The sequence below is a fragment of the Leucopleurus acutus genome (assembly GCF_964270905.1).
Source record: "Leucopleurus acutus genome assembly, chromosome: 4".
In the NCBI taxonomy this organism is placed as follows: domain Eukaryota; kingdom Metazoa; phylum Chordata; class Mammalia; order Artiodactyla; family Delphinidae; genus Leucopleurus; species Leucopleurus acutus.
Window position 1 is genome coordinate 126,122,618 of NC_139146.1, and position 288,358 is coordinate 126,410,975.

General features: G+C 37.6%; 1 protein-coding gene and 1 pseudogene across 6 annotated transcripts; one reads left to right on the forward strand and one right to left on the reverse strand.

The window, feature by feature from the left end:
- Positions 1–29,841: 29,841 nt before the first annotated feature.
- On the forward strand, positions 29,842–235,847 carry FBXW7 (F-box and WD repeat domain containing 7; the record flags this gene model as incomplete). 5 transcript variants are annotated; one of them, XM_082838428.1, is made up of 13 exons in its annotated part: positions 29,842–29,874; positions 88,989–89,028; positions 143,783–144,352; positions 206,145–206,227; positions 209,251–209,392; positions 218,866–219,000; positions 224,165–224,288; positions 226,048–226,184; positions 227,129–227,242; positions 228,496–228,677; positions 230,687–230,912; positions 233,056–233,266; positions 234,049–235,847. In XM_082838428.1, the coding sequence occupies 11 exons, from the start codon at positions 143,852–143,854 to the stop codon at positions 234,315–234,317; spliced, it is 2,124 nt and encodes a 707-aa protein (XP_082694554.1). In that variant the 3' UTR covers positions 234,318–235,847. The 5 variants fall into 5 exon arrangements, with proteins under 5 accessions (XP_082694554.1, XP_082694553.1, XP_082694552.1 ...); XM_082838427.1 differs by lacking the exon at positions 88,989–89,028 and adding an exon at positions 143,085–143,134 and having other exon boundaries at positions 29,856–29,874; XM_082838426.1 differs by lacking the exon at positions 29,842–29,874 and adding an exon at positions 143,085–143,134 and having other exon boundaries at positions 88,875–89,028.
- LOC309961151 (oxysterol-binding protein-related protein 9-like) lies at positions 138,061–140,446 on the reverse strand (annotated as a pseudogene). Its single transcript has 3 exons — positions 140,421–140,446; positions 138,679–139,777; positions 138,061–138,646 (listed from the first exon to the last, which is right to left on the reverse strand). The product of its transcript is annotated as an oxysterol-binding protein-related protein 9-like (transcript).
- Positions 235,848–288,358: the final 52,511 nt, after the last annotated feature.

The following is a 288,358-nucleotide window of genomic DNA, read 5'->3' on the forward strand; positions in this document are numbered from 1 at the left end:
AGGTCTGGGCCAGTGCAATCCTCACACATGGAACAGCAAGGGAAAGGACCCAGGACAGGAATGGACTTTGAGGAACAGAAAGGTGGCCAGTGTGGATAGAGTAGATGAGCCAGAGGAGCATGGAGGGAGATGAGTTGAGGGAAGGATGGTGTGTGTGTGTGTGTGTAAGAGGAGAGAGGATCCTGTGGGACCTCATAGGACGTGGTAGGGAGATTATCTCTTGGTCTCAGAGCAACGTGAAACTATTGTAAGATTTTCAACATTTTAAAGAGTACCCTGGTCACCAAAAATACTGTACAGAAATTATTTCTGCATGAATGAGGACACAAATGTTAAGGACTGAATCCCAACTCAAATTGGCATAACCATTGTAAACCAAGTGTCAGGAATACTCATGTACGTGAGAAGTATAGGGGGTTTAGGTAGGGCTATATCCAGCAGTCTGGAGGATGTCCTCACATCTTTCTTTTCTCTTTAATTAATTCTGTTTCTCTTGGGACTTCCCTGGCGGTGCAGTGGTTAAGAATTCACCTGCCAGTGCCGGGGACACAGTTCAAGCCCTGGTCTGGGAAGATCCCACATGCTGCGGAGCAACTAAACCCGTGCGCCACAACTACTGGGACTGCGCTTTAGAGTCCGTGAGCCGCAACTACTGAGCCCACGTGCCACAGCTACTGAAGCCCGTGTGCCTAGAGTCCATGCTCTGCAACAAGAGAAGCCACCGCAATGAGAAGCCCGCATGCCGCAACCAAGAGTAGCCCCCGCTCGCCACAACTAGAGGAAGCCCGCAGGCAGCAATGAAGACCCAATGCAGCCAAAAATAAATAAATTAAATAAATAAAATTTGAAAACATTCTGTTTCTCTTTGTATATTGCCTCCATCCTCTCCTCTGCCCTTCTAAATCCAGTCAGTGGAGGGTAGAGGTGCCAATAACCCAAGATCATCCAAAAGGAAGAGAGCCTCTGTCTACCTTCACTTTGGAAAAATCTGGGAAAGGACTCAAATTGGTCAGACAAGAAGAATGTATCCTTCCTTTGACCAATTACCATGCCCAGGGTCATGTTACATTATCACTAATCCAACCTGGGTCCTATGCTCACCAGTTGGCAGAGGTGAGGTTGGGCCATCATAAGGCACATTCCCACCAGGATCACACAAGATTGAGAAAGATTCTCCGAAGAAAAGGGATGCTGTTAGCAGAAGGAGATTGGTAAGCAGAGGGGGGGGAAACCCAAAACAATAGCTGCATTGCATGGTCATTCAATTTGCATAATGATCTCTTTTTTTGCTGAATAATATTCTACCATACGTATATTTCAACCATTCAAATGTTTTTCTTCGAGCTATCATTTGCCAAATTCTATGTTTAACTAAACTAATTCCTGGTTGTTATGTAATTTTGTTGCTTCCAATCTTTTATACTCATAAACAATATTTTATGATTGTCCTGGTGCATATGGCTTTTCCATACCTTTTATCTTCTTCATCTCCAGAAAAGGGACCCTGGATAAAAGGGCATAAGATCTTTTTTCTTCTTAATACATTTTGTCAAATTTATTACTGTCTAAAAGGTTGTATCCATGTGAAATGTCACTAGAAATGCGTAAGCATATCCATTTTTCTGTCCCTTCTACAGTAATGAGTATAATCACCTTTTAATTTTGCCAATTTAATAAGTGAAAATGACATAAATTTGTTTTATTTTTTGCTTTTTAAAATCACAACTGCCAGTGAACATTTTTTGTCTAAAAGTAGTTGTAGTAGGTCTTCTGTAAATGTCTGCCCATGCTCTTTGCTGGATTATCTATTAGAACCTTAGTAATTTTTATATCTATTTATCTGAATTATTTAAAGTTATTAGTCTCTTCCCATAAATGATTTCTATTTTGCTGTTTGCCTTTTTAACTTTCAAAAGTATGTTTGTTTTTTTGTTGTTGGGTTTTTATTTCTTCTATTTTTTCAAGCTTAGAAATTCATCCTTTTCCAGAGGCTTGAAAAATATTTAATTCTATTTTCTTTTAGTGTATCTGAAGCTAGATTTTTCTTTTTTATCTCTTTACATATTCTGAAATTTATTTTTAATTTATTATGTGAGGTGAAGATATGAGTTGATTTTTCTCCCAATTGCTAGCTGTTCAGACTATTACAGTTTATGGAATGAGCTTTCCTTCCCAATTGATTTGTGATACAATATTTAATATGTACTTTATACATACTAGAATCTATTTATAGGCCATTGTGTTCCAGTGAGAAATTTATCAACTCAATCTTCATACCAGCACGACAAAGTTTTAATTCTTATTGCTTATTTTTTAGTGATGGATAAAGCTAGCTCTCTACCTCATTTTTCTTTAGAATATCCATGTTGTTTTCATTTGTTCCTTCTTCCAGATGAAGGTTAGGATAACTTCCAAGTTAAAAAAAAAATCCTATTGAGCCGTTGATTGGAACTGTATGACCCTTAAGGGAGAAAACTGGAACAGACCCAATTACTAGAATCAGAGTTCCCTGTCATCAAGTAGACCTTGTTCTCCTCTGTCCAGTTCGCTCCCTCTTTTTGAAAATAAAATTCATTTGGACAAAGAAGATATTTCCTATTCTTGTGGAGTTATTATTTAAAATTTGCTATTAAAATAATAGCTTTATTGCTTTTCCAGGCAAAGGGGGACACACAGTTTTGAGGGCACAAGCCCGCTATTCTTTTCTACTTCACCCAAAACTCTGTCTCCAAGATTTGATTTGGCACTGGTACACAGAGGCCGAGTTTTCAGCATCAATCTCAGAATTCAAGGTAGGACTTAATCAGTGGGTTTTATTAACTAAAATTTCTACACTTTTTGTTGTCTTTTTTTTAGTTTTAGTATTTATATATATATTTTTATATATATATATATCTTTTGGCACTTAGAAAAAGAGACTTAGAGATTCAGGATGGAAATTTTACTCATTAAATTTATTGTACTTCTCAAATTTATTTGAAAATATGAGGGTCATGTACCATTTGTTTGGATAGCTAGCTATCTGGTTTGCTTAATCATTTATGAGTTTATTATAGAAAGTAAGATCTGAAATTTTTATCAGTCACTAATCCTTAGTTTTCTGCTGCAGATCCCAAATTATATGAATGGTGCCCCGTAGAGTTGGGCAGTGTATAACTCACATGGCCATGCGCTATAGTCTTGGTGATAACCATCTGCTGAACTTGAAAGCAAATATATATATTTCCAGTCTTCCAAGGTCACATCAAGTGTTGCACTATACCCTAAAATTACTTAGGTGCTTTCCTGGGTACCTCTTGGACAACCTGCATTTTTCGAGGGAGGAAAGAAATGATGGTGATGGTGTGCCAATAACTTTTGTTTTCATTATCTCATCTTATCTTCATTATAACTCTGTTGTGAAGGACAAGTGTTATTAAACCCCTATAGCAGAGATGTGGAAAATGAGGTTCAGGCAGACTATGTGACCTTTCAGGCTAGGAAGTAGTAGAACTGAGCCTTCTGACTGTAAAGCTCTACCTCCACACTATTTCTTCCTTTAGAGATAGTCAAGGACTGTCCCCCACCTGTAGTAGTCCAACACTTTAAGGCACTTCCTAATGTTTGGAATCTCAGGGGATTGTGTGTGGGTTTCTTTCAAAATCTATCTTGAGTAGGTTATAGCTCTCAAACTCTATGTTCAACTTTGGGCTCTCTGTGTGTGTAGTGGGATTTAGGGGAAATCGTACTGCTTTCCTTGCGTCATATTTCTTTATCACTTGATGCATTGCAGTTGTTGGACAGATAAAACCGGCTTAAAATATACACCCAGGCCAGATTTGAAGAATAAAGGAAGTAACAAAAGGTCAGCCAGAGGAGTGCGTGTGGAAGAAGGAAGGGGTAGCACTACCTCTCTGCCTTTTTGGTGATGAGAAAGATGTCCTAATTGTATAAGCCCTTGTTTTGCTTTGGTTTGTTTTAAGCGTCAAATAAGAAACCTCCTTCTCCTCTCCTTCCCATGGCTGTGTTCAACCGGCTATAACTTGGAGATCCTTAGAAAGAACACAGCCTGTGCATGTGTGTGTGTGTGTGTGTGTGTGTGTGTGTGTGTGTGTCTGGGTGACTATATCGTGTCTCCTCTGATGACTTACAAAATCATACACAAGCTTTCTGACTGCTTCAGGAGATCGTAATTCTTCCATCCATTTATATGCAACATGGACTGTTTCACCTTCACTTTTATTGAGGTGCTTTCCCTGACTTTATATATTTACTTAGTCTTTGAACTTTTGTTTTTGTCCCAATCCGTTTAATTTAAATCCCTACTTAATTGTCACACTCCCCAAAGTTTTTCTTTTCCCTCCTTTGGCAGGTAAACATATGCTCTCCTGAAGAACCTTGTGGTCAAGAGAATAAAAACCTCTTTGTAGTTCTCAGAATAAGGAGCAGTTTCTTTTCTTTCTTTACTGTATACTGCCTAGCAGTGCTTCAGTTGGCACGCAATAGATATTTATTTACTCAAAATAAAATATATTCTAAAGAATATTACCTCAAATGTAACATTCATTCATTCATCTAGTTCCTGTTAGCTCCTTTTATATTATGCTGGAGTGCAAGTCAGGAGCACAATAAAGCTTCATAGACTTCTTTTTAATTAATAGATTTCATTATTTTAGAGCAGTTTTAGATTTACAGAAAAACGAGGGGAAAGTACAAAGCGTTCCCATATACCACCTTCCCTCTCCCCGGTTTCCCCTATTATTAATATCTTTCATTAGTTTGATATATTTGTTATAATTGATAAGCCAATAGTAATACATTTTTATTAACTAAAGCCCATAGTTTACATTAGGCTTCAACCTTTGTATTGTATGTTCTATGGGTTTTGGCAAATACATAACGACATATATCCACTGTTAGAGTATCATACAGAATAGTTTCACTGCCCTAAAAATCCTGTGTTCCGCCTATTCATCCCTCCTTCCCCCAAACCCCAGGCAAACCACTGATCTTTTACTGTCTCTGTAGTTTTCCGTTTTCCAGAACATCGTATAGTTGAACTCATACAGTAGGTACCCTTTTCAAACTGGCTTCTTTCACTTAGCAACATGCTTTTAAGGTTCCTCCATGTATTTTCAAGGCTATAGACTTTTACAAATTTATCAACAATATGTATTAAACAGCAGGCAGAGTGATAGGTGCTAAGTATACTGCAGTACACAAGACAAGCAAGATTGCTGTCCTTGACCTAAACTTCAAAACTGCCAGATATTCAGCACTCAGCAACAGTAGGTTTTCCAAGACCATGAGTACTGCACCTGTTACATTAAAGGTCTTCTCTTTCTTCCCTAAGGAAATCACTTGCTTACATCATAAACATAAGGAGACCAGTGGTGCCCACAAATGATTTACCGTATTCCCGACTCACCAGTTCTCTCTCCATAGTGTAACAGGCATGCACCTTCTGGTTCACAATGTAGACGCTGTTCTAATTCTTGACTAGGTAACTTGATGAAGCAAGAGAAATGCAACTGCCCCACAAGGTGGTCTCCACCTGTTTCCTTAGCCTGGAATACATCTGGATCTTTCTTCCTACATATATAAATTTATTTCTGCCTATAGTCAGTGATAAAAATCTACATCTGTAGTTAAACTTTCAAAGATAATTTATGAATCACCAATAATATTGATGTAAATGAAAATATAAAGCATCTTCTAAGCCATTAGCTGCTTCCTCCCCCTGAGATAAGCAAGATGCAGCTTGTATGTACTAGATTTCATTGGGTTAACAAAATAAGGACTCTAGTCCCAGGCTCAAGTCAGTTCTATTTCATATTTTAAGGTTTTTGTTTGTTTATTATTGTTCACTTAAAAGATGGAACTAAAGAGATGGATCTCCATTATAATTCATAGTAGTTTAAGTTTCCAGTGAATGTAGGGCATAATTTACCCTAATTTAAGATATTTATCTTCTGTTAAGACCAAAAAATATATTACCAAACAAAGCAGTATTACATATACAATTATAAACAATACTACTAAGAACCTGAAAATGTACAAGCAGATCAGTGAGTTGTTAGGTGGTTTTTTTTTTTTCTCTTTAAACCTTGAGGTTTTCTGTACTATAAGGTATATTTACAGAGTAATAAGAACCAAACCAGTTTTAACCAGATTAGAAAATAGACTGCATATGATGATATCATGATGTCTGAAGAAATAAATTGAATAATTAAATCTCTGATTAATACACGAACACAATGGTAATACTGAGATACCCTACTTGTCACTCAATACTTTCATGGATTTTATTTTAAAGTCTTAGGCCCACAAAAGAGGACTGTCAAAATGGTTATTAAATCACAAAGAACATGAACGCCCACAAACAGACAATTCTTTTCATCCCTACTGCAAGAAAGAAATCTTTAACTGAAATATGAGAAACCCTGGAAAGGGGCTTTAAATAATACATTAATTTTATATCAAGAATGTGCATCTGTTTATGACCAAAAAAATTCTACACCAAGATAAGAAGGGGACATGATGATTTCGATTATTCAGGATGATTATTATTAGGATAAAAGAGCATTTTAAAATGAGAAATATTTAAGATAATTGCTTGTTTTTTCCCCTGTGGTCTATTGTCACATGCAGGATGCAGCTGAAGTTCTTTGTCTTGGAGACAATCTGTATTCTTTTGCTTACAGACCTGTTATATTTTTTTCCTTCGTTAGTTTTCTATCCTTAGATGTCTTAATCACAGCCCCTGTTTTCTTTCCTTCCTTTAATGAGGGAAGTAATACATGGAAGGAGAGAAAACTATGATCAGATGAATGCGTACCTGGGACCTGTCAGGCCCTAGCAGATGCGCTGAGGGGATCAGGGTTATGAGCCTGTCATTCAGGCAGAGGGGGATGAGCCAGTGCTGCCTGGAGCCATGTTGGAGCCTGAGGCTCAGGAAAAATCAGTCATACTGATCCTGTCTTTATTTAAAATTCTGATATCATCAAATATCATCATCCATGCTTTGCATTGATTTTGATTTTTAAAATGTTTACATAAAGTGTTATATAATATAAATAAATATTATAAAGTGGAGCTAGTTAATATGTACTAGATATGGTACATTCTGTAAGATACATGTTTTAAAAGGTGATGGGAATGTTCTAGATTAAAAAAGACTAAAGAGATAACCGAATGCAAAGAGTGAAATTTGACTGGGTACTGATTTGAAAATACTTGATTACCAAGTTTTTTGCTGTCCTCTTAAAATTTGTATTTCAAGTGAGTGCCTCCCTTGACTCACCCTCATGCCAGCCCTGGAGTGGACAACAAGGGCAGTGTAAACCACAGGCTAAACGATCGAAAGGGGAAGAAGACACATCTTTGCTGAGTGTCATCAGCAAGGTTTTCAGAAGAAGCCTTAAAGGGTGAATAGAGTTTCTGCCTGCCGGACACAGGTGAAGGGAGAGGAGGGCACATGTGAGCAGAGGCATCTCATGCAGAAAGAACACTATGGACAAGGGTACCAGCAGTGCAGGCATGAGGGGTGCAACTGGCAGGCAGGCCAATCAACCTGGGAATGGGTCATGGACAAGGCAGTAACGAAAGAAAAAGCTGAATGGAGAAATTTAGATCCTTCAGTGAACTGCCTCTATGTTTAAATCAGGAGGCAAGGGGGAGCTACTGACAATATTTTTTCTTTTGGTTTTGAAATTAAAACGCATCTTAAATGTTTTCTTAAATTATTTTCAAGCACTTTCATAGAAGTAGCTTAAAACTTAAAATGTATTTTTGCTATTGTTCAAGATATAGGCCTCTGGGCTTCCCTGGTGGCGCACTGGTTGGGAATCTGCCTGCTAATGAAGGGGACACGGGTTCGAGACCTGGTCTGGGAAGATCCCACATGCCACGGAGCAACTAGGCCCGTGAGCCACAACTACTGAGCCTGCGCATCTGGAGCCTGTGCATCTGGAGCCTGTGCTCCGCAACAAGAGAGGCCGCGATAGTGAGAAGCCCGCGCACTGCAATGAAGAGTAGCCCCCGCTTGCCCCAACTAGAGAAAGCCCTCGTACAGAGACGACGACCCAACACAGCAAAAATAAATTAATTAATTAAAAAAAAAAGATATAGCCCTCTTCTAAATCTAGTGTAAAGTGATGTGAGTGAAAATAGGATATCAGAGAGAAATTTAGAAACAAGGAGGATAAAGCCTTCGTGATTGATTATAAGCACGATTTCTATGCGTGCTGAATTTAAAAATTTCCCATTTTAAAATTTTTTGTCCTATTATTTTTACTAGTATATTCTGCCCCCGCCCAACTTTTTAACAGTTCTGTTACATTGTAATTTATATACAATAAATGGCACATATTTAAAATGTACAGTTTATCAGTTCTGATATGTGCATACAACTGTGAAACCATCACCACAAACAAATAATGCACATACCCTCACATCAAAAGTTTCCTCAGAATCCTTTGCAGTGCATCCCTCCTTCCTCTCACCCTCTGCCCCATTCCCAGGGCACCACTGGTCTGCTTTCTGTCACCATAGATTAGTTTGCACATTTTTGTTTTGGGTTTTTTTTTTTTTGTTTGTTTGGTTTTTTAAATTTATTTTTGGCTGCGTTTGGGGTCTTCATTGCTGCAAGAAGGATCTCTCTAGTTGCGGTGAGCGGGGGCTACTCTTCGTTGCGGTGTGTGGGCTTCTCATTGCGGTGGCCTCTCGTTGTGGAGCACGGGCTCTAGGCGAGCGTGCTTCAGTAGTTGTAGCACGTGGGCTCAGCAGTTGTGGCTCACAGGCTGTAGAGCGCAGGCTTGGCAGTTGTGGCACATGGGCTTAGTTGCTCCGCAGCATGTGGAATCTTCCCGGACCAGGGCTCAAACCCATGTCCCCTGCATTGGCAGGCGGATTCTTAACCACTGCGCCATATGAAATTATGCAGTATGTACTGAATATGATTTATTCTACAAGATGCATTTTTAAAAGGTGGAGGAATGTTCTAGATTAAAAGAGACTGAAGAGCCATATCAACCAAATGCAATGGGTGAAAACTGACTGGATGTTGATTTGAGAACACTAGTGACAACATTAGGGAAAATCTGAATAGGACTGGCTGCTACATGACAATAGGGAATAACTATTAATTCCCTTAGGTGTGAAAAGTCATACCTTTTTGTAGCGGAATATCCTAACACTGCATTTAAGTGTAAAGTGTCATGGTTTCTGCAATTTATGTTCAAATGGTTCAGAAAGATAAATAAAGCTATATGGAAACACTTTAACAACAGTTGAATCTACATTGTGGGTACAGGGGTGTTTATAAAGGTTCTTTTCAACTTCTCTGTATGTTTGAACTTTTTTAATAATAAAAACTGGGAAGGGGAGAAGGACATGAAATTAAAAATTGAGATTTTCCTGGAAAATCTAAGCTATAAAAAATCACCAAGTCTTTTTCCTACTTCTAAATCTCTCACAGAGAGATATAGATATTTCTCTATATATTTAATCTTATCACCCCACACCTGATTTGAAATAAGCATACATCTTAACCAAGAGCAACATTGAATCTTGACCTTCACCTCACATCATATATAAAAATTAACTTAAATTTGATCATAGACCTAAATGTAAAGGCTAAAATTATAAAATTTCTGGAAGAAAACAGAGAAGTATATCACAGTGATCTTGAGTTTGGCAAAGATTTCTTAAATACAACATAAAAAGCATAAACTATAAAAGAAAAAATCAATAAATTGGACTTTATAAAAATTAAAATGCAAATTACAATCACAATGAGATACTACCACACACCTGATAGAATGGATGAGAAACTTGTTCATAAATGTTCATAGTAGCTTTATTTGTAATAGCCAAAACTGAAAACAACTCAAATATCCATCAACCAGTAAATAGATAAACAAATTGTGGTATACCCAGAACAATGGAACTCAGCAATGAAAAAGAAGGAAAAAAATCCTCAAAATAATTATGCAGCAGAAAACCTACATAACCTTGGGCATGATCAATGAAAGAAATAATTAATAAACTATACTTCGTCAGAATTAAAAACTTCTGGGCTTCCCTGGTGGCGCAGTGGTTGAAAGTCTGCCTGCCGATGCAGGGGATGCGGGTTCGTGCCCCGGTCCGGTCCGGGAAGATCCCACATGCCACGGAGCGGCTGGGACCGTGAGCCATGGCCACTGAGCCTGCGCGTCCGGAGCCTGTGCTCCACAACGGGAGAGGCCACAACAGTGAGAGGCCCGTGTACCGCAAAAAAAAAAAAAAAAAAAATTAAAAACTTCTGTTTTATGAAAGACAAAGTCAAGAGAATGAAAAGACAAGCCACAGACTGTAAGAAGATATTTGCAAAAGACACATCTGATAAAGGACTCTTATCCAAAATATAAAAGGACTCACAAATTTCAACAATAAGAAAAAAAACAACCAGGTTAAAAAATGGTCCAAAGACCTTAATAGACACCTCACCAAGAGAGATATACAAATGGCAAATAAGCATATGAAAAGATGCTCCACATCATATGTCATCAGGGAACTGCAAATTGAAACAACAATGAGATACCACTACACACCTATTAGAATGCCAAAAATCTGGAACACTGACAACACCATATGCTGGCAAGGATGTGGAGCAACAGGAAATCTCATTCATTGCTGGTTGGAAAGCAAAATGGTACAGCTACTGTGGAAGACAGTTTGGTGGTTACTTTACCATACGATCCAGCAATTGTGCTCCTTGGTATTTACCCAAAGGAGTTGAAAATTTATGTTCACACAAAAACCTGCACACAAATATCTACAGCAGCTTTATTCATAAGTGCCAAAATCTGAAATCAACCAAGATGTCCTTCAGTAGGTAAATGGATAAATACACTGCAGCAATCCAAACAATGAGATATAACTCAGTGCTAAAAAGAAATGATCTATCAAGCCATGAAAACACGTGGAAGAACCTTACATGCTTATTACGAAGTGAAAGAAGCCAGTCTGAAAAGGCTACCTACTGTATGATTCCAACTATTCCAGAAAAGACAAAACTACGGCGACAGTAAAAAGATTGGTGGTTACTAGCATTTAGCAGGGAGAGAGGGATGAATAGGTGGAGCACAGAAGATTTTTAGGGCAGTGAAATGATTCTGTATATTATAATAGGGCATGCATGTCATTATACATTTGTCCAAACCTATGGAATATATGACACCAAGAGTGAACCCTAAAGTAGTCTATGGACCCTAGGTGACTATGACGTGTCAATGTAGATCCATCAGTTGTAAAATGTGTACTACTCTGGTGGGAGATGTTGATTCTGGGGGAGGCTGTGCGTGTGTGAGGGCAGGGAGGATATGGGAAATCTCTGTATCTTCCTTTGAATTATGCTGTGAACCTAAAACTGCTCCAAAAAATAAAGCTGAATAAAGAAAATTATGGTAAGTGAAAGAAACCAGACAAAAAAAGACTTCTTTGATTATCTCCTTGTGGTGGTGTTTAACTTATACCTCAAGCTTTGGAAGGTAAGTCTAAAAGCTTGATTTATTTTGGGTAAGCATATTTCATAGGTCATGCTGTGTACTTCCTATTACATAACATGAGGAGGTAAATAGATTGTTCCACTGTGTGATACTCAATTTGATCATTTACTTAAGGTGGTGATTGCTAGACCTCTACTCCATGTAGGTCTATTTTTTCGTTTGCAATTAGCAAGTGATCTATGGACTACGCATTAGCAACAAGTGAATATCTCATCTGCGTTCATGGATAATCCTTGCATGGACTGATTATTTTATTAGGTTTTTTAAAGCATTAATTAAAAATTTCCATTATTCTTCCTCAGTGAATTAGCTGGCTTTCTTCTTAATCAACTGAGACTGCAAATTTTTGAGCAGAACAAATTTCTCATGTTTGTTTCCCTTGACAAATCATGCTCATCCTTCAATGAGCCCCTCTTCTGAAACCCTAACCTCCTCCTTCCTAACTTCCTAACCACAGAAGCTAAGTGTTTTCAAGCTATGTTGCAAATAGTACCGTTTTTTCATTCACTCACTCATTCAGAAATACTTATTGTGTCCATGCCATGTTTTAGGCACTGTTTTAGGCATGGGGCACATAGTGAATAAATCAGATGAAGTCCCTGGCCTATACTGTAGTGTGTGTGTGTGTGTGTGTGTGTGTGTGTGTGTGTGTGTGTGTGTGTGTGTGTGACTATGAGTAAATAAATATAAACATAACAGAATGCCATAATAGAAATACCACTGTAAAGAAAAAGAAAGCAATGGATGAGGGAAGGGTAATGATGGGGTGTGTGTTATTTTAGATAGGAAGGTATAGCTGACAGCCATCAGTGCCCACATTCCCATTCCCTAAGCACTCTGGAATGATCCAGTTCAAGCCAATCTTACTGGCAGCACTTGTGACCCTCTGTCCGTGGCCTGAGGGCTTCTCTCTATCTGTTTGTGTGACAGGTTCATGCTTGAGGAACAGCTCTCAGCCAATGGTCAACAGGAGTGGAAGGACAAACATCCTGTTTCCCTGCCCCCTTGAGTGGAACATCTTTGATGTGTGGTCCATGTTTCCCAGAGGATCCCTGTGGGCTGAGCTCCAGTTGTCATTGGTAGAACCCTGCTCATTAAAGTGCTCTGGATTGTTTCTTTTCCTTTGCGTCTCACGTCTCCACTCCTCTACCACTGCTTCCTGGTATCACATTTTACTCTTCAAACATATCACTCGCACTCAAATCCTTAAGTTTTGGAGGAACACAGCCTAAGTCAGTAGGTCCTAGAAGTGATGCAAGGAAGGAGACCCTCAGAATAGGATTCTAGAATTGGATCACTTGCTGGTCAGATGGCAACTAAGACCCTGCTACTGTTGGTAAGTGAGGCCACGATAATGTCTGGCTACTGTAGCATCACTACCACTAAGAGTCTTACCTGTGGTGAATGGGGCTGGTGTGCAGGGGTAAGACAATGTTCTGACCTATAGAGTAGCTCATGAACAGAATGGGGAGCAGCAACAATTATTAGAATTTTGGAATTGGTTTGTTGTTGTCAACTGCTAGAGGAGCCATGAAAGAAGAAAATAACAGGCTCAGGTCAGGTAAACATTAATTTAGAATTTGGGTTGAAAGAAAGCCAGAAGTCTTCCATCTCATCTTTTAAAGCGGGTCTCATTTCCTGTAGACAGAGCTGAAAAATAAGACCTCAAATATGATCTTAAATACAGCAGAGCTAAAAAAGGAGGGTGAGTTCATAGCCCAGAAGTGTTCTTATGCTAAAGTCAGGAAACAGAAAGGGAAGGAGAAGAGCCCATTTGGGTAGATGGGATTGAGGATTTAACTCTCTAGATTCCGCTGAATAATCTGAGCCAGAATTCTCTGGAGCCCTACCTCTTGCTAGAGGAAACTAGTCTCCAACTGCCTGGAGATTGTACAAAGGTCTTACCTAGGGCAGATGCCTTGAAAGATGATGCTTGTCTGTAAGATCTTTCCTTCCCTCTCTTTATTGCTCCTAGACCAATAATTAGAAGTCTTACTATGATCCCAGCAGAGAAATACCACTATGTGGAGAAAGAGATTATTCACTGAAAGCACTGCAGAACCTGGCAGTGTTATGTACCAGGAACTGGGAGAATTTGCCTGGAAATGGATATTAAAGGTGGTGGAATCATGCGGGACAGACTGTGAGGCTGGATAAAAGAGAGTTTATTAATATGGGTGCATTATTCAGTGACTCAAGACTTACTGTCTTGGTAGGATGCCTAGAACTCTCCCTGGTACATTGCAGGAATAGCTCTTTGAAACTTGAAAACAATGATGAGATGGAGGTGCTTGAATTTTGTAGAAGAAAGCTGAGGAAGGGGTAAAAATATTCCAACAGACTAGATTTAAGAATGCATTTATTACCTAATACCAGATAACCTACCTGCTAACAATGTTCCCTGGCGGGGTGGGGGGGGGGGTGTTCAGAGGGCACTCCCTTCACTAAAATATGGAATGTGCTAGTACATTCTGAGAACCTCAGAATTGTTTGTCCTCTACATTAAGCTTGTTGCCCCAGAATCAATGGGAATAACAGGATTCTAGGGGCCAGGCTGGCAGCACTATACCATCAGAGGCAACAGGGATGTAATTATGATCACATATATCAACCTGAATAAATCTTAGGGGCCTAACGTTGATGGGGGAAAGTGAATCCCAGAAGAACATGGGAGTTATTTAGATTTTGAAAACACACAAAATGAAAACGTAAGTGTGTGTGTGTGTGTGTGTGTGTGATGAGAGGTTAGTAAACACAAAACTAGAAGAACGCTTCTGGGAGGAAGGGGGAAGAGAGAAAGGTTGGGGAGGTTATAACAAGACTTCTAAGGTCTTGGGAATATTCATTCTCTCAAGCCAGATGCCCAGCACACAGGCGATCACTTTACTGTCACTATTTATACACATAAGTTATACTTTTTGAATGTATTCAATATTTTTTTAATTTATTATTTATTTATTTATTTTTGGCTGCGTCAGGTCTTAGTTGTGGCACGTGGGATCTTTTCATTGTGGTGCGTGGGCTCTTTGTTGTGGCACATGGGCTCTTTGGTTGTGGTGCGTGGGCTTCTCTCTAGTTGTTGCGTGTGGGTTTTTCTTCTCTAGTTGTGATGTGCAGGCTCCAGGGCACGTGGGCTCTGTAGTTTGCGGCACGCAGGCTCTCTAGTTGAGGTGCAGGAGCTCAGTAGTTGTGGTGCACGGGCTTAGCTGCCCCGCGGCATGTAGGATGTTAGTTCCCCGACCAGGGATCAAACCCACGTCCCCTGCTTTGGAAGGTGGATTCTTTACCACTGGACCACCAGAGAAGTCTTGAATGCATCAATATCTAACAAAAATAATTTAAAGAAATAAAGCCTAACCACAGTTTCTGGCTGGTTGTGACACAGTAGAGAGTAGTGAAAGGAATGCAGGTATTGGGCTTTGGCATCAGATAGAGCCAAATTCAAGCCACTTACTGGCTACACTACTTTAGGGAAGTTACTGAGTCTCTTGGAGATAGGTTTCTCATCAGCAAAATGATTTTGATAATAACTGTCCAGCAGAGTAGTGGTAAGGATTAAGCGAGATAATTCACATAAATCTTATAGTCAGCACCTGGCACATATCAGGTGCTTAAGATACAGCAATTGCTATTCAAAAAGTTTGTCCATGCTTCCCATTTTTTTCCCTTTTAGGAATTGTCCATGTTCCTCACTTGAATTTGACTGCATTCACCTTACTTATTTCCTCATAGCACAGCTTTATGTTCGGTGGGCTATGTCTTATTTAAAAAAAATTTTTAAAGTTAGTTTCAAAATACCATTATCTCATTTGACCCTCTTTTTTAATCCTAAATTCCTAGCACAGGTTGGAACATGAAAGGAGCCCCAATAAATCTTAGCAAATGAATGAATGTAGCAGGTAGGTATAATGGGCTTAATTGTGTTCCCCCCCCACCCCGAATTCATATACTGAAATCCCAATCTCCAGTACTTTCAGAATGTAACTGTATTTGGAGAGAAGGTCTTTCAAGAGGTGATTAAGTTCAAAAGAGGCCATTAGGGTATGGCCCTAATCCAATATGACTATTGTCCTTATAAGAAGAGTAAGAGGGGACTTCCCTGGTGGCACAGTGGTTAAGAATCTGCCTGCCAATGCAAGGGACACGGGGTTCAATCCCTGGTCCAGGAAGATCCTACATGTCACAGGGCAACAAAGCCTGCGCGCCACAACTACTGAGCCTGCGCTCTAGAGCCCATGAGCCACAACTACTGAGCCTGTGTGATACAACTACAGAAGCCCGTGTACCCAGAGCCCGTGTGTGTAACAAGAGAAGCCACTGCAATGAGAAGCAGGTGCACCACAACGAAGAGTAGCCCCCGTTCGCCACAACTAGAGAAAGCCCGCGCACAGCAACGAAGACCCAATGCAGCCCAATAAATAAATAAATACATAAATCTTAAAAAAAGAAGGGTAAGAGACCCTACAGATGAGCTCCCACAGGGGAAGGCCATGTGAGGACACAGGGAGAAGGCCAAAGAGAGAGAGGCCCCAAGAGAAACCAACCCCGCGACACCTTGATCTTGGACTTCCAGTCTCCAAAACTGTGAGAAATACATTTCTGTTTTTTAAGCCACTTGGTCTGTGGAAGTTTGTTATGGCAGCTCTAGCAAATCAATAGAGTAGGGCAATATTACTATCCTCAAGTTATAAATGTATAAACTGAGTTTCAGGGGTTAAGACCTGTACAGACTTAACGTAAGCAGTAAAAGGGTAGAATTGCTCACTGAATTGAATCTAGGTATCAGATTCTGACATTACAGATGCTTCAATCTATACAAACAATTTTTAAATCAAATTCTTATTTTATCAAAGTTAATATATGGGTTTCTGAAAATAACAAGATTCACCTGCCTTTCCCTCATCTAACGTGGCTTCCTCAAAGGCAACCCCTTTGAGCACTTTAGGTGTTTCTACGCTTGGTATACGTGTCTAAATAACATGCTGATACAGAATATGTGATGATTTTTCAAACCAAGACATCACCTATGAGGTTCGTTATTAAAGATGAGTCTTAATTATCTCCACACACACACAGAGACACACACATAATCACTATCCTTCGCCTTTCATCTCAAAGTTTTATCACGACCTTTGATAATTGTTGTTCTTCTGTATTGTCCTAGTTTTCTCCAGGTTAATTTTCTTTTTTGCTTTCATATTAGACTTTCCTCAAATGTCTGGTGATCCTTGGCTGTCCATTCACATTTAAGAAAAAGCTTTTTTCCACTTTACCCTGCTCCCATCCTTCAAAGGTGACTAGTGGCTTCCATTTTTGACATTTTCTAGGGTTTCACATCAGAGATTGGCCAGCTATTGCTGGACGCTCTGCAGGAACTTAGGTTTTAACTTCATTTTCTCTAAGTTAGTTGTTCATTGTCTATCTTTCTATCTTCTAGAATTTCCTGACATCTCCTCTCTGCTGTCATTTCATCTCCTGTGCTCTTTGTACTTTTTATGCCTTTTTATTCCTTAACTGCTCTTTTAGGGGTTTTTGAGAGTAGAGACAAACACAGGCTTTTAAACAGAAGCCTACATTTCTAATTTTGACTTCTCTTGGGTTTTTACTATTCGTCAATAAGTAATGGTTAGTATCAGCCCAATGCAAATGAATAAAAATATCCCTATTTTTTCAGTTGCCTTTGTCAAAGCCTCTTTTACTTTGAAAACCTTGTGTTATGAGTTATGAGTGTCACGAATAAGAAGAATAACAAGAAATTTCTTACTTAAGCATCACTTATACCTGAAGACGTCTGTGCTCAGAGCAAGGTGAGGAGGGTGTACACACAGGACAAAGGGCTGGTGTGGAGTCCCACGGAGGCTGCCCCAGCGCGTGGTGACAAAGCCTGTGCAGGGAGAGAGGTGAGAATCCGTGCAGGGGCAGAGTCGGGGTGGGACGGGTCCCGGCCAAACAAAGAGGTCACCCACACTATGGGGCGGCCTGTGGTGAGGTGAGTGAGAGGGTGTCCACCTGCGGGGATGTCCCAGCATGGGATCTGAGCACATGCAGGGCATCCCCATGGGGGAGGGGGCAGGGACAGTGATGGGAGTTTGGTCATATATCAAGAGATTGATCAAATAAGTAAAAACTACTAATGGTAATGAGAGTCAGGGTTCTCACCCTCATAGAATGAAGTCATAAACATGGAAAGGGAGAAAACCAGAATACACCTTCAGCATTGGAATTAGAAGTTATCAGTGTGAAATCACGGACTGCAACGTATCTGTATCTTTATGGCATCAATGTTGATATATAAATATAGATGTAAATGTCTGCGTGTGTGTGTATACATGTTCCCTAGCTCCGAACATCCGGAGAGCCTAAAAGCTGGGAACTCAAATTGCAACAAGCAGCCCTATCCAGATTATGGATTCTAAATACCATTTGCTACGTAAGGGAACCAGGGCTCCTTGGTAGGGTGCCAGATTTAGTACATAAAAATACAGCAAATATTTAGCAAACAAGAAATTATTGCATGGGACATACCTACACTAAATGTTTATTAATTATTTATCTGACTTTCAAATTTAACTGATTAACCTCTATTTTATCTGGTAACCCTATTCCTTGGAGAAATGGCCACTTGCAATACTGGGGCAGGGAAAAGACAACATGAGCCGGGAACATTTTGTTGTGTCAGAAAAAAAAGAAAATACTCACAGAAGGATGGGGCAAAATAACAAAGAAGCCAATTTGAAGGGGTTCTCAAATATGGGACAATGTGAGCATCAAAATAAATAAAAATAGTAACAAATTATAACCCAACGAACAAAATAGGAAACCAGGAGCTGATACTGATGTGAATAAAATAAAGGCGTGATAAGGAATAGGATATTTATTTAGATCTAAAGTAACTCTTCGCAAAATTAATACTTGATAATTCCAAATGGAAAAAATAGTAACTTCATTTTGGAGTTACCTCCTTGTGGAGAAGCCTGGTAGACACCATTTTAAGCAAGCGATTAAAGTGAACATCACCAGTAATAGGACAAATCAAAACTGAGTGTCACCTGAACACAGCATCACTTTGGTGATATTCCTGCCAAACACAAACACATCCAAATTGAGGGATATTCCACAAAATAACTGAGTCTTCAAAAGTATCAAGGTCATGAAAGTCAAACAAAGAGTGAGGAAACATTTTTGACTAAAGGATACTAGAGAGATGTGACAATTAAATGCAATACATATTCTGAAGTGTAGCCTTTTTTTTTTGCAGTACGCAGGCCTCTCACGGTTGTGGTCTCTCCCGTTGCGGAGCACAGGCTCCGGACGCGCAGGCTCAGCGGCCATGGCTCACGGGCCTAGCCGCTCCGCGGCATGTGGGATCTTCCCAGACCGGGGCACGAACCCGTGTCCCCTGCATCGGCAGGCGGACTCTCAACCACTGTGCCACCAGGGAAACCCACGTATCCTTTTTTTGCTATAAAAGATATTACTGGGATGACTGATGAAATTTAATGAAGGTCTTAGGATTGTTTAATATAAATGATCCGTGTTTATTTTGATGGTTATATTGTGATTATGTGGGAGAATAACTGATTGCACTCCCTTAAGTATTTGGGGATGGTGGGGCATCAGGTTGGCAACTTACTCCCAAATGGCAGTTCAAGATAAAAAAGTTCTTCCTACTGTACTTGTAATTTTTTGTAAGTTTCATATTGTTTTAAACTAAATAAAAGTAATGCTTATGTTTGGTTTTAGAAGGGAAATGAATATTTAATCATTCTTACACATGGTCTAAAACAAGAGCTTAAAATGCCACTAATAAGCAGTGTTTTGCAATGATGATGTAAGAGATTAAAGATGAGCCACATGGAAGTCACAAATTCATTTATTAAAAATGCTCCTGAAAGTATGTTGCTGGAATTTTTAAACTACAAGAAGCCAAAAAGAAAATTCTACATATTACTGATGTTTGTATGCCAAGCATTGGGGAAATTGCCATTTAAAACAAAAACCATGGTAGCTGTTTCTGGGGTTTAGACCTTGGCATTTCATCTCTGGGGTAGATGGTCTTTTTATGAAAAACATGTTTAAGGGAGCTATGGACTGAATGTTCGTATGTTGAAATCCTATTCTGCCCTGCCACCCTCCTCTCCTTCCCCCATTGTGATGGTACCAAGAGGTGAGGCCTTTGGGAGGTGATTAGGATTAGATGAGTTCATGAAGGAGGAGCCTCATGAATGGGATCAGTGCCCTTTTAAGAGTTAGGAGAGAGGTTGCTGCCCTCTGCTCTCCATCATGTGAGGATGCAAGAAGTCAGCAGTCTGCAACCTGGAAGAAGGCCCTCTCCCCAGCATGCTGGCACCCTGCTCTCAGACTTCCAGCCTCCAGAACTGCGGGGAATAAATTTCTGTTACTTATAAGCCACCTAGTCTATGGTAATTTTTTATAGCAGTCAGAACAGACTAAGACAAAGTGTGTCAGACACTCCTAATTTCCTACTCCTTGTCTATTCTTCCCGCTTTCCTTAGTTATAGAAATCCAACCTCTTGTTGGGCAACAATGCCCAGCTAAAATACTACTCAGCCTTCTTTAGATCTAGGTGTGCCCCAAGGTACCACTCTATCAATTAGACCTAAACGGAAGTGTGCTGGAAATGTTGGGAGAAGAATCGGCTTTCCCTCATACAGGCACCACCCATTCTCCTTCCTTCCAGTCCGCAATTTGGCTGTAGCTCCTGAGGAACAGCAGCCTGTTTGTGACTCATTAAACAACAGGCTTGATGATAAAAGTCAACATGACATTGATGGCAATGAGGACGGCAAGGAAAGAAAAGCAGCCTGGGTACTTGATGGCATTACTGAACTGCTGTGTCAATCTTGAACTCCCTACCAGTGGATTTTTTATTAAGAGAAACAGCAAACTCTCTATATGTTTATGCCAGTTGGGTTTTCTGTTATTTGCATCTGTATAAATTATTAACAACGAGTTTGATGGGCTTTTTTAATCAAAGGTGGAGACCCAAGACAGTTGAATTGCTTGTAATAAAGTAAAAGGAATCTTGTATTTAAAGAGATTGTTTTGGAGAGATGTGAGGGGGATGTGGAGTTAGAGTAGCAAATCCAGGGTGACTGGAAGAGACCTAAGGAAAGACATAATCAGTGAGAAATTCCCTAAGGTTGCAACTGACTAACAGTTTTAGGAAAAGTTATATCTGACATCAATTTTGAAATTGTTTCCTGTGCTGTAAGTTGGTTCTTATACTATAATAACCATTTGTTACCCCTCAGCCTAAAAGTCTGCTACATAGAACAGTCTTATGTTGATGAAATGAAACACTCGTGTCCAGTGAGGGGCAAGGCACTGAAATAATTTGAGGACACCAGCCATAGTGGAGAGAGCTGGCTCTGAACTTTTCATAACATATAAGATGGTAGGTCATAACATTTTGTTTGGTTATTGAAAGAAATGTCAATCCTGCAACGACAGGCTGGAGAACCTAAGGATATATTATCCTCGAATTGGAAGCCTATTGGTTGACAAGGAAGCCTTCAACAAATATCTGGAGGGTGCTGATGTTACACCATGTGATTCTTTCACAGAAGAGTCAGTATCTAGGATTGTTGTTTTCTTTTCCCTAAATGTCCTTTTATAGCTTGAATTGGAACTCAGAACTCATATTTCTATAAAAATATAACAAAAGGGGGTTGCATTTTCTCGTCAGGTCACAAAAGCTTACTTATATCACTTAACCTCACTAGATTAGAATACTAACATTCTTTATGTTTTAAATGCAGACTTGTTATTAAACTCAGCAACTTAACATAACTTTATATGTTTTGCTCTGTTAACTGTTTGATTTAAGTCAGATAGCACTTCTCTAAGCAGCAACTAAGGAATCTGGACTCCTTCTAGCATGTGATCCAATATCTGCACATCCTTTGCTTCTAAGCCTATAGACAGAGGAGCTGATTATCTCATGGGAAACTTTAGGGATCAAGCCTGGGCATGACACACATTACTCCTGCCCACATTCTGCTGGACAGACTAATCACTGGACTCCAGCCTAACTGCAAGGGAGGCTGGGAAACACAGTCTTCCTTTGTGGCCAGGGAAGAGGAAAAAGGAACATGGGCATCTTGCACCTACTTTGCAAGGTTTTGTGAAGATTAAATAACTGCACATTCTAGGTTCTTGTCAAGTGTGTCTTTTCCTTCCTTTGGAATCAGCTAAGTACATACTGTGGTGGCAGGCTGCAGTGGTGGTGGGTTCTGGTGCACAGGACTCCTAGTGAAAGGGTTTTGGTAACGAAAATCAGATGCAGATTCTGGTCGAGTTAAGCAGAGGTTGTGGTAGCCTGAAAGACAGGTAGAGAATGAGAACATAAGGAACTGTGAGTTAGATGCTCTTGAAAGGGCTCCTAGAAATTTAGGACAAATTCAAGGAGAGGAGAAAGAGGGAATAAGGGTTTTGGCTGGAATATCAGAGCCTTCCGGGAAGACATGGTGGGGCAAAGGAAGAAGGAAGCAGCGTCTGAGAAACGTACAGGTTGCTTTCGGAAAACAGAGTAATGCTGAGCACCTCCCCCAACCACTGAAGCCACACGGAGTCAAAGGTGAGTGAAAAAGCCACTGAAGGAAAGGAGATCACCCTTTACTGAAAATATATAACGTTCTTAGTAGACTTAAAAATATAACATTTTAAAAAGGAAATGATATAATGTAAAGCAATTACTTCCAAATAGTATTGGAGAGCCCAGTTTTTAGTTTCCCTAAAAATATTTACATTTAAATATGATTGAAGAATGCAATGTGTGAACCTTGATTGGATCAGGTTGGGGGGGGGAGGACACAAGCTATCAAAAATAATGTTGGTATTTTATGCTAGAAATTTGCTAAGAGAGTAGATCTTAAATGTCCTCCACCCCCCACCCCACAACAAACACACAAAGGTAACTATGTGAGGTAATGGATTTGTTAACTAACCTTATTGTGGTAATCCATTTCACAATACGTGGGCATATCAAATCATCACGTTGTACACCTTAAACTTATACAAAGTTATTGTCAATTATATCCCATTAAAGCTAGAAAAAAATATTGTTGGGGACAATCAGGAAAATTTAAATGTGAACTAAATTTAGATATAGATTTTTGTTAATTTTCTTAGATCTGACTAAAGGTTGGGGTTAGGTATATCCTTTTCCTTAGGTGATACCTGCTGAAGCATCACCTAAGAAAAAGGATGAAGCATCATGATGCCTGCAATTTAGTTTCAAGTGTTTCAGAGAACATACATAAAGCAAATATAGCAAAATGTTAACAATGACTAAATCTAGGTGGAAGGTGTATGAACAGAAATCATATTGTTCTTTCAATGTTTCTGTATGTTTAAAAATTGTCATAATGAAAATCTGAAAAATGACAATATGACTGAAGGTTTCTAGCCTGTGATCATTTATTTGCTTATCAAGAGAACAAAGCAGTCACCCAATTATTCATAAAATATATCATCAGATGATAATATAGCTCAAATAGTTTTAGATGGAACTGGCTGGGGTCAAGTATAAAGCCTGGGACATGTTGGCACCGGACCGTGAACTCCATGAAGCCAGGACACCATTGTTTTCACCATTATACGTCTAGCACTTAGTCAAGTGCTAGGAAATAGTAGGTGATAAGTAAATTTGTTCATTGAATGGTGAAGTAAATGTGAAAGTTCTATGCTTAGAATAGATATTCCAACCCTTTTGTGTTTTCTACGTACCACTGCTTTTTGGAAGACAAAAAATATACAAATAATATTTATGCATCTGGTACCTTTGGCAACTCCCTACTGTTAATTCAATAACTCAGTTTTGAATTTCAAGCCAAAACATTTAGAAACCTGTGCTTTTCAGAGCTAAGTTATGTGTAAGCCTACCTTAATATTTTTATGAAGTTATTTTCTTTAAGTCTGCTTTCACTTGATATTTTTTTTAAAAATAACAGTCAGATTTTACTGGATAAAAATAGTGACTATTAATGACAAAATCAAATGAAGGATTCTTCTGAAACTTTAAAGGTAAATTATCAAACATAACAAAAGTATTTCAAAATTATTTTATTAATTTATTTTCCATTAAAACTAGTAGTCATCTATCATTCATTTTTAGAATCAATCTTTATGCAAACCTAGATGATGATAAAGGCCACACAGGGACAATCTTATCAAACAGTTGATAAGTTTTCTAGATTGATTTGTTCTTGTATTTAAAAATGTCTTTCAAGTTCTGATATCTTCCAACATTTTTAACAGCATTATGATATTATTAGGGAGCTGATCACCAAATCCGAGGGCGTTTGCTGCATCATTTTGACACTACCAACCACTTTTTTTTCAGTTTTCTCAGATGTTGAGGAAGTATGATAATTCTCTGGAGAGGCGATGGGGCCTAGTGACAGACTGGCTATAAGGGATGAAGGCAAGAGTGGAGAAATCTGCTTTTTAAAAAGCAGGTTTCCATGTAACCCCTTTTTAGCACTATTATTTATATTAATCTCTAAAAATTTTATTCTTTTATTTTTAATTTTTTTTCGGTATGCGGGCCTCTCACTGTTGTGGCCTCTCCCGTTGCGGAGCACAGGCTCCGGACGCGCATGCTCAGCGGTCATGGCTCACCGGCCCAGCCGCTCCGCGGCATGTGGTATCCTCCCAGACCGGGGCACGAACCCATGTCCCCTCCATCGGCAGGCAGACTCTCAACCACTGCGCCACCAGGGAAGCCCCTATTCTTGTATTTTTATTTAGACCAATCTTAATCTGATCCTAAAGCTGTTAGGCTTAAAATAAAGTAACCTTATCCAACGGTAGAATAAGAGGTTTGCCATGCGGAAGTGAAAAATACTCTACAGACCAGGAGAATTAATTTACCTTACTGCTCCAGGAGCCTGAGTGCCACTGTGATATAATAGCGAGCCTGAGGGCCACTGTGATATAATAGCGAGCATACTCTATTTTGAAGACTTGGGGCCGAGTCCAGGCTTCCTTTTTACTTGCTCTTCTGACCCTGGGTAAGTCATTTAATTTCTCTGGGTCTTCCTCCAGCCTTATAATATCACTGACTCTAAACAAAGAACTGACAGAAAAGAAAATGATAAAACAGTCAAGTAGAATATGCTGGGAAAATTTGCCAGGGAGTGACATGGATAGTATGTATTTGATATTAATGAGTAAAATGAAAAAACAAACAAAGTATGTATTTTAGCAGGAACTTTAGGAGGAAAGAAAAAGCCATTGTGATTTTTATAAAATGAATGAACATTGGAAACGAAAAAAAATTTGTGCTGGTGAAACAATTTGTTACACAGTTGCCTATAAAATACAAAGCAACAAAGAATAGACTTTAGTTACACAGATTCAAGAGAATAAACATCTGGCTTTACATACTTGAGGGAAACTAAGTCACAACAAAACCGGAAACCACCATGATGGATTCCAGCAACAATTTAGTAGCCGAAAGCATGGCATTATTTTGGAATGTAAAAAATATAGCCTTATAGGGTTTCCCTGGTGGCGCAGTGGTTGAGACTCCGCCTGCCGATGCAGGGTACACAGGTTTGTGCCCCGGTCCGGGAGGATCCCACGTGCCGCGGAGCGGCTGGGCCCGTGAGCCATGGCCGCTGAGCCTGCGCGTCTGGAGCCTGTGCTCCGCAACGGGAGAGGCCACAACAGTGAGAGGCCCGCATACCGCAAAAAAAAAAAAAAAAAAAAAAAAAAAAAATATATATATATATATATATATATAGCCTTATAGTCCTACTTTTAAGAAGTTTATCATCAATTTCATAAGAGATAATTAGGTAAACTATAATTATCCTTATTTTGGAAAGAACTTGTCCCAAATGTAACTCATTTGGTAGTATTACCTTACCTGAACTATATTATTCAAAAGTGGACTATAAAAGGATATTGGAAAATCGGGTATCTCGGTGATTAGGCATGAAAACGATAACACATTTCACAAAATAAGAAATACAAATGGCTAGTTGATCTATGAAAACGTCCTCAATAGCATCAGCAATCAGGGAAGTGCAAGTTAAAACCACAATGATAAGTATACACCCCCACCAAGCTGGCAAAGCTGAAAAGGACTGACTATACCAAATGTGGTTGAGGGTGTGGAGCCATGAGGCTCATACACAGTGGGCGTGAGTGTAACACTTTAGAAAACAGCGCGGCATGATTCGTTCACATTTATAATACACATAACCCCTCCCAGGTATACACCATACAGAAACTCACATAGACGTGATGGAATACATACATGAGGAATATTTACAGCAGCATTTGTAACAGTTCCAAACTGGAACAACCTAGATATCCATCAACAATAGAATGCCTAATAAATGACGGCATATTGCTACAATAGAACACTGTAATATGCAACAATTAAAATGAATAAATTACAGTTATAGGAACAACATATGGATTAAAAACGATGTTGAGCGAAGCCGTAAGCACAACAGGTTACATATTATTTTGTTCCAAGAAAGGGCAAAACCAAACAATATACTGTTTAGGGATGCATGCATACTTGTGATAAAACAATAGAGAAAAGCAAGGAAATGGTTATCACAAAAGTTAGAATAATGGTTACCTCTAAAAGGGAGGGAAAGAGTTGTGTTCAGGAAGGTCACTGGGGGACTTCTGGGGTGCTGGCAGTGTTCCAGTTCTTGACCTGGTTGGTTACATGGAGGTTTCTTTTACAATTACTCATTACAACTGAATAACTGATTTATGCATTTTAATGCATATGTCACAGTAAAACCGCTAAAAGTAACTGAATATTGTAGATGGAATTTCTAGAAAGAAATTTTGCTAGAAAATTTAGCTTATGAAATCTTTGACAGCAAAAGCTACTGATGTGGGATAATAAAACTGATAAAATAGTTTCTCAGACGAGCTCACTTTCAAGTGTAGCAGAGAAGAGCCTTATACAAATATCCCATTGTTATATTTTAACATAGTATGCAGATCTTTATCACACAAACCGATGTACCAGGCAAAGAACGCTGTTACCTAAAACTTCGGATTTTTTTTGGAATTGCGAATGAACCAGCTGTTTTCTCCTCTGGATTAATAAGAAGTAAAAGAACTAAAGAGATGCAGACCAAGTTGGAAATGTATGAATTTCCTTCTCTGCCGTCACCAGTTCCAGCTGTTTCCTCCAGTTACCATACTGGGTGAAGTGGGTGGATCTTGCCTAGTAAGCTAGTGCAGCTGTAACTTCATCAGTAGGTGGCTGAGTGCCATTCTGCCTCTCAGCACCAAAGTTCTCTGGTGGAGCCACTGACAACGAAAACAGATCAGGCTGCTGAAAAGCTCCATGTGGTTACACACTTTTCTGGAGGCGTCCTCTGCTGGGTTGCAGAGCTCTGATGTTTGCATTCTTTTCATCCAAAGCTCTCAGAGGTGCTTGGCTTTACAAAATCCCCTCATTCTGTATATTTTATTCTTGCCATTTTCATCAAAAAATTAGGAAGAGGAGCAAAATCCAAAAAGATTTACTTTGTAGCCATGTGGGGCCATCACTTGCTGGTTTGATTTCCTGTGAGTCTTATTTGGAAGGACCTGGCAAGGACTGGTCACGAGAAGAGAGTCAAATCCAGGGTAGCTGAAAAGTAGGAGAGTTAACCTGGTTCTTAGAACTTTGGATGAAGGGCAGCTGTGCAGACGCTACTTTGTGAGTCTCTTCTTGCTTTGGCAATATCCATCTCCCGCCTCCCATCACTTTTACTGCAGCATTTTAATAAAAATGAGCCCTTGGATTTTACCCAGTTACAAGTTTCCTTGGCCTCTTTGCATATGGTGGTGGCAGGAGTGTCAGGAACTCTGAGCTCCCCAGATCTGCCTATAAACACTTGCGCCTCACCCCCTGAAGTGGAAAGACCTGTAACAGCCACTACTGCTGCTTCCAGACGAGGCAAGGAGCGCCAGAGTCCGGAGACCCAACTGTGGAATCTGCTTCCTTTCATCACTGCTGCTTTTATCTCGTTCTCACACTATTCACCAGGACAGGTTCAAGACAGATTTCTGAGGATTCTGAAATCCTTTTATCTTAAAATTTCTTGTCCTAGAGAACCACCCTTTCAACCTCATGAGTTTTTTACTTTGATTTACTTTCCAGGATAACACCCGTAGGAAGACCTGCCTAAATGGTAATGATATTTTAGAAAGGAAATAGCCTTTGAGTCAGACCTGAAACACAGGCCAAAATTTCTTGATGACGGTAATGGACACTGATTAACAACCAATACCAGCTCTCCAAAGCTCCAAACCACAAGCAAGAAGGATTCCTGAAAGGGAGGCACTGCTAAATTCTCCTCCTGAAAAAGTCAAAAATCCTTCCACACTCTCCGGGAGGATGGCTCCCTTCCCTCGTCCCAGCAATTCGCCTCCTTTTTCACTAAAGACTCAAGTTGTGTGACTCCTCACTCAAGTCGCACACCTATTTCCTTGCGGGGAGGGGGACGGGGGAGGGAGAGGGATGTGTTACAACTCTCATCTTTACAATGCTACGCAGTTTACAAAGCGCTTGCACTTCCGTAAAACTCCTCTGAGCTCCGCGAGGGAGGGAGGGAGGCATTCATTCATTCATTCATCAAACATTTGCTCGGCCCGACCACGCGTTACCGGGCGCTGGGTCTCGCCCCACACGGCGGGAAGGGTGGGGCGCTCGCTCCCTCGAGCAGGTGCAGCGGATCAAGCTGTAAGATAACTTCTCGCTCAGCCGGGCTTTTCGAAGGCCCGTTGGGGCCAAATGCCTCACCTTCGGGTGATGCGCGCCCGAGCATGGCCGCGCGGCCTGGGCCTCCTCCTTGCTCCCCAAGGAGCAGTCACCACCTGCTCTGAAGGAAACCGCTACGGAGCAAGCTCTCTCCACTGCCCTCGGGTCAGGGGTAAGCTTAGGCGGCAGCTTAGGCTCCACGCGGCTCCTCCCCTTCCTCTCCTCAGTTCTGACGCGGCCGTAGAGGCGGCGGCAGCGGCGGCGAGTCCCGCGGCCCGAGGCGCACCCACCCGCTCGCCGAACCCGACTTCCTCTTCCCTTGGAGCGTCATCGTGCGCGCCAGAGGCGCCCAGGGCGGGGTGGTTGGAAAGGGGAAAAAAAGCCCGCGGAGGAAGCCTCCGAGCGGAGAGAAAAGGGAGGGGGGAAGAGAGCGGTTGCTAGGTGACTTGCGTCATCGGTCCGCGCCGTTTTCCTCCCGCCCCTCTCTCTGGAGTGAGGCGAGAGCCCCGCACTGAGCGAGGGAGACAGCGAGCTGAGCTCGGGGCGCTACCGCCGCCGCCGCCGAGAGCGTGAGAGCGAGGGAGCATCCGAGAGACCCAGCGCCCTTGCACTGGCCGCCGCCGAGACCTCCGCCTTAACCTGGGCCAGAGGGAGCCGCGGCCACCCCTCTTCTCCCCCCCTCGCCTTCCCGGCCGGCAGCGGCGGCTGCACACGCCGGAGCCCGAGCCCGAGCCGGAGCCGGCGGCTGGGGGGCAGGGAGGCGGCTACCTCGGGTCGGGACTAGTCGGCTGCTCCGCGGTGAGAGGACGCTGAGGAGGGGCCGGAGCTTCTGTCCGTTCCGGGGCGCGGGGCGAGGGACCCCCAAGGTGGAGGGAGGGGGTCCCAGCCGCAGCGACACATGCTGGAGCCGGGAGCGGGGGCGGCGCCGAGCGGAGCCGGCCGGGTCCCCCACCTCGCCGCCGCCTCGGCCACCCGCCCGGGGCCGTAGCATCTTGCCCTGGAGTGTATGAGCCGGGACCCGAAGCCCGGCAACCACCCCCCAACCGGGGGGGCGGGGACCCCGATGTGAAGCGGAGGCCGGGGCGGCGGGGACAGCAGGACCGGCGCCGCCGTCCTTTCCTTCCCTGCCCCCTCCCCTCCGCCCCCTCGGGGGTCTTCTTTCTCGGCCAGTCGCCGGCCCCCCGGCTCCTCGGCAGGACTCCGGGAGGAGTTCTTAGAGCCCCCTCCCCTGCCCCAGCCCCGAGGGCGGCGGGGCCGGGGGGGACCCGGGGGGCCGGCCGCAGCCTCCGCCCAGAAGAAACTTTTGAAAAACAAAATCCGGAGCCTCCCAAACGTGACTGTCTGGGGAGAAGTGGCCCGGGACGGGCAGAAGACCCAGCCTGAAGAGACCCAGGAAGAGGAAAAGAGGAGGTAAGCGGGGCCGCCGCCTCGTCTGCTCCGGCGGCGCGGAAGAGTCCCGGGTGGCCGCCGGCTTAGCGATCCCAGCCCCGCTTCTTCCTCACTAACGCTCCGGAGCCTGCCGCAGCTGCCGCCTGAGTCCCAAGAAGGAAGGGAAGCACCCCACGCTCTCAGCGCCCGGCTCTTCTCTAAAGTGTGAGTGGCCCTGGGAAAGGGAATGGAGGGATAGAAAGGGGGAGGATGCTGGGGCGTCCTCCGGAGTTTTGCCGGTGTTTTCCAGGAGTGTTGGGAGTGTATAGACGAGAGGGGTACCTTAGTCCTCACTGAGGGGAGAGGCATCCGGCAGTCCAGTGTTTTGTAACCTTTTAGCGCTCTGTACGTGTGATACGCAAGCCCACAGGTTTCTCTTCGAGGAGTTCTGTCTTTCTCCAGGGTGGACACTTGGTAGCTTTCTGGCCAGTAATTGGCAAAAGGAAATTGAGGAAGCCAGAGCCTGTGTGCGCACAAGGGACATCTCTGTAATACACATTTTCCTGGTACACCCGGTGGGAAACAGCGCGGTAGTTTTTGTCTCTGGGCAATTCTTATTTGGTTCCCAAGTGGGAACCCCTGAAAGTAAAATTGCTTTCTTTTTTGCCAGTCTTCCTTGAGAGATTTCATTTCAGTACCTAGTGGTACAGGAATTTTTTTTACCTTCTCATTTCCTGGGTGCAGTTCCTGCGTATCAGGAAGACACTGTAACATTTCAGTTACTCAGGAAATTCTGAGGTCTTTTGATCACAACTGATTTGGGGGAGAGCATTTAGTACTTTAACCAGTTTATAAAAGGTGTTAAATTTTTTCCTTACCCAAATGCTTTTTTTTTTTTTCAGTAGCATATGTCCTAATTGCTAGCAGTTTTTTGTTTGTTGGAATGACTTGAAGCTTTGCTTATTTGAGTTATCTCATGCTTCTGTATCAAATGAGGAGAAACTTCTGATGTTTAATTCTTTGAAGAATGATGTTTTTCCTCTTCCTTTATTTTAAAGGTGAAGTCTGTAAAATCTTTGATTTATAATTTAGGTATCCCCTCAGAGTGCCAAATTAAGGTGCAGGAAAGTAATTGACATTTCATATGTTTATACAGACCTTAGGGTTAAGCATAGGGTGGAATTTTATATAACAGAACATAGGCAGTACTAAGAATTATGGCCCCTCCAGACAATTGTGTGAGCTTACACTCTGAAGCCACTGCTGAGAGAAACTTTGTGGGAGTGAATGTAAGCCTGGGATTATCCATGCTAACTTTTCCATTCAGGATCTTGATTAAACTTATTTAAAACTTTCTCAAACACTTTTCATCCTGTACTTTTTCTCTTTTGAAGAGATGAATTCTGCAAGTTTACTAGCCCCTGAATTATGTAACAGTTCATTTATTTATCCCAAACCTGTCTCTTTATAAAGTTTCAAGACACATCCCAAGTTCGTATTTTGAGAATTGCTAGAACAAGCTGGAGTTCATCTTTTCCTGGTTTGTAGATTTTGATTGTTCCTCTTTACTATCATCTTTCCTGACTTTTTGTCTTAAAATAATTTCTTACATTCTTTTGATCACTTTGCCCTCCTCTGGAACTTCACCAGCTGTTTTGTTTTTCTTTATATGCCTTTTCCTTGTTATGCTTTTGTTAGGAACCTTTAATTCTACTTTAAATAAGTACTGGCATCAAAATATTGAGTAGTGGGGCTTCCCTGGTGGCGCAGTGGTTGAGAGTCCTCCTGCCGATGCAGGGGACACGGATTTGTGCCCCGGTCCGGGAAGATCTCACCTGCTGCGGAGAGGCTGGGCCCGTGAGCCATGGCCGCTGAGCCTGCGTGTGCTCCGCAGCGGGACAGGCCACAGCAGTGAGAGGCCCACGTACCGCAAAAAAAAAAATATATATATATATTGAGTAGTGGATGTAGTGTTAGACGTGGAATCAAAAACAAATTTCGCGGGCTGCCCTGGTGGCGCAGTGGTTGAGAGTCCGCCTGCCAATGCAGGGGGACGTGGGTTCGTGCCTCGGTCTGGGAAGATCCCACATGCCGCGGAGCGGCTGGGCCCGTGAGCCATGGCCGCTGAGCCTGCGCGTCCGTGAGCCTGTGCTCCGCAACGGGAGAGGCCACGACAGTGAGAGGCCCGCGTACCGCCAAAACAAAACAAAACAAAAAAAACAAATGTCTCTAGATCTGTTATTTTGTGACCTTGAGGAAGTCATGTATCCCATACTTCACAAACATAGGAGGAAGAGAAATCTAGTCTTGCATAGGCTGTTTTTTGGGGGAGGAAAAGAGGACAGACCAACAAACTAGTTTGAGCGTAGATTATACTCCATCAAAGTTGCTTACAACTTTGATTTGTATTGTGTTGACTATAGATTGGTTAAAAATCATGGTAATGTTTAATGTATATTTGGGTAGCAAAGAAACAACAGAGCATTTGTGGGTCCCTGCCTTTGAGATGCTTTTGCTTATGGGTGGCAGAGGCAGTGAAACGCAGATTGCACAAAATTATATAAAAGGAGGAATGGACCAGTTTTTATCTACGACGACTGTATGTCAGCAACTGTTTGATACCTTATAGATGTACATGTATTTGTACATTTTTCACTAGGGAAATGTTGATGTTGGACTATACAGAACTTATTGGAGTGTCTGAGCCAGGAGAAAGTGTTTTTTAGGAAGAAAAGAACAGGTGGAGATAAAGTGTTTAAGACTTTTGGAATTGGAGGGGGTGAGGGACAAATGTAATTAGGAAGTTAGCTTATGGGAATACAGAGGGAGATTGTTGAGTAGGCTTAGGGCCAATTTGTGTTTGTGTGGATACATGTTTACAGCCCAAAGAATGAACTGAGAACAATGTTTCTGAGAGGGTAGTTTTAGACCACTGAGAAGAAATCGTATTTTAAGCCAAGAGGCATTATACCTGGATTAGGATTTTGTTTTTCTAGAGAACTAACATTTTTACACTACAGTCATTGAAGAGCTGTACAGATGGAGGGGTGAAAAAGAAGGTGCTTCCAGTATGTTGGTATGGTGCTAGTGGTTTCTTATAAAAAGTAATTCAGAAATGAGGCAGTGGACTTTGGACATTAAATTTTAGGGTTAAAATTGGATACCAATGCAATCTTAAGACAGTAAAATAATGAGTGATATGCTGAAAATGTAGAATTGGGAGTCATTATAAAAGTACTAAGGTTTCTCTATAGTGCTGATGGAGAGTAGAGAGCTGAAAAATGGGTATTTGGGGGGAGGGGAATGTGTTAAAGTTAGCAAAGATACAGGAAGAGGAGAATGGCTGAGACTCTCCTGTTTTAAAAGTGAATAAGGGTTGAAATTGAAAAAGGAGGAACAACCTTTAAACATGGGCACCAGTTCAGTCTTAGGGCAGATGATTATTTTTGAAATACTAACAAGCTTTTTGTAAGGTATATAGGTCCCTTGAGATTGTTCAGAAGAATATATAAGATTTCAGTGTTAAGGAACTTATACATAAAAGGACAGATCTGTTTCATCAAATTCATGTTTTTAAAGTTTGCCTTTCATTATTATCCTAAGTTTGGTCTCTAACATGACGAAGTGGGGCTAAAAATAGCTGGCAAAGAACGCTGCTTCCCCTGCTCGCAGTTGGTGTGTGTCTTTGTGTCCCATACAATGGAGGGGATATCCCTGTGTTGGCACAGCAGTGCTGAAAATGCCTTAAAAAAAACCCTTTTTATTAAAAAACAAACAAAAACCAACTTGGCACTTAAAAAAATTCAGACGTCTTCGAAGCATTTATGGACATTGGAAGACTGATTTTTTAAAAAATTAAAATTTAAAATTTTTGTGGTGAAACTTGCATTTAGTGTTGACACTAACAAGGATTAAGAATTGTGAGGTAGGGAATATGTATATCCACACTTTTTTGTGTTCCTTAGTTCCAATTCACCTTCTTAGTAGCCTGTTTGGCCTCTTCTTAAGAGTGATAATTCAAATGGCAGGACCTTCTGGGCCACAGCTATTTAGACAGGGAGCTAGATCTATGGTGGTTCTAGGATCTGGAATATATGCCATATGAGTGCCTTCTCTCCTCACCCACTATTTTCCACAACAGTTTTTATGCAGGCGAAATCATGTTTCGATGAACTTTAAAGGGCAGCCTTTTGGGGTTAACATGATTTACTAGTGAAGGCAAGTGGGGAAGGTGGGCCCCTGGTAGTAGGGAGTGATCACCTCGTGTGCTCTGCCTTGGCAACTTTGGGACTGATATGGGATGATTAAAGAGCCTTGAGGGTGTGTGTTTGTGTGTTTTATCACCGGATGGTCCCAAAGCCCACACCTAGGCTAGCAGCAGCCCAATTCGTGTACTTGGAGATGGTTTTTGGAGAAGTCTTGTGTTGCCTCCGGCATCTCATTGTGTAGAGGAGGGGTTGGCATACTTTTTTTTGGTGAAAGGCCAGTTATTGAATAGTAAATAGTTTAGATTTTGTGGACCATATGGTCTGTGTCGCAACAATGCAGTTCTGCTCTTGAAGTGCTCTTGAACGCCACAGACAGTATGTAAGTGAATGAATGTGAATGTGTTCTAATAAAACCTTATACATAAAAACAGGAGGTAGGTTGGGTTTGGCTCGTTGTTTATGGACCCCTGGTATAGAACACTGACTGCCAAGTCCACCAACATGCAGTATGAGCTTCATTCCACTACAAAGCTGGGACTGGCTCTTTTAGCTGGTCTCTGTTTTCTAAATGAGATGTGTTCCTTGGAGGCAGTCTTAAAATGATTCTGCATAAAGCACAGAGTCTACTGTTCAAGGTACTTTTGCCTCCACAGTGATGAAAACTATGGACTGAGGAGCAGGGGCAATGCCATCTATAAGGTGATGAAGCTAAAAAGTAGGTAGGACTACTTGTATTTCTTATTCAAAGATACCATACCATATAAGATACCATATAGTGATATACTGGCCGTGTATCATGGCCAGAAGTATCTTTGAAGAAACTTGTGAGTATAATTTTGAAAGGTTCTGAAAATAAGTTGTAAAGCATTTACTTTAGATGTAAAATTAGAAGTATTGATGGTTTGTTTGAATCAGATGAAAATATTTGTCAAACTATAAGAACATTAAGGTTTGGTACTTCTGTTTCTTAAAGCTTTTATCTTTTGCAGTGACCAAGTTCATTGTGTAGAATTATTGGCTCCACAATTTTTGTTTTGTTAATTTCAAGTATTATATCTTACCAGGTCACTTAAATCATTTAACTCTGTACTTTAAAAAGTTTTGCTGTGTTCTTAAGGGTAAATGTAGCATGGGTTAATAGATTCACCCAAAAAATAAATCTCAGATGTGTTGTTTAGAAAGGATAATTCACTTTGTGCAATTTTACATCACAGCTAATATCAAAACATCTGTTTCATATGTCAGCATTGGACGGTGGTATATTTTTACCCTGGTTTCATAAATCTTATTTATCTCAGGAGTCCCCTGTTTATGGCAGGGGAAGGGGTTATTCTTGCAGTTGTGACCACTTTTTAGTTTCAAACCTGCTTTTACTTTATATAATGTTTCTACATATATAATTGATACTTCAATTCCTCTTCCTTTAAAAAAGAGGTCTGACAATTTTACATGACCTGACAATTTTAGTATACCTTTTAGAAAGAAGGTCACTGTAAAGTTGCTCTTTTTTTTTTGGCGGTACGCGGGCCTCTCACTGTTGTGGCCTCTCCCGTTGCGGAGCACAGGCTCCAGACGCGCAGGCTCAGCGGCCATGGCTCACGGGCCCAGCCGCTCCGCGGTGTGTGGGATCTTCCTGGACCGAGGCACGAACCCGTGTCCCCTGCATTGGCAGGTGGACTCTCAACCCCTGCGCCACCAGGGAAGCCCTAAAGTTGCTTTTTTATTCATTAGGAGAGGATTCTTTCCTTGCTTTTTTAAAAAATCTTGCTTTTATTTCAAGCTTAAGGATGAGTGGCAATTTAAAAGACACAAGGTGTCCATCTCCTATCTCCTACCTTCTATCCAAATAGAAATATTCTGTGTTGGTGACATTTCCAGTGGACCAGGGAAAAGAGTGGTGTATTAGGTTTCATTTATTTATTTATTTTAATGTAGCTGAATTGTCATTACAGATGAGTAAAGTTGTTTTCAAATAATGAGCTCTTGCTGTTAAACATTTCTACTTTGAGACTTTTCCCCACTGAGTGTCAAACCAGTCTGTCTTATGCCTTAGTTTAGTTTTAGATTTTTGCTACTTTTTTATGATACCTCATTGATACTGTCTCATGATCCCTTTCACACTGTGTTTGGAGTGTGTTTCCTAAATCTACATGAAATTTCCTGAACACTATAGGATATATATTTTCTAATAATTATACTTCTACACACATGTATATTTAAAATTTCCTCCTGTTCTACCTTCAGAATTGTGAAATATTTGAGGGAACATCTGTACTTGATCTGGATATTGAGTGACAAACCAGTGTATACAGTTTTTTCTAAAATGTTCCCTTAAAAAATTTTGAGTAACAATTGATTTCTCTAAAACTAAGAAAATAATTATGTTTGTGTTGTATTATCCTGCAATACAGGTAGTTGGAAAATAATAAAAAAAATGGGCAAGAGATGTTATTGTTTAGTATCTTATTTTTTGCTCTTTCCCCTCATCTAAGGGATAGCTAGTAGATCAATCTGATATTGTGCAGTTTCTGTTGCTCTGCTGTTTCACCTCAGCCCTTTTTTTCCAGCTGAAGGTTAGCTACTGGAAATCTGGGTGGCTTTAGGCAGGAGGTAGCATGTGCTGTTTGTGTGTCTGTGTGTACATATATCATGCTAGATGCTCCTTCATGACTGCTGTGGAATTTAGGAAATATTAAAAGATAGTGGTACAAAATATTTTTAATATCACTTAGCCTTTCCTCTGAGAGGATCACCATAGGAGAAGATACTGAATCCATCAATATATGTTAGGCCAAATGTGAAGTGTCAAGACAGATTGCTTGTTTGTTTTTGGAAGAATGTATATAACTTAATGAGACTTTTAGGATGGCATGCTTTTCAGGGTAGTGTAAGGGGTAGTAATAGACCTTTGCATGACATCCTCTAGGTCTGAGAAGGACTTGTCCCACTAATAATGGTGGGTAGTTTATAACTATCTAATGGTTGAATATATGCATACATGGAGCCAGCAACAGTTGCTAATTCATTTCTCATTTCCCTCATAAAATACATTGATACTCTGGAGGCAGAAGACTCATTAGTTAGGCAGTACCTTTCTTGGCTTTGTGGCATGGGACAAGCTACTTATCCTTTTACTGTCGACTTTATCACCTGTTGATGGGGACATGTCTTATACAGGGTTGTTGTTAGGATTAAATGAGATAATGTAAAACATATGCAAAGCTCTTCCAGTGCCTGGCATATAGTAAGGTGACCCATCACTGTTAACTTATTAAGTTAAAGATCTTTTAAACTGTGGCATAGACGGAAGGCTAAAGTCAGGCTTTATATTGCCGAACACTTAAATTCAGCCATTGAGTTTGACAAATAATACTGAAGTAATTCTGCCGTGTTTCCAAAAGCCTCTGAAACAGTGTATCATTCATTAATGTTTTTATTTTAAAAAAATCTTAAAAAGTAAAGAAATGGCAGAACTGCTGTGCTTATTGTTTATAGAAAAGAAAGACTGATTTGAACATAACTGGAATTTGAATTCATCCCTAAAGACTTCAATAGTGCTTAGATCAGAAAGGACTCTTTTTTGAATAATTTATTATCTCTGAAAATGACTGTGGTTTAAATTGTCCATTTAGAAATATCAGGATGTAATTGGATTATCCAGTCTTTAAACTATTCATCTCTTTAACACTGGGAATAAAAAACTTAAAAAAAAACCCGTGAAGTTTAATAAGTTTTATTTGTATCGTTACATCTCAAATTAAGATTGAAGGAATTTTATTTGAAGGATTTTATTGAAGGATTTTGTTTTAACTAAATTTTTAGTTTTCTCCTTTTCCTAAAATGATGAGAGTGAGGGAGGGAGGGTTGGCTATTCCCTTTTCATGCTTAATATTTATTAAATACAGGATCAGTTTTCAGAAATAACTTTTCCTTCAAACTTGGTATAATCAGTGTTCTATTGGCCAATTCAAGAAATAAATGCTTCTTGACAGTTTTTTGTATTTGGAAAGTATTTCTACTTTGAGAACAATTCGTCTATGCCTTCATAGTTTGTTTGTTTAATAGAACTGTATATTTAAGATAAGTGTATGAAAAAAATCCAAAGGCAGAAAAAAAAGATTGAGCTATGTTCCTTAGCACTGTTTGTCTTGCCAACTCTTGTTCTCATTCTTTAACTTTTCTTTTAAGGCAGATTTGCTTTAGATTTTGGTGTAAATGCAGAAATCAGATTGACTTATATATTAGTGGATCTCTGGTTAAGTAGTTAATTTAATGGATATTCTAGTTTTTAAACAAAGTCAGTATTTTAAATATTTCTCTCTGTTGGTAGTGATTGGAGTTATAATTCTGGAGTTAGCTTCTTTCCATTTTAGAGATTTTCAGAAAGAATTATACTTATGAATAGGTTACTGGATAGATGGGAGAAGAGCATAATCTCTAGTGAGTTTAATTTCTTCCTGTTTATTTATTATGTCTATAATACCAGGTTATATAAATAAATATGCTGGTCATCAGCTTTCTTTTGCATGATTGGTTGTCTCTTCATTGACTAACATAACTTTTGGAATGCTGCTCTAACGAGTAGGGAACCTTTTTTCTACCTGAGTATTACACAGGTAGACTTTTTTTCCTTAGAGAAATATAAAAGTTTTAACTAGATTAGAAATTGAGAGTAGGAAACACAAAATTTCCAAGTTTTTGTAAAGGCCTTTTAGTAGGAGAGGAGAGATGGGATGTATAGAGGAGGGGAGAAACGCAGAGCGAAGGAGGGAGGGAAGTGGCAGATTCGGGGAGAATGGGTCAGGAAATTTTGAGGTCAGCCTTAGTCAGAGGTCACACCCTGTTATTTCTTTGGGTTGTGGACACGGGGTGTTACCACTCGTTATCTACCACCCTTTGAAATGTTGATTAGATGATTGACTCTAGCTCCTAGTTTTTCAACATCTGGATTCTTTAAACCATTGAAGTTTTAATCTGTATGGGATAATCAGTGTATTCTAGGGTGGGAAAAAATCCACAGTACCTGCTAGGAGAGGGGGCGGACATATGGTTTTTGACTACATTGGAATTTCTTTTTGATTCTGGTTTGTTGTCTTTCCTCATTGGCCACATTTCCCTAGCTTTGCCTTAGAAGGATACTTGTAATTCTATGTATGTGACATAGTAGTTGAGAGGCAAGCCTTGGAGTTGATAGACCCAGGTTCCAGCTGTGCTGCTATGTGACCTTGGTCAAGTTGTTTATTCTGTGTGTGAACCTGTAAAACTGGGATGATAATAATAGTACCTACCTCTCTAAAAAGGTAGTTAAGGGGATTGAGATAATGGATCACAGTGTCTGGCTCAGAGTTAGTGCTCAATAAATGTTAGTTGTTGCAATAATAATAAATATTACAATATTATTGTTATTTTTTTGGTGGTTGCTGAAGGTCTTTGTAACCTTTGTTTCTGAATATGTCACTATTTTGAATAGTGCCTTTATTCAGCAGCAGATATTTACTGAACACTTACTGTGCCAGGCATTGATCTAAGTGAACAGAACATTATAATCCCTGCCCTCTTGAAACTTACATTTTGGCTGAAGGAGACAAAATACATAAAGCAAAGTAGATGACCCATCACTCTTCTTATGAAATTTGGTGTTTGACTCATATGTCTAAGCCTCCATTAACCAACCCTACCAGTCTTCACCTTTAGGTCTTTTGCATTCATTCCTGTTGCTGTGCTTGAGAGTGTTTGTGGCAGGAACACCCTAAAAGCACACAACTAGTGTCATTGTCTCCAGCTATTGGGCGATCTTAATTTTAAGACAGACTTATTACTCCATCATTTCCTTGGCTTACTGTTTAAGTTGGCTATCACAAATCTTTCCTTTCAGTCCTCATACTTCTGTTTCACATTGTTTACAGAAGTGTTGCTCCTCCCCAGCTTATCATGTTTTGCTCATCCATTTCATTTCCAAAAGGGGATAATAGAAACCTCTTTTCAGAAGTATTCCCTGACTAATCTAACTATATACTTTCCTTCTGCTCTTTTTTAACTTCTCACCTTCTATGTGTTGTTAACGGAGATATTTAACTTGCTTATTCTGTCTTTTTAAAAAAATACTGTTCTTTTATCTTCAATTAAATTGTAAGCCTTATTAGGTCAGGGACTACTTTTCTATTCTGAGCCTTAGCTTCCTCACTTGAAAAAAAGATAATACCTACCTCACAGGGATGTTGTGAGATTTCAGAGAGAGAATGTATGGAAAAGATAATACCAAATCCTTAATAAACATAGTTTTCTTTTCTTTGAACCACTCTAGTTCCCAAAATTTGTACGGGGCGTGCATACAGTCAGTGCTTAAAAAAATACTTGTTAATTTATCCTGAATTGAGGTTGGGAGTCTTTTAATTTAATTTCCACTTGTGGATAATTTTAGTTTTTACTTCCAGATAAGACTCAAAATATTAACTTTCCAAGTATCTGATGAAAAAAGCTGAGGCATGAATAAGAGACAACAGAACCGTGCTTAGAGTAGGGATTGAATCCCCGTTGTGTGGGTTCAGTTCGGGCTGGTTGTGTGACTTTTGGCAGGTTGTTTAACTCTTGGCCTCAGTTTCTTTATTTGTAAGATGGGGAAAATAATAACTACCTCATGGATACTATGTTGTTAGATTAAATGAGAATAAATGAGAAGCACAGAACATTGCCTGGCATATAGCAGTAGCCTCAGGGAACATTTGGCAATATCCAGAGATGTTTTAGATGGTCACAGCTGGGGGAGAGGTATGTGTGAGGGTGCTACTAGTATTTTGTGGGGAGAGGCCAGGTATAATCATTGTACACAGGACAGCACCCCGCGAAGAGGGATTATCTGGTTCAAAAGGTCAATGGTGCCAAGATTAGGAAACCTTGCTTTATCGTTAAGCTGTTTCTCATTTGCTTATCTTTGTAGTATAAGGTACTTTGCCAGTTAGATTCTGTATAAATACTGACATCCTTCACTTGTATCTAAAAACTGACTGTATATCCATTTGTATGCAACATATGCATATTTGTGTGTGTGTGTATGTATATGCTTTTATGTATGTCTCTGTACCTTGCTATTTCCTCTGCCTGGAGTATTATTTCCCTTTCATCTGTGAAACATTTATCTCTTAAGACTGTACTTAAATATCATCTCCTCTAGGAAGCCTGTCCTGGTTAATGTGAGTAGAGTTAGTTGTTCTTTCTTCTGGTTACCCACAGTATCTATGTGACTTTTACAGCACTTAACATAGTTATTTGTATTTTTCTCTTTTACTGGTCTGTCAAGTTTTTGAGAACAGGGGTTCTATCTTATTCATCTTTTCAGTAAATATCTCCTTCTGCCAAATGCCTAACATTTGCTGCCACATAGTAGGCATATATTAAGTTAACAAATGAATGGAAGAGAGAAAAACAAACTGGAAAGATTTTTTAATAGGCTCTACAAGAAGAGGATATTATCTTGTCACCTTTGTTTCCAAGTGAGTGCTTAGTGTTCAGTGAATATTTATTGAATGAATTAGAGGCCAGTTGCAAAAGTTAATAGATATTTCATGTGACCTTTTTTCTTCATTTCTACAAAGTGTATCCTAGAAGTAAAACAGCCTAGATACTTGGTGCATGTGATGCATTAAGTCGACCTTTCTTTCCTTGACTCGCTTAATGAGACTTGATCCAGCAGGTACTTCCTGAAAGATGTTTTTGGTTGATTTCTTTTTCACCTGTGTGTCCATTCTAGTGTTGAGCTTGTTGGAAAGATGAACGTGTGGTATCAGTCTTACATTATAGATGAGCTGTCATTAAGTACAAGTGTTAAATAAGGCTTTTGATCTCCTTTACATTTGGGCCCAAACTGAGTGAGTATGTATTTACTCTCAAGTATGGATAGTGACTGAGGCTAGTGAAGCATGGGAGAAAAGGAGGGTGAGGAAGTTGCCTACTAGGTCTCTTTTTCTTGATAATGACTGCTTTTTACCTCAGAGCTGCCCCCAGCTATTTACCTCACAGGGATGTTGTGAGATTCACAACCCTAGGAGAGGGTTGTGAATCTAGAGGATAAGAATATAGGTTTGATAATTTGATAAAATCAATTAATAATTTGACAAGTCATGGTTTTTTAAATTTATTTTGTTGAAGTATAGTTGTTTTACAATGTGTGTTAATTTCTACTGTATAGCAGAGTGATTCATTTATACATATATATGCATTCTTTTTCATATTCTTTTCCATTATGGTTTAGCACAGGATATTGAATATAGTTCCCTGCGCTGTACAGTAGGGCCTTGTTGCTTATCCATTCTATATACAATAGTTTACATCTGCTAATCCCAAACTCCCAATCTATCCCTCCTCCACCCCCTCCCACACTGCCCCTTGACAACCACAAGTCTGTTCTCTATGTCTGTGAGTCTGTTTCTCTTTTGTAGATAAGTTCATTTGTGTCCTGTTTTAGATTCCACGTATAAGTGATATCATGTGGTATTTGTCTTTCTTTTTCTGTTGACAGTCATTGTTTTGATTATCATAGTTATCACTTATTGAATGTTTGATATATGTCAGGCACTGTGCTAAGGAATTTACATGCTTTTTAAATTTATTCTTCACGGCAGTGCCTATGAAATACGTACTAATAAGCCTGTTTTATGGCAGAAGAAACAGATTCACAGAATTTTCTAAGAACATATAGCTAGGAATTTGAACGCGCAGACCTGAGATTCAAATCCAGATCCATTGACTCTGTGGTCTGTTTTAATGACTGTGCTGCTGCCTCCTAAGTTTCAGTGGAGGAGTTTTGTATTGAAAGTGGTAGTACTGAGGTAGGAGGGGAAAATAATAGGATTTCATCCTGTACAGATATTAGAACGAAGAAGATTAACAGACTCATGGAGAAGCAATTCCCAAGTTTATGTCCTTATACAAAATAATTATGAAATCTAAACGTGTGATTTAACTAACTTACACTAACCTGCATTTTTTATTAAATTTAGTCTTGCTCTTGGTATCAACATCAGGACAGGTGTCCCAGATACATCTTTAGCAGTAGAAGAAAACTTTCTAGGTAAAATCTAAAAGATCATAAAGCAAAGTGATTTTTATAAATAATTTTTTTTCTATATGTAAAATGTGTTTTGTAGTTAGAGTTAAATCTTTTGAAAGAGATTCTTGTTTAGGGGATAAGCCTCAGAATTATATTATTTAGGACTTGAAAACCTATGATTTGTTATGCTTGGAAGGTATAGCAGAAAATTTGATAATTGACACTTGCTAGTCTCTAAGATATAAATTATTTAAGTCAGTGGGTATCTGTGGAGTACGTTTGCTCAGACGGTGTTTGTCGTTAAAAAAAATTACTTTTTCCTTCCTTCCCATACTTTGTACTGGACTATTTTTTACACAGCTAGTTTATTTATAGGTGTTGTACATTTAATAAATAAAGTGAGAACATAGTTTTGACATCTGTGCACTATTATTTTTATTCATTAGGAGATTTAAACAGTTTTAAATTTTATTTTGTTACCTTAAAAAGAGCTAAACCTGGATATTGGTCTTAAAAAAGTTTCTTGAAAGATTTTCTCTTTCCTCTTGGTTGTGTTTTAATACTGTATTTGTAATCATAGTTATATGCATTTGAACTTTGCTCCTTTCAGAATTATAATTCAGTGCTTTTGTAAGATTTTATCAAAAGTTACATGCAAACACTAAGAGCAGTGTGCTGAATGATGTTATATTAAAGACTAAAGATGCCTGAATGAAATTGAGCTCTGGTAAATAAGAATTTAGGGTTGGGGTACAGGGCATCAGATAATCACGTCAAGATTTTAGGATTCTAAGTCTTAGGCTTGTTAGCGCTTTCACATTATCCACCACAGGTTGCCTTTCTTTTTTTCTTCCAGGCAAACAAGTTTTATTTTCACCTTACAAGCTTGCATACTTATAAAAAAATATAGTTTTGTAAAACGTTTAAGGTTATACAAAGTTTATAAATAATCCTGCAACCATACATAGTAGACAATCAAGTAAATGTGCAATAACTTTGAACTACATCAGCCGTAAATAACATAATTTCTTTGTAATTCACGGGCTTGGTCATAGGTGCACTTGTCTCCAGGCGTAAAGGTTGGGTTTCAGTATTTTAGCGTCCTGTTTCCAGCATTCATACATTTTCAAACTCGATCAGGTGGAATTGCATTCAATCTAGTGATGGAAAACTTAGTATAAACTTACTATACCAGAACCACTATTCTAGTAGTTCCCGAACTTTAGCATGCATCAGGATCACCTGGAAACCTTGCTAAACCATAAATTGCTGGTCCACAAACCTAGTATTTGATTCAGTAGGTCTGGGGTGAGACCCCAAAATGTAATAATTCTTACAGTTTCACAAGTGATACTGTTGATCGAGGGACCAAACTTTGAGAACCACTGTATTATACTAATGAGGTGATATCAAATCAATTATTTCAAAAGTTCAAGTACTTGCATATAAAGATTAAGACCTTGAATTTGTAACCTTAATTAGCAGTACCCAGTCGTAGGCATCAGTTTTTCATGTTACAGTTGTGACCTAATCCCACTTCTTGGTGGCTTGTGTCATTTTTTGGTTATAAAGCAACAACATTAGCTGTAAACCAATATTTATTTGAATTTGAATATTGCATTCTAGTATTTTATTTGCATAAAATAATATTTTTGAAAGGCTTCTATGGCCTAAATAATGTTATTTTCTCCTTAAAATATCCTGAAAAATAGTGTTTCACCTGCTGTGAAAAGACTGAATAGCATCCAGGAGCCTTAAAGGCACAGAAAAGGAAGTAATGAGTATTAAGAGAAGAAGAAAAAAGCCTGAAATGTTATCCCTCCCATGGAAAACAAACATAAACTATATTGGCCAAATGCACTGTGTCTTTCGGGATTGTGCATTTCTAACAAGCATCTAGGTGATGCTGATTTGGTGGCCCTCAAAACTATATTTTACGTAGCAAAGCCCTAGAATGTCAGTTTTTAATGTTTCCATATAAGTTTCAATTAGTATTTAACATAGGAACAGACATAATACTCAAACCCGTAAACATATCATTAAGGTTAAAAAATACAGTAATAATTTTTAACTGTGCCCTGGCAGATTCATACAATTAAACTAAAAGCCACCCAGGGGGACAGTCCAGCAGGTTCCTCAGCAAATACACAGTTTGCCTTTGTTAGAGGTAACTGTTAATATGATATTATTATAAAAATAATATTGATGTCATCATTTGAGTGCTTAATATGTGCCAGGCACTCTTCTATGTCCTTTGTATATATTAACTCATTCAGTCTTCACTATAACCCTGTCAGGTAAGTATTGTTAATGTCCCTATTTTTTAGTTGAAAATTTGGCCCAGAGAAGTTAAACATGCTCAAGATCTCACCTTTAGTTAGTAGTGGACCTGGGATTGTATCCAGGCAGTCTGGTTCTACAGCCTGGGATCGTAATCACTATTCTGTACTATATTTATCGTCTATACATTTATTTCTTATATATTATTTAGAGAACAGTGCCTGGCACACAATAAGATCTATAGAAGTGCAGGCTGTTTTCAGTGGCATTTAATTGTATACTACATAAGGTTGGCAGAGCAAGTGTTATTATCCATTTTTGTATGTATATTTTTCTTCTAGTAATTAGATTCCAGACTTTATTCAGGTTTCTCTTAGTCTTTTTTTTTTTTTTTTTAAATACCTGAGTTCCCTGAGGTCTTAGAAACTGGTTGTCCCAAATTATATGGCCTTGCTAGATCTAAAAATTAGCTTTTCTTATCACACATTCATCTTTACTTTCATTCCTTTAGTAAGTGATAAGGACTGAGATATTTACTTATTTATTTTTGGTATGTCACTGGTTTAGAAAGACAGAAACAAATATACTAAATATATGTGCCCAGTTGATGGAGGAAATAAATTCTTAGATGTTATAAAGTTTTTTTTTTTGCCTGTAAAGTTTTGAGAGTGGTATCACTTCATCCTACTGATTTGTGAAATTGAATAATAACACTAATAATAATGTGAAGTATAAGAAATTGTTCTGATGATAGAGCAGATTAGCAGCATTTAAGAGAAATAATATAAACCATATTTCCTCAAATCTAAGAAGGCATCTGTGTTAGTTTTCCATTGCTGCATTGCAGATTACCACAACTTTAGCAGTTTATCTCACACTTTCTGTTGGTCAGGAGTCTAGCCGTGGTTTAGCTGGGTCCTGTCCTCAGGGTCTTACCAGAGTGAAATCAAGGTGTCATCCAGAGCTGTGATCTTATCTGAGGCTCATGGTTCTCTTCTAGGCTCACTGGTGGTTTGCAGAATTCAATTCTTTGCGTTTGTAGGAATGGCATCCCTGTTTCCTTGCTGGCTCTCTGTCATGGACCACTCAGTCCCCTAGAGGCTTCTAGAGGCCACTTTGAGTTCTTGCCATGTGGTCTTCCCTATGGGCAGTTCACGGTGGTTTGCTACTTTAAGAACAATAGGAGACACTCTGCATTCTTTTAAGAACTGATCTCTTTAGGTCAGGCCTACTACAATAATCTCAGTAATTTAAAGTCATCTGATAGAGATTTTAACTACATCTGTAAAATCCCTTCACAACAGCATTTAGATTAATATTTGGTTGAATAACTTTGAGAAGATGTGTACACCAAGGTGTTAGAATCTTGGAGGCCATCTTAGAATACTATCTACCACATGATCAATTTTAAGACAAATTATTTTATTTATCACTAAGGAAGAAAATGCTGGCTTAAAGTATGATACAATACATTATTAGTACTTGGATGTTGTCTTCTTTAAAAAAAAAAAAGCGGAATTGTGGTCATTCTTCTAAGCACAAATACTTGCTTCACGAATGTCAAACTTATTCCCCATTGCTGCTTTTCTGTGCTTTTTTGCAAGCATAATTTTTTGTTTCAATGCTGAATCATAGTGTAGTCTTTTAGGGGACATTTAAAATTGGGAAGTAGACTCGACATGTGTGTACCAAAAGTACACAGAATTCAGTAAAAATTATGGTGATATAAACTGCCATGACCAAATTCCCACATGCACAGGGAATGGCAGCTACATTGTGACTGCCACAGGGCAAATGGTGATTGCTTTTTTTGTTTGTTTGTTTCCTATTTATTTTCATTCAGCTTTATTGAGGTATAATATGTACAGTAAACTACAACCATTTAAAGAGTTTCATTTGATGAGTTTTGACAAGTGTATACATGAAACCATTACCACAATCAAGACATTTCCATCAGCCTGAGAAGAGTCAGCCCCAGGCAGTCACTGATCTGTTTTTTTGTTAGTGTAGATTAGTTAGCATTTTCTGGTATTTTAAGCAGTGAGAAAAAAATTAAGACAGTGTTCTTAATTTTTGTGTTTTCTTCAGATGCCCCTCATTCTTAAAGAAATAGTTTCTTTGTTAGGTCCTAGGTTTATTCCTTCATTGTGGGGGTAAAATGGTTCTCTTTGAACCTTTCCGAACTCAATTCTGGGATGTTCTTGACGACTTCTTTGCCTAGGTATTTTTTTCCAGCATAATCAGGGTTGGCTCTGCTAAACCATACTTGTGCTTGCATGGCTTCCTGGTCCACTTTTCTACTTACTGTCTTTGAAAGGGCCATAAACAGAAGCAGTTTTCAGCTGGAAGTTCTAAGCTCCTAAAATATTACACTTTGTTATTGCCTGAAGCTTTTCCCTTGTTACTTAAGATAGTCCTAACCCCCAAGAGAATCTCAAAATGTACTCATCTCAGTTTTTCTTGTTAAGATTCATAGTACAATTTGAATTTTAGGAAACGTAGGAGATTTCCCTCCTAGTCACTTCTTAGGATTATTACTTGTTTCATGTTGCCTGGTGTGTGCAGTGCTTTCCAGTATAAGAAACACTCTGGGAAAAGTCTTACTTCCTGCGTATAAGACAAAGGGAATTGAAGGAGGACTCATGAAGCTCTGAAAAAGCTCATTTAGCTGCCATTTAACACAACATTGTCCAATAGAAATATAATGTCAGTCAACCTCATTTGAATCAGCCTCTGATACATGAACTCAAAATCATTCATTTTCTAGTTAGCACTATTAGCAGTTTGTTTTTTCTGGGGCCTCAGTTTTTTTTTTTTTTTAACTTATCTAGATAGAGTCAGTCTTTTTCTGCTTTTGACACATCTGAAATAGTAAAAGTAAAATATTTTTACACCTATTTAAAAATTATACAATGTCTTTATGTGCATGCGTGCATGCGTACACACGCAGAGATACAAACACAGATGTATAGTGGTATTCTCTCCTATTTTACAGAAAAAAGAGCATAGTATACAGACTTAAAAAAAAAATTTCACAGTGTATCCTAGAAATCTTTTCATAATAGTACATTGAGAACTTTCTCATTTTTTTCCCCTGTAGAATAATTTCTTCAAATTACTGGCTTAAAAAGTGTATCCACTTGAATTTTGATTACCTATACTTAGAAAAAGAGATAAGGGAATATCAGTGGGAAAAAGGACACTATGAATGGACTTTTGGACTTTGTTTACAAATGAAAAAATGGAGGATCAGAAATTTTAAATAATTGCCCCTGGTCATGCAACCAGTGCAGGGTCAGGATGCTAATCTAGGTGTGCCCGATTTTAACTAAGCTCCTGGCCTTTCTGTTATATCCATATTGCATTTGATGAACAAAAGGGGAGATAAGTCATGCCAACTTCTTTTTGGAGAAAAATAATCAAATTCCAGACTTTATTTTTGGGATCAGTCCTTTAAGAAGCTTTGCATTCTGAAGCCCATAGGTGTGCTTTTCAGTTTTCAGAAGAACTATTTCTGATATTAAGAAGTATCCTGAAATGATAGTAAATGAAACACTCTAGGATGAATTTGAGAAAAGTACTTAAAAAAGAGATCCCAATATACATAGGTATTTATCACAGGCAGCATTTCAAATTGGTGAGGGAAAAGTTGGCTGATTTGGTAATTTATGTTGCAACAACTTTCTTATCATTTGGCAATAACAAAAATCAACTGTTCATTGCTTTACTTTTTACATAAAAATAATTAAAAATTAAAACAAAAGATAATATAAAAAGACTTTGTGAGGTTAGCCTTTTTACTAAAAAGACTGAACTCAGTGAGTATAGTCATGAAAGTTTCATTTTTTTTTTCCCAGTCACTATCTTTTGAATTTTCTTCAGTTGCCCCTTAACATCATCTTGGGTCAAGCTCATAGCTTTCCCAGTATTTTTTTCAGTTACAAAATGTCTAATTCTGCTCTTGTCCCTTATTAGGCTTGACCTGTGGCTGGAGGGATCTATAGTACTCTTTCAGGCTCCTTCCCCCGTTGTTGGGAGTGTAAATTTTTGCAACCTTTTTGGAGAGCAGTTTGACAATATCTGTGGAAAAGAAATGCAGTGTGTATGCCCTTTGACTCAGGAGTTATACTTCCAGGAATTTAGTACTACAGATATACTCACACTACTTTATTTGAAAGGTGAGTCCATTAGGGGTGAAAATTCTGTTAGTTCTGATAGAAATTCAGAAAACTTAATGTAACTTAATGTTTGTTAACAAGAGCGCTGTTAAACTTATTCTCACTCTTCCAGTGAAATGGTGAGATATGTTATAATTTAACTACTGGACACTTAAGTTGTTCCCAGTTTTTTAAATAAATATAAAAAAATGCTGCAGTGAACATCTTTGTGTATATGCTACTCATTCACGCATGTTGAGAATGTTTCTTAATGGCCGTATTGAGAAAAGTCTTCTGCTTTATATTTTGCGCCCCCCCCCCACCGCCCCCATACTTCAAGGAGCACAGGAGACCTCAGTTTAAATCACAACTAATTGTCTAAATGGGTGTGTGACTTTATGACGGCACTTTAACCTTCCTGAGCAGGAGGTTCTGCAAATCTGGGCGTCTCAGGCTGACATTTAACAGCTGTAACAAATGCACTCTTCATTGTTGCCCACTATCACATTCTTCACCATCCTGTAGAGAGTATGTGTCAATAGGGGTGCTGTTAGTATTTTGGATAAGACAATCCATTGGTGAGATAGTCCCATGCTTTTCTGGTCTCCTCCTCCATTGTGATGTCACTGTGCTGCAATTGTGTATAATTACAGATTCAAAAAGCAACTTCAACAGTTATTAAGGAGATAGTACTGCTCCCAGTTGAAAACTACTATAGTAAAAACTTTTGGCAGGAATTATATAAGATTATTTCTGATTTTTATTGGCTTTTCTTTATCGCATTCTTTTAGCAAGAAGCAGTGGTAGTTTAAGTTATTTAATCTCAGTATCTACCCTAGAACATGTCATTTTGTTTATTATCCCCATAAAAGACTGGGTCAACAGTAATAGTTTCTTCACAGATACATTAATAATTTGGTATGATATAAAAACAAGACTGTATTCTGATTTATTAGCTTTGTTTTTTAGGTGGTTTTACATTTTTTTTTTCAAACTGAGGAGAAGAATGGCAAAAATATTGCCACGAATTCTCATACAGCTTTCATCCAGGTTCCCCAAGTGTTAACATCTTACACAGTGACAGTGCAGTTATGAAAATCAGGGAACTAACGTTGATATAATACTGTTATCTAATCTACAAGCTTTATTCAGATTTCACCAGTTGTCTCACTAATGTCCTTTCTCTGTCCAGGATCTAATGCAGTTGCATTTTAGTTATCATGTCTCTGCTTAGTTTTCTTTAATCTGAAACAATTCCAAAATCTTTGTCTTTCATAACTATTACACTGTGAAGAGTACTAGCCAGTAATTTTGTAGAATGTCCCACAATTTGGATTTATGTGATTTCCTCCATGATTCAAATAATGTTGAACGTTTTGGTTGAGAGTACTATAGAAGTGACATTTTTAAGCTTAGTAGGAGGCACATGATACTGATTTATACAATTACCAGTGATGTTAATTTTGTTCATTGGTTAAGGTGATACAGTTGTCCCCCATAGTTGTGTTTTTCCTTTGTAATTAATAGGTATTCTGTAAGAAGATACTTTGTGGTCAGATAATTATCTTATTTTTCATCATACCTCTCTACTTTTTACTTTCATTGATGATTCATACCTGAAATGATTATTACTAAGGTGTTTGCCAAATGGTGATTTTCTATTTCCATCATTCCTTTTACATTTTGCACTAATTAGAACTGGAGGATTTCTTTATAAGTTACATTGTGCCAAATATGTTATTTCATGGAAACGTGGTTGAAAATTTTATTTGATTTTATTGGGTATTTGATAATAACAGTTTTAAAAACTTTTCTAAGAGCTTCCTTCTAATGCTTATGGCATAGAAATGTTTGTATCCTTCATGTATTTATTTAGTATAGTGGTCTCAATTTTTTTTCCTTAAGAAAAATCTTGACTTTGACTTAAGTTCTTGGTTCGTTTACAAAAGGTGGGTTGGCCATCTATCCAGAGTACATTTTTAGTTAAGCTGTACAATATCTACAAAAGATTTCAGGCTTTTCTGCTCATTTAACTTCTGAAACACATGTTTGCTCTTAGTATACAATATACATTAGATCCCTGTCCCAGACTATAACTTTAAATTTGCAGTCTCTAGAAGTCGGAAAAGGAAAATTGTAAAGCATTATTTACAAGCCATCAGCTCCTAGATATTTGAGCTTTTAACTAAGGGAGGGATGGGATTAGAACCGCATGTTCTTAGACTGTGTTGTTTTGGCACCACAGAATTCATTCATACTGTCCATTAATTTATCTTGATTTTACCTTGAATTTATTTGTACATTGTCCTTACCAGTGGTTCTCAAAGATGGTCCCCTACCATTAGTAGTATCAACCTCATGTCAGAACTGGTTAGAAATGTAAACTTCTTAGGATCCACCCAGAGGAACTGTGTTAACAAGCCCTCCAGGTGATCCTGATGCGGGAGAAACATTGCAGTATACATTTCCTATAAATTGTTTTGGATTGTTGGTGGAGGTAGAGAATAGAGTGCCAGTTTATCCATCTGCTGTGTTACATTATCTGTTTTACCTAGCTTGTAGGGGTAGTGAGATATTTTGAAGATTAACTCTCTATTCTCTACCCACCCCCGGCCCCCGAACCTGGTAACCTCAAATTTACTTTCTGTCTCTATGAATTTGTCCATTCTAGATATTTCACATAAGTGAAGATTCATGCCATATTTTTCCTTTGTGTCTGACTTATTTCACATAACATAATGTTTTCAGGGTCCATCCATGTTGTAGCATATACGTCATAATTTCATTTCTTTTTATAGTTGAATAGTAGTCTATTGTATGTATATATCATATTTTGATTATCCATTCATTTGTTCATGTATACTTGGGTTATTTTCACCTTTTGGCTATTGTGAATAAGGCTGCAAAGAACCTTGGTGTTAGAGCCCCTTTTTTCAACTCTTGGGTATATACCTAGAAATGGAATTTCAGGTCATAACGGTAATTTTGTGTTTGTCTTTTTGAGAAGCTGCCAAACTATTTCCCACAGTGGCTGCACTGTTATACATTCCCACCAACAATGTACAGTTTCTCCACATCCTTGCCAGTACTTATTATTTTTTTCTTTACAAAATTTATTAAAAATAATTATAGCTATCCTAGTAGGTGTGAAGTGGTGTCTCATTGTGATTTGGATTCTCATTTCCCTAATGACTAATGATGTTAAGCATTTTTTCATATGCTTATTTGGCCATTTATATTTCTCCTTTGAAGAAATGTCTGTTCAAGTCTTTTGCCCATTTTAAAATTGTTTTTTTTTGCCTTTTTGTTGTGCTATAGGAATTCTTTATATATTCTGGATATTATTAAACTCTTACCAGATATATGGCTTACAAATATTTTCACCCATTTGGTAGGTTATCTTTTAATTTTCTTGATATCTTGATGTATGAAAGTTTTAAATTTGATGAAGTCCAATATATCTGTTTTTTTCTTTTGTTGCATATACTGCTGTCATATCTAAGAATCCATTGCCATGATCGTGGCAATCCAAGTTCATGTAGGTTTACCCTGTGTTTTTGTGTGACAATTTTTTGGTTTTAGCTTTTACATTTAGATTTTTGATCCATTTGAGTTAATTTTTGCGTATAATGTGAGGCAGGGATCAACTTCATTCTTTCACATGTGGAAAGAATTCGTTGAAGAGACCATTCTTTCTCCGTTGAATGGACTTGGCACCCTTATTGAAAATCACTTGGCCATAGATGGTTTAAAGTCTGGACTCTCAATTCTGTTCCATTTGTGTATATTGTCTGTCCTTATGTATTATGGTATTTTGAATATAAATTTCTCATGCCATTTTATTTACTTAAAAAAAACTCTTGGCACTTTGCTGTTTTAACTTTTTGTTCTTAATAAAACTAAAATTATGAGTAACCTTAAACATTAAAAATACTACACTTAGTAAATTCTAAATAAATAAATTTAGTATCATGTGATAGGTACTCTCCTGAGCTTCTGTGGGAAGCATGAGGATGGGCAAGACTTGTTTCTGTTCTCTAACAATTTGCAATTCAGTTCACTAACTTAAAAAGTACTATACTTTTGCTTTGTCATTCTATTTTTTGTGTGAGTCCAACCTTGTGATGTCTTTAGTTCAGGACATGAGATGCTTACTCCTGTTGCAGCAAAATTGGAATGTTTAGCTGTTATAGTATTACTTTTTTTTTCTTTTTTGCTGTTGTATAGTTTGTGTCTTTACCTTAATAAGCACCTAATTTTATTACTCTCCTTATCTTTTTGTAATTTGCTTCCATTATATTCTGCAACTAGTTTCATAGAGAACGGTTCTCCCGTTTTAGTTTTATAAAAGACTGAGCTGTTATAACACTGAAGTTTGCCTCTTTCTGTATGTTTTTTACGTATCCATTTGCAAACAACTGAATCTTTCTTAGGCAAATTTATAGTCTGATACTGAGACTTGTTCACTGTGTGTTGTGCATATAGTGGGATGGGCTATTGTAATGTGAACTTCCAGGGTGAATTTTTTTTTTTTTTTTTTTGCGGTACGCGGGCCTCTCACTGTTGTGGCCTCTCCCGTTGCGGAGCACAGGTTCCGGACGCGCAGGCTCAGCAGCCACGGCTCACGGGCCCAGCCGCTCTGCGGCACGTGGGATCTTCCCGGACCGGGGCACGAACCTGTGTCCCCTGCATCGGCAGGCGGACTCTCAACCACTGCGCCACCAGGGAAGCCCCAGGGTGAATTTTTAGTAGTTGATAGTGATGTTCTAAAGAATGTGCTCTTCTTGCAAGAACATAATTACATTCATTTTTAGTTAATCTTGCCTAGAATAGCACTGTGTGTTAGAAATATAATTTGAGCCACATAAGTAATTTAAAATTTTCTAGTAGCCTCATTTTAAAAAGTTTAAAAAAAGATTAGATTTATTTTAATATATTTTAGTTAATCTGACATATCCAAAATATTATCATTCTAACATATAAACAATATAAAAATACTGAGATATTTTACATTTCTTTTTTGGACCAATTCTTTGAAACCTGGTAGATGTTTTATATCTCAATTTGATCACCAAATTTTCATCAGAAATACGTCATCTTTCTGACTTCATAAAAATTTATGGTTGAAAAAGTAGATTCACATACCTAAGTTGTTCCAAATAAACTTATGCTTTTCAATATCTGAATTAAGTGCCAAAAAATAAATTTCTCTTGTGTTTGCATCCAAATTGATAAAACTGTTCCATATTTTTTTAATAGACTTCATTAGACTTTGAAGCAAAAGCTTAACAGTTTCAAAACGGTGCTACTCAAATTAAGCAAATTCACTGACTCGTGTCAACTCAGTATTATTAACCTCAGATTCCTTAAGGATATTGCATACGTTGAAAAGCAACACGAAATTCAGTCAGTAGCATAGTGTTCAACTGTTTCTTGTCATTTTCTCAGCCAGTTTTCATAAAACTGTCCATTGTAATTAAAATATTGTGTATATGGATTCATGTTAGGGAAAAGTGTATTAATCAATCTTTATTATTGATTTGTATTGTGAAAGCTTTCAATTTCAACACAAAAGTTTCCATACCTTGTAGCTAGGTCATAAATAAACTTTTTCTTTCTTTGATACTTCAGATTAAGCTTGTTTACATATAGTGAGATACCAGTGAAAAAACAAAGAATACTGCCATTTTTGTTTTTGATTATTGCATATTGAAAAGCAATCCTTACTTGAATCAGAGTCAGTACAGTAATACAGTAAATCTTTGTGAAGTTCTTCCACTACTCAACCACTGAGCAAAGAGTACAAGATTATTAAATTATTAAATCTTCTGGTTTTTCAACAGCTTTGTAAACTGGCTAGGATTCGTATTATTTGCATGTACATACTTATCAATTGTAACAAGTTAATCCATTACACTTTTCATAGTTTTAGAAAGCTGAGCACAGATATTTTCAATGTAAATCATACAATGGAACAAAACAATAAGATAAACATCAGTTTCTTCTTTTAAAATTCCAATAAGCGTGGATGTTTGAGCTAACGTGACTGGAACTGTCTGTTGAGATAGAAACTAATTTTTTAATATATAGCTGAAATTCTTTGATAGATGTAAAAGATGAGAAGAGGTCTGTGCCACAATTTTGATTTTTTAAAGCTACATATCGACATTTCTTCTTAAATTTCAAAGTCCTTTCAAACAAAATGTGTCTAAAGTTTTAATTTGGCAGTGGCTCTCATATCACATGGCTATCTAAAGCTAAAAGAAAAATAATTTCTCAAATCTATTGATTTTTTTTTATACTGTTAGAAAGGTCTTCCATATGATGGACAATTGTTTGGTGGCTTAAATGAAGACCTTCCACTTTTTGTAAAATAACCTTTTTAGTATTCCTCATAATGTTCTAACAAAATGTCTATAATTGAAATATCTTTACTATCTTTCCATTTAAATATGGTTTCCTTCCTCCCTCCTTCCCTCCGCCCCTTCCTTCCTTTGCCATTTTATAGATGGCCAGAGTCATAAGCCCAGATCCCTTAAAAATCTTTTAAAAATGTTTATGGGACATTTAATTCTTATATCAGGTGACTAACTTTGTTGCTTCTCTTTTTTTAATATAAATTTATTTATTTATTTTTGGCTACATTGGGTCTTTGTTGCTGAGCACGGGCTTTCTCTGGTTGGTGGTGAGCAGGGGCTACTCTTCGTTGCGGTGTGCCGGCTTCTCATTGCGGTGGCTTCTCTTGTTGCAGAGCACGGGTTCTAGGCGCCCGGGCTTCGGTAGTTGTGGCATGTGGGCTCGTTAGTTGTGGCTCGTGGGCTGTAGAGTGCAGGCTTAGTAGTAGTGGCGCACGGGCTTAGTTGCTCTGTGGCACGTGGGATCTTCCCGGACCAGGGCTTGAACCCGTGTCCCTGGCACTGGCAGGTGGATTCTTAATCACTGCACCACCAGGAAAGTCCCTGTTCCTTCTCTTTTGACTTAGGAAACTTCTTATAAAAATTTATTGCATACTTGCTGAAAATGTCTCTTAATATTGTCCACTCTTTTATTTGAAAAATTTTCTACATAAGAAACAGCTTTTTAATTTTGCTGTACCACAGCTAATTGTGATTATTATTCCTATTAGAATTTGTGGATTATCTTCTTCCAGTCTCACTTCACTGTTCTAGTGATAGTACTAACTTCTGTGTCTCTCCTTCATTGTGCAGGGGTAGAATGCCTTTGTTTTAATTTAAAATTTTTGTTTACCCCCACCACCCTTTTGTCCATTTGTTTTTTTAAAGTTAAAGGAAACAATTATATTCAAAATATATTAAAATTTAAAAATTAAAGTAAAAATTAAAATGAAAAAGTATCTCCATTTGGTTATCAATTATGATATGCATAGGCATCACTGCAACTTGTGTTCTTTGCAAAAAAAAATTAAGTAAATGCTTTACACTATCATTACATTGGTATGTAGAAAAAAAGTCATTTCAGTTGAATAGTTAATTGATGCCGCCGAGATCACAACAATACAGTTTTCTTTAATAGGAAGACATTTTACATGACTTCAGCTTTTAAATTTAGATAAAATTAATTATAATTAAATAAAAATTCAATTCCTCGGTAATGGTAGTCAACATTTCAAGTGTTCACTAGTCACATGCAGCCAATGGCTATTGTATTGGAAATTAAACTTTGATAGTTGGTTATATACTGTATACTTCCAGGTCTGGAAATGAAAACCTTGAGAGTTGGTTATATACTTGCTTAAAATATTTTGGTGACTTGAGACCAAGCATTATAGTCTTTTTTTGATAATGCTAATGTTACAGGAGCAGTACCAAGAGGACTTAAGAATCAAGAACCCTGGAAAGAGTTGCTTAGAACTACAGGAATACCTTGTTTTTGTTTTGCACTTTGCTTTATTGAGCTTCGCAGATATTTTGTGTTTTTTTAAAACAAATTGAAGGTTTGTGGCAACCCTGTGTCAATCAAGTCTGTTGGTGCCATTTTTCCAACAGCTTTTGCTCACTTCATGTCTATGTGTCACATTTTGGCAATTGTTGCAATATTTCAAACTTTTTCATTATTATTATATTTGTAATGGTTATCTGTGATCAGTGATCTTTGATGTTACTATTGTCATTGTTTTGGGGCACCACAAACCACACCCATGTAAGATGGCAAACTTAATTGATAAACGCAGTGTGTTCTGACTGTTCCATCAACTGGTCATTCCCCCGTCTCTCTCCCTCTTCTCAGGCCTCCCTGTTCCCTGGGACACAACAATATTGAAATCAGGCCAATTAATAACCCTACAATGGCCCCAGTGTTCAAGTGAAAGGAAGAGTTGCATGTCTCTCACTTTAAATTGAAAACTAGAAACAATTAAGCATAGTAAGGAAGACATGCTGAAGCTGAGATAGGCTGAAAACTAGGCCTCTTGTGCCAGTGCGCCAAGTTGTGAGCAAAGGAAAAGTGTTTGAAGGAAATTAAAAGTGCTACTCCAGTGAATACACAAATGATAAGAAAGCAAAACAACCTTATTGCTGATACGGAGAAAATTTTAGTGGTCTGGATAGAACATCAAACCAGCCACAATATTCTCTTAAGCCAAAGCCTAATTCAGAGCAAGGCCCTAACTCTCTTCAATTCCCTGAAAGCTGAGAGAGGTGAGAAAGCTGCAGAAGAAAAGTTTGAAGGTAGCAGAGGTTGGTTCATGAGGTTTAAGGAAAGAAGCTGTCTCCATAAAAGTGCAAGGTGAAGCAGCAAGTGCTGATGTAGGAGCTGCAGCAAGTTATCCTCAAGATCTAGCTAAGATGATTAATGATGGTGACTACACTAAACAACACATTTTCAGTGTTGATGAAACAGACATATTGGAAGATGCCATCTAGGACTTTCATAGCTAGAGAGGAGAAGTCAATGTCTGGCTTCAGAAAGCTTCAAGAGAGTCAGGCTGACTCTCTTATTAGGGTCTAATGTAGCTGGTGAGTTTCAGTTGAAACCAATACTTACTTACTATTCTGAAAATCATCAGGCCCTTAAGAATTATGTTCAGTCTGCTCTACTGTGCTCTGTAGATGGAACAACAAAACCTAGATGACAGCACATCTGTTTACTACATGGTTTACTGAATATTTTAAATCCACTGTTGAGACCTGCTGCTCAGAAAAAAAGATTCCTTTCAAAATATTATTGCTCATTGACAATGCACCTGGTCACCCAAGAGCTCTGATAGAAATGTACAAGATTAATGTTTCTGTGCCTGCCAACAACATCCATTCCGCAGCCCATGGACCAAGGAGTAATTACAACTTTCAAGTCTTATTATTTAAGAAATGCATTTTGTAAGGCTAAAGCTGTCATAGATAGTGATTCCTCAGGTGAATCTGGGCAAAGTAAAGTGAAAACCCTCTGGAAATGATTCACAATTTTAAATGCCATTAAGAACATTTGTGATTCATGGGAAGAGGTCAAAATATCAGCATTAACAGGAGTTTGAAAGAAGTTGATTCTAACCTTCATGGATGACTTTTTTAAGGGGGTTCAAGCCTTCAGTGGAGGAAGGAGCTACAGATTTCTCTTGCTACAGAAATAGCGAGAGAACTAGAATTTGAAGTAGACCCTGAAGATGTGACTGAATTGCTGCCATCTCATGATAAAACTTGAACGAAGAGTTTGCTCCTTATGGATGAGCAAAGAAAGTGATTTCTTGAGATGGAATCTACTCCTGCTGTGAAGATTGTTGAAATAACAACAAAGGATTTAGAATATTACATAAACTTAGTTGATAAAGCAGCAGTAGGATTTGAGAGGACTGACTCCAGTTTTGAAAGAAGTTCTACTGTGGGTAAAGTGCTATTAAACAGCACCACATGCTACAGAGAAATCATTTGTGAAAGGAAGAGTCAGTCGATGTGGCAAACTTCACTGCTTTAAGAAATGGCCATAGCCGCTCCAGCCTTCAGCAGCTACCATCCTGATTCAGTCAGCAGCCACCAACACGGAGGCAAGTGCTTCCACCAGCAACAAGATTACAACTCACTGTAGGCTCAGATGATGGTTAGCATTTTTTAGCAATAAAGTATTTTTAAAAAAATTTATTTATGCATTTATTTATTTTTGGCTGCATTGGGTCTTTGTTGCTGAGCATGGGCTTTCTCTAGTTGGTGGTGAGCAGGGGCTACGCTTCGTTGAGGTGTGCGGGCTTCTCATTGCAGTGGCTTCTCTTGTTGCAGAGCATAGGCTACGGGCAGGCGGGCTTCAGTGGTTGTGGCACGTGGGCTCAGTAGTTGTGGCTCGCAGTCTCTAGAGTGCAGGCTCAGTAGTTGTGGCTTGCAGGCTCTAGAGCACAGGCTCAGTAGTTGTGGCGCACGGGCTTAGTTGCTCCACAGCATGTGGGATCTTCCTGGACCAGGGCTCAAGTCTGTGTCCCCTGCACTGGCAGGCGGATTCTTAACCACTGTGCCACCACGGAAGTCCAGCAATAAAGTATTTTTTGATTACGGTATGTACATTGTTGTTTTAGACATAATGCTGTTGCACTCTTAATAGACTATAGTATAGTGTAAACATGACTTTGTACTGGGAACCCCGTAAATTCGTGAGACTCACTTTATCGTGATGTTCACTTTACTGCGGTGGTCTGGAACCAAGCCTGCAATATCTCCGATACATGCCTGTATTTGCATTTTCTTTGTGGCATGCCTCATAGTCATGAAAAACTGAAAACATTTCAAACATTGTTTATGAGTTAAAGGATATTTAGTAATAAAATACTTGGACGCATGTATTATATATGAAGTCATGGCCCGCCCGCCTTTTATCCTCCAAGTGTTCTGTAGGAGTACTTGGAGAGTGGGAACATGTCTATATTCTGAAAACTATTTCATCACTTCGGTGAAAGACCAGGCAACAACAAAATTAGGGGAGTTATTTTTTTTAAGTGCTCTCTCACAAAAAATTAACATTTTATCTATAGAGGTCTATAGGGGTCTCATCAGGTTCACAACAGATCTTTAAATTATGAAATTTAATTTCAGTTGACATGGACTGTGGAAAGATTGTTAATGGAGCTTAAGTATTTAATATTCTGAGTTTGGTTAAATATGAAAATGTTTTATTAAGTATCCCTCAACTCCTTTGTGGTTCTTAAATTAGGAGGGGCCATATCTCAACTAGTTATAGCACCAACCTTTTTTCTTTTCTTTCCTTTCTTTTCTTTCTATCTTTCTTTTTGTTCTTTTCGTTCTTTTCTTTCTTTCTTCTTCTTTTCTTTTTTTATTTTTTTGCTGTTGTCTTCTGAACAAGCAGTAAGTTCTCCAAAGTTTCTGATTTTCCCAAAATAAAGGAATGACATTGTTTATTCATTCTCAGTTATGATCTGTGAATACAGGGGGATGTCTAAAGACCTGTTTTAAAAATCAGAGGAGCAAGTCTGTGAATAAAAAGGGAAATGAAACTTGTCTTAATAGAATTTGTCCACTAGATTGTTTCCAAAATTTGTTCTGTAGAAGTAGTCACTAGCGATGGTCCTTGAAGAATGCTTTCTGTGATTAAGTTTGAAGAAATACTATATACCATAATAATGGCCTATTGAAGATTCACAATGCACAGTGATATATTAAAGACTCTGGGACATCTTACAAGAAAGAAACTTGCTAAAGCTTGTTTATCCTGTGTTTCTTAAACTTCTTGGACAATAGAACTCCTTTTTTATTTGTCAAACCTGTCTATCCTATGAGAAATGCTGCCCTCTAGAGGCATAAATTCAGTTGCTCTTGAATTTGAGTACCATAATGCTGCCTCATCTTAGTATGTAGAAGTTGTAACAATAAATACTAAATACATAACAAAATAAAATAGAAAAATATTATTTTGTTGAATTTTAATAAAATTTGGGGAGATGGAACAGCAATGTAAAATATATGCTCCTCTTTTTATTGGACATATGCCATATTTATGGCTGCTAATAATCTTTTGAATACATTTTCTTTATTTAGGGAATTATGAACACAAGGCAAGTCAAGTCTCTAAACACCATAAAGTCTCTCTTGCTGTCAGAAGTCATCTTGCCCTGTCTTCTTTGAAGACTTGTAACAATCTTGCTTATGAAAGTTACCATTCAGGGGGAAGCCAATTTCCTCATAGCCCTTCCCATAATTCTCATTGTTTCCAGATCTGTAACTGGAGTCAGATTGTAGCATGCTGTACTTTTGGATAGTCAAAATGAGAAGAAGGGATTATATATCAACTTAAAAATTTTTGCTAACATATCAGAAAAAATTTCAGGAGTATGTGTAGACGTGGGTTCTCATGATGAGAGGGAAACATGCTTTTACATTTGGCTCAGAGTATTGGCATGGTGCAATTACCAGAGATTCTCAATTCATTATTCCAGCTCAAGCAGCTAAGAGAGGTAATTGTTTGTTTCTTTGACTGATCTCAACATTGGCCTATACTAATGAACTTGAATGCCTATGAACTCATGGTATAATGTAGAGGAAGAAGTCAAAGATTAAGGGTCAGAGGACTGATGGAGTGGATTTTTCATTGTGCCCATTCACCCACCTCTTTTATTCTGTCTCCACTATTATCCACTAAGAGGTCCAGAAGACACTTTACTCACCAAGGTAATGTGGAATACGTTGAGGACAGATAGCAATAATTGCTATTGTCTGTAGGTAGGAGACCTACCTGCATTTAATTTAATTTAATTCCATTGAAATTGTCTTTCTGATTTCAGATGGTGGGAGTCTAGGGTGCCTCTAAATTTCACAGGCAAGGTGGGCATCATTTCCATAAGGTAGCATGACCCGCATGATGATGAGAGATGCAGTGACCTGAATGCTTCTTTTTGGCTGTGGCTAAATGATCATGGGATCTCTAGATCTAACGTAGATGGGCGGACCATTAAGGTCCTACTAGATCTGTATAACCAAAAATTTTAGGTTTCACAAGGGAAGGTCTGAAGAGTGAGTTGTAGTTCTTCACACGGTTCCTAGACCCAGGTCAGGTCTCTAGAACCTATTAAGTTTTCCTTCTCTCTGTGTTTATGCATTTAAAAAATATTTTCATTTGTTTTTCCATTCCCACCTCTGTTGCAGTTTTGTCCATAGGTTATAGAAGAAACCAGGAGGGCGGGGGACACGACCCAGAGATTCTGATATTGGAGCTGTGCACAATAACTGATGAGACTGGTTCTCATCGCCCTTTGAGGAACAGAGAGTTTTGTTTGTACAAGGCTTGGTTATAATCTGTCAGGCTTGAGAATCTTGTTTGGCGCTTGAAGTTTGGAATAAATGTGCATGTTGTTCATTAGCCAAGACTTGGTCTGTATTTGGTCTTATTTCAAATAACCTCCCACTGTTGGATAAATTGGTATGTTAGGAGTGCTACAGAAGGCAGAACTCAGTTTCCTAACATCCCTTGCAGCTAGGACATGGGCACATGACCTAGATTCTGTTGATCAGATGCATCTGTGGAATACATGAATTCAGAAGAGAGAATTGCAGGGTAGCAGCTCGTGCTTCGATTGCTTCTTAACGTGGATGTTGGGTGCTGAGACGTTGAGCTTTTAGTGTGGCCAGATGTTCTGGTGAGCCTTACAGTCTGAGGCTCTACTTTCATGGCACCAAGGGCTCAAAGAGTGGGAATAATTAATTGGTGAGGATACTTAGGTATTTTTCTGGCTGTTATACCCCCAAGCTGATTCTTTGCTTCTTTGCAGTGAATTCTGTGTATCATCTAATGTGTTTTAATGAATTCCTTTTCTGGTGAAACTACGGGAGATAGGTTCTGTTGTTTGTAGGTAGAAACTCTGATTGATCTACTGATTGTAAAGACTTTGTTTATTGTCAAAGTATTTTATTTTTCTAACTAAGATCCAAAAATTACCAAGCACTTGCACTCTATTTTTCCTCCCTGGAGGTGTACCATTTTTTTTTCTACCTAGAATGCCAATTTTTGTACCTTGTGAATTGCTTCCTGTCCTTCACCGCTCAGCATGAGTTCCACTGCTGTGGTGAAACCTTTCTTTTACATCGCAGCAGCCTGATGGATTCTTTCCTTCCTCTGAATTCCAGTGGCACTTGTTTAGGCGTTAAGTGCTAGTTTTTTTCTTTCTGTATGCATCTTAGCTCTCACACTAAGGGATAAGCTTCCTGAGAAGTGGTAGTATACCTCTTTCTGTCCCTTGCATTATCTAGCAGAATGCCTAGCACCTGTTGGATTCAAGGTCCAGCACGGTCACTTTTATAACATGTGGTGATTAGAGTTGCTTGAGAATCACAATGATGCCAGGTCAAGTGAGCTGAGATGATAAACTGATTAGACTCTATCTTGGTCCTAGTGAGACAAAATTGTCTGGCCACGAGGCCCAATTTCATCTTCCTCAGGAAGTCTGAGACTTGCCTCTCGTCCCTGTTTTCATCACTAGGTGGCCATATCTTTTAAATTACCATCTTCAAAATGTTTTATAAGTTTTTGCCTTGACAGAAGCCTTCCATGTATTTCTCTCTTACTTTCTAGTTACTTGCATTGTACCCTCTGGAATTGCTGTTCATAATCAATGAGCTTACTGTTTTAAATCTCTTAAAATGAAATAATTCAAACATACAAAAACGTACAGGAAGTAATATAACAAATACTTGTGCCTCGCCTCAAGATCAAGCACACGTTAACTTTTTTCATTTGCTTTTTCTCTTCTTTTAAAATTCTCCCCTCCTCATCCTTTCTTCTCTCCTTCAGAGGTACCCATTATCCTGAAGTCCTGGTGCACCATTCCCCTGTTCTTTCACATGTAGGTTTAGTTCATTCTTTTTAACTGCTGTTTGGTATTCCATGTTGAATGAAACTCAGTTTTATACTGAGAGATAACTAGGTTCTACCTTTTGGCAAATAGTATTGTAATGAATAGACTTGTACATAGATACCTAGTCATTGTGTAAATTTATCTAGACTAGACACCCAGCAGTAGAATTGCTTAATCACAGGGTATAGGTGCCACTTTATCTTACCAGGTAAAGCCAAGTCCAGTCCAAAGAGGAGGTATTACTTTGTAGCCACCAGCATGTTTTTCCACATCTTTACGACATTTTATTTCATCTAGCTCCTAATTTTTGCCTCTCTGAAAGATAAGAAATGGAATTTCATAGTTTTCATTTCATTACTTTGATTTTTAGTAGAGTAGAATGTCTTTGCATTTTGGTCTCCTAGTCTGTGAATCTTTTCTCAGTGTCCTTTGCAATTTTTTTTTCTTTCCTCTTAGGCGTTGGCTTTTATTGATTTGTGGCAATTCTTTTTATAATCTGGATATTAATGTTTTTGGTAATATGCATTGCAAATATCTTTCTAGTCTGGATTGTTTTTAACTTTGTTTAAAAGTATTTGATCTGTCTACTTTCATGTCACTATCATACTGTGTTAATTACAGCCGTTTTGATTTGTCTTGATGTCTGATAAAGTATCTTCTCTCTCTTAATGAATTTTAGGTCAGTTTGTCAAATTTCACCCCACCTCAAAGAAAATCCAAAAAAAAACAAACCCCAAACCCTGTTTGGGGTTGTGATTGGAATTTCTTTGAATTTACTGGTTTACAGTCGGGATAATTGTCATCTTATTGGATGACTGTGGTATACATCTCTATTTAGGTATTCTCTAATATTTTTCAATACTGTTGTATTGTTTTCATGAAAGTGTTCTATTAGACTTATTCTTAGGTTTTTTATGATTTTTGTTGTGAATGATACATTTTTATAAAAGTACGTTTTATAAATGGTGGTTACATACTAGTAACCACCAGTAACCAATTAATGTGGGAAACAAATTGCTATTTGTGTATTGGTTTTGTATTCAGCAACCTTGCTGAACTCTTAATTCTAATGATAGATTCTCTTGGGTGCCCTATGTAGTTAACCATATAATCAGGGAATAGTGATGTTTTTGTTGCTCTCTAGGCTTAAGCCTCTTTATTTTACTTGTCTTATTGAGATGTTCAGGGCCCCTTACTAAAATTGCAGCCCTCCCTGGGTCTATATGAGTGTTAATGTACAGAAGAGGAAGGGGGATCTGAGTTCTAAAGTCTCTCACCAAGGGCCAAAATTCTCATCTACAATCCCTGCATATGAATTAAAGGGCAAATATATAGGTTAAGACTAGTAACCCATCCTAGGGCAGAAGCACTGCCAATTTGTAATCTTGTTAGTTTTTCCTGTATTACCGGCACTTAAAGATTTTTCTTTCATGGTAGCTAAAAGATTTATTTAAATGAATGATTTTGATTTATCCTTTCTGGATGAAGTTTTTGTGGGAAGACTTTTCATGTGATCTAATCTGATATATTGTTGGGACTAAAGGATAGCCTATGCTTTATACATTTCTGTAATTGAAATTTCACTCTGGGGATTCTTTGTGGTCTGTACTGCTGTCACCTTGGTTTTTGATGTATTGCAGTATCGTATTGCATAGTGGTTTAAGAGAACAACCTTTGTTAAATCTCTTAAAACTTCTCTGAGTTTGTTTCTTCATCTGTTGTAGTAGTAGTAGTAGTATCATTTTTTCCTTATAGGTTATTGAAGGAATTAAGTAAATTAATACATATAAAGCTTTAAAACAATGTCAATTATTGTTCTTAGCCTCCTTTTAGCTGCCACCTACTGCCTTCCTGGTAGATTCTGCTTATTTCTCTAAGACAATGGCTCATTGCTCCTATCTCCTTGTACATTCCAGGTCCTACAGTGATTCTGGATGATTTCAGCATCTGTATGAATGATGCACCAACATCCTGAGTCTCATTTCCCTGACCTCACCAAATCCAGTGACTTTCTCCTCCAGTCTACCCTATTCCTCAATCTCATGGGAATTATTATATTAATAACTGTTACATCTAGTAAATCATTAATAAGCACTTTGTATCCCTTAGGGTTGTTTGATTAGCTCTATAACTGTTGATTAGCCATTACAACTGTTCTACCAGTTCATTTATACTTCGTCTTTTGGCCTCTCATTTTTCCAATCATCATACTTTTCCATTTTTCGTATCTCTTGTTAACTACGAGTCTGTTTTCTACTTCTTGTTCATATCCTAAATTTCTTTTACTTGCATGTATTTCTCCCAATTCTTTGGCAAAATCCCAATTCAGAATTATCTGCTTCCTCCCTTTGTAAACCACATGAATACTGCAGTCAAAATCATCTGAAAGGACGTAGTTCTTTCATTATAAATTCATGATAATTAAAACCACAATGAGATATCATCTCACACCTGTCAGAATGACTGTCATCAAAAAGAGCACAAATAACAAATGTTGGTGAGGATGTGGAGAAAAGGGAACCCTCATACACTGTGAGAATGTAAATTGGTGCAGCTACTGTGGAAAGCAGTATGGAGGTATCTCAAAAAACTAGACATAGAACTACCATATGACCCAGCAATTTCACTCCTGGGTATATATCTGAAAAAAAATGAAAACACTAATTCGAAAAGATACATGCACCCCAGTGTTCATTGCAGCATTATTTACAGTTGCCAAGATATGGAAGCAACCTAAGTGTCCATCAACAGATGAATGGATAAAGAAGATGTGGTGTATGTGTGTGTGTATACACACACACACACACACACACACACACACACACAATGGAATATTACTCAGCCATAGAAAAGAATGAAAATTTTGCCATTTGCAACATCATGGATGGACTTGGGGAGGGCATTATGCTAGGTCAGACAGAGAAAGACAAATACTGTATGATGTCACTTATATGTGGAATCTAAAAAATAAACTAGTGAATACAACAAAAAGAAAGTGCATTCACAGATATGGAGAATAAACTAGTGGTTCCCAGTGGGGAGAGAAAAGCAGGGAGGGGCAAGATGGGGTAGAGGATTAGGAGATACAAGCTATTATGTATAAAATAAATAAGCTACACGGATGTGTTTTATTATGTGTAAAATAAGCTACACCAGGAATATATTCAATATTTTATAATAACTATAAATGGAGTATAACCTTAAAAATTGTGAATCACTGTTGTATACCTGTTATATAATATTCTGTTTTCAACTATGCTTCAATAAAAATTAATTAAAATAATTTGTGATCTTCAACCATAAGTAGGCCGTACTACTTCTTGGAAATCTGTTGCATTACTCTTGTCAGCTGGTCTCGTCATCACTGTAACCGTTTCAGTCTTCCACTCTCCTCACACTTCCTCCACTATGGCCCTTCTCCTCCTCCAGAATGCTTTTCCTATTACTTTACAGTGAAATAGGAGTACCCGTAGTTGCCCACTATCTTTACTATCTTTTCTTCTTCTTTTATGTTAAAATACAGGCAACACTGCTTTTTGTCTAAGGCTCTCTCCATTTCCTTCCCTCCCTCTGGGGTACCTTACACTGTTAATTATCTCCTCCTTCTTTTGTATATTCAGTTTCTTTCCTTACACTGGATTCTTCTCATCAGTGTTTAAACATACCCAGTTCTCAATATTTAAATAACCAAAACTATATGTCTTCATAGGTACTAACATTACTGATCTTTCTGTTCTCTTTCCTAGACAGATGCTTGAAATCATTGCTTAAGTTTGTTTCCATTTCTCACCTTTGACTCACCTCTTCAATTTATTTACTCCACCAAATAGTATTTGCTAATGATACCAGTGACCTCTGTGTTAATAAATTAAGTGGATATTTTTAGACTGGCTCTTACTTGACCCTTGTGTTAGTTTGCTAGGGTTGCCACAACGAAATACCACAGACTGGGTGGCTTAAGCAACAAAAATTTATTTTCTCCCAATTCTGGAGGCTAGAAGTCCAAAGTCAAGGTGTCTAGAAGTTTGGCTTCCTCTAAGACATCTCTCCTTGGCTTGCAAATGGCCACCTTCTTGCTGTGTCTTTCTCGCATGGTTTTTCCTCTGTGGATGCACATCCTTGGTGTCTCTGCATTTCCTCTTATAAGGACAAGTCAGATTGGATTAAGACCTAGGTGATGACAGAATCACCTCTTTAAAGGCCTATTCCCAAATGCAGTTATGTTCTGAGGTACTGGAAGTTAGAGCTTCAATATTTGGATTTTAAGGAACACAATTCAGGTTAGAACAACCTCCTGGCAGCTTTTGGCATTGTTGACAACTCCTTCAAACTTTTTGGGTCTATTACTCTTACTCCTTTTTTTTTATAAGCTTCTCTTCTGCTTGGTTATTAAAAATTGTAATTTCATGAGGTTTGGTCCTGGCTGGTTTCTCTTGCTTTTTTGTTCTTTCTCCCCAGGCAGTCTCACCATTTTAATTTTCACTAATGAAGTGATTTACGTGTTCGTTGCTTTAGCCCTTCCTTATCTAAGTTCCAGACCTATTTTATAACTCTACTTAGCTATCCCAGAGGCACCTCAAACAAAAAATCTGAACTCATGATAATTTCCATGTGATTTAACTAGTCTGTTCCTTGCTATAGCCATTGCTGGCCTCTTTATCCAAATGTGATATATCTTTTACTCCAGAGCGTTTGCTCTTGTTATTTTCTATGTCAGTACACTCCTCACCTTCATTTAAAAAATTCCCAATTTTTAAAATATATCAGAGTTATAATATAAACATTAGTCATTAAGGAAATGCAAGTTGAAACCATGAGGTGGCCACTTAAAACCAACTAGAAGGGCTAAATTAAAAAAGACTGTAACAACAAATTTTCCGGTTAGATACCCAGAACTCTCATAAGTTGATGGCATGGGTATAAAATGGGAGAGCCACTTCGGAAAACCATTTGCCATTTATCAGTTTAAGCATACATCTACTTTTGAATCCAGCAGTTCTGCTCCTGGGTGTTTTCCCAAGAGAAATGAAAACATACGTCCACAAAAAGCCTTTTTCAAGAATTTTTGTAGTAGATTTATTCATTATAGTTAATAACTGGAAAAACCCAAATATCAGTCAACAGGATAATGGATTAAAAGGTTTTGGTATATTCATACCTTGGAATGCTAGTCAGTAATAGAAAGGAACATGCAAGCAAATAAGGTGGATGAATGTCACAAACACAGTGGAAGATGCTGGGCACAATATGGTATGACTCTATTTATATTAGAATCTAGAACAGGCAAAGCTAATCTGTGGTTAAAAAAGAAAAAAAATGAACTCAAAATTGTTCAAAAGAATTGAACATGGTTCAGTTCTTTTGGTTGTGGGGAGTGCTGGCGTTCCACTGGGAAGAGGCAGACGGGAGGTTCCTGAAGTGATGAACACGTTTAGTATCTAATAGAGATGTGGGTTACCCGAGTTTATCTGCTTGTCAAGAGTTGTATAGTTGTATAGTTAAGTTGTATAGTTAAGAAGTGTATATTTCAATATATGTAAATTTTACCTAAAAATATAAAAACAGCAGTCAAGTTGGTGGCAGGATGTGGAGGGTATAGATGAAACAAGAATGGCAGGGTGTTGATGGTTGCTGAAGTTGGGTAATGAGTGTATAGGAATTTATTATGCTATTCTGTTTATTTTGTGTATGTTTGAAATTTTCCACATAAAAAGTTTTTTTTAATCTGAAAGTTACAAAGACACAAACAGCACCCATGTTCTCACCACCATCTTAATAAATAAAACCTTACCAGTATAATTCTCTTACCTGTGAACCACACCCTGATTCCATGTCCCATCTCCCACCAACCACTGTCCTGAATCCCTCTTCTCTCTTAAACATTTCCAAATCTCACTCTAAATGTTGCTTCCTTGGGGGAAGGTCTTTCCTGATTCAAAACACTCACTAGGTTAAGTGCCCCTGTTATGTGCTTTCATGGCTTTTATCACAGTTGTGATTTATTTGAGTACTCCATGTTATTAATCTCTCCAGTAGACTAAGTTTTCAGAGGGCAGAGTATATTTATTTTTGCCGTCTTAGTGCGTAGCATAATAAATTTATTAAATGACTGTGTTGGTGTAGTTTTTTTTCTTTACTTCAATGAAGATATCTTAAAAATTGGAGAGCTGTTCTATTATTGCATACTTAGATTGATGGGTCAGTGTGTTATAAAAAGTTATGAATGTGAGAGAATGATTGATAGGTAGTAATTCTTTCTGATTTTATTGGCATCAGATAAAAAAGGAGCAATAATACTGTGTCCTTAGATTGAAACCATGTCCAAAAGGACTGCCACTTGGTTCCCAAATGCTCCTGAGCTTTATTATTATTATTTTTTATTTTTATAAATTTATTTATTTTATTTATTTATGTTTGGCTGCATTGGGTCTTTGTTGCTGCACGGGCTTTCTCTAGTTGCAGCGAGCGGGGTCTACTCTTGGTTGCAGTGCGTGGGCTTCTCATTGCGGTGGCTTCTCATGTTGCGGAGCACGGGCTTCAGTAGGCACATGGGCTTCAGTAGTTATGGCACATGGGCTCAGTAGTTGTGGCTCGCAGGCTCCAGAGTGCAGGCTCAGCAGTTGTGGCGCATGGGCTTAGTTGCTTCACGGCATGTGAGATCCTCCCAGACCAGGGCTCGAACCCGTGTCCCCTGCATTGGCAGGCCGGTTCCTAACCACTGTGCCACCAGGGAAGCCCCGTGAGCTTTATTATGTTGTCTTGGAAGCCATGTGAGTGAAAGACCCCTTTCCTGTTTACAAAGATTATTTCTAAATACCTTTTCTTTTTCTCTTCTCTAATGTGCTTCCCCCTTTGGTTATTAGTTTTGGTGTTTATCAGGGATAATGATCTTTAAGGGCTTGTTGTTTTCTTATTTTTTATACTGATACTATATATTTTAAACTTTGATATGACTTACTGCCAAATGACAGTATGAACTAATAAATAATAGAGATTAATAAAAATGCTTTGCTTATAATTGTACCATTAAACATTATCATTAATGCAAATAGACATTAAAAGTATTGAAGGGGAAGGATTGTATTTTGATTTTTGCCATTTTATATTTACAAGGAACACTTAGGCAGTTTAACACAGTAGTTAAATTTCTGCTATGATTGTTTTTTGTTTTATAAACTTTTGCTGTCTCTGGAAGACTCAGACCGCCAGGGTTTGAGTCCCGGTTCCATTATTTCCTAACTGTGTGACATTGACTAAATGACTTAACTGCTTTGTGCTTCAGTTTCTTTATCATTAAAACAGATATTAATAGTACCTGGAAGCATTGTTGTGGGGATCATATGAGGTGGTATGTATAGTGACTGATACTTAGTAAATGTTAGATACTTACTACTTTTTGGGTTCTAGGGAACCTAATAAAACCTTTTCCTTTTTTTTTTTTTACTGTGGTAAAATATACATAAAATAGAAACCATTTTCACCATCTTTAAGTATACAATTCAGTGGCATTAAGTAAATTCACAGTGTTATGCAGCTGTCATCACTATCCATTTCTAGAACTTTTTCATTGTCTCAAACAGAAACTCACTGAAAAAGCTCTCTACCCATTAAATAAAGTTCTCCATCTTCCCCTCCCCATAGTCCCTGATACCCTTTATTCTCTTCTCTGTCTCTATGAATTTGACTATTCAAGGTACCACATATAAGTGGAACCATATATTTGTCCTTTTGTGACTGGCTTATTTCATTTGGCATAATGGTTTCAAGGTTCATCCATATTGTAGCATGTTATTGTAGCCATTGATTTTTCTTTTCATTCTCTTGTGATTGGAGAAGATACTTTATATGAGTTCATTCTCTTTGAAATTTTTGAGACCTGTTTTTTGGCCTAACATACGTAGAATTCTTGGAAGAATGTATATTCTGCTGCTTTGGGGTGACATGTTCTGTAGATATCTGTTCTGTCACTTCAGGTTGATATGAAAAGACACAACTTTCATTCACATGAAGAAATGAAGAGAACCATTACTTTTCATTTCAACCTGAATGATTTCTTTTAGTACTTCTTATAAGGCAGGTCTGCTAGATGAATTCACTGTTTTTGTTTATCTAGGAATTTCTTAATCTCTCTTTCATTTTTGAAAGATAATTTTGCTGGATGTTCTTGGTTGACAGTCTTTCTTTTGGCATTCTGACCTCCTTGGTTTCTGATGATAAATTTGTTGTTGATCTTATTCAGGATCTCTTATACATTTAGATTAGCTTTTTAAATCAAATTTTGGAAGTTTTTGGCTGCTATTTCTTGTAATATTCTTATTGCCTACTTTTCTCCTTTCCTTCTGGAATTTCCATTTTGTATATGTTGGTAAGCTTGATCGTGTCCCAGAGGTTCTCTGAGAATCAATTCCTGTTTCTTCATTCTTTTTTCTTTCTGTTCCTCAGACAGGTTAATTTCAATTGACTTGTCTTCAGATTTGCTGATTATTTCTTCTACCTGCTGAATTCTGCTGTTGAACCCCTCCAGTGAGTTTTTCATTTTAGCTGTTGTACTTTTTAATTCCAGAATTTTTATTTGGTTCTTTTAAAAATGTCTTTCTCCTTATCGATATTCTTCATTTGTTGAGATACTATTATCTGACCTTTAGTTCTTTTGGCATGCTTTCCTTTAGTTCGTTGAACATGTTGAAAATAGCTGATTGAAAGTCTTTGTCTAGTAAGTCCAGTGTCAGGGCTTCCACAGGGATAGTTTCTTTTGACTGCTTTTTTTTCTCTGTGTATGAGCCATACTTTGAAGTTTCTTTGCATGTCTTGTAATTTTTTGTTGGAAACTGGACACTTTAAATTATATAGTGTGGCAACTCTGGAAATCAGTTTCTTCTCCCTCTCAAGACTTGCTTTTGTTGATACTTTTTTTTTTTTAAGTGATCTTTCTCAACTAGTTTTGTAAAGTCTGAGTTCTTTGTTGTGAAGCCACTGAAGTCTTTGCTCAGTTAGCTTAGTAGTCAGCTAAGAATTGAACAGAGACATCCTTGAATTCATGGAAGCAGTAAGTCTACTGGAGAGATTGTTATGAAGTACTGAAACAAATTAATCACAACTGTGATAAAAGCCATGAAAGCACATAATAGGGACACAACCTAGTGAGTGTTTTGAGTCAGGAAAGACCTTCCCCTAAGGAAGTGACATTTAGACTGATATTTGGAGAATGTTTAAAAGTGAAGAGTGATTCAGGATAGTGGTTGGTGGGGGATGGGACATGGAATCAGGGTGTGGTTCACAGGGAAGAGAATTATATTGGTAAGGTTTTATTTATTAAGCTAGTGGTGAGAACATAGGTACTGTTTATGTGTCTTCAGAACTTTCAGGTAAAAAAAACTTTTTATGTGGAGAATTTCAAACATACACAATATAAACAGAATCGTATATTAAATAAACTTTTTTCCTTCATGTTTTTCAGTGTAGACTGGCTTTTCCACATTGTGGGAAACCTGCAGAAAGAGCCAGTCTGAATTTTTTATCTTAGCACATCAGCCGCTAAAGAGTATCTGATTAATTTTTGAGCCCCAAGCATTAATAGACTCACTGGTATGGCTTGGTCAAGTTGGACTAATTCACTGTAGTCCAGGGTCATGTAAGAACACTGAGTTCCCAAGGTAGCTGTTGGGATGTGTGTGAAAGGTGGGGAGTTAGGGAAAAGAGATGGTGCTTGGAGGAAGGCAAGGGTGCTAGGCAGACAGTACCTTGGATGTTTGCACTAAGGATTACAGTGAACTGAATTTTGTGACTTAATTTATAGATTCTAAATGCAATCTGTTGACTTTAACTGAAACTCATAAAATTGATCAATAATATGACTTTACAATATATGAAAACTGATGTTTTTCTAATACTTTGAAGGGGTTTAAAATGCCTGATTATTATTAGAACCAGTATTTTATTTATTCATTGATAGTTCTCTTTGATTAGCAGTTAGTTTAGAAAATGCTAACGTTAAATTAGCAGTACATAATAGATATATAATTATACTGAGCATTAATCATATTTGAAAATCTAGCATTCATGTATTCCTGGGGTACCCTGCATGCCCCAAAGCATTATGTATTCTGAAGTTACTGAAAATAGAAGCCTTTGGGGGTTCACATATCTCAGGAGTAAACTTTCTAAGACAACAAACCCGAACACCATATATCTTATAGTCTTATATATCTTATAATCTTTTAATGACTACCCATTGCATAGAATAAAGTCCAAATTCTAGAGCAATAAAAACATGGCCTTTCAAGGACTGACAGACATTTCCTACTAACTCCCTACACATATGATACATTCTAGCCTTGCTAAATTAATTAAAAATGTCTGAGTTTATTGTGGTGTTTCATGTATCTGTTTTTGTATATGTTATTCACTAAGCCTAAGGTATACTTTCCTTTATTTAGCTTCAAGAATCTCCTCATTAAAGACTTATCTTGTTTAAGCTCAGTTAATGATATCCTTCATGCTATTATATTTAGTAGTTAATACTATTATAAGCTACCTTATAGTAATTTTTTTAGATGCCTGTCTTACTCCTTAAAATGAGTTGCTCGAGGGCAAGGATTGTGTATTAATCTTTGCAGTATCTTCCATGCCTTGCTTACTGTAGTTGATTGATTAATGCTGATTGGGTAAATGAACATTTTTGTTCTTCATTTTGAGACTGTTATAGGTGTTGTTCCTTTAGTTGTTTATGAGAAGATGGCACAGATTTCTACACAACTTGGCTCCATGGGAAAACAGAAGAGAGTAATTAAATAAAATATAAGTAGTTTCATCTAGGAACAGCTTTCTGAAGTTGGAACTAATATGTTATTAAATTACCTGGAGTGGAAGGTCAGATTTCTAGAATGATCATGTTTTAGTTGTTAAAGCAAATGGCATGTAAGAGAACTTTCAAGTTCGTATGGCAAAAACAGGGAAAAATTGCAAAGTTAGAGTCTCTGAGGTTTCTGATGTTTCATAGACTAACAAAAGGTTGCTTTATTAGCAGCATTAATGAAGGAATCGCTTTATTGGCTTAGGCATACTGGTAGCTTTGTCGGTCCAAAGAGCTAAGAGTTCTTATTTCAATTCATGATTATGTTGGAGTAGTGAAGTGAAAGACGTTGACCTTCTCTTAAGCAGAAAATAGAAAGTTTTTACAAATAGATTAAAGCATTATAAGGAATGTGATGAAGAACTAACTTATGATCAAATCACTTAAAATTTGAGTTTTCAGAATCTTTTTGTGCACCATTTTTACAACAGTAGTAGATTTTTTATAGACTTATTAATTGGTATTTAAAGTTATAACTTTAATAGGATGGTTATGTAAAATTAGGTCAAAATGATTGAAAAAAACCTGAATTATTAGAATGGATAAACTTTCAGTTCTCCAAATGGTGATACATATTAAGAGCAATATGAGATACAGGAAGTATCAAACTTTAGAGATGGTGTAATGCCACTCAGATGGTGTACCTTCCAAGTTGTTTTTTATTTAGGTAAATGAAATGCATTTTGCTTTTTAGAATCATTTTGAAAGGGCTGATTTGCTTCTGTTAATTTACATCAGAGATTAAAGCAGAAGGAGACACTGGGGGCCTGCTTCTAAATTAAAGTTCTTCAAATCAGTAGTTTTAAATACCAGGAATTACAGAACTAAGTATTATATAGGTGTATAACAGAATTAAGGTTTTTGTATAGCAGCAATTCATTTAAAATTTTAAATTTCTAAATGATGGAATATTTAAAAGTATAAAAATTACAGGGACGAATATAAAATGCTCATGTATCCATACTGACCAAATTAACAGATATTAATATTTTGCTATAATTGTTTTAGAACTTTTAAAATAAATTAAAATATGGCTGAAGATTTCTAATCTCATTCTTTTGCTTCCAAGAGGTAATTACTAATCTCAAGGTATCTTTTAAGTTTTTTATACTTTTATGCACACATTTATATAAAAAGATAAATAGTATTGATTTGGTTTTAAAATGTAAATTAAGTAGTATCATATTGTTTACATACATTTGTAACATGCTTTTTTTCACTCAGTGTCCAAGATTTATACATGTTGATATATGTATGTACTTAAAGTTTGCTTATTTTACCCTTTGTATTATTATGTTTGTTCTATTATTTGTGATGTTAAGCTAGATTATTTGGTTTAGCTGGTGCTGCCAAATGTCTCTGTTGTAAAGGTATTACAAAGGTATTTTTCCCTTTGGTAATTAATCTATGCCTTCAGGCTGAATTAATATTGTTTCTCAATAACCTTTGACCTAATGATTTTAGTATCCTTTGTTGATTTTTGCCTGAACCGTTGATTATATTGATGCTTGAAAAATGATGATTTTCTAGTTTATTATTCTTCCCACATTTATTAGCTGGCAGAGTTTCATGGATTCTTTTTTTATTCAGTGGGCTAAGATCCATTATTGTTACATTTCTTTTGAAGGCTCAAAATGTTAAAATTCAGCAGTAGGAACTCATTCAGTCTGGTTTTTATGTCTCTTTGATATGTACCATTATTTTAGATCACTTCTTTACTTTCTGGCACAACAAAATGTTCCATTCTTATTACCTTATGCTTTCACTGCCCCTAGACCTGGAAACAGCTAATTCTCCAGGAATCCCCGTTCCTCTTGTTGGGTACTTAAAAGCTACCTCATGAGCTCTGAATGTGTTTTGTATTACTGGTCGTCATTGCTTCTAGGGGTTCTTTTCATTGGACAGAGAACAAGGAGTTATACTTAAAAAAACTACTAATATTTGTGATTCCAGTCCAGTACCCCATGGTCCTTCTCTTCTCCTGTTTCATATTTGGATCTCTCTTCTCCCACAGTGAGGATATTGGTTAACAGTAGCATCAATATACATATATTAATTTTCTCTGACCTATAAATATACATGATGTAATATTGGAATTACCACACCAATACTACTGCCAACAATAAACCCAGTAAGTAAAGAAAGTTGAAGATTTCTGTGCATTTTGTTCATGTAATATATCCCAGTGAAGGTATGCATCAGAGTACTATGCTCATAAATTATTTTAATTAGTGATATATTTTTATGCCACCAGTTTGATAAACACTAGGTTCATTTGTTTTTGCTTCTGTTCAGTTTTAGCGCCCCCATTATTGATTTAATTTTTTAAAAAATTTGAGACTAGTAAAACAGTAAAATGGCTAAAAGTCAAAACTATGTAAAAAGGCATTCTCAAAAGTCTTACTCCCTTCTTCTTCCCTGTTTTCTATTTTCACTCTCTGTAGGTTACCAATTTCATTAGTTTCTTGTTTATCCTTATGTGTCCTTTTATAAAAATAGGCATATTATGTGTTCATGCATTTCTGTTTGTATCTTTATTCATATTCTTATTTTATATAAACAAGAATGTGCTATATATACATATTCTCTATGAGTGAAGTTGAACATCAGCTTATTGAGCTCTAGGAAAACAGTTGTTGGTGTTTTTATTTGAATAATGTTATTCATTAACTTGGGGAAATCAGTATCTTTATGAGGCTAAGTCATACTTTCCAAAAGAATAGGGGATGTTTTTCCATTTGTTTACTTTGGTTTGTATCTTTCAGAAGTGTTCTAAAGTTTTCCTTTTAGAGGTTTTACACATTTATGTTTAATCCTAAATATGTTTTCTTTTTTGTTGTTTTTGTAAATACTGTTTTCTCTTCAAATAAGCAGTTTGAAACTTTTTCCTTTTAATAGGAGAGTTAAGCCTATTTATATATCTTGATATGACAGTGTTTCTTCTAATTGATACATTGCACTTACTGCTGTTTTATGATGTACTTACTTTTTTTCTTCTCTATGGGCTGTTTTTCTACTCTTTTTGAAGATTATTTTCTTATTTAGGAAGGTTGATGTTTTTGTTTTAATGGCTAACTTTATAGTAATACTTTTTATAATATCATTAGGGTCCCTTTAGGCAAAGGCTTAGACTGCTGATAATTGCTTTGTTTGCATTAAATGAATATCCTCTGACATTCACTTATTACCTATTCAACTCCAATGAGCTGATTCTTCTGTTTTTTACTTGTTTTCTTCACATTAAAAAAATTGCATGATAATTTGTCAGAGAATATAATATTTGAGTACTATTCTTCTGTCTTTGTCCATATCTTTGTTTTAGTAATATATCTAAAATTAAATATAGTCAATGTTTATCCCACTGTTTAGTAAAGTTTTTGCCAAAATTTTTGCTGTCTTTTTTTAATGGGATGAATCTCATTCTTTTGTAGATTGCTCAGAATGGGCTATGAATAGTATAGTCCCAGAGTTCTTGCATGTTTATTTCTGTAATAGACTTTGTAGTAATAAGGATACATGACTGGATATAAAATCCTTAGTTTACACTTTCATTCCTTGGGTTTCTAGAAAAAGATGCTACACTGTTACCTCACTTTGACTGTTGCTCTTCAGAAATCTGATGCCAGCCTTACCTTCAGTCCTGTGTAAGAGGCTTAGTGTTTTTTGTCTGGAGGACCCAAAGATTTTTTTCCTTACTTCCTTTTGAAGTTTTACTAGGCTATATTTTGGAGTTTATTATTCTGGGTTTTTCCAAGTGTATAGTAGGTTGTTGCCAGAATTAATGTATCTTGTACTTCCTCCTGCCCACCACAACATACAAATACATATTTGTTTTGGAAATACTCTATAAATTATAGTTTTAAATATTTATTCCTTTATTTTGCTTTTATTCTTCAGAGTTTTCAGTTATACATATAACTTCTTTAAAGGTATATGTTAATAATGTTTTTCTCCAATCATTTTTTTCTTCTATAGTTTTATTCTCTTGGCTGACATTTTCTTGTTCCTTATTTTCCTTTATATTTTTACTTGAATCCAACCTTACTTTTTTTTTTTTGCGGTACGCGGGCCTCTCACTGTAGTGGCCTCTCCCGTTGCGGAGCACAGGCTCCAGACGCGCAGGATTAGCAGCCTCGGTTCACGGGCCCAGCCGCTCTGCGGCATGTGGGATCTTCCGGGACCGAGGCACGAACCCGTGTCCCCTGCTTCAGCAGGCGGACTCTCAACCACTGCGCCACCAGGGAAGCCCTAACCTTCCTTTTCATTACTTTTTTTTTGGCCCTGCCAGAGTATGGGATCTTAGTGCAGCATGTGGGTGAGATCTTAGTTCCCCGACCAGGGATCAAACCCACACCCCCTGCATTGAAAGCATGGAGTCTTAACCACTGGACCACCAGGGAAGTCCCTTTATTACATATTTTAAAAGTGATTTGTCTTTTTCTCAATCCCCCCCCCCCTTTCCTGAGCATGCTCAGTTCTTGTTTCATATCTTGTGTTTTGACCATTTCTGTTTTTGATTTTTGGTTCAAGATTTTTAAAAAATATGTAAAAGTCTGTTACAGATTCATTTTGGAATATTATTTTACAGTTTTCTGTTTGTGGATTTTTTTTCCTTTGGTGAGAATTTTCGTTAGCTGGAGTGTTTGGACTTGGAATGTCTGTGTTCTTATAGTAGCTTTTGAAATTAGTGTTGTCTGCTATTTCTGTTCATTTCATGGCTCAGCATTACAACTTGTATGTAGATGGGGTGAGGGATTTGCTTAGTTTATAAGGTTTTCAGTTCACGAAATCGCATTTTTGTTGGTATGGTGCAGTATAATTTCTTTAATCTACAAGTTTTTTGTTTTTTGTTGTTTTGGTCTGTGAGGGGGAAGGGGTAGGTATATTGTACAGTTTTTGAAATTCTTTTTTGTTCTTTCAGAGTACTTAATTTCTACCCTTTGCTTCCTTCTTTTCCCTTCACCACCAGGCGTCTAAGGGGTACCCAATCCAAATTATTTTACTGTCTCCCAGAACTGTTGCCTTCCTGGGACTGCCATCTTTGATCCTGCGTACTTTACGTCCTCCTTTTCTGTTCTTTAGTAGCCAGTGATCTGATCTACCCTTGTCTCAGATGCCTTTTCTCAATATTTTCTATTTTCTATTTTCTCAATATTTTCTATTCACTTTTCTCAATATTTTCTATTCAATATTTTCTATTCACTGATAGCAATAATTATTTGTATTTACTGAAACAAGGGTTCAGGCTAACATTTTAGCACCTATTGTGTGTACTTATTATCTGATTTGTTCTTAAGCCGTTGTAACATGTAGGTATTACTATGCCTGTTTTACTTTGATGAAACTGAAGCTTAGAAAAGTTAAATAATTGTATTCAATAAATATTGAGTGCCTACTATATCTAAGGTTGTTTCCTATATGCTAAATGTGGAGTCATAAATAAAACTGATACTATTACAAAGATTTTAAAAAAGACATAATGATCCTTGATAATTATAAAATGTAGAATTGCTTGGTTATGTTGTTTGTTACATATATTTTAAATAGGTAAAGAAACACATTAACCAGAATTTGCAAAATAGACAAAAAAATAGAAACCACCTGCATAATATGCTATCCTTTCCTGAAAAAATATTGTAATTCATATCTACTTCCTTGATAGTTACTTGGCATCTAATATTTATTGCCACAAGTTTATTTAATATTTCAATAATATGTCTAGGTGACATATGACAGTTTCTTTTTTATGTACAAAACAAAATGTAGTTGTATTGCATATTGTAAAGCAGATCTTTTTTAGATACCACATGGCTGTGTTTTAGTAAATAGATTAAATAAAAGTGAACCTTTTTGGTTGGGTCTTAATGATATTGCATGATGGAAGGTATCTATATTGAGATTATGTTTATATCTGTATCCTTGTTTATAGAAAAGGGATATTCATTCTAACTTTGCTCTGAAGTCATATGTTATGGGCTGCTGTGGGGCTGGGGAGTTTCCACCAATAATATAATATATCCTAATATTGATAATGTAATGTAGATATCATTCTACTCTAAGGAAAAGAATAAAAGGAGCAGAAAATGATAAACTTGGAGTGCATATACAAATTTCTCTTTTGTAAAATAATTCATTTACACTTGGAAACTTGATTAAGTAATTTGGGTTGTTTGCTGTGATATTTTGCTTACTGTAATGCCTTTTTAAAAGAGGTATGCATGACCTGAATGTTAACTGAATATTTTCCATATGGAAGTAATTGGAGATAGGACGCATGGGACTAGAGACTGAGAACTTTTTGAGTACAGAGCTGTGCAGCCAAGTTTTACTTTCCGTGGCTTATTCCCAAATATTTATGCTTAGAAAGGTTTCAAGTCATCTTATTAGTTACCCCATTGGAAAGTTTGGAATCTGCTGTATATTTTCTTAAATACATAAGCTTATTATTATGCCAAGGTTATGTACATTGGTGTATATTATTTCTTTTCTTAGTGCTAGATAAAATTTGTTAAAACAGGTTTTGGTGCTTGAGAAAATGTATGTTTCCAGATTTTACTCATTTGTAAAGATTATTATTAAAGATAAAATAGAAGACAATTCAAAACTTTTGTAAAATGACCATTAAAGACAAATTAAATGATAGGTTAAAAAGATCATTGTTACAATCCTTTCAATTATGAATGAAAACTACGTAATTATTTAGTGACTATAAATGTCCACTGTGGTCATATTTAAAGGAAGACCAAATACTACTTTTAGTTAGTTCCTGATTTAAAAATTATTATTTTGCCAAATTTTGTTAAAAGTATTAGGAATACACACACACACACACACACACATACACATCTCTATATATGCTTGTTTCTATTCAGTTATTATGAACTTATATTTTCTGTCATTATGAACTTAACGTTAAAGGAAAAATATATCTTATGAACTAGTATCATTTGATTTTACTTCTCACCTTTACTGTTAGTTTCTTGTTTTTAAAGAAATTTGTGAGGTCTTACTTTTATACCTGATTTAAATAGGAACTTTAAATATTTGACTGTTTAACCATAAAGTATTTGTCTATCAGGGAATATATTAATGTGTATTTTGTTTATATTGTCTTGTTCTCGATTTTCTAAGGTCTGCTTTTTATGTATAATTCCCTAGCATTTGGTGGTGTGGTCTAGTATGGTCTAGCCTGTGTGAAGGGAGAGTCATGTACCCATAAGATAAATACTATTTGTTAGAGCATCAGTTTTACTTGAAGAGTTGGAAAAAGGGAACATTAGGCAATTTAACTGTTAAGTAATTAGAAGGTTATTTATATAATAGAATGAATTCACAAATAATACAAAGTTGAATGCAAAATGTGTGTTAATTTTTAATGTGAGTCAAGCATTCCAAACAATTTGGCTTTCATGTAGGCTGTTTCAGACTGTACTTTTCATTGTCACAGGTTAGATGGAGCTGAAGAGTAGGGGGGATAAGATCGTTACATGTTTTTTACTTTTACCTTTGGTGGTTTTTTGCTAAACTGAAATGTGAGAAGTATTGTCCTAAGGTATTTACCCCTAACTCTTCAGCTGCCTCTGGATACCTTCTTTGTTCCTAGGATACCTTCCTAGGAAATCAGTTTGCCAGCATCTGCTTATCAGGACAAGGCCTGTTTCTGGGTTGGTAGTATAATATCTAAAGGCTTTCTTGTCTTGAGGTATATCATCAGCAGAAGTTTGTCTTCCTTTCTGTAGATCTTTAGAATTTTAATCTTAGCCCTTAGATAGTGCTTTCAGTCTTTTTTGGTATTTTTATTGTCATTACTATGTTTAATTTTGTTAACTAGAATCTGCATTTTCTTTTTTTCTGTCCATTTAGTTGGGCTTTATACTTTTCTTTGCAAAAATCTTGTGTCCTGAGGTAAATTTGCATCTGAGCATTTAATAATTAAACAAATTACCATTGTGAGTGGATTTATTTTATATGAATAGTGTGCCACAACTAAATTGTACTACAGTTGATTTTTCCTTTTTGTGGAGCTTTTACAGTGTTGATAGTATTTTTGTTTGCTTGCTCCCCCATATGTATAGCTAAGTAATTACCAAAATAGGTGTTTTTTGCCATATTTATTCTATAATTGCTACTGTGCAATTGAACTGCAAAAGGAGGACATTCTCACAGTGGTTATATGTCACTGCAATAAAGTGATCAGTTGAGACTTGTATTGATTTAAGGAGTATGAAGGTGGTAGTGAAAGATATAAGACCCAGGCTTAATGAGAAGTATGTTGTAAAAATTGGCAATTGACAAGAACTGTGAGGAATTTAGAAATACTTTTAAGGTTTGTGGAAATGTTGAAGAAAAGCGATGAGAGCATAACTTTATAAAGGTGTAATTGTGTAGTGAAAAGGATTATAAAAATGCAGGTAAATTGTACTGAAACTTATGTTTTGTAATGTTTTAATAACTGGGGCAAGTAAGATATTTTAAAAGTATCATGTGTTTCTTTTTAAATTTGTTGGTAGTTTCTATGAGACTGTCATCAGAACATTGAGGGATTCCTTTCAAACTGTTGGAGGCATTGTGGAAGCATTCCTTTGCAGTTTTGTAGCAATCAGGCAAGAAGCTTGAGAGGATAAATGCTGAGTGCTGTGTCTTCTTTGTTCAAGAAATAGAAATGCAGCATGAGATTTTTAAAGTAAAATTTTACATCTTTTACAAAAAGTTATGATAGTGTGGAGTTTTTTGAAGATATGTGAAGGATAAAATAGGATTTAGTTCTCTATAAGGTAGGGATAAACTGTCGATTTGGATTGTGTTGATTTGTGAAATATTGTAATTAGGGTAAATTGAATGGGTGATGGGCAGTTTGAGAAGTGATTGCTAATGCTTTTTTTTTTTTCGGTGAAGATATTTTATTTTTCATAAAAATATAATTGTACAATGCTCTTCAGAGAAAGAAAAATTCCTTCAGTGTCCCAAAATACCATGTGATTTAGTAGTAATTTTCCTCTCCTTTAAAACTAAAAATGTAATTGATAATAGGCAACTGATTTCTTGTGAAACATCGCATTTACGTTTTTAAATTTTATTTGCCTTTGTTTTAACTAAAGGTAAGTCTGGTTTTAACCTATAGTTTTTGGAATGAGCCAAATCAAGCCTATCAATTCAAAGATAATAAAATAAAATGCTAAATGGTGATGCTGATCGATACTGTCAGATAGCTGGTAAACAGTGATATGAATTTGCTGCAGCAAGATTCTGATTCCGATATATTAGAAAGATTTTAGGTAAAATAGAAAAAAAATTTAAGAACTTCAAGTATATCCTAAAATTTGATCTAGTCAAACTTATTCCATATTATACTCAGTTGCTCTAATATACAACGAATCTATGCTAAATTAATGACAGAAAATTAATGACTGGTCTAAATTTTCCCCCTTTCCTTTCCTTCTTTGGGAAAAGGAAAAAGGAAACATTACTCTGTGTACTCAACAGAGCAAGGAGAACAGCAGAACAGATGAAAGGGGACTGAGCTCACTGACTCTTCAACCGGCTTCTGTTCTCTCTCAGCCTGTATGTTGTCCTTATAGGTGAGTGAGTGATGCTAGGATTTCAGCATGCTGCTCCTTAACTGGAATGGGACAATTACTTAATTTATAATTCAAGATCTGATATCTATGTAACAACTTAAAACTCTTGACTAGCTGAGACCTTGCTTTTTAGATATTTTTCACCAGTCTGGCTCTAACTTTTCCACCTCTAAGATTAAAATAGAAAACAGCAACAAAAAATAACAGAATCCTAAGAAAATATATCATTAGCATTATTCAAAGATGCTAGCTTTTCAAATACCAGTTTTTACATAGTTATCATTAATGAGCAATCTGTATTAGATTTATTGCTGACTGAACAGTGTGTAGTCACTGAATTCACTGTGCATCTTTTGTTTTAGGGGAAGACTGCTCTGCTTACATCCTTATTGTCCTCTCTGGGATTTTTAGTGTATTACTAGAAATCATGAAGTTAGATAATTTTCCTAACAAACCTTTGTCTAGCCCTGTAGGTTCTTTAGATTTGGGATGGATCTGTTGGCTCTCTGCTTCAAAATAGGTCCTAAATAGTGATCATGGTCCTTCTCTTAGTGTTTGTCTGTCTTATTTTAGTGAGATGTGTGACCTCTGGGGAGGTCTCCTTACATTTAGTAAGTTGATCTTTCTCTTTTAGGTAGATAAGCCAAACTTCTCTTGAGGGAGAGTTTTTTTGCCTGTATTTTCTAAAGTGCCTCTCAAATGAACACTGTTGTTCATTTCAAAAGTTGCCCAAAGTGGGAACCTGTAAGTCTTAAGTTGTTCTTAGTGAAAATATAAAATTTAGAAAGATAAGTACCTGAATTAGAAGAAGCGGGTGTCTGGCTTGGGGGTGGGTTGACTGATGAAAAAAGTCAGTTTTGTGCAAGTGTTGCTTTTGCACCTTATGTCTTAGAAGCACAACTGAATGGTTGGCTACTTTCAAGTAGAAACCTGATAAATCCTGGCTCGTTGGAGGTTTGGAGAGATCTCTACCAGGCCAGACTCGTAAGTAAGGCAACCGAAGACTGAGGAAAGTTATTGTAAGGTTTTGATGAGTCGTCTAATGTTTGTCCAAAGGATACTCAGCCTCTGGGAATTGTTCAGGGAACTAACCTGTTGGGGCCTATGCCATTCTGTTCCTCTGAACATCGTCTTAAGAGACTTATATGACAGACCCCACCCCCAGCTCAAGACAAATCTGTCTTATGCAGATAAGACAGATTTCCATCAATGATACAAGTTTTCAAATCTGATCAAATAATGGTATCATTTAATTTAGAGAGAAGTTAGGTTAAAAAATAGTTATTAGGTAAATATAATGGAAAAATAAAAGGATATACAGATGAAACTGTTTATATTTTTAATAAAGAAGGTATACCATTGTAAGTATCAACGTAAAAAGTTTTAGATATGTAAGAATATTTATTTGGAGGACTTTTCTTCAAACGGTTACTGGTTTTTAATAGTCTTAAATTTTTTCTGAGAAACAGGGCCAAGTAGTGTGCCTTAAGGTTTTTATGAATGCCTGTCTTGGCCGTACAATTGCTTTTAAAATCAACTTCTGAGTTAGCTATTAATACTTTTAATATGTGTGAAGTTATACATTTGTGAACCTAACTTGAGCCTATGTAGAACAGGCATTGGCAAGACTTCATGCAAAACTTTCTCTGCTATTAATAGAAAATCATAAGGAATCCCTTCTTGGTAAAATTTATATTTATATTGAAACTATTCTTAAAACTTATTAATACAAAATAACCAGACATATTTACTTTACCTTTATGCAGTCTATAGAAATAAATTGAAATACATTGTTAGGAGATCCAGATTTTCAAATGAGTGAGTTACAGATCATTAGTACAATGACATGGAGTTATTTAACTGAGAAGTGATTTTTCATCTATTTTTTTTTTTTTTTAAATAAACTTTTAGGGATGTCCCTGGCGGTCCAGCGGTTAAGACTCTGTGCTTCCAATGCAGGGGGTGTGGGTTCAATCCCTGGTTGGGGAACTAAGATCCCACATGCTGCAAGGCGTGGCCAAAAAGTAAAAAAAAGTAAAAAAAGTAAAAAAAAGAAACTTTTAAAATAATTGAAGTATAGTTTATATACAGAAAAGTTTAGGTGAACTTTTCTATACTGATGAACTTTTACAAAGTGAACACACCTTTGTAACCATACCTAGATCAAGGTATCCACTCCTCTGAAGCCTCCCTCTGTTCTGCCCCAGTCAAATAACCCATTCACCCGAAGTTAACTACTGTTCTGACTTTGTGATCAGAGATTAGTTTGGTTTGTTTTTGAATTCAGTAGAATAATATATAGGCTTCTCCTCCCCTCCCCGCCAGCTGCTTCATATAGCATTGTGTTTGTGAGATGTATCTTAATTTTGTGTATGGCACTAGTTTTCTCATTTTCACTGAGGTGTAGGAATCCACTGTATAAACTACAGTTTATTTCTCCTTCCTACTGCTGACGGACATTTGGGTCGTGAGTTTTGGGCTCCTTAGATAATGTTACTATGATAAATCTTGTACATATCTTTCTGTGCACAAACATATACATTTCTATTGATTGTATACACAGGAGTTGTATTACTTAGTCATTGGGTATGTGTATTTTCACCTTTAGTAGATATTTCCAAATAGTTTTCCATACTGGTTATACGAATTTCCATTTCTACCTGCAGTGCATGAGAATGCCATTTGCTGCACATGCTCACTTACATTTGGTGTTCTCTGATTTTTCGATTAAAAACTAGTCATTTTGGTGTGTAGTCGTATCTTATTGTGTTGTTTATCTGTGTTTTCCTGAGGATTAGTGATGTTGAGTACCTTTTCAATATGCTTATTGGTTTTTGAAATTATCTTTTATGAAGTTTTTCTTTGGTCTTTAGCTTATCTTAAAAACTGGGTTGTCTTTTTCTTGGTGATTTAAAGTTGTTTTTTTGTTTCTTAATATTTCATACATGAGGCCTTTGGACATGTGCATTGAGAAGATCTTCTCCTACCCTGTAGCTTTTTCATTTTAAGAACACAACTTTTTAATGAAGTCCAATTTGCTGTGTTTATCTTTGTGTCTTGTTTAGGAAATCTTTGCCTACCTCAAAGTCATGACAGTATTCTCCTGTCATCTCACAGCTTTATTGTTTTAAACTTTATTGTTTAGGTCATACTTTCTTCTTCCCTCCTGTTCCATGGCCTGTGGATGGATGTGATTCATTTGACTGATTTTGATTTTAATAGTAGTAGTGATAGAAAATATACTGGTATGGCTTACTCATAAGAAAATGTTTTTATTTTATTTTTATATATGGCATTATAATTTCTGTATGATAACTTATTGCTAGTTAAAATAGATGATTTTTATTTTGTTGATTCTTTAAAAGGAATTTGAAAACTTTTTTTTGTCTGACTCTAAAAGAGGCAATCAGTTTTACTATATACTATGTCATGTTCTGTCTTATTTGTTTTGTTTTTGAGGAGTCATAGTGTGATGCCTTAAAGACATTGGATTGTGCAGTCAATGGCAGCTACTATATTTAAGCAGATGAATGAATCTCTGTAAGGTTTGGTTTTGTAATCTATAAAATGGAGAGTAAATAAGGTGATTAAAAAAAGTGTGTGTAAGTTTTTTCAAATCTTTGGCAATGTGCCTGACAAACACTAAGAGCACTATAATATTTAGTGCTTTTTTCTTGAATTTTTGAACTTCATTTTGAAGATTATTTTGACCTGAGACTTGACTGAAAGGACATATACTATGTTTATTATAAAATTATTCACAGCTAACTTTTGTAAGTAGTAAAATTAATTTGTAAGTTTATGCATTTCTTTTTATTGTGGGTAAAATCTTAATTTTTTTTTAGTATCAACATGAGGTGGATTTAAAAATACTTATGTTAATTTTTAAATAAAATAGAATATAATAAATAAGTAAAATAAATAAATAGAAAATATATATTAATAAATATTTTAAAATATCTTTCTATTTCATTGGCTCTACTTTAACTCTGTAGATGCTACAGTTACATTGTCTAGCTGCTACTTAAAAGGTGGTAACTAGATACTAGAATGTAGAGCTTGGCATTGTATGTTGATGGTTAGGAATAATTTAACATATGGATGCTTTTCTAAGACATTGTTAGTATGCTGTTATCTGATTTGTTATAGAGCTCACTCTTTTTGTAGTCTAGTAACTGCCAATATCTGATAATTCATTAACTTTTCCATATATTACATTTAAACTTTCAGTTGTTTATAAGATTAGGAAAAATTTTGTTAATCATTTGCCAAAGTTCAGCACGTGCTTTGGGTTTTAAAGTAGTGTGAAAAAACAAATTGCTGTCATGAAAATGGGATTCCTGCATAGACTTTACAGATTAGAGGTAACTCCGAAGTTGAAAAATTATTCCTGATATATTTATTTTTTTATTATTTAGGGAGTCTCAACGAGATTTTTAAAAGGCTATCAAATATTTGGTAAGTACATATTCTCCATGTTAAATACTTTGCATGTTACTTAAGTTTACATGTATATTACATTAATGGCATTTATAATAATAGCCTGTGTAAATTATAATTTATATTTCTTTTAATTTTTACCCAGTATTGGAATTTCTTCTCTTTATATTCTGATCCTCTCTGATTCTTTCTACACATTGCATCAAGAAAATTCTTCTAGCATGCAGGCTAAGTATTAAAAGAGTTCAAAGAAGATAGTAGCCTTCATGGGCAGAAATGCTAATACTTTGTGAATGAAACAGGATTTTCCTCACTTGAGATTTTTGTAACAGTTTTTGATTAGCTGTTGATACGAGTACAGATATCAAGATTCTTCAGCCATCCCTTACTCTACTCCTTACATTAGGTCCAGTTCATCACAATAAGCCAATGTGAAGACTCCGATCAGACCTTATGCTGTTTCCTATTTGGGCCACTCCAGTTTCTTTGTAATAACATTATAATATGAAAATTTGATAAGGGCCTGTAATTAAGAATTTCATAAACTTTTGATTTCACTAGATAGTGCTTTTACTGTTTTTACTTTTTTTTTTTTTTTTTTTTGGCGGTACGCGGGCCTCTCACTGTTGTGGCCTCTCCCGTTGTGGAGCACAGGCTCTGGACGCGCAGGCTCAGCGGCCATGGCTCACGGGCCTAGCTGCTCGGCATGTGGGATCTTCCCGGACCGGGGCACGAACCCGCGTTCCCTGCATCGGCAGGCAGACTCTCAACCACTGCGCCACCAGGGAAGCCCTACTTTTTAAAATTTTTGAGTGAAAGTGGGAGAATTAATCTCAGAATGTGTTTTACTTCACTATATAGGATTTTAGAGTTTTGTGCTGTGGTGATTATATAGGTGTAACAGTGCTTTGGTTGGTTACTCATGATAGATTTAAAAATTTTTGGATATACTTCAACAGTGAGGGGAAAGTATCAAGTGGCATATGTAGATTTTGATTATTTTAATATAGTAATAAAATTTTTTTAAGGATGAATACATTTACTTGATTAGCTAAAGGAAATTTCCTAGATACATGAAGAAATATTTAATCATTAATTTCTTTTATTATACTTTTTATGTGTTTGAAACAATAAATATTCAACTGAATGATATTTCTAAAATTCTGTACTAATCATAGTTGATGTAAGTATTCAACAAACTATACCACTCTATTTACTGTATATTTATAATAAATATAACATTTTTAGGAGCAAATGATATTACAAAAATCTCTTAAACAAAATTTTACTACTTTAAAATGTGGTAACTGATTTCTGGTGATGTATTAAGTGGAAAAAGCAATTTACTGCCGTTTTTTCCCCCATTGATGCAAATATTTGAGTTAGTTTGAGTGAACCATATTCAGAGTTGTGTAATCATTACTGCTATCTAGTTTTAGACATCTTCCCCCCCCCCGCCCCCTAGGCAACCAGTAATATACTTTTTCTATGAATTGTGTATTCTGGGCATTTCTTATAAATGCAGTCATACAATATTTGTCATTTTGTGTCTGGCATCTTTCACTTAGCATAATATTTTCAAGGTTCACCCATGTGGTAGCGTGTATCATTTATTTTTATGGCTAAAAAAGATTCCATTGTATACCACATTTTGTTTATCCATTCATCAGTTGGTGGGTTGTATCTACGTTTAGGCTATTAGGAATGCTTCTGCAGTGAACATTCTTGCATAAGTTTTTGTGTGCACTTATGTTTTCATTTCCTTTGGGTGTATAATTATAAGGGGCAGAGTTGCAGGTTAGTATAGTAACTGTGTGTAACTCTGAGGAACTGTCAAAATGGATGCACTGTGTTACAATCTCACCCCAGTGTATGAGGGTTCCAATTTCTCCACACTCTTGCAGACATTGATTGTTACACTGTCAATCTTTTTTGTATTTTAGCCATCCAGATAGATGTGAAGTGGTATTTCATTGTGGTTTTGATTTAGATGTGAAATGGTATTTCATTGTGGTTTTGATTTTCATTTCCGCAATGACTAATGATGAGCATTATTTCATGTGCTTATTGACCATTTACATATGTCCTTTGGAGAAATGTCTCTTGACATCCTTTGCCCATTTTTTAATTAGGTTGTCTTTTTATTGTTAAACTATACACGTTCTTTATATATTCTGGAAACTAGCCCCTTATGAGATAATATGATTTGCAAATACTTTCTCCCATTCTGTGGATTGTCTTTTCACTTTCTTTCTGGTGTCCTTTGAAGCACAAAAGTTTTTAATTTTGATGAAGTCTGATTTATCTCTTTTTTTCTTTTGTTGCTTATGCTTTTGGTGTCATATTGCAAAATTATCTTTAAATAAATATTCATTGATAGTCTAGGTCTGTGACAAGGTTTTAATTATCACAGGGCTGTAAAGCATTGACATTTCCTGTGTTTGACAGCCAAAGCCCAAAGGAAGCAATTATCCTTGTATTTGTGCTTCAATTCCTCTGCTAATTGTTTTAAGCAAAACATTATGTTTTGGTTCCATGTGTTGCCATGAAAACGTTAGCTGTGTGTGATATGTTTATTGATATTGTTCTCATGAATTCATAGTTAGTTTTTTAGATTGGAGAAGAACTAAGTATTTAGTTTATCGTGGTGTTTATTGCATATTTGATTTCATACCTTAATAAACCATCGCTTTTTAGGCTAAGAGTATTATCAGGGTTCTTTTTAGCTTTCCTGTGAGGAAAAAATAGATTTTGAGAATCTTATTGATTTTAATCTTGTGCAGGTTATTTGTAGCAGTGATATTTTGATGTTTTTGTAAATCTACATATGGAATACGTATATTTTTCTTCTGCTTTATTAAGTATGTGCCTTTTTAATTTTTATGGGACCATTTTAGTTTCTTATTTTTTACATTATGTGGTTTTTAAATCAACTGGAGGCATATTTCAGGATGTATTGGCCTGTAATGTTGTCTAATTCAGTTTTTTAGAAAAATGGCATGTGACAATGAAGTGTCACTACTCTTAGTAGATTGGCTTTCTGTGTAAGGGCAAGAGGTTGTAATACAGTATAACAAATATATTTTTATTTGGGGAGTTTACTTTTGTATCTTTCATATTATCTAATAGTATTCTGTGTTAACTTTAGGTTAACCAAAGTCTATTTTAATGAAATTTTATAGAGCTAAGATCATTGATATTCTTCTTGTTAGTTGATTTTAAATCATAGTGTCCATTGATGAACAGTCCTTAAGTGCCCATTGGATGAGTGATATTGTTCTTTACATTGATGTGTGTTATACTATCTGTGGACATTTTGCAGTGGAAAAGGAAATAAAAACTGACATCTCATTCATGGTGGTATTAATTGTGGTGGTATTAATTGTGATAAAAATAAGGAAAAGATTTAGCTGAGAGAGTTACCTCCTCCTATGGTTATATGTCAGATATGGTGATTAAGAGGATTTTGATGATCTATTTATGGCTGAATTAAGGTGAAATGGCTTTTGTGCACTATTCTTTCCCCCTTCCCTTCTCTTGTTCTAAATGCTTATTTACTAACATAATAACTGAGTATATATTAATTCTCTTTGAGTATTTATATTTGAAATGAGGTTTTAATATTAGTAGAGACCTCTTTCTCTTACAAGGGTAGGAAGGATTACCCTTTAGTTAAACCACTAATTTGTCACTAAAGTCAGTAAGGCCTGCCTTATACTACAGGGGGCAGCTTCTCAGCACATATACTAGAGTTTGCCATTCCGCTGATCCATAATACCTTGGAGATTTTGGTCAGGGTTGTATGGATAGAACAATTAAACTATTCTTCATCAGAGGGGTCTTTCACTACTTGCTTTTTTTTTTTTTTCGGTACGCGGGCCTCTCACTGTTGTGGCCTCTCCCGTTGTGGAGCACAGGCTCTGGCCGCGCAGGCCCAGCGACCATGGCTCACGGGCGCAGCCGCTCTGCGGCATGTGGGATCCTCCCGGACCGGAGCACAAACCCGCATCCCCTGCATCGGCAGGCGGACCCCCAACCACTGCGCCACCAGGGAAGCCCTTTCTTTTTTTTTTTTTTAATTAATTAATTAAATTTATTTATTTTTGGCTGCGTTGGGTCTTCATTGCTGTGCATGGGCTTTCTTTCTGTAGTTGCGGCGAGCGGTGGCTACTCTTCGTTGCGGCAGGTGGGCTTTTCATTGTGGTGGCTTCTCTTGTGGCTCTAGGCATGCGGGCTTCAGTAGTTGTGGCACATGGGCTCAGTAGTTGTGGCTCGCGGGCTCTAGAGTGTGGGCTCAGTAGTTGTGGCACACGGAATTAGTTGCTCCATGGTATGTGGGATCCTCCTGGACCAGGGCTTGAACCTGTGTCCCCTGCATTGGGAGGCGGATTCTTAGCCACTGCGCCACCAGGGAAGTCCCTCTTTCACTACTTTCTAATCTCAGGAAAGCTCAGCTAGACTTGAATTATTCTAAATGTCACACTGTTTTTTGCACAAATGTCTGAAAGCTATCGCACAAGTAGTATGACTTTTTTTTTTCTCCCAATACAGTTACTGTAGTAACCACATCATGCAGAGAAGTTTTCCTAAAAGCTTTTTCCTTCAGAACTTACTTTTAAAAAATTTTTTTAAATTTAATTTTATTTACTTTTTTTATACAGTAGATTCTTATTAGTCATCAGTTTTATACACATCAGTGTATACATGTCAATCCCAATCGCCCAATTCATCACACCACCGTCCCCACCCCCCACGGCTTTCCCCCCTTGGTGTTCATATGTTTGCAGAACTTACTTTTTAAATGAAAACTTAATCCAGATTAACTCACATTCAGTCTAGTAGCCATCTTAATTTTATTCTTATTAATATCTAAGATTTCCATTCTCTTGATCTTTCTTCAGAAATTTCTCAAGTCTATTAATCCAGGGGTCCCCAGTCCCCGGGCCGGGAGCCAGTACTGGTCCAAGGCCAGTTAGGAACCAGACTGCACAGCAGGAGGTGAGCAGTGGGCAAGTGAGCGAAGCTTCATCTGCGGTTCCCCATTGCTCACGTTACCGCCTGAATCACCCTCCGCATCCCCATGGAAAAATTGTTTTCCACAAAACTGGTCCTGGTGCCAAAAAGGTTGGGGATCACTGTATTAATCTAAAGAGTTACAACCGTTCATTTCTTCTGTTTTATCCCCTGTTCGTGGACTGCTTTATTTTGCTAGAGTGATATCAGTTTACTGTCTTGAGAGGCTCCTAGTATAAATTCACATCCCCCCCGCCCTGCCCCAGTATAGCCTCAGTGCTTCTTGGTCATCTTTATCTCTTTTTCATCTTCTATTTCATTCCACATTATTAGTTATTCGGAACCTTTCCACTCTCCTCAAATGACCAGTCCTGTCCCTATTTCGCTTATTCTTTCTTCATTTCATATTTTATACTCTTTCTTTCCCCAGTCTAAGTTTACTCAGGGAATAAAATGTTTTCATTTCTTTCAAAAGCTAACATCTGTATTCTCAGTCTTATTCCTCCTTTCCTTCACTGGAACCTTGTTATTCTTCCTTTTATGCTCCATGCCGGGTTCTCTGCCTTATCACACTAAATCTTGAAAAATATCTTACTTCTACTATTTTCCTATCTTTCCCGTTATCACTGAGCTTGTTTGATTTATAGTTGTTGACTCTAGGTGTCCAATTTCTCAACTTTTATTCAATTACCTTCTGCAGTTTGACTATTGTTTCTACTAGTGTTCTGCTTCCTCAAATGAAAGTAAACCACTTTTCTTACCTACCCAGATAGACATTGGTTAGGTTGATGATAGAATGTTCTGTATCATCCCCAAAATAAGACTGAGTTCCAATTGCTAATCTGTGTCTTTTCTTTTTCTCATCCTGTCCTACCTTTTTCAGCATTTGGTATTTTGCTTCTCCTTAACATTCAGTTCTCCCTTGTCTTCTGTAATACTTTAATGGTTTTTCTACTACCTCTCCAACTAAATGCTTGCTTTCTTTGTTATTGCTTTTTTCCTTTACATACCCCTTATGTATAAACTGGGTTGAAGCTTTGCTCCTCCTCATTATATATCATTTTTAGGAGGTGGTCTCTGCTTTTATTATGTAAATTATCACAAATTTGTGATGACTCACAGATGCCACATTTTCCTTTATTACCTGTTTTACTTGAGTCATTAGGTCTCAAGTCATAAGCACCACAAAATTAAATTAATATTTCTCAAGCTGAAAATATTGCCTCGATATATGCATGGAACTCAGTAAACACTTGTTGAATCACTGAATGACTCATCTTAGTCTCCCAGTCTGTTTAGTCTGTTCTTTTTGTTTTAGATAACAATTTTAACCATTCACCTATTCTCATATTGCAAGGCTTATAACATCTTTGACCAACTCTTGTCTGTGCTGGTTAATATTAGTTATCGTATTTTGGTCCTAAGCTTAACTAATGAGGCAGATGATATTCCCATTTACAGATGGTAAAAATAAGGATCACAGAGGTTGTGATTTGCTTATAATTTCACAGGTAGTGGTGGAGTTGAAAATTAACATCTGATTCCTTATCACATGTTTTCTGGTTTTCACAGAAAACATTTTAATGATAAAAGCAGTATGATGGACAAGAAATTATTGTCAGTGTACTGTGTGAGTTAAGGTAGAGAAAACAGGAAGGTGGGAATACTTTAAATTGTTACGTGATAAGATGAAGTCCTAATTTGGTGGGAGGAATGAAAATCAAGGATGTGAGAAGTTTGTCCCTCAAGATTAGTAGAATTTTGACATCTGTTAGTGATGCAGTGATGCCGGTAAAGTATTGAACGACCCCTCAGATAACAGTGATAAAATCCGGATAAAATATTGAAAGAAAAACTATTTAAAAGCAGCAGAAAATGACCAAAAGGAGACAGAAGTCAGCTGAGAAGTTATCCTTTAAAGCCTGAAAATACAATGTGTAAGAGTTGTACATTTGTGGTTTTCTTGCTTTTGAGTGCATCCCAACCTCCTGTATTTCCAGTAGTACAGGACAGAAGTTAAATCTAGCCAAGTAGCTGGAAATTTATTGAGGGAAATCGTAGAAGCAAGTGAACCACTGAAAAGTAAACAAAAACTGATGGAATTTTTTGCCAGCCCACCACCATTACAAGCAATTCTAAAGGAAGTTCATCAGTCTGAAGGGAAATGGCACCAGATTTCAAGTGTTATTTACAGGAAGAAACCAACATCAAAAATAGTGAGTAATTGGGTAATTATAAAAAACTATATACAGTTGACCCTTGAACATTATGGCATTAGGAGCACCGACCCTCCACACTGTTGATAATCTGAATATAACTTTACAGTTGACTCTCTGTATCTGGGTTCCGCATCTGAGGATTCAACCAACTATGGATTGTGTAGTACATATTTAGTGAAAAAAATCGGATGTATAAGGGGACCTGAACAGTTCAAATCTGTGTTGTTTAAGGGTCCACTGTGTGTGTGTGTGTGTGTGTGTATGTATATGTGTGTATGTGTATATATATATATATATATATATATATATTTTGCGGTACGCGGGCCTCTCACCGTCGCAGCCTCTCCCGTTGCGGAGCAACAGGCTCTGGACGCGCAGGCCCAGCGGCCATGACCCACGGGCCCAGCCGCTATGCGGCACGTGGGATCCTCCCGGACCGGGGCACGAACCCGTGTCCCCTGCATCAGCAGGCGGACTCTCAACCACTGCGCCACCAGGGAAGCCCTCCACTGTATACTTTTATTATTAAAAAAAAATTACTGATTAAAGCAAAACTTATAATACTGTATTTTTGGGTTTGTAATGTATATATGAGAACAACAGCACAAAGTTGGGGGTGTTGTGTTCTTGTATTTCTCTGATGTTAATGTTGAGCATCTTTTCATGTGTTATTGACTATTTGAATATCTTTGGTGAAGTATCTGATCAAGATTTTAAGAATTGACATATTACACAGTATTTAATATAACATGTCATAATAAGACCTATTATGACAAATTGACATACTAAGCAATATTTAGTCTTTTTTTTTTGCTGCACTGTGCGACTTGTGGGATCTTAGTTCTCTGACCAGGGATTGAACCTGAGCCCTTGGCAGTGAAAGCACTCAGCCCTAACCACTGAGCCCCCAGGAATTCCCAACAATGTTTAGTCTTCTAACTTATGAACATGGTGTATCTTTCATTTATTTAGGTTGTTTTTTCATTTCTCTCAGTAATGTATGGTAGTTTTTTTTTTCTTAAGGTGGTAAAAAAAACTGAACTCTGTACACATTAAGCAATAATTTCTCATTTCCCCCTCTCCCAGGCCCCAGTAGTATCTAATTTACTTTCTGTCTGTATGAATTTGCCTATTTTAGATATTTCGTACAAGTGTACTGTCATCCAGTATTTGTTCTTTTGTGTCTGGCTTATTTCACTTGGCATAATGTTTTCAGAGTACATCTGTGTTGGAGCATGCATCAGAATTTCCTTCCTTTTTATGGCTGAATGATGTTCCATTGCAGTATTCCACATTTTGTTTATCTGTTCATCTATTGATGGACACTTGGGTTGTTTTCACTTTTTGGCTGTTGTCAATAATGCTGCAATGAAATTTGGTACAAGTACCTGAGTCCTCTTTTCAATTCTCTTGGGTGTATATCTAGGAGTGGAATTGCTGGGTCATATGGTAGTTCTATGTTTAGCTTTTTGTGAAGCTGCTAAACTGATTTCCATAGTGGCTTCACCATTTTACATTACCATCAGCGATTTACAAGGGTTATAGTTTCTCCACATCCTCATCAGTGCTTGTTATTTCCTATCTGTAGTACCTTTGTGGGGCAGATTCCTTAGGATTTTCTACATAAACAATCATGTGAACAGAGACAGTTTTACTTCCTTTTTGATCTTTTTGCTTTTCTTTTTCTTACCTTTTTGTTTGGAATTTCTACAATATAATGTTGAATATAAGTAAGGAGAATAGACATTCTTGCCATGCTCCCAAACGTAGGAGAGTATATTCGATATTTCATTATTAAGTATGTTGTTAACCATAGGACTTTCATAGGTACTCTATCTGGTTGAAAAAGTGCTTTGCTGAATGGTTTTGTTTGTTTGTCTGTTTTTAATCATTAATGGTATTTGATTTTATCACTGACTTCTGCATCTATTGCCACAATCATATAGATTTTCTCTTGAACTATTAATGTGGTTGAATTACATTAATTATTTTTCATGTTAACTCAACCCTGCATTCCTAGATAAACTTTACTTTGTCAGACTGTATTACTGTTTTTATGTATCACTGGATTTGATTTGCTGAAAATTTTGGCAAAACTGGAAAGTGTCCTCTTTTCCTCTATTTTGTATACTACTGGCATATGTTTATATGCCAAATATATAGTTTGTGTAAATCTGGCATATGTTTTCCTTAACTGTTTGGTAGAATTCACCAGTGAAATCATCTTGGTCAAGAGTATGTTTTGAAGGAAGGTTTTGGATTTATGGATTTTTTATTCTTCCTGGTTTTATTCTTTTTTGGGTAAGTCAGCTGTTGTAGTAATTGGTGCTTACCTGGTTAATCCATTTTTCTGTTATGAAATCTGGTTACTGGATTGGATTTTTTTCTCTCTTTTCAAATAGTAGTTTTATTCCTCATTTAGTTTCCTTGGGTTAGTTACAGTAATGAAGAGAGCTACATCTTAAGTATTTAGTGATTTAAAAATATGTAAATGGACTTATATATACTACCAAATGTAAAATAGATAGCTAGTGGGAAGCAGCCACATAGCACAGGGAGATCAGCTCGGTGCTTTGTGACCACCTAGAGGGGTGGGATAGGGAGGGTAGAAGGGAGACGCAAGAGGGAGGAGATATGGGGATATATGTATATGTATAGCTGATTCACTTTGTTATACAGCAGAAACTAACACACCATTGTAAAGCAGTTATACTCCAATAAAGATGTTAAAAAAAATGTAAATGTATAAATTGTCTTCGGTTCACCCATGTGTCACCTAGGTTTTGGACTGCTTTTTCCTCCCTGTTTTAATGTTTTTGCTTGGATGCTAAAGAGGACTTTAGTTCATTGTAGTTTTGTACTGTAGGATTCTTATAATAGCTTTTTGTGTGTATGTCTGTGTGGTCCTATGTTGTAGTATAGTCTTGCCAGGGAAAACTTGATTTTGTTTGATTTAAGGTCTGGTGAATGCCATTTTTCCCCCTGTACATTTACTGCTACCCAGCACAACCTTATATATAATAAAAACAAATTTCTTTCCTAAACTGTAATGTGAACTTTTGATCTATAATAGTTTTAACCTAACTCATAGTATACAGAGTAGGCAAATGTGAAAAATACCCAGCTGGTTATTTGGCATATGGCAGTTTAATAAGTTAAAAAAATTCCTGTTATTGCCTATTTTGAAATTGCATAGTGTTTTGAACTAACTAGTGTGATTTGAACCTAAATTTTAATGTGAGGCACGTTCTAATCCTGCTTCTCTCACTTACCTTTCTCACTGTGAATTTCGTAATACTTTGATTATATTCTTTGTACTTTATTAGAGATCCATTTTTTATTTTCTGTTGCACTTTCTGAAATTTGTTAGTAATTTTTTTTTCTTCTCCTAATGTTACATAAGATTTGAATTCCTGGGACAAAACTCTGGTAACAGTGGGTAATTCTTTTAATATTAGCACTTCTTTCTCTCATTCAGTTATGTAGTTATTGCCTGGCAAATGTCTGAAAAGATCTTTTAACACAAATTTAAAGATTTCTGTAGGTATAAGTAGCAGACAATTTGTTTGGTTTTGGCTAAAGTAATCTGAGCTGGGGATATATTTCATTTAATTTGGGTGTAGTGGTATATATTTATATGGAGATCAGTCATGACCATGTATAATTGTAGGGATGTGTTCTTAATGTCCAGTGGCTCTAGCCATTGAGACAGGAATGTATAAGGCTAGAGCGCATATACATTATGAAAGTGTCCTGCTATGGTCGTTACTAGAAGTATGAGTACACTACTAGTAGCAGCAAAGGAGAAACTAGGTTTGAAATTTACAAAGTCAGAATCAAGTCTATGGAAATGTTTACAGATACATATCTAAAACTGTAAGATTAGGTTTTCATCCTACTCATTCAAAATGTCTGTACTCCTGTATAGAAAATAATACATAATGTAATGTGTATATTGTATATTCACCAAATATTTTTCCTATTTTAGTTGAAATAGCATATTTAATAAAATTAAAATATGTGATTTCATCTGCCTACTGGAACACTTTAGTAAAGCAAGTATGAAATAATAGACTTCTGATTTGGAAGTATGTTGAAGGTGTATTCTTTTGTCATATTTACATTTATTTAAGAATTAAGATAAAATTTAGATTAAATTAATGGAATATGAAACAAAAATGGTTAAAGATGTGCCACAAGTAATTAGAAGTTATTCTGACATTGCAAAGTGAATTGTGACATAAAAATGTTTTGATCATGCAAAAGCAGTAATTCATTTAAGAGGAAAAAATATAAACAGAAGTAATAGGCTCTTGGTTTTTTGATAGTCCAATTAATGAAAATGAATCTTACGAAAATATTGGAAAAATATTTAAATAACTTACTTGTTTGAAACCAGAATCTCTGATCAGTGAACATAGCATAAAACTCATAACCCACCAAGAATGACATTGATGATTGTCTTATCATCAATGAATGTCTTAAATTTAGGGTATGTAAGATTAGTTACTGCACAAGAAAACTTGAATTGAAATCTCAAGTTTATATATGAAAGGAACGTGATAGGAGTTCCTCATATTTGTCAACTCTCTCAAAAATTTACACGACATTCCCAATAACAGGTTGTGAAATTTGAAGTTTGTAAACTTTGAATAATAAAAAATAAATTATGATAAACTATGCTAGAGGAAAGACTAAATTATCCTCCTAATCTCTGTATAAGAAACAGTATAAAATTTTGTCACATGAAAAGCCAAGCAAAGATTACTCAACCAAAAAATGAAGGAATTATGGCATAACAGAATTGTGTCAGACATTTAATTAACGTGTTATTTTTCTGGATTTATTTATGGTATTTGTCAGTCTTTTAAAAATTAGTATTTTGTTATTTTTTCACATTTCAAATATGTATTCACTTTCATTTCTAATTTTGTATTTGTAATTTTGTATTCTTTCTTTTAAATCCTCCAATTTTTAGAAGCTTCAGGTCCCTTAAAACTTAGATGTGCCCCTATTAAAGGGATAGAGCACACACAGATGCAAGTGCAGTCTGATGGGCTTGGTGGGGGATGGTTTAGAGAGACTGTCTTTCTGAAGAGGTGGCACTTGAACAAAGATCTGATTAAAGGCATGGAGAGAACCTTATGAGGGTTTGGCGGAAAGAGCAATTCAAGTAGGGGCACTGTTGTGGGAATGTCTGGTATGCTTATTAAGAGGAGGCAATGAGGTTGGAGCCCAGTGGTTGGAGATGAGATTGAAAAGGAAAGCAAATTATATACTTAAAGCAATTATATATGGCCTGGATAAAAATTTAAGGAATTTAGATTTTGATTCTAGTTATAATAAGCTTACCATTGTAGAATTTTTCACATTTTCAAACTGGCAATGAAACTTTTTCAAGTGCTCATTTGGGGACCCAGTTTGCTTTCATCTTTTAGGTTCTTCATCCTTGTGCTTTATTTTCATGTTCCAACTGCATTAGGAAGGAGAAATAATCTGCATACCCACTCTCTTAAAATGCCCAGTGCAGAAGGGCACACATAGTTTCTAAAATTCATTTTCCTTTGATGAGAATTTAGGTGTAATTGTAAGGCAGAGTGCCCTGCTACATTGCCGTTACTATGGAAGGCGAGAATGAATTTTGGTTAGAAAATTTGTTGTCACTACCACATTAATACTTAGGTGTTAGGACCTAATATCTGACTTATTCTGACTTCTTCTTAGGATTCCATATGAAGGTTGTACTATAGTTTAATGTTTAGCCATTCTCTTATTGCTAGATTAACGTAATTTTTAAGTTCTTGGTATCATAAGCAAGGCTGCAACAAGCAACTTTGTTATGTTTACTTGACTATTAGGGTAGCTAACAAAAAGTATAATTGCTGTATAATAAACATTAAAAAAATGTAATAGATACTGTGAAATTGTCCTTCACGTGTTACTCTCGTCAGTGGATGGGTATATCCATTTCACTACCTCCCCATTAATACTTGATGTTGTTTTTGATAATCTTTTAACTGAAAAATATATTCTCTTTGTTTTGGTTTGCATTTTCTTAATTATTGGTGAGGCTGAACACCTTTTTGTAAGTTTCTGGTAATTCTTTCTACTGTGTCTACTTATATATTCCCATTTTTTCTATTAAAATTGTCTTTAAAAAATATAATCTGGTTATCATTTTAATCCTTTGGATTTTCCGTCTCTTTCAAAAACATTGTCCCAGTTTTTTGCCAGTTAAAAAAATTTTTTTAAATGGTGTTTTATATCGTACGTGGTATTTCTATATTGTTTCAATATAGAAATGGAAAATATTGATATATTACTGGTTTCCAAACTACTCTGTGGAAGCAAATATTTTACAGATTCTGTAGACTAAAGTTTTTTAGATTAAAAACATCTAATGTTTATTTATTTTCTCCTTTTTAAAAAATTTCAAACCTACAGGTGAGAAAATAATACAGTGAACACCTGTATACTCTTCACTTAGACTCAACCAGTTGTTGACATTTTGTTAATATTTTGCCACAGTTTTTCCAGTCTGTATCTCTATTTCTATTCATACCCATATCTACATTTACATATATACATATAATCTTCTTTTGATTACACATTTAGAAAGTAAGTTTTGAGCAAGCAGGTGGTTGCCAGAAGGGAGGAGGGGGTTGGAGGAAAGAACTAGGTGAAGGCAATTAAGAACTACAAACTTCCATTTGCAAAATAAATGAGTCATGGGTAAGAAATGAACATTGTGGGGAATATGGTCATTAACTATGTAAAATCTTTGTACAGTGACATATTGTAACTATACTTAACATGGTGATCATCCTGAAATGTATAGAAAAACTGATTCACTATGTTAACAGGAACGAACATAGTGCTTGAGGTCAGTTATACTTCAAAAACAAACAAACAAATATACATACATAGAAAAGGAGAACAAATGTGTAGTTACCAGAGGTGGGGTATGTGGGCAGGGTAATTGGATGAAGGCAGTCAAAAGGTATAAGCTTCCAGTTATAAGACAAGTACTAGGGGTATAATGTACATGATAAATGTAATTAACACCACTGTGTGTTATATATGAAAATTGTTAAGAGAGTAAATCCTAAGAGTTCTCATCACAAAGAAAATTTTTTTTCCTGTTTCTTTAATTCTGCATCTATAGGAGATGATGGATGCTCACTAAACTTACTGTGGTGATCATTTCATGATGTATGTAAGTCAAATCATTTTGCTGTATACCTTAAACTTATACAGTGCTATATGTCAATTATATCTCAAAGCTGGAAAAAAAAGTTTTGTACGTTCTGACATTTAACTGCTAAATACTAAGCATGTATGATATAAAAATAAGATTTTTGAAAATGTATAGCAACAGTATCATTATTGTACCCATGAAAATTAGCCTTGATTTGATAAAATCTAATAATACTGTCCATTTTCAAATTTTCCTAATTGCTTTCTAAAGATTTTTATAATCCCCACCCCCATCTGCTGCCTGCCCAATCTAGGATCTAATCCAGGATCACTCGTATTTGGTTATAATGGTTTTTTTAGTCTCTCTTAATCTGAAACAGTCTCTTGCCTTTATTTTATATTTTATGACACTGACTTTTTAAAGAGTCCCAGCTAGTTGCCTTGTAGGCATTTTTACATTTTCAAATTTTTCTGAGTATTTCCTTATGATTGGATTCAGGTTAAAACATTTTGGCGAAACTAAAACATAGGTGATAGTGTATGCTTTTCAGTGTATCACACATGCCAGTTTGGTTCATTATTGTTCATGATAAGTTTGATTATTTTCTCAAGGTGGTGATGGCCAGATTTCTTTATTATAAAGCTACTTCTCCCTTATCGTTTATAAGTAACCTGAGGGTGATACTTGGAGGCCATGTGGATATGTTTCCTACCAAGTTTTCATCCAACAGTTTTATCGTCTATTGATGATTCTTGCTTGAATCAGTTATTACACTGAGTTTTAGTGTTTATGGTATTTAAAAACACAAATTTAAATTAAACACAAATTTAAAACAGTTGTGGTATATCAAATTTTAAAGTGTTAGACACCACTAGTATATTAACTTGTGCTGTCACAGCAGCTTTTTAAAAGCATTTCCTGCTTTCTTCTAAATGTATTGTCAATGCCCTCCAGCAAAGAGCACCAGAAGAATACCTGCAGTTGGACAAGTTGGGTGTACTACTCATTGCAGCAAGGGAGCACACACACTATGGGAGACCATGGGGTCCCAGTAAGAGGGTGTCAGGACTTAAAGGATTTGGGCTTTGGTTGAGTGATTTTGGGAATGGTCCAAGGTAGCAGAAGTCCACTCTGGATTAGGTACTGTCAAAAAGCAGGAACAGTTTTATGATTTCGTACCCCAACAAATCTTATCTATAGGGACAGCAGAATAAAGTGAGACTAGAGCTGTAATTGTTAAAGAAGCAGCATTCACTCATACCTTTTGCAAGAGGGGGATGTTTGGTATTTTGTGGCTTGGAGAGTGTTCATATTTTGCCTGTGTTCAGATGTGATTACTGAGTGGTCTTGTAGTCATGGTTCATCCTGATCAGAGTGACCATGTCTAATGCAAATGTTCTTTGAAATTGTTTTATGTTCAACAGAAGAATATCAAGGCTGGCAGATGGTACTAGGCAAGTTCCTGGATATTAGGAGTTCTTTTCCATCTCTCAGTGTCATTTAAAAGAAAGTTTTAAACTCACCAGTGTTTTTAAAGGAAGTTTTCCAACTGGATATATTCTGTATGTAAAGTTTAAGAATGATGACTCTACTGCATAGGTGAGGGGACTGGAGGGTGTGGGCTCAGCTAAATGTGGCTGAGACTCAGATGCATATACAGCTCCTGTGTTCTTTTTGTGCTTTGTCAATAATGTATATAGTCATTGTGCAGTTAATGAATCTGTAAATATTTCGAGCATATTGCATTACAGATAATATTAGTACTCATTTTAAATTTGGGGTGTTTAGTTTTATACATTTATAATAAGTTAACAGCTGTTGGAAACTGTTAGTGATTTAGCTTTGGATTGAAATGTTCCAATGTATCTTTTAGAAATTACTTATTCAGGTACTTATCTTTATATATCAGGATTTTCTTAATATAGTCTAACCCATACAATACAGAAATAAATTGCTGAAACTGATAAAAACTCATGACTACATATTTTTACATTTATTAGACAGCCACATTGTTTTATTAATTCTCTTTATGTAAGTAAATATAACTTAATATAACTTTACACTAATAATATTGTTAATATCTTTCAAATATTATAGTTCCATTTAAGATTTTGTTTGCAGGTATTGTTAATATCTTTCAAATATTATAGTTCCATTTAAGATTTTGTTTGGGAGGGAATGGTTGAATATCACTATCTTATGAATAGCATAAAGTAAACATTTTCTGTTTGTTTGGTATTGTTACTTCTTTAACTCAGAATAGGTATAGTACATATTTATTTACATAGTAATGTATATTTATGTGTATTACATCCCCAGATCTTGCTTTTGAGGATTTCTGACTTCTCCGAATCTGTTTGTTATGGAAATTAGCAATTTTAGCTCCAATATAATTAGAAACTTTATGATAAAATGTAAATTCCACAGAATTTGTTCTGGATAGTAAAAAGAAAAATTTTAATGTTTTTGTTATGACTATTTTAATAATATGTCGTACACTTTGCTTTTTTAAAAAGTAGCATATCATGACCATAGTTCATTTTTGGATAATTTAGGGTTTCCCATTTGAATCCCGGTTATTGTACAGGGATGCCATTGCAGAGAGTTTACAGTTTAACTCATCCCTGACTTTTCCAAATAGGCAAGTCAGTGCCCTAGGGCATTTTTCTTTCCACATTCCCTCCTTTCCCCCTCCCTTAATACCTATTAAAACCATTGTTACACTCCATTTTATAGTTATGGCAGAAGGTTTGCCCTCCCCCATCCTTACCTATTATTATCCACAGTTGGAAGGTGTTAGTATTAGGGATTTATAAAGTCTTACTTTCTGTACTTTGTAGTACAAAGAAAATTGGTGTTTTTATTGTAGTATTGACTGTGCTTTTTCAAACCACACTTCCCCCCTGGTTTGGAATCACTGCTGTATTAATGTAAGGTCAGTCTGCCTATGATATGATTCCCCATTTATCACCAGGGTTAACTGAATTAACTGCTGTCTATAAAAAGAATCTTAGGAATGACTGTTGGGTTTGCTCTTTGCATGTTTTGGCTACTCTTGTAGTTAACTTGGCTATAGTATTGTAGCAACTTATTTGCCTCAAAGAGATTTGCCCCAAAGCTTGATTGAAAAAAGTGGATCTGCTGATAGTTTTGAAAATATGATGATCCTGAAGTCATCTTTCTGGCTTGACTATTTTTCTCATGGCATTAATGATAGATGGGATGTTATTTTAGGTAGTAAAGTTATGTTGTAGTCTGAACTTGCTGTACTATTTTGGCTAGTAACTTAGCGGAGAATACCACTTTCTTAGTGGCGTGCAGGCTTCTCTCTAGTTGTGGCATGCACGTTCTTTTCTCTCTTCTAGTTGTGGTGCATAGGCTCCGGGGCACGTGGGCTCTGTAGTTGTGGCGCGCGGGTTCCAGAAAGTGTGGGCTCTCTAGTTGAGGCATGCGAGTTCAGTAGTTGTGGCACACAGGTTTAGTTGCCCCGAGGCATGTGGGATCTTAGTTCCCGACCAGGAATCAAACCCATGTCCCCTGCGTTGGAAGGTGGATTCTTTACCACTGGACCACCACTTCTCACCTGTCATTTGGGGCTGTTTCACTGCACCTTGCAGTGAATATGCAGAGGAGTAACTAGATCCTAATTTCCATAAGTTGATCATGCCAGTTGGGGAACATTTTAATTGTGGTTGTCTAGCTATGTTAGGGCTCTATTGGTTTTGCTTTCAGCTGTGCTACAAAGTGGAAAAGATTGAATTGCTTATCAATCTCTCATCACATGCTAAGACTTTCCAGTGACCCATAGAAGTGACATAGCAAACCAAACATAACTGGGGTGGTTTTCCAATCACAGGCTCCCACCTTCTTCTCTCTGTCTCTCTCTGTCTGTTTCTCTCTCCCTCCCTCTTTCTCTGTTTGATTTTTGGACTTGTTTCTTGTCATACCCACACTGTAAGCAGTTCTTTCCAGTTAGAAGTCAGTTGACTCTTAACAGAGCTGGTTTACACAGAGATGGGACTAGGGTAGCAATCCAACATGAGATTATTATGCTGTCATTTTAAAATGAGCAAATGGCTGTTTATGAGATGGTGGTTTGTCTAAGATAGTATTGCCTACTGAGGTTTTTCTGACCTAGAGCCCAGATGTGTTGATTTCCTAATAATGTCTCAGTGTTATGATGGATCATGCACATCTGGATCATTCTTTTTAGTTGACTAAGTTGATACGTATCTTTTATCTCTGAGAGTTAAAAATATTAAAAAAGTCAGAAATTTATTAGGCACTCTCTCTGAAGGTGAAAATAAATGTGCCTCATAAACTAGTAAAGTTTATTTTTGACCACTGTGTCAATCTGCTTAGAAAGTTTATTTTAAACATCAACTTACAAAAGTCTCCTGAACTTTCTCCTTTTTATGGTGTTGGGGAGGATAAGAGTGGTGGAGAAGTCCAGTGGAAACTGAGTACCACTACCCTTTTCCTTTACCTTCTAACCAGAAATCTTTCCTACATTCCACAGTTAATATGTATATTCCAGCTCCAATTCTCAGGTGTCCTACAATTCAGTTTAATTCAGTTTGGAAACTAACTATCGTTAATGTTAAATCCCACAAGTTAAAGGGCAAGGTTTCCAACAAAACTGCCCTTACTTGAGATGCCAGCCACAAGTGTGTTCCCCAAGCTACCTGCTCTTCTATCTGACCTGTTTACAAATTCAGAGGTTTGTACAACTAGAAAGATTGGATGATTCCCTAGAATGATTCACAGAACTCGCTGAAAACTCTGTACTTATGATTATACTTTTATTTTAAAGGATACAACTCAGCCAAATGGAAGAGAGGAATAGGCAAGGTCTGGGGTGAGGGTAGGGGCCATATAGAGCTTGCATGTCCTCTCCTCACGCTTTCTGTGAATGCCACCTCCTACCATATCAATGCATCCACCAACAAGGGAGATCCCTTAAGCCACAATGTTTAGTGTTTTTATCAAGGTCTTATTATGTAGGGGTAATTGATTAAACCATTGGTTTTGTGTGATCGAATTTAATCTCCAGCCCCTCTCCTGTCCCTGGAGATTGAGAGGTGGGGCTGAAAGTTTTTCTGGTGACCAGCCCCCATCCTGAAGCTCTGTAATACCACTTTTAGTCACCTCATTAGCATAAACTCAGGAGTGGTTGAAAGGGGCTTTGACAGAGGTAGTGTCAGAATGGAAGGATTGTACCTTTAATTTGTGCATTCTGACACTAACTCTGGTTAGTATCAGAATTGAATTGAATTGTAGGACACCTAGTTGGTATCCGAGAATGAATAACAAAAGACACTTTTATCACTCAGGAAAGTCACGGGCTTTTGCCAGGAACTGGGGCCAAAGACCAAATACATATATTGAATGTATTTTAAATTGTATTACAGTGTCAGTGTAACATCTTTAATCTTTCAAGTTGTCTTTGGTATTCTTTACTTTGTCTGCAGACTGTTTATTAAGATTCTACCAAAAAAATAGGTTTCAGATTTTAATTTCTCTGCTTCATTTCCATGTTCTAATTTTTAAATTTAAAAAGTTTAGTTTTATTTAGATGTAATTAATGCATAATTTGATGACTTTTGACACATGTATGTACTCATGAAGCCATCACCACATTCAAGATGAATATATACGTCATCCCCAAAATCCTCCTTAGAACTCTGTAATTCCTCCCTCCCCTCCCCCACTTTCCTGGCAAACACTGATTTTCCTTTCTGTCATTACAGGTTAGTTTGTATTTTCTTGAATGTTATATAAGTAGAATCATATAATATGTCTCTTCTTTTCTCTGGCTTCTTTCCCCCAGGTTAATAAATTGGAGATTTATCCATATTGTTGGATGGACTATCAATACTTTGTCCCTTTTTATTATGGAATACTAAAATTTTGATTTGATTTTGATACATCACAATTTGTTTTCCATTTACCTGTTGCTGTGTTGGGTTGTTAACAGTTTTTGGCTATTGCAAATCGGCTACAAACATTTGCATGGATTTTTTCATGTGGACATGTGCTTTCCTTTTTCCTCTGAGTGCAATAGTGGAATCATATAGTAGGTATATGTTTACCTTTATAAGAAACTAGTCCTTTGTGTAACTGTTTGAGGTTTTTCCCTGTTTGTGGCTTGCATTTCATTTTTTTTAACCAATGTCTTTTGAAGTTTAGAAGTTTTTCATTTTGATGAAGCTGAGTTTATATCTTTTTCTTTTATATTTCATGCTTTTTTGATATATTGTGGGAGGTTGACTAGTATCCCCAGCCCCCAAAATGTCCATGTCCTAATTTCCAAAATCTGTGACTATACTATCTTATGTGGCTAAAGGAACTTTTCATATGTGATTAAGTTAAGGATCTTGAGATGGGGAGTTTATCCTGAATTATCCTGGTGGGCCCAGTATAATCACAGACTCCTTAAAAGAGGAAGGTAAGAAGGTCAGGGCAGAAGAAAGAGATGGGATACTGAAGGTAAGAGGTTAGAGTGGTACACTCTGAAGATTTAGGAAAGGGCCAGGAGCTAAGGAATGAGGCAGCTTTCTAAAAGTTAGAAAAGGCAAGGAAACAGATTCTCTTTTAGAGCCTTTAGAAAGAACACTGGCCTGCCAACACCTTGATTTTTTTTTTTTTTTTTTTGCGCGATACGCGAGCCTCTCACTGTCGTGGCCTCTCCCGTTGCGGAGCACAGGCTCCGGACGCCCAGGCTTAGCGGCCATGGCTCACGGGTCCAGCCGCTCCGCGGCATGTGGGATCTTCCCACAACGGGGCACGAACCTGTGTCCCCTGCATCGGCAGGCGGACTCTCAACCACTGCGCCACCAGGGAAGCCCCAACACCTGGATTTTTAGCCCACTGAAACTGATTTTGGGCTTCTGACCTCAAGAACTGTAGGAGAATAAATTCATGTCGTGATATGCCAGCAGCTTTGTGGTAATGTGTTACAGCAGCCCTAGGAAGCTAGTACAGAAGTGGGCGGAGCTGCTGTAGCCAATACCTGCACATATAGAAGCGGCTTTGAGATTGGGTAATGAGTAGAATTTTGAGGAATATGATAGGAAAAGCGTAGATTGCCTTGAATGTACTGTTGGTAGAAACATGGATGGTAAAGATCCTGAAGATGAGGACTCAGAAGAAAGTAAAGAAAGCCTATAGCTTCTTAAAGAGATGCCAAAATGTCATAAACAGAATTTGGTGGAAACATGAACATTAATGGTACTGCTGGTAGGGGCTCGGAAGGAAGTGCACACGTTATTGGAAACTGGAGTAAAGGGGATCCTTGTTAGATAGTAACAGAAAGCTTGCCTGACTTTTGTTCTATAGTAACCTAGCTATCTCTCTTCTGTCTTGGCTTGGTACAGTAGCAGTCATGTGTGTATAAATTTTGCTCTTCTTTTATGTACTTGCATAAAGTAGTTCAGTTTTAATTAAAGTGACATAATTATATTAATTATATTAATTATAGTACAATAATTATATTTTTATATAAATTAAATTTACATTTTAATAAAATGTCAGGATTTTTCAGAGCAAACATCTTAGTAGTAGTAGTAGTAGACTATGCTTATTCTTGAGATGTCATTATTATTGGTCTTTTTGCAGTTTCCCTTTGAATAAATGGATATGCAAAAACAACTTGCTGTAAAACCCTTAATTTCTGGATTTTCCTGATGACTTCAAGAAAACTATTTTTCAAAACATAATTTTAACTTACCATTGTGAACTAAAATGGCTATTATAAAACACATACCTTGGTTTTAATGTATATATGCTCATTGAAGATAAATATTTAGAAAGTAGAAATGTATTGTTTGGTAAAATAATTTTAAATGACAGCTTTTGTTAATGGTTATTATTTATTAGTATGATACAACTTATAAATATCTGTGCATTCAGTCTTTACCCTGTTCTTGCAAATCTTTTTCTTCTGTATTCTAGGGTTTTTGTTTGTTTTGTTTTTGGAGGAAGGATATATAAAGCAGTAATCACTATATTTTCAACCATTGCCACGTTGAAACTCAGTGTTTAAATTTGAAACTAAAGTTAGTGCTATTTAAATGTGGAATTCCTAAATATTATAGTTCCCTCTTCTGTCTTTTCAGAGCTATTGCACCATGTTAAATGTTTCAAATTAATTTCAGCAAGTGTTTGAAAATTACCAATAGCCTTAAATTGCTGTTTGATTCTCTGGAGTTAGAAGGACTCCTGTGTCTGCCACCTCAAATCTCTAGTATTTCTGTTAAATTTGGAATTTGGAATAGTCATTATCAAAAATTATTTGTGGGAAATAGGAAAGATTGGGGTACAGGGTAAATGACATAGTGAAGAAGCATATAGACAGTTTCAGGATATAAGAAAACTAAAGTGGTTTCTGCAAGTCAGTGGCATGAAAAAGAGGGGCAGGGGAGTTGCTCTCAAATGAAAGAGATGTGAGAAACAAGAATCACATACCAAGAGTAGTTCTTTTTGGATTCTGTTTAGATCACATTATCTAAAATAGACATTCTTGAGGCAGTCTTAGAAATTTGAGTATTGACTGGTATTAGTTAATACCTTGGAAGCTTAATTTGATAAGTGTGATAATAGTGATTTTGTTATTATATAAGGCAATGGCAAAATTAAAGATATGTGTGTGGGTGGGGGAAGGGAGTGACATGATATCTGGGATTTACTTTAAAAATACCTTAAAAACAAAAACAATAAAAGACAAATATAGAAATATCGATAATATCTTGAATCATATTCCTAAATCTTTAAAAGTATTATTTATATTTCTAATAAGAAAAATGAGGCTTTTCCCGGCCATTTCGTTCTTCTGTTTTTTCTCCTTATGATTTATCACCATCTCCTATAGTAAATATCTCTTTTGTTGTTGTGTGTCTTCTCCTGGAATATAAGTTTAATGAAGGTAGGAGGGATTTTTATCTGTTTTGTGCATTGCAACTTCTTCATTACCTATCCCTGCCTAGCACATGGTTGGTGCTTAGTAAATAGTTGAATGAATGAACGAATGGGAACTAAAGCTCTTGAATACTGAGGACATGGGGTTTGGCCAAAGACAGAACTAAGGAGAACCCCTTTGAAAATTAACCATGTGGAACTTACAGGGGAAAACGTGGCCTAGTACGTTAAAATTTAAGGTGATAAGAAGCCGTCTATCCCGTGTTAGACTATAAAGTCATAATATATCAAATATTCAACATATTCTCAGCAATAGGAGTTGCTATAAAGTAATTGTTGTCTTACTGTAATTTCTCTAGTTGTCTTTCATATAGTCTTTAACGTTTCTTCTCCCCCCAGTCATCTGTTTATCACATCTTGAGGTGTACGGCCATCCCTTGGTGTCTGCGGGAGGTTGTTTCCAGGACCCCCCCCCAGACACCAAAGTTTGCAGATGCTCAAGTCTCTCATGTAAATGGTGTAGTGCAGTTGGCTCTCCGTATCCGTGGTTTCCACATCTGCCTATATGGAGGGCTGACTCTTTTATTTCAAGGCTATATATTTCTTCTTAGGGGGAAAAAAATGATTTAAAACTAGTAATTTTGTACAGATAAGATGAATTTTAGAAACTGTTCTTATGGTTTATTTTTATGTTAGAATATATGTAATCTCACATTTCTCCTTTTTCTAACAACTGCTTTGCTCTCTTTTTCACTGTATATGTGTTTACAAGCTAGATTTTAATATCTCGCTTATGAATATAATTATCAGTTATCTACTACTTTTAAAAAATAGATTTTAGTTTTTAGCATTACTGTGAGACACAGCTGATAATAATTGTACTCAATAATTAAGGTGACCAAGTTGAGTATTAAAATGACATCAGTGAAAATTCAGAAACTTTTTATATTTGATATTCTAAAACGAATGTTTTTAGAATCACTGCTTTTAAAATTGCTGAAGTCATTTTTATAACCCCAAACTGTAAGCCTTGACTGAAGGAAAAATGTGAGCAAAAATTTCTAGTCAGTGTCAACATTTTTGTGTTTCAGGACCCTGTTATACTCTTAGAAATTATTTAGGACCCCAAAGACGTTTGATTTATTTGAGTTATATTTCTCAATATTCAACCTATTAGAAAGTAAAACTGAGAAGTTTAAAAAGTACTGTATTCATTCTTTTAAATTCACTTAAAAATAACTGGTAATTACATGTTAACGCAATTAATATATTTGGGGGATTTAGCCTTATTTTCCCCAAACAAAAAAAGTCAATAAGAAAGATGACATTGTCTTACGTTTCTACAAATGTATTTAAAGTCTGGCTTAATGAAAGATAGTTGGATTCTCTTATCTGCTCCTACATTCAGTCTGTTAAGATATAACAAACCATGTTGTCTGAGGAAAACTTCATTGTATACTCATGAGAGATTGAGAGTGAAAAACACGACTAACATCTTAGTATTATGAAAATAATTTTGATCTCATAGACTTTATGTCAGGGTCTCAGAGACCACACCCAAGTCCATAGTTTGAGAACTGCTGGAATAATTTCTCACTGGGAAACTGTATGTGGCAATATCTTAAAGTCTTTAAAATGAAAGACAAGTTTTAAATATATAATAGTGTCAGTTGAGTGTTTCTGTTCCATACGCTCTACTTTAGGGGAACTATTGAAGTTAGGTTGTGCTTACTTATGTATATATCAATACATTTGGGCATTGAGGAAGGATGCCCTGACCTGCAGGGTTGTGTTTGTAGATTTCACATGTTTTAGACTACCATGTAATAGAAATGGTCACCTTATTTCTTAGAGAAGTAGAAATTTATTCAATAGTAATAGATGGTTAAAATTTTTAAAGCAAGTTTTTGGTATTCAGAGTTACTTGTAATTAAGGGGGAAAGCACAACTTTAAAATGCAGTTAATTTATTAAAAAATAATCATGATGCTTAATGTCATTAGTGAGCAAATATTACTGTTGTTTTCACCTCTTGGTGAATATAACTCTAGCCATACAAAGATAACTGTTAACTGTTTTTTTTCCCTAAATATGTTATGTTTCATTTTCTTAGAGTTTTTAAAGCTGTTTCTTTGTTGACTTACCTTCTGCCTCCATCTGTATGCAACCTAAAAATCAATAGTACATTAAATTAGCTGACACGGAAGGAAAAATAATAAGTAATGAAAATAGCACTTATTGCTTACATTCGATTTTAGTTATAACTAGTGTAAGATCCAGAGGGTATTGATGGGGAATGAGGGAAATGAAGCACTACACATCAAGTTATTTCACAAGTAGTAATCTATACTTTTGCATCTTTTATTTCATGGTTTTGTTTAGAAACAACATTGATGCTGAGTAGCTAGTAAAATAACTTACTTTCACTAACAGCATTTGGTGAGGATTGTTATTGATGCTTGTCTGTAATATTAGACACAATGATTTATTTAAAGGCTGTGTTAATTATAAAGCTAATAAAAACCTCATATTATTATGGGCATGCTATATATTTGTTGACAATATAAATTGCATGAGGTTTTAATGCTCAGTACATCGTCCTTATGTTCGGATGATGTACTAATTTTTTCATTACCTCTCTAAGCTTCCCAATCTCGCACATTTGCTAGGAGGAGTGCATTAGCAGCAATAAGATCTTTTTCTCCAACGTGTCTGACAAGCCTCTGAAAATGTGATGGAGCAAGCTATAGCTAGATTTTAGAAGTTCTTTTGTTAAATCATGTAAGAAACTTAAACTTACAGTACTTCACATTTTCCATGGTAATTTGCTCTTTCGATGAATAGCTGGGTAGCAGCAGCACAGGAAAAGCAGAGTACTTGGCAATACCAGCTCAATTGCCTCTGCAGATGAGGATTTAAAATTCTATGCAGCAGACAGTACCTCCAGCAGGCGAGTAAAAGGTTACTGCATTATTTTGCTTGTTTGTTTCCGTAGCCTTTATCTACAAGCGGATTTTTAAAAATGCAATGTGAAGTGCATGCCTGTTTTTAGATATTCTGGAAATTGATTTAAGTTTAACATGAATATCAAAAGGGCAGCGCAAGGTGAAGGAAGAGGCAATACTGGTTCTTTTTAGATTTAAACCAAAGAAGAAATTGAACATGAGATATACACAAATAAAGAACCTTTCAATGCCACAGAAAACAGGAAGTTTTTAAAATATACATTTTAATACAAGGTATTTCTTTTTAGTTTTTAGACTATCTTCCTCAAAAACGGTGCTGTTAACAGACTGATAATCGTGGATCTGTGAATGTTCATTAAGTTACAGTTGTTTGAAGTCTGATTATTTGGGAAGACTATAAAGTATTTGTATTAATGTGACCCTCTCTTGTCCTGTGGATTATAATTACACGGTATACATACATATATATATCTTTATACATTATTGGCAAAAGATACTAGAGTATGGCTAACATAATTAATACTGTTGTTTATGTTTTCAGGGTGGTTTGTGGTTTTTGAATCTTTTTAATGAGATGCAGGTAACCAGGTAGGAGAAGATTCAGTATCAAAACAACCAGGTTTTTGGTGGCTTTTCACTTATTGTCAATACCTATCTATGTAGTCACATGCCCTTTCCTTCTCATTTTAAACTCTTCTTACATTTATGATAGCAGGGGTCTCCTTGGATTCTCTTTCTTAGTTATTCTGTCATTATCAACACCACTGGTTTTGCTATAGAATTTTATTGCTCCATATTTCTCAAGTTTAAGTACAGTATTCAGAAGGAAGTTTTTACTTTGCCTATCAACCACCGTCCTGCCCTCTTCCAGCAATACTCAAAGATTTTTACTAGCTACTGTCTAAATTTTGTTTAAAAAAATAGTTATGCCTATGTTTTTGTATTTTAGATTGAATAACAAGATTGAAAACAATCCTATAAATTAATCTGTAATAAAGAAGTAAAATCAGTTGATTATTCTTACTGTGAGAGTTTGGCTGGCTTCTTGAATCGTAGAGTCATAAAGGGTCAGCAGTTCTGATTGGTAAGTTAAAGAATCCGTCCAGTAATTTGCTCCCTGTTGTTTCTCAAAGCAATGCAGCAGCAGTTCTTTTCCAGATATTGAGCGGTTCTTGAACAGAGTGTATGGGGACAGGGAGGGGTGGGGCTCATTCCTGTTGGTTGTTGAGACAGTGTGCATTTACAGAGGGAACAGGTTGGATAGGCTGAGCCGGAGGAGTAGGCAAGCAGATCTAAACTGATGGAGGACAGAAAGAGTGGTTAGTATAATTTGGGGGTATATTATCTTGAGTTTGCTCCTTTATTCAGTACTTGGGCTTTAATATAAAACAGTTTAAAATATTAAAGCACCCTACCTTCTTTCTAAAGAGTAGCCGGGAGACTTCTGCTTTTAATATCGAGTTTTTCTTGGCAATGAGTTTGTGGCTGGTATCTTCTGTAGGGAAGCTGTTGTTTTATTCTTTTTTAACAGTGTTTCTTTCAGCCAGAGAGCTGCAGAATGAGGCAGTTAGCCAATTTTGAGTATACATGGGACATTACCAGTTCTGATTTTTTAAGTTAAATTCTCTGATTTTTTAAGTTAAATGAGCAAGTCAATGTGTGGCTGTGGCTGCAGCGTTATTTCTTCTTTAATGAAGAGGTTGAGCCGTTCGACCTGCTGCTCCGACCTGTTCCCTGGTAGCCATACATCAGACCAGTTGCAGAGATTATCCATCGAGTGTCCCAGGCAACCAAAGGTAACTACATAGATTTATTTCAAATAAAAATATACAATTAAAATGGATGCATTATAACTAAGACCAAATGATTAAAAATAAAAGATCAATTAAAGATGTTCTGAGCAGTTTTCTTGACCTTGCAGTAGCTATCCAGTATCATTTTGTCATCATCAGATTGTGTAGCAATGGAAATGCACTGCAGTAATTGATTTTGTAATAGGATCAGGTGATTTACTAGCTGCACTGACAACCACTTGCTTGCCTGCTCTGAGCTGTGGAGGACTCTAATGGATGTTGTGATTGCAGCCCCGAGTTGCTGTGAGGCTGCTGGCCACTTAAAGCAGCAGCATGTATTTTTAAAATTAGAATAGTAAGTTTCTCTTTTTTGTTTTCTTTGCTGTAAGTTATGGGTAACCTCAGTAATTTTACAGGTAATTGAATGCCCCCATGAAATTTTAGAGATTATGTGTTATTTCATCCATCAGTTTGTAAAAAGTTCATTGGTACTAGTAGTCTTGAATATAATCTCTGCTCCCTGCTCCTAGTTTAACATCAACATGTGTATCAGCATACTTTGGTATTGATCATGAGAGCACATCTCTAAAATATAACAATTTATGTTAACTGTCCTATGTCATCTAAATGAAACAGAATATTTCTCACATTTGTAAATTACATCAATGTCATCTAGCTATAATTATGATAATGGGATTATGGTAAATTCTTGTACTAGTGAGGAGTTGTATTAAGAGTTGTTTTGTATCCTTTTTTGATCTTTTGCTTTCTTAGTGGTCTCATAGATATAACAACATTTAGGAACTCTGAGTTGAACCAATTCTAAGGAATGTTGATGAAAACATAGTAGCTATTTTAGAGTAGTGTTTAAGGGTATAGCAATTTAAAAATTGGATATTAAAAATTTAATATCCAAGATTATGAATTTTCAGTGATTATATTTTAATAATCTTTGCTTTCATCTTTCCTTTATGCATTTTAAACAAATAATTGATTATAAATATAGAAGTATAAGACCAAAGCTTAAAACAGAATAGAACTAGTGTTATGTAAAGGACCATCAGACTCAGGTGCCCAAGATTTTGCCCACTTTGAAGTTCTGCTTAGGGCTTTGCATTAGGAAAGAAAATTATCTCCCCTCTTTACATTCCTCACCAACTCCTTTACCTCTCTAACTATCTAACATGTGAAGTGTTTTGTACACAGCCTGATACATAAAAATACTGAATTCTCTGTCCTTCCCTAATTTACATTCTTAAATCATATTTATTTTCTTGCCACAATAGAGGTGCTATTTCTTTCAACCACATCTAAAACATTTACATTAATTAATGTTAATAATTTGCTATAGAAGCAGTTGGGCATAAAATTGCCATTGTATATGATAGTCAAACCTCCAAGTGAAGACAGCTTCTCTTTGTGATGTACTTAAATACTTGCCTATAGTATTTGAGGCCTTTGTGTTTCTTGAAAGATGCAAACATTTCCAATATCATTCTATACTTTATCCTAAATTCAGATACTTAAAACTTTAATTATGGAAGACTAATATAATTTAAACACTAGTATTTGTAATCTTTTATTATTCAATTGGTAACAAGTTTATTAACCCCCCGCCCACCCCCACCCCCCCAAAAAAACCCTCTATGAACACTGATAACATGAACATAAGGATGTTAATACCATAAGAGATTTGGTCAAGGATGTGTTGAAATTTCATATATATTGAAATGTTAAGTGGTGGATTACCAATAAATTACTAGTAAGTTTCACTGGATTGGTGAAAGCTTTTTTGCAGTTGGGCGGGCAAATAGGAGGAAAGGAAGTGAATATCAGAAGTGTTGACTACTTTTTAAAAAGATTGGTTATAAAAGATAGGAGATACTGTGACCTGTAATTCAACACTCTGAAGTCCTAGCCCTAGTGGAACTGCTTTTTCTTAAGAGCTCTAGATCAAGCATTAAAAGACCTGGATTTAATCACACTCTGCCACTAATATGTTGTACTTGATGACCTTGATCAATTTGTATATGAACATTTTCAGGGTTCCTTAAGCATGCTTCTAAAATGTCCATTAAAAAGAAATGAGTTGACTCTTACCACTGTGAGGTATGGTAATACTTGACCTGGAAGCATGTTAAAGTTAGGAGGAAGGATGAAATTTCTTAAAGAACCAGGTTCTAGGTGATATTGAAATGTCTCCTTTCATTTTTCATGTTTTGGGGCTGGAGGGCGGAGAGGCACATGTTTTTGCTTAAGAACACTTATCTTTTTGATATCCAATATTCTCTAAATAGGATAATTATTCTAGATAATAAATAACAAATTTGGGGTTAAATTCTGGAGCTGCCATTTTTTCCTATGCTCTCTAACAAAGATAATGTTGTTAAAGAGTTTGTTTCCACACCTGGCATATTTTTTAGTCAGCATTTTTTTTTAAAGGCAGCCTTTATGTTGCTACTGCTTTTTCCATATAGGGCCTATCAGATAAGCTGAACACAGTCCTCTTTTTTGCCTGGGCAAAGTCATTTGTGGGTTGATTGAATTAGGTGCATTCACCATGATGATCGTGTCATAATTATAACAAAGATTTATTGGACCCTTAACTTGGACCAGATGCTATCCTAAGCACTTCTACGTTAATTATGCCATTTATGAGATAGGTGTTCTTACTGTCATTTTTAAAAATGAGGAAACTGAGGCTCTGAGAGGTTACATAACTTACGTTAAATCACACAGCTAGGAAATAGCAGAGCCAATATTAAAACTTATACTTAAAAAAATATATATATTTTTTAATTGTGGTAAAATACTGTACTTTAATATACTTTTAAAGTATTTGCACTTTCAATTAAGCAGTGACTGCAGAGATGAAGCCAAGTTTTTGTCTGAAGACATTATATGATTACTTAATTTTTGTGTCTTGAATGAGAAGAAAGTGATATATTCCCCTCTTACTCAGCTTTTTGGAATATACTTTTCATTGTTGCAATAATTATTCATTTAAAGCATTTGTACTATGTTTGCAGTAATGTTTCTCAAAGTGCGGTTCAGAGATCACTTATATCTGTATCATTCAGGATGGTAGTTGAATGCACAAATACACATCAGAACCCACTGACAGAATCACTAGAACTGGGTCCAGGGATTTTCATTTTTAAATGTCCACTCAGGTGATTCATATGCATACCAAATTTTATATGTCCATACACATGTAGTGCATGTATGGTGTTAGGTTGAACCGTATGAAATTGCCATTTTTGTAGGCCTAGTGGTTTAATATCGACATTTTCATGGAGTTTAACCTACCATGACATCAATTTTGAAAATATGTATTAGTTGCACATTGTAGTGAGGGAGACTGGAAGCAAATACAACAAATTTATAAAGTGATTATCTCTGGATGATGAGATTATAGATAATTTAAAATATTTCTTCTTTACATGCCTAGGTTTTTCATGTCTTCTTTACGTACTAGGTCTTAGATTTGACCTTTATAATAAGGCAAAACAAGTTGCCTTACTGATAACAGTTCTAATAAAAATATTAATATAGCTAAACATTTGCACCCAACATCAGTTAGTCTTCTCCTTTGAAATGTAGGTCCATGAGGGCATTCAATTCTGTTTAAGATAAATTGTCCAAATTAAATATTCTGATCCAGGATGTAGCCTCCTTTAGTAGTCCTCCCTACCCCCAACCCCCCTTTTCTTAAGAAAAAGGAAACATGGGAAAGATATTTTCATGGATTATTTATCTGTACTCACAGCTTGGCCAGATAATTTAACATTGTGGAAATCCTAGCAGTTCTTGACCATTAACCAGCCTCTGCTTGGCCTCTTCTACAAAATTTTTAGTTTTTTTTCCCTTAAGGTCATCATATATTGCTAAGGCTCTCTCTGTGAGGAAGCTTGTCCCTGATGGCTTTAAAACATTACTATGCTGGAGAATATTTTTTCTGGGCCAATGTGACTTTTACATTATTCTGACCTCATCCCTTAATGATGAATGAATGAAGTAATTCTCACTACAGAAATGTGTTTTGTAGAAAAATAGTAGCCTCTAGTTGTCCCATTGCTTTGTCATCATTCATGTATTGAACTATATTTGTGCACATTCATGTTTATATTTATATATTACCATGTAGTAAAGGAAAGGGGCTTTGGAGTTAGGCTGATTTGTCGGAATGAATCAAATTTAGGTGACTGAGTTTTGGTTGTTTGAGGATAATACTAATTATCTGGTAGGATTCTTTTGAAGATTAAGACAGAATGTACATAAAACATCTAGCACAGTGATTGGCATATAGCAGATAACAAATGTTACTTCCTTTTCTAATGCTGACATTTGAGACTGCAAAGATTAAGTGACTTGCCCAAGGTTACCCCTCGGCAAGCAAAGGGGCATGTAGCAAAAGTCAGATTCACTGACTACTATAATTCCTATCTTAATTCCTATCCTATCCTAATTCCTGTATGTACACATATACATACATTTGGGTGCATACATACATGGAGATTCTCCTACTGATTTAAGGTTTATTCTTCCCTTAGTTGATTAGTGTCTCACTAATTCGTATTCTTTTCTATTCAGATATTGATGCTGATAATGGTAAAAGATTGGTAGGGAAGCTCTTTACTTCATGTAAGTTCCTATTCTAATTAGACTAGTGCTGCTTTGAAGTGAAGGATGCTGTACTTAAGGTTGTGTCAGCAGTTTTATTCATGCCTGTTTGCACTTTTCCAGTAGACTGTAAACTGTTTCCCTAGTTACACGATAATAGACAGGCATTGGCAAATTCATTGTTTACTTTTTTAAAAAACATGGCATCTTCCCCCAGTCAAAATAAAATATACCAGTTTACTTATTTTATACTAATGCATTATGTTGATCATACAAGTTTTCCTTTGGAGTAATTTATAAATGAATATGAAATTAATTTGGTTAATATGAAATTAACCCCTTTCTATTTGTTTCTCAGTAAAATTTCTATTCTTTAATATGGTCATTATTTTATTCTTCTATTTATAGATAAAAATACAGCAACAAAGATTATTTTCTTTTCCCAAGCTTGCTACCTTTTAGTATAAAAAAGAAGGAATATCTTCCTATATTTCTGTAACTGAGATTTGTTTACATTACCTGCAGTTATTTACCTCACAATACCATTTGCAGTAATGTTAGAGAATACTCATGCTGTAGATTTTATGGAGGTTGTGTTATATGAGTTTGTAGTGGTTGTTATTATGTTCTTTTATGTTTTGAAATTTTAAGAATCAGAACTCATAGGATTTGACATTGTACCATGTCTGGCTTTCATTAAATTTTTGAACTGTTACTCATAATAAAAATTATAATTACATATCCAAATTTGCATGTAGTAAGTGATTAATTTTGAAATCATGTTAACATACAATATTAGAATCAATTGATATATTTGATCAAATCTACGAAGCTTGAGGTACACAATTATTTTAACTATTAGAAAAGGAAAAATGCTGCTTATTTAAACTATGGCATGCCATCAATTTCAGAGAAGCTGAGATATGAAAAAAATGTGCCTTTTAGAATCTATGAAATATTTCAGGTGTGTATTCAGATTTTAGGGCTCTTTTTCGGTGAGGAGCAAATTTTGTGTTGCTAGTTGTTGAGGACCCTACTTAATTCTCTGTATATGTACAACTTCACCAATTCTTTTTGTTCATTTGTTCTTCCTTTAGTATTTATCGAGTGTCTTTCATGTGCAGAGCTGTGTCATGTTTCTGGCCACGTAAGATCTCTTCCTCCTTGGAACTTCTATTACATATCCAGAGCATAACAGAAAACCAAGTTATTGATAATACAAAGTAGTACTTAACTTGTATCTCCAGCTAGGTTTCAGGCTATCTTAGGGCAAGATTGTTGGTTTTTATGTGTCATGTATCTGCTTCATTTCCTATCACATACTTGGTAATTCATTGTAATTTCTTGATTAAACTTTGTTTAAAATGGTAGGAAAGAGAAGTAGCACATACACCTCAAAAGAGTGTCTGTATGATTATGTTTTAATAGTAGTTTGTATCTCTTAATCTCCTATCCCTACTACTATGTATAAAATAAATAACAATTATGCATTGTATAGCATAGAGAAATGTGACCATTATTTTATAACAACTTTAAATGGAGTATAATGTATAAAAATATTGAATCACTATGTGATTCAATTATTATAACTATGTTAGTTATAATACTAACATTTTGCAGCCTCCAATAAATTAATGGATGGAGACACCGAATATCAACAGCTGCTAACATCATGAAAGGAAGGACACCAGACACTAGGTGACTCCTAATGAAATAACTCACCACGCTGTGACAGAGGGACCAAACCAAGCCTAATAAAGCCTCTGGATCCAGCTGCCAGTTTGAATGAGGAAATACAAAGGACGGATAAATGTGTTGAACTGTATCACGTGTATGCAATTAGTCAAATCCAGACTATGAAAAACAGATCAAACATAAATTTTAAGAAAGGTATAGAAAATAAATCTGTAGATTGAAATAGACTTAAAAGAAACATCAACTGTTTTTTTTAAATGGTCAAGATTGAAAAACAGTATCTAGGGAGACATACTTCAGTGAGAGAATCAAATAAAAGGAAGTGATTTCTGCAAGAGCAACTTAGAGGAAAGGAGTTACTTAAAGGAAGGGAAGGGGCTATGATTGAGTCAGGGCACTTGGAGGCACTTCTGGGATAGTTGGCAAACTTCTAAGTATTGAGCTGTGTGGTAGTTATAGGAATGTATATCCATCAATATAAAAAATATCTGATTAGAAAATGGGCAGAAGATCTGAATAGACATTTTTCCAAAGAAGACATACAGATGGCTAACAGACACATAAAAAATGCTCAACATCGTTAATCACCAGAAATGCAAATCAAAACCACAATGAAATATCGGCTCACATATGTCAGAATGGCCATCATCAAAAGTCTATGAATAATGAAACGTTGGCAAGGACATATAGAAAAGGGAACCCTAGTACACTGTTGGTGGGAATGTAAACTGGTGCAGCCACTATGGAAATAGTATGGAGGTTCCTCAAAAAACTAAAAGTGGAACTACCATATGACCCAGCAATTCCACTCCTGGGTATATATCCGAAAAAAACAAAAACACTAATTCGAACAGGTACACACACCCCAATGTTCATAGCAGCATTATTTACAACTGCCAAGATATGGAAGCAACCTAAGTGTCTATAAACAGATGAGTGGATAAAGAAGGTGTATATACATATACATATATACAATGGAATATTACTCAGCCATAAAAAGGAATGAAATTCTGCCATTTGCAACATCACAGATGGGCCTAGAGGGTATTATGCTTAGTGAAATAAGACAGAGAAAGACAAATACTGTATGTTATCAATTATATGTGGAATCTAAAAAATAAAACGAATAAATATAACAAAACAGAAACAGAGTCACAGATGTAGAGAACACACTAGTGGTTACCAGGGGGAAAGAAAAGGGGAAAGATAGGTTGATTCCATATCTTAGCTATGGTGAATAATGCTGCAGTGATCATGGGAGTGCAGATATCTCTTCAATATCCTGTTTCCATTTCCTTTGGATATATACCCAGAAGTGGGGTTCCTGGATCATATGGTACTTCTATTTCTAACCTTTGGAGGAACATCTGTACTGTTTTCCATAGTGGCTATACAAGTTTGCATTCCCACCAGTAGTGTACAGTAGTTCTCTTTTCTCCACACACTCCCCATGAATATTTGGTATATTTGGGTTTGGAAGGTAGTTACTCTGACCTTGTAAGTAGTACCCAAATTGAGTTAAGGTTTGAATTAGATGTCTTTAATGACTGCTAATCTCCTTTCTTCTGTGTCATATTTAACTCATGATGAGGTAACCTATTTTAAATATATATTTTTAAATATTTATTTATTTATTTGGTTGTGCTGGGCCTTAGTTGCAGCACGTGGGTTCCTTAGTTGTGGCCTGTGAGATCTTAGTTGTGGCATGCATGTGGGATCTAGTTCCCTGACCAGGGATTGAAACTGGGCCCCCTGCATTGGGAGCGCGGAGTCTTAACCACTGCGCCCACCAGGAAAGTCCCTGAGGTAACCTATTTTAAAGTGTTTTAAAATTGGTAACAGAAGGTTGTTTAATAGCTAATAACATATTAAATACTCACTATGTGTCAGACACATCTTTAAACATTTTACATGTATTATCTCTCTAATCCTCACAATAATCCTGTGATATAGAGGTGCCATTTTAAATCTCCTTTTGCAGATGAGGTAACTGAGATTTAAAGGTGTTGAGTGATATATCCAAGTTTACATAGCTAGGTAGTGGTAGAACTAGAATCTGTATTGTCATCTACTACTGAACATGGGCTCTTGACCACTGGGATTTATAACCTCAATTTTATGCAGCTGTTTCCCTATCAATTTGGCTTTGACCAAATGGATCCCCAGCCCACTGTCCCTGACTCTTGATTGGGAGAAAGGTGATGTTTAGGGGTCTGCGAAAGCAGAGTGGGCCCTATCTTAAGGGACTTTTATATGAAAGAGATAGTTGTAGTGATGTCATGTTACTGTCACCTGTGCCCATTGTTTTTCTTGGTGCTTCAAGATTTTTATTATGCCATGTTGGAAGACAGGTTGGTCTAATGGAATGAACATAAACCATGGCTCAGACATATCTGAGTTTCAAACATGTTACTAAATCTTACTAACTGTAAATCTTTGGGCAAGTGACCTTAATCCGAGGCTGTTTCCTGTTTTGTAAAATGGAAGTAATGATCTCAGGGTTGTAGATTAAATGAATGTGCTGTACGTAGCATTGTGTTGGTCCCTAGTGGACACTCTGTAAATGTTTGTTGATTACATTAATGCATTGGAAGTATCTTTACTAATTTGAATATAAAAACAGGCTTCTTAACCTATAAGATTCCCTACTAATATTTTGGTTTCTATATCCGGAGGAATCGAATTGCTGCAGTAGAAAAACAAAGGCCTATTTTATGGCTTTCAATTAATTATTATTATTATTATTCTTTTGACTTAACCTTCTACTTTTGTCTAGGGGAGAGGAGTAACTTCAGAATGAAGGAATCCTATCCAGAAACTTGGAAGTTCTAAGAAATATTCCTTCAAACAAATCTGAAAATCAGTAGTTTTGGAGAGCAGCGACCACCGTTATTGTCTTTCCAGTTATTTGAATGGCTGAGTTTAGTGGTAAAATCCTTAGGCCGTCCTCATTGTGATAAGGAATTCAAGTTGTGACCAACCCACAATGCTTCCTCTTAGTTTTAGATTGAGTGTACAACACAGCATTGTTTGTACTGAAATTGAGGGTGTTTGGAAGTTTGAGAGTGTTGTACAACTACTGCCTTGTTAGGTTTGTCCAGAAATACTGTTCTATAACCTGAAAAATTTTAAAAATTTCTTGTCTGAAAAATAACAGATCATTACATAAGGGATCTAGTTTACTGATTTAATCATTATGACAGTGTTGCTTTATTTCTACATAAATAGAAAACGTCTTTGTAAGAAGATCATATTTCTTACTATTTAAAAAATAATAGTTCGTAGTCTTTACTAAAAAGAAAGAATAGTTTTGAGTGGATTATAATTGTTTCTTGCTCTTAGAATTAGTATTTTACATGTTATTTTCTTAGTGGTGGTGATGGTTTTTACCTTTTTTTTTTTTCTTTTTCAGTTACTGTAGACATTGGTGGGCACTGATGAAACTGGGCTAGAATGAAGTTTATTTTACCTGGTTTCTACTATAATTATATAACTTTTAGAAGTTTTTTTGTCCATATATCTTACAAAGGTCTAACTAGGTAGATGTTTGTCTCATAATTTTTAAAAAATAATATCTTTATAGCGATTGCACTCTACTTTTTGGATGCAGGGTTTATGTCTTTGGTCAGCATTGTATATCCCCAGTGCCTGGCGCATGTTAGAGTTTAAATCTTTTCTCTTTTTCAGTTCAAAATACACATTTTCTGAAGGCACGTTGTGTGCAGTGCAGTCACGCACTATCTTCCCCCAATATGTCCACTCAACCTTCCTGCCAAGAATTTGAAGAGGAAGATGGAGTGATTGTTTCTGAGAGTCTACATGTGAATAGTGATTTTCTGGCATATTCATCTAAATGAGGTCATTGTTTTGCCTCAGAGAGCAAGAAAAGAAATCTAGGCAGGAGTTACCTGAGTTCTAATTGCACACATACTGACTGACACTTCCTAGGGATCCAGGCATGGGGGGGATTAAGCAATAGCAAATGAGAATAGGATTCCTAAATTTAAAAAGCAAATAATAAGACGACATTTTTTTCGCTTGTTGTTTTTCTATAGTTGCCAAGCTAAAATTATGCTCACCAAGATAGGAACCCTATTTAAAAAACAGACTCACTGGTTTTCTATAGACAATACATTTTCTATATTACAGTGGTGTGCTTTTTCTGAAGTGCAAAACCTTGTAAAATGATAGTGAGGCAGAGTAGAGGCCAGAGTTCCAGGATTTGTTCAAGTCAGTAGTTGCTCATTGTGATGGTATTGAGGCTTTCCTTAAAGATGCTGAGTTATTTCTGAAATTAAGCAGATTCTGGCTTTCTTTGGTCCTGTGATCACTGGCTCTTTAGGTAGTGGCTTCAGATGTTGCTTCTTCTAAGTACGGTTGCTTATGTGTCCCTATTGTATTCTTCATTCCAAATTCTGTCTGCTTGCTACAGAATATTTCACAGTGAACCATGTGTTGCTGACTCTTCATCTATGGGCCCAGAGCAAAGAAGACCTAAGCCTTCTTCAGCATGTAACAGTCTTCAGCACGATGGGAGAGTCAAGGAAGGCAGAGAAGTTTTTGCATTGTCTTCAGTTAATTACACATTTTTAATTGAGGTGCTTTTATGTAAAGTGAAGGTACAGATGAGTTTTGACCAATGTATGCACTTACGTAACCATAACCAACACCTCAATCAATATACAGAGTATTTCTGTCACCACCCCCCCCCCCCCCCCCAGATTTCTCTCATGCTCCATTCCATTCAGTCCACACTTAGGCAACTACTGTTCTGATTACTCTCACTGTAGATTAGTTCTGTGTGTTTACAAACATCATATAAACAGAATCACATAATGTTGCTTTTTTGTGTCTGACTTCTTTCATTCAGTGTACTGTTTTTGCCATCCATGTTGTTGCATGTATCAGAAGTGCATTCTTTTTTATTTCTGTGTACTATTCCATCACATGAATACAATTCAATTTATCCATTCTTCTGTTGATGAATATTTGAGTTGTTTCCAGTTTTGACTATTCTGAATAAAGCTGCTATAAACCTTCTTGTACCAGCCTTTTTTATGGACATTTCTCTTGGGTAGGTACCTAGGAGTGTATATGCTAGCTCACCGCATAAGTGTGTGTTTGTAAGAAACTGCCAAGTGGTTTTCTACAGTGGTGGTACCATTTTATAGTCCAGTAGCCAAATATGAGAGTTTCAGTTGTTTCCTATTTTCAGCAACATATGGTGGTGCTTGGTCTCTTTTAGTAATTCTTGTGGATGAGAAGTTCTTCTGCATTGTGGTTTTAATTTGCATCTCCTTGATGGCTGATGTTATTGAGCACCTTTTCATGTGTTTATCGACACTTTATATCTTCTTTTAGTCAACTGTTTGTCTTTTACCCAATTTTTTGACCTATTTAATGTTTGAATGGTGAACGAATGAATTACTACATGACTGAATTCTGTGATTATTTATCTTACTTACCCAGGTTTCAGCTTTCATATCCAAACCTGACACCCCTCTTGCTCCAAGCCATGATGACAGCACCACTCTACCTAAAAGACTTCTAGGAAGGTTCTGTTTGCTCAGTCATAAGGTTTTTTTCAGTAGACTTCAGTTCAGTAGACTTCTTGAACTACCACAAAGAAATAGAAATATCTGGTAACAACTTAAGATGGACACTTACATTTTTGTTTTAAAAATCTATAATCACTAAGCTTTTTTGTTTACAGTCTATGAGAAAAGTGATTGAATATAAAGACAAAGCAGTGTGTATTGAAGATGGATAGAGGTGAGACCAGATTGGGTATGTCTTAAGTACTGTGCTTAGGATTTTAGATTTATCCTACAGAATGGTAGTTTTCAGAAGTTTTGCAGAGTCACTCGAGGGTTGCTAATTCTCTCTTCTCCCCTGCTCTCACAAGCTCTCTTCACCTTTTTAATATTTTGCTCTCATTTGAGCAAAGGGTTCAGCATGTAAAAAGTTTAAGAGCTGCCACTGAGTTGTTGACATTTCCTGTTCTGGCAGCAGTATAGAGGGTAGATGAGAGGGGCAGGAGACAAAAGATAGGGAGATTACTAGGGATGTTATTCAAGTAGTTTGGGCAAGAGGCAGATGGCATGCGCTTATTAAACAGTACTAGAAAAGTGGGACTGGTTGTAGTGGACTTAGGAGAACTTATGATGTGAGTGGGTGACGGAAGTGTGGGGACAGGCAAGGGTAGTTTGTAACAAATGATAGGAACCAGAATGACATCCAGATTTCTCTTTTTACCCCCTTATTTCAGAAAAGTTCCAAGTACAGTGCTAAGAACTTATTTTGCCCCAGAACCATTTGATAAGTTGCCAAAATGATGCACCATCACTCCCAGACACTTGAGTATGCATTTCTTATAAACAAGGACATTCTTCTGCATAATCACAATATAACCATTAAAATCAGGACATTGGCACTGGTATATTAGATTGTTTATTCCTCAGACCCCATTGTTGTTCAAATAATATCTCGTATAAGGACAAGATTCCATTCAAAATCATGGGTTGCATTTATTATCATGTATCCAGAACAGTCCCTTGATCTTTTATTTTCATTCCTTTAACACTTTTGAAGATTACAGGCCAGTCATTTTGAACTGGGACCCTTAATTTGGGTTTGTCTTGTGTTTCCTCTTGTTTCCTCGTTAGGTTAGGCATCGTTGACAGGAATATCACAGAAGGGATGCTGTGTTACTCCCACTGCTTCCTATTAAGTAAACATAATTTCAGTTTGTCTCATTACTGATTTTCACTTTCAGCCTTTCTCACTCTTACACTGGGAAAACACTTAAAATAATTTTCTGGTCTTGAGAAACCTACGTAAAAATTATTTTATCTACAGCTCATGGTATATTCGCTTGATCAGAAGTTGTAGATATAATGATTCATTGATAATTGTCAGTGCTCTTTTGAGTACAGAATGCTTTTTTTTCTCTGTGGACATGTTTATACTGGCAAATTTATTAGCTGCTTTTTGTGTGGTTCCCCCTTCCCACAAAGGATGTCAGCTCCAATACAAGTTAATGGAGCAGATAGAGGAAACTCCAGTTTTTTCTTTTTTTAACTTTACCTTCTTAACCTCGACCACATAGGTCTTACCACAAATTCTTACTATTTGAGATCCAAATGAGATATGGTACGTGCAAGAGCAGTCCCCCTTCCCGCCCCAATATTTAAGACTAAACATTTTAGCCACCTTTTCTTGGGGGAAAATACAACCCCCTGGTAATTAAGCTTAACTTACTTTCCTTGAAATAAATCTCTTTTAGGGAATTCCCTGGTGGTCCAGTGGTTAGGACTGTGTGCTTTCACTGCCAAGAGCCCAGGTTCAGTCCCTGGTCGGGGAACTAAGATCCCACAAGCCACGTGGCTCGGCCAAAAAAAAAAGAAAGAAAATCTCTTTTATCATTTCATAAATTTTGCAAACTCATAAGAAACATAATAAATTTCATGTAACTAACTTAAACCAAAATGGGACTCAATTTTTCTTAATGTAGGCTTAGCAGATTTAATTTAAATAAAGGTTATAAATTAATTTTAATTAATGTTATTTACAGCATGAAAATTTATTGACAGTGTCGAATAGTGGAGCAACTGAAATCATAAGCCAAAGCAATATGAATAAAAATATTGCCTAGACACAATTTTATACAAGACTGAAAAAACATTTCCTTATTCAGTGACATGATGAGGCTCAAATATAGACCAAGCAGTTAGAAAATTACTTCTTTTATAGGCTCATACACATAAAAGTGTTGTTTTTGAATCTTAAAAATTATATTTACCTGCTTACAGTGAATTTACCTTTTTAATGTAAAAATTGTATTTATCTTGTGTGCTTGTTCTTTGCTTTAGAAATACCATTCAGGGTCAAACATGGGATGAGCAAGCACATACAAATTTTTCTGTCAGCTGAAATGAGGCCCTTTTTTAGCTTACTCTTGATGTTCATTGAATAAGTAAAAGATTGCTCAAATGTGTGAAAAGTTGGAAACTGTAGCATAATGTTCATTGTTTCCTATGATAGCAGGATATTCTTTTCTTTGCAGAAATCCAAAACTTGTCTGGGCAGATCAATAAAACTCATCTTGAATGTATTAGACTGCAGCTTCTTCCTTTTTTCTCAAGTCAAATTCTCACAATCAGAAGATTCAGAAAAAGAGTACCTGCTCATTGATAACACTTGTTTTTGAAAGGGAAGGAAAATCGTTTCAGTTTGTTCTTCAGCTTCACTAGGTGGTTTCCAGTAAGACTTGAGACTTGCTGATGACTTCTTCACTTGGGCCCGAGCAGCAGTGGAAACATTTTAGGATTTCTTTTTTGTAACACGATGTTTTCTAAAAGCGTATTTTCCTTTTAAATCCAAGAATTTTGTCCCTTGAAGTCAAAAACATTAGAGACTGAAGAGCAAGTGTGAGATCTGCAGCCGTTCTTCATCTTCAAAGTATTCAACAAAATCTCTTCCTGTGTTGTCTTAAAAGGACCCCTTTCAGCTCAAATACCCTGTTGAGAATTTTTCTTCTGCTAAGCCACTGGATTTCTTTATGTAGTAGGAGATGTTCTTTAAATACTCTGGAGTGAAATGACCTTTGTTTAATGAAGTTAACCATTTTGTAGTGTCTTCCAGAACAGTTTTATTTCATCCCGAGTGTTTTTGACACCAGTACGTGAATACCTTCTGTGTTAGTTCAGGTCCCCAGAGAAACAGATGTCAAGACAAGATTTGATGTGCAGGGAGCCCCATCCAGAGTTGGCTATTGGAGCATTCCCACCATGCTCAGGCTTCTGCTGGGAGAAGTCTAGAGGAAGCATGGCCAGGTGTGAATGTTACTGTGGATTCCAAGGTGAGGTAGCTGGGGGCTGTCAGGCAGCTCTGCTCCTCATAGCAGGTTCTGTTGAAGGGATATCTCAGCAGGGCACCACTGTGGCCACCACAGCCATGATATCCCATTTGGGCTCTGACACCATCCTGTCATGTGGATGCCTTTCTTACCCTGCTGACGTTAGACACGCCCACCCAAGTAGAACTTCTCATTCTGCTCTGCCTTTGCCCTGCTGGGTCTCTCTGCTGTATGGATCACTCCTCACCTTGCTCATAGTCAGGCTGTTTCCTCCCACCTTCCCCCACATACTGGGAAGCCCTCCTCCCTCTGCTTGGACTGACACCTCTGCTGGACTGCCACCACCTCCCACACATACACCTAACTTGCCTGGCTCCACTTAATGGCTTTAGGACTGAATTGTTGAGGGGAGAGGATAGTAGAAGGAAGTAGAAGAGGAAGAACCATTTGGGTTTCTTAAATCTGCAACTGACTAGAATATGCTTCCATTCACCGAGGTAGAGAAAATAGGAGGAGGACCTAAGAAGAAACTTGGGTGTGTGTGTGTGTACAGGAATTGGCGTTTTAAAATAATGAATTTGGGGCAACTGTGGGATATCTTGATAAAACTAATAGGCTCAGTGGAGGAGTTTGGCTAGAGAGAATAGAATTGGTTGTCATTAGCTTCTATGTGGTAGTTAAAATCCCAGGTTGCAAAGAAACTGCAGAGAAGGAAGGAGCTGTCAGTGGAGAACAATAGTGCTGCCTGGTGGACAATACTAAGAAAAGGATTATATCAAGGGAAACTAGGGGATGTGAGAATTGTAAAGAGGGGAGTGCTTGTTTAGTAATGTCAAAAGTTTACATTTTTTACAAAAATGGTAAAAGATCCAGTGGGATTTAGCAACCAGTTTAAAATTTAGTTATAATGGAGTAAATCCAGATTGCAGAGGGAGTGGAGGTGAACGGGAGTGAGGAATTAAATTTGGCCAGAAATAGGTATGTTATTTAACTTACATATACATATGTATATGTAAGTTAAATAACATAAAAAGTAGGTATTGACATATGGACTGAAAAATAGTGTTTTTCATCCTTTCTAGTAAAGATATACATGATTGATGAGGCATGTGGATTTAAAATATTCAGTTCAGAACCATAAAACTTCAAATGAATAATTGCTGGTTGTATGAATACTTGTATGATGTGCCCCGTATTGTTCATTTTGTGTTGATTTTATTAATCTACAGTACTAAGGATCTGTTCAGCTAATTTTGCAGCCTCTGGAAGATTTTCACCTTAAGCTGCATAAATGATTTCCCAGTTAGCTGCAGTATGGGAGATGTGAAACTAGAATTACTCCACAAATTATGTGCTTCTGAAGTATTCATCTTTTTAGTCACACATTTTTTATAACGTGCTGAAAATAACAAGAAATTTGATAAAGGGAAAATATCTTTATGACTTAGAGGAAGATAATTTATAAATAAATGTTAACGTATTAGATTTATACCCTCTGAGTTTCAAGAGTACTACAAGTGACTTGTTCAGTACAGACTACAACTTAAAAAAATGTGTTCAAAATATCTGGTACTTTTTTGTGACCTGGCTTGTAGCTCTTCTTTGATGAGGAAAGAATTTTCAGCACACGACTGGCTTTAAAAAGATGTAATAATTATTTACTCACTAAATGTTTTGAGGACCGACTGAGCCAAGCATTTTTGTAGGTGCTGAAGATAGTGGTGAAAAAGGTAAGTCTCTTTCCTTGTGTAGCTTAAATTCTAGTGGGAAGAGGTGGATAATACATGAAGAAATGAATGGATGGATGGATAGATAGATAGACAGATAGGTAGGTAGGCACTCTATATAAACAGACACTATTCCAGTGCTTTTATACAGTGCTTGGAGCAGAATAAAGCAGGGCAAAGGGGAATAATGTGATGCAAGGGAGTGATTATTTTAAATAAGATTATTAGGGAAAGTGCATTTCTTAGAGGATGTTTGAAAAGAGTCCTGAAGGAAATAATGGGAAGAACCATGCAGATATATGAGGGAGAGCATTCAGATAGAAGGTGTATCCAGTGCAAAGGCTCTGAGGTAGCAACGTATTTTCCTCTTCCAGAAAGAACAAGGACAGAAAGAGTGGAGCAAGGTGAAAAAGGGAGAAGAGTGGAATATGAGCTCAGAGTGGTGGGATGTGTGTCGATTATACAGGGCCTAAAATACAACCATTTAAAAAAAATGACCTTTATTGTGAGTGAGATGGGAAGCTCTTGGTGGATTTTGAGTAGCAGATACTAAGTATCTAAGTAAGTGATACTAAGTAAGTGATACTTAGTATGTGTTCTAGATACTTACCTTTAATCAGTTTGAACATAGGGATTAATACTAAATTATTAATTTGTCATATAGAGAGTTCATAATATGCAGTATTATTAAGTGGTGCGTCCAGAAGAGGAATCCTGGTGATTAGTGAGGTTCTTTTAGGATTCATTGAAAATCCTAACCTGCTTATAGAAGGTGATTCCCAGCTTTGAGTTATCCTTCTCGATGATCAGTACAATTTGGTTGATTTTCCTACCATCTATATCTTAAAGCTTCTTAACTGACTTTGCAGATCAGGCGTAGTGGCTTCTGAAAATGTTAGTATTGCACAGTCTTTGAAGGCTTTGACAATTTGCTTGTCACCCCGTGTACATTAGTGTAACCAGTATTACTCAGTGTCTACTATGATTTCAAGGTTAATCTTTGCCTGGTAATCTTCTTTGGAGGCTCACAATTCTGGTTCACTCTGAGATAGGCTTTCAGAGCTCACTTTAACATGTATACTATGCCCTCTTTAACTCTTTTAGGCAACCTAAAATAAGCTGTTCAAATGGTTTTGGATAATCAAAGGTCTTTTGAGAAGCGACGTTCATAAGAAACTATTTAAAAAGTTTGTGAGAAACTTAAAAAAAAAAAGCACTGAAATTAGGTCTGAAGTGCTGCTAATTTAACCAGGTATAATGACTAAAAGTTACCCTGTATTTTCTAGGACTTGGGGAAAGTCACATAGTAGTTCTCTTTTATCTCAATAACCTTATTATTGAATTTTTTTGAAGAGCAATTTATTATAATACTTATAATACTTCTCCTTCATCCTGGAATGGAGATGCCTGTAGGTGTCTCTTCCTTTAGGTACCCTTAGGTTTGGGCCTCTCTGGACTTTCACACTGCCAGGAGAAGCCTGTTCTCCCCACTTACCTAAGGAAAAGTGGTGCCCCTTTTCCCTTTTCTTTCTCCAGCCGTTACTTTATACAAAGTCCAGCTTTATTTAATATGAGATTTGCCTACTCACTAAAATTCGTTTGTAACACCAAAAATCAGTACTTGTGGTACTTTCACAGTCATTTGTGGATGTTCGCATGCACAGGGTGGCAAAAAATTTGAGTCACCTGACATGGACTTTCCCGTCTGAACCAGGTGACACTCTGCTTTCTTGTTTCAGCTCTCATATTCTACACAAGTGTCCTTTTCATCGTCTGTTTACTGAAACATTTTTCACTAAAAGCTTTTTGTGTTTATTGTTTGTGGTTTTGCTGTTCAAAATGATTCCCAAGCAGTTTTGAGGTACTGCCTAGTGTTGTGATGGAAAACATACATGTTAGATAAGCTTCTTTCAGGCGTGAATTTATAGTGCTGTTGACCATGAGTTCAATGTTAATCAACTATATATTAAATAACATGTCTTTAAATAGAAATACACATATAAAAAGATTATGTATTGATCAGTTGGCAAAAATGTGACTAGCGGCTTGCAGGAACTCAACCGTGTATTTCCCTTAGGAACACTCGTTTGGTATTTGTGGCAACTTTATAGAACACAATTACTGTGAATAATGAGAGTCGACTGGGACTTCCCTGGTGGCGCAGTGGTTAAGAATCTGCTTGCCAATGCGGGGGACATGGGTTCGAGCCCTGGTCTGGGAAGATCCCACATGCCGCGGAGCAACTAAGCCTGTGCACCACAACTACTGAGCCTACACTCTAGAGCCCGTGAGCCACAACTACTGAGCCTGCATGCCGCAACTATTGAAGCCCGTGCGCCTAGAGCACGTGCTCCGCAACAAGAGAAGCCACCGCAATGAGAAGCCTGTGCACCGCAAGGAAGAGTAACCCCCACTCGCTGCAACTAGAGAAAGCCCGCACACAGCAACGAAGACCCAATGCAGCCAAAAATAAATACGTAAATTAAAAAAAATAATGAAAACGGACTATGTTTAATTAAGGGTAGTGATTTTATAGAGACTTTAGGTATAAACATTTCCTCATTCCCTCTCACTGAAACCGTTTTAGATTTGTTTAAATACATGCATAAAGAGTTGTAATGTAAAATTTAATATTGCTATGGGTTCAGGTTAAAAGTCACTGATTAACTTGTAAAGAAACATCTCTAAACATTATCTTCTACAAAATTAATATGTGCCTGAGGCATATGGAGTGCTCAGTGAGTATTTATTTTAGAGTAATAATTTTTGAGCATTGTAGGATTCTGGTTTTGGAGAAGAAGGCAATATCAGTGTTAGAGAATAATATTCTTTTAAGACTTTATCATATGTAGTTATGTAGACTGAGGCACATGAAAGAAAACTCAGGTGAATGTCAATTTCTGGTCCCTGCTTTGCTCTAAGCTAGCTGATCTTGAGAAATACTTACTCTCTTTGAGCCCAGTTGCTTTGTGAAGTGAACATTTTCAATTTGTTCAGTTTCATTTTCTTTTGTCAGTATTATTCCTGACCTTAAACATTTCCATTCTCATCAAGGAAATCATACAATTTAATGTCAAAATATATTAGCTGTCACATTTTGTTTTACTGACTTCAACTTCAGTCTCACTGATTATTGATAAAAATGTAAGTTATGTATATGATATATCTGACATTATATACTGGTAAGAAGAAATAAAAGAACATCCTTAAATTTTACATAATTTTTTTTTTAGGATATAGGATTCTGTTTGTTGATGTTTGTGTTTCATATGATACAGTGTCCTAAATCATACAAAAAGTTTTCTCTAAAAACAGTTTAAAATTAGAATTATAAAAAGCAAAAATGTGCTTTTATTAATACCTCATTTATTAATATTTCCTGTATGGCAGAAGTTTTAGATTATGGGTGCTTGGTTTTTTTTTGTGGGACTTTATAAACTAATTGTTTTTTTTTGGAAAAATTGCTTTATGAAGCCTTAAGCACTGAGTATAATTAAACTGTAGTCCAGAGTTAGATACAATTTAATAATAGTTCAATTCCAAAATAAAAGTTATTGTAGGTGAGACCATGAAATTTCCTAACACGTGATTTTAATACTTTGCCCTAAATTTTCTAAAACGACTCAGAGGAACCAATATTTACAGTAGATGGCATATTTATGAAAAATCTGGCATCACCTATTTCATATATATATATATATATATATATATATATATATAAAACCCAAGATTATACGACCTAGGAAACAGATGTTGTATATCTCAACAGCAATACTAGAATGCAGAGTTTGAGACTGGGATTTATAACGGGATTTGGAAAAGGAGCAGACATCTTGTTTTCAAAACCTGAAGTTTTTCTCAAGACCGAAGTCAACATTGTAACTGCCACAGAACAGGAAAAGGGAAGCTTTTCTCGCTTTACTTGTTCATCTGCATCAGAAAGTCCAGTATCCCTGAGATAGGAACCACTGCAATAAGAAGGGAATGAATAGGTTCTCCCAAAGGAAGATTGTTACTTCATTATGCCTCTGCCCTGGTCACCAGGAGCGAACTTTGCATTTCCCAACCTAATGCTTGGCAGCACCGAGACGTTTCAGTAATGGTTCATCATAAACCCAGCATTCTCCATCTTCATGAAATAACCTGTCTCCCGTTGAATTCCCTTTTGTTTCCTTTCTCGGGCTTCTGCTCTTTGTCTTTCTTCAAGTCTGTGCTTGGCTTCAGTTGCTGCATCAGTGTCTCTGATAATTTTAAGTTGAAAGTGACATCCTTCCAAAGGCAGTAGGTTTCGTACTCATTCTGATCTTCCAACTTCCTCACTTTCTTCTTGATTATAGGCAACTTCTTGGTATCTATAAAAACTACATTTTCCCCTGTTGAGTATTTTGCATACATTATACCATTCCATTCCCCATCAATTCAGCAGAAAGATTTCGTGTCATTTGGAGAAAAAAATCTCAGCAGTAATTCTGTGCTTCTTGCCCCCATAGAAAGGTTTAGTGTGGAAGACGATATTGGTACTATAGCCAGTTTTGGAACAATTAATATTGCATTCTCCGCCTAGTTCCACACAGGGCACTGTGTGGAGAGACCTTCCACGACCATTGCGGAATGTGAGAATGTAATGTTCATCATGTACTATTTTACAGCCTGAACCATTCGGTCTGTGGCATCCTTCTGGTCACTAATACTCACAAACAGGTCCAGATGTGCAAAAAAGTCTGCATACATTTCTAAAAGAGATCTTCTTTCAAGAATAAATGTTGGAAGAACTACCTTAGTAAGATCCATTCCAAGCCTAACCTGTGACAACAGATGCATGATAACACTCTTGTGCTCTTCCACTGACCCTGCCTCCCCTTCATCATCTCTCTCATCATGTGAATCGAAAAGTTCAGCATCACTTGTTCCATTGGACATGGAAGAATTAAGTGATTCCATGGTATCTGGGCACTTTAGACTATTCCCTAAGCTGCTGTGTGTCAAGACTGAGGCAGATCCAGAGGAATCTATTAAGTGCTGTGGGGATGAGCCACTGATGGAATTCATCCACATCATAGGCTTCATCTTCACATCTAGAATAAGAGAACTCTGGGACTGTGTTTGGAGACAAGTTGACATGGCTTGGAGAAGTTAGACTGCTTCTAGGTGGTGAGTGCCCACTGCCTGTACTATTTGGTGTTGGAGTCTGATGATGTCCCAAGGTAGCTAATACAGGTCCAACTGGTAGAGAAGATGGATGCTGCTCTGACTTACACAACTGAGCAGGTTCTGGAGGTGAGACAGTCTGGGAAGGCATTGTGTTGATCACACGTTCCAAGGGACTAGGTTGATATATTGCATCTACAGGATTAATAGTACTTCTAGCGATCTGCAGCAACACAATGCAGTGTTTAATTGATTCTACCACGCTATTTGTTGTCTCTTTGAGAGTTGCAGTTTTCTTTCTCTGTTCATCATCTTTGCAGTTTTGAAGTTTGTCATCAAAAAGCTTTAACTGTTCTATCAAGATTGTAGGTAAGCATCAACCTCTGTAAGTTTCTTATCAAAGTTTTGGACACTAGGAACAAATCCTGAATCAAACCCCCAGGGGGCGGCGGGAAGGAGGCAGGGAGAGAACGATATCGATATTCGTGGGCCGCGAGGGCCGCTTCCGAGTACCCACTCTTCTCCACCGTCTGCCGGATCACCGGGCTGCTGCGCAGTCGGTCCGGTACGGTTCAGCCGGTCCCCCGGGACAGCCCCTCGTTCCCTGTGTAAACTAATTTTTGAATGTTTTTTTCCCCCTTAAAAGTGTTTAATAGTTGATTCTGATTTCCTATTAATTATTGGATAAGTATTATTTTAATTAAGTCATTAGCTTATTTAATAGATTATTATTAGAAAGAACAAATTTTCTAAAAATACTGTTTTTTAAATTAATACCAACAGAAAATGAAAATTTCCTCTTAGTTTCTATATATTTATTACTATTTTCCACTCCTAGAATGAGTCAGAGAAGTCCAATTTTTATGTAAGTCTATCAGATATTTTCAGCCTCTTCAAATATTCTGGAATTCCTGTAATTTGACTTTCAGTTGTGTCATTGAATATTTTTTATTGGCTGTGCTTTAAATCTGATTCTTCTACTTGGATTTTCCATTATTGACCAGGTCTGTCGTTAAGAATCTGTATTATTTTGAAAGCTATTTACGTGCTACACTGTAAATATAAGAGTCAGTTATCTTTATTGGCTTAAGACATTTCTTCTCTGTTCCCCTCAATATTACACTAAAGTTATACAATGACAGTGATTTGTATTTTTATTATTCATAATTGGTAACGGAAGTGTTCTTCAGTGACCAGGTACTGTTTTTGAAATGCCAGTTATAAACTTTCTATTTGTTGATAGGCTGGCTGCTTACCAACAGTCTCCTCCCTTTACGCACATTCTTTATGCTTTGTTTTATGATCTTGGTTCTCTCATTTTTTTACTTTGTAAGTTGCTCTTAATATGTCATTTAACCTCTTTCAGTCTTGTAAAAATATGCCTGTTAGGTTGGGTACACAAAGGGCAATTTTCTTGGGGCCTGCATTATCCCAGGCAGTGTCCCTGATTTCATGCCATTCTGTGAATAAACATCCAAGTGAAAAACGTTCTTGTTAGTGTTCCGAGAGCTAGACTTTAGATACAGTTACTAAAGCAAGATTTTGATTCTAGCCTTGAAGAAATCCTGTGTATAGCAGATTTACTTTTATATACACAGGGGTTGTGTGTGTGTGTGTGTGTGTGTGTGTGCGCGCGGGCGCGTGTGTGTATTTTTTCATTTGTGTAGGTCACTGTGTTTCAGCATGTTATTTTTAACCTGATTTCCTGTGATATTTTCATAGTTTGTCTTTGACATATACTAGCCAGCAAGATTTTGATGACCTTTATTTTCTGTAGTTTATCTTCTGAAAACAATGGATATATATATTCCTTTTTCTAAGGAACCCTACCTGCTACCTCAAAGGTAAAGTTTGTATTGTGCTTGCCTGAGTTGTAAATAAGAACCACTTGACTTTTACTTTTATTTTTTTCTTCAAAAGCATAATAACATTTTAATTTTTATTTTACACTGGAGTATAGTTGATTAACAATGTTCTGTTAGTTTCAGGTGTACAGCAGAGTGATTCAGTTATACATGTATCTATTCTTTTTCAAATTCTTTTCCCATTTAGGTTTTTACAGAATATTTGGCAGAGTTCTCTGTGCTCTACAGTAGGTTCTTGTTGGTTATCTATTAGAACTACTTGACTTTTAAAAGCCGCATTTAATATATATTACATCATAGTTTATTGATTACATTTGATCATCAAAATCTCTTGCGCGAAAGAAGGTTCCCTTCCTCTTTCTCTAGAGGGCTATTTCATATCTTTCTCTTCAAATTTGTAACATCACTCTCAGCTGATAACCTTGCTTCTTCCTATTTTACAAAGAAAAGGAAAAAATAATTGGAGGAATGAGCAGGGAACTTCCAAAGACTCTGACCACTATAAAAATCTACCTACTTCCAACTGTTCCCACATTGAGAAATATGCTAAAAAGAAGTAAAGTATTTATATAATACTATACTGCTTTTCCATCTATTACCGTAAATGTAGTATCCCCTTTTCTAACTATCCCCTTTTCTAACGTTTGAATGCTTTCTCATCATCCCCTTTTTAATTACTTAAGGATATCACTTCACTATTTCTTCTCTCTCTTGATTACATTATTGACTTTTTTGTTTTGTGCTGGATCATCCTTGTCAGTGTACAGATATGCTGCTAGTTCGCTAGTCTTAATCAAGAATCTTCTCTTGATCCCGTTTTCCCTACCAATTACTACTCCCTTTCTTTTGTTCCCTTTTGCATCAAACTGCAAACTCTTCCATACCCACCATCTCTTTTCTCTTTTCCCAGTCTCTTAAATCTACTTTTATCAGACTTCAACTAACGAAAACTGCTCCTATTACCAGTGACTTCCATGTTACTGAATCCAGTGGTCAGTTCTCTGTCTCCATCCTACTTGATCTCTTGGCGGTAGTTGTCATCATTTACTTTCTCCTGCTGGATATGCTTTCTTAACTTGGCTTTACGGGTAACTCTGGTTCTTGGTTTTCCTACTTAGTCCCCTTTGCTGGCTACTTCTCTTCTTTTAGAATGTTGGAGGGTCTCAGGGGTCCATCTTTAGAACTCTTCTCTTTCTACATTTATACTTCTAGAGTAAGTAGAATTTAAGAATTTCCCCCCCCCCCACACACACACACTGTAGCTTATTTCTTAGAAATTGTTGATTATAGAAGAGAAAATAAAATACTGTTATTTAAAAACTATCTTTTGGACTTTCTTGACCCCATCTTAAAGTTTGCCATGAGAACTGTGGACCTTTGGGGGAGTGACCATCTAGTGGCAAGGGTTGGAGAGGTGGATAAGGCTGTTTTATTTAAAGATCATTGTGATATAATGTAGTAACTCTTAGGGCATGATAGAAAATGGATATTGTATTTCCTTATCTCATAAACCTTAAAGGTATTTTTAAAAGGAATTTTATATAAACTTGTGTAATGTGTTGGCATTATTTTCTGTAACCTCAAGCATGTCCATATAGATATCTGCAAAGGATGAAATGTAAAAAGGAATGTTATGAAAAGATTCTATATCAGATCAAATTTTAGAGCCACGGTTAAAAACATAAAAGTAAACATGCTTGATGCATAAAATTTGAGAAATACGGTAAAAAAAAGAATTAAAACACCTATCATACCACTGCCTAAATGCAGTTTATATTTTGAAATATTTCTTCAATCTAGTCTTGTGCAGTTTAAAAATCATTGTATGATCATATAATGTCCATCATTTTGTGAAAACGTCCATGTTTTCACAATTTTTTTTATGAACATTATGTTTAGGGATTGTACTAAATATATCCCATCTCATGGGTTCATTTGTCTTGAACATTTGGGTTTTGATTATTTTAATTTACATTTACATTTATTTTTATTTTTTGTTTTTGTGGATAAAGCTGCAGTGAGCATCCTCTGCATCATTTTTTTTTTCTGTTTTAGGATTACTTCCTTAGGATAGATTGCCAGAAGTGGAGTGACTGGGTCAGAGGGTATGAACTTACGAATGGTTTTTCTTTTCTTTTTTTGAAATAAAATTTTTTATTTATTTGATGTCTAGTTGATTTATATTCATTATGAAAAATGAAAATCATAGTGATTATATTTGGTAACTGTCAGAAAACTGTGTCTAAAGGCAAGGTTCTGTGATCCGAAAAGTTTGGGAAATTCCTAAAGTTAAAAAAAAGCGCCTTTTAATCTTGGTTTATCTCAGCATTTCCTGAACTTAACTGAGCATTGAATAGGTTTTTTTGTGATACACTTCTTAACATTTTGTGGAAGTTTGACAAAGGGTATAGTTTATGAGCTACTGATCTAAAATTTAAAAATGTTTTATTGGTTAGATTATGTTTTATTGGTCAAAGCAACTAAACTATAAACCTTTGTTCTAAAATTATTTTTAAAAGGAGATTAAAATAAAGCTGTTTACTATATGATTTTTGTGTATGTCTTTATAAAGTCTCATACTTTTATAATTTAAACTTTCTATACTGACTCCAAAAGAACATCTTAATGTCTCCATGGCATCAAATACTTTTTACAGTCTTTAATGAAATTTGGAATATAGACATATAACATAAAAGTAGAAGATAATGTAGATTGTACAAACCTTTTTTCCCTCCCCCCATTTTTCTCTACAGAATGTGAAAACCTTTGCATCTTCTGATAGTCTAGCCAAGGTCCAAGAAGTAGCAAGCTGGCTTTTGGAAATGAATCAGGAACTGCTCTCTGTGGGCAGCAAAAGACGACGAACTGGAGGCTCTCTGAGAGGTAACCCTTCCTCAAGCCAGGCAGATGAGGAGCAGATGAATCGCGTGGTGGAGGAGGAACAGCAGCAGCAGCTAAGACAACAAGAGGAGGAGCACACTGCAAGGAATGGTGAAGTCGTTGGAGCAGAACCTAGACCTGGAGACCAAAGTGATTCCCAGCAAGGACAATTGGAAGAAAACAATAACCGGTTTATTTCAGTAGATGAGGACTCCTCGGGAAACCAAGAGGAACAAGAGGAAGACGAGGAACATGCTGGTGAACAAGATGAGGAGGATGAAGAGGAAGAGGAAATGGACCAGGAGAGTGATGATTTTGATCAGTCTGATGACAGCAGCAGGGAAGATGAACATACACATAGTAACAGTGTCACAAACTCTAGTAGTATCGTGGACCTGCCTATTCACCAACTCTCCTCCCCGTTCTATACAAAGACAACAAAAGTAAGTACATTTAGTCTGCTCTTCACCTGAGAAATTTTACATATCCGTATTAATTGTAACGAAACTTTCCTCACAGTCTTTGTAGTATTGCAAAATTAATCTTCAGATGTGTAGTAATAAAATGAACTAATTTTTGTTTTACAGAAGGTATTAGAAAGTATTAGAAATAGAAATACTGATAATGGGACAATGTTATTACACATGGAGAGAGGGTATTTGATCCTATTACTATGAAAAATCATTAATATCAAATTTCATTATCAGTTTTGTCCCTGGGACAGGGGTTAGTAGGTTGCATGTAGTGGAGAGGGTTGGAGTGAAACATGGTTTGTGTAGATCAAGTAGTGAAGGCTCTTTTCTTATTTACCAAGTGCAGCTGGGCTGGTGGGCTGTGTATTCACAGGTGTTACTCCAAGGCAGTAGTTATTGGAAGCTACCTCATAATTAGTTTTCTTATTATGATGAATAAGATATATCCTTTGTAAATAGTTTTCTCTTTGTTATGTAAACAAGGTAAAATTACAGTCTGAATATTAGTATTTGGTTGTTGGGGAAATCTGAGTAGGTATTTTTAAAAGTTAAAATGCTAGACGCCGATGTATTTAAGATTATGAAACATTTTTCCTACTTTATAAAACAACAAGAATGTATGGTGCTGTCTTCACTGCTTGTTTTCTTCTAGTTATTTTATTAAAGTTAAAGCATTTAGGAACCCCAGAGGAATTTTTTTTTTCTTCCTGCTTCCATTTTAGTGGAACACTCCATTTGCTTCTCCAGGCAATTTGAATATTAAGTATAGGATAACCACACAATTTTGGTTGGTATTTGACTGTGAGAAATAGGAGGTGATATGAAAATGCACTTAGATTCCCAACTTTCGCTCAAGTTACTGCCACTACTTCCCTTGCTTGCAGTTTTCCTTTCCCTTTGTTCCTGGGAGACAGCTGTGTTGGATCTGCCTCCTTATCTCATTTAGCTGGTGGTAGCCCATGGAAACTAGCCATAGCCATGTTTTAAAAGGTGGACAGTTAGACTCTTGTCTAAACTAGAGGAATCCTATCAGTTCAGGGACTTGGTGACTAATCTAGTGCTGAGAGACAATTCCATTTTATACAGTCCTTGGAGGCTGTGCCAGAGTTAAGGACTGGATACACTGTCACTATCACACACCGTCATTGCTTCCCAGAATTGTCCTTGCTGGATAGGCAGGGAGCTGCTGTCTGAGGTGGAAGCGGGAAGTGTTTGAGTAAATATGGAATTGCCAGTGCTAATTCTGTGGGGTGGCATGTGGGCTTCTTTCCTCAAAACATTCCTGGAATTATCACTTAAAATTGCGGTCATAACAAGGGGCAGGGATTGTGGAGAGAAAGAGGAAGCATTGCTCACTACCCAGTCTTTCTATTGTATTCCCTTTCCCCCATCAAATTACAGTCAAAATGAAATGATATAGTGTCTGGGCTTTGCTTCAAAATAATACCAAAGGGGAGAATAGGAAGGAGGGTATAGATTGGCCATGAGTTGCTAATTGTTGAAGCCGGGTTATAGGGAAATGGGGGTTCGTGGGTATTCTATGTAGTTTTCCAAGTATGTTTAAAGTTTTCCATAATAAAAAAAAATAAGTTGTAAAGAATATGAACACAAACGCACGCACACACACACACACACACACACACACAACCACCCAAAGTTGGAAATGAGAGTTTTCTTTACATACCTTGGTCTTGTTCACTAGCTCCTCAGTCATCTAAGTGCTGACTTCTCTTCTGCATTGAAATTTATTTTCTCTGTATTTTGGTGCTATTGAAATTACAGGAAATTCAATAAGGACATCATGTGCATTTTGCTGGAGTTAGAATTTATCTTAATCAATATTTTAGGCAGTGTTGCTAAGCAGTGGTCTATATAAAGAGGAGAGAACGTAAAAAGAATTATATTCAGAATGAATGAGGTATGTAGCATAACTTCTATCCTCTTTTCCCCTTCAGGCTTCTTCGCTCATAGATCTTTATCTTTGCATGCTTTCTGTTTCTTTATCATTTAGAAATTAGATAAAAATCATGAATATCCATGTAGAGTAGACTGTGAGTTAAACAATTCTTTGGAAAGGAGCATTTTAACTCAAATAATATCTTACTTATTTTACAGACATTAAAATAAATAATGGCTGAGGTAGTTTATCCTCTTATTTGCTTACTTGTAAATTTTACAGTGAATCATTTATTTAGCCCATAAACAACACACAAACAGATTTAACATCATCCTCTTTAACTTGACCTGCAATAAAATAGCTTAGACACTCGGTTTAATAGTTGAATTGCTGTATCAGTTTTGCTTCGGCTTGTGAACCTTAAACTCTTTCTAAAACATGTTTATCCCTAATTTCCCTAGCCTGTCTGCAAGTTTAGATCTTATTTAATTGGTTTGATCTAAGAAGGAAGTGGCTTCAAGTGGTGGTTTTCATCCCTTTTACTATCCCTGTCTCAAGGTGTTGAAGTGGTGCTTTGGAACTCAGCCAGATGGCTCTAACACAACCAATGGCAAAGCTCAAACCTTTTATAGTGCAATTTGCCCAGCTCATATACCTGATCTCTTGATTTCTCTCCCTCAAGGTTACTATCTCAAAAGAGGAAATTTATATCTCTCCTGTTTTTTTCTGAGGATTCAGATGGAGGAATAGGGATTTAGTATTTAATTGCATTATCTTATTTAAGAAAGAAGTTTAATCAAAACTAAGCCTTTCAGAACAATGCAAAGCTGTCAATGAATTCTGCTGCATTTTAAATTAAAAACTAGAAAGCCAGCTAGATGAAATGTATCATTTACCTAAAGGGGAAGTCATCATAGTGTTCAGTAGGAAAATTTCCAGTATACAGATTTGACAGGTGCTTTATATTTCCCTTCCCTTCAAGATGAAACCATAAACAGAACTTTTAGATATGTCTTATACAGATTAGCTACCTCCTTAAAAACAAACATACTGAATTTAAGTCTGTTTCCCCTAGTGACTCTTGAGTTGTGAATACAATTATTGTGTTATACATACAAGGCCACAGGAGTGGACTTGAGTACTAACAGCAACAGAGCTAGATGTGTTCATGTGTTTATGGGAGAGTGTGTGTGTGTGTGTGTGTGTAAAATGCACTTTTGATATGCTGTTTATCTTGAGGTCATTTGCCTTAATAAATATGGCAAGAAGAATATAAAACTATTTGATTGCCAAGGCAGAGATGCCCTTCTAATAAGTAGGATGTCAATCTGAGATTGGCTCGTTTTCCTTTTTGTTCGTTCTTGAAATGCTTCTTCAGGATCATTCCCAACAACATTTTATTTTTTCAACAACATTTAAAAAAATCACCTAGTACTGTGTTACTTCAAAAGAAAATGTCAGTCACCCATGTGTATAAATCTTTTAACTACAGTAAACAGGGGGAAAGCTCTCACTGTTTCAAAATTACTTTATTTTGGAGCAGCTCCAAATTATTGATTATTATAAACATAAGACACTTTAAACTCTTGATCATTATAAACATAAGACACTTCTACAGATATAACCCTAAGCCACAATTTCTTTTAAATCCTCTTAAACTATAACTTTTGAGAAGAGTAGAGGTATAATAAGTATTTTTAAAATCCCATTTTTTAATGTTAACATGGGATTAGCCTTCTACAGTCTTACCCAGCATACCTTTCAAATGTTTTTTTTTGTTTGTTTGTTTTTGGGCAGTTTCTTAAACATACCCTTTGGACCACTAGACTTATTTGGCATTCCTGAACATGCTATATATGCAAATATGATATTAATGAGAAAAACCATTTTTGGTCCTTCATTGTATTGGGCTTTTCTTTGAAAGCATATTGGAAACTATCAAAACTCTTAGGACAATCTTTTTTCCGTCTAGTCACCAAAGATTTATTCTAATGGGAGTCTATGGCAATAATATAAATTAGAAATTCCAGACTTTCTTAATGTTAAGAGTCAAGGACAGTGGCAGTCAAGAATTGGTGCTTATTAAGTCCATACTGTTTGCGAGTTCCTATGAACTTGCAAACAAACTTAAGTAAGCAGAGCTTGCAGAGAGGCCAACACCCCAAAATTTCACTGTAAGTGGCAAGAGATTTTAAGACAGATCTGCCTAATTTCAGAAAAACCCTTTCTTTCCATGTGCTATGCTGCCCCCTATGGTAGAGTTTGGCAAACATTACTAAACAAGATCTTCAGCAGAATTTTAAGTCTCTAGGTTCTAGGCTTTGGAGTATGGTGGTTTTCTAATACCATATCACATTTGAAATCAACAGAGCTATCCTTTAGAAAGTACAGATTGCTTAGTTAAATACTTTTCTTTGTGATATTTAACAAGTACTGAAGTTATGAGGGCTCAAGGCTAAAGTTATAACAGGAAGAAGTGACAATGAAATTTGCGACTGGATAACAGATATCAGTTCTCTCTGGATTCCATCAAATGTGCTTCTTAATTAGTGGTTGTGTGCCAGCTATTTCTGTAAGTTTGGTTAGTCTGCCTGCAAATTTGAAATTCAACTTGCTTCTCCGAATAGAAATGCCCATCTCTTCAGTTTTAACTCCCTGTGTCAACAGTCTTTTATATATATATATAATTTTTTTTTTAAAATCTTGTTTCCTGAAGAGATGCCCAGCCCATACTAAAGACTTCTTTTCCATGTTTAATGTAGAGTATCAACTCATTTTCTACTAAAATGAAAAGCAAATGAGATTACCATCAGGCCAGATCTTGTATCCTCCTGATCTTCTCATGAAGAGAACCATGTTTGAGCACCGATTTCTGCTTCTTCCATGTCTATAATAGTGCGTTTTATTTGTTCTCACATAACTTCATTCCTTATCTCAAGTTAATATATCTTTTTTGCCATCCTGATTGTTAGATTTCTCCTGGTAACTAAGCCTTTTTTTTTTTTTTTTAGCTGTGCCGCACGGCACGTGGGATCTTAGTTCCCCAACCAGGGATCAAACCCACACCCCCTGCAGTGGAAGCGCAGAGTCTTAACCACTGGACTGCCAGGGAAGTCCCTAAGCAGTTTTTTTAAAAATCCTTTTTCCCTCAAATAAGAAATAAGTGTTTAGTAAAAATATGTATATATTCAAAGAAGCAGTATGTTAGTGTATAAGAGGCCTGAGACTTTCTTGTCTCTAGATTCAAAACAATAGAGGAGCTAGGGACAAGGATCACTAACCAGTCAGGGGATCAAAACTACAGTTTTGTTTCTAGTCCAGCATCTTTCAGCTGCTCCCTTGAGCCAGACCTACTGGCAAACTTTGTAGGACAATGTGGGTAACAACTGAAATCAAGTAGGGTTCTAAATTCTACTTTATTTAGGTAGAGTTCTAGAGAGCGATGGCCATGTCATGAAGTCCCTGGCCTTGTCTTGTTATTGTAAGACAAAGAACCAAAGTTTAAATTCTGTTAGGTGGAGAGAGGTCCAGAGATCAGTCATCTTGAATAACATCCACTAGGAAACATAGCCCAACAAATAGCCATGCCTCCTGCATTTGTGAAGGAGAACAGACTGGAAACATTCACTCAGCCCAGTTTAACCCAATTTTAAACATGTGGAGAGGGTGGAAGCGGAGGGAAGGGGACACACTGGAGGAGATGGGTTTCCCCTAACTTAGTAGAGTGAAAAGAGCTTTTCAGGCTTGAACTTGAATTCTGATTTTGCCGCTCATTATATGGCCATAAATATGTAATCTCATTGAACTGTTTCCTTATCTGTAAAATAAGACTATAATACCTACTTCACAGGGTTTTTATAAGGATTGAGTAAAATAATTTATGTAAAGCAAGTAGTGTAGTGCCTGGGACGTGCAAGTAGTTTGCAGATGTAAGCCTGTGACCTCATTTTGTCTGTCTCTTATCCTTCATCCCTAATCTCACAGAACACACTTCATTCCCCACAGAAGATATCAGTCTATGTACTTTTTATGACCTTTAGTGTTCAGTCATCATATCACCCTCTAGTGGAAAAAGTTATTAATAGAGAAATAGATAAATACTTTTAAAAGGATGCTCAGGAGGAGTGGGAGCATATTATAATAAGTGGGCTGATTTCTGATAAAAATAAGAATAGAACAAATTTCCACGGTGATGCTTTTCACAGATCGTCCTAGTTGATAGGTAGGCATCATTTCCTTCTATTAGAATTTGTCAGTTTCTCTAAATTTTCTTCTTTAAAACATCTGTATACTTTAAATGCTTTGTGAATTTTACAACTGGATGCCAAAATGAACTTTAGTTTATGGTCAATTTCTAATTAATTCCTGTTAGTGCAGTTTTAAAAATACTTATTAACATTATTTTAAACCATAATAGCTCTCATGTTGGTCATGTTTAAATCTGTTATCCTGTTCATTGCAAATAATTAATTAATTATGGATTTTAATTATAGACCAAAACAAATCTTCCCACAGAATGGAGAATTTAAAAAATTTTTAATAGTGTTCCATTGATTTGTACTTTATGCAGATGATAACCTTCTCTGAAGTATCCACAAATACCAAAGATAGTTATACTCAAAATGTTCCTGAGGCAGATTATTTCATATGTATATAATTAAAATGAACTGATGTTTATTCATGTTGTTTTTGTTGGTGATAAGGAAGAGGGTATGAAAAGGATAAAGGGGTTCTGTTTTTACTTTGGTAGGTAACTCCAAAATTAAGTCTCAAGGGCCCATCATTCACCCAGGCCTCAGTCCTGCATTTCTACCTGTCTCTTGGGCATTGTCACCTGAGCGGTCCACTGAAAGCTAAAACTACTACTGTATGTATTTCTTCCTACCAGTTTTTAATTTTCCTCTTTAGATTTTCTAGTCTCTTAAGATCCTAGTCTTCTGTTCATTTGGTGAAAAAATGGTTTGACTTTTTCTTATCGTCTGAGTCTGTGGGTTTGCTGAAGAGTTTAACACATATGAACACTTGATCTTCCTTTTTCTTACCCCCAGGCACTTGTAAGATAAAAATTGAAGGGTCATGTTTAAAAATCTTAAGAGCATCTTTGCTTAATGTTTCTGTTTGCACCAGGCTATAATGCCATGTCCTTGACAATGTGTTGCCAGTATGAATTATTGGATGAATTTTTAAAAATGAATTTTTGTTCTGTGTGGATCAGTAACCTCAATTTTAAGTATCTGGTGCTCCATTTCCCCCTGATGAAGCCAAATCCATAGGTGGACACTTGAAGTGTTTCACAATCTTACCAATTTTTTTCTACCTGATTTCATCTCCATTTCTCCCCTTGCTTTTAATAAACTCTAGCCAGATCCTTCAAATTCCAGGCCAAATTCCATCTGTGTCTTTACACCTTCCTAGAATTAGAAAATTCAATTCCTTGAACCCGTTGTTGGTACTCTATGTTACAGTTCATTTGGTGTTACCTTGTGACTCTTGCGGTAAGTTTTATCTTGAGTTGACGTTTAATTCTTTTATTTTTTGAACAGTAGAAATTTGATGTATTTGTCTCTAGTGCTGATTCAGGTTGAGAATTGAAGTTTCACAGATTGCAATGTGAGCAATTCTCATTTCACCTCTTAAGATGTACCCAAGCTAGACTATAAATTATAAATAAGCATGCCATTTAAGTTTAGTTTAAAACTCAGATATTCATTATAAAGATAGTTACATTGAGGAACATTATAATAACAATTAGCAGTTGACTCCCCGGAGGAGAAGTTAAAACCCTAGTTTAAGAACTCTGTTGCTAAGATGCAGAAATCAATTGCGGGTAACTCATACAGTCATTAAAAGTCATATTTTTAAAGGAAATTTAATAACAGGAAAACCTTAAAAATATTTACTAAAAATATAGAACTCAAAACTATGTATATAATATGATCCTAACTATGAAATAAACATACAATAATCTATATATATGCATGGGAAAAGATCAGAAAGAATTAAACCAAATGTTAGAAATTATCTCTGAATGTGGTTATTTCTGTTTTTTCTTATATACTTTTCAGAATTTCCCAAGCTTGTTATAACAGGCATATATTACTGTTATTTATTAGGGAAAAAAACTATATCTATTAGAAACCAGTTTTTATTCTACTTCCTTAGTCTTTTTAGGTAACTTCCATAATGTATAATGCTCCAGTGGAAGACTGGATAAAAAGACATCTTTCACAAGTAAGGGCATTATATAATGATCTCTTCATGAAAATGCAGCTGAATATAGCGGGAAAAAAGCAATGAAATCTTTAAGAGTTCTTTGAATAACCAATTCTTCACCTCTCTAGGACTCAGGTGCCATGCTGGCAATTCTCTAAGGTAAGGTGTTACCACATTATTAGAGGAGTAGTAGTTAGCATGGTGGTATCTTTCTTTGTTTTCAAGACATTTATTTAATAATATGGTTTCTTCAGAGTTACTTAGAGTAGCCTTGGCAGCACTTTTGGCTGTTCCTGAAACATGAATATCTTTCATTTAAACATCCTGTGAGCAATTTCAGAATCCATCTTTTTAAATATAATTCTGCAGTGCTTTACCAGGAAGTCACCAGTGCTTTTCCTCCCGTCCCCTGGTCCCAACGCTTCATTTCTTCAAAGTGATTAATATATTTAAACTGCTTAGGTTTTCCATCCTAGTTTTAAGTCTCCTGAGATAGAATCCGAAGGAGACCTTTGAGATCACCAAGTCCAAACCTGTGCCCAGTAGCTTTATCAAGAGACTTGGGCTTGAAAATGAAGTCATCACTAGGGAATACTACAGTGTGGAGTAGCATTGTACTTTTAGACAGTTCTTTATGTGGACATCTATTACCTTTCTTTGGTCCTTTCTCTTCCATGTAGAGCAGTAACAGCCTTTCTTATAGGAGAAGACTGCTGTCATATTCATCCATAATCTTCTCACCAGACTTAATGCCTTCAACATGTTTTCTAGGATCACCATCCTGGTTGCCCTTCTCTGCACAAATTGATCTTGAAGTGTTGTATGCTGTAGTCAGTGGAGGTGCTGCTCAGGTGTAGTAGAGCCAGACTATTCCCTGTTCTTACTCTGAACCTCATCAGTGCAATGGCAAGCTGCACTGATAAAAATGCTACTACTACTAATAAACCACTTACTGAACACTATTTACTATGTGCTAGGACACTGCTAAATACTCTCCATATATAACCTCATTTAATCTCAACAGTCCTGTTATGTTGGTTCTGAGTTTTATCTCCATATTAGAGGTGAGAAACAAGTGAAGAGAAGTTAAGTAATTTGTCAGTGGTCAGTCATGTGGTAAGTAGTGGAGCTAGGAATTTGAGCCTAGATCTTATTCTGGGTCCAAGTTGCATTTTTGTTAAAATTTGAAAATTCAATGAAACAGTAATTTTGGGAGGAGGGGAACAGTAAAATAACCCATAAAGCCAGCTAGTATCTGTTTTTATCCCCCCCGCCCCAAGAGTTTCCCTATCTTAACCTCTACTCCCATGCTATATTTATTATGACTCATTTCGTATTATATTAAATTTGTTTTCCTATCTCCCTCCTATTCAAGCCTTTTGATTTCTTATCTTGCCTAAGAGTACTTATCATGTGTAAGGCACCCATATACCTAATAATTTGTCACTAAATAATTAGTGAATAAATTTTTATGTATTACTTGCCAGTCCTTAACCACACAGATACATATTTTGCATAGCTAGGGTCAGTGTATATACTGTTTCTCATTTCTGCTGCTTCTAACATCCATGTGCAGGTTTTTGTGTAGGCAGAAGTTTTCATCTCTTTTGGGTAAATACCAATGAGCATGATTGCTGGATAGTATGGTAAGAATATGTTTAATTTTGTAAGAAATTGGCGAACTCTTCCAGAGTGGCTGTACCGTTCAGCATTCCCACCAGCAATGAATGAGAGTTCCTGTTGCCAGCATTTGATGTTGTCAGTGTTTTGGATTTTGGCCACTCTAATAAGCATGTAGTAGTACTTCATTGTTTTAATTTGAAATTCTCTAATAACATAGGATATTCACCATCTTTTCATATGTTTACTTGCCATTTGTATATCTTCTTTGGTGAGGTGTCTGTACAGATCTTTTGCCTGTTTTTTAATCAGGTTGTTTGTTTTCTTATTGTTTAGTTTTAAGACTTATTTATATATTTTGGATAACAGGCCTCTATCATATTGTCTCTTACAAGTATTTTCTCCTAATCAGTGGCTTGTCTTCTCATTCTCTTGACATCATTTTTCACAGAGCAGTTTTTAATGAAGTCCAGTTATCAATTATTTCTTTCATAGATTGTACCTTTAGTGTTGTATTTAGAAAGTCTTCATCATATCTGATGTCATCTAGGTTTTCTTCTATGTTATTTTCTAGGAGTTTTATAGTTTTGTGTTTTACATTTAGGTCTATGATCTATTTTGAGTTAGTTTTTGCATGTGCATGTCCAGTTGTTCCAGTACCATTTGTTGAATAGGCTATCTTTGTCCCACTGTATTGCCTTTGCTCCTTTGTCAAAGATCAGTCAGTTGATTATATTTATAATGTAATGTAGGTCTGTTTCTGGGCTCTTTATTTTGTTACTTTTTTTTTTTGTATCCACAACATCTTTCCCCAGCATGACCTGTGTAAGTCATTGTTGGATAGCTTTCCTCTGTTGAATCACAACCCTGGTGTATAGGTTAGGCAGGTAATATTAGACAGACTTGTGTGCTGAAAAGAATAGGAGGTAAGAAGGCTTACCTGCTCTCTCTCATCCATTAACCTCCTTGAGCCTCAGTTTCTTCATCATTAAACAGGAATAGGATACCTGACCTTATTGCAAAGTGTTGTGTGGAGTTGAAATGACATGATGAATGTGAAATGCTTTGCAAGTGTTAAAAAGTTGTGCAAACATATGTGTCATTTTTATCATCCTCATTATCTCCATTGGTGACATGATCATAAGCAAGGCAGGGATTATCCAGTGTTGCCCTTGCATATTTTTGCTTATTCATTTGCTTACTGGGTTTCTTCTTCCCCAGTTGAGACATGCATCTTTGCTCTTGTGATCAGTGAAGGATTCCTTCCAACATGATAAGAGGTGAACCTAAATGATGATAAGCTAATTACTACAAGTTTTAAGACCTACTTACTGTGGAGAAATGCTTGTGCATTATCAAGAAGACAAGTTTGGAAAGGAAAATGAAGACATTTTGTCCCTTTGATTGATTTGTCTATTCTTCTTCCAGTACCACACTGTCTTGATTAGTCAGTCCTCTGCCTCTGACTTTGTTGCTTTCTTTCAATATTGAATTGGCTATTCTGGGTCTTTTGCCTCTCTATATAAACTTTAGAATCAGCTTATCAATATCCACAAAGTAACTTGCTGGGATTTTGATTGGGATTACATTGAATCTATACATCAGGTTGTGAAAAACTGACATCTTGATAATGAGTCTTCCTATCTAAGATCATGGACTATGTCTCCATTTAGTTAGTTCTTTGGTATCTTTCATCAGAGTTATAGTTTTCCTCATAGAGACCTTGGACATGTTTTGTTAGATTTATGACTGTTTCATTTTGGGGGGTGCTAATGTAAAGGGTAATGCATTTTTAATTTCAAGTTTACTTGTTTATTGCTGGTATATAGGAAGGTGATTCCTTGCTATGATCACTTATTATTTCCAGTAGTTTTTTTCTTGTTGTTGATCCTTTCTGATTTTCTTCATAGATGATCATGTCATATGTGAATACAGACAGTTTTATTTCTTCCTTCCTAATCTGCATGTTCCTTATTTCCTTTTCTTGTCTTATTGCATTTGCTCGAACTCCCAGTATGATGTCAAAAAGCAGTAGTGAGAGAAGACACCCTTGCCTTGCTCCTGATCTTATTTCCTTCAGCTTGTTTCTGCCCTACTGTCTACCTCAGCAGCAGCAGTTTATTTGACGTTTCTGAGAACAGAGGAATTCAGACTACTTTGATACCTTTGCTTAAGCTTTTTCCTTCTCTTTTAAATGTCTTCTTCCCTCTGTAGCCTCTTTCAAATTTCTGTCCTTCTTTTTAAGATCCATTTCAAATCTTACCGCCCTTACAAATATTTCACAGAACTCCGAGCAAAATTCTGTATCTCCATTAGGTCTTTGTTTTTAACTTCTATTGTGATAGTTGTAGTCAGCTTCTTTTTTTTAAATTTATATATATTTAGATTGTTGATTCTCTAGATCATTAATTCATCAGATTGTAGATTCTCTAAGATTCTGCTGTGTCTTACAGGACTTTGTGCTTTGCATGTAGAAAATGCTTAAAAATTGAATTCAGTTTTCAGAAAACAAAATCTTATGTATTTTTATAAACACAGTCTAGTTTAATCCTGTTCCACTTAATGTGAATGTTTATAGGTTTTTGAACCTAAGTACAAGACTTTAAATTTGTTCCTATTAGATTTTCTATTGTTATTTGCCATCATGCCTCCATCCTCACTGAGTTCACATTTTGGCTCCTTTACCAAGTTCTTGTTTGTTTGTTTTTTTAAAAAATAAATTTATTTATTTTTGGCTGTGTTGGGTCTTCGTTGCTACGCTTGGGCTTTCTTTAGTTGTGGTGAACGGAGGCTGCTCTTCATTGCGGTGCATGGGTTTCTCATGGCTTGTGTGGAGCATAGGCTACAGGTGCGTGGGCTTCAGTAGTTGTGGCTCGCGGGCTCTAGGGCGCAGGCTCAGTAGTTGTGGCGCACAGGCTTAGTTGCTCCACGGCATGTGGGATCTTCCCTGACCAGGACTCAAACCCGTGTCCCCTGCATTAGCAGGCGGATTCCTAACCACTGTGCCACAAGGGAAGTCCCCAAGTTCTTGTTTACTAAGATTATTTTGTATTAAAATTCTGTCTTCCAGCATTTTCATTGTCCCTCCCACTTTTGTAGTTCTCAACACATATGCATCCACATTCAAATAATTAAATCAGTGATATCTTCAGTGAGGAAATGAAAGCTAGGCTGAGACCTATAGGATAGGAATTAGTGTTGGGAGGCTGTAAAGAAATGAAAATGAGGAGTTGTAACTTTTTTGAATAGTGGCAGAATTTTTAGAAGTAATTATAAAACCTTTCTAGGTGACTATTTGAATATATTCCACATGTCTATATGGGTTAATATTGGGCAAATTTGTTTAAATTTTCTTTGTTTGTATCCTGTCTTTTTCTAGTGATTTACTGATGGCTAAGTTGTACTTTGAGGGGTCATTTGTAGAGTTTCCAGGCTGTAGTCAACTTACTACCTTGACATTTGGAGGATTGATCTCGATACCAAGTACAAGAACTTCAGATCTTTCTGTGGTTTCTGAAGTTTTAACTCGGAAATATTATTTGCTTAAAGTTATAGGAAGTGAATGACAGAGCTGGAGTATAATTTAGATCTTGCTCCCATACCAGTCCCCACCTTCCCCCTACAAAACTCCAATATATAAACAATAAATATATATTTTTAAAACATGTAATAAACTTAGGTCCATTTTGAAATTAGTGTTTCACCAACTTTATTTAGACAGTAATAATCAATTTTATGTAATAAAAAATAATAATCAATTTTTCACCAGTGCTTACAATCTTAATCTCCTCTGAGTCTACTTTTTTACTCTTGACTCTTGTCCTAAAATCTCAATCCCATCTTTGACCTCTCTTCTGGGGAATACAGTTTTCATGTATTTCATTGCTTTGGTTGCTGTAATGAATGTCATCTATAAATTATGATAAAGATAAAAACGAAGTTGGATGAATTATAGAAGTAGAATACAGAGAAAGGAAAATACGATTAGAGAATATGGATTAGTTGTGTTCTAAATACCTACCTAATTTGTAGTCATGACATTATTATTTTTGTTTCTTCTTTGAAAATTTCTTTAAATTTAATACTGTTTAGTTTTAATTGAGAAATGTTGTTTCTTCTCTGTTTAGAATTGGGTTTTTTTTATGGAAAATCTTTTTATGGAAATGTTTTTATGGAAAACATTTAAGAATTCTTTCAGAATCTTTTGGATACTCCAATCATGGATGGTAGTTCAAAAGAAAGCACATAGAAGTAAAGCCACAGAAGATACAACCTATTTGGGTTTTTGTAGAAGTCACAAATGAACATGTTTAACATACTTAGTAAATCAGAGAAAGTATTATTTTTTACTATGAAATGTCATATATAAGAATTAAGAATTCATCTGTTTCTTCATTGAACACTAGAGGGCCGTATGGTACCTTATTGTTGCTTTAAACATGTTTAAATGTAGTTAGTAAGTGCTTTTTTCTCTTATACTTTGTGTTCTAGTACACTATTCCTTGCTCAGAATTAGAAGTTAATATTTGGAGTAGTTATGTGCCCTGTCATATAATATGTGAGATACCTAGTGTTGTCTTTTTTAACCAGCAGCTAACATATATTCATTTTGCTATTTTAAAACAACAATGCCAACAAAAAGTGAACAAAAAGTGAGCCTTGGGATGACAGTACATATGTGCCCAGACTTACTGTGCTTTGGGAATATGTGTATGCTTTTTGAAAATTTCTCAAGTATATGCACATAAGTGCATTAAAAACAAAAGTCTTGTCGTTAGTTGCTCTGGGCATCCTCATCATGGATGTGAGAAAAGAATGATCCGTCCAGTCCAAGATGCTATCTTTCTTGTTTTGATTTCCTCTTTTGTTAACATAGAACGTAATATTGCAGCATAGAGCCAGATCGTCCTGAACTAAAGAATATTTGAGCAGATGATTCTTCTTCCTCAATTTCTTTTAGTTGCTTGGGGTGAAGAAATGAGAAATATAATCTACAGTTCCCAAACAGGTCGTGTGAATGAGTGAAGGAAGAGTCATGACTGAGCCAGTAAGATTGCTCAGGCTCTTACGAACCGCAGGGCGCATTTGTGCAGGATCCAAAAACACTGACTTTGAGCCACGTTTGATCTCTGGATTACTATTTATCTTTGATAGCTTCTAAAAAAGAAATTCAACATCTTAAGTATAGCCTTGGTTAAATTTTTATTTCCCCCTCAGACGTACTTTAAAGAAAACTGCTCGTTATTAATTTCTATATTATGTTTTGGAGGGAAAATAAGGGCGTTTTCTCTTCAGCTACTATTTATACTTCCCTCTTTGTGAAGGAAGATTAGAATGAACTCAGCAGAAACACATTGTTTATACCTAGAGGAGGGCCTGATCATGTGACAGAGAGAACGTGCAATAATAGTTGAAGACTTCAAAGAACCTTAATCTTTTGAGTTTCTCTTCCTTGTATTTGTTAATTTTAGTGTCTTAAATTATTTCCTCAGATTAGTTACTATCAATATAATGAAGTGACAAAACTTCGATCTTTAATTCTAAATTACACTGAGGAGTTAGTCCTTTTGAATATTGATGAACTTCTTTTCAACTTAGTCACTGCTATGATAAACAGTATTCTCTAACTGATAAAGTTATATTTTGTATATGTTTGCTTTTTTTGGAATCATTACCATTTTCTGAAAACCGCATTTATTGCTGTATTTTTACAGCTAACATTAGCCTAAGTGATTAAACACTGAGCTAGAATTCTAATCTTTTTGCTCAGATAATGAAATTTGCTACTAATAGAATAATTTATTTGGTGAATGTTAAATGGTCAATAGTGTAAAACGTGGGGAAAAAAACCAGATCAGTATCTGGATATGGTGAAAAACACCTGAACTTCTCCTTCCTAGAGAAGGAGAGGTATTAGATGCTCTTGATGGATTGAAGACATTAAAATCCTGCCTCTGTAACATGTTTCTGGATTTTTTTTTTTTGCGGTACGCGGGCCTCTCACTGTTGTGGCTTCTCCCGTTGCGGAGCACAGGCTCTGGACGCGCAGGCTCAGAGGCCATGGCTCACAGGCCCAGCCGCTCAGCTGCACGTGGGATCTTCCCGGCCCAGGGCATGAACCCGTGTCCCCTGCATCGGCAGGCGGACTCTCAACCACTGCACCACCAGGGAAGCCCTGATCCTAGCTTTTATGGGAGTGGGGAGAGGAAGGCGTGGGGCACAGTACTACTGTAAATGCATACAACCACCATAAGGGTGTCATGTTTCCAAAGGTTAATGGGGGAGGGGCAAGTGCAGGCTTGAGGGTATGGGGTATTTCACAAAGGTTTGGGAAAATCTGGTTAGTATGAGTACTAGAAATGTTTCTAGAATACCATTCACCTGTCTTGTAACTAGTTTCCAGCAGTGATTCCTGGACTATGCTGAAATGATTTTCTTCCAGAAAATCTTCTTAATCTCATTTCCCCCATCACAATTTATAGGAGACACAAACCCAAGGCATAGGGGCCAGAAAGGTAATTTAAACAAATGAAATAGACTAAATATAAGACCTGGGGAGCCAAAGCATCTCTAGATAAAGGGGATGACTGAAAATAGGGTTACTGATATTCCCATATTTTCCAATTTTTCAAAAGTCACTGGAATTCCAGATTTTTCAATGATAATTTCTCAATTTTTTGTATGTTGGCATCCATATTTTTTAAATACATTTCTGTGGGCTGGTTTGACCTATAGACCACCCGTTTCCACTAGACGTTATATGTGGAAGAAGAGTGCTGTTCATCACTCATTGCAGAATTAAAATAGTTTGCATCTAGTGCAGATCCATTAAGGGCATTGAGTTGGTTGGAGTGGGAGAGCACCATACGCAGAGCCCATTAAGTGTTTTAGCAGGGACCTGCGGACTTTTTGCTTTATGAATTTAATATACTAGTTTTAGGTATTGAACTGCCAAATGAATTAGCCTCGTTTGAAAGAAATATGTGTCCTAACTTTCACAAGGAATTTGAGGTGACCTATATACAGGAGAAACACATAATAAAATAATCAAGTGTACATGAAAATCAGAGCCAGGGAAAATAGTGGAGTAGACTATGAAGACAAGGCCATGAGAAGAAGTAAGGAATGAATTATGATGAGTTGGAGTAAGCTGTTCATAGGTTACAGGTTGGCCACTCATAAGGACCAGTATTCTTTAAAGTGTGACCCATCAGAAATATCTGGAATGCTTACTAAAAGTGCAAGTTGCAGGCTTACACTGCAGAACTACTTAACCAAATCTCTAAGGGTGGGATATGTATTTTTAACAGGCTCCCACATGATTCTAATGTAGACTAAAGTTTGCACAACATTGGACTGTTAGTCTCTCTGCTTCCTTGTGATAAAATTAAGAGGAGAAAGTGCTGAGTCCTCTCACAAGAAAACATGTCAGTCACACACACACACACACACACACACACACGCACGCACCCCTTTTCCTAACATTATATAAAAGGAATTTCTCACATGGGACTTCATGAGTGATTCAGTAAACAGTGCCCTCAATAAGCATAACATCTATAACAAAAGCATCAATGCTTATAAATACTGGTAAGTAGAGATCGTGATCTCTGAAGTCAGACTGTGTTTTCATAGTCTGTCACTTCATGGCACTTTGACCTTGGGCAAACTGTTAACTGCTGTTATATAGTTATTTTAAGGATGATAGTAGTATCATAGTAACACAGTATTATTGAGAGGATTCAATGAGATAATGTTTGTAAAGTACTTAGAAAGTAACTGGCAGATAGTTAAGTCCTTAACAAGTGTTAAGTATTATATTTTGTAAGATTTATTGTAGTGTTAAAAGACTATGCTAAAGCTAGCTTAACAAACTAGTCCAGGCTAGATAATGCTATGCAAAATGTTTTTGGTTTCAAAGATATCAACTCTCTTAGGTGGGTTGAAACTATTCCACTAATGTTTGCCTGAATTATTTTGACTTTTAGAGTAGTGTTCAGCTGTTTGGTACTGTAAATTTAGTATTTTGTATTTAGTACTAACTGTGAAGCACTTTAGCTCTCTGATGGGTGTTAGTTTTCCTAATTGATTGTTAATGTTGAACCTAGAAGGAATTTGAAAGAAAACCTAAAAGTACATTTGGTAGTCTTGGGGCTTTGATTCCTCACATGAGGACTAGTTCTATTCTATAATGTTAGTTCTTGAACTGAATAGCTGGGGAGCTGGGATATATGCAAGGGAAAATTCTCTTTGGTACTTCTGTAAAAATTCTAGAATTACAGCTTGATACTATAGGAAATACCTACATTTTCATAATTAAGAGAGTATTGTAAACAAATAAAAGCCATCTTTACAAATGGAAGAATAGTTTCAGTCAAGTTAAAATGATCTCTACTTAGGATATATTTTAGGGAACACATTTTGTAAAATGTTGGTATAAGCTACTGGATGTATCTGATGTTCAATATTAACTCAATTGCTCCTAATACTAAGAATTATTGTCAGAGTAGCACCTTGCATATAAACCTTAACCTCTAATTATATGAAATGTAAATAGAAGAATGATGATTATTTTCATAGATCACCAGGGCTAAAAATAATGTATAAGATTGGGGGGGGCGCATCCAGAAAAGGATTTATTTTGTTGAAATGTACCATGTTCTTCTGTTCAGTGGTCTTTGCTGATGGTAGTATTAAAAGGTAGCTTCTGTGCTTTAGAGTAGCAGTTGCTTTTAGAAGATACTTTACTTTCAAAGTGAAAAATGCTTTTTTTCTGTGTTTCTGGTTGGTCTTAAATGGCAATTTCTGGTTATTGAAATCAGATGCAAATGAGAAATGGAAATATGAAGAAAATACTGGTGAATTTGGGAGCTAAGTGCCAAGAGTCATTCATTTGCTTAGCTATAGGTGTTGGTTTTATACGTCAACATTATAAATGTAATTGTTAAGAATGAATTGTTTGTACTTTACTGATATACTGCCATCTGTCTTACGGTCTAATGAGTGAAAACATTAAATATGCTGAGGTGCATCTGTAATGTTTATCACTTAAATTTTCAGTTTTCTGATTTGTTTCTTATTTCACTCTGTTAACAGGTATAGAAAAGAAGATTAAAACATTTAGAATCATTATTCTATGTCATGTAGATATCAGTAATCTTATATTTAATCTTTATTATATTTTTATGCTTCTTTACTCTAGAGAAGAACAGAGCAGAGATTGCAAACTAGTGTCTTATATAGTGTTTTGTTTTTCTTAACGAATTTAAATATGTTGCGAACACTTAAAAATCTGGAGAGTTCACATAAAAATATTGATTCTTCACCTTCTTTTGCAAATGTGGACTGTCTGTCCTTACTGGGTTCCCGTGCTTACATGACAACAATCAATGGCACCTTTTAAATGGCCTTTCCAGGCCTTAAACCTGACCTGTTTTTCTCCTTTATTTTACCTGAGTGCTCCTCCAGTCATTTGAGTTTGCTTAGAATGATGACAAAAGCATGACTGTAGGAAATGCAAAAGTAAGTTGATTTTTTCTTTATTTGTCACATGTCAAACTAGTTTGGATGAAGATCCAAGTCGAAGTAATATGTAACCGTTTGTCAAGTTTATTATTAAAATAGAGATTTGCTAAACACCACATTTCTCATGGGTATTATCAAGGTGGGAATTTGTCACCAAAGCTTTTACCAACCTCCAAATACCTACTCGTTTAAATTTTCATTCTCGCTCACCTGTTATCTTTCCCATTCTTGTTAAATTTTGAAGTTAAAACTCTACTAGGATGACTGTCATATTACAACAGTAAAGCAGCGTTCTTGGAGCTTCTTATTTTGGAAGATGTTTCAGTTATCTATTGCCACCTGTCACCCCAAAGATTTATGATTATAACAAGCAACAATTATTTTATTATTTCTCATTGTTCTTGTAGGTTATGAATTTAGGAAGGGCTCACTTGAGCATTGTTGATTCGGGGTTGCAGTCAGATGGTGGCTGGAGGTGGAACACCAGGGGGCTAGAACAGCTAGCTGGGGTCTAGCCAAAAATCTCCTCTTCATATAGTCTCAGGACTTACCCAGATATGGTCTTTTTACCCGGGTTAGTTTGGGCTTCTTCATGGCATGGTGACCTCAGGGCAATCAGATTACTTACAACAGAGCTACCATGTGAGTGTTCCAACAAGCAAGATGGAAATGGAATCTCCTTTGTATGACTTAGCCTAGGAAATCGCATTCTGTCTTGGTTGAAACAGACTCACCTCTCAGTGGAAGGAGTGTTGCAGTACATTGTAAGAAGAGCATGTGAAGATGTGGGATATTGCTGTGACCATCTTTGAGACACACAGTGTACTATAGAAGGTCATAATATCTTTGCTTTTAGAAGTTTTTGTTTTTCATTTGTACTTCATAAAAATCAGGCTCATTAAAACAGATTTCATATATAATATATGTATCTTATGTAATTCCTTAAAATGTAGACTAATGATACCTCACAGTCTTGTCATGATATTTAAGTGAAAGAAAGCATGATCTACTAGGAACTCTGTCAGTCTTTTATCCTTCCCTCATATCATTGTACCAATCTGAAATGATATGTATTTTTTCTAAGCCCTGTAGCTGCAAACTTCCTTTATATCTCCTATTGATCTCTGATAGTCTCCTACTATCCATAGACTTCCTCCTTCCATCCCAAGATCTTTCTGTTTCAGGCATAATCAAGAATTATAGGGATTGAGTTTTGTTTTTTCTTTGTTTCTAATGTTTCTTGATAAACAGTGTTTTATTTATTGGAAAGAATGAAAACTTGGACTGTCAGTTTAATTTAAACTTCAGTCGATGTTTATCAGACGATGTATTTTGTTGAATATGTAATTTTTTAATTAGTTGTCTGCATTGGGTCTTAGCTGCAGCACGTGGGATCTTTTGTTGTGGCATGCAGGCTCTTCATTGCAGCGCATGGGCTTCTCTCTAGTTGTGTGTGGGCTCCAGAGCACATGGGCTCAGTAGTTGTGGCATGCAGCCTCTCTAGTTGTGGTGCACAGTCTCTTTAGTTGCGGTGCATGGGCTCTCTAGTTGTGGTGCATGGGCTCTCCAATCGTGGTGTTCAGGCTCAGTAGTTGCGGCACGCAGGCTCACTAGTTGTGGCACATGAGCTCTAGAGCGCGCAGGCTTAGTTGCCCTGCAACATGTGGGATCTTAGTTCCCCAACCAGGGATCGAACCCACGTCCCCTGCATTGGAAGGTGGATTCTTAACCACTGGAGCACCAGGGAAGTCCCTGAATATGTAATTTTGGCAATGTAAAAAGGCCAGTGGTGTCAACTGTCAGCCCATCCAAGAATGAGACCCTAAATATGTATTTTCTATAGCTTAATTCTATATTAAAGTATTTTCTATGCTTAAAGTAATTCTATACTTAAATTTGATGCTGAAGTGAATATTGACAAATGAATATTTATAATGAATAAATTATTCAGTGAATATTGTTAAGACTCATGCTTTAATAGCATGTTATTGAAAATTATACAATTGAAGTCGTGGAACTATGTTCACCTCACTCATAATTGATTTTTACTTATAATTGCATCAAAAACTCAACAGCGTAGGGGATATAATTATCTCCCCGCCTCCTTACCGTTTTACTTTCTTAAATTGTTAACACTGTCAAATATCTTACATGTCCATTTATTTTTCATAGGATACATTCCTACAGTGTGTTAAGCCATCAATTTGGTGAACTTCCTGCGTTATAGCTTAGTTTAATTTTTTTTAAGTGCAGAAAGAAACCACCTACATTACTTACTGTGCTTTAAAGGAATTAATGGTATTATGTCCCTACTTATTACTCCCTGGCCTATAACACTTTTCAGAATTTTTACAAGAGAGATAAATGATTGATAAATTGTATTTAGTTTAACTGAAAGGTTAATGAAACTTTTATGCTTAAACTTGTTCATAAAAGTAGCAAATCATAAACCTTAAAAAACTGATATTAAAGAAGTTTTTGTCCTCTTTGTTACACTTAAATTTTATTTTGAGAATTGTAGAAAATTAAGTTGCTTTTAAATCACTCTGTCATCACATGAGGCTTTTGCATGATTGAAATACCTGTAATTACTATGTCATTTTTGTCATTGTTGACTTAAAGGTGTAGCTATAATAATCATCTGCTAAATTCTTGGAGAGCAGCTGTATAAGACCGATTTAACAGCTGGGGTAACCCAGCACAGACTGTAAGAGTTAAACTTAATCTTGAGGCAAGTTATGTTATGGTCATTGAGGACTTCATACTGGGCATTTCTGAAATACTTAAAAATTTCAATCCAATAATTGGATTTTTGTTTTATCACAAATATTTCTTTAAATGTTTAATGAAAGAGTGAGGAAAAGTATCATTTTGATATTAACAACTAAAATCTTCAGACAAAATATGGGAATAAAATCCAAAGTTTACTCATTAGAAAAAATCAGATATACTCTGAATGTCACTGTTCATGCCACCATGGAAAATAGGAAAGGAAAAATACGTTAAAAATATTATGGAATAATATGGAATCAGAAAAATTCTAAGATCCTTATCTTGAATTTCATCTTTTAAAATCATGTTTTAAAAAATCATTTATGCCTGTAACTTTTTTCCATTGAAAATGTTTTCTTATTGTTATGCAACATTAATATATATTCACAACACAAGGATAGATGCCTGTTTTTAGAAGCTATACACACAAATGAATTGAAGCAGTGAATTTTATTTGGATATATTTTGTAAAACTGTAACTACTTACTAAACTATAATAAAGGAAGGCTCACCAAATTGACAGTCCAATACATTACAAGAAGGTGCTATACTCGTTGCTATTAGAACTGCAGTATATATATTCTTAAAGCTGTAAGGGACTTCATTCTTAATCATTTTGTCCAACCTCCTCATTCCTCATTCTAGAAATCTGAAATCTGAGACAGCTTAAGAGACTTACCTAAGGTCACTGGTTAGTGGTAGAGCTGAAAGTAGAACTTAAAGTTCACCCTATATTTTTTGTATACTGGTAAGTTTACCTGGAGTATTAATTTCAGGTAATTTGGATGAAAGTTGATTGAGGCAATAATTAAGAGTAATTTGATTGTAAATGAATTTAGTTGTAAATAAGTCAGTAAATAGTTGGTGTTTTTTGAGTCATGGAATTTCTAGTGCACTATGCAATGGTGTCATTATATTTAATTTTTCAGGGCTTTTTTGGGTTTTTTTTTTTATAGTCTTTACCTTGTAACTTTATTTTCAGCCAATTTAAAAAAATTAACTGGAATTTTCCAGCAGAATTTGGAAATAACCTAAATGTCCAGCAATCAGACCTTGATTATACAAATCAAAGCAGTTCCAATACTATATAAAACCTGATATTGTAACATTCTTATTTTGAAAATGCTACACATATATGTATATATGTAATGCTTTTATTTTGCAAATGTCTAATTACCAGGTCACATTTTTATAACACTTATATAAACTGTATGTGCTGCTTTAGAACCCAAGCTAATTTCTCTTACGTACTTAGGGGCTACATGTACTTAGGGGCTACACTAAGTCCCTGGATAAAGAAAATCAGCAAGGAAGTACGGTAATAAGTTATGACTCATTAAATGTTTACATGAATGTAATATCTTAAATGCATTATAATTAGGTGTTGTAATCTTTCTTAGGAACACTTTGAGCATTTAAATGTTTCAGAATTTTTTAAGGAAATGTTTTGAATGTGATTTTAATTTTTATAAAACATTTCTGTTTGTTTGACTTATGCCTTTTATGAATAATAAAACTTTAAGAGGAATGCCATATATTTAAATTTTTCCTTCATAGTAAATTTAATTGTGTTTTTAGTTTCTACAATTAAAGTACGATATGTTATTTGGATTTTTTTTTTTGCAATTGTTTTTTGGTTTTTTGCAGTTGTTTCTAATACAAGCTTGACTGTTCATCATTAAGCAAAGAACTTAATTTCTTGATTCATCATCATTTTTCTCTGTTTTTAAATTGTTCTATCTTTGTACATGAATTGCTTAGACTAGGGAGATAACTTTTAACGCTCTGGTATCTAAGGTGTTAGGAAAGACTAAAAACAATGACTTAGATACAGAGAATAATCTGTTTCACTCTATATCCCAGAATAAATGAGTATGCTCTTTATAATACCGTATTTTCATCTCAAAAGGATATTGATTCTGATTTATTTCACTTTAGGAGTGGTGTTAATTTTTAGAATCTGGAATTCTTTTGTTTCTACAGAAGAGTAAGTCACTTGTTGCTTAAATTCACAGAAGTAATAAATAATACTGAATTTAAATGGTGTATGCTGATAGTCTCCCTGTCAAAATTTTTTGATGTGAGACTGAAAACTTTTGGTTAAAATCATAAATACTTGTAGGTAAACTTGTATCTTCCAAACAATTTGTTTTAGCTGATTCAAAAATAGTTTATGAAAAACAGAAAATCTTTATGCTGCTTATATGATGTGGCCTTTGATCTGGAGCAGTTAAATCCTGGCCTTCTGTATAATAATGAATGTAAGAAATGGTAGAAATCCAGAATAAACTACTATAAATCTTTTTGTCATTGTTGTAAGAGAATTGGAGTGTATGGAACTGTAATACATTTTAGAAATACTGTATTGGTGATATTTTGTTACATGCAACATTTATATATAATCATCTTTGACTAATACAAACATTTATTTATTTATTTATTTGGCGGTTCGCGGGCCTCTCACTGTTGTGGCCTCTCCCATTGTGGCCTCTCCCACTGAGAGGCTCTCCGGGAGCCTCTCCCGGAGCACAGGCTCCGGACACGCAGGCTCAGCGGCCATGGCTCACGGGCCCAGCCGCTCCGCGGCATGTGGGATCTTCCCGGGCCGGGGCACGAACCCGTGTCGCCTGCATCGGCAGGCAGACTCTCAACCACTGCGCCACCAGGGAAGCCCTACAAACTTTTAGAAGAAAGAAAAATCAGAGAGTGATAAACAGGCAAAATATCTTGTATAGAGATCTTCTCTTTATCACAAGTTCCCCATTGTTGAGTTCTTCTTGGATGGATAGTGATACCTGAAGTCTTAAAATGCCAAGGCACAACTACTAAGATGCTACAGCTTAACTTCTAGATAAAAATCGTGACAGAATTTAGGAAGTCTTTCTAAAACTTGTAGATGATTGTGTTTCAAAATATTGTACTCCAAAGTTATTATAGGTGGATTTTGCATCTTTGCTTGCTTTCTTAGTGATTTTTAAGATTGAAATGTAATCTGCAAAGCTCTACGTGATTTTTTTTTTATCCTAGTAGTAGTAGTAATGGCAGCTAACAGTATTGAGCACTTACTAAATGTGAAGCATTGTTCTTTGTGTTTCACTTATATTAACCGTTGTAATCCTCATAACTGTCCTATGAGGTAGGTTCTATATAGATGAAATTGAGGCACAGAGGCATTGATTTAAGGACATACCACTAATAAGTGGTAGAACCAGGCTTTGAACTATGGCCGTTTGACTCCAGCATATATATTCCTACCTACTGTATTATACTCCCATAATATTTATTGATATCATCTTAAAAAGAGCTTGTCTATTTTGAAAAGTCTCAGTTTGGGTGGGTGGGGGTGGTTAATAATTAAGACTATCTTAAATGCTTTTAAAAGGATCATTGAAACCAAGACTTTATTTTTTCTTGAACGTGTGGAACTAGCAGCATTTTAAAATATTAGCAATTGAGGTTCTCCTACGCATTGTCTTCAGCTTCCCTCACTGACTAGGGTTTTCTTCTGTATTTGAAGATTTTGTAGTTTGAATGTTTCCATGCTGATTTAGAGCATTGCTTTAGAAGTACTATTAACTTGAATCCTCAGAAAAAAGATGGAACTCGGTAGTTTGGAAATTAGTACTCACTTTGCTCAATCACTAATAGTGTCTCTTTCACAAAAGTATATTGTTAAAGACACATAATTTGATTTAGCGTTTGCTTGAGTTGCAGTGCTCTGTACTATCCAGTTGAGGGCAGCTACTTACCAATTTAAAAAATGAGTTGAATTAGAATGCCACCACTTTGTATTTACCAAAACTTGGTATCTAGTGTAAAACACAACATTTAATATACAAGACTGCTTTAATTTTCACTCCTATTTTTACCATAAATAATTTCTTAAAAATGAAAAACTAGTTTTACTTCATGGTAATTTCTGCCCTTTCATAAGTACTTTATGTGTATTTTAATTTTCCTAATCCAAATTCTGTTCAATTCCAATCTCCCCCCTCCCTTGCTTTAGGATCAGACTCCAAGAAGATTAGAGAGGTTCATATCATCCTTATCTTCAAACTACCTACATGTAAATACATGTGATTATAAATTTCAATATAAAAGTGAAAACTAATTTTCAGTATGGTGATCTTTATTAAGTGAAAGTCAGAATTGGAGTTGATCTGTTTGATTCATTTTTCTCTGCAGAATATGTTAAATTTGTGGAATGAAGTACTCTTCTAATTTTTCTGGATTGAAATAACACATAGTTTAAATTACATCTTCTATGTGGTATCAAGAAATGAATTTTGGGGGTTAATTAACTATCTGCTTCAAAGATATCACTGAGACAGAATTTTTTTGAGAATAAAGAATGTCTACCTGAAACTATATGTAATACTAACAAAGTGACCCTGATAGTAACTTGGAGAGGGGGCATTCCACGGGAGCTGCCTCAACAAAGGGATTTTTCTAATAAGGAGAAACAGACACAATATGACTGAAGGTTATGTTATACAAAAAAAAAAAAAATTAGACTTGTGTTAAGGAATAAAGTGAGCACCAGGGGAGATGCTGAGATTAGAATGAGGCTAGAGACATTCATTCTGCAAGGTAGTAAGTAGTCTAGTGGGGCCGTAGACATCCTTATCTCAGGTATCAGTCTCACCTTGTTGTACCATATCCACTTAACAGATTTCCAGTACCCTCTCTCCTATCCCTAGATCTCTGTTGGGTTTTTTCAGTGGTGATGGTTGTATTCTTAGTCATTTACTTTTTTACTAAAACAATTTTTGTATTGTGATTAAATACCCATAACATAAAATTTACCATTTTAACCATGTTTAAGTGTACAATTCAGTAGCATTAAGTACATTCACAGTGTTGTGCAGCCGTTACCACTGTCCATGTCCAGAAGTTTTTATCTTTTCCAGCAAAAATTCGGCACCCATTAAACACTAACACCTCATTCATTTCTCCCCCGAGCCCCTGGCAACCACCATTCTACTTTCTATCTATAAATTTAACTACTCTAGGGACCTCAGATAAGTGGAATCATACAATATATATCCTTTCTTGACTGACTTATTTCACTTAGCATTATATCTTCAAGGTTCATCCATGTTGTGTCAGAATCTTCTTCCTTTTTTAGGCTGAATAATATTCCGTTGTATGTGTATGTACCACATTTTTTTACCCATTCATCCATTATTGGTTACTTAGGTTGTCTCCACCTCTAGGCTGTTGTGAATAATGCTGCTATGAACATGGTTGTACAAATATCTGTGTGAGCCCTGCTTTCAATTCTTTGGGGGTGTATATCCAAAAGTGGAATTGCTGGATCACATAGTAATATTTTGAGGACTCTCCATATTTTCCACAGTAGCTCTGTCCATTTTACATTCTTACCAACAGTACACAAGGGTTCCAGTTTCTCCACATCGTTGCCAACACATATTTGTGTGTGTCTGTGTTTAAATAATAGCCGTAATAATGGGTGTACAGTGTGGTTCTGGTTTTGATTTGCATTTCCCTAATTATTAGTGAAATTGAGCATCTTTACATGTACTTATTGATCGTTTACATATCTACTTTGGAGGAATTCAGTTTTTTACTTTTGTGTCACTAAAAATTTCTTCTCTGCTTAATGATTTTGCATTTTCAACTACATTTTAAATTGTGATATCAGAGAAACGTGTACTTTAAGCAAGTAGCATCATGGTAGGACTAGGGGTATTTCTGTGTGTGGATTGACTTTCCAGCAACCCACTTCGTGTATTTAGTGAGACAGATCTCACCAAAGTCAAAGAAGAGACCACCCATTTCTGACATTCTCCTTTTTAACTCTCTCCATATCACATTCTAAATTCCCACTTATAAAAATCCATAAAAGCAGGTGGAAGGAGAGATAAGTGAGATGACTGGCTGTTGGAAGAAAAAAACAGAATGGAAGGAGAGAACAAACATTAGCTGAGCATTGTGAATGGATAGTTCACTTCTATTATCTATCTATTAAAACTACTATCAATTCTCACACTAGGCTTTTTTTAAATCATCATAATGTTCTAGTTCCTGGGCTTGGAAATGAAATGTAGCATAAAGATTAATTAGCATGGCATAAGTAGTTAATTTAGGGAAATATTTGAGATAATTCCGAAAAAGTGAGTTTGGGGCCACTTTGAGGAGAGTCTTCATCTCCAAACTTTATCTTAGGCTTTGGGGAACCATTGGAAGTTCTTGAGGAGTGTATTGTACACCACGTTCCGTCTCCATGTTTTAGGAAGATATATCTGACTAGGGTATGTTAAAGAAATGAAGCCCTAAGGATTTGTGATGAACTGGTTAGTTATTATTCATTTTACTTTAATTACTTCCCAACACAGGTTACATTTATAAATACTTGGGTTTCTAAATATATTTAATCAGTCACATTACTGTTATACTTTCAAGTGGAATCCCTAAGTGTTTCAGAATTATAGAGATTGAACTGAAATTTGCAAACAACTAAAATGTCTCCTGGTAAAATTAACCTGCAGTGCATATTAATAGCTATTGAGAGCTTCAGTTGATTTAATGTCTTAGTTTGAGATAAAGACTGGTACATATGGAAGAGGAAAAGAGAGCATGCTTAAGACAAACACTTGAAGATATAGTGCTTATTCTGAATATATCTAAGATAGAACAAATATATGTTTGTCTTTTTTGAGCATGCATAAATGCTGTCCTTAAATTTGAAGCACGATTCGAAACACTCCTAAAATATTAATGCTGATATTTGGGTAAGGAAGACTTAATAAATATTTAAGAGAAAATACAATGTTTATCTTTTGGATTTTTGTAAAGACAAGTTTACTTTCACTTTCTAGGGAATACCTAGGTTAGTCACTGGAGAAGTTTCCAAAGGGACCCTGTAGCACAGCCCTGCTTCGGTTGTCTTCACATTACTGACTTTGTATGGGAGGTGCACCAGCTGTTTGACTGGCAGGAGCAGGAGCTTTCACTTCAGTAGTTTATAACTCCTGGCTATTCTAGGATAGCTTGCACTTCACCAAGCCTCAGACAGGTCAGGACATTTGGTAGGAGAAGGTTGAAAGACAAAAGCAGCAGGCCTTGGGTTCTCAGCCTTTTTTTAAAAATTAGAAAGTTATATTTTAATTCGGTGGTTAGAGTTTTTAGTAATGTGCCTGTATTACATGTAGAGAGTATTCATCAGCCAAGAGGAGTTTTAAAATGTCAAAACCGGGAAAAGCTACTCTAAACCATGGCTTGGTTCCTGTTGATCTTAAAAGTGCAAAAGAGCCTCTACCACATCAAACCATGATGAAGATATTTAGCATTAGCATCATTGCCCAAGGCCTCCCCTTTTGTCGAAGACGGGTAAGTCTCACACATTTGAAAAATAGGAATATTTATTTAAATGAACTACTTCTGCCTCTTTTGGTGAAGAAATGGTTCAAATTTCAATTGGTATTTATAACTAAAACTATCAGTGCATTATGTAGCCAGTGAAAACTTCTGTAAGTGATAGTTTTAATAGTGTGATAGAGAGCCTTGAGGGCAAGGTTACCTAATTCACCGGTTTGTGTCTCTCATTTATTTTTATGGTATTAGAATTCTTTAAACTTACTTAAACTTGGTAAATTTAAAAAGTATGTTTTGAAGTATGTCGGCAAATACTAACACCCCAAATTTGTCGTTTTTATTTTGTGGGAAAAGTAAAAAGCTGGTGGTATGGTCCTTATACATGATAATTAAAGCATTTAGCTCTCTTAAAGAGTTTATCTGCCAATTTAAGCTAGATTGTTTTTAAATCACTATTTCTTAAATTCAGACCTAACATAATAGAGACGTTACTTTTTGCTGTTATATGAAATAAAAATAGCATGCTATTGTGTGGCAGTTACGATACAGTTTATATATAGACAATTCTGAACTAATATTTTGTAGAACTTGTGCTAATCTGTAATCAGGTTATGATCTATTGGATGTTTTTTGGGATTACATTCTCCTCCTTGCCAGATTTTGACCCTGTTAGTATTAACAGTTTTGTTGTATTTTCTGTGTTACTTGGTATTACCATTTTGAATTATTAACGAGAGTGATATATTTTTAGATCTAAAATATGTTTAGTATCCCGAACACATTAAACCAAAAAATACCTGTTGGAGATCCATTGAGTGTTTCTATATGTCAGTGCTATTAGTGTTTTAGTTCCTTTTACCAGCTCTCCCCACACCCCGCTTTTTTTTTTTTTTTTTTTTTTACTAAAAGGGAAACATTCTATTAAACAAGTAGGTTAACTTAACAACACCTGAAAAATATTTTTCCTCTTTAGTGAACAGAATCTTCTATTTGCTTGGACTTAAATAGCCTTTGTAAAAATATGTTTTCTAATTACCTTAGTTCTTTTTGAATTGTTTCTACTTCTACTCCAGTAAATGGTAGCCATGTTGAAAAACATTTTGAGTAAGTTTTAAATGTAATACAGTTTAAACATTGAAAATAGAATATAAATATCTCTGTCACCCACTTACTTTCTTCTTAACTATATTTTCAGAAAGTGTGTCTTCTGTTTTGTCTTCTGTCACTTTTATAACTTCTGAATGAGGTCACTGCTCTGATTTAAACATTTACACAGAGGCCTCTAGTAGCTTTAAGGTCATTAATAAACTAATTTATTATTTTAATACTTCTGTAAAAAAATACCAATACAAGTAAACTTTCAAATTAAGGAGAAGAAGTGTGAGTTTTTAAAATTAAGGGGTTAAGATCTTAAAAAGATAATTTTGTTCTTGTTGAATATTTCTAATAAACTTAAGTACAGTTTATAGCAGATTATTCATTATGTCACACTGTACGTTTCTATCTGTATCTTCTTTACAAGTGCATGAAACTTAAAAGGCTCAGGAGCAGGTTCTCTAAGAAAAATTAATAGAGAACTTAAGGGCTTTCCTTGCAGGTTTCCTAGGGTCACTATTCAGTTTGACTTTTCTAGGTTACTGTTATGATAAATTATAGCCTGGCGTTTGTAATTATAGAAGAGGACTAAATTCAAAAAATAAAATTCAAACTATAACATAGTTCTAGTTTGGGGGAAGATAGGTAACAAAATTAACACATTTAGTTTTAGACTGCCTGCCAATAATTTACTATTGTATAACTCATTGACTCTGACTACTAGAAATATTAGAGGGATCGTGTAATTAGAACTTCTCCCCTCCTTTTTGCAACTGGTTAATTTAGGTAGCTTTAAATTGATTCACATGTTCTTTGTTGTTTTAACTTACTAACTTTCCCTTGGTAATGTTAATGATAGATACTATATATATATATATATATTTTTTTTTTTTTTTTTTTTTTTTTTCCCGTACGCGGGCCTCTCACTGTTGTGGCCTCTCCCATTGCGGAGCACAGGCTCCGGATGCGCAGGCTCAGCGGCCATGGCTCACGGGCCCAGCCGCTCCGCGGCATGTGGGATCTTCCCGGACCGGGGCACGAACCCATGTCCCCTGCATCGGCAGGTGGACTCTCAACCACTGCGCCACCAGGGAAGCCCTTTAATATATTTCTTACTAAAGATTTTAAAAAGACTTTTGGTGTGATATGTAATTAATCACATTGTGTATCTAACATCCAGTATATCTTTTCCATTAGGTATGTTTAGCCTCTTTCAATCAGATTGTTATACACTGACAACAAGTGTACAGACTTCTCTATTTTGTAGGCCATTTTTATCCTTCCAAGTAGTGAGCTAATGTATAGTGAACTCTTACAAGACTGTATGTAGTCTTGGCCTATTAAAAGTTGAAAAACATGTTATTGCGCCTCCATCCATCATAGGTGTTGATCCATTTAATGTTTGCACAGTAAAATAATTTTGAAAATTGTGAAAAATTCTTTAAAATAGTTATCATAACTACAGCTTCAATTTATAGCTCTCGAAATGTTTTCAGGAAATTTATTTACCTCATTATTAAGTACTATTAGTAATGATAGTCTAATTTATTATTATGTAAATTATTCTAGCTCCTCATCAGAGATACTTTGGACTTAATACTAACGACAGTAAAGAAATAGCAATCTAGCTATTAATCAGTTACCGTCAATCAAAGTGTTTTTAGTATTTAGGTCCTCATAGTTCATATAAGTCCTACAGGTAATTCTTAGCATCAGGAATATTTGAGAATATTACTTGAGTATATAACTTTTTATTCAAAAAGAACTGATCGTCCTTTAAAGGAAGAGAATATTTACAGGAAAAACTTACTTAGTCTATAAAATCACTGGAAAATTGTTTTTCTTTGAAATTGGAATACCTAGTTATGGTAATACTGTATTTCCTAAATCCTAAGATACATTATTTTTCTAATTTTAAACATATGTAAAATTAGTGTACGTCTGGATGGAATTTCATAGCTTAGCTGGCAGCATTTTTTTCTTTCTAGTGATAAGAGAAATAATATCTTACAATTAATAATAGTATATTGAAAGAAAAGTCATTAAAATGTTTATATTTCATTTATTAACTCGTTTTTGTTTGGAGACTTTCAAGCATTGACAATATTCTCATAAAGTTATTCTTCAATGTTACTATTTTGGTAGAAATTTCCAAAAGACATGCAATTGGTTATGTATATAGGGATTTTAAAGATATCTGGTTGACTGTGTTGGTTTATAGAAGGAAAATGTTTTTAGAGTGCCTTTATATTCTTGGGTTTGAACCGATTGTGTAGCATAAGCATCAGCAACAGAGCTAAGAAAATGGGGTAGAGCTGCTGGTGGGAGCAGCAGGGAGGCGAGGTGGGAGCAACGTGGTACAAGGACTTGTTCACCTGAAACCCAAGAGCTCAGGCAACAATGAAATGTATGACTAGATTTCTGATAGTTGAAAACAATTTTGTACTGGTTATATTCCATATCCAGTTCTGTTTAAAGTACCATATTTAAAATAATCTTTCTTTAAAGTGAAAATAGAAATAAAATTGAAATAGAATATTTGAGTCATTTGAGAAAATATTTGAGTTAATATCACTGCTGTGTATTTTTATCTTTGAGGGTTAGCTTAAGTCAGGGGTCCACAAACTTTTTCTGCAAAGGGCCAGAGCTATTTTATACTTTGTGGACCAGATAGTCACTGTTAGAACAATACTTAAAGGAGTAGTTGATGTAGGCAATACTTAAAGGAGTAGTTGAATGAGCATGATTGTGTTTTAGTAAAACTTTATTTACGAGACAGTGAAATACAGATTTTTTATGATTACAGTAATACTATAGTAAATCTTCTTGTGCTTGAATATAAGTTTCAGCTAACAGTAAATTTTTAGAAAGAGATTGTTAGAGCCATAACGTTCCATTTTCTTTAAAAACCCTCATTCTCTCTTCTAATTCTTTTGTAGCTATATAGAGAAAAAATTTTATGTGTATAATCACTAGAATTTTAACATACTGCTCTTTTTTTGTTTTTTTGTTTTTGCGGTATGCGGGCCTTTCCCGTTGCGGAGCACAGGCTCCGGACATGCAGGTTCAGTGGCTGTGGCTCACAGGCCCAGCTGCTCCGCAGCATGTGGGATCCTCCCGGACCGGGGCACGAACCCGTGTCCCCTGCATCGGCGGGCGGGCTCTCAACCACTGCACCGCTGGGGAAGCCCAACATACTGCTTTTTAATTTTCCTTCTCGATGTACAGTAGTAGCATAATAATGCTATTAATAATTGCTCTTATTTTAAAAGGACCTACTGTATATTCTAGGCATTGTCCAGCTATTTTTTATATTTTAAATAATTCTTAAATGATTTAAACGTTTGTTAAGTACGGTAAGTTAGGTATTATCTCTATTCAGTAGACTAGAAAGCTGAGGCTCAAGTTACCTCTCCCCAGTTTTCTTGGTAAATAGTAAAGCTGGTATTTAACCTCAGGACTCTAATGCTGCAGGTAGTAGCCATTCTCTTTCTACTGTGTTTTGTGACCTTTTCTTATGAACTTAACTTTTTTCAACTACTATTATATTCATATTTTGGTGGGTAAACCTGGGAGCCTATCATTGTTGACATTGTTTCTTCGAGAAAATTCAAAGATTCAAATAATTGAACTACAAATAACTTGGTAGCATGTTACATTTATAAATTTAGGATTTTTTGTGTAATCTCTTTCAAGATGTTTCATTTGTAAAGTTATCCCACAGATGATGCAATGATTATAGTGATAAAAAACTAGAAATATTCAAACAGTATGCATGTTTGTAGTCTTTCTGTAAGCTGAGGGATGATACCTGTTAAAGAAAAAATCATTCATGAACCTTGTTAAAATTGTAAGACAGATTTTATTCAGGGGGACTGTCATGATATGTATAGGGACTACTACAAGGGGAGTTTGCAGTAGGGGAGATAGATTGGGCTCAACTGTTAATAGAACAAAGAAAAGTGAGAATTTATAGCCAAGGAGCAGCATGGGATTCAGTGGGTAGCTAATTTCTAAGAGGAAGCATCAGGGGTAAAGGGTGGGGGGTGCTCTGGTTAAATGAACTTAACCAAGGTGGTCAGAAATCCCCTGGGGGATGGTGGAGGATGGCGAACCCAACAGATATGGAGAGGGTGACCAGGTACCACAGGTGATTGACATCAAGGGTGGGGAATTCTGGTTAGACTGATTTAGCAGGATTCTTGCTAAAATTTGGTTCCTGAGAACATGCCGAAGGACAGGTCCTAGTTGAAAAAGAGCTCAGGAGCCTGACTAGAGTTTGGTTAAGGAGAGAATCGTTGTCATACCTCAGGGTCTGTGTTTGGTAGAAAACAACTCAACAGGGTGTCTGACAGATTAACCATCCTCAAACTGCAGTGCAGTACCACTCTCATCAGTTTGTTCATTTAGTACTTTTGACTATGATGACAAAAATTAAAAACAGCATTATACCTCTCTTAGCTTCAATACTGTCTTGGATTCAAGTTTTTTCTTTATTGTTGAACTATTGATGATACTAATTAAAAAAAAACCTATATTCAAAATTTTAATCTCATTCAGGCATAATCTATTTGGCTGTTTTTGTGTGTATAATCTTCAGTTAGTTCAAGGTATATATAATTATAGTCTATTAAGCTCCTTTAATAGACTTTTCAGCAAAGGTCTGCCAGTTTTATCAAACAGTTGTATTGTTTCAAAAAACAACCTCTCTAATTATTTATTCTACAATAAAATTTTCACTTGTAGGAAGATTTTATAATCCATCATAAGTTCTGTTGGTAAAGCAAATTTGTGAGTTATTACTTTCCTGAATTTAATAATTTGATAATCCCCTAAATTCCGTGAGTTGAATTATGATATAGAGAATTTTTGTTTTCTTCCAGTAGTTAATATCTTTTACTTCTGTTTATAAAAATTAGACATGCTCAGTATGTAAAATGCAGAAGAAATGTTTCTTTACATTTTCCTAAATTATCAGTAATTCCACTGCTCAGAAATAACCACAGTAAAAATTTTAAGTAAATAACTCTTTAAACAAAATCGATATTTTAATCCATTTTTCATATATTGCTAGTGCTTCCTCATGGCTATAGTTATTCAAAAGTGTATAATCTGCCAAATGAATGTGTCATCATTTTCTAACTGCTGTTGATTTGGTCAGTGACCTGCTTTGAACTTTTTTATACATAAATCTTTAACATCTCTATATACATTTTTCCAGAAGTGGAATTACTGGGTCAAGGAGTGTGAATTCTTTTAGATTCTTAATAAATACTGCTAAATTGTTTTCCAGAAAGATTGTACCAAATAAAAAACAGCACTAGGGACTTCTAATGTTGTTTAACAAGAGAAAGAAATCATATTTTAAGCAAATTTATTCCTACCATGGCAAAGTTTTATGGATTTTACTTAGTTGATACTATATCATTATATTTCTATGTTTATTCTAGGTTTTCTATTGAAGGAATTTTTTTTTCATTTTGAGAAAATAATGATATGTGTTTATACTTACAACATCATTAGGAAAATATATAAATAGATCAAGAAATTATTTGTTGTTCATGGTGATTTTTTAAAATAATACTTTCTGGAAAATAATGTTTGCCATAAACCTGTCACCAATATTATTTTCAACTATAATTTTCTTCTACTCTTCCCATAGTTTTAAAACTATTATCTCTGTTTTTGTCTAAACAGATGATCCATGTGTATGGTTTTATAATTTATCATTGATTTAACATATTTTTACTGTGTCTTATGGTTATCTCAGTTTTTGTCATCTTAGTTTATACTTTTACATTTCTGAGTTTTAGTGTGTTGTTTGTACAGTTTAAATGACAGTTTCTCCCAAAGTATATTGCTATTAATAATCTTTACTACAGGAGTACTTTTCATGCTAGCAAAAGCAGCTGCCAGAAATACTTGCCTATTTCTTAAAGCACTACAACTTAGTCTTACATTTCTGACATAGCTTTGCCTTTTGCCCCAATCCAGGTTCACCTTTCATTTTTATTTTTTAATTCTAGTCTAGCTATGATTAATTCTCATTTAAAATAGTTGTAGCAAGTCTCCCATTCTAAAATGCCTTGATGCCTGAAAGACATTTCATGAAACTCAACGTTTGTTTCATGGAACTCTTAGCCAAGAGGAAATAGATGGATATTTCCTTAACATATAGAAATATGAAACCTTTAAAAAGCCAGTATCATGTTCCCTTCCCCCATACTAATCTATTCAGTATCTGCCAGTTACATTTGTGCCTCTTTCTCCAAATCCTTTCCATGACCTCACAGTCTAGCTTGTCCCTCTGGTTGGAACCTTCCTCCTGGCACTGGTTGCATCTACCGTTGTCCTCATCCATTAGTGGAACATATTGTAGTTGTTGCAGTTACCTTTGGTGCTTAGACATATGTGTACTGCTCAGTGGTGTTATTTGACAGCTTCATTTAGTTATCTTGTTTCCTCAGTTGAGGCTATGAACTCTTATTAGACTTCAGAAATTATCTCTAGGGCTTCCCTGGTGGTGCAATGGTTGAGAGTCCGGCTGCCGATGCAGGGGACACGGGTTCGTGCCCGGGTTCGTGCCCCGGTCTGGGAAGATCCCACGTGCCGCGGAGCGGCTGGGCCCGTGAGCCATGGCCGCTGAGCCTGCGCGTCTGGAGCCTGTGCTCCGCAACGGGAGAGGCCGCAACAGTGAGAGGCCCGCGTACCGCAAAAAAAAAAAACAAAAACAGAAATTATCTCTAATATCTTTTCATGCTCCCAGTGATGTGCAAGAGAAAGTTAGTGTAAATATTTGTATGACCAATTTGTTGAAGCTTTTGTTAAGTTTGGAAAATTCTTTAAGGAGTTTTTGTACTGTTAGAATATGGCATGTTTTTGTTTACTAAATGTTTTTAAATGACTGTGCAGCTGTGATTTTGAATATTTCATTTTCTAAATATAACTAAATTCAGATACAGTTTGACACTTAATTTTAAAAGTAATTACTACTTAGCAGTTCCGAAAACGAAGGAGAAACAAACATAGGGTGTACTCATTTAGATGGCACTTTTGAGAGTCTGCAGTAGCCAGACAAGTCAGAAAATGCTAAAATAAAAATTATTACAATGCTTTGGAGAGAAGGAAGAACAGGGTGGTGCTATGAGCAGATTTGGAGGGAGATTTTAATAGTTTTATCTGATTTTTTTTTTGAGTAAACTAAAATGTGGCTTCCTAAAGTTTCTTTCCACAGATATATTCCATTGGAACTTGGGGAAAAATTGGCATTTTCAGATCATCTGATATCTTTTTGTGTGTGTGTGTGGTATGCGGGCCTCTCACTGTTGTGGCCTCTCCCATTGTGGAGCACAGGCTCCTGACATGCAGGCCCAACGGCCATGGCTCACGGGCCCAGCCACTCCGTGGCATGTGGGATCTTCTCGGACCGGGGCACGAACCCTTGTCCTCCTGCATCGGCAGGCGGACTCTCAACCACTGCGCCACCAGGGAAGCCCCATCTGATATCTTTTATTGTCACTACTTATTTTATCAATAAAGGAATTAACTAGTTACCACATACCAGGTCATTCTATTTTTGATCCTATCAGTTTCTTCTTAAGAATGTTTCATACATCATGCATAAACATGAGTAAACAGAATATAAATTGTAAATTTTCTTCTGGTCTTATTTTCTGTACTGTGCAAGGCGGTGGCTGTAAATAAAAAGGTGATGATTCTTCCTCTCTGCCTCTGGACATACAAAAATGAAAATTACAGTCCGTTAAGCATTTAATAGGTAGTGGTAAAACCACAAACAAACCCTTAGACCAAAGGATAATTGCTTTAAATGGACCCATATACAAAGTACTGTGGGAGAATGAGAGGGCCACCCAAGTCTCAATTCAAATGGCTCAGGAAAGGCTTCACAGTAACTTTAAATGAAAACGTGAAGGATGTTTGCTAAGCAGATGATCAGAGAAGTTATGGACAGAAGGAACTTGTATTATTGCTTGGTCTTACATCTTGTTTTTTTCACATTAATTATACTGCTGCAAAATTATTCACTTATATCTGGATATGAAGTTTATTAATAGTAGTAACAGCCCCAAAATATGTATTAAGGACTTAGAACAGAGTTGGGAACTTTTCTAGAACCTGTAGATATAACAGTAAAGTAGATGGACAAAGGCCATGCTCTCATGGAGCTTAGATTCTAATTTAGGGAACCAGAAAAGTAACTGTTAATGCTAATGTTTTGATGATGATAAAACAGGGTAGCAGTATATAATAGAGTCTAACTTGGGATGCAGAGGAAACACTATTCTAAGTATTTTCCACATATGAACTCATTTAATCCTTAAAATAACCTCATGAAGTAGATTGCATTATATTATCCATATTTTATAGATGTAGAATCAGAGGTATAGGAAGCTTAACTAACTTGCCCTAGAGCTAGTAAATGATGGAGCTAAGATTCTAACCTAGGTGTCTGGCTCCAGCATCATGAACAGTGTGGTGTACTGACCTGGGTAAGGGTTTGTTGAGTGAATGGATCCTTAGTTTCCAAATATTTCAAGGTTAACTTTTGCCATGTAATCCTGGATTTTTAAATACGTAATTTATACTTTGTTTTCACAATTTATGAAGACCTCAATATCTAATTACTGATAACATTGCTTTCTAGATGTTTTTGTCATCAGGTGATGTCATAGTATTAGGTTGTGCCTCAGTTATCAGATACAAACGCTAACATGATTTGTAAATCTACAACTACAGCATAGAAATAACTGCCCTGAATTGTTATCCCTTTTGTTGATAGTTAATCTGTACAAATAGTATAGTAATTTTAACATCACAGGGCAAGGCTATTTAAATTTGTAGGTTATATTTTACAGAAACTAAATATTAAGACTTGGAGTATGGGAGACAGATGAAAAATATGCTAAAAATAAACTTGTTACAAAGCTTCTGGCTGGGTAAACAAGTATGAAATAAATCCACGGTCCCTTGTCTGCAAATCAGGAGTCCAGTAAGCCCTGAAAACTAAGAAGTGTTTTAACAAGTTGGCCAAACCTAACCCTAACTAACTAAGACAGTCACTTTTATTGTTTATCTGAATATTTGTATATTTTGCTGCAGAAATGTTTGTACGTGATGTACTGGAAGTGTGCTGCCATACGCTGTATATGTACCATATTACCCTTCTAAACTCCAAAGTTTTTGAAGTCAGGAACACAGCTTTCTCCAAAATTGTGGAGCTAACTGCAGACCTTTGAGTTTTACAGGTATCATCCACATTTAGAAATGGAATACACTTTGAAATGTCGAAGTAACCTAAGCCTTATCTTCAGTCTCTTAAGTACATTCATATTTAACTGCTTTAAAACATACATTACATAAATGAATACCTAAATTTTATTAACCTAGTTATAGGCAGCTCAACATAGTATGATAATAGTTCATAGCTTTTATATTATTTATCTTCCGTGATTAAAGACAACTCATGCTATCAGATAGATACTTTAAATGAGGAATGAGAACCGCAACAACTTTTTAAATTTTTCTCAGTATTTCCGTGGAATATTAACACCTCTAAATTAATTTTAATTCTGCTAATATGTATTAGGCGTATACATACTCCCTGCTTGTGATGCTAATGTAACAAAGGTGAATAAGGCAGAGACCTTCCCTTAAGGAGGCCACTGATGCTTTCCTGTCTCTGAGAGACTTATTGTCACCGTTCCATGATATCCTCATGATATCAATCAGAGGAACATGGATTAATTAATCCATTCAACAAATAAGCATCTACTAATTGCCAGGCACAGTTCTAGATACATTATTGAACAAAACAAACAAACAAAAATCCTACCTTTTTATAATTTAACATTTTGGTGACCCTGAGAATTCCACCTAGGCATGGAGAGCACGTTTGATCTGCTCCAGTATACAGTGTTTCATCAGACTCCTTTATTCAGTTGTACACTTTTCATGTCCAAGTCAACTGGTGATCATTTGTAGTTTATAGTTTCTCCATATGTATATAAGGATACCTCCATACACATGCCTGCATATGCAGACACTCTACCTGACTTGATAGGATTATTTTGGTAACTTAAGTGAAATGTATTGATAGTAAAATCTACAAGTTTTCAAATACTGTTAGGTAGTATCCAGTATATTATATTATTTTGAGGCTCTGAAAGATTAAATATGATTCTATATTATTTCATTTTTCATGTTCTTGCCGGAAAACTTTAGTCTTTAATATCCTATCAGGTCCACCATAGTGATTTCTTTCTGGATCGTACCTGGGTCAGAATTAGAGTTCTTGGCCCTATCCCTGACTTGTTGTGGAAAGTTGCATAAATTAATATGTCTCACATATAAATCAGTTAAATAATGGTAGATTAATTGCGGTAGATGCAAATAATGATAGATATAATGTAGGATTTTTAAAATGTGATGTAAGTTTTACTATAGAAATAATACCAGAAAGGACTACCATTTGTGATAAAAGCAATGACATTCTTATTTCCTTTTACAAAGACCTATTGATGCAGCACATCTCTTTATTTGCATATATAGTGCTTTACTCCTACAATGTTGTAAAAGGTAAAATAATTACAGTAGATTTTTTAAAAGTAAATCTGGTATTAGATTAATAAAAGTTTCTGTTGTGGTTTTGGTAGTACTTATGTATATATGTGTTTATGTATACATTTATGAGCTTTATAGAAATTTATTTAGGTCTGGGGGAAACAATTCAATGGTTAGTATTTCTCAAACATTAATATATAAACATTGATCCCAGAAGCACATAGGTGACTAGCTATTTGTTTATGGTTATTTTATGATATCTTCATGTAAGGTTGGGGAAATCTGTTTTCAGAGAAAAAAATATAATGTTGGATGAAATTCTCTTAAGTTTCTTCTCCTTGCTAGTATTGAAAGTGAAAATTAAAACTTATGGGTTACTCCTATTTTTAACTACCTTTTTATGTGTGGGTGATTTCATATCATTCACTTGGGAACAATTTGAGCTTAAAGAGCTTTTCAGTAATCCACAGAAATCTCTACATTATCACTTTAGATTTTGAAATGTCATTGTTACTACTAGTTTGAACATGTAGGGGCAGTATAGTACTGTTTTTGTAAATCTCATCTGAATTTGTGGGTTTTTTAAATCTGTAAGTGTTCTTTGAGGAAATACAACTTACGTGTTACTTTTTAAGGGATGATTGGTGCTGTTTTATTAAGTTGGAACTATTCTTTCAATTCAGGTTCTTATATATATATATATATATATATATATATATATATATATATATATATATAGTACAAAAGCTTTTATATTATAGAAGCTCATGGCCCTGATTTATATTTGAAGTCAAGGAATACGTTAAGCTAGTTAACAGGGAAAATGCATTCTTATAGTTAGACAATAAAAACGAGGACAAGTGGATTCATGGAAATGCTAAAATCAGTGCAATTTTGCTCTTATTCATTCTGTACCAACCTTTCAAAATGAATGTTTAATCATGAGAATTTTAAAAATTTAGTCTTAATTTTTCAACCTGACAAGTAAAGAGATTCCTAAACAGTCTTATTTTAAGATTCTTTAACTGGTAAATAATTCTTTTAGTATCAAAATGATTAAGGGTTTTTACAAAATTTATGGTTGCCTTTTTTTTCCACGGAAAGTGATGTACACTTAATAAAAAAACAACTGATCAGTTATCTCTTCTATCCATTCCATCTATTTATTCAATCTATTCAACAACTTCTATGAACCAAGGACTACTTTAGACATTTGGAGTACAGTAGTGAATGAAACAGACCCACATCTTTGCCCTTGTGGAGTTTATGTCAGGATGGCAGACTGCTTAAGAACATAGAGATAGAGTCAGTTAGACCTGAGGTTAAGTTTTTAGCTCCATCACTTACTAAGCCACCTCTGTAGGATGGCAATAATAGTACTACCTACTTCACAGGATAGTTTTATGGGTAAAATGAAATAACATAGAGAAAGTATGGTTATATAATAAGAACTTAGTAACTGTTATGAAGTCCACATAAGACTTATTTAGATGTGTTGGTAAAAATATAATTAATTCTCCTCATATAATAGTACTTATTTCTTTCACTTACAGTTAGTATTTTGAATATTTTTTCATTTTTAGTTTCTTCAGATTGTGAGAGAAAATGCATAACACCAATTTTGATAGTCATTTTTCTTAAAGTTTCCTGATTGACTGTTAATCTCTAAATGGAAAGATACTGCACAGAAAAAATTAATGTGATTTGGATCTTCTTGCATTATATAGAGTCATTCAGTGTGACTCTCATGTATATAAAAATTAACCCCAATATGTCTCCCTGAATTAAGAAAGTAACATGTGCCACTTAGTATTTTGTTTGGAGTTTCTCTGTTCAGAATAAATGTGTTGGCTTCAAATACCATTAAATTTTTAGAAATTAAATTGCTATATAAGAATTAAAAACATAGTTTGTTGATTCACATATTATGTTAGCAGCTAAAATGTCTAGGAAATAGTTTTCATTATGATTCTTAAATTTTGACGCCATTTCTTTCCCTAAATTAGGCCCCAAAATGAGTTAATTAAGAAATGGAACGTAACTTGTTAACATCTTTGAAAACTAGCTTGTCCAAATGGCACCTGGTATATTATTACCATATAGGAGTTGAGACTTAAAACATTTAAAGAATTGATTCACAAGTCTTAACAAAAGTACTCAGAAATTTAGATCCTTCTTGGGTACCCTGTACTACTCTTGGTTCTTTTTATTTTTTAATTATGTGGAAGACCCATGTTTAACACACACGTGCGTGCACAGGCACAAGCACACATCCCCCACATACAAACAAATAAAATTCTCATCACCACCCCCAACCCCCGTTTAACAGCTTATCTGCTGTGTTCATGGGACAACCGCTTCATTGAGGGGAAGTCGTTGTTCTGCCGTTTTCGTATTAGCTTTGTTATCATGCAGGATTTTCAGCTGCTCACACTCATTACCATACAGCTGGTATGTAGAGAAGGAAGCAAGCAGAAGTTGTACTGTCTACAAGAATAAGAAGCTCTCTTGCAGATGGGGTGCTGGCAGATGGGGCATGTGTTTGAACAGGTTTTACTAATGACAGAGTGCATTAAAAATCATTCTGAGAAAGTCTAAGGTCAGTGCCATGAATTCAGAGCTTGAGAGGTTGTTCAGCTTTTTGTAGACCTTTTTAGAATATTAATTAACTCTAATGCAAATAAGTAATAAATGGCCCAACCACAATCTCTTCCAAAATTTTTTTTATCAGTTTTCCTTTTTTATTTTAGTATATTTTGTTTTTCTTTAATATAATTTAAAAAGCACTGTTAGCTAGTGTTTCTCATCATCTTGCACTATTTTGTAGTCTTCAAATATATTTACTTAACATTCCAGAGTATGTTTATATACAAAAGTGTTTTGTATACATGCTTTGAAATGTATACATGTATACATTCTTTGAGCAATGTAATAACATTCCTCAGTTTTGATATATGAGAGTATTTATCAGAAGATGAAAACCAAAGAGGATTTGGAAATCCATATGTGTAGTATTGACTTCGTTGAAGATTAAGATGAGGTATGTTCTATCTGCATGCAAAATTAGAAGTGGGGCTTCCCAGGTGGCGCAGTGGTTGAGAGTCCGCCTGCTGATGCAGGGGACACGGGTTTGTGCCCCGGTCCGGGAAGATCCCACATGCCGTGGAGCGGCTAGGCCCGTGAGCCATGGCTGCTGAGCCTGCACGTCCGGAGCCTGTGCTCCGCAATGGAAGAGGCCACAACAGTGAGAGGCCCGCGTACCGCAAAAAAAAAAAAAAAAAGTGAATGGTATGCCCCCAAATGTATCTATTGTTAAAATTATTACTTGCATATGTTCCATATTCACAAAACCAAAATGAATAAAGTAGTAATTGAAATATCTATCAATATATTTTTTAAGATATTTCAGTGGGATCTTAGTTCTTTTGACCCTTTTCATTAAATGTAGTGTTTCTTGATATATCCTATCTCAATGGGAGATGGTGATAAAAAGCAGGTAAAGCAAAATAAAGCTAGGCAATTATATGTAAAAATGCAGTTTTCAATTTAATTTTAATGGAAATGGAACTCAGCCTGTTATTCTGTTCATAGGGATTAAGATATATATTGCCAAAGGTTTTTTTTAGTTATAATGCTTTTGGTAACTCTCAAAAACTTACATGCTGTAGATTTCCTGTCAGTAAAATTGAAGCACAAAAATGCTATCTGTTAGGTTAATACCTATGAATCAATAGAATACTTAGTAAGTGAGATCTGTAGGAAATGGTGTACATTAAGTGTTGTTAAAACTGTATACTGCCTTTATCAGTAAAAGTTTATATTCTGTTGGGCATTTTTAAAGGTACAGGAAGTCCCAAACCAGGGTGGCTTTTAACAACAAAGATAGTTGCATTTTCATCGCATATCAAACTGTATATTTTCTTCCAATTTAATTTATACTTGACTTGTGTAACTGATAAATATGTAGAAAATTTTATTACTTTTCCCTGAGGGGGAAAACATATAAAATATTATAAGTAATAATATGCATAGTGCAATAGTAAATAAATACGTGAAATGTATTGTTTACCTATTAATATTTTTCAGTTATTATTTCTGTACTTCTGTCATTGTAGATTAGAGTGTATCTCACATTCTTAATTATCTCATATAAATATTATTTATTGATACCCTGATATGTGCAAGAACTGTGTGAGGAGCTGAGATACAACAGGAATCAAAATAGATGTGGTCACTGCTTTTATGGAACTTACAGTCTAATGGTGAAGAGAGACAAATAATTAATGTGCACACATTGTGACAGGGTGTTGGGTTCAAGCACTGTGATTCACAGCTTTAAAATGAGGAGGAGGTGGCTCTGCGAAGGAAATCGGAGGTGGCCTATACACAGTTAATTCCCATGTTTTTATCTTCAATCTAGACCTTTTTTTGAGCTCCAGAGCCAGTTGGAGCATGATATGAGTTGAGACCTGGATGTCTCAAAGACACCTCAAACCAAATAAGACTAAAAATGGAACTTGTGATCCTCCCTACTCTAGAAAACAAACACTGACCTTGTTTAGTGTCCTCCGTCATCTTCCATCCAGTTGCATAAGTAAGAAACTTTGGTGTCCTTGTTAATAACTAACTCCCTCTCCTTTATTTCCCATGACCAATCTGTCACCCAATCCTATGAGTTTTATGTCCTAAATATCTCCTAACTCTTCACTTCTGTCCGTCTGTAATGCACCTAGCTAGTCCAGGCCAACATTATCTCTTGCATGGTCTAATGGAATAGCTTCCTCCTCAGTCTCTCCACATCAACTCTCATTTACTTCCCTATTCTGTTCTTTTTTATTTTCTTCTTTTTAATTTTTATTGGAGTATAGTTGCTTTACAATGCTGTTAGTTTCTGCTGTACGCAAAGTGAATCAGCTATACGTATACGTATACATATATCCCCTCTTTTTTGGATTTCCTTCCCAGTTAGGTCACCACAGAGCATTGAGTAGAGTTCCCTGAGCTATACTGCAGGTCCTCATTAGTTAGCTATTTTATACATAGTATCAGTAGTGTATATATGTCAATCCAATTTACCAATTCATCCCACCCCCCTTCCCCCTTGATATCCATACGTCTGTTCTCCACATCTGTCTCTATTTCTACTCCTCATTCTGTTCTTAACATTACATTCAGAATGATATTGCAAGAGGTATATCTGGGTCATGCCCTTCCCTTGACTGACTTTACTTTTCATTACTCTTATGGTAAAGACCAAAATCCTTTATGAGGTCTTGCATAAGCTGGCCCTTCTCTACTTCTCTAGCCTCATCTTGCACCTGCCATAATACCTTTATTCTGTGCACTGCAGCCCTATGGGTGCCCCTCCCCTGCCACAGCACAACTTAGTCGTTCCTTTAGAGAAGAGAAGCATTCTCTGAACTCCCAGACTAGGTCAAAACCTTAACGTTATGCATTTTTCTAACACTGTGTAGCGTATACTAGTTTCAGCTTTGCTCTGTTTTAATTGTTTATGCTTTCTCCCCTACTATACTGTGAACTCCAGTCATGAAGCTGAGACCATACTTAATTTAGCTTGTGTATAATAGGCAACCAAGTAAATGTTGAGTGAATGAGTGTCTGTGGGAGATTAAAATAACCATATAAATCTAAATTTGTTGTAATTGTGTATCCTACTTAGAATAAAGGTAATTAGAGATAGTTGAAACAAATTGTAGGATAGACTCATAGAGATATGCATGTATCAACAATGGTGTTTACTGCTAGAAAGTGATAACCACACGTGGATCAAATTGACATTTCTTAAAGATGGATTGGCTCTTAGAAAAAGGTCATATGTGATGAAATTAAGAAACATGGCCAAAGTGATAATCACATATTGAAGAGTATGTTCTGTATGTACTCAGATGGAAAAGTGCTGTGTGTGTGTGTATGTATATGCACACACACATACACATTACTTAGTTAATAAGTATTTTTAGGCTGTCTGCTAAATTAAGCTACATTAAAAATCAAGTAGAAGTCATAATTCCCTGTTAAGTGTATTTGGGCTAGAGTAACCAATAAAGATCACTTGAAGCAGTTCCTTCAATAAGTGTTATAATGTATACAATAACTTTTGCCTATCTACTATAGCGTTCAGATCATTTTGGTAATGGTGAGAGACCCAGTAGCCTCTTTGAAAGGACCTTCCAGTGAAGACACTTTCGTTGTATTCTGTTCTCAGCTCTTTTTCATTATTTCACGTTTTGGGGAAATAAAGCATGGAATATAAAGAAATAAGGGTAGGAGATAGAAGTTCTTAGAGTATTTGGGAAAAGGAGGCAAAACCCATGTGTTGTCGTGAGCACCTTCCATCAGACTTTCTTCCACTCTGCCTACTGATGGCTGCTTAGCCTCAGTACATGTCCAAGATGCCATCATCTTGGAGCAGTTCTTCACCAAGTAAGCATTGGCAGTAGTGTGTTAACTCTTTGTCAAGTTGCTCTTAGTAAATTCCCACAAATAAAGTGTATCAGAGTACATAATTAGCTGCCTAGTTTGTCTTTTCTTTCTCTGTGTCTACTGTGAGTCTAACATAAATTTCATCCGTACATCACACATTTGCATACTGAAATAGCCCAGGAAGCATCCCAAAGATTTCTTAACTACCAATACTTGCTATATATGTGGAAAACCCTATTTCATTCTCTATAAACTGGAGACCAAGATCTCCCTATGGTTAAATTGCTGTTACCAACTCTATAGTTGTGTGACCTTGGGAAAGTTACTTAGACTTACTGTGCCTGTTCCTTATTTGTAAAATGGGTTAATAGTAGTACCTACTTCTTAGGGTTATTAACAGTTTCAGTGAGTTAATATAAGTAAAGCACCTAGAAGAGTGCCTGGCATATAGTAAGTTCTCTTCCCTGTATATCTCATTTTCTTAAGAGATCATTTTTTTTAAGAGTTGATTATTCAAAGCTGAATAGTTTATAGTATCTTTGATAGTGAGCACTGAAGGAGCACTCAAGTCAGAATGACATCTAGTGTTTATTTTTCCTTTATTCTTTTGGTGTAAAATATTGCCATGTGTGACAACATTTATTTCTTCCTCTTTCTAGGTCTGTGTATTGTCGTATAAATTGAGCAATTTTATTTATCAGTTATATTGCTTTGTCATTTTTTTATTGATTTGTCTGTCCTTCCCTCTGAATTGGGGAGTTCTTCCAGAATAGAGACTACATCTTGCTTAATTTTGCATTCTTTTTTGCTTGGAGTCTGGCTTTCAGTAACCTTGGCTAAATATTTCTAGAATGTGGTAGATCTAGATCTATAAAAATAAAATGTTTGAGTCACTGTTTAGTTTTTTTCCACCTCTTGTTTCATTGTTCAGAAAATAGAGAACCATTATATGACTCAGGATTCATTTGGATGAGACTGATAATATTGAAATGAAATATGGGGTTAGAAGCTCACCATAAATTTTTCTCACAGTAATTTCCTTTTCCTTTGCTACGTATATATAAACACACAGAGTGAACTTCACAAAGTTAAGGTCTTTGAAATAAATGAATTGGTGGGGAGTAAATTACACCTTGGCCTAACAAAATCTGTTTATTATAATTGTTCAATAAAAGCTAGTTGAGTAAAAATATCTTAGAAAATACCATCTAATTTTAGTCTTGGTTTTTTACATTGTGATCATGATGATTAATATCACCTCATTCAACATCTCTGGAAAAAATTCTAAGTTCTTAATTTGCTGTTTTGTCTCCTGATAGAATAACTCTAAAGGAAAGGCTTAAAATGAAGAGGGGTGTGTGTGTCTCTGTGTGTGTGTGTCTGTCTTTATCCTAAGAGCTAACAAAATATTACAATTTTAAGAATATTCTAAACTTCAACATCTTTTTGCTAGCTTTAACTTTATATTCTTTGGTAGATTTAAGCTGTTTCTCATAGAATTTTTTTTTCATGTTGTAGAAGTTTGAACATGCATTGACTCAATAAAAATAAAATTTAGATTTAGTTTTTTGAAGTGGTCTCATACCACCATGTAACAGTTTCCAGCAGACCAGCTGTGTGCATAGAGCAGTTCTTAATTAAGTTGTATGCAAATTTGTTTAATAGTCAGCATGCCATCACTACATACCATGCTTTCATGCAACTGGTGGGGAAAGCCTGATATCCATCCTACAGAAAGAACTGTTTAGAGTCATGTATCAAGTGTGACAGACTTTCAAAGTTAATTTGTAAACATTTGGAGGCCTCAAGTATTTATAGGTAAATATTTTTTAAGTTATGTGCTAAATTTTAAAGAACTTTTTAATAAAATGAACTTATAAATAAAATATTTCTATTACAATAGTCTTGCCAAGATATCAAAGTACTCCTAGTCATTTGCAATCTTACAATTCATTGCAAATAAAAGACTACTGTAGATCAGATACTTTTTCAAATTAATAGTTATTTTGAAAATGTTTCCATGACAGACAAAATTATGTCAAACCCTACTCATGACTATTTCCAGCAATATTTCTTTGTACTCAGATTTTATTTACTGAATCTTCACAGTCTTTTGGAATCTCCTGAAAAGGTAGGAGATCATGTAAGTGTTATGCTAGTCATATAATTCTTGATAGTTTCAAAGTAAAGAATGCAGTTTGTTAAATTATAGGTAAAGTAATTGCTTTAAAATGTAAATTGATGTTTCTCAAATGAATATTTAGAATCCTCCTTTTTATATGTAGTGGGGGCATGATTACTAGGTTCTTCCCTACTCACTTGACAGCTACATCAAACACTTGAATACTTAAAGAGCAGGCAAGCGACTCTAAAATAAGTAAAGAATTGATTAAAGATCACTATGATGTACACTTTCTAGAGGAAGAACCCAGTGTGATTTATGTTTCTTACTGACCTAGCACCAATGTGGAATAGGTACTTAATAAATGTTTTTAAGTAAGGGAAATAAGTTCAGGTTCACAGACCTTGATTCTTGACTGGAGTTTGAAGAGAATGGTTTAAGCTATCCCTTCTCATTTTGAATTCTTCTGGAAATTTTTTAAGATATTTGGAAAGAGATGTTATGTTTTAAAAAGTGCAGTAAGTTTGAATCTGGACTTTATGTGTCTGCTAGTCAAATATTTATAATTGAACATAATTATCAAAATCAGTAAGCCAACTAATAGAAGACCACAGAGTTGAGAATAACTTAGTATTTTAGGTTAACCAGGTCCTGGATGACAACATGCTAGTGAAAGTATACGTAAGAGTGTAACGGAGGCTGTACTAAACTTTAGTTGAAGGCTTTTTCCAACCTTAAGATTCAGTGATTATGTTCCGAATTCCTTTATGATTACAGAGAAGCAGTTTTAAAAAGTGTACCATGGGTAAAATCATTTCACCTCCAATAACTAAGGGTGACCATGTCTTTCACCATTGTAGACATTTGCTAAAGTAAGGCTGGCAGATGCATTAACAATCTACAGAGATCTGAGCCCAGTATCTCTCTCTTTCTCAAAAAGAGTAAATTATCAAATTTAAAGATAAAATCAGGGCATAGAAAGTGGAAGAGCAAGGAAATAGAGATGATATGGTAGATACCCTTTCATTCTTATAGAATGGAGTTACTAGATATAAAGGCTTTAGAATGGTGCTTGGTTCATAGTACAGAATAATTAAGGATTACCTACTATTCCAATTCTCTTCCTTTTCCAAGTTTAAGAATCTTGGAATAGGTGCTAAGTTTGAGAATTAGTATGAGGTGACAAGTGATAAGGGAAATGGAAGAGTAATTGGACATGAAAGAGTTGAAAAGATTTTTATGCATTTTCTCTATATGTCTAATTTCAGCAAGTGAGAATTAATTACTTTGTGAGTGGTCTTCAATTTTATATACATTTTTTAAATATAAAAAATAATATTAAAACATATACACAGAAATTGTGTATTCTAGAAATCCTCGGAATCCTCTAATGGCTTCACATTGCACTAGAATTCCTTAAATCCTAACTCTTGACCGTGGCCAAGATCCTACATGATCTGGCCCTTGGTTACCTCTCCATCTTCATCTTGTACCAGTCACTTTACCTAGCCAGATTGGCCTTATTCTTGCTGAGTCTAGACTCTACTCCATTTTGACTTAAAAGTTGTTTCCTGGGTAATACCTTTCAAAATTAGCTACAGTTCTCTACTACCCTCTGTTAACTACTTACTTCTTTCATAGTACCCTGTTTTATTTCTCTCTTAGAGCTTAGCATTATATGAAATTATCTTTTTCATTGATTAGTTTATTTATTGTGTGTTTTACCCCACTCCAGAATACAAACTGTATGAGACTAGGGAGCTCACCTGCATTGTTTGCTACCTTATACCCAGTGCCTGGAACAGTTGTTAGCACATAATAAGGAATACTGGTTTATTGACAAGTTAAAAGAAAAAGAAGGAAAATCTCTTATTAAGCAATTTAGATGACCACCGTGCACATTTTTATATATTTATGTAGGCTTTTCCCCATCCATACACATGTGTGCGTGCACACACACACACACACACACACTTAAATATACGTGTATATATTTTCGAAAGGACCATACTTTTTATCATGTGTTTGAATCTCACAACTCCTGCTTTACAGTAACCTTTCTCCTAGTTTTGTATATGGTGAACAGTTTCTATGCCTTCAGAATGCTCTATACTGAAATCTATTCCTTAGCAGGAGGCTTGGAGGCTGGAGGCTGGAGGGGCAAGGCATGGGAAGAAAGGGCTGGGAGTGGAACAAGACAAAGTATTTCATTTTCCAAGCAAGCTGTGTTTTTGAATAGTAGAAGTCCTTTTGGCCACATGTTGGTGAGAATGAGTCAGGTATCCACCTTGGCCCTGAGTTACATTTTTTATTGTCTTTTCATAAAGTTTTTTGGTGAATATGACATTTGAATGTTTATTTAAGAACTCTCTTATATCTGCACCATCCCCCCCCTATATTCAAGAGTACAACCTGCCTTTATATATGATTTCTGTATGAGTACCTTTGGAAACAGAAGGACCCCTTCATAATCAGTGTTTGTAACTAAAATAAAAGGTCTGCAGTCTTCACACCCACACAGTAAAGTTCTTCTTGTACAGAAAGACACATATTAGCCCTAAAATGGAAGAATGAGTCATGGCAGGAAGTACTTTTGAAGAAACCATTACTAGTAAGTTAAAGGCTATTTTAACTGTAGTATTAAGTGTTTGAATTAGGAGATAATAGTATTAAAAAGGTTATTCCCTAATGAGCCTTATAAAAACTAGTGACTGCTGGAAGTCTTATAGATATTGTCAATCCTTCAAGTTAATGATTGTGGCATTTCCACATATATCTTAGGTCCACAGATGATAATTTCCTTCTATCTCCTCAACATCTACCAAAGTTCTGTCTTTTAAATTTAGAAGCAAGATCGTATGTTTTATGAAATCTCAGACTAGTTAAATGATTTCTCCATTTTCTGACTTCTTACACTACCCAATTTGGCACTTGATATCCAGTCAAATATTGTTCTCTATTAGTCTCTTGTCTTGCCAGTTGGATTTTAAGTATCTTAGGGGTGGAGGGTTATTGCAATGTTTTTATTTGACTTCAGTATCATTTTGCAGATAGTGGGTGATTTTTTCTTAATTGATTGATTTCATTTAAGCTAACTCTTTCTCTCAGTTTCTGTTACCTTTTCCCCAATTACCATGTCTTTGCCTCAGATTCCCAAGTGTAGCAGAAGCATAGTTACATAGACCTAGATATTCATTCCATGAACTGAATAAATAAAGATTTAGTTGTGGTTTGCATATTTCATTGATATTTGCAATTAATATGCATATATCACAATATATATTTGTAAAATATAACACTTTTTTCCTTCTTTAGTAATGTCTGATTTTTTTATCTGGACTTGAGCCCTCACAGAGCTAATGCAAATCAGTTAAAAGTAGTGAACCTGGGACCTGAGCCTATGCCTCTAAAATAACTGTATGACCCTGAGCAAGAAAATTCTCTACCTTACCTTTCTCACCTGTAAATAATAGTTATTATTTTATAGGGGCACCTCTGTGTTTTCACAATGACTCTGTGGCCTAGGTTGGTAAGGTAAATGGTATTACCACCACATTTAAGAGAAAACTGGAACCCATCATGGTCAAATAACCCCTACCGAGGTTAACACTCTAGTAATGGCGTAACTGTTGTTTAAACTCAGATTTCTCCGATTCCAAAACTTAGGTTCATTCCACAAATGAAGGAGAATTAGATTAGGTGATTTCCAAGATCCCTTCTAGTTCTACACTCAATGGCTTCCTGCTATTAGTGGTTTTTTTGTTGATTCAGTGGATATAACTTTTTTACTTCTTAGCCTTTATCTCTTTTCTCAAAGCTTTTTAGACATGACTAGTAGCTGGTATAAGAAATTAATTTCAGAATTTTAAGCAGTGCTTAAAATGAAAGGTTATTTTAATATTAAAATACAAGGTTGATATACCACATCTATAGGAAATTTTTCTCAAGCCAGGTAAATATATTTGAACATTACAAACAGCAGCAGTAAATATCCAGTTGGATAAAGAAAGAAGAGCAAATGTGGTTCTAAGCAATACATGGAAGGAAAATTGATTTCATTCTTTCTCCATGTTAATTAAATTCATTCCTGGGTCATATTTGCTGTTTTATTTTTCTTGAACTTAACCTTTTAAAAAATAGTTTCCCATGATATTTTTCTTACTTTACTGAAGGGATTACTACAAAAAATTTATAATAAAAATTTGAGAGGAAACTCCTAGGTATGAATTCAAGATGCTTACTGGTAGTTTATTTTGGATTCTGAGCATGAGATTTAAAGATTAATTGCCTTCTAGATAATTCAGGATAAACTCCAGAGTGACTTACTAACTTTGTCAAATTATTGCAGATGTTGCTTGTCTACAAAGAAGTATTGTAAGTAATGTTTTGGTATGTGTAGTAAGTCTCTGACAGCTCTATAACAATATAAATTTTAGAAGAGCAAACAAACAGAGCTCCCATCTTCATTATTTTCTTGTGTGCCTGTGATAAATAGAACTCTTAACTTGCATTATTGTGTGAAATTCTGTATGTGTCTATATTTATTTATTGGTAGATACATATATTTGTGCATGTTTATCAGATCAGTAATTTGGCCCAAATTTAGGGATGAAAAAACCTTTATCTTGAATCAATATTGTAATTTGTGTCAAATCTTCAGGGGCTGCATTTTTATAAAGTAAGTTATAAATATTTTAAACATCAGGAATAAGAAAAAAAATTTTAAGTACCACTCCTACAATCATAGTTATCTTAAATTTTTTTTAAACCAGTCTAAGCTGTGATAGTTTGATTTGCATTTTGATTTACTGAGGTTAGGATTTTGTATATTATTATAAGCATCCCCCTCACTTCCCAACAAGTGTATTTTAAACAAAGTTGTTATATATTACAATATTTAGTGTTTGGGATATTTTCTAATGCAGTAGTATTTTAATATTTGTTTCCTTGGATGGTAATTTCAAACTAAATCTGGCTTACCTTGTTTCGTTTTACATATTCTCAAAAATTTTTTTGAACTAATTTCAGTGTGAGTTCTAAGAATCAGATGTGTATATGTATCACCCTATTCTCTGTCTTAAATTGAGCATAAATTCAATGGAGGAAAAAAAAGTTTTTTAAATTATGTACTATCCTGTGCCTGACACATAGTTGGTGTAAATAAATGCTTAATGAATGAATAAATGTGAAAATAGCTTATTGATCAATACTGCCACCTACTTGTATTAGGGAAAATGTAGGTGCTGGGCATACATCCTATTTTAATAGATAATACCTGTGATAGAACAGGTTTATTAACTTGCCAATTTCAGTTGTGAACCTTTTAATAAGAACTAGCACCCCAGAAACCTGATGACTGTGGGTTAGTGAGATTTCAAGTTTGTTTCAACCTCAACATGCTTGCCATTCCTTTCTTTGATGTTGAAATCCCAAACTGTCTCTAATCTAAATTCTGTGCTCAGGGCAAGACAGCTAACTGTGCTAGGTGGTTTTCTTAGTCAGAGTAAAGAATGTTGTCATAATAGTAATGGAGAAAATCACTGATGTACAAATATAAACACATTATCCTACTATTATAAAATGGAAATAAAATTTTAAATGTTGGCAAAGTAATGCAAAGAACCAATAGTATTTATAGTATCATCAACTGATTATAATACAATAGTTGGAGTTTTAGCACTAAGTATAATTTAGTACTAGTTATATATTTATGCTTTAGAAAAATGATGCCATGGTTGCTACTACTTGCTTGTATGGCCAGTGATTCAAAACTATTAATTATTTGTTATATATCATTTTTCTGCTATGTCTTAGAAAGCTGTGAACCTTTGAGTGGTAGGGGAGAGGGATGTATAAAAATTACAATGAGGTATGATAAGTGCAATGGAAGAATATATTTAAAATGGAAATAATGAACTCTGAGAGTCAAGGTGAGGAAAAGTACTCTATTAACGACTCCTTCCTCTGTCGACACCATGTATAAGATACATACTTCTCTGAAGACACATGATACATGAAGACTGTTTTACTGTTTGTATTTTTCTCACTATTTACATGTAGATTGTTTTTTGTATCTGCCCATAACCACAGCTTGCTCTTCTGAAAACGTAGTCATCCCCACCAATTGCTTAGAAAGAGCCGTTTCTCTTATACTAGCTCACAAGTTAATCGTTCTACTGCTACTGTTTCCCAGAGGCTTACACTCTGGGGCAGTACATCTTCATATCTTTGCGCTGTTTTTCAGTTTTCAAGCTACTGCTCTTGTGCATTGCTCATACACCTAGCTCAATGGAGTTGTGATGAAATGAGCACTGAGTCTGAATTAGCAGATAGGCTATAATCTAAGGACTTCATTGTTAGTCACTCCCTTACTAATAGATTTTCAGCAAGGTTTATAGCACGTCAGTCAGCACAAGAAATAATTCTTTATAGAATGGGAAATTCATTGCTTAGCTGATATTACATGAAGATTTAGTTTATTGTAGTGAAAATGATATTGAATACACTGAGATATTAATTCTAAAAATGTGGATGAGAAACACAAGTATTTTCTTAGCTATAATGATTAACTAGCTTTTTCAGTGAACTTAGTAGCTAACATTCTAGCATAAAGCATAAAATACTTTTTTTGGTAAACTTATTTAACATAGATTATGGACTGACCTCAGTTTTACAATGTTTCTGTCTACCACAGGGATAAGATAGATAAAGATTCACACACAAAGCCTTTTTCAGTCATATTAGTAAAAACCTTAAATCTCTGAATAAAGTTTTAAATGTTTGTATTTTAGCCAAGACTCCCAGAAACAGGAATTTGAGAATGATTTCATTTGCTTTGTTCATATATAGATTATGATGAAAATAATATAATAGATCACAATTTTCATTCCTAGTACTTTAGAGAATATTGAAAATCATTCATTTTTATTCTGTTAATTTGAAATCTACTTAGAGACTTGGTTGACTAGCTTTGCTTAAATTCTTTCTTTGCAATTCAAATTAACATTATAAACAAGATATTAGGGAGAATTGTTTAAATATTTGGAAAAATTAAGTCTTTGTGAGTATTTATAAGCATACACATTCTCACTTAAAGGATAAACAAACTAATGAAAATCATTTCCAAGTGGGAACCATGGTAGATGGGTGGGTGGGGGTGTTGGAGAGTCTTCTCAGTGTTTACTTTTTGCATATCATTTTGATTTTTGAGCCAGATAAATATTTTACCTGTTTAAAAATAAAATATGAATACACATACCTACATATAAACATACATTTGTGGGAATCAGGTTTTCCTGTAACTTCATAGCCATACATAGGAGCCATATGACCAGAAGAGCATTCCGTTGAATGTACAAAGTTAAGATATTTTCTACTTCAATTATCCTAGATTTTGAGACGGCATTCCTGGTTTATTAAAGTTGATCGGTGTCCTCAACTGAGTAGACTTAATTTGAAAAGGTTAGTTCAACTAGAGGTAGGACATGATTTCAATTGAAGTCAAGGTATATACCAGTATGTGACTGGTAGGTAGTCTCTTTATCCTCCGACAAGCTTTAGAGGAAATTTCAGGTGTTCATTTTACAATTAGTTTCTTCAGACAGCCCAGAATGGCGGGAGGGGGTATCCTTTTTTTTTTTTTCAAAAAAATCCTGCGTGCTCTGAAGCTCTAATAAGAGGGTTTATGGGTCTGTTCCTAACATTTGGGATTTTTTTCCCTAAGAGTAAGAGATTTCTTTTTAAAAGGAACTTTCCTTTGAAGTAAGCTAATTGTTTATTTAGAAAACTAACTTTTGCTGGGTACATGTACATATTGTTTCTGAGGGTAAGAATTAGTTTAAGAGCCAGGAAGGGGATTTTTTTTATTTTAAAGATAATATATAGACCATAACTTCCAGGAGAAGACCCAAGATGTACATTTTCATAAAATTTTAGATTATCTTATTTATGTTTTAAAGTAAAAGACAGGAGGGAGACGCAAGAGGGAAGAGATATGGGGATATATGTATATGTATAGCTGATTCACTTTGTTATAAAGCAGAAACTAACACACCATTGTAAAGTAATTATACTCCAATAAAGATGTTTAAAAAAATATAAAGTAAAAGAGGTTATACTGACTTAATGTCTTAATTAAAAAGGTAAACATTTATTTTTAAAATTATACTACTTTATGCAGTATTTAGAATCATTTTTCTAACAAAAGTCATTTATTACCATAGCAGAGAGTATTAAAATGTAGTAAGTCAAAATAGTATTTCTTTTTTCCTGAAGAAACTTTTTAAGTACTTAAGTAACTATAGGCACACTGTTTGCTTGTAATAAAGAACATTAATGGGGAGGGTAGGAGTTAATTAACTAGGCCCTTAATAATGGGCCTTTCTAGTCCAAGGAATCTTATAATTGCCTCTGAAGCTGGTTTTGTAGCAAGTTGAGTGATGAAATATCTAGATTTGCGTAGTAGTCATTCTAAGAAAAAGGTTGCCTTCAGGCAAACTTTAGTACCTTTATTATTCTATAAAATAACTTTTTAATGATAAGCAGTACACATTGTGAAAGTAAGTTTAGAGGTAGAAATCCAGTGCCTCCTGTTTACTCAACAGTAAATGAACAAATAATTATAAGACTCTCCAATGAGCACAGTTTTTGCTCTCTTGGGAGAAACAGAACCTTTCAGCGAGACTTTATATACTTAGTTTGTTAATCATAAAAAGATATTCTCATGATTAGTAAGGATTGGCAGTGTGTGGTAATTTTCTTGAAGACTATGTTTTAAATGAATGGAATGGGAAAGCAAAGGGAATATTTACATTAAATCTTAATATAAGAAATATACAGATTGAAGTATAACTTATTACATAATTTCTGCAAATGTCGTATGCTCCAAACTGGTTTACCTTTTCGTAAATTGCCCCAAAGAATATCTAATTCCTCCCTTTGGAATTGCTCATTTTGGACCGTCCAAGCTATTTGAAAAACCTAATCCAGGACTGACTGCAATAGGGTAGGAGTTAGTGAAAATAGACTGCTTTGCTTCCGTTGAGAGGACCATATGAAAATATATTCCATTTTCAAAATGTTTCTGAAAGGACTTATTTGCGGAAACGATGCTTGCCATTTAAAACTCTTCAAAAATGCAGGTTTTACAAAATACAAAATTAACCTCCTGAAAGTTTGAAAGGGGAGAGAGGGGACTGTGGTATGGGGGCGGTCTCCTTCGTTGCCCACCTCCTCCCTCTGTTCAGCGCGCTGTGTGCTTACGGGTTCCCTGGAGCGGATCACCATGTAATTGATGTGCAGTCTGCATTGCTGAATCCTGGACTGCACCATTCTGTGTTCAAGGGAAGATGTAATCTGATCCCTCTGCTGCTGAGGGAGGAATCTGTTCAGTCCAGGCTTTGACAGGGCATAGTCTCCTCCAATAATCTTCTCGGTTCTCTCTCATTATTCCCTTGAGTTCTCCTCAGTCAAGCTGCATGTATGTATGTGTGTCCCAAGAAGCGGTTTGATACTGAGCTGCATTTGCCTCTACTGTGGAGTTTTGTTGCCGGTTCTGCTCCCTAATCTTCCTTTTCTGACGTGCCTGAGCATGTCCACATTAGAATCTGTGACATACCTACCTGAAAAAGGTTTATATTGTCAGAGACTGCCAAGCAGCCGGACACACGGGGGCACAGAATCACTGAAGGGGAAAAATCCAGAAAATATGGGTTTCTACGGCACACTAAAAATGATTTTTTACAAAGTAAGTAAGCTGTTTTCTTCCTGTGTTGTATGATTGTGTGTGTGTGCCTGCCTGGGAAGGAAAATCTGTATCATCAGAGATGGCTGCAGTATCCTCTAATTTTGGTGGGTGGCTGGATGTCTGATATTCTGTTTTATATCATGAATGTAAGCAAATAATGGAAAGACAACATAAACTGGAAAAAGCTTTACATTTAAAATAAAATGTACATTTTAATGTGAGAATTTTCCTCTAAAAATATATTCAGACTTTAGAAATGTGGCTCCGTTAAATGCTGACCTGGAAATACTCTATCCTTAGTTAGCTTTTAGTGAACCTTTTGCCTTTAATTTTTCTATACCTTATATATAGGTTTTTCTTTAGTTACCTCTCTTAAAGTCTAGAATTGCTAGAATATTGGGGATTTATATTTAAAGAGGTTATATTTACTTTCTGTACCCTTTCAAAATTGCAGGATTGATTTTTGGTTCTAAAGTCGGTATTTTCAGTAAACAATATAATATTTAAAAGACATATAGTCATACAGAAAGTGCTTTATTTTATAAAATATTCTAAATTTAAAAATCCTTTCACAGCAGTTCCCTTGATATGAATTTCAGGCATTTTTATTCATTGAAGGGATTTCTAAGATGGAAATAAAGTTTGCTTTAGTGGCAAATGGCATTTGCACCAATGTATTTACAAGATATCCAGGGAAGTTCTGAAAGCCAGTATTACAAACTTAATTACAGTGAATATCAAAGTTTATCATAACAACTTTGAAAATGAGGGTTTGTGGAAGTTATAAAAAAATAGATTTTTAAGGTAATCTGTACTGACTGACCTTCCTGATGGATACATTTGTGTGTATGTGTGTGTACATGTGTGTCTATAATTTATATATATGCAAGCATGTGGCTACCTATGTATTAAAGTATTTATTTTTGCCTTTTATTAAAATTATTTGGAGAAAGAAAATAATGGGTTTTGAGAGGAATCACTTTAAAACAATGTTATGAGCACAGAAACTTCTGAAGGGTTGAAATAAGACCAATTCCGTTTCTGTCGGTATTTCATGAACTAAGGTATAAATTGTGGATGAGCTTGTCGTATGCTCACCTCTTGCCTCTAACGTTGTAAGATTATCCCTGTGTTTTAGAATACTTTCTTCATGATGTTAAAAACAGTCTTTATTACCCAGAGTGTGGTTCAAAAAGCTTTTAGAGTCTTGTTGCTTCTCTCTGGTATTTACAGTGTGGCATGCTGTGTTATGACGTTCCCATGTGAGGAATAGGTAAGAAAATAAGGCTGCTGCAAAGCAAGGGTTTTCACCTTATTACAAAAATGAGGGTAACTTTCTATCACTCTGGGATTCCCCCGCTCCCATCATTTTCAATGATACAGTAATTAATTAGCAGACACAAATCTTAGAGGGGTTGCTGAAATAGAGAAAGTTGAATCTTCTCAGATCTTATTTTATAGTTTTATAACATATCTATAGTAAGATGACCTCAGTTAACCAATAGTAAAATATAAAAATATATATATTTCAATATTGATGATGACAAAATATAATTCTGAATATATTTACAATATTACATACCTATATAGCATAATAAAATACTTTAAAACTACAGATGTCGGGTATACCTTACAAAAATGCATAACTCATTCTTTTTAAATCTTTGTTTTTCTTGTTGGTTTTCAAGTTAGAATATTTTGTCCTGAATGAGTATCTGTCAGTAGAGCTATGTATTCTGTGTAAAATATCAATTGATGGCTTTTTTCCTATCGTTATTATACCATCTCCAGATTTCCCTCTTATTATGGACTTACTTTTTTGTGCTGTCTTCATTGCCCATATTCATTGCTTTATGCCTTATCATAATTACTTTTCAAGAGCATTTTATTTACATTATTCTCCTTACCCTTTTATAATAATGTGTTTTAAATTCAGTGACTATTTCTTCCATTCTGATTTTGAAATTTTGAATTTGTTATCTTTCTTAAAATATGTTTTTAAAGGAAAATGTAAATCACTAAGAACAGTATATTAAATATGGTTCTTTTCTGTGTGGGTTAACATGACATGTTCCTCTGTGTTGGTTCTTAAACTAGAAAATGTGAAAGGTATAGTACTCTCAAGGAATATATACGATGGATATCAATTTTTAAATCACCATACACTGTTCTTCTGGACAAATATTAGGGGCGAAAATTCACCTTTCCAGTCTTGTAAAGAGTAAAACAAAGTAGAACTAATAGAAGAAAGTATGAAACATTTATTTTCTATATGAATTAACTATGCCTAATTAACATTGAGGGCATATGAAAACTTAAGAATTTTTTCAGTATTACTGATGCTAACATTAAGATTTGATAGTTGGACAGGTGATTTTTTTAAAACTATCTCATTTGTTTTACCTTATAGATGAAAAGAAAGTTGGACCATGGTTCTGAGGTCCGCTCTTTTTCTTTGGGAAAGAAACCATGCAAAGTCTCAGAATATACAAGGTAATATTAAGTATAATAATTCATTCTCTCATGATTCTCATGTTTCTTTAAAGAGTTGATGATTCTGTCACTAATACTGTTGACTGTTTTAACACATTTTGAGATCACTGAAAGTTGAGAAACATACATTTTAAATAAGGAGAAGAATGACTGCCACTGTGGCTTTATATTACTAATACATTGAAGTAAGACACAAGCAGAAGTTCTCTTATCTACAAAATTTTTAAATCATAATTTTTAAGGAATTCTAAAAAGTAAATCGTAAAATATGGATATGAGCAAATGTATCTTGTTACTATAGCAACAGCTGTTCTAGGGTGGATAGTTATATATGCATAACTGAAGATACATTTGTTAGCAGTGAAACAGACCACACAATTACTAACTGAATCTTATTTCATGAGATTACTATGTTAGAAACTCCCTTTATTTGCTTCGTAAGTCTTATGTTTTTAACACATACGTTTCTACACCAGTAGAATAGTTTCCATAACAACTAAATACAACTGTACTCTTGTTTCTTGCACCATTCCATCATTTTTGGATTTTGCATCAGTATAAAACTTTTCCCACTCTCACGCTAATTAGGCTAACTTAAGCACAATATCTATTACCCAGCTAATTAAAAATGGCTTTGGATGTCATTTGGAATGTGGTATTTTAAAATTTAAATGACAAAAGCATCTTAAGGGTTTTATGGGGGGTCTTTTTTGCATAATTGTCACTTCTTCAAATAACTGATTGAAAGTTATAGAAACCATAAGAACTTCATTATGGTGACATTTCTTATTTTTCCCCTCAATATTTTGATTTAGATTTATTTTTACTCTTTAAGATACAATAAAATTAACATTGCTCAGACATAAGTTTATGTGATTGAACATTGTTACAGATTGCATCTCTTTTTTCCAGGGAACCAGTTTATACTTTTACTTCATTCAATTGAGGAAAATATTTCTTTCAGATGCTCTTTGGTGAAACTTAGAAATCATAATAATTAGAGTAGTTTTATATACAAAAATGATACAAAAGAGAAAAGTAAAGCTATTTCTTGGTTACTCAGGAAATGCTTTTTGTGTGATGATCCCATGTTAACTGTTCCCTTCCTCCCTCTTATGTAGGCTTTGCCTTTTGACAATTTCACTGTGTTTTGGCACTTCCGCCAGAGGGTGTGGAGTGATAGACAAGTGAAACTATTCACTTCATTTTTGTTTTTTTTCTTCTAATCTTGATAAACTGTTTCTTGGATGAGAAAGTTGAGTTTAATGTTTAAAATGTGCTGTTTTTTTTAATGTATAGATTTCAGTTAACCATATAATTTTGGTCTTCAATTAATATGGCTAATGCCAGGGCAAAAGTATTAAATGGTTCAGTTGTTTTTAAGGCAGTTTATAAATGACTGCTGAATTTTTACCACAGAACACATTTTAGTAAAATTTTTCTTTAGTTGCCGACTTTTTTATTGAGAAAGTACCTGCAAAGGTGAAAGTTTTATTTTTAGCCTTTTAACACACAGTCTTACTAAAGCAAACCAGACAGCATATTGATTGCCGTGTCTTTTTGGAGACTTGATCAGTGTATTTTTGATGTTCTTTAATTTTGTTGAAAGATTTTCTAATAATAAGATGAATGATTTTTCATCATTTTTGTTAGAAAATTTAAGTTATAATCACATCCTATTTCATTTCAGAGAAGAAAATAGAGCTTACCTTTGAAATTTGATAAAAGAAAAATAGATTTAGTTGTTGAATGTTAGAGACCATCTTAGATGTATAATGCTAAAAGATTTAAAGGTGGTAGATATGAAGATTTTTCTGTATTATCTGGTGACTGAGATGCATTTTTAAGCAAAATAATGAGATATGCTCAGAATATACAAGGTAATATTAAGTATAATAATTTTCTTTATAGAAAAGAATTGGAGTTGTTTCATTAGTAATTTTTCAGAGCTTGATAGTTAACTGTTAGGATATAATTTATACTTTCTTTGGATTTAAAACACTTTACTGTCATAGCTCAATAAAATGAAGATTATTTTACAAACACGGTTTTGTTACCTGAATCTTTCTGCTCCTTTTTTTCCACGTGTCTCTAAGATAGAGATGTTCAGTACTTACCTCGAGTTTAACTAATTTAATTAGGCATTGAAATTAGAAAGCAAAGTTTAATATACTAATAACATAGTTCTAACTACTTTTTCTGCTATTAGGCATTTTTAGGAGAGTTGAACAATTTTAGAGATAGATCATCTCTTATTTTACTAGTGGCAGAATTAATTGAATTTCAGGTTTGTGGTGTTTTTTTTTTTTTTAACTGTCTCAAAATTTAAATTATTGGCTAAAAGTATTTCGCCAAAATGATCTCATTTTACAGTATTTAATTTTGCATGTAATAAAATAAGTTCTACCTACCTACCTGTTTGAGTAAACACATTTCTAATCAAGGCTTATTCCTGTTAAATATTATTTAGACTAAGCTTAATCAGAGCAATAGAAATTAGAGAGGAATAGACAAATATTATAAATAACTTAGAAGGCATCTGGGGCAAACTTAAGGAATAATGTGACTAGTGAAATGTCTAAAACATTTAACAGACTACTGCTACATATGATTTTTTTAAAGCATTAATAATCTCACACCCGTTTTTGTGAAAGAAATTTAAACTTTTGTTTAATTATGATGCTGAAGACCAGACATAGGCAAGTGGAACCCGAATCTTCTAAGCAAATATTTTAACATTATTTGTATGTTACCAACAACTTACAGTTTTGCCATAGAGATTCTGTCATTTGGTTGCAATTAGCTGTGCCGGGATAAAAACAGGTGGTTATATAGGAGGGAGGAAACTTACTCTACAATAGCAGAATAGGTTTTGTGCATCCTTGCTCTCTGGGAACAAGCAAATAAAAATAATAGTTTGATTGATGTTTGAAATATGCCATGTCATCCCATTCTTATTAAACTAGAGCCCATTATTCTTAATAAATATCTGTCTTTGCCTCCACTCTTGTATTTTCTTGTAGTACCGCTGGCCTCGTACCATGTTCAGCAACACCGACAACTTTTGGAGACCTGAGAGCAGCCAATGGCCAAGGGCAACAACGACGCCGAATTACATCTGTCCAACCACCTACAGGCCTCCAGGAGTGGCTGAAGATGTTTCAGGTGACATGTCTAAACACAGTACTTGAAATGCTTCACTTATTTGCTGCAAAAAATAAGGGATTATTCAGCCATGAAAAGGAACATGCTACACCATGGATGAACCTTGAAAACCTTATGCTAAGTAAAAGGAGCCAGACACAAAAGGCCACATAATGTATGATTATATGAAATATCCAGAACAGGAAAATCCATAGAGACAGAAAGGAGATTAGTGATTGAGGTGATGTTAGGAGGGCAGGTTGGGACTAACTGCTGATAGGTATGGGGCTTCTTTTGGGGGTGATGGAAGTTTTCTGGAATTGGATAGTGGTGATGGTTGCACAGCAAGGTGGGTGTGCTGGGAACTATTGAAGTGTACACTTAAATGGTGAATTTTATGTTTGTGAAGTATATCTCAATTAAAAATGTTATTAAAAATAAGGGAACTCACTTTAATTTTTAGGTATATTAATCAAGAGAGTCCAGTGCTTGTTTTGTGTAAGTGTGCATTTGCATTGTTTATTGCTTTTTAGATAATAAGACCTTTCTTTTTCTCCTTTATGTTTGGGTTTCTGGTATTACTGAATGTACTTGTTTTCTAAACTGCACTGTTTGGAAGTTAAGCATTGTAAGAACTCTGCCTATTAGTCACTAGTGGTAACTTATCCATCACTGTTACCCTTGTAGCCTCCAAGAGTTGATGCAGCTTCTTTCCATCAGTGCCATGCTTGTGTGTGGTTTATTGTGCTCAAAATTCTGATTACTATATTTTACTAGCATTTAAAGTTTTGGGAATTTTACCGGGAAGTTCGGCTACAACCAAACCTTGAACCTTATGAATTTTATAGCTCATGATAGTGATATTAAATTGATTTATCTCTTCTTCTAGTGAGATAACACATAGAAGTCAAGTATTTAGCAAAGTAGTTGGCATCAATTAAACACTTGGTTAATTATTCCTTGTAAATAGTAAATAATATAAAGTATGTAAAGTGAAGGTATCTCTGATACTAGCCACTGTACTAATGTAAAATGAATATATTTCCTTACCTCTGGCTACTTTATTGATGGTATTTTATGAATGCATAGGGGAATAATGGTTGAAATAGAAGATATTTCATAGATTTAATATGATATTTCATATTTTTATGGTGTCCGTTTATATAAATCCCAATATTTTAAATACCTGGGCAATAACTAAGTAAATGTCCCAGTTTTTTTCTTCTGGAGCTGGAAAACTCACTTGAAGCAATGTTTATTTAAAATGGATTTTTAAAATTGTTTTCTACCCTTCAGGTGATTTCAGAGAAATTAGGATAACTTCTTTTTTCGGTTGATAACTGAAAGGTTAGAGCAGCACTTCTTGACAGGGGGCAAATTTTCCCTTGGTTGAAACATTTTTAGTTCTTACAACTGCCTGGGTCGGGGGTAGGACACTGCTGGCATCTGATGGGTGGAGCCAGTGTAAGGAACAGCCTCCCCCAACACAAAGTTATCCAGCCCAAAATATCAATTGCTGAGGTTGAGAATCTATGGCTTCAAGGCATAAAAGTTATACTTCACTGTTACAATAATGTTATGAACCACTACAGTTACAAAGATTTTGTGTTTTGTTTTCACAGTCATTTGTTAATTAAACTTACCTTTTCTTAAGGATCATTCCCTCCCCTCATCTGAGTTCTTTTATCTTAGGTTCATGATTTTTAAATTTTATTTTAATTTTTTCCTACACATGCCCTCAGAATTCTAAATTATTTGTCACATCCTTTTTTTTTTTTTTTTTTGCTGTACGCGGGCCTCTCACTGTTGTGGCCTTTCCTGTTGCGGAGCACAGGCTCCAGATGCGCAGGCTCAGCGGCCGTGGCTAACGGGCCCAGCCGCTCTGCGGCATGTGGGATCTTCCCGGACCGGGGCACGAACCCGTGTCCCCCGCATCGGCAGGCGGACTCTCAACCACTGCGCCACCAGGGAAGCCCCTGTCACATCCTTTAAAAAAGAGATGTATCCTGCCAATTAGAGGTGAAAATAGAACTCAGACACTTACAAAGCCTAAAAAAAATGCTTTAAAGACTTGCATCATCTCTGATTAAGCCAAGGAGACAGGAATATGGGTGTGGATTGTCATGCTTACACGCACATGTAGTGTGAGCAGCACAGCACTTGAGAGTATGCAGAGGCTGATTTCATATCATTTTTATAGGAAAGTACCAACATGATGGAAAATTACACTATTAGTAATAGTTTTATCATCATTGTAGACAGCCTCCAAAATGTTTATTTTATATGCAAAGCTTTATTTCTTATCAGAAGGTAGTCTAGACTGAGATTTATTTTGTATGTGGTATGGACCTATTTTTTTTCAATGTTTCAGAGGCCCAGAATATTCTTTGCTAGCCATTCAGGGTTTTTTTTTTTTTTTTTACCAGTTTTAAGAGAACTATCTCAAATACTGATATATAGTAGGGGGCATTTGTGCTCTATTTTGCAGTGAGGGTGTTTTAGGGAGTCCTTTGTACAATGTTGGCTTGTTTATTAGCTCACTCATGCTTTTCTTAATGAAACGTCCTCGTGTTAACCACATACTGTATGTCATCAAATCTGAGATACCATAGATTATTAGATGCATCCCAAATTTAGAAATGTTCATTGTAATTTTAAAAACTTGTTTTTTTTAGAATTAATGATATTCAGTAAACTATATTAGGCTAGCTTTTGTCCTATAAAAAGGCCCATTTGATCACTTTTCATAGGAGAAGTAGAAAACTTGTTCTCAGTTAATAGGAATAACATAGAATTATCCCTGCAGGTGTAGTACTATATTTTTTTTTCACATAAATATTCTGTAGCAAAGAAGTTTACTAGCAACAGAAGGTCAGCTAGACGGGTAGATCAAGACCTTAATCCTTTGAGTACCATTTCTGCCTTGACACACCCAAGACCTCATTGTGGTACACTGCCCTTAATTTTCAGGGCTGGTGCCAAACTAACTAGAAATGAATCCTTTGCCTAAAGGCTTACAGTGCTTTAATGCTTAACTTGTAGAGAGAGATAATTTCATAGTAAAGTGGGGGAGTCATGAGTTGACCTACGTGGTATACTTGAGGGACAATGAAACTGGCATGATTTCTACAGATGTGCTATGCGGGCATTTAATGATGACTTTTCTGTGGCATAACAAGCAAAATGGGAGAGCTTGTCCCCTTACTGTTCTGCTATTCCTCCTAAGATGGTGATACAGCATTGTTTCGGTCCAGCTCCATCTATTCTGACAAAGTACTCTGTACTCAATTTATAAATTGAATGAGAACAAATGATACACCATTTTAGGAAAAGGGAAACTGAAACAGAATGCCACTCTAAAATAGAAGTACCAATTAAAAACAAAACTAAAAAAAAAAAACAACAAATTTTGTACTGTTTGAATTTTCAGTTGCCCTTGATTCTGCTTTTTTTGGCAGCCCCAGGTTGATGCTTTCAGATTGTTAATTTGGGGGAAGAGGATTGGTCACTTTTTTATTTTGTTTATGTCATTTGAGTGTTAATATATAGTTTTTCACTTGCAAATAGTAGACTAGGTAAAGCCACCAATAACAACATTCTCTGATGTTGAAATTGATATTCAGAGGTATCCTGATATAATGAGAAGCACTTTGACTTAGAAGAAAAAGCTCTTAGTACAAATTCTGGCTTTCCCTCTTAATAACTGGGTAATTTCATTGATATTATGTAACTACTTTTGCCTGTGTTCTTATCCTCTGTAAAATAGATATAACACTAAAAAGTTGTCGAAAGGGAGAAAACATGTAAATGTGCTTAAAGCTGTTCTTGGAAATACAGTGGAAACTCAATAAATGTTAGTTTCCTCTCTTGGTTAAGAAATAGCCTTTGTGAACCTCAGTTTTCTCAGGTGTTAAAAGAAGCTATTAACACTAGCTTCATGCAAATGTCATCAGATTAACATTATTAGCATTATTTTAATCAAAGCATATTTGTATTGTATTAAAACTATGAATGTACTTTGAAAATGCCTGTTATACTCCATAATATTTTTTTGAATGATAAAGTAGAAAATACTTCTGTGTTTTGAAATTAAAAGTGGAGTAAAAACTATTCCTTTGAAGGACTTAATCAAGTTTTATGGTAACACTTAGAAATTGTACATGTTTTCTAACTTATTTGGATCTCTTTTATTTGCTAGCCAACGACATGTTAAAACAGCAAGGTACCAAAAGAAAATGAATTCAGTAATACTTTGCCATTGTATTTGAAACAGTATGATCAAGAAGCCCTGTTGGGTGATGAAGAGTTAAAGAAAGTCATGTATTTAGCCAGAGAAGACTAAGGGAAAAATGTTGTTTCTGTCTAACGTTTTAAAGACTTTTGTGTAAAAGTAGAATCAGACTGATTCTTGGTTTCTTCAGCAAACAAAACCTGGATCATATTCTTTGAGTCAGATTTTGGTGTAAGTTGAACTTAACAATTTGAACTGACCCAGAGTAGAATGGGAGCTAGTAAGTCTCCACTCCTGGAACTGTTCAAACAGACTAAGTAACCATCTTCTGGAGGTACTAGAGAAGTGAGTTCTTTACCACATGAAATGCAGGTGCTAGACTGCCTAAAGTCATAAAATATATATATATCTGAATGAGATACCACCAAGGATCATCCAGACTAATAACCACTGCTGGTTTGTGAATCATCCACATCCATACGGGATGAGTTGGTTATTTAAAGCATAAACTGCCCTCAGCCCCACCATGACCACTGAATCAGACTCTTTGATGGTGGGCTGGAGGACTCCATGATTCTTGCACCACTCAGACAGCACTTGGGAACCCCTGGTCTGGCCAAGCCCCTCATTATACAGGTGGGGTCTCTGAGACGCAGACTAATTAAGGGGCTTCCCTGCAGTTCCACAGTGAGTTTGCTGGTGAAACCTTGGCCCCTGATTACGGTTCAGTGCTCCTTCTACTCTTCTCTACTACCTTCAGGTATTCTCTGATTACCTGAAATCAAATACCGCTTCCATGGGGAATTTTCAAGTTTGCATTTGCAATTTTGTCCACAAATTAAATTTTGTTTATCTTGATTCTTTCTGATTTTGGAATGTTTTTCCTGTCCCTTTCAATGTGTTCCCAGTAACTTTACCATGAAAGACCAAAGGAAAGTGCTTTATTCTTTTCCAGAAGAACTACTTTTCAGAGCAGAAATAAAATAATTATCAGAATTTCCAGCACTTTTTCAGATAAAGAAACTAAAGCCTGCAGAGGTAAATTGTAACCTAATTAGTGGCAGTTATCTTCTCCAAAAGTTGTTTCCTGATCCCCAATTTGGTATTCTTTCCTCCAGTCCTCATTAAAGATTGGTGTGGGTTCAACAATCCACACCGATAATAATAAAATATTCTTTTATTTTAATATAGTCATTAACTGTAAGGTTTTCAAGTTAATACATCCTTCCCTTGCTGTTAAATCGTGTATGTATCAAAACTGGGAACCAGTCTCGGAACCAGACTAAGCAAGCAAGTCCCAGTGATACCATCAGGTACATAGATTAGAAACTTTCTCAAGAAAGAGGGTTTTTTTTTTGTTTTTCTTGGTTTTTTTTGTTTTTGCAGTACGCGGGCCTCTCACTGTTGTGGCCTCTCCCATTGCGGAGCACAGGCTCCGGACGCGCAGGCTCAGCGGCCATGGCTCACGGGCCCAGCCGCTCCGCGGCATGTGGGATCTTCCCAGACCGGGGCATGAACCTGTGTCCCCTGCGTCGGCAGGCGGACTCTCAACCACTGCACCACCAGGGAAGCCCAAGAAAGAGTTTTAAGATAGCATTGGTGCAGTATTTCCTGACTCTTTGGGGATTCATTCATTTATTCAACAAATATTTACTGAGTATCTGTCAGGTGCTAGGCCCTAATTTGGATCTGGGATACAGTAATTAACAAAACAGACAAAAACCCTTTTTTGGAGAACTTAACTCTAGTCAGGAAAGGGAGGGGGTTGGGGGATTTCAAACTGGTTTGCAGTTTTAGAAAATTGCACAGAGAAGGTCTCAGAGAAGGAGGTAGGGAAGTAAAGCACGTGGGTGTCTAGGGAAAGAATAGTCCAGGGATCAGCAAGTGAAAAGGCTCTGAAGCAGAGCATGCTGGGTGTGTTTGAGGCACAGAAAGAGTATCTATGGCTAAAGTAGAGTAAGCGAGGGAAAGGAATAGGAAATTAGAACCTTGTAGGCCAACCTGAAAACTTTGGTTTTTACTTGGAGTGAAGTGGGAAGCCACTGGAGGGCTTCAAGCAGAAGAGTGAGTGAGTGACTTTTAGCACGGTCACTCTGACTGCTTTGTGGAGAACAGAACTAGGAGGGCAAAGGTGGGAAGCTGGGAGACTGGGTAAGAGGTTATAGGGATAACCCAGGTGAGAGACAATAGTAGCTTAGACCAATGTAGTAATAGTCAGATTCTGGGTATATTTTGAATTTTAAGGTCTTAGAATTCACTGATGGATCAGAACTATCTGATGGTGAAAGTAAGAGAGTTGGGGATGACTCCAGAGCTTTGGGCCTGAACAAACTAATATAATAAGAGTTACATCTTACTGAAATAGGGAAGATTGTGGACATGCATATTTGAAGAGAAAGGTCATGGATATAGTTTCTATTACATACCCAAGAATACATGTTGAATAAGCAATTTTATAAACAGGTCTGGAGTTCAGGAAAGAAATCCAGGCTGGAGAGAGAAAAGCTAGGGACTACATGGTCCAGACCTTTGCTGGAACCATCTAAGAGATGTGACTTAAAGTAATTGGACTGTCAAATATGTATGGTCAGTGAAAACAGTCTCATTTACTTTGTAGATTACAGCTTGTTACTAATCTTTGTCAGTTGTATACTTTTCAGTAAAATGTCACAAAGTAACATCTGCTGAATATATGTATAATTCAAATTGAAATATAATTTAAATTTTATTTAACTTATTAAATATTATCTTAAAACAGAATAAAAATATTGTTTAAAGTCTTAGAAGCATTTTGCTCTATGGGCATAATTTTCATCATGGACTTTGCCTTAAATATATAGAAGTTTCTGACACAGTTTCTAACATTTACCTAAGATCTGAATTGTTTATCTTCTGTTCTGGCTTTTTTCGTTCTATACTCCAGCCCCTAAAATCCTGGAAAGGATATTTTTTCATCTGTTGGCAGTTATATACCATGTATTGATACTGTTTTTCTATTCCTTCCTTTTTTAAACACTGTAATAATATGTTAACTGAAAAAAAACAAAACATGAAACTTGTATAGTATGTTAACCTTTAATTAGAAATATTCATAATAGTTGTAATTTATATAGAATAGTAATATATTAAATTATATAGAATATAAATTATAATTAGTAATATGTTAAAAGATGTTTCACTATCTTTTTACCATAGAAGATCACATACCTTTATTTAACCATAAATATTTCCAAATATTTCCAAAAATATCTGTAAAGCTGGCGTTCATATATGCAAAGGAGATTAAAAAGTTTACATTAAAATTATTCTATCAAGTGTCTTAATTAAAGCTGCATTTTAATCAAGTCAGCATAGTTATCCATCACCCAAAATGGGCATGTTTTTATACTAGCGTCCATGAATTCTTATAATGTAGATGGAGAGGAACAGCATATTATAAAAACCCACCTCAAATCCTGTGAGGAATATAAATCAGTAACTTAGAGTTTATAGTATTGGTACTGTCAGGGATGAGTGGCGATTGATCAGCATGAGTTTTGTCAAAGAGGTATTAAGTTTTGAACCAGGATTTGAAGCTATGTGAGGGAAATGGAGTGAAATAAACTTCAAATTAACTGCTTTTAACTGGTCATGTGTGTGCATATACATGTATATGAGTATTTTTAACTTCTATGTATAAATCCTCACCCTAACCAAAAAGGATACACAGTGAGTACTCAAGGAGAATGTTCTGGGTATATGTATGTGTCAAAGTAAAAAGAAAGGACACAGCTTATTAGAGCCTCTGTTTCCTCATATTTGATGGTAAAATGAGGATATTCTCCAGGGTTTTTATTGATGATTAAGTGAGATATACATATATAGTAGTACTGTGGAAATACTACTGAAATGTTTGCTAGTATTAGTGTAGTCTACACTTTATGATAGGAAAGAAGAGATGAGATTTCATTGTAGATTCTGATAAATATTTTAAGAAATACTTTAAAAAGTAGTGATATTCTGAATAAGGCTTCCAGTATCCTCAGTATCTCAGTTTTCAACTATTATCTATTTCACATGTTACAAAATCCAGGTTCCTAGTTTGAGCAAGAAAGGGAATGTCAAAATCCAGATCTTTCTAGCTCCAAACCTCACCTATTGTTCTCTCTTCTCCCACTTCCAAAGTGGACATAATAATTCACAAAGGTACTATATCAGCTTGCTCAAGGATGTTTTTTCACCTAAGTGTTTCAAGGTTATTTAAATGTTTTACTTGATTTTTGTGAGGGGAGGTCCTAACATTTTAAATGATTCATGCGGCTTTTTAGTTTCTCCTTTTAAGAATCATGGCATTTCTGTGCAGGTGTTCCACACTGGGGAAACAACCCCCTTAGTATGGTTTAAAGGAGCTCATATTTTTGAGGTATAATTGTTTTTGGTTTTCCATAGCATATACTTTATTTCTTACCCTCTTTTAGCCTTTGTTCATATTCTAATTTTACTATTAAGTCAGCTACCATTTTCTGTTGTTTTCTTTCTTTTTTTTTTTTTTTTTTTGCGGTACACGGGCCTCTCACTGTTGTGGCCTCTCCCGTTGTGGAGCACAGGCTCCGGACGTGCAGGCTCAGCGGCCATGGCTCACGGGCCTAGCCGCTCCGCGGCATGTGGGATCTTCCCGGCCCGGGGCACGAACCTGTGTCCCCTGCATCGGCAGGCGGACTCTCAACCACTGCGCCACCAGGGAAGCCCTTGTTTGCTGTTTTTTATTTGAAATTATTTTCACATAGCAAATCAAAGCCCTTTTAATTTGTAGAAGACACTTGTCAGATGTGCAGTCTATCCAGTTATTAATTTTTCTCTAGTTGATGCTGCCAGTTTCAGAAGAGTGCCTTACTAAAACCATCAAGTTTTATGGTGCCCACTAGAAAGAAAGGGAAGAAAGGAAAATCATCTGTCAAAATTCATTTACTTAGTGGCCCAAACCGATGTTTCTGAATAAAATTTTGGTTTCTCAACCAGTATCTTGGTGGTAGATGGACGAACATATAACAATTATAATAATACAATGCAAAAATATTTTTCTGTCTATCAAACCTAAAAAAAACTTTTACACAATAAAGGTAGCTAATAAACTTGATGAGACTAAATGATTGTCACTTCAGTGCCTTCTACTGTAAGCAGCCACTTTTTATGTTGTGTGTGGATGTGGATTTTCCTTTATGAGTTTATAATTTGAGACATTTATTAAAATAATAGATAAAAATTTCCAATTCCTCTTTGATAGAGCTGGAGTGGACCAGAGAAATTGCTTGCTTTAGATGAACTTATTGATAGTTGTGAACCAACACAAGTAAAACATATGATGCAAGTGATAGAACCCCAGTTTCAGCGAGACTTCATTTCCTTGCTCCCTAAAGAGGTAAGGATTATCAATTATATTCTTCATTAGTGCTATTTGAAAATATAAATCAACAGCTACCATCTTTAGACATTGTCATGCTAATTATGGTATTCAGTATTGTCAGTTTAACACTCTTAATTAGTATTACAGGGGGCTGTAAATGATAAGGTGCTGTGACTTAATATAATTTTCAGATTAAATTATACTTACAGACTAAGTGTCTTCTTTCCATCACTGGAATAAGTCATATGTGAGACTAAGCTATTGAGTTTCGTTAATTTGACTGTTTCTTTACCAAGATTTTTTCCTAGGTTATTTGAAGTCCAACCTTTAGTTGTCTTGGTATGTTCATTTATAGTAGTAGATTTTTTTTAATTCTGATTTTATTAAAACAGCAATATTTTTTTTCTTATTTTGTTTTTTGTTTATCCTAAGTCCCTTCAAGACTAATAGTTTCATGATTCTATTGGATAGTAGTTCTCAGTGACTTACATTATGTAATTATTTTGAAGTGTATGGAATTTTACATGTACGTCGTCTTCTATAAATCATTCCCCTTTCTGCCGCATTACACACACACACACAATCACAGATTTCCCATACCAGTTACATTCTTATAGTATTTCTTTTAGAATTATTTATGCCCATTTGTTTTAATATCTTTATATAAAATAAAACATCTTTGATTTTTTATCATAGATTGATTATGATCACATGTGCATTCTTGACTATGTAAATGAGGCATAGTTTAGATGTAGTTCTTTTACTGATGTTGTAGCCTTCATAGTTTCATTTTTGTCAGCAAACAGAAATAAGATAACATTAAATAATCAATGTTACCATGATTTATATTTTCACAAAAGTTTTATATATGCCACTAATCATACACAGATCAGCTAAGAAGACAATATAAAATACCATTTATGTTAATATAAATATAAATGCAAATGGTCCTGAAACTTCAAATTTGAAGAGAAAGGAAGTTGATTTTTTTTTTTTCAGATACCCATGCTAAATATCCTAAGGGCGTTAAAGATAGTCCCAGTACTAATTTCACAACGGATATTAATAAAATGGTTTCATCATAGTTAATGGATAAAATTAAGCATAACTACAGGAAAAAGCAAAGTGGAAAAAAATATCTTTTTCCTGAGATGTTGCTTCTTTGGAGTGATTTTTAAAATGACATTGTCCCAGAAAAAAAAAATCTTTATTCTTGATGGCTCATTCTAAAACTGAACTCTTTGGATAGATTTCGCTTATGAAAGTGGCATAAGCTCTCTCTCTTTGCTTCCAGAAGCGTGGTAATAATAGGAAGCACTTTTATAAGTATTTGACTGAAACTGAATTTATTCTCCTTTGATATATTTTTCATAGTTTTCCTTGATATCCTTCATATTTTAGAAGGTAGTATTTTTGTTAAAATATAGACTTTTTCTCAGTCTAATTTATCCTCTTATGTCTAAAGATTGTGAGGTTTTTGTTTTGTTTCGTTTTTTCTTTATTTGGATTTCCATAGAAGCTTCGTAACACAAAAAAAACATGATTTGAAATCAAAAGAATATTAAAGTATTCTTAAGAATCTAAAAATTAAGCACAAATTATCCATAACCAGGGCAGTAAAGATTTTCTTGAATTAAGTGTTCCTTTGAAGATTGCCTGAGGGGAAAGAAGTTTTGCTAGATAGAATGAGTGAGCCTGACTTAGCATGGCACCTGTCCCCCCATCTTTTTTAATTTGTTTTTTATTGAAGTATAGTATTGTATATTGAATTACAGTGTTGAGTTAATTACTACTATACAGCAAAGTGACTCAGTTATACATATACATTCTTTTTCATATGCTTTTCCATTATGGTTTATCAAAGGATATTGAATATAGTTTTAACTGCTAGAAAAAACGTTTTCTGTTTTGAAAAATGCTTTATTTTATATGTAGAGAAATAATGGTATAGATCTAAGTCCTCAAGGAAACTAACATCTTATTGGAGACTAAGTACTATCATTATTTAAAATAGTATTACCTTCATGTCAGGAAATGGACTTATAGTAATTTTCTTATAATTCCTTTCAACAGATCGCAAAGCTCTTTACCAACATTTACTTACTAATCTCAAAAACCTTGACAGAAATCTCACTAGTCTCACATGGGAGACTTGTGATAAAGAGCACTATCTTTATTTTGTAAGTAAATGCCAAGAAAAGCATAGTGATGCAGTAGATGATCTAGAACAAAACCTAAATTCTTAACATAGGATTGGCCAACATTTTCTTTATTCTTTTCTTTTCTTTTTCTTTCACTATTTCAATCCACTGAAATATAGCAATTCTGGGAAAGTATTAGCTACTTTTTAAATATAATATGGTGGTCTTTTATATTGGGTTGGCCAAAACGTTTGTTCGGTTTTAAGTAAAAATAGAAGACACGTTTTTTCATTTTCACCAAGAATTTTACTGAACAATGTATTCACTAACCGAATGAACTTTTTGGCCAACCCAATATAAGTTATAGTGAAAAACAAAAAACAGCAACTCTCATTGAAATGACAAGTTTGGCCAAAGAAAAGATAATTATCTGAAATGAATTTTCAATTTAAGAGATTCTCTTGTGTGGAAGTAGTCCTTAGGAAGAATTACTAATCTAGAGTTTACCTTTAATACAATTTAATAGAAAACTGCATTAGCTAGACCATTTGATTTGGCTCCAAGAAACCTGTAACCCCCTCTGTGGTATTGTAGAGATGTAGTTTGGGACAGTGCCCACTCTCTGTCCCCTATAAGGAACCCTACATGACAAAACCTTGTTTCCTTTGAGGAACTGGTATAACTAATTGCTGTTTTCTTTTTGCTTGGCAGCCTAATTAAAAAACCATGTAAAATACTGTTGCCAGTATATTTGTGTTCTACTTTTCCTCTAGTTTAAACCTTTTCTATTTATATTTTTCCTGGTTCTGATTTTCTTATTCATATTTTTCTATGTATATTTTCTCTTTTTTAAAATATTTTATTATTTGGCTGCATCAGGTCTTAGTTACGGCATGAGGGATCTTCATTGCAGCATACGGGCTTCTCTAGTTGTGGCACGTGGGCTTCTCTCTAGTTGTGATGTGCGGGCTCCAGAGTGCACAGGCTCAGTAGTTGCGGCTTGCGGGCTCTCTAGTGGCATACGGGCTCAGTAGTTGCTAAGCGTGGGCTTAGTTGCCCCACGGCATGTGGGATTTTAGTTCCCCAACCAGGGATTGAACCCTTGTCCTCTGCATTGGAAGGCAGATTCTCAACCACTGGACCACGAGAGAAGTCCCATGCTATGTGTATTTTCTATAATATAGGGATGTTTTGATGGCATGGACAAACATTTAATAAGTTGAAGTTTATGGTTGAGTTAGGGACTTTGCTGTTCTAAAGGAACGGGTACCAGTTACCTATGGAGTTAGCACTTCAAATTTCTTTAGCACCTGAGTGTTTCTTTACATTTCTTTTTAATGCATGCAGACACTGGACTAGATGATCTCTTAATCACCAGTAATGACAGAAATTTTACCTGTTGATTTGGGGATAAATCTAACCTGCTCTGGATTTGTTTCTTAGCATTTAGGATCCATTGAATGTTTCTATAACTTACCTGATTTCTGCTTCAGCTGGATAGCTAAAATAAGAGTAGGCTTTTTCATATGACCATTCTCAATATCTTGGGCATTAACTAGCATCTCTTTTCCACAAATATAACTTTGTGCCTGATAATTTCAATGTTAAATATCAGTTTCACATAGAAGATTAATAGTATGCTGTTAGACTGACACTAAGCAAACTTGTCTAGGCTTTGATTGATTGATAATTTCAAAATTAATTGGTTTATGGGGTATCCATTTAAAAATATATTGTTGAGTTATGTATGTATGTGTATATTTGTATATGTGAACACACACGCATATATAGATTGTTTAATATAGTTATGCCTTTTCATTTTAAATGACTCCATTTCTGTATATAATACTGAATGGTCTTCTCTGATAGACCAAAAATAATTATTCCACAAAAAGTTTTTCACTGTCATTTGTCAGTAGTAGTATTAAGTTGAATACTGACTGGTTGAAGTACTTTCTATATAGAATATACTCAATAAATATGTGATTAATGATGAACTCTGTATATATATTGATACAGAGTCATTGGGAAAACATAATTTATTTCATGTAATTCCTGTTTAGCATCAAAAAATAATTCAGATTGTGCTTTTTTACTCCCTGTATGACCCTAGGTCCTTTAAATGATAGTTTGTTTTAATCTTTGTAACTTAGTTTATGTGAAAAGTAAACTTTACTGTTCTGTTTAGATCATTCTGTCCTAATATCATAATTTAAATTTTTATGTGATTTGTGAGGCTAATTGAACGAGCATAGTCGGAAGCTGTTGTTCTCCTTTTTCTTCTATTTCCTTTTCTTTTATTTATTTGAATTGACTTTACACACTGGAAGAAAAATTGATGGTTTGCAAGTATTGGAAACAAAATTTTTAAATCAGTGATATATCAAAGACTTAGCTCAAATATACAACTCTATCTGGCCCATCCAGAAAATCTCCATAAGCAATATAAAGGAATTAGAACCCAATTACTTTTATAGGTCTAGGAAGCAGTTTAATAATTGTTCCTTTTTGTTATTTACAGTAAAGGATTAAATGTTTGAAAAGTACATCACTGTGATATAAACAGTTTGATACGATAAAGAACTATTAATTATATCTAACTATCTGAAGGATTCTGAAATTATGCCACACAGAGTATACAGGAATCTCATTTCTTAAGTGAAATTATATTGTAGTGAGGACAGAAAAAGACAAAATTTAAACAACTAATAAAGTAAAAAATATATAAATAAATAGTAGAATTCTTGAGATGAGGTTCACAGAGCAAAGGCAAGAGAAGAGGCAGAGAGGTTTAATAAGTATTCCTTGAAGAGGTGAGGAGCTAGTGGGGTGAAGTTCATAAAAACCAATAGGATGTTTTTAAATCTGGTATGTGTTTGTTAAAATTGAATATTAGAAGGTACTGCCTTTCATAATTTTAGAAATTAGAATGTAAAATTATATTACATTTATAAGTACTTTATACCATTGGGAATAATTAACTTATTTTTTATCGTTAAAAAGAGACACATGGTATACTATGCTTTTTCTTTTCATAGCTGGCACTTTATGTGCTTTCATTCCTGGAACCCAAAGACCTGCTACAAGCGGCTCAGACGTGTCGCTACTGGAGAATTTTGGCTGAAGACAACCTTCTCTGGAGAGAGAAATGTAAAGAAGAGGGTAAGGTTCAAAATCACAGAGAGAAAATATTTGTAGTTCGAGAAAGCAAAGTGATTCTGAAAAATAATAATAAGTTTTATGTGCACATAGAATAAAGTGGTGGATAAATAAAAAAAGAGAACTTTGGCAGCCTATCAGAGAATCAAGACTGCGTCTTCATTTACATTCACCTACTTACATAAAATCCACAGGTTATTCCACACGTTCAGATGTGCCAAATCTTGCCACTAACCCCTTTAGTGAGCACTGTAACTAATAGTGAATATATCTCATTTGCTTCCCAGTCTCCAGTAGAATTAATAAACAATGAGAAAGTCAAGATGAGGACAACTTAAAGAGAACCCCCAAATTAAATTAGCAATTAAATACTCAAATATTTGTAGTCTATTCATTTCTTCCACAAATATTTCTTGAGCACCTCTTATGTGCTAGATATTCTTAAATCCTGGGGATGTAGTAGTAAAGTCCCATTTTCTTCCCACCATGGAGCCTGTGTTCTGAGACCTGTTTAAAAAAAAAAAAGAAAAAAAATCCCCTTTCCTAGTAATGGAGTAGGTATCATCCATATTAAGAAAGGACATTTTTTCTTTCCAGCAAGCATCTAGAAAAATATTACTTTTGAAAAAAATATTATTTGCCTTCAACAAGCCAAATTTTTAAGAAAGAATCATAGAGTGTAAGACAGATGCGCTATAGGTTCTCTTTAGTAAAGCTGAGAGGTAAAGAAAGATCCAGGATACTTGGTTTCTAATCCTGCCTCTGCCCTGCCCGTGGCTTGGACTACTCAGTGAAACCTTCTTTTCTCAGATACATATAAAGTGGGATTAATTATCCCTGCCTTACCTTCTCATAGAATCATTATTTTAATGACTTTTTAAAATTGTGATAATTTATACGTAAAATAGAATTTATCACTTTCACCATTTTTAAGTGTATAGTTCAGCGGCATCAAGTATGCTGACTTTGCTATGGAACCATCACCACCATCCATCTCCAGAACTTTATCATCTTCCCCAGCTGCAACTCCATACCCATTTAACAGTAACTCCCTATTCCTCTTCCCTGCAGCACTGGCAACCACCATTTTGTTTTCTGTCTCTATAAATTTGACGACTCTAGGGACCTCATATAAGTGGAATCATATGGTATTTGTCTTTTTGTGACTGTCTTATTTCACTTAGCATAATGTCTTCAAGGTTCATCCAAATGTATCAGAATTCCCTCCTTTTTTAAGACTAAACATTCCATTGTATGTATATACCACACTTTTTTCTCCATTTATCCGTCAGTGGACACTTGGGTTGCTTCCACCTCTTGGCTGTTATAAATAATGCTGCTACGAACATGGATGTACAAATACCTGTTCAAGTCCCTGCTTTCAGTTCTTTTGGGTGTATGTTCAGAAGTGGAATTGCTGGATCATATGGTAATTTTATGGTTAATTTATTTTGAGTAACCACCATACTGTTTTCCATAGCAGCAACATTATTTTATAGTCCCACAAGCATTGCACAAGGGTTCCAATTTCTCCACATCCTCACCAACATTTCATAGAATTATTCTGAGAGAAATGAAATAGTCAGTAGACAACATGCTATACAGATTGCAAATTTACATTAGTGTCTCATAATAACAGTGTTAGAAATTAGTGTTCTGCATTTCAGTGGTTTTCAGCATAGGAGAAAATGAGATGCGTTATAAAATGTGTAATTTGTATTATTGGTGAAGGCAATTATACTCTAAATTTTCTAAACCTTAGGTATTGATGAACCATTGCACATCAAGAGAAGAAAAGTAATAAAACCAGGTTTCATACACAGTCCATGGAAGAGTGCATACATCAGGCAGCACAGAATTGATACTAACTGGAGGCGAGGAGAACTCAAATCCCCTAAGGTAACTGAACTCTTGCATGATGTAACAGAAACCATTAATCAGTGTTAGTACGTAGTGTACTCTTTCATATCTGACAAGTAGTATAACTTGACAACCTATGTCCTATAGAAAGAAGACAATATATTTTAAAATAACTGAAAATGTAGCTGACAGTATTCCTCTGTGCTAATATCTCTAGTCTGACAACTAACTGTACTTGAATAAAAGACGAATTGACTTACGTGTTGTTCTGTCTATTGCATGTAAATGAAAATTTCTGAATATCCTGTTGAATTTTGTGTCATATACGTACTACCTAAGAATTTGTTCCCTCTCTGACCAAACATGATTTTTTGAGGAGTATCCATGTTTGGGGGGTTTTTTGATGGCTTTTGTGTGTTTTAATTTTATAAATTTAAGCATAATTCTGATTTTCTGCCTTATAACATTTCAATTATATAAAGAATGGCAAAAATACTTGAAATCCTTAGCTATTTTTTTTCAACTGGAAAAAAAGCAATTTGGGGAGACATTTTGTATTAAAACGTATACATTATGACAGGCTTTTCTGTTTAAGTTGAAAAAGTTGATGATTATTGTCTTTCTACTTAGTAGGTACTTTTGTGTGTCAAAATTGCACAACTTAAGTGCATATTCTTTTGGTTTGAGTGGATAAAATAGATGATTATAAAATACGTTTGTGTTTGAACCATATTTATGAGGTCTTGACTGAGTAAAATTTTAATAGTTGATGTCTCAAGTATAAATAATAGAATATGGAAATAATAAAATGTTTAATACTTAATTCATCTGCCAGGAAGGATGCTTCATATATTATACAAATTTTTACTCTGGAAATAGACTATGGATTACTGTTGCTATTTATGGCCTCATTTTTCTTTTCACTAGTATTTTAAAAAACATAATGTAGTAACATACTTCTGATCTGTACATCTATGTTGTAGGTGCTGAAAGGACATGATGATCACGTGATCACGTGCTTACAGTTTTGTGGTAACCGAATAGTTAGTGGTTCTGATGACAACACTTTAAAAGTTTGGTCAGCAGTCACAGGCAAAGTAAGTGTACTTCTCTCTACACTTCGTAAAGTCACCATTTGGTACCTACCTTTACAAGGATCAGCCAGTGAAAGGAAAACAAGGATTCATTTTTGAGTCTAGCTTATTTTGATAGCAACTATCAGAGCTTCTAATTCAGCTTTTTTCTTGGCATGAAAATGATGTTTCTCATGATAGGGATGTCATTAGTTTCTTCTTCATTTAGATAGTTTGTCTATCTTTGTGACTTAGCTATTTTAAGATTTTACAGATGTGCTTTTTTTTCTTTCTTTTTTGGGGGTTAATTTTTCCACTTTTATTAACCATAAACGTTATATCTCCTTCCTTTTTAATCTTTTTCAAAACTATGACTGAGGGATATATTTTTTCCTTGTAAACTTTGTTGATAACCTACCTGGAGTTTAAAAGTTAAATAAATCATGTTAATTTTGATTTATCTCAAACCCTGTAAGATAGAAGTTAAGCAGGCTAGTTATGTAAATAGGAGTTTGAAGGAAACAAAGCAGTCCAAGCAGTCAGTTTCACTTCATACAATACTATACTTTAATGGTTCTCTACTGAATACTTATTTTTATCTGTCCAATGGAAAATATTTTCTTGAATTAGGTAATTGACCACCTAAAAAAGAATAGAAGAAAGTGTGTGGGGAGGGGGAAATCTGTCTTTTAAAATGTCTTATAACATGTTGATTCTTGGGCAAGAATCTTCTAAATATTCCAAGTCAGATGTAAAAGTTTTTTTAAAACTGCTTCGTATTTCCGTAGTGTAATATTAGTTTTGGATTTATTTCAGGGTTTTAGTGTCTGTCTTTACTTGTCTAGAAGTACCTTGCCGTAGAAGTACCCTAACTACTGCCTTGGGGTAGATTCAGATGAAATGTGGAATGTAGCCACACCCAACTCTGTTGGCATTCTTTCACTGAATTCATTCCCATGGAAGAAACCAAGTTGCAATTTTAGTATTATTTTATCAAAGAGGCCAGGCCAGAGTTGTCATACTTTAGTGAGAAAGGTTTACTGTCGGCATACTTGTTCCTCGACTGTGTGTGTGTGTGTAATATGCAGTGCTGCTGAATAAACAAAGAAATACACAGTGATGGGCTCATGTTATATTGATGTGAAAAATTATTTTCTAATATGCCAAACATTCCAACTGAGTAAATAACTTTACTTCAGATTTTAATGAACTGCTAAAATCTTATTTACATTGTTTTTCTTTCTACCCAAAAGTAATCATCTTAAGTGTTTTTGCAGTGTCTGAGGACATTAGTGGGACACACAGGTGGAGTATGGTCATCACAGATGAGAGACAATATCATTATTAGTGGATCTACAGATCGGACTCTCAAAGTGTGGAATGCGGAGACGGGAGAATGTATACACACCTTATATGGGCATACTTCCACTGTACGTTGTATGCATCTCCATGAAAAAAGGTAGGGGAAACCCTGTAGGGGTTGGGAATTCTTTCTCTGTTACTTGTGAACTTGGGGCCTTTTGTATAGAGTTCAGTTGTACAGTACTTACTATGTCTAACAGAGAGATAGTGATAATATGCTCCTAAACTAGACTCATCATTCAACTTCAGATATTTCTCTGCTCGGAAAGCAGTAGTGTATTGCCTTAAGATTGGGCAGTAGGGTATTGCCTTTAAATTTCCGTCCTCATTTAATGTGTTGTTGGCTTCCACCTTGAAACTCTGTTCTCTGATCTTGACTAACACCTTACTTGATTGTTCTAAATCTTTGATGACTCATCATCTTCAAAAAAAAATGGGGAGGGGCATATATTTCCAGTAGTGGGACAAATTCAGTAATTCAGGCTTCAAGTCTCTGAGTCTTTTTAATTACCCACCACCCTTCCCCCACTCCATCGTATCCCCTGTGTCTGGGCAAAAGCTGAGGCCTGTGGGTTTTAACTTATTCTCTCATTACCTATCACCTGAACTACTGACAGAGCTTTCAAACTTGGTCACCTTTTACACAGCTGCAGAGAACCTCCTCTAATTACGGTAGTACCACTGCCCTTTGGGAGCCTACTGTTGCCTACCGAATTAAGGAAGAAACCCTCAATCCAGTTTGCAAAATAGTTTAAGCCAAACCAGACTGCTTGCCTTTTTCTTCTCAGCATCTTTGCTGTTGCTTTTATCTCCTCCTACAGAGCCCTCCTATTAAAGTCCTTTCTATCTTCCATTGGCGTGTCTTCACAGTACCCCTGTTAAACAGATGTGATTTCTACCTCCTTTGTCAGAAAAGGTCTCTCTGAAGGGTCCTTACAGTGAATCCACTCCAGTTTTTACCGTTCATTCATTCTGTCCATAGCATCTTCTTTATCAAGAACCATTACATTTAGCAGATTTCACTTTAGATTTGGAATATGTGCAGAAAAGTACCTTCTCACTTGTAATTTGAATCTACTTTGAACAGTGTGCTCTACTATTAAAATTGGGGGGGATTGGTGTCAAGAGACCTTGCATTTCAGTTTCCATTATATTCTGACTTAAATCTCTCAATGCTTCCATTATCTACTGTCCCAAAGGTGGAAACTCTGGCCTTTCTTAATCTCTTAGGAATGACATTAAAGACATCTGAGTTTTCAGCTCTCCTTTGTAATCCAAAGGTGATTGCCATATTTGTATCACTCTGGTCTTCGGAAGAGAATAATGTTGGCTCAGAGTTTCAAGGGATTTCCGTTGCCCCTACATGTGTATGTTCTAAAAATCTGTATGTCTTAATGCCCAGGTAGCCTACAGAATATTTTTAAATATAAGCATAAGCAGCCTTTGTTTGAGGACATGTTTAAAACTGGTTAATTTAACCAGAGTAGATGTTGTAAAGCACATATGTTTAGCTGTTTAAATTCCAGATTCTGATTTGTTTTGTTGAAAAACCTTTATTGAATTCCCTAGTCACGAAGGGACTTTGTGCTCATAATTAAAATAGGGGGAAATGACAAAGAATAAAGAAGAAAATTTAAGTTTTTCAGAATACTACCATCCATTAGCATTTCACACATATTGCCCACACTAACATTTTATTTCTAAAATCAAGATCTTATTGTATGTGTTTAGAGCTGGCTGCTTCCGCTGCTGCTTCTTTATCTTCTTTGACTTGGTCTTCCTCTCCTTCCTCTTTGTCATTTCTAATTACAGTACAGTAGTCTTAAAACTGTTCCACAGGACCCCAAGGTGCTCCTGGGTCCTTCATAGGTGGAGGAATCAAACAGGCAGAATTCTAGGCTTTCCAACTTCCCATCCCAATCAGAGTAACTCAACTTTCGCATGTTTATATATCAAGGTTTTACATAGTATGTATTTATTTTGAAAACAGGTATTTCTGCTTAAGAAAGGTAAAAAAGTTTTCATAACCACAGACTTTTTATGTATCATGTTTTCTCACAATATCAAAATTCTAATACATTCTTTTTTCTGTTTTCCCCCCTACAGAGTTGTTAGTGGTTCTCGAGATGCCACCCTTAGGGTTTGGGATATTGAGACAGGCCAGTGTTTACATGTTTTGATGGGTCATGTAGCAGCGGTCCGCTGTGTTCAATATGATGGCAGAAGGGTTGTGAGTGGAGCGTATGACTTTATGGTGAAGGTGTGGGACCCAGAGACAGAGACCTGTCTGCACACGTTGCAGGGGCACACCAACAGGGTCTACTCGTTACAGGTAAGAGACCTATCTCTCCTGCTCTTGAGATGCTATATTGATGAGTCATAAGGTTGTCTTACTCATAATCACTGTCAGATTGCTGATCCAATACAGTCCAAAAAAAGATGAATCAAATTATTCTGCCGTTTACATATACTTTATTTATTTTTTAAATAAACTTTATTTATTTATTGGCTGCACTGGGTCTTCGTTGCTGTGCGCGTGCTTTCTCTAGTTGCAGCGAGCGGGGGCTACTCTTTCGTTGCGGTGCGCGGGCTTCTCTTGTTGCGGAGCATGGGCTCTAGGCGCAGGCTTCAGTAGTTGTGGCTCGCGGGCTCTAGAGTGCAGGCTCAGTACTTGTGGCGCATGGGCTTAGTTGCTCCGTGGCATGTGGGATCTTCCCAGACCCGGGCTCGAACCCGTGTCCCCTGCACTGGCAGGTAGATTCATAACCACTGTGCCACCAGGGAAGTCCCTACATATACTTTAAAATTGGCATGAAGAAAGCATAAATTTTGAAATTATTTAAATGATTTGTTTCAGTTTTTCTGTGATTGATTTCCCTCTAAAATACAAATATTTGTCTTGGAACCTGAGACTTCGGGGCCTTAAATTTTGCTGTGTTAATTAATGGGTAGATAGTCTCATAGGAGAATAACCTGGATTTTAATAAACTCCTTAGAGGATTTATTTGGCCCAAAGCTGCCCCTTTGCCTTGATAGCTGGAAGTTGATGGACCACGTAATTGTGATTCCGTCCCCATTCAAAGTGGAAGTGAACTTCGCACAAAGCTGCTCTGCCGTCACAGGGCTGCTGGTTTGTAGTCATGAAGAAGTAAATTTGACTTAAACTGATTTTTGGTTTGTTTTCATTTGAACCTGATATCCTAGAATAGATTGCCATATTTTGACATAAATAAGCTAGATTAATAGCAAGTTTAGAAAATAGATCTTGTTTCGTTTCGTGAAAGACAACATTTTCAATTCAGAAATACAGTTGACCCTTGAACAACTTAGGAGTCAGGGGCACCAACCACCCCCTCCCCACCCCCAACTCCAGTCGAAAATCCTCGAATAACTTTACAGTTGGCCCTCAGTATCTGCAGTTCCACATCCAAGAATCCAACCAACCTGGGATCGTGTAGTAGGTATTTAGCAAAAGAAAGTCGAGTATAGGTGTGGACCCTCCCGGTTCAAACCCATGTTGTTCAAGGGTCAGCTGTATTTCTTACTACTTACATAGCTTGTTTACCAGTTACTGCCCGTTAGTAATCAGCAAATTAGTATGTAGTCCCAGGGCTCACAGTTCTGTCGTTGGGGTATTTGTATCTTAACTGATGGAATACTGTCCATGTCATGAAATATTGACATATAATAAAGATGTCTGTTAACTTAGGAAAGGTTATGAATTTGGAGGAGAGGGAATTGGCTGCAGTTGTTTGTATGTTTTGTGGTATGTTCGAACCTTAATGAATTTAATAATCTTATTTAAATAAGAGGTGGTAACATTATAGATCTGGGAATTGGTAGATATTTGTTGACTTTGGGTGTAGCTGGGAAGCTGGAGAAGAGATGCTGTATATAGTTTGCTTTTGTTCTCAAAATGCCACCACTTCTAATTCCAGATATAATTGTCTGTTGGCATATTTCCTAAGTAGCATTAGGTTCTTGTAAATGAAATTTTTATTTTACATACAATTTTTAATGGAACTTACTTTGAAGTATCATGAAAGCTATCTCCAGCCCTTTTCTTGCCATAGGTGTTGATAAGCACACCCTTCATTCATAAACCACGTCAGCAGTTTTAGCTTCCTATTGGAAAGTAAAACTCAAATGGCAATCCATATTGAATCATTCATGATATGTAGCTAGTAAGTATGGCCAGATGATCTGAAAATAATATGTTCATTTTAGGTGGTTTTTTGAAAATTGTTTCTGCATCTAGTTTGAAGCCACTGGCCATAAAAAATTAGCATTTCTGGTAGAAGCTTCTGAGAACATGCCCTGTAGAGTTGCTTGATTGCATGCACTTTGTCTTGTACCCCATTTTGTTCCTGGCATTTTGTTCTCATGCTTTACTCGCATCCCCTTTTAGGATTAAGGTCAATAAGTAATATCAAGAATATGTACACTTCTAGTCTAATAAACTGTGTCTGTTGTAGTTTGATGGCATCCATGTGGTGAGTGGATCTCTTGATACATCAATCCGAGTTTGGGATGTGGAGACAGGGAATTGCATTCACACGTTAACAGGACACCAGTCATTAACAAGCGGCATGGAACTCAAAGACAACATTCTTGTCTCTGGGAATGCAGATTCTACAGTTAAAATCTGGGATATCAAAACAGGACAGTGTTTACAAACATTGCAAGGTAAATATTGGCTACCCACCTTTAGTTGTGTTCCTTAAAAATGAGATTGTTGGTCAGAAGAGAAATATGGAGCTTTTGTGTCACAGAAAGAAGTAACCTCATACAAAATGAAAACTTATTTTGGATAAGTTTATGAGCCTTTCCACTCTGACTTGAGTAGGAGTGGAAGTAGGATGGGAAGGATTCACAGTGCCCACTGAACTAGAGGAAGAAACATGTGAAAGCCGCTAATACTGAATGAGGCACAGCAGTGTTAACTTCTTATATCATGATTAACTTCTTTTTATTAGTCATAGCCCTTAGAAAGTGTTTTTTTCATTGAGGCCATCTGGTGGGCTATACTGCAGCTTTTTTACTCATTGAGTTTGTCTCTTCCGCAGAGTTTTGGAATAGTGTCCATTCAGCCTTTGCCTCTGACTGGTTAGTTCAGAGTGGTAGGGTAATAGATTGTCCATGAGCAGAATACGTGGTGCTGGTACTATCTACATCACCACCGAGAGAAGTGCTCATTCATGCAACCAGGACACAAAATGTATGCCTGGTAGCTAACCACGCTTCCTGGAACACAGAACCCTCAGAGATTAACGTTTCAGTTACAAATAGCTACCAGATTTTCTTACATCCCTGCCGATCCTGAAATACTCAGAACACAGTTTCTAAATGTGCAGCGTTTTAAATATTTCATTTATTGTGTGTTCCAATATAGATTCCACAAATTACAGTATAGCTGACCCTTAGTCATGATTTCTAACCAGTAACGAAATTCCTTTGGTTTTGCCTAGGTCCCAACAAGCATCAGAGTGCTGTGACCTGTTTACAGTTCAACAAGAACTTTGTAATTACCAGCTCAGATGATGGAACTGTAAAACTATGGGACTTGAAAACGGGTGAATTTATTCGCAACCTAGTCACATTGGAGAGTGGGGGGAGCGGGGGAGTCGTGTGGCGGATCAGAGCCTCAAACACAAAGCTGGTGTGTGCAGTAGGGAGTCGCAACGGGACGGAGGAAACCAAGCTGCTGGTGCTGGACTTTGATGTGGACATGAAGTGAGGAGCAGGAAAGGTGGCATCGTCCCAACGTGTAGACGACATACTCCCTGCCCTTCCCCCTGCAAAAGAAAAAAAGAGAAAAAAAGAAAAAAGAAAAGAAAAAGAAAAAAAATCCCTTGTTCTCAGTGGTGCAGGATGTTGGCTTGGGGCAACAGAGCGAAAAGACCTACAGACTCAGAAGGAAAAGAGGAAGCGATGACAAACCGCAACTGACAAGAGAGGCGCCTGCCGGCTCGTCCCGGAAAAAGCTTCACTTTGGACTGAGGGCAGCTTTGCAAAACGAGACTTTCGAAATCAAACCAGGTGCAATTATTTCTTTATTTTCTTCTCCAGTGGTCGCTGGGCAGTGTTACTGCAGAGATGTCGTTACAGATTCTGCTAGCCTGTTCTTTCACCACTGAGACCTAGACAGAAGCTGCAGTAACATCCACACAGTACCGGTGGACTTTCTCACCAGAGAGCATCTGCAACAAAAAGTCATTTTTCTGGAGCGGAAAAGCTAAAAAGGAAAAAAATTACTGTGAATTGTTTTTGTACAGTTATCATGAAAAGCTTTTTTTTTTTTTTTTTTTTTTTTTTTTGCCAACCATTGCCAATGTCAATCAATCACAGTATTAGCCTCTGTTAATCTATTCCTGTCGCTTCCACATACACTCTGCAATGCCTGTGTTGCTCAAAGGTGGCAAGTTGTCCTGGGTTCTGTGAGTCCTGAGATGGATTTAATTCTTGATGCTGGTGCTAGAAGTAGGTCTTCAAATATGGGATTGTGTCCCACCCCTGTACTGTACTCCCAGTGGCCAAACTTATTTATGCTGCTAAATGAAAGAAAGAAAAAAAAAAGCAAATTATTTTTTTTTATTTTTTTTCTGCTGTGACGTTTTAGTCCCAGACTGAATTCCAAATTTGCTCTAGTTTGGTTACGGAAAAAAAAAGACTTTTTGCCACTGAAACTTGAACCATCTGTGCCTCTAAGAGGCTGAGAATGGGAGAGTTTCAGAAAATAAAGAGTGAAGTTTGCCTGCAAGTAAAGAATTGAGAGTGTGTGCAAAGCTTATTTTCTTTTATCTGGGCAAAAATTAAAACACATTCCTTGGAACAGAGCTGTTGCCGCCTGTTCTGTGGAGAAACTTTTCTTTTTGAGGGCTGTGGTGAATGGATGAACATACATAATAAAACTGACAAAATATTTTAAAAATATATAAAACACAAAATTAAAATAAAGTTGCTGGTCAGTCTTAGTGTTTTACAGTATTTGGGAAAACAACTGTTACAGTTTTATTGCTCTGAGTAACTGACAAAGCAGAAACTATCCAGTTTTTGTAGTAAAGGCGTCACATGCAAACAAGCAAAATGAATGAAAAAGTCAAATGGTTTGCCTCATTCTCCAAGAGCCACAACTCAAGCTGAACTGTGAAAGTGGTTTAACACTGTATCCTAGGTGATCTTTTTTTCCTCCTCCTGTTTATTTTTTTTGTTTGTTTTATTTATAGTCTGATTTAAAACAATCAGATTCAAGTGGGTTAATTTTAGTTATGTAACAACCTGACATGATGGAGGAAAACAACCTTTAAAGGGATTGTGTCTATGGTTTGATTCACTTAGAAATTTTATTTTCTTATAACTTAAGTGCAATAAAATGTGTTTTTTCATGTTAGTATGCCTGTTTCTTCCACTGAGGTAATAACACTTCATTATCAGTATTTAGGGTTTGTCTCTGATATTTTAATCTTCGCATCCCCTGTAGTGCGGCATGGAAATTGATGCTTCCAGGCCTGTTGTCCACAGCCAGAGTAAGAACAGTGGGCTGCAAGATGCCAATTATATTTATTTAGACTGTGCAGGAGGATGTGGTGCTGTGCTCATCTCTATTACATCGGGGTATATATGTATGAAATCTGGTCCCTCAAAGAGCCACCAGACTTTTATGGTAGTTACAACTAGAATTCCTATTGGAAGTTCATTTTTAAAATGTGACCACATGTCGACTACTTACCAGGAACTTTCTATGCGTTCGTTCTGAAGCTCCCACCATCCTGAGATGGAGACACCGTTCTCTCCACTTTAAAGATGAGGGCAGGACTGCGGCTCACACGGGTTAGGTGTTTGTCAGCAGTCAGGTACCTGGCCAAGCACCAGGATTCACACTCACGCCCTTTAAGGAGAAAGAAACCTAGAATTTTGACAGACTAAAGCAAGATTTGTGGCAGGGAGGATCATTTTTGTGGTAATTCCAGGCTCTTTTGTCTCTGTTTTATTGAATAAATCTAGCATTTTATAAAGTAAGGGAAAAAAATGAAGTTCAGTTACGCAAATTAGGTGGCCTCTCAAGTAGCAGGTTTCTGCCGTGTGTGTGTCTCCAGGAATCTCAACTATCCAGGCCCAAGGTGAACACTGGAAAGTTGACAAATACTGATGCTACTTAGAGAGTAAATTTCTCACAGTCACAAAGTATGTGTTCTTTACTCCTAAGGCAGCAATTCTTGGGCCTCACTCTCCCACAACTGCTGAATGAGAACATCTGGGGGTGGGACCCGAGAGTCTGCATTTAAACTAGCTCACCAGGTGGGGTATGGACACGACTTTGAGAACCACTGCCCTAGAGACCTTCCAGCACGTTTGGTTATTTGGTTTTTTAGTCCACAGCACATTACAGGCACAAGAACATCAGAAAGAAGTGACAGGTTAAGGGAAAAGACAAAAAGCCACATGGTTAAAGACAAAAGTCGTATTAGGCAATGAAGTGCAGGTGAGCGGCCCGGCCTGCTTTAGGGAGAACCGGGGCGAAGCCCGGAGCCATGACTGCTGTTCACACGGACAACTCGGTGATCAAGAAGAAGCTGTAATCCTACTTGGTAGTCTTGAAACTGCTTGATTTTTCATAACGTAAGTGTGGCTTGACTCTAATACAATTGAAGAACATCATCAATAAAAATAAATGTACAGAACAGAATAGAATGAGTTCGCAGACAGATACGCCTGAATCCAAATCCCAGTTCTGTATATTTACGGGACCTTCATCAGATTACTTGACCTCATCTTCTAGGAGGCAGAGAATACCTACCTCCTAAGGTTATCGTAGGGATTAAACGCAATGTTTTAAAGCACATAGCACGCTGTTGGCACTTGTAGCTCAATTAAGTGGTAGCTGCTATTACAACTTTAAGAAAATAGACCCAGATAATTGTAACTTGCTATATTTGGGAGCAATTGAATGTATTTGTGACTCATTCAGGTATGAAATAAAAATAGTATTTCTATATAGCAATTTACATTTTTTAAGTAGAGTCACATAGATTTCTCATTTGAGTCTTACAGAAACCTTGTAAAAGACAGATATGGAGCACCTAGGAGTGATTTTATATATGTTCATTAAGTATTATTTATGAATAAATGGATAATCCTTATTACAGTGGATCTGTTCCTGAAAGGGCAAATATTACCCTCATCCTAAAGGAATTAAAGTATTGTCGTTGAAGGAAGAAAGGTCACAAAGGGACCCCTGCTTTGTGGCCTCCTTAATGAAGAAATTCACCACCTTATATAACTGTGAATTTTCAACTCTTTATACTGGAGTAAAGGCAGTCCCCACATTTAGATGTTACAATTTCCCAAAGATCAAACATTGTCTGAAACTAAAATTAGGACACAGAGTAACCCATAAAAGCTCAGTAAATACCTGTTGAACTGAGCAAAGAGAGTTTACTATCTCTCTCTCTTTTTTCTTAATTGGAATTGTTTATAATTTTGCCATTTGGAAACTCCTTGCTGTTTAAGAAGCAAAGCTATTTCATTAATTTGCAACAGCAAGTACATGCCAAATGGTTAAGTTAAGTAAATGTTTCAACCTACCTATTTGTTTAATTTCAAAAGGTAGTTGACATTTAGTTAAATGTATTAACTGTTTTTAAGCCATTTTCTCTATGCCTTTTGGGCTAGCCTGTTATAAAGCCTCCTTTCTACTTCTCCGAATTGATTGGCGGCTACAATCAAATAACAACAGGGCTTCCCTGGTGGTGCAGTTGTTGAGAGTCCGCCTGCCGATGCAGGGGACACGGGTTCGTGCCCCGGGCCGGGAGGATCCCACATGCCACGGAGCGGCTGAGCCTGTGAGCCATGGCCGCTGAGCCTGCGCGTCCAGAGCCTGTGCTCCACAATGGGAAAGGCCACAACAGTGAGAGGCCCGCGTAACGCAAAAAAAAACCCACCACCACCACCAACAAAGAGCTCTGTGCCTTTCTCTTCCCTGAAGTGAAACAGGATAGAGGGCAGCTTCCCCAGACCCAGGCTGTGCCTTGTTTTCTGCACACTTTTCCCAGATGCACTCACTGCACTCTGTGAAACAAAGACACCAAAGTGGACAGAGAAACTACCTGGCGGAGCCTGCCCAGCTCTATCCTGTCTCCTATAACTCCTAGCATCCCATATTAATAGAAACCAGAAACAAGCGGCTTGCTTGGCACGAGTAGATTAGATTCACATCACATTGATTCTGATTCCTTCCCTCAGATACAACTTTATTCATTCACCCCCAATAAACGAGTCAGTGTTGTAACCTCTACTCCATCAGATTCATCGGCAACAGAGGATTCAACCTTGTCGTCCCTTGCAGCAATTCTAGGAGAAACTCCTAGTTTGTAAAGCCATTTGGAATTCTACCGATAGTCAAAGTGGTTTAGTGTTGCTGGTGAATGAATTTGAATAAATGCTTCTGACACAGGTTGTTTTCACGTTCCCTGACTCACTGCGTTTTGGAGATAGGTTATGTGTGTGCATGTGTACACAACGTGCATATACAAGAATATATTGGAACCTGTTTATATAACATTTCCATTAAGCGTTTCTCCTCATCATCCATGAAAAAAAAGAATGGGCCATACGAAGGGAAGGTTGTTGGTGGCCAAGAGACTTCCCAAGTCTTTTCTGTGATAGATCAATGGCCTCTGTGTGAAGAGGGTGTGTTTTCACACAATGTTCTGCATTAAACAAATGGTAATTACCATATGGTAACTTGAAAAGTGGGTGCACAGTTTTTTATTTTGGCATTGCCTGCCAAGGAGATGGATTTTAAATTGGTCCAAAGTGGCTGCACCCAGCTCCCCATTTTGGGGAGTGCCAGGCATCTATTTGAATTGCAAACACGTCTCATTGTCCATTTGATTAATACTAGTGATGCCCAAAGGTGGGAGGTTCTTGCCAACTTCGTTCCTCTACCACCTTCTCTTTCTAGGTGGAGGAGATCAGAAATATTAAAAGGTAATTTCAAAGGTTCTTCAAAAAAAGGAAAAGCACCAAAAGCTGAAATGACTCAGAATGCACCTTCCTCCCAAAGTGTAAATAAATTCTAGACCCAGTTCCTAGGAAGACTCATTGCTGAGATGAAAGCCTGGCGACTTCCCAGTTTGCAATTGGGTATAAAAATAGCAGAGTTTCTATTTCAGATGATCTGATTCTCCCCAGGATTCTTAAGGACAAGGAACCACTGAGCGGACATTTTGATGTTTTATTCTTTGCTTTGGAAAATCTATCGTGGCCAGACTTACGAAGGCTGTTTATCTTTGGGTTTTGCTTTGCTTCAGCAGTCATGCTCTGCAAAAGGAAAATTATGTTGAAATCACTCTTGCAAATCAAAGGTTCAAACATAATAGAGCACAGAAATATATTGCCAGTTTACTGCTTTTCTAGGAGATTCATAGATTATAAAAGAGACATCAAACCACTATTCCCAATAAGAGGAAGGAAGGTTACTTGCAAGACTTTTTAAACCTATATTAATGAAGCCCATTAATACTTCACCAAACCATTATGCCTTACTAAACGCAGGCAGCAAGACAGTCTAGTCCCCTGCTACCATGAGCCTTTCCGTTTGAGGATTCTCTCCATTCCTATAAAGTGACTTTATGATCTTAAATCAATCTAGCAAGGACATAATACGGTGTAGAGATTAAAAGTAAGACCGGATGCACCTCTGTTAAGAGTCAGATTTGAATTTGGGAGACCTGAAGCTCATAAGCTTAAGGACCCTCTTAAAGAAAAGAAAAAACTTACAAAATTAGATCCCAAAGTGAACATTTAGAATGATAAAGATTATGACAACTTACTGAGGCCTTGGTAATTCAGATCCCTTTCTCTGAGATCTCTTCAGGCAATTGCTAGAGTTGCTTAGTAGAAGTGCTTCTGACTGCAGGCTGGCTTCTCCTCCCCGCTGCACCTCCTAGCACCCCCAGCTCTCACAGGGATCTGTTAAAGGAGGGGCCCTGAAGCTCAGCTTCATCAGTTTCAGGGAAAATCCTCCTCTGTTCTCCCAACTCTAATCCACTCATCTGTAAATGGGGTAACATGTCATGGGGATTACACGTCATGAGACATTGTATGTTGAGCATTTAGCAATGTGCCTGGTATGCAGTAAGTACTCATTAAAGGGTTGTAGATATCAACAGTAATAATGGTAGCTAGCTGCTATCATACACTTATTATAACTTAGCACGGTGACAAGTACTTTAAAATCATTTATTACTCATTAATCTTCTCAGCTGTCCCATGATATATTATTATTAGCCCTATTTTACAGATGAGGAAACAGGTACAGAGATGTCAAGGCTCAAGGCCACGAAGTTAAGAAGAAAAAAAAAAAAACTTGTAGAAACTGGGATTCAAACCTGGGCTTGTGGCCCCAGAGCCCAAGCTCTTACCCACTTTATTATGCATTGATTCACAACTGCCTTGCAAATATAGGAACATGTAGTATGTTGAGATCATACCAGAAAATGACACGGTCTCAGTCCCAACCTGCCGACCTGGGAGCTGACAAAGCCACAGAAGCAGGCATGGGCCTGGATTTCAACGAGGGAGCCCTGAAGAACAGTGGGTAGTAGATTCCTGCTATGGTTTAGCTGTAATGAATCCCCTTTTGTTGGAAAATTGGAATCACTTTTTCCAGTTGCAGAGTCAAAAGAGAGTGAGTTGCCTAAAAAGAAAGGCATAGCAATGAAAATATAGGAATAATGGGTAAAATAGTGTATTATTAAAAGAAAGTTTGCTTCCAGATCATTTCGGGAAAAATATATGCTATTCCTACAAAAGATGGACACTTCAGTTATACGAGAATTTTTTTTTTTTTTATAAATCACCATTGATGCACTTGTGCCCCCAAACAACTAGGCAAATGAGGAGCAAGCTTTTGCATTCTCAGGATTGATACATGGTGAATCCTCAATAAATGTTAGCAGCCTTTGTTGTTGTTATTATTATCAAGAAATACAGCTGTAGTCAAATTCCATCTCAGCCACTTGTGTGACTCTGGAAGACTTTTTTTTTTTAATCTTTCTGAACCTCTGTCATCATCTGTAGAGGAGAAAGTTGTGAATGTTACATGAGATAACTCATAAAGCACCTGGTACCGTCTTGGCTAATTATATACTCAATGAATGGTAGTTATCTTTAGTATCATCACCACCACTAACAACAGAGATAGTGGTGACTGCGTTTCAGGGCATCATTTCAAGCTAAATCTGGAACAGCAGACCTGTAAGACTTCTAGAACACAGTGCCCCAACTACCTTCCAAAATATGCCAGGAACAGATATGCCAGAGAGCAGTCTCCCCTGTTAGAAAGTAATCCAGTTTAAAGTGACAATTCTATTTCTTTCCAAAGACTTATTTAAATAATAGGAGAGAAATTAAACAGGCATAATCCCAAAAGGGGAGCAGGAGAGGAGAGCCAAGTAGACCAAAGATTTCACCAACTTTGGATGAAGGAAAACAGATGGAGTGGTGGTCTTTAGATGAGTAGGTTAGAGAAACTACAACCTAAAGTGCCCACGAAGAGGGGGGCACTAATGGGAAGTGAGCTGACCCCTCTATGTGGACGGCGAGGCCAGACACAGGGCTCAGAACTGGGGACTGATTGTAAGTAAGAGCAGGGGTGAGTGGGACCTACCTCTCTTTCTCATCTTCTTACAGCCAGGGGACCATCTGTGTTGAACCCACCCCTCTCCGGGCCCAACACACCCGCCATTTACAAGAACTATGAAGGGATGTGACCCAAACTGCATACCCAGGCTTAGGCAGAGGCAGCAGGGAGTGAGGTTCAGAAATGAAAATGGAGATTAAGTTACAGTCTGCAGTTCTCCCCCACTCTGTTCCAGAAGGCCAACAGTCTGGCATATACCAGAGGATTCTTCCCCAGAGAAGCGAACAACAGGGAAAAAAGTTTCCATGTACTGGTGTTGGTGGGAGAAGCGAGAGTTCCTCCAATGAAAACTGACTCCCCTCCCAATCAAGGGAGAAACTCCTCTTCCAGAGAACCCCAACCAATACAGAGAGCCTTCTCTCTGATTTTTAGTGTCTGTCTCTTAAATATGAACAGATAGTCAAGAATCACCAAACATCTGAGAAAGACCTCCAATTTGAAAGACTAAGCCAAAAACGTATGAAATAAACTTGGAAAAAGAACAGTAGAAAGGTAAAATACTATCTTATAATACAGGAACAGGATGTAATATTTTAAAGGCCTCGTGGAAACTAAAATGTGGTAGAAATTCAAAAAGGAAAAGAAAAACCTTCAATAGAAAATAAAAATTTAGCAAATCAAACAGAAATTTTAAAAAGAGATGGAAATTAGCAGAGAAAACATAAAAGACTTAGAAGATCAGTCTGAGACATCTTACAACTAATAAGTGTCAAAAAAGAAAATAGCACAGAATAAATTATTCAAAATTTAATATAAGAAAAATTAGCAGAATTGAAGGACAGAAAACCTCTAGATTGAAAGGGCCACTCAGTGTCCTTTGAATAAATGGATGAAAAAAATCCATACCATGATTTATTATTATGAAAGTTTGGAACACCTGGGCTATAAAGAAGTCCCTAAAAATTTGTGGAGGGAAAAATCAGGATTAAAAAAATGAGAAATGGAATCCTGGACTTCTCAATAGCAACATCAGATGCTAGAAGACGAAGGTCTTTGAAATTCTACAGGCAAATTATTTTTAATTTATAATTGTACACCCAGCCAAATTATTGACCAAGTGAGAGGGAGAATTAAAAACATTCCCAGACAAAGGACTCCAAACACTACCTCTCACAAACTCTTTCTTAAGAGGCTGTGGACAATATGGTCCAACAGAACAATGAAATAAACCATGGAAGAGGAAAACATAGTATACAGAAATTTGAGATTTCAATACAGGAGAGGGAGTTCTAGGGTGATAGACGGGCATTTGGACTCAAGAACTACCAGTCGAGGTGTGAGCAGGGAGGGCCTTAGGAGAAAGGCCCTAAGAATACAAAGGAAGTGATAATTCATCTCACAATCATGGTACAGCATTTAGAGAAAAACACTTCTCAGAATTCAGGACATCAGATGATAAATTCAGAAAAATTTTAAAAGGTTCAATATATTAAAAGCTATGCAACACATCAAAATGAGGCAATTTTTTTTTTTTTTTTTTTTTTTTTTTTTTTTGCGGTACGCGGCCGTCTCACTGTTGTGGCCTCTCCCGTTGCGGAGCACAGGCTCCGGACGCGCAGGCTCAGCGGCCATGGCTCACGGGCCCAGCCACTCCACCGCATGTGGGATCTTCCCGGACCGGGGCACAAACCCGTGTCCCCTGCATTGGCAGGCGGACTCTCAACCACTGTGCCACCAGGGAAGCCCGAGGCAATTATTAATTCAAAATAGTATGTGAAAAAACTTAAGCATAGTTGGTACACTGTGTAGCCCTGCAGTAAACCATATTCATGCAGCTATAAAAATTTGAATACTGATTAGAGACTGTGCTAAAACATATGTGAGGGAGGGGAGGGATGTGGGATGGTGGGAGAGTTAAATCCTCCTCTACCATAATTAGAAGTTATTAATGTTTAATATGAAAAAAAAGCTAAAAATAAGAGGATGAGCACATTATGAAAAGATTGGAGATAGCATCGTAGAATTAGCTAAAAGAGTTAGAAATGTTTGCCTTTGTGCTTGAGGAGACAGGAGAGGGGTGCAGCATTTTGATATGCTTTACTTTTTTTGCATTACTTTGCTAAAAATATATATTTTAAAGGAAGGCCAAATAAAAATTAGTAGGGCAGGACTTCCCTGGTGGCGCAGTGCTTAAGAATCCGCCTGCCGATGCAGGTGACATGGGTTCGATCCCTGGTCCAGGAGGATCCCACATGCCGCAGAGCAGCTAAGCCCGTGTGCCACAGCTACAGAGCCCGCAATCCTAGAGCCCATGTTCCACAACAAGAGGAACCACCGCAAGGAGAAGCCCACATACTGCAATGAAGAGTAGCCCCTGCTCGCCCCAACTAGAGAGAAAAGCCCATGCGCAGCAACGAAGAACCAACGGAGCCCCCCCAAAATTAGTAGGGCAAATTTCAGAACCAAAGGTACTTCTTTACCCATGCCAGCCAGCATCCATTAACAAGGCACTGATCAAGCTAGTCACCATGAGTTACTAGTCTAATGGCAAAAAAGAGGGGCATGGGGGCGCTCCTCTGGAGGAGTTCCACAGGGTGAGAGCCGTGTGGGCACAAATGACCTAGGTTCTCTTTGTCCCCATTTTTCATCTGTAAAATGGGCCCAATGATAAGCCCCCTCCTTAATACACGATGCATGTGATGTGCTCAGCATAGTCTCTGGCTCACGAGTTTTTAATAAAGGGAGCTTTATTTTTACCACCACCCCTTAGTCTCGGGGTGAAAGCTAACTTACATTAAGATCTGGACTTAGTAGCATCCAGTACTTTTGACTTCAGGTTCTAATTTGAGCATGGATAGATGGGTAACCTGAGTTATAACCCCGTGTATCTTATATCAGGAGGATTAGACACTTGTGGAGACCCAAGGATATAGACCTCATCCCCTCCCCAACCTGTTTGCCATCATCTCTTTTTTTTAAACTTAATTTTTATTTTATATTGGAGTATAGTTGATTTACAATGTTTTGTTAGATTCAGACGTACAGCAAAGTGATTCAGTTATACATATACATATATATATTCTTTTTCAGATTCTTTTCCCATATAGGTTATTACATAGTATTAAGTAGAGTTCCCTGTGCTATACAGTAGGTCCTTGTTAGTTATCTATTTTGTATATAGTAGTACGTCTATGTCAATCCCAAACTCTTAATTTATCCCTCCCCCGCCACTTTACACTTTGGTAACCGTAAGTTTGTTTTTAAAGTCTGTGAGTCTGTTTCTGTTTTGTAAGTAAGTTCATTTGTATCATTTTTTTAGATTCCACATATAAGGGATATCATATGATATTTGTCTGTCTCTGACTTCACGTAGTATGATAATCTCTAGGTCCATCCATGTTGCTGCAAATGGCATTATTTCATTCTTTTTTATGGTTGAATAATATTCCATTGTATATATGTACCACATCTTCTTTATCCATTCATCTGTCAATGGACATTTGGGTTGTTTCTATGTCTTGGCTATTGTAAATAGTGCTGCAGTGAACATTGGGGTGCATGTATCTTTTTGGAATTATGGTTTACTCTGGATATATGTCCAAGAGTTGGGTTGCTGGATCATATGGTAGCTCTATTTTTAGTTTTTTAAGGAACCTCCATACTGTTCTCCGCAGTGGTTGCACCAATTTACATTCCCACCAACAGTGTAGGAGGGTTTCCTTTTCCCCAGGCCCTCTCCAGCATTTATTATTTGTAGACTTTTTGATGATGGCCATTCAATCATCTCTTTTTAACTAGCTTTGGGTTTTACTTCCAAATTCTCCCACCAGGTATCTTAAGCTTTTTCTCTACTTGGAAATACTTCTCAAATGAAAATGACTAAACTTTTTGTAATGTGAAATCCAGAGTATCTCTTTTGGACACTCTGTCTTTCCCTTAAAATTCTAGATCAAAATTTCAAAAAGGCCAGAGAGGGGTGAGTAGAAGAGCAGAAGTGATGAATTGGAAGGACTTCCATTGTGTCTGCATTAGGTCCTGCTAAATGGAGCACTGAGGGTGAGTGCACAATTCCTCCCAAGCCAAAAGGCTTTTTGCTACCTGGGAAGTGTGCAGCATGAATTAGTCTGGGTGCGTATTGGTCCCCAGCACAGCAGAGCTGTGACAGGTGTGCTGTCCCTGTGAGTTACTCCTGACCTTCCAAGCCGGCCTAAAACAGACAGCAGCAGTGCCGTGAGTTCTTCATCTGCCCTGGCTGCTCTGTCTAAAGGCTCTAGAACCAGTGGAAGCCTCAGAGGTGCACAGGGTTTGGGAACTGGGGCTGGGGGTCGGTGTGGGCTTGCTGCTGTCAGCTCAGCTCTCCAGGCTGAGTTCTAAGAACCACGTGACCGGCTGCAGCCACCTGATCCTTTTGAACACATCCCAGATGGCCAGAAAGCCCCCCAACCACAGACCTTCCTTGTGGCGCCTGGGTCCTGAGCGCCAGGCTAGTCATTCGTGTACATTTCCCTGTGGCTTTCTGGTTGGCGATCTAGACTCTCACCCAACAAGATTCCTGTAGGTTTCAAGGCAACTAGAGGGACCGATAGCAAGCTTGTCTTTTTTGAGGACTGTATAATCATCACTTGACAACTGAAATCAGCTGTTGGTTGAAGTGGGCGGTGTCTTCATTTTCTGAAGTCATCAGTGACTTCATAAGTTGTATCCTCGAATGTTAAGGATGTGTGAACAGATCAGGCCTAGTATCATTACCCTCAGTGAAGGTTCTGCGTTGTGGTTTTGTTTTTGTTTTTGTTTTTTTAACATCTTTATTGGAATATAATTGCTTTACAATGGTATGTTAGTTTCAGCTTCACAACAAAATGAATCAGTTATATATATACATATATTCCCATATCTCTTCCCGCTTGCATCTCCCTCCCTCCCACCCTCCCTATCACACCCCTCCAGGCGGTCACAAAGCACCGAGCTGATCTCCCTGTGCTATGCGGCTGCTTCCCACTAGCTATCTACCTTACGTTTGGTAGTGTATATATGTCCATGCCTCTTTATCGCTTTGTCACCGTTTACCCTTCCCCCTCCCCATAGCCTCAAGTCCATTCTCTAGTAAGTCTGTGTCTTTATTCCTGTTTCACCCCTAGGTTTTTCATAACATTTTTTTTTTTAAATTAAAGCAGCCATCAGAGGCCCAGGGTCTAATTTAATTAAGCAACTCGGCTTCATGACCAGGGCTCCAATGAAAGAGTCTTCAGAATTGATTTGCTGCTTCTGGAAGTTGGCCCAAGTTCCCACACAGGTGTTGAGAACACCTAGTTCTAGTTGGAAAAGAAATACCAAGGAGAGAAATGCAGTGACATTTCCTCTTCTCTCAGAACCCAAGTCCTTTGCTTTGGTGAGTACAATTCTTTAAAACTCCTAGGAGAGGGATTCTGGTACCTTGCTTGCAAAAGCCTCGCTACCTTGATCACACACACACACCCCATCTGCAGGGCCTGAGCCTACACACACCCTAGTGTTTCCGTTTATTTCCACTGAGCTAAGGAGTCATTGCAATGGGGAAAATAAATTAGAACTCAATTAGACGGACATTCAGAGTCCTGGAAGCATGACTGCCTATGAGCATTACTGGTTGTTTTATGTCTCCACTGCCTGGGGGGTGGGGGTGGGGTGGCTTCCCACATCAGTAACGGGCAATCTGGCTAATCAGTGCACAGAACAGAAATCTGGAGAGAGGTCCAAATCTGTTAAGATGGAGAGTGGCATACAGCAATTCAAGTTGTATCCATCTCTAAGAAAAAAAAAAATCACTTACCTACAGAATATACTCAAATTGTTGAAAAGCTCTTACTTCACTCTCTTCCCTTGCTTACCCTAATTTGGAGAAATCCAAATTAGAAAACTTCCTATTTAAGATAATCAACAGAGGAGAACAACAGATCAACTTGGCCTAATATCAGTAGCAGTGAAGACCAATTAACAAATTCACGAATTGTGTTGTTTACACTTCTTGTCCTAAAGTTAATTATGCGATCAAGTAATAGCTTTTGCCTTGATTACAGGGCCCTTAGGAAATAAAAGTGTGTTTCCACTTTACAAGTATGTTTGCATTTCAGTCCTGCATTGAAAGCACAGGAACTGAGCTTAGTAAGTATCACCTGTACACACCACTGTAGTCAAAGGAGAGGGTTGTTAAAAAAAGAGACAACAGGGCTTCCCTGGTGGCGCAGTGGTTGAGAGTCCGCCTGCCGATGCAGGGGACACGGGTTTGTGCCCCGGTGTGGGAAGATCCCACATGCCGCGGAGCAGCTGGGCCCGTGAGCCACGGCCGCTGAGCCTGCGCGTCTGGAGCCTGTGCTCCACAACGGGAGAGGCCACAACAGTGAGAGGCCCGCATAACGCAAAAAAAAAAAAAGGGACAACAGGCCCTAAATGGAGTCACTTGTGCTAAGCCCACGTCACCAAACTGAGACTTAATAGCCAACCTAATTGCAGTTTCAGCCTCTCCCAGCAAAGTAATCTTAACCAGTCAGTCTGGAATTTCCTGGTCAGCCCTAGAGAGGTAATTCACCTGATAGACCCTGGCTGTCCCCCAGAGGAAGGAGACCCTGCCTGGAACAATCCACTCTTTGCTAGAATAACTTCCTCGCCCACCTCCTTCTGCCTATAAAAGTCTCATTTTTGCAGCTCTTCAGAGCTCCTTTCTATTTGCTAGATGGGGTACTGCCCAATTCATGAATTGTTGAATAAATCCAAAAGCCAACAATATCTTTAAAATTTACTCAGTTGAATTTTGTTTTTTAACAGGGTCTTAGCCTCAAGACTCGATGTGTAAACAGAAACATAATTCGTAGAAGTACTAACATCCACCTATACATTTTTCCCCTCTCTCTGCTTTAGACTATTTGTATTGTCCATTCTTTCCAGATGTTGTAGATTGGAGAGTGCAGGTCTTTTCTCATTATTGCCTATTGGGAAGAATCAGTAAAATTAGCTACTTGGCCTTAAATATATGTACAGGAAAAAGAAACGTCACCTACATTTTCAGGGGACAATCTTAGCAAGCCTGTTCTAGGTCCCTATGAATAATGACAGCTTACATTTTTTGAGAGATTGGCCCATGACAGGCAACTCACATGAATTAATTTGTGTAGTTTTTACAATAAGCCTATGAGGTAGTGCAGGGGAGCCAAAGCTGCCACCCCAAAATGTCTCTTTGGACCTTGATTATTTCAAGTTAAAAACAATCAACGTCCAAGAGAGGAAGACACTCTGACCTTTCCCCTAACTGCCTAAAAGAATTTACACAGAGGGCCGGTTCCCGGAATAGAGCTATCTCCAGAGAGATCTGCTAGGAATATGGCCGAGGTATGGTGGGAAAACTTGGGCATGACCTAGAAATCAGAGTCCACTTTGTGTCCCAGTCTCTGCAGGGTCCAGCCAACATTTATTTACCAAATATTTGCTTTTCTATCTCCATGTGAATTGCCTTCCCCCCCTTTGAAGTCTCAAACCTGCAGCCCCAACATTCTCTTTTGTCTTTAGCTGAAGATGGTATTTGAGGCGAGGGCTTCGGCCATTTTGGCGAGTGCCTCAGGTTTTCCAGGGTCTCTCCCAAGTACACATGTTATTAAACTTTGGTGTGATTTTCTCCTGTTCATCTGTCTCATGTCAATTTAATTCTTAGACCAGCCAGAAGATGCTAGAAGGGTAGAGGAATACGTCTTCTCCCAGACAGTAGATACTATCATTTCCATCATTTCTCCTCTGCAGGTGAGAAAACAGAGGCATTGAGAGATTATGCAAACTGGCCAAGACCCTAGCAGCTAGTTAAGTCGGGATTTGAACCCAGGCAATCTGGCTCCAGAGCCTCCACACTTAACTACCATGTGCTGTTGTTTCTCCCTTTGGGCCCCGACTCTGGTTTGCAGTATTAGAGGATAGTGGGTTATTTCAACAAAATGGAGAAGCAACACCTAGAAGGTATATCGTATCGTTTGTAAACTTTAAATTGAGGTGCAAAAGTTAACCTCTTCTGCATGCCATCACTTCGGAGTAATCTGACCCAAAGTAATCAAAAAGATCATTTGGGGGCTGCCAAAAGTAATACCAAGATACGAACAGAGCTAGCTGATGTCTGGCTGACTCTTCCTGCCTTTCCTGGAGCCCTGGACTGGCCCATGTCCTCAGGGCAGCAGAGCCAGGGCTGCATGGATGCAAACCCTGATCAACAGTGTGGATGATGAAGAAAGGACTTATTGGCTAATTTAACAAGGGCTCACCACAGAATTCTCTGGATGAAGATCAAGGTACCAAATTCGCTTTCTGTTTTTCTTTTCACTAAAAAAGAGAGGAGGTGTGCATAGCAGCCGTGAGTTCATGCTGCAGGGTCAGACTGAACTAAATCAAACCCGGTCTCTGCCGTTTACAGCCAGGTGACTTGGGGTGTGTTCCTTAATCTTGCACCTCAGCGACCTCATCTGTAAAATAGCGTCTACCTCATAGGTTGTCGTGAAGATGAAATCTGATAAACATGGTAAAGAGACTCAAAATGGGGTCCTCAGACCAGCAGCAACAGCATCACCGGTGAGCTTCTCAGAGATGCAGGCTCTCAGGCCCCATCCCAGACCATTCACCTGAACGGTGGGCCCTTCATCTCAAATACTAAAGACTGATCAGTCAGTGAAGTGAAACACAACGATCGCTACTAGTTGTAATTTTATAAAGTCAGATCATCTGCCATCCAAGTGGCTTCAGCGTCACCCTCCCAGGAAGAAAGTGTTAGGCGGGACCTCGGGAATGGGCCACAAGGCCCAGGTTGCAAATCCCCTCCCCTGCCTCAACTGTTCCTCATTTTCTAAATTCTCAGCGATGAAAAGAAAACCTCTGAAGAAAGTAATGGAGACTTTCTGGGAAAAGCCAAAGTCGGGGAAACAGCCATAAAACGTGCAGCTTTCGCACCGGCAATGATGGCAGCTGGCAACCCTTGCCAGCACCTAAACTAAGAAAGCCGTTTGTAACAATTATTATTATTATTTTTTTCAGCACAGCCCGTTTCCTGCCTGATCGTGGCTTTTAATTTAAGTGTACAGTTGCTGCTCAAAAGTGAGTCGCCGGCCTTTGAAGAGCCACTCTCCTTTAGAAGTCTGTTGAGAATGCAGAGGGCTTGAAGATTAGTGTTGGCAGTGAGAGCGTTTGACTGCCCAAGTAGTCAATCTCCCAGGGACTTAGAGATTTCCCTGCGGGAAACTGATGTTCATTAAACTGTAAGCAAATTAGAGTTCAAGCCAAAGGTATAAAGGAAGACATAATGAGTGTACTGGAGCCAGCCACCATCGTTTGACTTGAGAATCTTATACTTCGGAATTAGTTCCTTGCACAAGAGAAAATCCTACAGCTGCTTTTATGCGGGCTGCTGATGCTGTTTCATCGCACTCAATTTACAATGAAATGAAGCGGAAGCCAGCAAGACGGCATTAAAGCTTTAATTTTTCTTTTGGGTTTTACCTCCATTTTATCTTTAGAGGAAACAGGAATGGGTTGATACATAGAGTATTTTGCCAGTCAATAAATAAAAAAGCTATTTTTACCAAGTGGACGCTGAATGGCTGCAGCACACGACAGAAGCTTCCTGGGAGTCAGAGGATGGGAAGGCATGCCACCCTTCAGCAAAATCGATTTGGGGAAGAAAGCATTGCTCCCTGTCCCCCGAACCTGGCCACCCTGAAGTAATGTGGTTCTCAAGGACTCCTGACACACCCTGGGGGCTACCCTACCAGGCCTAGGTTCCAGGCACAACTTGAGGGAAACAGACAAAGGAACTGAACTCCCAGAGGAAAATAAATCTCATCAGACATAGTGTAGCAACAAGTCTGTGGCTCCATGAGGAGTTTTGTAAGGAATGAAATACCCAGTTCTCCCTCGCCCCACCCTGAAACACTTCCCGTTGCGGAGCACAGGCTCCGGACGCGCGGGCTCAGCGGCCGTGGCTCACGGGCCCAGCCGCTCCGCGGTATGTGGGATCCTCCCGGACCGGGGCACGAACCCGTGTCCCCTGCATCGGCAGGCGGACTCTCAACCACTGCGCCACCAGGGAAGCCCTGGGAGTCACATTTGAGTCTGTAGAACATGCCCCACGCCACACTCCCTCCCACCATCCCTCCCCAGGTACTGGGAGTTGAAAGAGCTCGGGAAAGGCCCTCCCTTGGATCTGGAAGGTAATCATAGATCAGCAAGGGCAGGTGGGCAGGCCATGGACTGGGACCCCAATTCCCTGGGTCTGCAGGGCGGGGAACGGCACCCCTGGGTCTGGACTGAAAGGGAAAGCCGTGGATGCAACGGCAGCCAAATGCATCCTTGAAAGAGGAACAGCAACATGGCGGCTCCCTGCAGGGGCTGAGAGGGGAGCCTGAGCGGGCTGGGCAGTTTGGGCTCGCTCAGCAGGTGTGCTGCATCTAGATCATCCCTGACCAGCAGCCTCCAGGTCTGACTTGGTAGGAAAGATCTGCTGTGACTGAATGGGCTGGGAACGGGAACACTGCTTTGGAAACTAGGATAATGTCAGTCATCATAGACACCTCTCCGAGAGCCCCTTTTTACAGTGAGTCTGAGAAGTAGATTGGTTTTACCTGTGTTTCACCAATAAGGGAACAGAAGCGAAGTGCACACCTGCCATTTGCCTAAAGTCACCCAAACAGAGGATGGGAGAGATTGAAGATTAGCCTCCACCTAGGAAACTAAAGCTGGCCCCCCTCTGCCCAGTTCCAGAAAGTTCTGAAATCTGGGAAATGTGTAAGACAAAAGAAGAAACTTGGAACATGATTTCTACTTTTCCTTTTCTAAAGACTCAATGTCTTTTTTTTTTAATTAATTAATTTATTTTTGGCTGTGTTGGGTCTTCGTTTCTGTGCACGGGCTTTTCTCTCTAGCTGCGGCAAGCAGGGGCTACTCTTCATTTTGGTGCGCAGGCTTCTCATTACAGTGGCTTCTCTTGTTGCAGAGCACGGGCTCTAGGTGCGTGGGCTTCAGTTGTTGCAGGACACGGGCTTAGTAGTTGTGGCTCGCGGGCTCTAGAGCGCAGGCTCGGTAGTTGTGACGCACAGGCTTAGTTGCTCCGTGGCATGTGGGATCTTCCCAGACCAGGGCTCGAACCTGTGTCCCCTGCCTTGGCAGATGGATTCTTAACCACTGAACCACCAGGGAAGTCCTGGGGACATGATTTCTGAGGGAGGGAGTAGAATGTCCAGAAAAATGGAGGAAGTGGAGATTCAGGAAAGCAGGGAAGGAATAAAAAGAAAGAGGGATCCCAAGAAGGAGAGAGCAGGGTGTTAGGAATGGAAGGAAATTCATGGTCCCAAGTTCTGGGCAGTGAGGAGTGAGGCTTTCCAATTCTGTTCCTCATCTTGCTTGAGTCAAGAACCTCAGAAACTTCCTGGAGCCTTGAGTGTGGGGACAGTGTCCAGGATGGAATCTGGAGGGACATGGCACAAGCCACACCAGAAATTCCTCCATCATGGGATATGGGGCAGTAGGGCGGCCAATGTCCTGGCAACAACCTCAGCTGGAGCCCGAGACCCCTCCCCAGAATTTCTCTTGCCCAGAGGACAGGAGAGCACTCCCTAGCGACACTCTCCCACAGCAGCAGGAAGTGGTCCTGACACCAGTCCCTGTTGACTCCCTGCTCTAAAGGAGGCCCTGGGGTGGGGCCACACTGGCCTTTGTAACAGAGGGGAGCTGGGGTGGGAGAGTGTGTGTAATGCCAGGACCAGATCACAGAAAGGAGTTTTTTTCTGGAGCTCTGTCCGTTAATGGTGGTTTGATTCCACCCAATGCCCGTCTTCCTAAGAGCACCATAAAGTGTTTTTTTTGTTGTTGTTTGTTTTATAAAGTGTTTATTTTAAATTTCATCTTCTCAGTGGCTCTTAAGATCCTTTCACCAAGACTTTGGAACCACTCATTGAAACATTGATGGGGTGGGGGTGGGGGTGGGGGAATGAAGCAGAGAGAGAGGAGACGAAAAGAATAGTCCTTTCTCCCAGCTCTATAAATGAATCATTAAAAAAATTCCCCAAGCAGCAATAGATCAGCCATTTGGCCTGGGAAGAGTGCACCTAACACGCACAAGCTGCTTCCCGGGCTGGGTCTGTCAGTGCCTGGCCTCATCACATCAACTAACATTTCTGAAAAGCCCTTCAGTGCCCCAGTGAGGGTGCTCAGTTTGCTGTCCTGTGTATCCGTCAGGCAGCTGATCCATCATATTTTGTAAAAGAAACCAGTCCTGCAGCTCTGGTGGAGAAGCGGGGATCTGTGGGCATGCACGATGCAGAACAAGGAGAGGCCAGGGAAGCTAGGGATAGGGGCCCCAAGAAGGACCCAAGGAAGTTCACCAGCCTGGACCCCTCCTTGGGGACCAGGAGGGAAGCCACTGGCCCAGGAGTCCCCTCAAGAGGACAGTTAGGAGCTGCAGAGGTGGAAACGAAAGAGGAGGCACCTTAGTCATGTGGATGCCAAGCGTTCTGAGATTCCCAGGACTGTCTTCATTCCCTATTATATTCTTTTCAGTAAAGATGTGCTGGCATTTCTGCTCTATCGTCGTATATACATTGCTAAAACCCTGAGTTCTACAAAGTGGCACGCTAAAAAAATGATAGGTCTTATGGGAAAAATAGAGTTGGGGCAGTCTGTAAAAATCTATGGAACTTGGTAACCAGAACACTAGCAAAAACAATCACAACTCTCATGAAATACGAGCCCAGCTACATGTCTCCTGGCATTTGCACAGCGTCACTGGCTGTGATGCCTTGCAGCCTTTCCCCGGGGCTTTCACTTCCTTCTTCTAAACCCGGGTCCTGGAGGGTGTTCGCTTCCACTGGAGATAAGTGTCATCGAAATGAAAAGTCTGAGTCAGGGTGAAGGCATCCTTAATAATGTTTTCATCTTTGGGGGAAATATAATCAAACTCCTAGATCTAACTCTATAAGAAACACTGAAGATGGATTTATCGATCATCTTAAATACATGAAGATACAACTAGCTAAATCCACTGTAAACCTGGTTTGAACAAACTAACTGTAAAAATGCTTTTTTTTAACAGAGAAAAATAAACCCTGACTTGTAATAGGTGATATTCAGGCATTAGTATTCACTTTTGTTGGGTGTGATAGTGATTTTGTGGTTATGTTTTTTCAATCTTTATCAATTAGACGTAAAAATAGAAAAACAGATGGGGGGACTTCCCTGGTGGCACAGTGGTTAAGAATCCACCTGCCAATTCAGGGGACACAGGTTTGAGCCCTGGTCTGGGAAGATTCCACATGCCATGGAGCAACTAAACCCTTGCGCCACAACTACTGAGCCTGCACTCTAGAGCCCGCGAGCCACAACTACTGAAGCTCACAAGCCTAGAGCCCGTGCTCTGCAACAAGAGAAACCACTGCAAGGAGAAGCCCGTGCACCACAACAAAGAGTAGCCCCGCTCGCCACAACTAGAGAAAGCCTGTACACAGCAACGAAGACACAATGCAGCCAAAAATAAATAAATTAATTAATTTTAAAAATAAATATTACATTAAAAAAAGAAAAAAACAGATGGGGTAGTTATGTCAAAAAAAATGTTAACAGTTGTTAAGTCTGAAAGGTGAGTATCTGAAGTTTCTTTATACTATTCACTTTTCTGTTTGAGACTTTTTTGTAATAAAAAATAAATAGGATCTCATCTTGTACTGCCAGAAAGTAAGGAAGGGCTCAGAAAAACAAAACACCATCAATTATGGGAGCAGGCCAACTGAAAGAGCTCCCAGTAGCCAAAGTTGGAACAATTTGAGCAAAGAAAAAAAAAAGTAGCACTAGATTACAACCGAAAGTATAAAATAAATATCTCTAAGTCCATACTGATATTAAAAAATGATCGAATAAATAAATAAATGGGAGAGAAGAGACAAATCTTCTGTGCAAAAGAATTCCAAGTAATTCACGTGTTAACGTCTACTCTGTCCTCCACGAGTGGAGCATAACCCTCCTCCTTAGTGAGAGCTGCCAGAGTGACTACCTTCCAATGAGTACCGTACGTATGGAAAGGGGGAGAGGAGTACTTTGCAGGGGGGAGAAACCCAATAGGTAATACCTCAGCCTGGTGGTGATCAAGGTCAACATCAACTGTGAGAAATCATGCCGATATTGTGTACCCTTGATATATGATAAAAAACAGCACTTCACCTCTGTGATCTGCCTCAAAAATCCTATAACCACAGTCTAATTATGAGAAAAACATTGGACAAATCCCAATGCAGGAACAGTCTACAAAACAACTGACCAGTGCTCTTTAAAACTGTCCAGGTCATCAAAAACAAGGAAAGTCTGAGAAACTGAGCCTAAGAGAGTTGATGGCTAAATGAACTGTGGGATCCTGTTTGGGATCGTGGAATGGAAAAAGGACATCAGGTAAGGAAACCTGAATAAAGTACAGACTTGAGATAATAGTAGTGTATCAATATTGGCTCATTAATTGTGACAAATGTACCACACTAATCTAAGGTGTTACTAAGATGTGCAGGGTAGATGCAAACTCTCTGTACCATCTTCACAGTTTTTCTGTAAATCTAAAACTTAAAAAAAATAAATAGTTTATTTTTAAAAACTAGGAGCACCCAATGTTCATTGCAGCACTATTTACAATAGCCAAGATATGGAAGCAACCTAAATGCCCACAGACAGAGGAATGGATAAAGAAGATATGGTACATATATACAATGGAATATTACTCAGCCATAAAAAAATAATGCCATTTGTAGCAACATGGATGGACCTAGAGATTATCATACTAAGTGAAGTAAGCCAGACAGAAAAAGATAAATATCATATGATATCACTTATATGTGGAATCTAATAAAACAAAAATGATTCAAATGAACTTTTTTCATAGCAGAAACAGACTCACAGATCTCAAAATCAAATTTATGGTTACCAAAGGGGAAACATGGGGAGAAGTTATGGACTGGGAGATTGAGATTAACATATACACACTACTTATATATGAGTATATAACATATACACACTACTATACATACCCACTGTATAGCACAGGGAACTCTACTCAGTGTTCTGTGGTGACCTATATGGGAAAATAATCTGAAACAGAATGAATATATATATATATATATATATATATATATATATATATATATATATATATATATATGTTCATATATATAAACTTCTTTGATGGATGGTTTGTTTCTTAGTAACAGCTTTATTGCCATATAATTCATGTAATCCAAAGTTCACTGTTTTAAAATGTACAATTCAGTTGTACATTGGTTCATGGCAGCACTATTTACAATAGCCAGGTCATGGAAGCAACCTAAATGCCCATCGACAGATGAATGGATAAAGAAGATGTAGTACATATATGCAATGGAATATTACTCAGACATAAAAAGGAACGAAGTTTGGTCATTTGTAGAGATGTGGATGGATCTAGAGACTGTCATACAGAGTGAAGTAAGTCAGAAAGAGAAAAACGAATATCACATATTAACGCATATATGTGGAATGTAGAAAAATGTACAGATGAACTGGTTTGCAGGGCAGAAATTGAGACACAGATGCAGAGGACAAATGTATGGATACCAAGGGGGGAAGCGGCGGGGGCTGGGGGGTGGTGGTGTGATGAATTGGGAGATTGGGACTGACATATATACACTAATATGTATAAAATAGATAACTGATAACAACCTGCTGTATAAAATATAAATAAAATAAAATTCAAAAAAAATTTCAATAGAAAATGTCATTACTTACAGAGTAACACATGTAAATCCTATCAGACTAACTGGAAATGTGTATACCTTTACCTCTAAATGTAGGACGCTGTAAATTTAGTTTATTTGAGAAATGGTGTTGGTAATCTTGTGTGGTGTTGAAGGTAGAGCCACACATTAGACAGAGGTTTAAAGTCAATTTAATAAAAGTAAATTAATAACCTATTAATGTGAAAAAATTTTTTTAATTAATTATTATTATTATTTTTTTTGTGCACCGGGTCTTAGTTGCAGCAGGTGGGCTCCTTAGTTGTGGCTCGCCAACTTTTTAGTTGCAGCACGTGGGCTCTTTAGTTGTGGCATGCAAACTCTTAGTTGAGGCATGCATATGGGATCTAGTTCCCTGACCAGGGATCAAACCAGGGCCCCCTGCATTGGGATCATGGTGTCTTACCCAGTGTACCACCATGGAAGTCCCCTCCATTCTTTTTTATGGCTGAATATTATCTCATCGTATGGGGATATACCATATTTTATGTATCCATCCATCAGTTGATGGATGTTTGGGTAGTTCCCACTTTTGGGCTATTGTGAATAGTGTTACTATGAGTATTCATTTGCAAGTTATGTGTGAACATATGTTTTCATTTCTTTTGTGTATATACCTAAGAATGGAATTACTTGGTCATGTGGTAAGTCTATGTTTAACTTTTTGAGAAACTGCCAAACTGTTTTCTAAAGTGGCTTCGTTGTTTTCTCATCCCGCCAGGAATGTATTACGGTCCCAATTTCTCCTCACCAACACTTGTTATTGTCTGTCTTTTTTTATTTTACCCATCCTAGTGGGTATGAATCATATTGTGATTCTGATTTGCATTTCTTTAGTAACTATTAATGTTGAATACAGTTTTTCCCCAGCTTTATCATGGTATAATTGACAAATAAAAATTATATATAGGTAACATGTACAACTTGATGTTTTAATTTATGTATACATGGTAAAATAATGACCATGGTCAAGCTAATTACACATCCATCATACCAGATGTTGAGCACCTTTTCATGTGCTTATTAGATATTTGTTCATCTTCTTTATAGAAATGTCTATTCAAATCCTTTACCCATTAAAAATTGTATTGTCTTTTTATTGATGAGTGATGAGTTCTTTATATATTCTGGATATGAGTCCCTTATCAGACATACAATTTGCAAATGTTTTCTCCAATACCATGGGCTGTCTTTTCACTTTTTTAATGGTGTTCTTTAAAGCACAAAAGTTTTTAATGTTGATGAAGTTCTATTTATTTATTTAGTTATTTAATCTCTTGTGCTGTATGTGTTGTATCTAAGAAATCATTGCTTAACCCAAGGTCATGAAGAGTTATGCTTATGTGTTCTACTAAAAGTTTTATAGTTTTATGTCTTATATTTAGGTCTATGATCCATTTTAAGTTAAATGCATTTTTGTGTATGGTGTGAGGTAGGGATCCAACTTCATTCTTTTGCATGTGGATATCCAGTTGCCCCAGCATCCTTCATTGAAAGGACTCTTCTTTTCCCTATGGAATTATCTTGATGATCAACTGATGATCAACTGACCATAAATGTAAGGGTTTATTTCTACTTCCTTGTTTTTTAATAACTATTATTTTCTTGATACAAAAAACAATATTTGTTCATTGCAGAAGTTTTGGAAAATACAACAACGACAAAAGAGAATACGTTAAAACATGCTATAATCTCATCCTCTAGAGCAAACCAGATTTTCAAAACCTGATTTCAAAATTTTTGAAATTTGAAGCATTTTTTCTTGTAAATCAAAAACCTTGGGGGTGGGGGTAGAGGGTGATTCTGATGTGTAGCCAGAGTTGAGAACCACACCAAGAAAGGCCATCATGGGCTGTGCAGATGTGCTCAGATAAGCTCTGGGGATGAGAGCTGTGCAAGCATCCCAGGGAGTAAGTGGCCCAGGACGGCATCCCAGGAGCCCAACTGTCAGGGGAGTCAGGGCATGTGAAGTGCTGGTCTCCCTCACACGTCCCCACCCTCCTGCTCTTGTCATTCTTAGAAAAGCACACCCATGCTACTTCTCCTCTTGTGACCCACCAGACTCGGGATTCAGCCTCCCTCTGTTTCTGCCATTACTGCTTCTGATTCTGCTTCTTCTTCTGTTTGGATTTCTTCCTAATGTCTCTCTTTTCCTAAGTCACAAATTCACAAGCCTCCAAGAGAAGATCTGACTGGTGTTTCATAATTCAACATGAAACAACATGGAATCCTCCATCCAGGTCTCTGGAGGTGACCATATGATTTGTCATTCGAGTTGGGACACTCTTGAGAGTGAACATGAGGGCTGATTGTAATTGAGCTGGAGTAACAGGTATAAACCGAGACTATGCTGGGCAGACTGAGCTGCATGGTCACCCTACTCTAACGTTTTCCAAATGTGCTGTGTGTGAAACACTACATATTATATACTCCCTCTTCCTACCTCTTTCTTGGTGGTTTACAGAGCACATTAGCCTAATAAAGGCTGAGAAGAAACCTGAGTAACTTTATTTAACATTTTCCATATTCATTTGACTATTTTTTCTTTATGTAATATGTGTTCGGTGGACTCCTTTTCCACATGGATTCTTCCTTTTACCCCTGGCAACCTGGCTCCAGCCAACTGGGGCATCCCTTCCCATCCCCTTGAACTCAGTGATTGGGTCAGGGATAGTCATGTGATAGAACTGGGGCAAATGAGGGGATTGATCCCAGAACTTGCACAAAAGCTACTAAAGATTTTCTCTCTCCTCCTCTGGAAGAGATGAGGTAAAGACAAAATTACTGCAGCCATAAAGTGAAAATAAGCTTAACGGCGCCATCAGCTCCCCCAAAGGGCAGAGAAGAAAGCATCTGCATCCTGCTCCATCTAAGGGGTAATGAAATAAGGGATGACTCAGCAACCTCCCAGCAGAGATTAAAAAATGGCAATTATCCCCATCAACGATCAACTCAGAGGCCATTCATAAGGAAAAGTGGGGGGGAGAGAAAATAACTTCCCTAGAAAGAAACCAGGTGACATTGTTGAACCACTGATGGTTTCTCAGCTGAATCCAGCCCTGACTTGTGTTATTTGCCGATTAAATATCTTTTGTTCCTAGGCCTGTTTGGTTTGGGTTTTCTTTCACCAACATTTTTTTAAAAAAAGCCAACTAGGAGAAAGTTGATTTTTGTCTTAGTTTTCTAGACCACAGACCTCTGGGCCAGGGTAGTGGAGGAGGGAGGAAGTGTCACATATCACAAACGCACGTGGCTGCTGATGGCTGATGACAACTTATTCAGGAGAGGGCTGTGGTCATGGCAGTCTGGCTGTACTCCTCAGTATTTTGACAATTTACCACGAACTATTTCCTATGTCATCAAACATACTTCTGCAACATGATTTATGATCGCTGCATAGTATTCCATTGTATGCATCTGTTTAATTAACCAGCCCCCTATTTTTGTCCCTTTTAAAAATAATTATAAATAATGCTATGATGAACATCTTGTGCATAACTGTTCATGTCTATCTCTGATTATTTTCTTTTGATTAATTACCAGAAGTGGAATTGCTAGGTCAGGTGGTACGATGTGGTCTTAAATCTTTATATACCATTGCCGATTGCCTTCCAGGAACATTGCATTAATTTACGTGCCCAATACACACACATGAGAGGATGGATGGCCATGAGTCCACACGTGGTCATTTAAAAATTTTTGCCAATCAACTATACCTCAATAAAATAAAATTTTAAAAAATCTTTGCCAGTTGATAGGTAGGAGATAGGATCTCATTGTTCTAATGTGCCTTCATTTTATCGTTAATTGGCCATCATGGACTTGTATAGGTTATCTCTAGTCCAAGAATTAGGAGAGGTCCCCAAAGGACGCCAACTACAAATACACAGAGGAAGATGAGCCCTACCCTAGTGAGGGGCACCTGTGGGCTGAGAAGGTGAGTCAGGTAAGAGCATCGTCTCCCAGGGGTCTGGAGCCAGGCCTGGGACATGCAACGGAAGAGCCCAAGAGGAAAGGGCAGGACACGAAGGAGGGGAGACTTTACAGGATGTATCAGCATCAGGTGCAGTTCCTCCAGAGAGATCTGGAGCGGACAGAAGAAGAAGAAGAGAGAAAGAAAAGGAAAAAAAATACTCAGTCCTTTCCAGAGGAGGAAAGGGCAGCCTGTGGGTCAGAGGGCATCTCTGGCTTACCGCACCTGGCCCCCTCAAACTTCACACTCTGCGCCTGCCTTTCCTGGACTAGAGGCCAGTTCTCACTTCAGAAGTAAAATTGTATACATTTTGTCGTTCATCTGAGGAACGTACCGACACTCATTTCTCCTGGCCAGCTCTGCCCTGGCCGGCAGCCCCGCTTTTCCTATTTGAACCTTTTTTCCTCATCACCATTTGCCTGTGGGTTTGGGCTATTACACACACCACACCCCAAAGGCATTGGGACCTAAGATTGATTTTAAAAACACATGCTTTTTTTTTTTTTTTTTTTTTACTGACTGCAAAATACACACAAGCACAAGAGCCATAAATAAATATAAACCGCACATAGTTCCACCAGAGATAACGACGACTAATATGATAATCTACATACTTAGTGGCTTTCCTTGGCATATACGTATCATCTTTTCAAAGTGTGATTTTTTCTAAAGGAAATTTCTTCCCGAGTCCTCCCCTCCCCATCCTTTACCCATTTGCTCTGAATAAAATGTGTGCAGCAGACTCGTGAGCTTATTGGAGAAAGAGAGAACATGACTCTTTAGAGAACATTCTCTGTGATAAACATGAAAGAAATGACCACCTTAACATACATTTCAGAGATTTTCTGTTGTACACATATGACCTGTCAGATGTCACCTGCTTTCTAAGCTTCCAGAAGGTTATTGTGAAAGAGATTCTTTATTTTCTTTAACAATCATAAATGGAAAATCAGTTCCAAGCTGGGTAGTCCCCGAGGCTGAGCGATCCCTGGGAGAATGAGGTGCTGACAGGAGCAGAGAGCAGGGTAGCTGAGAGGAGGGGTCCTCCCTTGGCCGGCAGCAGGCAGGGCGGTTTTCAGACAAGCTTAGGGGGCCTCCACTGGCCTCGCTCAGGACCCAGTGCAGCCTGGCAGCCCAGATGCAACACTGGTTCTGGTATCTTCTTTGGTGCCCCTTGTTCTGGCCTCCTGGGTGCCGGAGGTGTTTAAGTGCAAGTTTACTGATGATGCCCTGAGGACGGATGGGGATGTCCCAGCTATAGCTGCTGCTGAGAACTGCTGTATCCCAGGGCACCCCACCTCCTGACCCCTGTGGCTCAAAGGCTCCTGCCAATAGGTTTTCTCTACTTGGTAGATGAGCTCTGGGTCCAACTTGGTCATTTGAAGCCAGAGAATTTTGGAAGGGGGGACTTCTGGAACTTCAGTTGGCTCATCCAATTTGATGAGATTTCTTTAAAAAGAATAATAAAGTTGTTAGGGACTTCCCTGGTGGTCCAGTGGTTAAGACTCCACGCTTCCACTGCAGGGGGTGCAGGTTCGAGCCCTGGTTGGAGAACTAAGATCCCCCATGCCATGCAGCGCAGCCAAAAAATTAAAAAAAAAAAAAAAAAGAATTAAAAAAAAGAATAGTAAAGTTGTTATCCTGATAAAACAAAGGTAGTTTTTACTCAGATGCTTTATTGGTCCTTTAAGCTCTTTAAGAAGACTTTAGAGAAGAGTTTCTCAAAGTGTGGTCCCAGACTAGCACCATCAACTTGCCAGAAGTGGAAATCACGGCTCCCCCAGACCTACTGAGTCTGAAAATCAGACGTCCTGTCTCAGCAGTCTGCGATTCTGGTGTCTGCTAAGTTTTGAGAGCCATTGCTTAGAAGGCACACATGTGGATGTGACTAGGAGTGACTGAAAGCAAAAAGCATTCCGTCGGAGCTCCACTTGGGGAAGACTTGGTAGAAAGACCTTGCTGACCCCTCTGTCCCCAGGGGCCCAAGTGCATAGTCAGAATACAATGGCCAGAGCAAATGGCTCCTTTAATAGGCCCATCTTTGCAGAACGAACTCATCCTTCCCTGGACTCTTGCTCCCGTCTCCCTCCCTCCCAGTTCCCCACTCTTCTTCCATCCCTCTCCTCCCACCCTTACATTTTCTTTCCTTGCCCTGGAGAATCCCCTTCATAACTTCATGACCAGCTCCCCCTCCAGGGAGCCCTCTCTGACTCTCCCCAGTGGGAAGGCCTGCTCCCTTTGCTCAACTCCCACGACATTCTGTCTGAATCCTGTTCTAACCTCTCGGACCACCAGGAAAGGAGATCTGAGCTGGAGTCACTTTCATTTCAGGAATGTAACTATTGAAAGGCAGCCTCTGAATCCCACAAAGCTAGAACAGCCTTCCTTGTTTTAGGCTCCACCTCATTCCCCCTGTTTTTTTTTTTTGCGGTACGTGGGCCTCTCACTGCTGTGGCCTCTCCCGTCGTGGAGCACAGCCTCCGGACGCGCAGGCTCAGCGGCCATGGCTCACGGGCCCAGCCGCTCCGCGGCACGTGGGATCCTCCCGGACCGGGGCACGAACCCGCGTCCCCTGCATCGGCAGGCGGACCCTCAACCACTGTGCCACCAGGGAAGCCCCATTCCCCCTGTTTTGCGTTGATCCGCTGAACTTAGTTCAACACCAGCACATTCAAAACATCTCACACAGACTGTTGGTGGGAGGCGAGACCTCAGAGAACTGTCCCATCCTTCCCGTCCAGTCCAATTGCAACTGCCCTTGATCCCAGGCTCTGTGAAAATAGCACATTCAAATTGTAGTTGTTTCCACCAGACAAGTGGGGACCAGAACCAGCTGTGCTTCTGGTTGCCTGTGGACCCTGGAGATCCACGGGAGCCTGCCTGACCTGGTTGGCTCCTGCCCGAGCATTTGCAGGCTGTGTGCCACTGACTTGCAGCTTCACCTCCCTCGGCTCAGGGTGCCTCTCCTGTAAAATCCCTGCCTCAAAGGGTGGTTGTGAGGACTGGCACGGTGGCTAGCACATAGTAAGCACTCAATAAAAGATAGCTGTTAGCTAATAATTCTAATGGTAACTGACATTCTGCCCAGGATCCCTGGTACCTATTTGTTGTTGTTGTTTGCCAGTCACCTCTCTCTAACCTGCTCCTGTCAGAGATGCTGAAGCCCGTGCATGAAAACAGCAAGCCCGCTGTGGGGAGGGAGGTTCATCACGTCACACAATCCTCAGTCCATTTTGTGAAGCCAGACTCTTCCCCTCCGTCACCTGGCTTTTAACAACTCGAGAACAGAGACGATGCCGTTTAGTTCTTGCTGAATGAATGAATGAATGAATACAAAAGCGACCCTGCCCAGCTCCACATCTTCTCTAACTCCTCCTGGGTCACCCCTTGCTCTGCTCTCCCCTGTCCCTTGGGCTCTGGTTCCTCCAGGGAGGGGGCTGTCTCCTCTCCCGTTGCCCATGCACACCTCTCCCCTTTCCGCCTGGACCTGCATGCTCTCCCTTCTCGGGAACACTAGGGGTGATGTAGCCAGGCTGAGCTCAGCGGTGGCGGAGGATCCAGGCATGCCCTCTGCCAAGGAAAAAGAGCCAGTGATGGGATAAGGCTGTGCTGTTTAGGACAGTAACCCGGACTCTGTCCTTCCCCAATCTAACTTCACACAGAAGGAAGAACTTCTATTTGAAGGCCCTTCAATTTTAAACATTATCAATCAATGTGCATTTAAAAGCACCAGATACGTGTTTGGCATTTCATGCAGAGAGTAAGCAAGACAAACTGTATTGTTGTGAATATCAAGAAAGTTTCCCTTACAGTTTTAGAATAAAACATGCCTTTCTGATCTCTGCTTTACTGGTGACCCCAGCCCCAGCTCCCTTATACGCTCAAACTTCACCTCTAGGAAGGAAACCAGGGGGTCAAAGGATATTGGAGTGGGAAAGTGTGATCACAGCACAGGATTTGACTCCTGTTAATAACATTTTCATATCAACTCAAGTCAATAAACATGATATAGCATTTTGGTACAAAATAAACATAGAGGTACCAATTCAATATAGCTTAAACTAAAGGTAAGCTGTTGTCAATTAATATTTAACTCTGATTTCCTTTTTCATTTGAACAAACATCTTTTCACCCTTTCATGTGTGTTGGACCAAGTTCCAGACCTTTCAACTTCCACAGTTCCACTGTGTTCGTTGATGCAAGGAACAGAGATGCCGAAAAGTGACCTCCCAGGATGGCCAAGGAAGGATGCTTGTGAGAATTAAAAAGACAGGACCTCCCAGAAGCACAGGCCCAGCCACAGAGCCAGGGCTTGCAGAGATTGGAAGACAGCACAGGACATGGAAGGATCCAGCACAGCTCTTCAGACTGGGTTCTCTAGCTGCTTCCTTGGGAGTTTCTTGATCCTTTGCCCTTACTGGCATCCCCACTCTGCCTTGGTTTCTATCATTCCTGTCTTTACCATGAACTCCCACAGCCTGTGGCCAGGAGGGCCTATACCTCATAGATTCTGTACATTTTCTTTATGCTAGCTCGGGTTTTCCCTGGGCCTCTCTTAGCCCCTGCTCTTTAATGCGCATATGAATCTTTTCTGCTTCTGGTTCTGAAACTGAGCAGGAGGACCCTGTGGGGCTCCTGGGCACAGAAGCCTTTCTGTGTCCCTCATTTCTTGATTACAGGAAATAGGCTTCATTCAGCCTCCATGACCTTCCCTGAGTTCCAACAGGGCAGGTTCAAACAGATGCTAATCAGGGAAGGGAGGGGAGACAAGGGAGATGCAGTCAAGAAACAACAGTGCAGCCTTGGGGCAGGGTCCTGGTTCCCCCTCAAGGGATACACATAACAATACTTTTGAGCTGTTCTGCAGATACTGAAACCCCCACCAGGTGGGAGAAGTTAACTGTATGCTGCCCACAAGCACGCAGACCCCAGACTGGTTGGAACCAGAAGGCTGATGACGCTGACTCCTGCTTACCTCCCCACCAACTGGTCAGAATAATGTCCACGAGCTGATCACGTCCCTTTGAACCGTTACTATAAAACTCCTCACTACCCGCTCCAGGTTGGAACACGCAGTTTTGAGGGCATTAGCCTGCCGTGGCCCTGTTTGCCTGGCAAAGCAATAAAGCTATTCTTTTCTACTTCACCCAAAACTCTGTCTCTGAGATTAGATTTAATTCAGTGTCGGGGTACAGAGCCTGGATTCGGCATCAGTTCCATTACTCCACTGATGGATTATCTCATTTTCCCCCCAGTTGGATCCTTAGAAAGAGAGACTCAGATTTCAGCAGCTGATCACCATTGTCTCGGCCTGGGACATGCGCTGCTCTGGGCCAGCTCGCAGGTCACAAGACAACATATGGATTAGCTGTCCTCAGGCCAGTGCCCACGCCACAGCTAGGACGGAAGACAATAAGACCATCTTTGGCATCTCCCTAAGCCCAGCACCATGATGGCAAGTCCATGTCAGGAACACTTGGGCTTCTAGTGAGATGCTCCTAGCCTTTCTCCTGCCATCCTGGACTGAGGTGTCCTCCAGCTCTCAGCTGCTCCTCAGTTTATAGCATAAAGTTGGTTCACATTTATCAGAATATTTTTTGGAATGTTGGGTGTCACTGAAAGGTTTTTTCCTGTACTTCTTGCTTGGCTAAGTCCTACTCAGTTGAGGCCCAATTCAGCAGATTAACTTCCATGCTGCCTCCATCATGCTTGGTTATTTCAACTTCTCTGGAATCATGAAGCATTCTCGGTATGCGTCAGTCTCGTGTTCGCACCTTATACTGTAGTGGTTTATTTTATCGTAGTGAACAACTGTCATTCACAGAGACCTCAAATCTTTTGAACTGCTTCTCCATATTCTGCTGGTTCCCCATGGTATAACTCTCACATTCCCATCAAAGAATGCCTTATGTTTCCCAGACTCTTGTGCTAGAGTACAGATACTGATTTATGATCTGCCAGTCAGATACACTCAGCAAGACTTGGATTCAGATCTAACTTTCATGGGAAAAGAAGCAGGACATGGACCATTCTTTCTGCTGGCTCCGGTAATGGCAGATGTGATGTGGTTACAGAGCCAGCCGTGGTGGCGATGGCTTTCCATTTCAGAGGTTCTTGTCTGTGGCAAGGATAGCTTGTCTTTTGGCAAAAGCTATTTTGTGGAGTCTTGGAAACCCAGCCTGGAGCTTGTTTCTTCCCAATGATTTTGTGAGATATTTATAAACCTTAATTAAACCCTTTCAGCTTAAACTAGCTAGAATGGATCATATTGTCTGCAACCAAGAACCTTGACCTTTTTCCTATTAGACTGAGCCTTACGAAGGCAGGAACCAAGTCATGTTTGTTTTTGTATCCTTAGCACATAGCACATTTGTGGCACAGAGTAGGGTTTCAATAAATGTTTATGGAAGTGCTTTAGTCATCTATACAGGCCTACCTGTGTACAACTCTTTCTAACTAGTTAGTATTTTTGTTTTTGTTTTTGTTTTTTTGCGGTACGCGGGCCTCTCACTGTTGTGGCCTCTCCCGTCGCGGAGCACAGGCCCCGGATGCGCAGGCTCAGCGGCCATGGCTCACGGGCCCAGCCGCTCCGCGGCATGTGGGATCTTCCCGGACGGAGGAACGAAGCCGTGTCCCCTGCGTTGGCAGGTGGACTCTCAACCACTGCACCATCAGGGAAGCCCTAGTTAGTATTTTTGTTGAAGGCAAAACTATTCTTTTGAGAAATCTTATATTTATATGCTTATCCAGATTATTATCTATTCCAGCAGCTGTGTTGGGCTATGCATATAATGTTGAATAAGATACAGTCTTCATTCCTCCCTCAAACCATTGGGGAGATCTGTCATTTTACTATATAAATGTGATTTGTAGCTCATGCTTGGAGTGAGAAAGAAAGCAAGCGAGATGCTATTTTCCTATCCTAAGATGAGGTATGATTGAACACTAAAAATACTGTTTATGGAATTTCTAAAATATTCCCCATTTAACCAGCATCAGCTCTTGATTATTTCCTTCCTGATGGCAAGGGAAACAGCTTTGACTATCTTCAAGAAGCTGATCAATCAAACAACATTTATATGGGGCTTTGGGACTTTTTTTTTTAAAAAGATGGCAGAATCTTATGTTCTGGGAATTTATTTCAAGCAGCACGATGAAGCAGAACTGGAAAAACTTGACTCGGTTGGATCTGGGAATCCATCCAGTTTCCCTAGCCTGCCCCTCTGTTCAAACCTCTCCTCTAACGGTCTCAATGCTAGGAATAGACTCTTCATCGGGCGGTTTAACGCAGAGCATCACCCAGAGCAGAGCTGCCCTTACTGAATCTTTCTGAGAGTTGGAATATCATTAAGTGTTTCATTTCCACAGGGTTTCCCTGTTGGGGTCCAGGGTTTATAGGAAATCAGAGCAACACACAGTTGAGGTGACAATGAAGGAGAGAGAAAATAATCAGTGGCTTGAAAGCTACTGAAAAGATAGAGCCTAATCTGTTGACAACCCTTGGATAGATTTTATGTGTCTCTATTTTCTGCATTGCCTTGAAAAAACTACTTCTCTTTAACTCTCCTGGAATCCCAAATTTCCTCACATAATAGCCATTCTTGGCATTTACTTCTGGCCAAACACTGGGCTAAAAGCTTCCCCTGCATTATCTCATTTAATCCTCATACTGACCCTCCCTGGTATGTATCTGAATTCCAGCGTTACAGATGAGAAAACAGCTCAGAGGCCATAAAGAAGGAAACGTGCCTAAGACCATATAGGCAAGGATTCAAGCTCTGGTTGTTCTGGCTCCAAAAACTGTGTGCTCACAACTACGCTACAGCTAGCCAACAACAAGGAACACAAGAGTCAGTTCCAAAACTTCCTCTTGTCCTTTTCAGCATTTGGAGGGACTCAAGAGGTTTTGCATTCTTACCCTCCTTCAAAATTGGGTCCCTTCAGATTATTTTCAATAGGTAAGCCCTTAGGTATAAAAACCTACCTGTCATATTTTTAATAAACTTATTCCATAATAGAGAATCACATTCTCCCCACATAGGGCTGCTTTCATGGTTGTGTGTGTGTGTGTGTGTGTGTGCATGAAAACCTACTAGGCGCCTTCTGAAACATGACCTTAGGGGTCTGGAAAATAACATCTCATGTGTCTCTGGTGCTTTTTTGTTTACAAAGGGATCATGAATCCATTATCTACTTGTAATCTCACCACAAAGCTGTGAGATGGGTATTAGCATCATATTTCACACGTAAGAAAACCAAGGCTCAAAAAGGATAGGCAACATGCCGTGCTCACACAGCTGTTCAGTGGCAAAGCTGAGCTGGGCGCGGGCGTCCTCGGACCACGGGCTTCCCCGCACCGCTGCCGAGACAGCACCAGCACCGCGGCCTCTGCTCTGACAGCTCAGTTGAGGAGAAAGGCCCTGCTGAAGTGATAGAACATCGAAAACAGGACTCAGAAAGCTCACCTGTAACTTCCCACAGAAGGATAAGGCTTCAAAACAGGCCACAATTAAGTTTCCATCGGCATCAACGTTCCTTACAGTGAGTTTCAGAAACACGACGGCAGCCAAATGGCCGCTCTTTAGAGTAAGCGGAAGAACTAAGTGTAATTTCACAATTTAGGGCTCACTTTTTACACTTTTTCAAGTAGCTTTCTGGGAGGATCTTGCATTTTGGGGGTGGCTGGCACTTTCCAGCCTCCCTGAACTGTGAGAAGAGGTCTTCGTGGGCTGGTGGCTAATACTTCCCCCTCCTTGACGATTTCCTGCCCAACTTCCCGCCTTCTGCAAACGACCCGCGACAAAACTCCCAAAGCAGCTCTCAGAGCTGCATTTGTCCGCATCAAGGAAACCGAAAACACCTGCATCATACATGATCCAAAGTTTGAGGCTTCGTTTGCATATTTTATTGACCCCCCCCCCCCCCACGCACCTTTCTTTCAAGAAGGAAAAAGCGTCAATCTGGCGGCCTTTACCTGCATCATCATGTGAACACTTAGACTGGTTTGGAAACCCCAGGAGGCAAAATAACATCGCAAAACCCTGAGGATGGTGTTCATTTCAGAGCCTTCTCAGTTACTAGACTCAAAATTTGCCCAGTAAAATCAGTCTTACCATCATAAACGTTCAGTAATGTACAGTCCCTCTACACAATTTTTTTTCAAATCTGAAAGTTCTCTTACAGGTATGGGGAAACCCAAGAAAGAAAAGCATGAGAAGAGGGTTTATTCCATTTTCCTGGGTTTGTGGTCTGACTTTTTTAGGTAGTTTCTGAACAGGGCTTAGGTAGATGGGGAAAATACAGATGTACACACACACGTATGTATGTGTGTGTGTGCCCCTCTCCATGTACCTATTTCATTGAAATCCTCCGGAAGAGGAGAACTACCCCCACCCTCCTTTGGCTACCATGTCTAGCATTGGGAATAAGGTAAGTCAGGACTCAAAGACTTTACGAACATGTGTCAGGAAACCCAATTCAAGCCAGTTTAAACAACAATGTAAAGAAAAAGTTAGATTTCTTTAGCTCGTTTAGCTGGAGAGTCTACAAGTAGTGAAGCTTCAGGCATGGCTAGATCCAAGGGGTCATAATCATACAATGCCACAGGAACTGGTCTCCTTTCTTGGTCTTTTAGTGTTGATTTCATCCCCCAGCCAGACATTCTTTATCTGGTGGTCCTCATCAATAGATTTAGTAAAAAGTCCTGGGTCAGCAGTCAGATTGGTTTATGTGTCTGTTGGGCTACACCCCACAGGCCTACAGTACCTGTGCTTGCCCAGCTTCAAGACTGAAGAAAGAGCCTGGAGTCAGGGACAGAGACATCAGTGGTTTCATGGAAGCTGGAGCTTACCTGTCTGGAGCAAGGTTCTGGTGTGACACCCTACCGTGTGTGGTGGACGGCAGGCAGGACATGGCAGGCAAGCTTTGCTCCCAGGGAGAAGGGGAGGTGACCAGTTACGGGGGGGAACTGACGTCAGGTGGGCTCATTAGTTACCAGGGAAACCAGCAGAGGGGCACGCCCCTCACTACCCCTTTGATAAGAACAATCACTAGCTGGGGCCTGGGGCAGGTATCGGAAGGTCAGTCATGTGAGTGGGGTGTAGGTGAAGCAGGCACTGGCTGGGCAGGCGATGCACTGGTTGGACAGCAAGAGAACAGCTGTCTTGAGTGGCCTGACCATACAGTGTCCGTCCCTGAATCAGCATGGATAGATAGGGGGCTAGAACATGTGGCAAGGCCAGGGCTGAGCCAGGTACCCGCCCTCAGAGCTCGGAATGGGGTCAACCACCTGCACGTGTGGCCTGAGAGTTGGGGAGGGATGGTTTCCCAAAGCGAACTACAAGTTCACCAGAAGGGGGCATGGCTGCTGGGAGGCCAAATCTACAGATGTCTACCGCATTTACAGACTCCTCAGGACAGATGAAAAACCTCTTGTTTTCTCTGGGTCAGTCCCATTATTCTCCATAAACTACTCTTTCACAGATAGGAATCCTATTAAGCAGAGAGATGTCTGCCTTACCTTCCTAGTTAAACTGTCCTAACTCTACCTGGTGGAGTTGACTGGATTAATCTTCAAAAAGATTTGCTGTGTGATAAAATTGCATAGAAGTAAACACACACATAAACCCAAATGAGAGCATGTAAAATTGGTGACACCTGAATAAGGCTGGTGGATGGTCTCAACGTCAATTTCCTGGTTGTGGTTCGGATGGTCGTGCAGGATGTTACCATGGAGGGAAACACATGCAGGAAGGGTACACAGGCTCTCTTTTGTATTATTTCTTACAATGCATGTGCATCTACAATTATCTCAAAATAAAAAGCTTTTAAAGAAGTTCCTTGCCCTTTCCTGGGAAAAATTCCTATTGATGCCAACTCCGTTGATGGCAGACTTGGTCACGTCTTGTTTTGGCCAATGAAAGGTGAGCAAAGACAGTGCTTCGCTGAAGCTTCAAGAGTGAGATCACTGCTTGCCATGTTCTCGTCTCCCTCTGCCATGAGGACTGGCAATGTTCAGACAGAGGGTGCCTGCTGCGCCAGCCCGGGTCTTGGAGAAGAGCACAACCGGCCCACGGTGGACAAGTTTTGTGAGCGAGAAAGCAATCTTTGTCACCATGAGCCATTGAGATGTGAGGGTTATTTGTTACTGCGGCACATCCTAGCCCAGTGCTCCTCCGATTCTGTAGCTTGCTCCGGAACCATCTAGAGAGCTTGTTAAAACACAGATTTCAGAGCCCTGCCCCAGAGATTCTGATTCAGTGCTTTTGGGGGGTGTGGGTCGAGAATTTGCATTTCTTTTTCTTTTTTTTTTTTTTTTTGCGTTACGCGGGCCCCTCACTGCTGTGGCCTCTCCCATTGCGGAGCACAGGCTCCGGACGCGCAGGCTCAGTGGCCATGACTCACAGGCCCAGCCGCTCCGCGGCATGTGGGATCCTCCCGGACCGGGGCACGAACCCGTGTCCCCTGCATCGGCAGGCGGACTCTCAACCACTGCGCCACCAGGGAAGCCCGAGAATTTGCATTTCTAATAGCTTATGCTGATGGGGCTCATCTAGGAGTGTGAGTAACACTGACCTGGCTTATCTTAACCGATAAAACTTTAATTCTCCAGTGACCCTTCTCTCAAACTTTCCCAACTTGTTCACGTCCCTCCTATCACAGAATCCAGAGCTTGGCCTGGGACAGTGCTTGACATGTTTTCAATGGACCTGCTGAATGAATATATGGTCCAGTGTTCTTGACAGAACCTAATCTACCAGCTCAAGTGGAAAAATGATCTTCCTAGCCTTATAATCCCAGTAAAATGATTGTGATCTTTAAAAAGTATGTTAATTTTTTTTCTGATTACACAATAAGAAAATGTTCATTGGAGAAAATTTTGTGTCAAACACAAAAGTAGAAAACAACCCACAGTTGAATCACCCAGAGGAAGATACTGTCAAATTTTGGTACATATCCTTCTGTTTTGTGTTGCCCACAGTTTCGGTGGAGTTGCACAGAGTACCAGCCCAGGTTCACGTCATTGTTCATTCAGACTTCTTACTTCCCTTTACTCAGAACTGTTCTTGTCCAATCGTTTCCTCCTTTGTGTTTTTACAGTTCTCCCCAAGGGTTTCATCAGGCATTGGTCACTAGTGTTCTTTGTTTTGATACTATGAAGCCAGCAAGTGACTAACGGGCCATTGCCCAGGAGTTAGAGTTGCTCTTTCAGTAACCCCTGAAGGGCTCCCCATGCTGGTGTGAACCCACGTCCACTTCTCTCCTAGGCCTGAGCTCCCTGCTCTGCACCCGGCAACTTTGGGCCTCATGGCTCATGGGAGAACCAGGCCGGGATCCACACCACCATGGGTCCTGATGGGGCCTGGGCAGAGCCCTCCAAAGGAGAATGTCAGATCTGCCCCCTGCCTTCAGGAGGAGCACGGAGATGTCAGCGATTCCCGTAGACCAGAAGCTCAGCAATGGAGTCAGGTTACCACTGGAAGTCTGACAAGGGAGGGAAGGAAGTAAGTTTTATTGAGCACCTACTATGTGCTGGGACCTTCCCATGTCATCTTCTTGGTCCTCCTGTGAGACAGCTTTTAGGTTTTACGTTTTATAGTTGAAGGAACTGAGAGTCAATGAGGTTTGGGTACTATTTGTGTGACTAAAAGAAAGGAGAGGGATATCTTGTTTAATTTCCAGGGATTGTTAAACCAGGCAAATAAAAGAATGAACTTCTACATGAAGACAGAATGATGTGCTCACACTCTCCAGCCTAGAAACTCTGAGAAAGAGTGTGTTCAAGGACTAGAACATGAAACAGAAGCTTGTGCTTGACCATGGACTGGTCCACTTAATCCCAGTTCCCCACAACGGAGGGAAGATACCAGGGTGAGGGAGGGGGTGGACCCTCAGCCTTGGGACTCCAACTGCTCAGGTTCAAATCCTCATCTTGTGAACTCTGTACCCTTCAGCAAGCCCTTTGATCTCCACCTCAGTTTCCTCATCTGTTTAAGAAAGGGTGGTAATGATAGTATCCACATCACAGAGTTTCTTTAAGGATTAGAAGAAGTGACACATATAAAGCATATATGTGACATATGTATGACATATATAAAGCACCTTGCAGAAGGCCTGGTACCACAGTACCACGATATTAGCTATTTTAATCTGGGAACATGTTGTACAGTCTAAACGAGGTAACTGTAGATGAAAAGAAAGCTTACTTCCCAGGTGGGAAGTAAACTTGCTAAACCTATCAGCCCCAAAGACGGCACAAACGGAAAATATAAATAAAATAGAAAAAGGTTAGCTCAGGGGTGGATAATATTTTCTCTACCCTGAGCCAAGGACACACAGGGAAAACACATCCATCTCTGGCCCTGGTAAGTCAGGGAAGCCATCATGGGCTGTGAAGGGAGTTCAGTTAGTCACTGGTTGCCATGCCAATGCAAACCTTCCACCCACTCCCCCGTCAACACATTTGAATAAGTAACAATGATAACAGCATGCACTAAAAATGCTATTTTTAAAAAAGTTAAAGGCACTTCTGTCAAAAGTCTGGTTTTCAGAAATAATTGCTGTAGGCCAGATAAAGATTTGCATAGAATCCCTAAGATGGGTTGAGTATAGTCACAGAAGAGAAAGCGTCTATAGATCGTTAAGGGACTCCGGATCTGGGGAGGGGGGGGGTTGAGGGGGATGGGGTCCACCTAACGTTCCAAGCTTGACAAAAGTCCCCTTTGTGGTGTCAGAAGCGAGGGTGAGACAGCCCTCGGGTGACACTGCCTCCTTCATCCCCTACTGCCTAATGTGAATCCCTGGTCCTCATGGTCCCTTCTTTAAGCATTACTTGAATATTCACAATTTGGTGATGTGTATCTAAAAACTTAAAACAAAACAAAACAAAAAACTTTGATCTAAGAATTTAATTTCCCATAATCAATCCTGAGAAAAACCATAACTGACATGCAGTCAGATTTATAATAGCAAAATAAAAGAAATGAAAACAAAAACAATAGAACTAAGCTAAATGTCTACATGAAATTGTTGTGCATCCTTATGTTAGAATACGATGAACTATTAAAAATGAGATGGTCAAAGACCATTTGATGACGTGGAAAATTATTATACATTGTTAAGTGAAACAAGCAGGTTACAGAGCAAGGATCTGGTGAAATCCGAATTCGATGTATGCAATTTTATGCAAATATATGCATAGGAAAAACTAGCAGTGTGTTACTCTAAAATGTTAATGTTTATTTGGGGATAATAGGAGTACAGGTGGCTTTTTGTTGTCTTTGTGCCATTTTCTCAAAAAACACTTTTTATGATGATTTCATATTTCTTCTGTAATCAGGGGAAAAAATCCAATGAATATCATATACAGAGAACCAAGGGACTGCTCTGTGTCTGAGGCATGAGAAGGAAGGACTTCGGGGGGGGGGGCGGTCCTGCAGTTGGGTCATCTGCGGCCAGACCCTCACCTCACTCAGGGCACCAGAGGTCACGGCTGAGGTGTCAGCCGAGATGACTTAGGTTCAAGTCTGAAATGACCTGGGCTCTCAAAGGATCTGTCAGCTCCCTGAGGAAGCCTTTCACACTTGAGCTTGGCTTCACCCAGCCCCACTATTAATAGTGTTTCAGTGTCTGTGACTGGTCTGCACATTCTGGTCCCTGCGACGATGGCAGATGTGCCCAAACGGGAGACAGTTTTCTCATGGAAGTTTGTGGGTGTGTGTTGGGGGGCTTTATGGGGCTTGTGGAAGCGTCACATGAAGTTTTATGACCAAATAAACCACCCATCACCTCGCCCTCTCTCCCACAGTGCCTTTTCCAGCCCCTGGGACCCAGGAGCCCCACATAAAAGGTAATCAGAGAAGCTGTATCCCTAGGACCGCAATGTGGACCATCATGTACAATAAGACTATGATGGCGCTGATGAGAAAAGTCAGCCTAAGAGATGGACATTCCTTTTCTGCAGGATTTCTTAAAGTTCAGCCCTTCAACCACCTGACCCCAATTTCCTGGTTAGAACATACACATTCCTGGGTCCACCCCAGACCTACCACAATCAGAATCTCTGGGAGTCAGGAGTAATTCTATGCGCCCTAGAATAGGAGAACCACCTCCCCAAGAACTGGAAGCGGGGAAGAAAAATGCCCAAGGGTCTGGACTAAGAAGTACAGAGGGACACATCCCCTGAACTGGGCGTCCCATCTTTGTGCACTCCAATCTGAAACAACGGCCATTTATTGAGTGCCTACTGTGTGCTAGGCACACTCCTGGTACTGTATATCCATTACCTCAAATAATCTTCTCTACCACCCTTCCAGGGCACTTTTTATCTCGATGAGGAAACGGAGTAAGAGGGTTTACTGGAACTCACCTATAAGTCCTTTTATTTAAACTTGACCCCTGTAAACTGTCCATTGTCTATCTTCTGTTTTCTCTTCTCCTTCTCAAACCTTGGCGCACATAAAGTGTTTCCTTTGAGATGAAATTCCAAAGACTCTCCCACACCACTGGCCCCATGGTTGTCCTCTCTCCTGGTCCCTTCCCTAAAGGTTTATCCTCAGTGCTTCAGCAGGTGGGAGGTCCGGCTGCATAACTGCACCATGTGTAGAGTAGGGCCAGGTATGGATTCAGCAGGGGGTGGACTTGTCCTGGCTGAGCACTGGGTCCCAGCTCTCTTCACTGGCCTCTGCTGCAGGGAGTGCCCAGGCTGCCCTGTTTCCACCATGCGGCCCTCCTAGGCTCTCCCTCCATCCCGCCACCATGACTAAGGCACCTGCGTGTACCGTGTACCTGAGACGGCTGCTTGCCACGCATTGACAGCCTAGCAAAGAGGCATTTCCTGGGCAACTTTGAGGCCAGGCTTAGTCATGTGGATAAATTCGGGCCCTGGGAGTGGAGGTGACTCATGCCATTCCAGGGCTCCTGCGGTATGGGTGTGGCGGTGAGCAATCTTGGACCATTTAGGCAAAGTCGCCACCCTAGGATGATGGAATAACAAAATGCAAGGAGGCTGGATCTCGGAGAACTTTGCAGAGAAGGGCTGCCGTGGCAGACTCTCAGGAGAGAAAACAGATGCTCTTGTTTAACTGTGATTTGCGGTCTCCTCGCTGCAGTGGTTCAGCTGACACCCAAACAAATGCACTGAACCCACTAAGGGTCTTTCCCAGAAATTTGGAATGGATACCCTGGGAATTAGCTGTCAGGGGGTCCAAAGGTCATGGCCACAGTCGGAGCCATGGCCAGCCTAAACAGAGACCCTGGATAAGCAGAGGAAGCCAGAGAGAGGAGCATGAAGAGGGGTGCAGTGAGAAAAGAGCGGAGAAGAAAGAAGGTAGGGAGGGGGCTGCTGCCCCTCTCAATGGCACCCCAGTCCCCGCACCCCAGTCCCAGGCACAGTTCCTGCAGAGCTCCGGGTGTATCCTGCTGTTCGATGTCATAAAATTGTCCTGTGTCCTTTCACTACTATGACTGAGTTTCTCTTCTTTGCAACCAGGTGAGTTGTAATTAAAATACAGTGCCTTTTATTATTATATTACTGTATCTATTACTTTATATTACTATTATTATATTACTATAAATTATATTATTATAGTTCTTCAGATCTCAGATGCACATTTCCCCCCAGCAATTTAATATTTCTGAAAATGGTATGCACTTTAACCTCACTTTTTACCTAACTATTTATGTCTGGTATGGTAGATGTTTTATATTTTTCCCTCTCAAAGCAGGTGGTCCGTCACGGCTTTGTCTGGTGACCACTCTCTTCTATGGGTACAGAAGCTGCCCAGGGGTAGGGCTTTGTTTTGGGGCCAGCACAGTGCTGGGCACACAGATGCTCAGTAAATGTCCAGTGGAGCAAGGGACCCAGTTAGTCCTGGGTGTCGCTGAATCAAGAAATGATTACGTAGGAGCCACGGGGGGAGCTGCCCAGGACTCACCCCCGAGCCCCAGCTCATTGCCCTCCCCTTGCACTTTCTACTGCCATGTCGGTATTTTGGCCCAAGCTCTCTCCAAACCCTGAGCATGTTCTTTCTTCTCTCTTCCTTTATTTTAAAGTCTCACTCCAACATTTAAATCTCTGCTCTGCTCGCCCTCCTCTGGGGGCTTTCTTAGAGAAACCTACCCCTCAGTGCATTGACAATACTGCTGCCCTCACCCTGAGGTCACCCTATCACCACCACTGGCCAGGAAAGGCCGGTCCTTGTGTACTTCACCAGGTGGATCATCAGGCCCTTTGGGGGCAGGATCAGAACTGATCTTGGCATAGAGATGGCCAACAGGCACATGAAAAGATGCTCAACATCGCTAATTATTAGAGAAATGCAAATCAGAACTACAATGAGGTATCACCTCACACTGGTCAGAATGGCCATCATTAAAAAGTCTACAGGGCTTCCCTGGTGGCGCAGTGGTTGAGACTCCGCCTGCCGATGCAGGGGACGCGGGTTTGTGCCCTGGTCCGGGAAGATCCCACATGCCGCGGAGCGGATGGGCCCGTGAGCCATGGCTGCTGAGCCTGCGCATCCGGAGCCTGTGCTCCGCAACGGGAGAGGTCACAACAGTGAGAGGCCCGCGTACTGCAAAAAAAAAAAAAAAAAAAAGAAGAAGAAAAAGTCTACAAATAACAAATGCTGGAGAGGGTGTGGAGAAAAGGGACAGTCCTACACTGTTGGTGGGAATGTAAGTTGGTGCAGCCACTTTGGAGAACAGTATGGAGGTTCCTTAAAAAACTACAAATAGAACTACCATATGACCCAGCAATCCCACTCCTGGGCTTATATCTGGAGAAAACTCTAATTCGAAAAGATACATGCACACCAATGTTCATAGCAGCACTATTACAATAGCCAAGACACGGAAATGACCTAAATGTCTATCGACAGATAAATGGATAAAGAAAATGTGGTACATATATACAATGGAATGTTACTCAGCCATAAAAAAGAACAAAATAATGCCATTTGCAGCAACATGGATGGACCTAGAGATTTTCATACTATCATACTACTAAAGACATGCTAAGTCCTTCTGACTTACTTTCCGAGGTAAATCAGAAAGAGAAAGACAAATACCATATGACATCACTTATATGTGGACTCTAAAATACAACACAAATTAACTTTTATGAAACAGAAACAGATTCACAAACATAGAGAACAGACTTACGGTTGCCAAGGGGGGTGGGGTAGGAGAGGGATGGAGTGGGAGTTTGGGATTAGCAGATGCAAACTATTATATATAGAATGGATAAACAACAAGGTCCTACTCTACAGCACAGGGAACTATATTCAACACTCTGTGATAAACCATAATTGAAAAGGATATTATAAAAGAGAATGTGTATATATATATATATAACTGAATCACTTTGCTGTACAGCAGAAATTAACAAGACTTTGTAAATCAACTATATTTCAATTAAAATAAAAAGAACTTGTCTTGGCTGTCCAGCAGGGCACGCACGCCGGCTCCTCCCTTATTACCAGCCTGTCGCATCCGGCTCTAGGCACGGTGATGGTGTGATGCTGGCCCAGAGTGGCCTCTCCCTCCCAACATACTGCTCCAGGCTCTAGGAACCCAGCGGCGGACAAGACATGTCAACATTTATCCTCAAGGGCAGTTACCACTGACGAGGTGCCGCACGTGGGCGGGACTCTTCCGAGGCTCTTCTCTCCATCTGTGCGGGTCGTGGTCTGCCGTGCTGGAGGCTGAGGGTTAGAATCGATAAGATCGGTCCCTGCCCTCCTGGAACTTGAAGAGTCAGAGTGAAGGATATAGGCAGAGAGAGAGGCAAGTTCATGCTCTAAAGTGTTCTGCTGCAGGACCAGCTGGCTGGGAACCGCTCCCGGGCCTTTGTCTGAGGCGCTTCTCCTCTCTTGTCACGGCTGCGGGGCTGGGGGCAGTGACGAGCACCGGCCTGAGGCGGCTACTTCCTGCCCCTCACTCCAAGTCTGTGGTCTCAGGCCTGGAAGGCCCAGGTCACCCAACCATGCAGGTGAACTCTAGACTCCTGGTTCTCCAGTTTGGGGCTGGCCCTGGGTGACCTGAACGGTTTTCCTGCCATGGCAGAACAATGCAAAGTTCAGGAAGGCCCTGCTTGCATCGTCAGGGGAGCCCCATGGCCCACCCAGCCCATATAAAAGGGAGGCTCATGGGGGGCTGCCCCTGACCCTGGAATTAGTATCAACAGAGCCAGAGCAGGTGCCGGAGAGGAGGGAGCAGGGGCGGAGGCGGGCAGTGTCGCAGAGCCATCAAGATTTGACGCCTAGGGAGACCTTCAGGAATGCCTTCTGGGGTGGGTGAGGGGAGCCGGGATGCACGGTCAGGAACTCTCGCAGGTGGGAGGGAGACCGCAGAATCAGAAGGGGCTTTGACCAGAGGAAACCCAGGGCCACCACGCTCACCCGAGGGTGCCACCCAGAGGCCTCACTCATTCCTGGCATGGGAGTCCTCCTGTAGCCCGGGCAGGACAGGGAGCTGCCCTTAGAGCTGGCCCGACAGGTTTACGGAATAATTACAGGGGCCCTGGTGTGGAGGTGTGGAGGCTGTTTGCATATGATTTGCATATGATTTGCACATGAATAGCCTGCGCTTTGGGTTCCCAGGCAGTTTTCAACTTAAATATTAATTATTGCTGCCCTTAGGGTTTTCATTGGTTGGTTCTGTTTTCTCTGTTTCTTCTCACCCACTTGCTGTCAATGACTCCGATGTGTGTGTGTGTGTGTGTGTGTGTGTGTGTGTGTGTGTGTGTGTGTGAGAGCGGGGAAGCAGCAGGTGTGGAGGATCGGGTGTCTACTAGGTGCAGAAGGCAGTAGCCGTGTGCAAAGCAACAAACCAGCCAATGATGCTAAAGAAACTTCCGGATTCCTCCTGGGCCCAGCAGGACCTCCTCTCTGGTGGTGATGTGGGACATGTGGCCCCCAGCCCCGGCTGCGGCGCAGTACCAGACTCAGCAACTGCCTGCCAGCCTGCCCGCCCCAGCCCTCGCCTGCCCCCCAGATCTGCCAGCTCCTGCCCGCTCTGTCACCAGAGGCCCAGCCACACGCGGCACGGAGACAGGGAAAGGTGAGGTTGTGCAGAGCAGCGTTTAGCTCACAGGCTCTGAGGCCGACTGTGCTGCATCTGGATCTTGGCTCTGTATCCTAAGTAACTTTGCAACTCTGGGCAACTGACTGACCACCCTCGCGCCCCAGGGTCCTCTTCTGTAAAACAGAGTGACCCAGAGTGCCTGCCTCATTGTGAGGTGGGGACGAGGCCAGCGACTGCGTGTGGAGCCCTTGGCCCTGGGCCTCCCTGGTACACAGACTGTGCTCCCTGCCGCTGAGCTGCAGACATCCCACCCCAGGTGTGGGTCACCTGGTCCCAGCCTTGCCCAGTGCGGGACATCCCATGCCAGCACGGCATCATTTGGCTTTGGCGCCAACGTCCCCTGAGACGGAGGCTCACTCCTGTTCTCCTGAGGGCTGTTCCCAGCACACACACGGTAACCCCGTTAAAGGACCCTTAGAAGGGAGCTCAGAGCTTTTCCAGGAGCTGGCCTCTCTGCCCGGCTCTCATCCGGAGAAAGGACTTCCTTGGGCGGCCCCTCGGCTCCCTGCAAGTCGACTCGAGCCTGGTGTCTGGGGTCCTGCAGCCCGCAGCTCCCCTTCTCTCTGAGAGCCCAGGAAAAATTGCAGGATGTGCTCCCTTCTCACGCCTTCTCAACCCAAGCTGCTTAGACCAAGCACCTTGCTCTCGCCCCAGAACAAGGTGGGGCACCAGAGTGTCTCTGAGCCACTGACACAGGGCTCTTTGAGCTTTTCTCCTCCAGCGCCTGACTGGGTCCGTAGAGTCCTCCTGGGAAGCGTGACGAGCAGCCTGAGGTTGGCTGAGGGTGGCGGCCACTGCTCAGTGCGCCAGGCAACATGCTGCGGGCTCTAAATACACGCGCTCGAAGGGGTAAGTGCTATTATTATTCCCATTTCACGGCTGTGGGAAGCGAGGCTTAGAAAAGCTAAGGAATGTGCCCCGAATGGCTTGGCTTTTACGCTGGGGAGCCTGGCGGTGATGCCGACAGGCTGGCTCCAGACACTGGCTGCTACCAGCTGCAGGACTACTTCTCTAAAGGCATTTTTCTCACAACTGGGTTTTCTTTTCTTTTTCTTCTGTAAGAGGTGACTGGCTCAAAAGATGAATCCTTCTAGAATCTGCCTGTCTCCATATCTGTGTTGTAAGCACGATGTGGGTATGTAGCAAGCAATGGTCTTTATTTCTTTTGGCTTCGCTTATAGATCTGAGGTCTTGAGTGGACCTTGGGGCGCCCTTATCTAGAGGGGTGGCTACACAACACCCCCCTCCCACCAGGCATCTCAGCACCTCTGAGGCAAGGGCACAACGATTCACCTCTCATAAGCTCCAACCCAGATTTCTCCTCCTCCTTCCATGTCACCATCATAAAACCTGCTCACACAGGCTCCACCCCAGGCCCCCTTTCACCAGCCCCAATGCTGGGGCCCTGACCTCCCAGAAAAATGCAACTTCCGGAGAGCACTCTGGGCTCGGCAGTCTGTGAGTTTTTCCCCCCGGGGGTGAAGAATCAAGGCCCCACTTAAGTCATAAAATCACCTCTGATGACCATGACCTTATTAGAACTGCCTCCAAATGTGGTGTTCCCACTAAGCTCAGAAGAAAGGTCCAGAAATTTCTGCAAAACTTCAGCCATGCTTGGGGAGTGGGGGGACATCGTTAGGAAAACGGCGAACAAAGTTCTTATTTTCCTCATATCTCCAAGAAAACAGCTCGAGAGTAGGGCTCTTACCCAAAACGTCAGGAGCTTGTGACATGTGAGGAGGATGGGTTGATTCTGACTGTATTGTGAGGACCCAAGGAATGGCTGAATTTTTCTTTGAAAATCCAAGAGACAGCACCTGGGAAGAGGAGGCCACATATTCATAGTCTTATTTACCTGGACAGGGCATAGCTATTGGTCAGCAAGACTGCTGACCGGGGAGGTTAGAAGTTCGAAAATCGCCCATTCGAGTGCCATCCGTATTCTGTCTGGAGAATTCCAGGAGCAGCCTGGGAACGATGGAGACCTGCTTCCAGCTCCCTCTCTGTCTTCAGCTTCCCCTCTCTGGTCCTCAGTCTCTGCAAAATAAAGAGGTAGGCCTATATCTTCAGTTTCCAAACTTTTAAAACAGCAGTGGCTTCTCTTTAAAATAAAAAATCTCTTGTGAAAGTCCAAAGTATATGACGGATCAAAGAGCAGCAGCTTTGGCTGAGTTTTCTGGGGATGGTTCCCTCAGGGCCCTGGGAAATCTGACAGGTCAGTCTGGGAACCTCTCCCTACCTGAGCTGTAGGTGCCCATCAGCTCCAGGGAAAACAAAGGAGACTCTGGTTCCTGGGGCTTGGACTTAGCCCAGGGAACTTGGCCTTGACCTTGGATGGGCGAAGCAGCTGGAGTGCACTGTGGATAGAATTTTACGGCATGACATTTGGTGGTCTTTTCCCTTTCTTTCCTTTCACCTTTTCTCCCACTTTCCCAGTTCTTTTCCTTCTCCCTCGGGCACCTGGAGGCAGGGCTCAGCACCAGCTGTGGTTTGCATTGTGGAGCTTAAAAGCTGCTGCTAAATCTTTTTTTTTTTTTTTTTTTGGTACGCGGGTCTCTCACTGTTGTGGCCTCTCCCGTCGCGGAGCACAGGCTCCGGACGCGCAGGCTCAGCGGCCATGGCTCACGGGCCCAGGCGCTCCGCGACATGTGGGATCCTCCCAGACCGGGGCACGAACCCGTGTCCCCTCCATCGGCAGGCGGACTCTCAATCACTGCGCCACCAGGGAAGCCCGCTGCTAAATCTTAATCTGGAAAGATCTCCCAGTCCTACCGAGATTTACCAGCGTTCTCCCAGGACCCCAGCCAGCGGTCCACACTACCTGGAGAACGGCTACCGTGGGGCCCATCGCAAATGAGTGGGGAGGGGTTGTCCAAACCAGGCCATTATTTCTTGAATTTATCACCTCCTTTACCTGTGTCACTGTCGCCAGGAGAAATGTGTTTTAATGTCCTGGATCATTAAAACCCAATAATCGCTTTGAAATGGCTTAACTGCTTCCTGCATGGAGATAAAGTAAATAAAACTGTCGTCTCTGTGTCTGCTGTCACTGTGTGATGCGGCAACTCTTTTCCTTTTTTAATAACTGCATTCATTTTAGCTCAGGCCAATGCATTTATGCCACGCTGGTGGTGTATAAATCTGGTAATTAAATCCTGTTATCTTGACACAATGGGCAGAATAAGAAGCAGCTGTGATGCTTCAGAGAGGAAAAGACACTGTGGGAAGAGAGAGAAGGAGATTTGTTTTGTATTTTTTAAAAAATCATTTTCATGGAGTCTTTTTTTAGGACTGACGAGCTGACAGATGCCTGACTAACAGCAAGATCCTTGTGTGGGGAAGGATTCTAGAGAATCCTGTGAAATTACTCTTCACTTTGTTGTCCACCCCGGCAGAGTAGAAAGTGTACGGTATTTGTAATCCTACAGACCTGGAATTGTATCTAAGCTCAGTGGCTTAGCTGTAGGACCTCAGGTCAGTCACTCACTTCTGTATCTGTCAGGGTGCTTGTGGCTGCAAATAAGACAAATCCCTTTCCAGAATGACCAAATCATTAAAGAAAATGTTTACGATCCTATAATAAGAAATTCTGATTTGAGGTAACTCCAGGGATGTTGAATTCAGCAGCTTATCAATGTAAGTGAAGAGCCCAGATTCTTTCCAACATTTTCCTCTGCCCTCCTTCAGGAATTGGCTTGGGCTCCTAACCTCGCCCTATGATTGCAAGATGGCTGCCTCATTTCCAGGAATCCCACGCAGACCCAACAGTGTGCAGCAGCAGCAGAGGGCCTCTTTCATCAGCAAGAAAGCATTTCCTGGAAGCTCTCTAGGAGACACAGCCTCACATCCTATTGGCCAGAAGTGTGTCTCATGCCACTTCTAAACCAATCACTGGCAAAGGGGAGAAAGGGAATCATTATGATTGGCTCGGATGAATCAGAGTTTCCTCCTCCTCCCAGCCAGGCTGGGGATGGGACCCCTGAAATGCCTGCCACGCAGATAAGACAGGATACTTAAGTAAAACCAGGGTTCTATTAGGAAGAAAGATGAGAGGTGCAACGTTGCTGGGTGGGCAACTGATGGTATCTGCCACAACCTGTTTGAGTCTGTTTCTTCGTCTGTAAAACTAGGATCATAAATACTTACCTTAAAAATCCTGTTGTGGGGATTCAAAGAGATGAATAATAATACATCAGACTCTTCCGTCATACACAGAGTGTTAGCAGGATAGAGAGCTGATTTGGGGTTAGCCATCTTCTCCCGAAGGGGCTCATTGGTAGACATGGGTTTGTATCTTATTCAGTCCCAAGAGAGCCAGAGAATCAGGCTTCTACTAATGATGGAACTTTGTGCTGAATGCTCCCACCACATGCGTGGCTGGCCTTGGTGGGTCCTCCAGGTGGCCTGGAGACTTGCCTCCTGTGGTCGGCCTTTTACTTTTTCTAATGTGTTCGTGAATCATGTAACTGGAATATGGCAGGGCCCCTTGTTTTCTGACTCAAAAGGTGTCTCCAGCCAGCAAATGGTGCAATCTGGGCTCATCTCTGATTCCAGTGTTGAGTCTGCTTTATAATCCTTAGGAAGAGATGGAGGTGAAGCCCAGGCCATCTTGGAGCCACTTCAGCTCCTCATCCTCCAGACCAGACAGGCAGGAACACCAGGGAGGTAAAAGACGTTCTCTCCTGAACCGTCAGGAGAGTTCTCAGATGAGTAAGCAGTATGGGGGACCAGAAGTTGGAAACTTCATCAACTCAACCAACACCCTTTGCCCAACATAAGGGAGCCAGACCTGAATCATGGAAAAACGGTGTCTACCATGGATGTTCCTTCCCATCCAACACTCTCTTTGTTAACCCCTTGCCCATGAGGTCCCCTCTTTCAAGTCGCTTCGTCTTCCATCTTCATCCTCTTCCTTGGGAGACCCCATGCCTCCTCACAGGAGCAAGAATTTCCTCCCCCATCCCTTCCCAAGTCTCACTGACCAACCCTGGGGAGACAGTAGATTCCAGAAGCACCAGCGAGAGTGATGGAGAGTGTGTTGATGCTAATTCAGTCTGCAGTGTCCGCTTCCTCAGCGGTTCATCAAAGAGGTAAGCATGCCTCACCTAGGCAAGGTTTAACTTGTCTTGGAGCCTACCCAGTCTTAACGTGTGTGAAGGCAATTGCATTGCTCCTATTAGAAGAGCTTTCTTCTTGTCCTTTCCGTAACATTAGCCCTTGCCCTTGTTGTACTAGGAAGCATTTGGGTTTTTCTTGAATCTGCTATTGTATTACATTACAAGAGCCTCGCTTTGACAGTAAAATGGCTCTGTCTGTGGTACCCAGGAGGGATGGCACCCGCTTGGATCACATCTTGGATGAAAGAAGAGGGGGAGGGCTTCCAGTTTATTTCACTCCGTGCATTTTCCCTTTTAGTCTGTGAACGCATTGTTCCTTCCGTGAAAGGTAGAAGTGGGGTGGCCGTGGGCCTATTCGTCATATTCTGGAACGGCAGGTAGGTAGGTAACATGTAAAGTTTGTACATTAGGACAAAAGGAGGAAATGCCATATTGCTCACCAGAAAACAAACGTTTCAAACTTCTTGCCCCAAGTGGTGGAAAAATTAAAGTTATAAATAGCCTTCAAAAAGATTAGGTTTGCACATAGTGTGCTTATTTACCAGGGCAATCCAAAGAAATTAACTAAAAAGATGTTAGGATGAATAAAATAATTTTGTATAAATGTTGGGTAAAAGAAGAGGATACAAAAATCAATGATATCCAGTAACATTCCTGTGTACTTGGAATACTCAGTCAGAAAAATACAAAGGACAAACAAGCAAAAAGAGTTTGGCCTGTTCCTTCTCTGTGGGGTTTTGTCCAGCTACCGCCTACCTATTAATCAGATAGAATCGTAGATGTTATGCCCTCAGAAAGGTCCCCCTGTAGTGTGCTTTCTGGGCACCCCATACTTATCTTGTTCATTGGAATTACCAACTATTGCTTAAGTGTCTCTTTCCTTCTAGACTGTAAGCTTCTCCACTAGACTGTATCCTGAGGGTAGGACAGAGGGGTCTTGCTTACTGCTTAATTCCTAGAGCTTTGCACAATATTCTTGAATGAATTAAAAAATTAACAAGACAGAACATTCCTTGGAAACATCTCTCTTTAGAGAAATGTGTGTGCCCTATATGAAGAAAAATGACACACTTTACAAAAGGTCAAAGAAAACTTGAAAAGGAGTGACCAGGTGCCTTGCTTTTGGAGGGACAACTGGTATCTACCATACAGTTGTCC